The sequence below is a fragment of the Mobula birostris genome, chromosome 17 (genome assembly GCF_030028105.1).
Source record: "Mobula birostris isolate sMobBir1 chromosome 17, sMobBir1.hap1, whole genome shotgun sequence".
NCBI classification, from domain to species: Eukaryota; Metazoa; Chordata; class Chondrichthyes; order Myliobatiformes; family Myliobatidae; genus Mobula; species Mobula birostris.
The window spans coordinates 36,636,508-36,924,865 of record NC_092386.1 but is presented as its reverse complement, the minus strand read 5'-3'; the positions used below and the strand labels follow the sequence as shown (position 1 = coordinate 36,924,865).

The following is a 288,358-nucleotide window of genomic DNA, read 5'->3' as shown; positions in this document are numbered from 1 at the left end:
GCATCCTGAGTTCTAATCTAATTGTTAGAGTTCTTCTTTATGTAAAGCATCAAGCATCTTTTCTTCCTGGGAATTCTATCAAATAGTCAGATAATCTGTTTCTTTGACATTGATTGAGAGAAAATTATTGGCTAGGGCATCAGGAATAGCTTCCTTGCTTTTGATAGAATTCATATCACGTGATATTTTACACCCAGCATAAAGAGCCTCCTGTTAACATCTCATCTGAAAGACATCTCCAAAGAGTCCAGCATTCTCTCAGGGCTTTACTGCCAGCTTGGACTTTTATGCTCACCTTCCATACCATAACTCGAACCTAGAACTGTCTTACTCTCTCAATATATCTACTTCTTCTGAAGCAGTTCTGTGGGACTGGTGATGAACTACTTCTGATTTTATGGCAGCTGAATGAGAACAGCATAGAAACCATCGGCTTTTCCACAGATTGGGCAGGACATGGCTGACTAGGCAAGCAGTTGAGTAAACTCTGAAGTCATTCTCCTTCCACCGTGTGCTGAAGGCATCTGTGTGCTTTTGAAGCATACAGAGGATAAGCCACCTGCAAGACAAAGGTTCACCTCCAACACCTCTCTACTGCACTAATCTGCCTTCCAATAAAACAGGATTCATGGTACCACCCTGGAGTAAGTCAACCACCTTCAATTCCTCAGGTACTTAAGGTTCTCAAGTCCCTCTGAAATCCATTTATTCTTCCGATTGAGTGGTCATGGGCCAGAGTTAACTCAGAATCAGAGAGAATGTTTTTTTTTAAGGAAGCTTTGAGCATACGTATACTTGAAACTTCCCTCTGTTTGCTTGTTAGTCTCTTCCCGTGACAGAAGGAGGATGGTGTCAGGCATGTGAATGACATTGCTGGCCCTACCAAATGGAATGAGTACCCAGTGATGGTGATACTGGCCTGGGAGAGGACACTGTCATTGGTTTCCTTATCCTTTCAATGAACTTAGGAGATTTTGCAGAGACATAATTGGTTGGACATTTCCAGTACCTTGAAGCATGTGTTGTAGGCAGTCCAGCTCTCAGAGGCATGTAGGAGGGCAGGGATCACTGCTGCTTGTTAGACCATGCATGTTGCAGAAATCTGATACCTTAATTTTCAAGTAGCCCTCTTGTAGAGCTATAGTCTGTAGATAACTCCAATGTTATATGTGCGCAGAGGCAGAGCTCCAATCCATCATCAAGCATTTCACTGGAGCATACAGAGGATGGGCCACCTACAAGACACAGTTCCCCATACCAACATCTCTCTGCTGCATCACTCTGCCTTCCAGTAAAAGAAGGATTCATGGCAGCACCCTGCAGAAGTCAACCACTTCCAATTTCTCAGGAACCAAATTATTGAAAAGACTAACATTGATGATTATATTTGCCACCACCTTCAATGCACCTAGGCAGCTATTGTTTATGTGCTACAATGAAGGACAGGGGGAAGTGGACAGCCCGTCATCGTGCCCGACACCGGCCCCTTAGGCCTGAGTCGACGTAGTAGTAGTACAATGGTTAACACAGTCTTTGGTACAATTGCTCCTTGTGATGGGCTGAATATCACAAGGCTGCCTTGGTTTATGATTATATACAACAGCATCTCCTGTCATCTTTTTCTGGTTCCAGTTAAATTTTTCAGATACTTCCAGCATTAAAAAAAATACAGAAAATTCCTATAATTTCAAAGCAGTTTTGCTTGGATGATCTTCTACAAAAAATATGAGAGCTATATTTAGATTTGATGGATACTTAGTTTTTTTCAAAATTAATTCTTAGGTGTTCCACAACATAACAATTATCTAAAAAACACTATTGGTGTTTTCTGGTCCATTAATTCAGGAGGCTGAAGAGGTGATACATACAACCTGGTTCCATTTATAGAAGGTTTCGGGTGCTTGAATTACACGTCACACACTTTCTAATCAAGAATTTGTGTAATATTATGCAATACTAGTGTAAGAACTAAACAGATGTTATTACTACCAAATATCACAGAAGGGGTTAGAATTACAAAAATGAAACTTAATTGCTGATCTTTGATTAAATAGTTTGATAGTGCCTATTTAATTTAATGTCACCAGATGTGTCACTGCCAGATGACATTTCATGCTTTCATTCACGACAAACAGCTGGTTAGAAAACTGGTCTGTATATTTCCATGTTCCGTTTACATCATCCTCACCATAAGAGGTTAATTATATTAAACAAATTCCACATTTACTTTAAATTGCCCAGGCACCCACCAGAATTGAGTGTATGACTGATTCACTGGCTAGCTGAAGTTCCCTTCATTAGGTGAGGTTTCTGCTGGAAAATTTGTCTGCTTTTTTTAAATGAAGATACTGTATTTTAATGTACTTCACTCCACATACAAGTTTCTGCCAATGGTGGAAATTTGGTTGTTAATATTTTTTCCTGGCAAGAATTAGTTCCAGCAAAGCAAATGCCAGGAAACGGGATGCTTCTCAAACTCCACTAATCAGAAGAGGAAGATGAGTTCCTTAAGAAAGACTAAATGCCTGAAGTAATATTGTTATACTAAAACAGATGTTAGGATCTGTGTTCTATTTAGAATTAATGCCTAAAATTTTGAGATGCTTGAAGAAATGAAATGACATGAATCTTGCCCTACTCTAGATAATTGGTTAGGAAGGCATGACAGACTTTATCACTACATTTTTTTAAATCAGCCACTCCAGCCCTAACAAATTAGTGCCTCTACTATGAATACTATGAGTAGCATGTTATCCCTGAGGCAGAAAAAAACAGGTGGAAGACACCACTTAGATTGTTGGATCTGAAGACCTATAATTATGCAGGTAATTCCATTTGAGCTTACAATTAACACTGAAAAACAACATCTTCACACTTGAACAATCTTGCTTCTATCTCAGGATATAAAACGTCCTTGTCGTGCTCTGCAGAGAGAGTCCTGAAGGTGGATTAGTTGGCCACCGTAAATTACCCCAAATGTGTAGTTCAGTGGGAGAATCTATGGAAAAACGATGTGGAGATAATAAAACATGAGACTAATGTAAGACTATCAATGTTGCACCAGAACTTGTTTATTCTATTTCTTTTGCACCTATGCAAGTTTTATGCAATTTATGTTCATTTTAAATTTATGTTAGCTTATGTTTGTTTTGTGATGTAATCTTCTGCTTGCTGCAAGAAGCTAATTTTCATGGCATTTATACCATGGGTGTGTTTGCCTATGACACTAAGAAACTTGAACTTGGACTTGAATGAGAATAAATAGAATCAGAATCAGAATCAGGTTTATTATCACCGGCAGGTGACGTGAAATTTGTTAACTTAGCAGCAGCAGGTCAATGCAACAAATAATCTAGCAGAGAGAGAGAAAAAGATAATAATAAATTAAATAAAACATAATAATAAATAAACAAGTAAATCAATTCCATATATTGAATAGATTATTAAAAAATGTGCAAAAACAGAAATACTGTATATTAAAAAAGTGAGGTAGTGTCCAAAGCTTCAAAGTCCGTTCAGGAATCGGATGGCAGAGGGGAAGAAGCTGTTCCTGAATCATTGAATGTGTGCCTTCAGGCTTCTGTATCTTCTTCCTGATGGTACCAGTGAGAAAAGGGCATGCTGGATGTTTTTAATAATGGACGCTGCCTTTCTGAGACACCGCTCCCGAAAGATGTCCTGGGCAGATGGATGGAGTGTGGAAGGATCAAGAATGGGAACAAAGGAGGGCATCTGGGTGGGGTGGGGGTAGGTAAGAGACTACATGGCACATTCGGATACTGTAGTCAGTCAGAGTGTATTTGTGTAGTTTGGTGGCTTGCTCGGGTTCATGCATATGCTAAGTTAGTGCGGCAGAGTCTGGTCTCCAGTTGTTGTGGAGCTCCTTGCTATTGAAAGTAATCGTGCCCTATCAAGTCCTTGTGGTGCCTGGTGCATAACAGCCTCTGCACTTCAAAAAGATTCACACATAGGCATCGTTCACTTCTCAAAAACAAAATAGAAGCAAACCATTCTCTGTTCCAAGAGGCATCTTAAGAAAAAGCAGTTTAGACTATGACAAGAAGGTACGAGAGACCGAGGATGGAATCTGGAAAAATACTTTACTTTATTATCGCTAAACAATTGATACGAGAGCGTACAATCATCACAGTGATATTTGATTCCGCGCTTCGCGCTCCCTGGAGTACAAATCAATAGCAAATAGTAAAAACTTAAATTATAAATCATAAATAGAAAATAGAAAAGGGAAAGTAAGGTAGTACAAAAAACCGAGAGGCAGATCCGGATATTTGGAGGGTACAGCCCAGATCCGGGTCAGGATCCGTTCAGCAGTCTTATCACAGTTGGAAAGAAGCTGTTCCCAAATCTGGCCGTATAAGTCTTCAAGTTCCTGAGCCTTCTCCCGGAGGGAAGAGGGACGAGGGACGAAAAGTGTGTTGTCTGAGTGGGTCGTGTCCTTCATTATCCTGGCAGCACTGCTCCGACAGTGTCCAGTGTAAAGTGAGTCCAAGGATGGAAGATTGGTTTGTGTGATGTGCTGCGCCGTGTTCACGATCTTCTGCAGCTTCTTCCGGTCTTGGACAGGACAACTTCCATACCAGGTTGTGATGCACCCTAGAAGAGCGCTTTCTACAGTGTGTGTATTAGAATTAGTGAGAGTTTTAGGGGACAGGCCTCAACATATTGTGTGTTGATTAAAATTGTGGCTCCAATTTCCACCTATTTTCACAATTTTGATGTGGTTTGAGGGTAAACTAGACCCATAGAATGCTAAAAGTAATTTTTTTCCTCTCTTTACCAGAAAAGGAGATCTCAAGGAAAATACCTTTTCCTTGATTTTTCTCCTGTTGGATTTTTGCGCAGCTCCAGTATACATTAGGCACAAAATCCAGTCATGTGCAGAGACTTGCTCAACCTTCAAGTGAATTCTATTTAGAAACTACATCTCAAATTACATTACATCACAGATATAAAAGCAATTGTTTATCTACTTTTCACCAAATGGCAAAATGACGTTGGTTGGCAATTGAACGATGAACTTTTCAAGCAGAAGGTCATGTTACTTTTGCATACTGATTCTTCATTTAATGTGTGGAGGTAACAGTCATTTTCCTCCTCTGCCACCGATTCTGGGAGATAATACTTAGTCCCAAGGTAATCTCTGAACCAAAACAGAAGTCAAATTCATTACAATCAAGAGAAAATCTGCAGATGCTGGAAATCTAAGCAACACACACAAATTGCTGGAAGAACTCAGCAGGCCAGGCAACATCTATGGAAAAGAGTACAGGGCATGACCCTTCATTAGGACTGGAGAAAATAGGATGAGGAGTCAGGGTTAGAAGGTGGGGGGAGGGGAGGAAGAAGCACAAGGTGATAGGTGAAACCTGGAGGGAGGCGTGGAGCAGTGAAGTGAAGCTCTGCGAAGTTGATTGGTGGAAGAGATACAGGGCTGGAGGAGGGAGAATCCGATAGGAGAGGACAGAAGGCCATGGAAGAAGAGAAAGGGAAGTGGGAGGAGCACCAGAAGGAGATGATGGGCAGGTAAGGAAAAAGAAGAAAGAGAGAAAAGGAATGGTGAATGGTAAACAGTGGGGGGGGGGGGGTGATTTACCAGACGTTGGAGAAATTGATTTTCATGCCATCAGGTTGGATGCTACCCAGCTAGAATATAAGGTGTTGATCCTCCAACCAGAGTGTGCTTTCATTGTGACGGTAGAGGAGGCCATGGACTGACATGTTGGAATGAGAACGTAAAGTGGAATTAAAATGGGTGGCCACTGAGAAATCCTGCTTTTTCTGGTGGACAGAGCATAGGTGCTCAGCGATGCGGTCTCCCAATCTATGTTGGGTCTTGCCAATATACAGGAGGCCACACTGAGAGCAACAGATGCAGTAAATTCATTAGGACTGTTAGAGGTTACTTAAGCTGGAGTTCTCTGAAACCCAGTAACACAGTGAGTTTCATTGACACAAATAGTGCAGGTGAACAGAAAGATGCATTTTGTTGCCTATCTATTATCAAGGACAGCATGCGTTATGAAATATGTATCAAGATTCAGGGCCGTTTATGTGGGTTTCAGCATTCTATAGTATAATTTTAAAGGTCTCATCAGAGGAAGTTCCAAGAGCTGAATAATTGTGTGCATACGGCAAGTTCCAAACGTTAATTGCAATGACAGCCATTCAACTCCTTCAAGTTTCTCATAAATGGACAAATGGATCATCAGTGAGGATTTTTTCTTGTTACAAATTTGACAAAATTATCATATTAATTCAGGTTAATTGAGGGGTGGTGTTTGATGGGTGGTTTTTAAAGGATGGAGTTTGATGGGTGGAGTTTAAGGGGTGGAGACTGAGGTGTGGAGTTTGAGGGGTACTGTTGGAGGGGTGGTGTTTGAGGGGTGGAGCTGGTGCATAGCTGGTGGATATATCAGATTTGTGTGCTATTTTCAAACAATCACTAACAGATAGATTACGATCATTCAGATTTATTCTCTTGCTCATCTTAGATGAGATCCAGTCACTGGAATGTGCTGGTATCAACCTGCTGAGTATTAGAATAGTGACAAATATGGAGAGAGGGTATCAAGGCAAAATATTTTGTGGCAAATCTAAGCTACACATCGTGACTATAATGCCTGTTCACTTGTTTTTGCTGCCTTTGTTCTGGGAATTCAGTACAGAGTCTTTCAGTTGCGTATGTACTGCAAGGATATTGCAAGACAAAATAAAGCTTGATAAGACTGGAAGTTATGACTGCATTGACTGTCCTCAAGCATACCATCTGGCAATCACCATAGAAAACTAGCTCACAGACCTTTGTCCAACAGGGAGCCAAGTAAGTAAAAGTACCTGCAGCCAACCTGGTACTATTAATACCAAGCAACCCTAACTGTATAATCTAACAAAGACATTGTCTGCACTTTTAGTTAATGGGCCCAAATAACAAAGGCCAATGATTTGACCAAAGGCACTGGGATTGGGCTGCAATTCATGAGAACTTGGTTCCTTAAGGTTATCATAGATGTGGGGAGTTGGGGGGGGGTAGTGTGGAAAAGCTCTCACTACCTATTAAATGCTTCCATTGGCACACATATCAAATAGCCTTTGACAGCCTAGTGCATAGTCATAGTCATAGTCATACATTATTCCTGGCCTTCATGTATGGCTTAGCTACTAAGTCCAGTAGAACTGTTTTCACTGACAGAAGGGGCAAGAGTGGGTTACTGGTTCCTTAAAACCAGTTGCTTTGGGAAGATGGGAGAACGAAAGCTCCCATCTCAAACCTCTGCTGCCTTGCAACTATACCCACTCATGGGGAAGCTTTGAGGAACCCCTGAGAAAAAATCTGGAGCTGCAGTCTCTGAGGCAGTCCTACATTGAGTTCAGCGTTGACTGGAAACTTTTGCAACAAGGCTGGTGCCAAACTGCTGTTCATCTGGATTCATCAACTGTGTGGAGAGGGGGAGTCTGCTGCATGGGCAGCAGTTCGCTCTCCATATCATAACACCCTTGCTTGTGTATCAACTGATGGCACTGCAGTAGCTAGGACCCAGCATCCATGGTTGACCCCATCATGTATGCTCCATCATCAGTTATGGCTGATTTATTTTCCTTTTCAACCCCATTCTCCTACCTTCTCGCCTTATCCTCTGACACCTTGACTAAACAAGAACCTATCAACCTCCGCTATAAATATATCTAATGACTTGGCCTCACAGCCGTCTATGGTAATTAATTCCACAAATTCACCACCCTCTGGCTAAAGAAATTCCTCCTCATCTCCATTCTAAATGGATGTCCCTCTATTCTGAGCCTGTGCCTCTGTGCTCTTAATATAGGGCATTATGATATCTTATAATGATACATAGGATATTAAGATCTCTTGCATCTTCCTTAACTTGCACTATTCTGTTTCAAACATAGTTTATGTTTTCACACACCAGCAGGAAGAGTGCTCAGAACTCATGTACAACCTCCTTCCAGCAGCCCTCTTTGTCAGAAAGGAAATGTAAGAGTTGATTGTGCTGCTGGATGGAATGGTTAATTGTTTACATATCTGGGGGCTGAAAGTTCTGTTTATAAACATTCCTATGAAGTTTCTGGAGAGGTATCACAGCATCAGAATTATATATATTTGCAAGTTCCTGTTTTTATTGTAGATGTCAGAAATGCTGATATTAACTAAGAACTTCCTGTTGTGTAGATCTCACTGGTAAATTCTACATACTTCATTTCAGCCATAATAATAATAATTTGACAGAATTTATTTCATGGCTTAAGAAAATCCGCCAAACAGAGCTCAACAGTAAAAATGCAACAAAGGCAATAAACACTTTCACTTTACCTATATTAATGCATTCTTTTGGCATAATACCTTGGTCTGAAACTGATCTGGAAAATCTACAAAGAAAAATAAGAACTGAAATGACAAATTTCAAAAAACATCATGTACATTCAAATACTTAAATTAACACTACCTAGGAGAGAAGGGGGAAGAGGACTAACAGACATTAAAAATCTGCACAACTGTTAGATAAAACTTCTAAGGATACACTTTCATTAACAAAAACAGTAATCAGCACTCCACGCAAGCATGTGCAATTCTGATAAGAGGTATACACCACTAAACTTAAAAGAGAACCACAACCCAGAAAAATGAAGATATTATCACTAATGAAAAAAGTTAACCAATGGAAGAGCATGACCTTCCATGGATGACATCCCCATGATCTGAGCAGACCAGATGTTGACAAGGAAGCATCGAACGCCTGGCTCAGAGTTGGAGAACTCGTCCTAGAAACAGAAAGTTTCCTTGTGGCAATACAGGACCAGGTGGTTAACACAAAAAATGATCAAAAATACAGAATAATAAAAACAACAAATTCAAGATGATAAATGTAGAAAATGCTGAGAGAAAAAAACAGAGACAATTCAACACCTTACAGGATCCTGTAACAGTTTAACACAATCTGATTGCTTACACAGGCACAAGCAAGTGGCAAACATCATTCATTAAAATCTTGCTTTAAAATACAAACTCATAAAAGAAATCATACCTTACTATAAATACAAGCCGGATCCAGTTTTAGAGTCAGAGTCCCATGAATTATATTATGACTGATTAGTTATTACAGATAGGACAATCCTTAATAACTGTCCGAATATAATAATACAGGACACACAAGAAATAAACAGCATTTAATAGATATAGCCATTCCAAACATAAATCATCTCAAAGTCACTACACAATAGCATTAAATAAATAAATAAATTAAATAAATAGCACTAAACAATTAGGACTACACAGCAATATTTATGTAAATCTCCGGAAAACCACAATACCAAACACCATTAGAATAATCTGAAAGTTCCTAGCAGTTGAGAAATGAGTGTGCTTGGCTATGCCCGCACCTCAGGTTTTACCATTTGAGCTAAGAAAAATTGTTTTTTTATAATCATAATAACTTGTTTACCTATTACTTGTTTACAAACTATATATAAAATTGTACATCATGTATCTCGCATCTAATCACCATGCACTTAGATAACCACAATATACTTACAGAAGAGCAGAAAGGATGTCGCAATTGTATGAAAGGATGTAAAGCACAGCTGATAATTGATTCTATAATTCTAAATCAAGCCCAGCGGAAAAACAGAAATCTTTCATGTTGTTATATTGACTACCAAAAGGCAGTTGACTCTGTCCCAATCTCATGGTTAATAGAAGTTCTTAGTATATATAAACTACAGCCAGTATGTTTGAAATTTTTGCAACATCTGATGAAGCATTAGCGTACTATAATCACCCTACCTATTTTCCAAGGCAACTCTCTAAGTTCACTGTGATTCTGTATAGCTTTAAACTCACTCTCTAATTGACTGAATCAGACAAAAATGGGATATCAAATCAGAAACAATGACATGAACTATACCTTAACACACCTATACATGGATGATTTGAAATTATATGCTCCTTCAACAGTTAAGCTAAAGCAAATAGTTCAAATGGTAGAACTATTTTCTAAAGATGAACTTTGGACTGGGTAAATGCAGAACATTAAACATAAAGAAGGGTGCAGTAGAGCTAACAGAGCGGCAGGATACAATACAGCCAATGGATGAATATGAAACGTATAAATATCAGGGCAAAGAAAATAGATCATAGTGCGATAAAGGAAAAGCTTCTGATAGAATTTACTTCGAGGCTTAGGAAAATCTGCCAAACTGAGCTTAACAGTAAAAATATAACAAAGGCAATAAATCTTTCGCTATACCTGTATAATATCTTGTTCCGAAACCTATACCAGCTTGAGCTGACAGAAATGTTTTTAAATTTTTGTAATAATTGTAATAAAGATAACGATGATGCAGCTGTTTTAATCATTCCTGAAACATCCTATTTGTGCGCCAGCCTTGGCTCAGAGACAGGATTTTCAATTTTGAATCAGAACATTGAAGGTTCAAGCCAGGAACCTGGGCAAATACTCTCGCCTGGCGTTTCAGTGGAGTACTGAGTAAGTGCCAAATTCTCAGAGGATCAAAGATCTAGTGTAGTGAAGAACTGAGGGAACTAGGTATTCCAGTTTAAAGATAATAAATCCAAAGAATGTGATCTTTACCATCCCAGTGTGTTGGAATTGTTCTTATCAATTGGAGGTACTATTTAAGAAAGGAAGGAAAGAATAAACAGGGACATAATGGTCTGTTAGAATAACATCAACAGTGATGAAAATATTGGAATGCATAATAAAAAATGTAACAGCAGAGAACTTAGAAAAGAATAATAACAATGACCCCCAATAGCAATGAGCTGAGTCAAAGTAGATTTTTGAAAGATACTTTTGGCTGATCTGGTGGAATTCATTGAGTATGTAACTAATAGATTAGATAGTAGTATAATCACTTGAATTGAGTATGATGTTTTCCTAAGAGATTGCTTATTGTTGGGTCCTCAGGTGGTCAACATAGAATTCCCACAACTTACAAACTCAGTACAGTTTAGATCTTATTACCTAACAAACGTTGATCTTGCAATCTCAATTCTTCGTCTAATTTCTGTATCACATTTCCCATCCTCTGTGACCATCTGTCCCAAGTACACAAACCTCTTGACTTGCTCTATGCCTACACCGTTAATTTTGATTCAGATTTTGGGGATTTCTTCCATGATACTACCATCATCTTTGTCTTTGCAGCATTTATTTTCATTGAGATTGCAAGATCAACGTTCTGGAGCCTGAGTGACGTGCTGTATGGCAAGAGGTTGGACTTTGGGCTGCGTTGTAGAATTTGGAAATATGGTGTTTAAGGAGAATGCAGAAAATTAGATGGGCGATGAAGGTCAGTAATATGGAAGTGTTGAAGAGAGTGAGGAGAGAAAAGGAGTTGCTGAAGAATGTGCAGAAAAGGAAGCTGGAATATGCCGGGCACTTGGCAAGAGGTGGTGGACTACAGAAATTGTTATTGGAAGGGATGATAGAAGGAAAGAGGGAAAAAGGAAGGCAGTGAACCACTTGGTACGATAATGTGAGGCAATGGACTGGGTTGAGTTATGCTGAGGCCAGAAAAAGAGCACAGGATCGAAGAAGATGGAGGTGCATAGCCGCCAACCCGGGATTCGGGACGGTACCCACTGACTGGCTGACTGACCTAACAAAAATGGATGTAGTTGCCGTCCAGCTCGGATTGCAGAAAAGAATTGTTAGGATGGGTTTGCCACTTGGCAAAAGGTTGAATAGACTGGGATTGTATTCTTTAGAGTTTTGAAGAGTTAAAGGAGATGCCATCAAAAATTGCAGATTTCTTCAAGAACTAGACTGGGTGGAGAGGGTCTAAGACCCAGGGAATATTTAAGAGACAAGACTGAGGTGAGGAAGCATATCTTCATTCAGATCCTGTGGAATATTTGGAATTCTCCACCACAGAGATCTTTGTAGGCTTAGTCATTTGTCTCTTTCAAAAAAGGACATTGAAAGATTTCTGGACATTAAGAAAATCATGAAATATAGGGATAGTGCTGGAAAATAACAATGAGGTCAAAACTGGCAACAATCATAGTAAATGATGGAGCAGGCTAGAAGAACCATATAGTCCACTGTTGCTCATACTCTTATGTTCTGATGACATGCTACACTATCAGAGGTGCCAGTTTCCTATGTACTTTAAACCAAAGTCCCGAGGCTATTCAGATGGATGCAGAAATTTTTCAAGTATAACTCTGAAGAAGACAAATTCTCCAATATGTTCTGGCCAACAGCCATTTCCCAATTAGCATTGCCAGGATAATAGATAGATCATCAATCCCATTTCTATTTTTGTAGGATGCAGAATTTGCTACCATGTTCATTAAACTACAACACTGGTTACAGATCATTGATTTTATTTGACAGTAAAATACGTTAAGACATTATGAGATCTTATAATGCACTGTATAAATTAAAAGTATTTTTGCTTTAATATGTAGATTACATGTTTAATATTGTTATCATTAAAAAACAGAATAAAAAATGGCGATTGAAGGGAGCACTTTCAATCAGTCAAGCAATTTCTTCATCGTTAAGTCTATATCTTGGTTCAAGCTATAATACAAAATAGTCATAAATTGTCACTGCAGTCTTCATTTTTATTTCTGAAAACTGTAAAAAGTATCTAGTAAAGTTTATACTGAGACAGCACAAACGCTTTTTACACATGCACAAAAATACTGCATCTCAATAAATCAGGCCAAATGTTCTGTGTGATATTTTCAAAAACACGGATGCAGACTTGCTTATAGTGTAGGGATGACACTGAAACATTTTTATTTTATTGATGCTGATGTGTTGTTTTCAGCTTTCAGCTGTTCTCCCCAAGTTCCAGCATTTACTCTGAAGTGTTATTCCTCTGGTGTTTGCTGAACTCTGAGGAGACAGATAGCAAACTATTTTTACAAGAGTTCAAATGTTTTGGCAGATTATTCCATGATTTTGCTTGTATGGGAGAGGATGAAAGAGACCGGAAAAGAGCCTTGAAAATAAAGGATGGAATAGGCCCAGAGGAAGAGTGCCAGGCAAAACTTGTGTTACTTCATCCTCTCATTTAAAATTTATTTTTATTTTATTGTGATCTTGCACTAAACTACAATATTGAAGTGGGAGATAGATATTCCTAAATCTCTTGAGGCTGAAGATGTTAGCTTTTGCTGAGTAGCAGTTAAAGAATCTTGGCATATTCCACATAAAATGCTGTAAGAACTCAGCAGGTCAGGCAGCATCTATGGAAGAATATGAAATGTTTTGTAATCAATTAAATGTGTTAAAGATAATGTGCCACAACATTGTTTGCAAAGGATATAAACAAATAGCCTTGGGGCAACTGATATCTCCAGAATGTAGTTATGTCTTCATTGCAGAATGTTCATGCAATTGCGAAGAAAGCACAGCAGCGCCTCTACTTCCTTAGGAATCTGCGAAGATTCGGTATGACATCTAAAACTTTGACAAACTTCTATAGTTGTGTAGTGGAGAGTGTATTGACTGGCTGCATCATGGCCTTGTATGGAAACACCAATGCCTTTGAAGGGAAAATTCTACAAAAGGTAGTGGATACGGCCCAGTACATCTCGGATAAAACCCTCCCAACTATTGAACACATCTACATAAATGCTGTCATAGGAAAGCAGCATCCATCATCAGATATCCCCACCACCCAGGCCATGTTCTTTTCTTGCTGTTCTCATTACGTAGAAGATACAAGAACCTCAGGACTCACACCAAAGGTACCCCTCGAGCATCAGGCCCCTGAACAAAATGGATAACTCCACTCACTTGCCCATCCATTGAGATGTTCCCACAACCAATGATCTCACTTAAAGGACTCTTTAACTTGTTATTTCATGTGCTTGTTATTTATTACTACTTATTTATATTTGCATTTGCACAGTTTGTTGTCTCCTGCACTCTTGTTGATCTTTCATTGATCCCGTTATCTTTACTATTCTATATATTTGCTGAGTATACCCGTAGGAAAATGAATCTCAGGTTTGTGTATGGTGATGTATGTATGTATACTTTGAGGAGGAGGAGCTTAGAAGAGTCAATGGCACCTAACAGCGACTCCTTTGTTTGCATCTTCGGAAACAGCTCTATTTCTAACTTTAATATCTCTATTTTTCCCTTTCAGGGTTCATTTGAAGACCCTGACCTGTAGTTACACGCTGACTTCGGTTCTTTGCGGGAATAGGACCCGCTCTCGGGGTTTCACGACTGACCGTTATTTGATATGCCAAGGATGCAGCCTAGGAGATTAGCTCACCTTCAAAGTTCTGGAGTCTCATGGCTCTGGAGACCGGCGGACTGAAGGTCAGGGCCTCGGCAGGAATTTGGTGTGTCACGGGAGACTGAAGATCGAAAGCAGCAAGCTGGCTGCTGACTGTGTGCCCAGAAACCCGAGTTCTTCAGATAGATAGATAGATATACTTTATTGATCCCGAGGGAAATTGGGTTTCATTACAGCCGCACTAACCAAGAATAGAGCGTAAATATAGCAATACAAAAACCACAAACAATCAAACAACAAAATGCAAACTATGCCAGATGGAAAATAAGTCCAGGACCAGTCTATTATCTGGGTGTCTGACCCTCCGCGGGAGGAGCTGCAAGTTCGATGGCCACAGGCAGGAATGACCTCCTCTGCCGCCCAGTGTTGTATCTCGGTGAAATGTGGCCGAAGTCCAACAGTATAAAGTTCAAAATCCAGTCTACAAACACGTTCCTCGATCATAATATGACCCAGATTGCACCATCTGTTGTTAGCCAGAACAGAAAGCACCCAACTCCTTTACACTTACCACTCTCAGTGCACTTCCGGTCAGCCGGAACAGTCTGGAAGCCATCCATGGAGGCACAGAGCTCAGAAAAAAGCGAAGCAAAAGACTTCTAACACCACAAATCAGCAAGTTGTTTGTTATGTTTCCCCTCTCGCTGTGAAACGGGGCACCTCTTTTTCCCTTATTAGGGAGAGAGAGAGCCTGTGGTATGTCGAATACCGGGTGAACGAGTAATCTTTGCGTACTGCAAATCTGTGTCTTTGCTGTTGTTTTGCTGCATGTTTGAATGCTCATTGGGGGCTTTTGGTGGGGAAGGAGGGATTGTTGCTTTGCTGCTTACATGCGGGGGAGCTGGTGGGGGGGTTTCGGGGTTCTAACATTTAACTGTCATTCATTCTCTGGGGGCATTCCTGTTTTCATGGATGGTTGTGAAGAAAAAGTATTTCAGGTTGTATATTGTATACATTTCTCTGACATTAGATGTACCTTTGAAACATTGAACTTTGATTGGTCATCATCACATTCTATTGGAGAAGCTATGTTAATGATAACAGTGAAGGCACTGAGTTCAGAAATCTGAAATAATTGCAGAATTTACATTTGAAAGCCTCTGTTTAATAAAACAAACGAGCTATAATTATATAGTTTTTATTTCCAAATTTGGGGTTTAGAAACTCCACCCCTGCCTCAAGCTCCTGAATACTTTCATTTACGTTTAATTAGGGTACACAGAGCTACCATTTTGTGTTTAATAGCAGTTCCCTAAATATTTGACAGCTTGCCAAACTTCTAAATTTAGTTACAAAATCTATTTTTCAGATTGCAGATATGTGTACAATTCCATATGAAATTAACACATGTGCAAGCTATTCCTCAACAATGCCTTGAAAATACTTAGTTATGGCAGTGCATTGCACTGCATTCCATGTCTTATTCCGTGCAGATCCAGAACTGGTTTCTTATGCAGAAAAACTCTGCCATTCACACACTTGGGCACAGAGTTTCAAATAAAGAGAGCCTCTATTGCAGTAATTAGTCTTCAGCAGAACTGCTTTACTATATGTAATTATGGGACACAGTCTCTTTAGGGAGTTCCAACTCACAGAACTTAAAAGTAGCAGTTTTCATCATCAATATCTGTAGCCACATTGCCTGAGATGTGGTCGCAGTGTATCCTGCCTATATCATGCTACTTCTGAAGGCTTCCTCAATATCATCCTAAAATTTCTGAAGCCTGGGAGGACAAGAATACTGGAACACCACCAACAGGAACAATTGATACCTGAACTTGGATAATATCATGTTTTCATTAAAGTTCAAAGTATGTTTATTATCAAGTACCTACATGCCACCATATACAACCTTGAGATTCATTTTCTTGCAGGCATGCTCAATAAACCTGTAATAGAATAACGACCATAATAGAATCAATGAAAGACCACACCAACTTCAATGTTCAACCAACCTGCAAAAGTCAACAAACTGTGAAATACAAACAGAAAGGAATAATAATAATAATAAATAAGGAATAAATATCAAGAATAGGATGTGAAGAGTCCTTGAAAGTGAGTCCATAGGTTGTAGGAAGATAGGTGTACTTAACTTAACCCTTTAGTGCTGTCTGTTCTTTCTTGGCACTGAGTTGTAACAGCATTGCAATTTACACAGCATCCACACAAACCGGGGTTGGGCGTAGGAGAGCCGTCTCAATCTCATGGGTTTGGTGGGACCGGAGTTTGTATTACCAGGACTTACACAGCCAAGGAAACCAGCGGGGTTTCATATATAAAAGTTGTATCATACAGGTAAGAAGATCCCCAGGGATCAGGCAGTGTTGGAAGAGAGAAAATGAGATAATATCACAGATGGATAACCAACAACAGAAATTAAAAATTCTCAAACAACAGAGAAGGTGAGTTACCAGCAATCGATCAATTTGATAATGAGTTTGAAAGCCTGCAACATGTCTGGATAAAATAGTTATAGTGATGGTGGGGCCCAGTGGATCAGAACAGATGAAAGGTCTCAAGCCAAAACGTGGAATGTCCATTTCCCTGACCTGCTGAATTTCTACCAACTTTTTCTGTGCTGTCTGAAATGTTTCCATGGCTGCAATGCGGAGCTGTTAGTTAAAATGCTGATCTTGTACTATCACAAAGTCATTTGGAAATAATTTGAAAGAATTATTGCAACATTGTGCAGCTCAGTGATGAGATCACATTTGGAATATTGTGTGCAGATTTGGGCATTCTTCCTTCAAAATGATGTTTATGAATTGGAAAGGGTTCAGAGAACAACAGCAAGGATAATTCCAGAACTTAGGCCTTTCAGTTATGGGGAATGCTTACAGAGTAGAACCTGTTTTAACTGGACACTAAACAGCTTAAGGGAAAATGATCTACATCTTTAGAATGCTCAGAAGCATAAATAATGATGATGTAAGTATTTGATTTGGACTGTGCGAGCGCAGAATTGTAGGTCATGAGTTTAAATGAACAGATCTTAAGCAAAATTTAAAAAAAGTTGTTTCTTTCTCAGAGGAAGGAAATAGTCACCCAACCAAACTACATTGATTTATTTCTTCAAAAATTACCTGCGAAATCACTGAAGGTGAGTTCAGAGCTGGAGATTGTCTGTTCAGGTACAGGATAGGAAAGTCAAATACTCCAAGGGGTGCATCGGTGCCAGTGGAAGCAGAAGCTAGAACCAACCGAGATTCAGGTTCAGGTTCAGATTTATTTATCACATGTGCTGTTAACATATGATAAAAAGCGTCATTTGTGTTAGAAATCAATACACCTAAGGATACGTTGGGGGCAGCCCGCAAATGTCACCACACATCCCAGTGCCAACATAGCCTGGCAGAACCACACAGAGCACAACAAAAAAGAACACAACAAGCAATTAAAAAATACATCAAAACAAACCCATTTCCTCCTTCCCCACCCACACACATGACAGTTCTCCAACTGTACAGGCCTCCAGTTGCCGTGCTTCAGCCATCGGGCCTTGAATTCCAGACTTCAAATCAGCCTTCAGGCTTCAAAACTTGGTATCAACCGCAGGCTAGTTAATGATGGTCAAACTCCAGGCTGCCACTTCAAAAGAATTCGTGGCTCCCCTAACTCCTACTTGCGTGGACATCCAGTCCCGAGACCCATGGACCTGAGACAGCCTGTCATCCACGGATGTCCGCATCCTGGCCTTCAAACACGGAGAGGAGACATGGCCTGCAGCTGTCCTTTGTCATTGTAAGTGCGGAGAGGCCTATGCTGCTGGAGTTTGAATGCAGAGAGCAGAGCACAGGCTTGACCTTGAACTCCGCCAAATCACTGTCAGTAAACACCCCTCTCTGTCCCCAAATCCATCGCTACGAACTGCAGAACAGAATAAATATTAAGTGTGTAATCACCAATAAGTATTCTTGTGTTTCAGCTTGTATGTTATTATAACGGAATTATATTTGAAACAAGTTAAATTGGGCTGAACAATACACAATAATTATTTTCTATATTCTATTGATTGATACAACAGCTGCAGTCAATAATGACTTAACAGAGTCCTATCTGTTCTATGAGTGATTTCTGCAAAAAAAATGTGGTTATATGGCTGGTTGGTGTGGAAATACAGTGGATTTCATTTAATCAGGGCAACAGCTTATTGAGACAATTCTTAAAGAACAAAAAACTAGTCAAGAAAATAGCCAGGATTCCCATTGTTCATTTGGGACACTCCGCCAATATTTAGGGACAGGAAATTGTTGTTAATCAGTTCCTAACTAGTGTCAGTCACAAGGAAGAGCAAAATCGTTTTTAAATAGCGTCAGTTGCATGTATTTGTCTTCAAAAAGCAGCGATTATTGTCACTGATAGTTGTCGAGAAATAAGCAGTAAGACAATTCAGAACTGTTTTGCTGACTGTGGTTTCAAGCATTCAGGCTTGTAAATGCCAGAGATAGCCAAGAGAGAAAGAGAAACAATTTCACCATTTCAACAAGTTTGGAACTACGAAGAATTGGAAGGTATCAACATTCATCTTGAATATTACAATTAAAATGAAGATTTGGAGGATGAATTTGTTGACAGCATTGTATGAAGGCAGTCCGTTATCTACACTGGGTGTCTGTACTGATTTTTTTCATTTACGGTTAAAAGAATGTGATGCGGATAAATTCCTCTGTTTATAAGTATTAAGAACTAACATTCAGGTTTATAGTACTGTAATAGTGTTGATAGTGTTCTAATTTGTTCTGTATTTCATTTCAATACATAATTTTTTTTATTTTTTTTCTTTTTTATACGTTTTTAATTGTTTCCATGAACCTTCAGCTAATTGGGGTAACTGCTTAATTGGTCCAAAATGTACTGGGCACAATGTGTCTCAATTAACTGGAATCCACTATATCTGCATCAGACAATGACTTTTTTTACAAGCTGAAGAGCTTATGAACGTAAACTTTCGTGAATAAAACATACGAGAGTTACGTTATGTGCTTAACAAGAGCTGCAGCCCTTCCATCATGAACAAACCAAAAGCAGTCACCTTACACTGATGTCATGATATCATACACCATCTCTTAAAGTGAACACAACAACACAATGACAATGTTTCTGAATTATGTAGAACAGTTTCTTTTATGAACAATATGTGTCATCTGTCATCCATTACATTACCTTCCACAGGCTAGCACAGAATTCATCAAATCTGTCATTGTGAGTCTGTCTGGAGCTTGTGCGAGCCACCTGGCTCAGGTGCTATGTGCCTTGGTTGGAGTAACAGCAGATGCCTCTGGCTCATCCAGGGGTGTGCTGACTGGCATATCGTCATGTTGTGATGCAGGGTTTATGTAGTGGGCTGGCTTAAGACAATCTACAGAAATACGTTCAGGTTTACCATTCCTATCTACAATAAAAGTCTTTTGGCCCGGTTCCAAAATACAGAATGGTCTATCGTGTGGGGGTGGGGTGGGGGAAGAGGGGCTTAATGGGGTGTTGATGTGCATCACGGTGGACACAAACAAATGAGGTAGAACGTAGGTCAAGTGGTCCCCAACCACCGGGCTGTAGACCGGGGCTGGGCTGCGAGGAAGCGATATGATTTGGCGATATGAGTCAGCTGCACCTTCCCTCATTCTCTGTCACGCCCACTGTTGAACTTAAACACATGCGAGGTCATTATGCACGCATCACCCATGTCAACACGGGAAGAAGATCAATTCCTTGAGCTTGTAAGTGACGGCGGGCTGAAAAGTATGTTTGACATAACAGATTTCTGGATCAAAGTCAAGGCTAAATATCCTGAGATAGCCACGAAAGCACTGAAAATTTTGCTTCCATTTCGAACATATCTCTGCAATGAATGCAACGAAAACTAAATTGCGGAATAAACTGGACATAAGGAACCCCCTTCGAGTATCGCTGTCTCTCATCACCCCTCGATAGGACCGTCTTGTTGCAGGAAAACAAGCCCAGGGCTCCCACTGATTCAGCGATATTGGTGTGTTGCAATGATTTTATATGTTCATATGGGGGAAATATGTGCTGTGTGTTTAATATCCAAACGTTACTTAAAAGGTTGTGATGCTATTGACTTATAAGTGACTTATATAGCAATTGACTTATCACTATATTCACGTGAGGAAAATATGTGCTGTGTGTTTAATATTAAATTCGTTAGATAAACCCTTTTAGAAACGAAATTGAGTGTATTAGCCACTAAAAAGTGACTTATAGTTGACTGATCTTATATATTCCGGTCGTGATTAACACTCCCCCGCAACAGAATCGCCAAAATCAATTTGTAGAAAAAAAATCGGCACGTACACGCATGCGCACACAGGTGCCCGCGCAAGGCTTTATGGTAATTGTAGTCTTCTCGGGGTAAACACAACGTATTTGACGGTTACTCTTGTCCGCTGGCAACCCTACACCCCCCCAGTCAGCCGGTCCGCAAGAACATTGTCAATAATAAACTGGTCAGCGGTGCAAAAAAGGTTGGGGACCCCTGCTGTACACTATGATGGAAGATAGGAACTGGTGTAAAAGTATTGAGTTTACTAATAAGAGTGGAACGCTGCTGAGATGCTAGCAAGGCAGTCGTGACATCAGGAATACAATTGCCTGGCACCTGCAGAGGCTACCTGTACACCAGTCCTACTGTGGAGGAATGCAGGTCTTCTCTTAAAGCTTTTCTCACCCCCAGCAGCAGCAGCCACGGACAAAGATCGTACCAATACTTATCTGCCAGGTAGACCTTCAGAGCAGCCTTGAAGGAGTAGTGCTCGCACAGGCCACTGGACTGTGGGTGATGCATCATAGGGTGATGCAATTTAACACTGAGGTACTGGGCCATTGCAGCTCCGAGGTCCGATGTGAGGAGACGGGAGAAGAAGGAAAACTCTCCCTGCCATGCCCGACCACAGTCCGACTCTGAGTCATCCGAAAACTTCAAGCTCTGATCAGCCCTCCGACACCGAGTACTGAGCACCATCTCTATCCGAACACTTCGACATCAGCCTCGGTCGCCAGTAACAGGCAAAGCCGGGGATTTTGGGGCCTTCCCTCCGGAGATTCTCGATCGCACAGTAGCAGCGGCAGCGAACCAGCATTTCAGAAATTTCTCCAGATGTTCCTCTGGGCTTTCACGTCTGTCTCCATCAAATCAGAATTATCCACGGCCCCTTTTTAACAGATACGATATCATTTCACTGGAGAGCTGTGCACGCTGCGTCACACTGCCATCTTCTCCTCCCGCTGAATTCATCATATTTACAGGTCCACAACCCCTTATCTGAAATTCTGAAAACCGAAAAGCTCCGAAAACTGAAGTTTTTTTCGTGGAGTGTGGAACGTGTCGTAACAAGGCTTGTTTGGCGCGCCAACAGCTGACGTCACTCAATTCAAGTTAATTGCTGGCCTTAAACAACGTGCATTTATCAGCGAGCAAGAGATTATGGCAGTTTACTCAGTTAAAGAGAAATTGCTTAGCTATAAACCTATGTTAATGAGACATATGACACTTGAAGTCTTTAAAAATGCCGTCTGTTGTAGTGCTGCTTCATAACTTGGGAATCCTTTTTCTGGCCCATGAGGTACATGTAGAGTATTTCATTTATCAGTATATTACTCTATAAATAAGCTGTAATAGTACTCTTGTTTGAGCATGTGCAGACTTTTTTTCTTGCCATTATTCTCTAAACAATACAGTATAATAACTATTTACATAACTTTACATTGTATTAGGTATTAAGTAATCTAGAGATGATTTAAAGTATACTGGAGGATGTGCGTAGGTCCGGAGCTCCCCCGGGTCCTAAAGTTCACCGGCACTGACACAGGTTACAGTAATTATCAATATAATTATCAATATTCTGAAATCCAAAAAATTCTGAATTCCAAAATGCAACTGGCCCCAAGTATTTCGGATAAGGGATTGTGGACCCGTACAAAGGACCTGTTGGTGAAATGTTAGTAGTGTGTCATGCAATCAATAGACACACATATTTTAATTATTCAAAACAGAACAATATTAAATGGAAATTAAGTGTAATTGATTTACATTAATTAAAATAATAAAATTTTAATATTTATTACTAATATTAATAATGTAAGAATAAAAGTATTACATTTTACTAAAATACTTATTATTCTAACCTCCAAGAGGACCATAACTGTCATAAGTTTTGGAGGTCTGCATACCCCAGTGACCAGGAGAGCTATGTCGGCTAGAGTTGGGGCCTTGTGCTTTGGCTCTTGGCAGGGTCACCCATGCCAAACAGGCCAAAGGACAAAGGCCAGACTAAGGGTGGTCCACTGGTCCTCCAGGTTTGGGGGTTCCACACAGGGCTAACAACCCTGAATCATCAAAAAACAATTGTTTCGGAAAGAGCAGTGAATAATCCTTCTATACAGATAGAGATGGAGGACTATCATCGCTGCCCTGATTGCCAGCAGCATAACAGGCAGTAAGTAAGTAAGTTAGCATTCTGAGTTTTTTTTAAACCTGAAGTTAGTACAATGGCAATATTTGTCCTGTAATTTAAATACACATATCAGCTCCAAACAAATGAGTATTTAAGGATGTATCTTTCTGAAATCAAAGAAACTCTTGTTGTTATTCTGTTTTTGATGCTGTATGCAATTCTAATTCCTAGAGTGTCATTTCTGTAATTCCACATCATTGCTTGAGTCTGTTCATATTCAAGTTCGAATTTGTCGTTTCATCTATACACACTTAAACTGCCAAACAAAGGAATACTCCTCTGGGCCAAGCTACACAACACTGTACATACACAACACGTAAAGTACTATTACCACAAATAAATGAAAAAAAGATACAATTATGACTCAAGTTAAAAGTAAACAGTATAATACTACAGGTGCTTCATACATAATGAGACTCCGGTAGCGGAAGGGAGTTCAGTAGCCTTGGGGAAGAAGCCATTCCATCCTAAGAGTCTTTGTCCTAATACTACAGTACCTCCTGCCTGATGGTAGGGGGTCAAAGAGATTGTTGGATGAATGGGAGCAATTATTAAAATGCTCAGGGCCCTGCGTATGCAGCACTCCTGATAAATATCTCTGGGGGGGTGGAAGAGAGATCCAGATAATCCTTTCAGTTGTCTTCATAATCCTTTGTAGAATCTTGCAGTCAGATGCTTTGCAATTTCAGACAGAATATGTTATATCAGGGGTCCCCAACCTTTATTGCACTGTGGACCGGTTTTTAATATTGACAATATTCTTGCGGACCGGCTGGCCGGGGGGGTGGGGGGTAGTGTTCAAGTAGGGTTAAGCTCACCTCAACATGTCTTTTACAGTTAGGATTGCCAACTTTCTCACTCTCAAATAAGGGACAAAATTAGCAGTCAAATCCCGGGACACTTTACCCCAGGAAAGACTACCATGACCATGAACCCTTGCGCATGCGCGTACATGCCGATTTTTTCTCCCCACAAATCGGTTTTGCCTTCATCTTCCCAACTATACTGTACATACATTATTTCTACTTTATATTGGCTGTGCATTTATCATATCATTCCTGCTTTTACTATATGTTAGTGTTATTTATTTTCGGTTTTATGTGTTATTTGGTATGATTTGTTAGGTTATTTTTTGGGTCTGGGAACGCTCAAAAATTTTTCCCATATAAATTAATGGTAATTGCTTCTTCGCTTCACGCCATTTCGGCATGAAAGGTTTCACAGGAACGCTCTACCTTAGCGAGGGAAATCCAGGACAAGGGCGGTCCCCTATGGGACAAACCAATTTAGCCCAATATATATGAGATGTCCCGGCAAATACAGGACAGTTGGCAACCCTATGTTCAAGTTCAACAGTGCGTGACAGGGAATGAGGAAAGGTGCAGCTGACTCGTTTTGTTTCCTCATGGCCCGGTAGCATGCTTTGCGGCCCGGTGGTTGGGGACCGCTGTGTTATATGTTCCACCATTTAAGAACAAGATTTGGATTGTATCAGATCAAGGGCTCAAATCCTAACTGTACTTTTGTAGGCCTACCTGCAAGTCATGCAAAGATTTAAAAGTGGGTCAACAGTTTGCATTGTTTGGATTGTCAACGATCATTCTTGAGTCTCCAACCGTGTTCTTGCATGGGCATTGGACCAAATGCAGATTATTATTTAGTGGCCCAATGCCATTTAAAAAACCTATTTGTTCATAAGATGCGGAGATACGTAGATGGGACTGTCTGTGTTTATTACCCATGGCTAATTACTCTTGAACTGACGAGATACATTCAAAGAGTCAGAGACAGATATAGAATGGAATAGGCTCTTTGGCCCAAATTGAACTGACCATCAATCAGTGTACACCAATCATACATTTTTTTTATTCTTCCCACTTTCTTATCAATTCCCCCAGACTGTATTGCTTATCTACTCACAATAGGCAAAATTTTCAGCGGCCATTTAACTTACCATCTCAGATTTATTTGGAATGTGAATGAAAACCTACATATTCTATCTGCCACATCCTGATTCAGCAATTCAAGTAGAAAGACAATAGTGAACATCAAGAGACTCCCTAAGATAGTGGTCGGGGACGCCTGTAGGCACAGAATGGAAGTTAGCTAACAGATGATAGACAGGCATTTCAGAATAAAATCAACCAAAGCTATATACAGACCAAAGTTGTTACTGAAAATCAAAATGCTGCAGATGCCGAAGGTCTGAAATAAAATATCAGAACTATTTATTATGTCCCTGTTCCAATGACTGAAGAAAGACTCTGAAGTTTCCTTCTCAGATTTGATGAAGGGTCTTTGATCTATAACATTAATTCTTCTGAGTATTTCCATAATATTTTATTTTATGACGATACATGTTGCTGCTCTGCCTCTTTATTTGAATCTCCAACTGTAACTGCAACATGGTTAATTTTGGGTTGCAGCTGACTCAGCACCAGATTTACTGAGCCACTTTCAGTCCTCAGGGCAGCTTTTGAACCAGAGCAGTCATTTAATTTGCCTGCTCTTTTCTCTGGGAAACAATTAGGAAGAAGTCACACAAGGTACTAGTGACAAAAACATGTCAGCGCCACAAACTGAGGGCAATTTTCATTGCTTTTCAAAGTGGAAATGAGGCAGAGGCTGGGCAGAGATTTGATTGCAGCATTGAATTTGAGAAGGTGTTTTATTAGAAATAAGTGGTTATATCAATCAGTTAAAGTCAAGTGGGGCAACATTTTTCTCCAGGAATGTTAAGACTGTGTGTGGCTTGATCAAGTTAAAGAGAATTGGAAAGGCAATTGTAAGACATATATTTTCATACACCATATTTGGATTAAAGAATAATATTAATCACTCAAAGAAATCGGTATCTTCGACTCTCTAAGATGATTAATGGGAGGATGAATTCTACGCCTGCACAGGAAGGCCACTAGAGGTTTAGCAGTGACACTGAGCGGACAATTGTTTGCAGCAACAGCTGGAACTTGGGTGGCACACAGGAATAGGTCTCGTGCTCATTTGGTGCACATTTTTATCTGCTATATACAGTTTCCAGCTAGATGGACCTACTTGTGGGACTGCTCACAACTAGACATCATAGAAATAAAATAGTAACAAAAATAGGAGAATCTAGAAAAGCATTTTCATCCAAAGTAAAATAGCATTAATGCGTTTAAGGTTTATCCAGATAAGGGCCGAAAGAAAGGAGGGATATATTGATGGATTTACATGAAGAGGTTCATAGGGGGTAAAACACAAGCATAGACTTGTGAGACCAAATGGGCTTTTCGGAGCTGGAAATACTTTACATTTCTTTGTGTTTACAACCTTGACGCTCTCAATATCTGGTCCAAAACATTGCAGAGCAGGCAGTAAAATAAACGAAGTCCTGATGAAAAGTCTTGGCCCGAGACATCGACAGTTTATTCATTTCCATAGGCTCTGCCTGACTGCCGAGTTCCTCCAGAATTTTGTGTGTGCTGTTCTGGATTTCCAGAATCTCTTGTGTGTAAAATAAACAAAAATTACGTTTCTTAATTTGGACAGTCACTGTGTGCTACAATAATAGTCGAGTCAAGGTTATTGTCATTTAACTATATGCATGTATACCGTCAAACAAGACAACGGTTATCTGAACCAAAGTGTAAAGCACTGTAGTACACATAACACACAATGACTTATGAAAGTAAGGATAAAATCTACAGATTGATTATACATAAGCAAATAAACTAAAGTGCATAAATTAAATGTTGTAAGGTACAGAACAGATGAACCATTGATACTTTGAATGTGATATGGCAGGGAGTTCAGAAGCCTAATTGCCTGAGGGAAGAAATTGTTTCCCGTCATGACCGTTCTTCTTTTTATGCATCAGAGTCCCCTACCTGAAGGTAGAAAGTCAAAGAGGATGCTGGATGGATGGGTGCGATCCTTAATAATATTAAGTATGCAGCGCTCCTGATGGATGGTAGGGAGACCCCTATGATCCTCTCAGCTGTTCTCACCGTCCTTTGTAGGGACTTCAGGTCTAATGCTTGGCTGCTCCCATACCAGATGGAGATGCAGTTTGTCAGGACGCTCTCAGCAATGCTCCTATAAAATGCAGTTAAGATGGTGGGGTGTTGGGGGGGTGGAGGGAGTCTTGCTTGCCTCGATCTCCTTAGGAAGTGGAATCACTGCTGTAATATAATAAATAACTGCAATATCGTCGTGTACTCGATCATAGCTGCACAATCTGAGGATCATAATCCTGAGATTTCCTCCCCCGCCCCATGTTTCCTGGCATAATCTGTATGTTACTCCACTAGAGACTACAATGCCAGGAATACACACAAATCAAACTGTTAATTTGGACATGACAGAAAATAATGGAAGCTGCCCATATAAACATATTGCATACATTGAACAACCATATATTTATAGAGCTAGACAGAGTGTAAAAGTCACAATTAGGAAAGCAATTGCAAATGTAAACATGAAGTGATTGGACTTGCATTCAGACTGGAGGCAGGAATAACACAAGGGCAGTGCATGCTACCATTATTTAGATATGATGGGTCTACACTGAGAGGTATGGCACAATCCTAATTAGTTATTCAGAAACAAAATGATTCCTAATCAGCTCTGGAGTTGGGAAACATTAGCTTGTCTCTGTTCCCTGTCTTCCTGTCCAACGTTTGGAATGAGGGGAGTGAAAAATCTGGGCAATGGAGGCACTCGGGTCAAAACCTTCCTCCACATGCAGAATGTTACCAACTTCTGTTTGGATCCACTGGCAGCCTGCAAGCTTTTGATAAGGTCATTGATGGGGTTCATCTCACACAATAATCTGCTGAAGGAGTAGGGGCTGTGTAGAGGGACACATACTGACGTATGCATCAGCTAATGTTAGGTTATCACCAGGGTGAAGGACCCACTTTGATTTAAATGAAACTTATAACAGAAGGAGCAACAAGCAATCTTTGGAACACTTTGAAAGGACAAACTCCAAGGCAGAGTACAAAGTAAATGGCAGGATACTTGGTAGTGTGGAGGAGCAGAGGGATCTGGGGGTACATGTCCACAGATCCCTGAAAGTTGCCTCACAGGTAGATAGGGTAGTTAAGAAAGCTTATGGGGTGTTAGCTTTCATAAGTCGAGGGATAGAGTTTAAGAGTCGCGAGGTAATGATGCAGCTCTATAAAACTCGGGTTCGGCCACGCTTGGAGTACTGTGTCCAGTTCTGGTCTCCTCACCATAGGAAGGAGGTGGAAGCATTGGAAAGGGTACAGAGAAGATTTACCAGGATGCTGCCTGGTTTAGAGAGTATGGATTATGATCAGAGATTAAGGGAGCTAGGGCTTTACGCTTTGGAGAGAAGGAGGATGAGAGGAGACATGATAGAGGTATACCAGATATTAAGAGGAATAGATAGGGTGTATAGCCAGCGCCTCTTCCCCAGGGCACCACTGCTCAATACAAGGGGACATGGCTTTAAAGTAAGGGGTGGGAAGTTCAAGGGGGATATTAGAGGAAGGTTTTTTTACTCAGAGAGTGGCTGGTGCATGGAATACACTGCCTGAGTCAGTGGTGGAGGTAGAAACACTAGTGAAATTTAAGAGACTACTAGACAGGTATATAGAGGAATTTAAAGTTGGGGGTTATATGGGAGGCAGAGTTTGAGGGTTGGCACGACAATATGGGCCGAAGGGCCTGTACTGTGCTGTACTATTCTACGTTCTATGTTCTAATCCTCTGGAGGAACTCATCTGGTTGAATTGCATCAGAGGGAGGAGAGGAACTGTCAATACTTTGTCTGAAACTTTACATCAGCAATGTTAACAGACGCGGCACATCCCACTGAGCTCCTCCTGCAGTTTGTTTATTTGTCCAGATTCCAGCACCTGTAGTCTCTTGTGTCTTACAATAAGACCATAAGTCACAGGAGCAGAGTTCCATTCATCCCATTGAGTCTGCTCTGCCATTTCATCATGACTGATTTAATATCCCTCTCAACCCCATTCTCCCCATAACCTTTGACACCCTGATTAATCAAGAACCTATCAACTTCCAACTTAAGTATACTCAATGACTTGGCCTGCACAGCCGTTTGTAGCAATGAATTCCACAGATTCACCACCCTCTGGCTAAAAAAACTTTTCCTCATCTGTTCTAGGCTCATCAATTCTGAGGCTCTGCTCTCTGGTCATAGACTCAACCACTATAGAAAATATCCTCTCCACATCCGTTCTGTCTAGGTCTTTCAATCTTCAATATGTTTTAATGAGATTGCTCCTCATTCTTCTAAACTCCGGCGTGTACAGGTCCAGGACCATCAAAAGCTCCTCATATGTTAGGTCATTCATTCCTGGAGATATCCTTGTGAATCTCCTCTTGTCCCTCTCCAATGCCAGCACACCTTTTCCTCAGATAAGTGGCCCAATACTACTCTCAATACTCCAAGTACTCCTTTAGATCCTTGCTTTTGTAATTTCATCATCTCAAAATGAAAGCTAGCATTGCATTTGCCTTCCTTACCACTCTAAGTTCACCTCTAGGGAATCTTACACAAGGACTCCCAAGTCCCTTTGCATCTCTGATTTTTGAATTTTTCTCCCCATTTAGAAAGTATTCCAGACCTTTATTTCTTCTACCAAAGTGCACAACCATGTACTTCCCCTGCATTATATTCTATCTGGTACTTCTTTGCCAATTCCCCCAATCTGTCTTCTGCTTCTGCAGACACCCTGCTTCCTCAGTAAAATCTGCCCCTCACCTATCTCTGTATCATCCACAAACTTGGCTCCAAAACCATCACATCCTTTATTCACATCATGGGCATATAATGTCAAAAGAAGTGCTCCGTACACGAAACCCTACAGAATGCTACTAGCCACCGGCAGCCAACCAGAAAAGGCCCCTCCTGCTAGCAGGGGTGTATCGATGGAAAATAGCGCCTATGGCAAAACACTGAAATTGCACCCCTGTCCAAACATCTGACACCCATCTTTTAGATAACTTTACCTTCCTTGCTTTCACTGATGCAAATTGTTCTATGATGTGATCAAAGTCAGTTTTTTCAGTTTCTTCTCTTTCTGCACTCAGCAGAGCAAGATCACAGAGTCCACCTTGACCCATGGAGGCTCTCAAATACGAGAACTTGCTGAATGTGGTGGTTAGCATTATCTGAGTATCAATGCAAAGATTGGAGAAGACACTCTCATCTCCATACTGAACAATAAATTCAAGAAGCTCTTCAGGTCTTGATATTTTCATGTTGTCCCGCCTTGATAGCAACATTCGCAATCCAAAATTTCTTCATATAGCTGCTGTCCATCAACATCAGAGCTGTACAATTCGCCCAAATTTTCACACTTCTTCTTTAGGTCATTACTGTCGGTGCCGTAACACAGTTCCTCGACACTGAGAAGGAACCCAAACTTGGCGTTAGTGTCGTGCAAACGAACGAAACTTTCGTCCATTTCTCTGTGAAGACGGTCGAGTGTTCCCTTCATGACTCTTTCCATTTCCTCCTTAGCTGTTAACTCAGCGTCTCTTGAGTTCTCATCAGCCATTTGTTTCTTTCATCGCTGAGATCCTTCAACTTCAATATTCCATTCTTGACAGAGACCGACTCCTTCTTTGAGTGATTCACTGACCAACACTTCTCTTTCATCATAAAAATGATCTCGGAGGGCTTTCAAATCCAGGGCAGTATCGTGGAAGTTCTTGCTAGGATCCTGCAGCCTCTTTTGAATACGGTGAATGTGAATGAGTACTTTGTTCCAAAATCCTAGCAAAATCAGAAAATCATAACTCAACATATGGTTGTACAGCTGCTTTGCGTCACTTCTTGTTTCACTGGTCTCGTTTTCATTGTGGATCATGTCCTGGAGAACTTGAAGTGTCTCCTCAAGGTACTTGTTGACGGGCTTCACTGCTTCTGTCCTTGCACTCACCTGGTTTCGGACTCTGACTTAACAACCACAGGCACGGCGTTTTTGAGGTTTTCCCAGCGCTGTGTTGAACAAGAGAAAAGCACGTAGAGAGCTTCGATGGTTCCAAAAAACATGACCATCGTTGTATCCTGCTTGGCTGCATGTACACCCACCAAGTTGAGTGAGTGATTGTCACAATTCACAAACACTGCCAGGTTGATTTTCTCACTTATTCTTTGATGAACACCACTTCTGTGTCCAGCCATCACAGCAGTGTTGTCATAGTACTGTGACCGACAATCTTGTAGCTCCATTCCGTCCTTCTCTAGCTGTTTCAAGATGTCTTCAGCCAAGCTCTCAGTATCCTTCTGGCTTATCTGGATAAAACCAAGGAAGGACTCTCTAAAACAGACTGTTTTCCTCTCAAGATCAACTTCCACATACCTTACTACTTCTGACATTTGCTCACAGTGAGCCTGATCAGGAGTCGAGTCGAACATGAAACCATAGTACTTGGCTTTACGAATGTGTCTCAGTAAACTCTGATGAACAGTGGATGCCATCATGTGGATGAATTCGTTCTGGACACCCGGTGAAAGATAAGACGTGGATCCAGGATGACTTTCCAAATGAGTGAGGTGTTCTTTTATGACAGGGTCAAAGCTGACCAGTAGTTTCAGTAAGCAAAGGAAATTTCCCACATTGGAGTCATCGTCTAGCTGAAGTAACTCCCTGTGTCCTCGCAAAGCCAGGTTCTGAGTCACAAGGAATTTTATGCAGTGAAGGATTCTCGTCAAGATATCATGCCATTTCTGCTTTTCCTTCTCAATCTGTGACTGAAATACCACGTCAATAACTCCTCTGTTTCCAGCTAAATTTCTTTCCATTTCTTTCCACTGTGTGAAGCATTCCCGATGATTTTTGGCATTTTCATGAACACTAATCCTTTCAGGTGCTTTCCACTGGTTGAATCCACTTTCCTGCTCCAATGAGGATTGATGGTCTGACTGGGAATAGAGAAGACAACAGATACAAAATGCAGACTTTTTAGAAGGGGAATAGATCAGCCATGAGCGGGTCACTTCCTCACTACGACCATTTCCCAATTTCCTCTTGAACCAAGTTTTGTTCATTGAGCAGTTATTTGTTGGTAGGAAAGGCCCCTCACTTCTCTGGAAATACTTCAAACCCAGCTTTATTATTCCTGCTCTCAACGTGTCAGGCAGAATTGCTTTTCCAGTATCTTTGTTGAACTTCAGAAGTCCAATGTCATGCTGTTCAATTACTTCTGGTATGACAGTTCGAGGCTCTTTGACACCATCCAGTTCACTAGGTTCAATCTCGTCAAGTAAAATCGCGTCAATAAACTCAACATCACCACCACCACCATCATCTTCCCCTCCTGTCATGTCCACGTTCTCTGTGACAGCCTCACTCTTAATCTTGTCATACTCTGATTTACCTGACTTGACTTCCTCCTCGGCTTGTGACGCATTTGTACTTGATCCACCTTCGGATTCTAACAAACTTATAGCAGGTGCAGGCGACTCCATGGAACGTGTCGAACTACTTGTTCTGGGCTTTTCAAAGAAGAGCATGAAGACTTGCTCGACTTCTTGGCTTCCTCTGCCTCCAACTTTTGTCACTTCCGTCCTTCAGTTCCACTTTCCTTCTTCTTTGTGAAGAAACATTTCATGGTCTTCTTACACAATGTTCTGAAATAAGGCCATCCTGGTGCTTCTCACCCATGATAATCAAAGACAGATCATATATCTGAAGAAAATTCTTTTTTTACTATCCGAGGATGACTTGTCTGACTTTAATAGAAACTGCTCAGTGGCGCCCCCTTCAAGTGGCGCCCAGGGCACATGCCATACCTGCCATACCTTAGATACGCCACTGCCTGCAAGTCAGCCAATTTTCTGTAATTCCTGTAAAACCATGGCCTCTTATCTTGTAAGCAGCCTCACATGCAGCACGATGTTAAAGGCCTTCAGAAAATCCAAATATAACAACATCCACTGACTCTCCTTTGCCTGTTACTTCCTCAAAGAATTCTCAAAGACTTATCAGGCAAGATTTTCCCTTAAGAAAACCAGGCTGACTTTAGTCTATTTTATCATATGCCGTCAAGTACCCCAAAACCTCATCCTTAATAATAGACTCCATCATCTTTCCAGCCACTGAAGAAAGGCTAACTGGCCTCTAATTTCCTTTCGTCAGCCTCCTTCCTTTCTTAAAGAATGGACTGACGTTTGCAATTTTCCAGTGTTCCAGGTGACTTATCTACCTTCAGACCTTTCAACTTCCCAAGTACCATCTCCTTAATAATAGCAATGATCCCCATTTCTGCCCTCTGACACCCTCACATTTCTGACATTCTTGCTCGTGTCTTCCACAGAGAGAACTGACCACAAAAACTTGATAGGTGGAAGTCAGGTAGGTTGGAAAGATAAAGAGCTGGAGAAGAAGGAATTTGATTGGAGAAGGGAAAGGACCATAGGAGAAAGTGAAGGAGGAGGAGACAAAGGGGGAGGTGATGGGCAGGTGAGAAGAGGTAAGAGGCCAGAGTGGGGAATAGACGAAGATAGGAGGGGGAGGGGAAATATTTTTACTAGTAGGGGAAATCAATTTTCACGTTGGAGGCTACCAAAATGGAATATAAGGTGTTGCTCTTCCACCCTGAGGGCGGCATCTTGGCACAAGAGGAGGCCGTGGACTGACATGTGGGAATAGGAATGAGAATTGGAATTAAAATATTTGCCCACCAGGAAGTTACACTTTTGCTCTATGGAAGGAAAGTGCTCAACAAAGTGTCCCCCAATCTACAAATGGCCAAACATTTTAATTCTGATTCCCAGACATCCCACTCTGCAAAAACTCATTTCAGGGAGGTAGCACCATCAATTTGTGGGAGACTTCCGGGAGAGGTGTGATGTCTGTAATAGAGTAACTCCTTAGCAGCTAGCCAGCTAGTTTAAATAACGTTAGCTATGCTAATGAACGAATGATACCTGTTAAACTCACCTCAACATGTCTTTTACAGTCTTAACCCACCATGGGCAATAGAAAAGTCACTGTTGCAAACAGTGCAGTGAGCAACACTGTCATTATTTTGACCCCTATTAGGCAGGGGTACACTTTAGTGTAGTCTGGGGTGACGTACGTTTTATATATATGTTTTGGAACACTCTGCAATGGCACATTCTCTCTCTCTCTCTCTCTCGTGGTCACTCACGTGCTCTCAAGCGCTCTCGTTTGCTTTCTCTCTCGTTCGCTCTCTCTCCCTCTCACGCTTGCTTTCGCTCTCACTCACGCACTCTCGCTTGCTTTCTCTCTTGCTCTCTCTTACGTGCACACTCTCTCTTGCTTTTCTCTCACTCTCAAAATAATTGATTTCCGTGATATTGTATATAATTTGCAGGCATCAGGGAGCCACTATTCATATGCGGGAGACTCCCGGAAGTTCTGGGAGAGGCGGGATGTCTGGGTTCCCTTTCCCTTTCCGGTACGTCAGTTTATGGCTTCTTCTTGAGCCAGCAATGGTTGCTCAACCTTCCTTTAGCATACGTCTTCATCTTTGGGCTGTGTCTGTCTCTGCCTTCTGACTTGCTCCCAGAAAGTCCAGCCATTGCTGTTCTGTTGTCATCCCTGCTAAAGTCCCCTTCCAAACAACGTTGGTCCGCTCCTCTGTCATGCCTCTGAAATTCACTTTGCTCCATTGTAATACTGATACATCCAATTTTAGCTTCTCCTTCTCAAACTACAGGGTGAATTCTATCATATTATGATCACTGCCTCCTAAGGGTTACTTTACCTTCAGCTGCCTAATCGAATCTGCGTTATTACATAACAACCAATACAGATTGCTGTTTCCCTAGTGTGCACAACCACAAGCTGCTCTAAAAAACCATCTCATGGGCACTCGACAAATTCCTTCTCTTGGGATCAGCACCAACCTGATTTTCCCAATCTACCTGCATATTGAAATCCCCCATGACTATCACAACGTTGCCCTTTTTTACATGCCCTTCTATCTCCCATTGTAATTTGTAGCCTACATCCTGGCTACCATACCAAGGCCTGTATTTAACTCCCAACTGGGTCTTTTCATTCTTACAGTTTCTTAACTCGACCCACAAGGATAATGCATCTTCCCATCCCATGTCGCCTCTTTTCAGGATTTTTTTTTTTTAACCCCACCCCCCTCAGCCTACCCACCTGTCCTTTCAATACAATGTGTATCCCTGGATGTTAAACTCCCAAATATGATCTCCTTTCAGCCACAACTCAGTGATACCCACAACATCATATCTGCCAAACTCTAACCATGCTACAAGATTATCAAACTTATGCCATAAACTGGGTGTAATAAAATATAACACCTATAGTCCTGAAGTCATCACCCTTTTTGATTTTGGCCATTACACTTTAAAGACATCCCACTGACTGCAATTTTACCCTTTCATCTGCCTGTCCTTCCTCAGAGTCCCACTACACACTGCACCTGGTTGTATACCAGCTGCCCCATCCTCAACCCTATCAGTTTGGTTCCCACCCCCCTGCTAATTTAGTTCAAGTGCTCCCCAACAGCTTTAACAAACCAGCCCATAAGGATGTTGGTCCCCTTCAGGTTCAGATGTAACCCATCCTAATTGTACAGGTGATGCCTTCTCCAGAATTGATCTGGAAATCTTAAAACCTGCCTCCTGCATTAATTCTTCAAATATTCATCTGCCACATCATTCTTACCCTCTTATCCTCACTGGCCTGTGGCACAGGCAGCAATCCAAAAAAAGAGCTATTCATGACCAGATGCTGCAGACTGGCATATTCCATAGTCAAGGAGCTGAGATGGAGTGAAGTTTGACAAAGGCTCTATGGGGAGATCTGGAGGTTTAAGGCTATTCCACTACTTCAGAATGAAAGACTCAAAGTTGTGTAACATTTTCTTGGACTCATAGCTCATAAAGAAGAAAATGTGATGTCCTGCTAATTTACATAATATGTATCTTGTAACTAAGCAGAATAATATGCACGAGCATAGTGATGTAGGATGGACTATATGATGAAGTTACAAATGTTAAGAATAAAGTATATTTGTGGGAGAAAAAAAAATGAGCCCTGTACCTGCTAAACTCCAGAATGCTGGATCACAAATCAGATCCATTCAGGTACCTCAGAACCTTCGGCATTTGTCATAACGAGCATGAATCATAAACAAACTGCAGGCTGGCCAAGCAGGGACTGTGGACGCAGAGGGATAGTGGACATTTCAGATCGAGCTGCTGTAACAGGACTGAAAGTGCAGTGGGGAGATAGCTAGAATGAAGAGGTGAAGTGGAGCAGTGAAGCAGGGAGTGGCAGACAGTAGAATGTTCTATCGAACAGGCAAGAGTGGACGTGAACCTTCTCAAAGCAAAGCTATTAAAAAAAGCATAAGAAAGCAAGCTTATTATAGTGATAACTTTGGGCACGTATGCCACTTAAGCAGACCCCTTGGCATACATCAGCCATGGGATGTTTGATTCAAGGAGATGATGGAGAGGTTCCAGTATCATTTTAATATGGCATCTTCGGAAATTACATATAATTTAGAAAACCACAAATTTGGAACCAGAATCCAAAGGTCATGTGAGGTTATTAACAATTATATCGTCGTATTGAAATGACTTGTGTGCAGGGTATCAAAACAGCACAACAGCATCGGTGGAATACTGGAACGGCAGGCTTTCAGTCTCCACCCACGATGCCATGTTTTGATTAAAGGTTTACAGTACACTGTATTGTATTTTACATTTTTTAGGCTTTATGTAAGGTAGAAAAACAGAAGGCTTAATTTAAACACAGGTGACTGTAATGAAAACTTGGAAAGTCAACATTTTATTTTTTAACACAATAATGTCGCTGGTCATATTACACTCAAACATGGGATTTTAGGTGGAGATGAAATTCAGATTTCATGCAAAAACATTATGTTTTGTAATTACCAACAAGAAAATGTTTCACACTTACACACACCATTGTCAAGTTTTTCAAACAACTTGACTTTCTGTGTTATAGATAACCATAAATGCTTCCTCTTGTTCTTTTCGCTATTACCCTTAGGAGTAACTGCAAGCCTTTCAGGCATTTTCAACAATACCTTTGCAGCACAGAGCAGAGAATAAGCACAGAACACATGGTAATCATCGTGAGTAATGCATGAAGATCTGGCTATAATGACTGCTGATAAGAAGCTGGTGCCAGCGGAGTTCCATTTGGGAATGTGAAGGTATGTGAGGTCACTTCTCAGAACTGTTTGTGGTGTGCAGAGACCTGTGCATGGACTGGGAACCTTCCCAACACCTTGTGGAATTTTCCATTGGTGGGGTCATGTCAGCACTCAAAAAATTTTCATATTTTGGAGTTTTTCAGACTTTGGATTTTCAGATAAGGGATTCTCAACCTGCACACAAGATTTAAATGCATGAGATTCGTCGAGCATCTGTATTTAGTCAGTGGGGTGTGTTCTGAACTATGGGTCGCCTGCCACTTTAATTCTCCATCCTACTCTAATTCTGATTGGTCTGTGGCCTCCAGCATCTCATCTTCTGTCTGCACATGCTGCTGTCTTTCAGAATTACTATCAAGCTCTACACTTTGGGTAGCTCATTTCTCTGTCTGGATCAAAACTGGCATTTCTACTGTAAGTCATGCACTGGTGATCCTGGCTCACTTTTTCTCTATCCATTAGCACAGACTGACCCATGTGTACGTTCAGCAGCCCTCTGTATCTCACCATTTTACTGCCCTTTTTACGTATGGTCAGTTGTTAACTAGCCCCATTAACCAATCAACCACACCATAAGTCCTGGTCTCAGCCCATCCTAACCCATATTCCCTTTATCTTATCAATTACTGCTCTCTACCCCTCTGTAACCTGGACAGCATGTTAGCATAGTGGTGAGCAGAATACTATTACAGCACCAGTAACCCAGGTTCAGTTCTCCCACTCTCTGTAAGTAGGTTGTACGTTATCAACATGATAGCATGGGATTCCTCTGGTGCTCCAAACACGTGTGGGTATTGTTGAACAACAATAATAGAAAATGCAATGATTAAAAAAAAAATCAAAGTAAAACATAATAAGCAGCATATTGAAACAAATATCAATTCAGGTATTGACTGCTCAGCAGAGATTTGGATATGAAAGAAGGTAGTAAAACTGCAAACCTGAAGACACTTAAAAGACATGTTCCGGCAAGATATTGATGTTGTTAGGTCAGAAATGATGTTTGTTCTCCTAACGTTCAAGAAGTGAAGCCACCAGTCATTGCAGTTTGCCACAGAGAAGCTCAAGGAGAGAGATATAGGTCCAAAGAAAAGTGAATCGGAGGAATGCTCTTAGTTGAAGCACCCCATAATTATGCTTAGATAAGCTTCTCAAGTGATATGCAAATCTGTTTACAGATACATTTAGCTCAACCCCAGGCCAATATACAGCTGGTTTAAACCAGTACCATACGTGCTGGAGAAAATAAATTGAACACAATTCAAATGACGTGATTAGTTTGTCCAGAAAGAATACTTGCTTTCAAGATTAACTGTAGCAATCCTGCCCAGTCCGAACTCACTGCTATGGCTGATGTTGGGTGGCCTGTGTGATTTTATTCGTTTTCTGTGCTAGTGACTTGCTGAGCTATTTAAGAATCAAACACCTTAGAGCCATAGAACCATAGAACACTACAGTACAGAAAACAGGCCATTCGGCCCTTCTAGTCTGTGCAGAAACTTAATTCCGCTAGTCCATTGACCTGCACTCAGTCCATAACCCTCCAGACCTCTCCCATCCATGTATCTATCCAATTTATTCTTAAAACATCAGAGTGAGCCTGTGTTTACCACATCAGATGACAGCTCATTCCACACTCCCACCAATCTCTGAGAGAAGAAGTTCCCCCTAATGTTCCCCCTAAATCTTTCCCCTTTCACCCTAAAGCCATGTCCTCTCGTATTTATCTCTCCTAATCTTAGTGGAAAGAGCCTACTCCCTGCGACTCTCCACTAGTCACAGACCTCCAGTCAGAGAAGCAATCATCTACTGCCACTCTATAGTTTCTCCCACAAAGCCTATGTCTAATCCTGGCTACTACCTCCTCTTGAATGCCAATCGACTGAACCTTCCTGACTAACCTCACATGCGGGATCTTGTTAAGTGCCCTGCTAAAGTCCATGCAGACGATATCCAGGGCTTTACCTTAATCAACTTTCCTGGCAACTTCCTCAGAAAAAACTCTAAGATTGGTTATACACAATCTACCATGCACAAAGCCAAGATGACTATCCCTAAACAGTCCATGTCTATCCAAATACTCATATATCCCATCCCTTAGAATACTTTCTCACTACTGATTTCCTGGTTTATTTTTAGAGCCTTTCTTGAGCAGCAGAACAACATCAGCTACCCTCCAATCCTCTGGTACCTAACTTCTATAGACTCAGTTTCCGTCTCCTAAGTAAATACAGATGCAAAAAATCCGTTTACGATCTCCCCTATCTCTTTTGGCTCCACACATAGATTACCGTTCTGATCTTCCAGAGGACAATTTTGTCCCTTGCTATCCTTTTGCTCTTAACGTATCTGTAGAATCCCTAGGATTCTCCTTTATCTTGTCCGCTTGGGCAACCTCATGCCTTCTTTTAGCTGCCCTGATATCTTTCTAAAAGTGTTTTATGCATTTCTTATACTCCATAAGCACATCATTTGTTCCTCGCTGCCTAAACCCGCTATATACCTCCTTTTTTTTCTTAACCAGACCCTCAATATCTCTTGAAAACCAAGGTTCCCTAAACCTGTGATCTTTACCTTTAATTCTGACAGGCACATACAAGCTCTATACTCTCAAAATTTCACTTTTGAAAGCCTCCCAAATACCAAGTATATCTTTGCCAGAAAACAGCCTGTCCCAATCCACACTTGCCAGATCCTTTCTGATACCATCATAATTGGCTTTTCTCTAATTTAGAATCTCAACCCACAGACAAGATATAACTTTTTCCATAATTACTTTGAAACTAAGGTGCATTATGATCACTAGATGCAAACTGTTCCCCTACACAAACTTCTGTCACCTGCGATGTCTCATTCCCTAATAGCAGATCAAGTATCGCAGACCTTTTTTGGGACTTCTATGTACCGATTCAGAAAACTTCCCTGATCACATTGAGTCCTTTTACAGAATGGGAGCCCAATAAATAGGTGGAAAGTTAAAATCACCTACTATATCTACTTTATATTTCTTGCAACAGTCTGCAATCTCTCTGCTAGTATAATACAGCATTTAAGATGCACACAGTACTGATTGATTAACTGTGGTTACAAGGTATATGAACAGGAAAATCAATCTTCTGCATTACTATGCATTAACATCTATATAAATAACTTGGCACATTTCATTTTTCTACGACTCTAAACTTGCACTGCTATTGTGTAAGCAGTGGAAGTTATTTAGTAACTTGCTCAAGTGTCTCAGGTGCAAAGATAGAAACAGAGTAGACCACTCATTTCTTCAACTTGTTCCATTGTTTCTTAAGGCAATGTATTACGTGCAGACACAAGATGCAGATGTTGGAATCTAGAACGCAAACCCTGGTGGCACGGTAGCAAAGCCATTAGCATAATACCCTTTCAGCACCAGCAACCTCAGTTCAATTCCCACTAATCTCTCCTAAAACGGAGTTTGTACATTTTCCCTGTGACGGCTTGTTGTCACATGTGGGCCAATTAGGTAAGAATGGCAATTCGCGAATCCAATGGGTTTTACAATTCAGCAATCCTGATGAAAGGTCTCGGCTCGAAACATCGACTGTACTCTTTTCCATAGATACTGCCTGGCCTGCTGAGTTGCAACATTTTGTGTGTGTTTTGCTTGGATTTCCAGCATCTGCAGATTTTCTCTTGTTTTTCATTATTAATAACTGCTTTGTTTATTTTTATAAAATTCCTGATCATTAATTTAATTTTATATTTCTTGGTACCAAGGTCTCTGGATGGTTAGGGGAAGGCACTAGGTTACTGGTTCAGTAATTTCACCTGCACATCACCACCATATCCACTAGCGATGAGGGTCTGTGTGCTGAAATGACTGGGTAGGTCAGATATGGGGGAATGAGAAACTGCAGGGATTGTGGAGATATTTGGCGCCAAGTGTAAACTTATAAGAGCTGAGAGATACAGAAAGGTTCATGTTAATGATTATTTTGATGCTAGTATGAGATTATTTTGATGCTGGTATGATGCAAAAAAATGAGAAGATTGTGAATTGAATATACACTGAAAGATTTGAAGATTCAACATAAGATATGACTGAAGAGAATTAAGAAATGAAATCTTCCATAGTCCAGAGATGGATGTCAATCCATTTATACCAGATGAATTGCCAAGGTCAACACAAACAAAGTTGAAGCCACAAAATTATGAAATTACTTTGCATGAATGTGTGTGTATGTGTGTGTGTGTGTGTGTGTGTGTGTGTGTGTGTGTGTGTGCGCACGCGCGCCCTTAACTCCTTGGTGGAGTTGTCGGGGTGCCGTCATGACAAGCTTTTGGTATGATCATCGTATGGCGTGTCTTGGGCATCTGAAACCTGGCAGAGCCCATCCCCCTCCAGGTTTTTCTTTTTATGAGGTTGAGTTATTAGCTCGATATTCAACCCAGGCACGGATGGAGAGCATGCAAGGGAGCAGGCCGGATTCGAACTCCTGACCTCACGCCCCGAAGTCCGGCACTGATGCCACTATGCCACCAGAATGTATAGTGTTAAAATTGTGAGGACAAATGTTCATTGGTTAAATTAATAAATTTCTGTATATTATTAAACTATTTTCACTTTTCTTCCTAAGGGTGAAAGCCGAGTACTGTATGTAATTAATTGCTACATCATTGCTTAACATCATGGTTATGTCAATGTGTCAATCTGAGGAAAAGCCCGGGTAACCCAGTTTCTGAAGCTTCCACTGTTTTTCACATATTATTCAACACGCTCTGCAGGTTACTGCACCCAAAAAGTAACCCACAAGAGGATATGCAGAACAAGTATAATGATGTGTAAAGGACAAGCAGCGGCAATAATGAGCATGTTGTACTATGCTGCAAAATGCCACAGTTGATTCTACTGGCTCCGCATGTACCATCCACCATACTATCCCTATCAAAATGATGGCAAGAATACAAGTTACCCTGAATGAATAAATTCCAGGAGCTGCCAGGTTAGCAAGCAGTTATTTGCACATCTCTGTACCAATGGGCGGAAAGCAGCTGCATACTCGGTTCCTGTTTGTGAAGAGAAAACATGACAGGTAGAGGCCTGCTTTATCATACGTATGCCATCAGTAATACCTTAAATTAGTGAAATCCAGACAGAAGGTGAAAGTTAGGGTACATTTTCCAAAAGACTGCACAGGTATTGACAGAATTGTCAAACAGGAGAGTTCGTGACCTGCATAATGTAATCAGTCATTGAGGTTGTGCTGATTTCAGCCATCTCCTGCAGATGATTAAAAGGACCTGATGTCATAAAAGTTTGGGCTAACTCTTGCTTTCACAGCTGCTGGCAGCTATTGACATTATTAAAGTTGTTTTCCATTCTGGGTTCAGCATTAGGTAGAATTTGGTTATAAATTTCATTCAGAATAGTAGTTGGGGTCTTGTTTAATCTCTGCCCATGTAAGTCACAGAACCTTAGCAAATACTTAACATGTAAATACGGCACACCTCCATTCTAATGTTTGCCTTCTTCGAATCCTTCAAGAATTTCCTAAGTCAAGAAACCCTGGAGGAATAGCAAGAGCCAAAAGATATACTTTGTCTTTACACAAACACAAGGAAATCTGCAGATGCTGGAAATTCAAGCACATCTGCTCTCACCCCATCCTCCCGCCACCCAACTAGGAATAGGGTTACCCTTGTCCTCACCTACCACCCCACCAGCCTCTGGGTCCAACATATAATTCTCCATAACTTCTGCCACCTCCAACGGGATCCCACCACTCAGCACATCTTTCCCTCCGCCCCTCTCTTTCTGCTTTCTGCAGAGATTGTTCCCTACGTGACTCCCTCGTCCATTCGTCCCCCTATCCCTTCCCACCGATCTCCCTCCTGGCACTTATCCTTGTAAGCGGAACAAGTGCTACACATGCCCTTACACTTACTCCCTCACCACCATTCAGGGCCCCAGACAGTCCTTTCAGGTGAGGCGACACTTCGCCTGTGAGTCGGCTGGGGTGATATACTGCATTCGGTGCTCCCGATGTGGCCTTCTATATATTGGCGAGACCCGGCGCAGACTAGGAGACAGTTTCACTGAACACCTACGCTCTGTCCGCCAGAGAAAGCAGGATCTCCAAGTGGCCACACATTTTAATTCCATGTCCCATTCCCATTCTGATATATCTATCCACGGCCTCCTCTACTGTCAAGATGAAGCTACACTCAGGTTGGAGGAACAGCACTTTATATTCCTTCTGGGTAGCCTCCAACCTGATGGCATGAACACTGACTTCTCTAACTTCCGTTAACGCGCCACCTCCCCTTCATACTTCATCCCTTATTTATTTATTATTATTATTTTTTTTTTCTTCTCCCTGTTTTCTCTCTTTTTTCTCCCTCTGTCCCTCTCACTATAACTCCTTGCCCATCCTCTGGGCTTTCCCCCCCACTTTCCTTCTCCCTAGGCCTCCCATCCCATGATCCTCTCCCTTCTCCAGCCTCGTATCCCTTTTGCCTATCAACTTTCCAGCTCTTAGCTCCATCCTTCCCCCTCTTGTCTTCTCCTCTCATTTCGGATCTCCCCCTCCCCCTCCCACTTTCAAATCTCTTACTATCTCTTTTTTCAGTTAGTCCTGATGAAGGGTCTCAGCCTGAAACATCGACTGTACCTCTTCCTATAGATGCTGCCTGGCCTGCTGCATTCACCAGCAATTTTTATTTGTGATCCTTTGCCTTTAAGAACCTTCTATTAAGTACTCGTAACAAAGCAGTTAAATAGCTGAAAATCAAAGTAAAACAGGTGAACAAATCTCCATTGCTTTAAGAGTGAAGGTGTAATATGAACTGATGGGTTTCCCTGCAGAACTCACTCATAAAGGCATGATTACAAATGAACATCTTCAGGCTGCTTGGCTACAAAAGGAGTGCTTGATAATAACTGGGAACTTATTGAGTGTCAAAAATGACACCAAGGTGCAGGTGGTTGAATAAGGCCTTGGTGCCTGCAAGTGAAGTGGTGTAAATGTAAAAATAATCTCATAAGGCATCTGATTGGTACTACTAAATATGCCATTGATGTTATCAACAGGGCACCAAGAATATTACCTAAATATATAACTATAAATTCTACAAATTCACAAATGAATGATTTTAAGAATGTAAAGAAAATATTGCATTTATTTGGCACCCTTATGATGTCAGGACATCCCAAGCATTTTAAAGCCAATAGTGTTTTGTAGTGATACCAATATTATATCACTGTGAGAAGATTCCAAATATAGTTCCAAAGATTCACACACCTCTGAAAGGAAAAAAAAATTGCTTCATCTCCAACTCATGTGTGAAAACTTATTTTCAAACAATGAACCCTAATTCTCAGTCCTAGGTTCTCCCACAAGTAGCAACAACCTATGCACAGCCATCCTGTCCAGCCCTTCAGCATCTTAAATCTCTCAATTAATCCTCCTTTCACTCTTCTAAACTCCTACAGATACCTTTCCCTATAAGACAACAACCTTTTCCAGCTGTTATCTACTAAAGTAATGTAATAATACACTGAAGTACTTCCTTAAATAAGAAGACACATCAGCAATTCTGTGCAAAGAAAATACCCATTTTAAAAATCAATGTTGCTCAATTCACCACTCTCATCTCAATCTTATTAGGTAGTTTTCTAGATAATTTGCTGTACATTCAGAATAGCCTACTAACAACAGTGCAGGAAGACACCCAAATCCCTTTGCAACTGAATAATTGGCATTCTTAAATTATGGTTATCTAGGTTTATAAGAGCAATATTGGCTTTGAAATGGGTAATTTTCATAGTGGTCTCAAAAGTGTTTCTCAAATTTTCCTAAAGACTGATTCAACAACTACTCCAATAAACCTAGATAACCATAATGTTAAAACACAGGCTTTTTTTTTATTGAAAACATATCATTGAATGATGCCAGGCATTCATTGCCCAGCTCCAGGATTCTTGCAGCTCATTGAGTAAGAATTCTGAATTCTCAGCACACCAGTCACAATCCTTTGACTGACCAGTATAAATAAAGGGAGACTTCGTCCCATGTAGATCATTTGGAATCTCACAAGGAGACCGAGACCCAGTTACATGACAGTTTTTCCAAATGCCAGATTGCTGCAGACTGTGTGATAGGAGGGCCACACACATTCAGGCCACATCTTCATGTTCATCCACAACTGAAAAATCATAACGGCTCTGAGTAAAATAGATAAAGAAGTTTGCTTACTTATTATTTTTGAAGAAAAATAGATTTGAACATGGAATAACAAACATCTATAAATCTTCCAGAATACAATAAGATAAAGGGGAAAAGCTTCCTGTTAATTGTACTCATCAGTCAAAGGATTATGGTTGGTGTGTTGAGGATTCAGATTTCCTACTCAATAAGCTGCAAGAATTTTAGATACTGGGCAAGAGATTTGTTTACTCTGGGTTGTCTAGGGGTAGCACGATTGCATAGCAGATAGCGTAATGCTATTATAGTCCCAGCGACTAGTGTTCAATTCCCACGGCTGTCTGTAAGGAGTTTTTATGGTCTCCCTGTGACTGTGTGGGTTTCCTCCGGGTGCTCTGGTTTCCTCCCACATTCCAAAGACATATGGCTTAGTGGGTTAATTGGTTACAGATGGGTAATTGGGCAGTGTGGGCTGTTGCAGCTCTGTCTCAATAAATAAATAATAAATATCTAAAAACGGAACTTGATTTCTCAGGTTATGATGTCATCAATCTTCCTAACATTTTGAATTACCCTAAACTACATAATGCTTACAGCACAGAAATCAGGTTTTTGGCCCAATTTGGCCATGGTATATTTTATGTTTTACATAAGCTTCTTTCCATCTCTTCTCATCTGACACTTTCACCAGATATCTCTACTCTTTCCTCGCATTTGAGTCTTTTTCATTCATGTGGATGTCACTACAGTGCTAACATTAATTATCCATTCTAATAACTGTAGAGAAACTAATGTAACACCCTGGGAAAGGTTTCACTGCTAACATAATGGTCTTTCTGTGGAAGCAGTGTTCGGGTTATGGTTAGAGATAACGGGTGTTTTGGAATGTGAGACATCCAATGAAGGGGGCATGTTTTTGCGTTGTGTGCCTGTCACCGGGGTGTTTTTTGTTCAGTGGGAGATCAAGGGAGGAGATGCTGGAGAGGAAAAGTCGTAGGACTCAACCCAGAGTGGGGCCATGATCTGACAAAGCCCAGGAAGATTGAAGGAGGATCGGCAAAGGGGAAACCGTGAGCTCCACTTACTTTAGTAAGTGACTGGTAAGTTGATGGAGAAGATCCTGAGAGGCAGGATTTATAAACATTTGGAGAGGCATAATATCATTCAGAATAGTCAGCATGGCTTTGTCAAAGGCAGGTCGTGTCTTATGAGCCTGACTGAATTTTGAGGATGTGACCAAACACATTGATGAAGGTAGAGCCGTAGATGTAGTGTATATGGATTTCAGCAAGGCATTTGACAAGGTACCCCATGCAAGGCTTATTGAGAAAGTAAGGAGGCATGGGATCCAAGGGGATATTGCTTTGTGGATCCAGAACTGGCTTACCCACAGAAGGCAAAGAGTGGTTGTAGGTAGGTCATATTCTGCATGGAGGTCAGTGACCAGTGGTGTGCCTCAGGGATCTGTTCTGGGACCCTTACTCTTCGTGATTTTTATAAATGACCTGGATGAGAAAGTGGAGGGATGGGTTAGTAAATTTGCTGATGACACAAAGGTTGGGGGTGTTGTGGATAGTGTGGAGGGCTGTCAGAGGTTACAGTGGGACATTGATAGGATGCAAAACTGGGCTGAGAAGTGGCAGATGGAGTTCAACCCAGATAAGTGTGAGTTGGTTCATTTTGGTAGGTCAAATATGAGGCAGCATATAGCATAAATGGTAAGACTCTTGGCAGTGTGGATGATCAGAGGGATCTTGGGGTCCGAGTCCATAGGACACTCAAAGCTGCTGTGCAGGTTGACTCTGTGGTTAAGAAGGCATATGGTGCATTGGCCGTCATCAACTGTGGGGTTGAGTTTAAGAACCGACAGGTAATGTTGCAGCTATATAGGACCCTGGTCAGACCTCACTTGGAGTACTGTGCTCAGTTCTGGTCGTCTCACTACAGGAAGGATGTGGAAAACATAGAAAGGTTGCAGAGGAGATTTACAAGGATGTTGCCTGGATTAGGAAGCATGCCTTATGAAAAATAGGTATTTTCTCCTTGGAGTGACGGAGGATGAGAGGTGACCTGATAGAGGTGTACAAGATAATGAGAGGCATTGATCATGTGGATAGTCAGAGGCTTTTTCCCAGGACTGAAATGGTTATCATGAGAGGGCATAGTTTTAAGGTGCTTGGAAGTAGGTACAGAGTAGGTGTCAGGGGTAAGTTTTTTACGCAGAGAGTGGTGAGTGCGTGTAAAGAATGGGCTGCCGGCGGCGATGGTGGAGGCAGAAATGATAGGGTCTTTTAAGAGACTCCTGGATAGGTACATGGAGCTTAGAAGAATAGAGGGCTGTGGGTAAAGCCTAGGTAGTTCTGAGGTAGGGACATGTTCGGCTCAGCTTTGTGGGCCAAAGGGCCTGTATTGTGCTATATGTTTTCTATGTTTCGATGTTTGTGCACATTAGACTGCTTCAATAAAATGGGCCCTTTTCTTTTTTTTTGCTTTTTCTTCACTAATCCTTTAGTCAAATTAAGAATTATAAAGCTAAATCATTTAATTGTATGTGGTGTACTGTCCATTATTTCGTGGTATTTATTTGTAACAGGGTAACGAATCACGGAGCATCCACACTAAGAGGGGGTTTCGGAGTGGGCTCGCGCCTCAATATCACACATTTAGCACGGCTGGGTATCATCTTCCCTAGACTTGCACAACCGACGGAACCAGAGTGTTTCAATTGTGAGGGCTCGTCCGGGATTGATTTTGTTGGATGCTGTGTGATTGCCTTGAGCATTGATCCAGTGGGTTGTGTGTTTAAGTCTGTGCTAAACTATTGTCCTGTAAAGTGATTATGCTACATGGTTATGGATGTTGCCGGAATTGAGTGGTGGTGAGAATCCATGGGGTTATTGGTAACGAATGCGAGAGTGTTGGGTGGGGTAGACATTTGTATCCCTGATGAATTGTTAATTTGAATTTCAAGTACTGTTAAAGCTGTAGGAAAAGTTACGACTGTGGGGCGGAGGTTTGATAAAATAGCGGACAAAGACTTTGTTTTAGTTCAGACTAGCGCTAATGTAACGGGGGTGGATTTGTTTGGTTCTATTGGGGCCCCGGGAGAGAGAGGGTCATGGGCTGTCCATACTTTCCGGGAGGAGGAGAGTGTAGGGGAGTGGGCCAAATCGTAAATCAAGTCTCCCATAGCTGGAGGTAGAGACTTCAGAACCAGGGCGCTCTCGTTTCTGCAGAGAGATGGGAAGGAGTGGTCTGATTTGGAATGTCTAATGAGTCCTCCAGCGAGGAGTGGGAATTCTGTGTTGGTAGCAGCCCTTACCTTCCTGGTGAATAAATGGAAAAATGCCCAGGTTTAAAGTCCCAGCTATCGTAGACTCCGCCTGTTCTCAGGAATGAAGCCCACCCCTAAAGGGGAAGAAGAGCATGAGACTTGGGCAGAGCAGTTCTCTCAGTGGCTGGATGAGTGGCAATGTTTTGTTGACGTAAAACAACAGCGATTGGTTGAAAGTTTGAGAGGGCGGGCTGAGATATCCTGGTTGTTATCAGCGAGTGTGCCCCCCCTCCATATGATGGAGCTGATAGCGAGGCGGACCCTCTAAAGGGACAGACTATGCAGAGAGCTGCTAGCAGCCGGGGTCCCACAAGAAGGGGAGCGGCCGGTATTGTCTGTTATAACTATGGTGAAGAGGGGCACTTCAGACGGGAGTGTAAACGACGGGAAACCCTTCAGAGAGTGAGTCCCCGGGTACGTAAGCAGAGAGAAACATTGGGAAAACTTAAAAGAGACTCAGTGAGGGGACGGCCTTGTGTCTTGGGGGGAACACATTCCCAGCAATATATCAAGGAACACCCTAAAGCAAAAAACCCTATTCATGAAGGCTTAGTGGGGCCAAGCTCCAGTGTATTGATACAGATAGAGGGTATTTATGCAAGAGCCATACTTGACACAGGGTCACAGGTCACTTTGCTGTACTCTTCATTTTACAACCAGTATTTGAGGCATTTACCATTGACACCACTCAGTGCACTGGAGATCTGGGGTCTTAGTGCTGGTGATTATCCATGTGATGGTTATTTGTCAGTGAAACTGGGGTTTTCGGAGGCAGATGTGGGAGTAGCTGAGGCCCTTGATACATTAGCTCCAGTTTGTCTGGACCCTGTTGAGAGGAGCGGAGTTTCAATTCTTGTGGGGACAAATACTCCTATTGTGAAGCTAATGGGAGCCTGCAAGGAGAAAGCTGGAGAGATCTGGAAAGAACTTTCAAAGACATTGTCCGTTCACCTGGAGACTCGAGCTGCTTTCGAGGAAGTATGGATAATGAGCTTGGACGAGGGACTGTGTGGTTCACCCAGTCAAAGTCAATCATGTTACCACCTGGGGAAGCAGCAGCAGTGATGGGAAACCCAAAACTTCCCAGAACACCAGAGGCCGAGGCCCTCTTGGTGGACACTCTGGAAGACCATGAAGAGGAGTCGGGCGTGTCTGCTGGAGTACTGGTGAGGCCTGAACTGCAGAAGCCCTCAGTTGTACAGGCGAATAGGATGGCAGTGATTGTCAGGAACACTACGAAGAGGGACATCACCTCCAAGTGGGGTTGCCCCTGGCGCATTTCTTCCCGGTGATGGTAATGTCCAGTGATCCTGTGAGACAAGCCAGGGAGAAACTATCTGCAAAAGCGGGAAAGTTGACAGCTGAGTCATTCAACTTTGGGGACTCCCTGGTACATGGGGGTTGGAAGAGGAGCTTGGTGGAGAAGATGTTGAAACTGGAAGGTGTCTTTCCTACTGACGAGTTTTTTTGTCGCTTGTTCCAAGAGCATGTGCCACACTATCCAGGAGACTGAGGACACCCTGTTCAGAGAAAGGTCGAGGCGACTGGCCCCTGCAGAGGTGGAGGACGTTCAGCAGCATTTGTGTAAGTTGAAGGAAGCTAGAATCTTCACTAAGTCCAGAAGCCTCTATGCATCCCCAATGGTAGTGGCCAGGAAGAAGAATGGGAAGGTACGGATGTGTGTGCACTATAGGACTCTGAACAGGTATACTGTCCCTGACCCGAATATGGTCCCGAGGATCAAAGATGTGCTGGCTTGTCTGAGTGATGCAAAGTGGTTCAGTGTGCTGGACTTGAGGAGTGGATATTACCAGATCCCCATGACTGAGGCTGACAAAGAGAAGACGGCATTTATATGTCCACTGGGATTCTTCCAGATGGAAAGGATTCCCCAGGGCATATCGGGAGCTCCTGCAACCTTCCAGTGTGTCATGGAGAAAACGGTGGGGGATATGAACTTGCTTAAGGTATTGGTGTATCTGGATGACCTCATAGTGTTTGGGTCCACCTTGGAGGAACATGAAGCGAGGCTACTGAAGGTTCTGGGCTGCCTGAAAGCTGAAGGGTTAATAATTTCCCTAGACAAGTGCCAGCTCTGCAAGACATTTGTCAGCTATGTTGGAGTAGCTATGGATCCGTCTAAGATAGAGGTGGTGACCACGTGGCCAAGGCTCCAGACTGTGAGCGCTTTGCACTCGGTCCTCAGGTTCTGTGGGTACTATCGGAGGTTCGTGAAGGGCGACGCAAAAGTGAGTCACCCTTTAAAACATCTTCTGCGTGGTTACCCTCCCTTGGGGGAGAAAGGGAGAAGGACAAAAGGAGATGAGGGTAAAGAGAATCTTAGCCCTTCGGAGCGTTTTGGAGCGAGGTGGAATAGTCATAGTCATAGTCATACTTTATTGATCCCGGGGGAAAATGCGAAATGTGAAGCAGCCTTTCAGCTGCAGAAGGAGCTGCTCACACAGGTGCCTGTGCTGACTTTTGCAGACCCCTAGTTGCCGTATGTACTGCATATGGATGCCAGCAGAGAGGGCTTAGGGGGTGTCCTGTGTCAGGATTAGGGCGCTGGGTTGAGACCTGTTGTGTTTCTCAGCCGGAGTCTGTCGCCCTCCGAAAAAAACTATCTCATGCACAAGTTGGAGTTCCTGACAGTGAAATGGACTGTGGTGGATCAGTTGAGTGACTACCTCCATGGTGCCAAGTATGAGGTGAGGACGAACAACAATCCCCTAACTTATATCCTGACCTCGGCGAGATTGGATGCCACAGGCCATCGGTGGTTGACAACATTGTCTGCCTATGACTTCAGCCTGAAGTACCGGCCGGGAAATGGGAGCATCGATGCAGATGCTTTGTCCCAACGTGTGCATGAAGGGCTGGACAGAGATGAAGAGTGGGAGAGCGTTCCTGCCATGTGCCAGTTTCTCATCACGGTGAAGGCAGACAGATGACAAGAGCAGGATTGAGCGGTAGATCAATTGGGAGCTTTTGATGACGCCATTCCACAAGTTTACTGTAACCTGACGACTCTGAAGACAAACCTGTTACCGGAATTGAGTCCTAGGGAAGTGGCAGCTGCTCAGCGAGGTGACGTGGGCATCGGTACTATTTGGTCAGCAGCTGAAAAGGGAGACATGGCCCAAGTGGAGAAGTTGAAACACGCCGTGGTGCCTCTATTACTGGGAGAATGGCCCAGGCTGGAGTTGAGGAAGTAGATCCTATACCGGGTCACGTCACCTCCGGACCGACCTTAGCGGTCCCAGCTGGTTCCGTTGGAGAAGTATCGGAGGATTGTGTTGAAATCACTTCATGATGATTCTGGACACTTGGGGGTTGAAAAGTCCTATGGATTGCTCAGAGATCAGTTCTACTGGCCCCGAATGAAGCCGGTGGTTGAAGAATACTACAAGTTGTACTTTCGATGCATATGGAGGAAGACGCTTCCTACAAAGGCTGCTCCATTGTCCCACTTGCAGAGTGCGAGGCCCCTTGACCTGGTGTGTATGGATTTCCTGTCAATAGAGCCAGATGCCAGCAACCTGGTGAATGTTTTAATCATCACGGATCACTACACTAGATATGCACAAACTTTCCCTGCCAAGGACCAAAGGGCGTCCACAGTGGCCAAAGTGTTACGAAAGAAGTATTACAGTCTCCGCAGGTGGATATATTGTGATCAGGGAGTAGGCTCATACATGAGTTACTGAGCATGCTTGGAGTCGAGAAGTCGAGGGCTAAGCCTTATCACCCACAGCCCGAGAGGTTTAATCGGACCTTGCTAGACAAGCTCGGAACTTTGGAAATCAGCAATAAGAACAAATGGAGTCAACATATTGGACATCTGGTCCTTTGCTACAACTGTACATGAAATGAAGCTACCTTGTACTTGTCATATTATCTGATGCTGGGGCGCAAGGCGAGGTTGCCCATCGACCTTTGTTTCGGATCTGACGAGGAAGACCTACCATCAAAGACTTATCTGAAGTATGTGTCTGATATGAGAAGAGAGCTGAAAAAGGTTTATGAATTAACTGAGGTTGCGGCTGTCAAGCAAAATCAAGGAAATAAGAGGAGGTATGATCAAAAGGTTAGGTTCTCCCAACTCATGCCGGGAGTTCGAGTCCTCATAAGGAATTTGGGGCTACCTGGGAAGTGTAAGGGCTGACCACAGGGCAGCTATGCCCTATGTGGTGGAGAGTCAGGTGCATAACGTACCAGTTTTCTGTGTGAAACCAGAGGATGGGAATGGGCCTGTCAAGGTTCTCCATCAGAGCCACCTTCTGCCTCTGGGACAAGAGGTGTGGGCTGACCCAGAGCCCAACCTGGAGCCTACACCTAGTAAGAGGACTTTGCAGCAACATGGAGTGGCTGAAGGACCAACAGCCAGAGAGATTAGACCGGCCCCCGCCCCTGAGTGGGATACAGACTCGGAGGATGAGGAAATGGGGGTGTGGTATATGCTGCCTTTTGCTAACTTCCCACTGATTGAGGAAGACATTCCCAACACTTCTCATGCTAAGTCAGGTGAAATTGGGGGGACTATCTGTGGACAGATTGGGTTTCAGCGGGACCGTTAAAGGGATGAAGTGGTGCTCAGCCAAGTGGCAGAGTGGTCCACGCAGGTGACGAAAACAGAGTATTTCACTAAAGATGAGCATTTTAAACTGCTGGGGAGTTTACAGCCAGTGTTACTGGGAATTTTAGGAGTAAAACAAGACATGCTGAAGGAATAATAATGGAATTCCAAGTCAGGATGATGCTCCAAGACCACAACCTTGCCATAGGGCTTGGAGGCTTGTGTGTGTCTCAATGACTTGAGACCTATGTTGGCTGGAGTCAGGGCCTTGTGCTTTGGCTCTTGGTTGGGTCACCCACGCCAATCAGGTCAAAGGATAGAGGCCAGAAAAGAGTGATCCACCGGTCCTCCGGGTTCAAGGGTTCAGCTCAGGGCTGACTGGTCAAAAAACAATTGTTAAGGTAACAGCAATGAAGGATCCTTCTACACAGACAGAGATGGAGGACCTTCATTGCTGCCCTAAATGCCACTGGTAGAATGGGCAGTGAGTAAATAAATCAGGATGATGTGTGACTAGGAGAGAGAGCTGCAGGTAATGGTGCACCTGTGCCTCTTGTCCTTCTCAATGGCAGATACATGAGGTGCCTGACTTGTAACAATAGCATACGTTGCTGACTGCACAAGTCACCAGCTGTGTAGGAGATTAATGTTTAGGGTGGGCTGGTGGAATGGATGCTGTTTAAACGGGCTGTTTTGTCTTGGATGCTGTCAAGCTTCATTAATGTTGGAGCAACTCTAATGGAGATATTTGGAGAAATATTTTTTAATGACCTAAAGCACAAGTGTTTTCCCACTTCTACCCTACTAAATCTACTCCTGAACTAAAGGTGTTTAAAGGCGTTTATCCTCCAAGCTTCACTTTATTGAGAAATAATACCTGAGTCCGTTCAACTTTTGAGCGTATGTTTGTGAACCATTGCTGCACCCTAATCAGTGCCTCTCCTTCCTTAGACCATAAGACCATAGGGCATAAGAGCAGAATTAGACCATTTGGCTCATTGAGTCTGCTCCACCATTCAATCATGGCTGATCGTTAGTTTTTTCTCCTCCTCAACCCCATTTCCTGGCCTTCTCCTGGTAGCCTTTGATGCCACGTCCAATCAGGAAACTGTCAATCTCTGCCTTAAATGTGCTCAACAACCTAACCTCCACAGCTGCATGTGGCAACAAATTCCACAAATTCACCACCCTCCAGCTAAAGAAATTTCTCCGCTTCTCTGTTTTGAATGGACCTCCCTCTATACTGAGACTGTGCCCTCTTGTTCTAGACTCTCCCACTATGGGAAACATCCTTTCCACATCTACTCTGTCTTTCAACATTCAAATGGTTTCATTGAGATCCCCCCCACCCATCCTAAATTCCAGGAAGTACATATCCACAGCCATCAAACATTCCTCGTATGATAAATGTTGCATTCCTGGAATCATACTTGTGAACCTCCTCTGGACCCTCTCCAATACTAGAACCTCTTTTCTAAGATGAGGAGCCCAAAACTGTTCACAATACTCAGGGTGAGGCCTCACCAGTGCCTTATAAAACATCAGCATCACATCCCTGCTGTTGTATTCTAGACCCCTTGAAAAGAATGCTGACATTGCAGTTGCCTTCCTCACTACCGACTCAACTTGCAAGTTAACCTTTAGGGTGTTCTGCACAAGGACTCCCAAGTCCCTTTGCAGCTCAGATTTTTGGATTTTCTCCTTTATACATATGGAGACAGTAATTACTCAGAATAGTTCAAGTTCAGTCCAGTTATTGCTCAATGTGCATTTAAAATGACTTCTCAATTTTCCAGTCCTGGAAATCAAATCCAAAGTATATTTTAATTACCTTGCTGCACAACATAATTTATGTGCTTTTGTTCTTCTATCTCATCAGACCTCTTACTTTCCATACAATATGTGCACCCTTTATTCTTCTGACTAAAATGCATCACATTGTAACTATCTGTTCTGAAGATATGCCAATTAAATACCCTTTCTGATTATTAATTCTCCAATCATTTGTCATATTCTTGCTTATATTAATAACAGCTAATTTTCTGTTGTCTCCCAATGTTGGCCAAATGCTTTCAATTTCTGTGCCATTTAGTCCAACATTGATCCTTTCTTTAAATATATTCACCTTGGTGCTGTATTTTGGATTCTCTGAGGTAAGGAAGCATATTACCAAAAGCTTTTTCAAATCCAAACATGCTGCATGATCCTCATGGAAGTTCACCTGAAATTCTGTTTAACCTCCCTCATGAGCATGAGCAAAGTTCCACTATGGGCTGAAGATAGGGCTGCCAACTGTCCCGTATTAGCTGGGACATCCCGTATATTGGGCTAAATTGGTTTGTCCCATACGGGACCGCCCTTGTCCTGTATTTCCCCCGCTAAGGTAGAGCGTTACTATGAAACCTTTCATGCCAAAATGACGTAAAGTGAAGAAGCAAATACCATTAATTTATATGGGAAAAATTTTTGAGCTTTCCCAGACCCAAAAAATAACCTACCAAATCATACCAAATAATACATAAAACCTAAAATAACACTAACATATAGCAAAAGCTGGAATGATACAATAAGTACACAGCCTATATAAAGTAGAAATAATGTGTGTACAGTGTAGTCGGGAAGATTAAACCAAAACTGATTTGTAGAAAAAAATCGGCCATACACGCATGCGCACACAGGTGCCCATGCAAGACTTCATCGTCATGGTAGTCTTTCTCAGGGTGAACACAAGTGTCCCGTATTTGACTGCTACTTTTGTCCCTTATTTGAGAATGAGATAGTTGGCAACCCTAGCTGAAGAGCCCATACTCTGCTGTACTTTTCTATGTAATATTCCCAGAGCTAAGGTGGTATGGTATGGCATTTGCTAAGAAAATTACCACTAAAACTTTATTATTAAAAACTAGCTGTTCATAGCCCAGTTAAAATGGCTATACCGAATGTATGTGGCAGCTCACTGGTTGTCCAAAAGGCAAGAAAGTCGACTAACGGCATCACTAAAAACACCTTTTCTGAGGTAAATTGTGTTAAATTATTGCCGCAAACAGTGAGGGGGCAAGCGATGGTGAGGTGACTTCAGGGGATGAGACACGATGATGTGTTGCAGAATCGATGCAGATGGATCAAGCCACTCGGAGAAGAGAAGTCAGGGCAGAGAAGTTCTGATGCCCATACAACTAGTCTGGGTGCGAGGTTGGATCACTCTGGGGGCACTGATCTGATTTGAAGTGTTTGAGAGTGGCTTCAGGCTGGCGGCGCAATCTAGGCCCAGAGCAAGTCATTGGGTCGTGTGGTCTAGGCCCTGAGCCCTTTGCAGCAGCCGGTTCGTAGTGCAAGGCGCAATCCGCTGTTCAGACAATTTAAAAGCCAGGCCAGATTGGTGTTGTGAGCCAACTTCACTCGCTCTCAGTGAAGTTCACTCCTCTCTCCAAGGTACCAGAGCATTTCACCATTCCATTATTTGGTCGATTTAAACGCTGGCACAGAAAGATGGAAAGGAAAGGTGTCAGGATCCGAGGCAAGAGCCGATTTTGCTCACTCTCTGTGATGGTCACTCCCCTCTCCATAGTGCTGAGGCTACAAAGACTGCCTGGCTGCTGTGCTCTGTTCCCAATAATATGATAAACTGAGCAAGGATTTGGGCCTACACAGGGCTGCTCCCGGGTTCGGTTCAATTTTTTCGGAATGCTGTTGTTCGCTTCTATTGTTTGTATGATTTGTGCCTTTTCTCCTCTTTCTTTTGTACAATAGGTGTTGGTCTTTTATTTCTATTTTTTTCTTTATAATCGGGTCTCTTCGGTTTCTTGCTTTGTGGCTACTGTAAGCAAACAATTCTCAAGACTGTATAATTTACACATTTGTTGATACTTTGAATCTTTGAATCATAGTCCACACCAAAGACTTTGTTTGTTATTTTGAAACCTAAGAGCATTACCGTTCATGTCCTATATCTAACCAGCCTTACCATCTATCTCTTACAATCTGTTATCTTCAAATATTTTTTTCTTTCAGTTCCTTCTACTACTACTACTATGTCGACTCAGGCCTAGAGGGTCGGTGTCAGACACGATGATGGACTCTCCACTTCTCCCTCTCCCTCATCAGTGTGTTCAGTTCATCTACATTAGCCTCGCCGCTGTCTTCTAGGAGCATGTTGACCATAGTCTTGGGAGGGCGCCCAGGGTTCATCCTCCCATGCTTGGGCTCCCATATGATGACTGGGCAGGCAGGTAGCTCGGGGTGGCGTAGACAGTGCCCACTAGTTGCAGCCTTCTCGCCTCAGTTTTAGTGGTGAGCATTGGTAGGTCGTCATAGAGCTCGACATTCGTCATGTGCTGTTGCCAACTCATGTCAAGAGCCATCCGGAGCATTCGTGTATAGCAACCATCTAGAGACTTTTGCATAGTCTAGGTGAGTGTCCACGTCTCGCATCTATACGTGAGAATGGTCTCTATGACTGCTATGAAGATCCTCTTTTTAAGCCCTCTGGTCAGGTTTGACTTCCAGATTTCCTTCATGTTGTTCATAGCCCTCCATGCCAGCGCCTTCCATATCTTTATGTCCTTCTCCAAACTCATCATTCTTGACCCGTGGTACTTGAAGTCAGAGACTTTCTTAATGGTATCATTCTTGACGGTCTTGAGAGTTCCTTCCGAGAACTTCCTATTATGAGCACTCCACTCACTAGTCCAGTTAAAAGGCATATTTGTAAGGCTTTCAGCATATCTTGACTGTAACCTTTGCCTGCAACACACTGTACATAATGTAACTTGAAGGGATTACAGGCTATAATGAAATTTTGCTCTTTGCTCGTACAAATATCTTGGGGAGCAGTCAAGCAATTTCAGCTGTTGACATTTCTCAGTGCAAAGTGAACTTGACAATCAACTGTACTGCTAGTCAGCTCTTTGCTCCTTGTCTTACAATTCCTGTCTTTTCAAGATGTCTTTTCAAGCATCTCACCAAACACGTGTCAACTCCAAGGCCAGGTAGTTTGAGAACAACCGAACAAAGTCTAGACTAAGGAAGATTTTTCAAGTTCAAGTTAAAGTTTATTGTCATTTATTTGTACACATGTATACCACCAAATGAAGCAACATTCCTCTGGACCAAGTACATATAACTCACGCACATCACAAAAAGTAATATTACCATAAATAAGTTAGATAATAATAAGGTACATTTATGACACCAGTTAAAAGTAAACAGTATAATGCTACCAGTGCTTCCTATATGGTGAGACTGGGGTGATGCAGCAAGTTCAGTAGTCTCACAGCCGGGGGGAAGAAGCTGTTTCCCATCTTAACAATCCTTGTCCTAATGCCATAGTACCTTCTGCCCGATATTAGGGGATCAAAGAGATTAATGAGTGCCTTAGATTCGGGAAGGGGGCAGTATAGAGGCAGAGAAGGTCAGGACAGGGATTCCAGAGTGCAGATACTGCAGGTATGTCCACCATTCACAGAACGGTAACAATTCAGCGGGGAATAAGAAACTGGAATCAGAGAAGTACATTAATCTCCAGAGTTGTAGGGCTGGGGGTAGGTACTGTAGAGGCTCAGAGTGACAAGGTCTGGTGCACTCTGGAAAAGTTGGGAGTTTTCATACTGGGCCATCACTGACTATGATCCAAGGTGGTCAGAGGGGGAAGGGTCAGCGAATAAACTGGTGAGCATTTGCTTGCCAGGCTAAATGCAGAATGTCTTTGAATCAATTCAAGTACAAAAAGAGGAAAGCTAAAGGTAATATGAAATTTTACTAAAGTAAAAAGGACCTTGATGAATATTTTAGCATCAGATGAGTTGTTGCAGGGAGAGACAGAATGATTACTTTACTCTCTCCTCTGTCACTTCCACTCCGAAATACTAATTTTCCAACATCTAACAACTAACCTTCAAATAATCCTTTGGTATTTCATCCCATGTTTCTTTATAAAATCCTGTCCATCTCTCTACTGAAGAAAGTTTTGATTTAATTACATTTGTGTTTTGCATCCAAGATTAATTACTCTGAATTATTTTCCTCACTTTGCCAGTTGGGGTAGGCGGTGGAGGAGGAGGAACCATTTGCACAGTCCTTTGAGAGAAATAAATTGGTCCAATGAATTTAGTATGTAAGCTATTCTTTTTATTTGGCAGCCAAATTTGATTAACTTTTAAAGACACTATATTTTTCTACATATAGTAAATCTTTCCTCCCCCTCAGAAGGTTAATGCATTTCTCCAGAACTATTAAAAATTTAGACACTAGCTAATGCTTTTACAATTAATAATTTGGTAATAAAAAAGCAGAGTCTCAAGATAATCATTTTAAAAAATGAACATCACTTTTTTTCACAGAGTACATGATTGGAAGGTTGAATGATTTGCCTCAATTTATACTGATAGCATTGGGATGCATAATGCACCATCACACCACTCTAAGACTCATCCTGGTCTAGAAAGTAGCAGATTCATGTGGGGGAGCATCTATATCAGAGCTATAGAACTCAACATAAACACAAAAGATTCTGCAGATCTCAGAAATCAGAGCAATTCACAGTCGAAAGAATCCTCAATTTGATGCACCCAATTTCCAAGGAAAAATATATTAAAAAAGTGTTCCATCACTGACTGTTGGGGAACATCACTGTCTATCACATAATCCAGAAAAGGAGCCATTTGCTATAACCAGCTGTTTACTGTCATTAACCCAACTTTCTATCTAAGTTAACACCTACCCTCATGATCCATGAGTTTTAACTCAATTAACCAGTGATTCTTAAAGTTTGCAAGTCCTTCTAGACTCTTATAATAACATTGAATAATGTGACTTAAAAGCTAACAAGTTTTAAAAAACAAGACTTAAACAGATATCTTCTGGTAGATCCACCATAGGTAGCCACGTGAAACAAAAAACCTCTACACTTAACCTGATAATGGACTAGTTGTTACTTTTACGTTCCACACTTCCACTTCACTTTTGCACAATAGCGATTACTGAGATAAAAAGTGTAATTTCATTAATAAGGAAATTTGAATTGTCATCTAAAAAGGTAGAATAGCAAAGGACAAATACATTGGATCAGATATATTCATCCAGTTCAACTTATCACTGATTAGCTGATCATAAGAAGTCACTGGTCATGAAAAAAAAGTTGCCATCTATAATCAGCATCTATTCCTTGAGATACGGCATTAGAGAACAATCCTGAAAATTAATTATGGACAAATTTGTCACAATTATTCAAACTCTTCTATGTTTAGGCAATTCTGCTTTTGTGTTGCTGGAAAATGGATGGCTACTTTTAGGGAAGATCTATACAATTGATGGCCAACATCCCACTCTTCATTTTGAGTCCTTGCTGAAAACTTTTAGAGTAGCCTATTATCTCATTTTTCATGGCATCTACACAAAAAAATAAAACATGTGGTACTTAAACATTTGAATTTGTATATCTTTGTGCAGAACAATCTAGCAGAGATATCAATTTCTGGGAATCTATTAATGGCCTGTATCCAAATCTTTATTAACGTAGTATTGGGCAAGCTTCCAGTCCCCTGGTTGTTTAATTGTAGATCTCTAATAGTCAGTGGTCAGTATACGTCCTATTTTCCAATGATCAGGCAATTGGTATCTGATCCCATGTCAGCAGAATTGGTTATACATTATCATAATGCCCGTTTGATGCTCTATAAAGACCCCAGGGAAGGTTTACATCCGAATTCTGGGGGTCCAGTGTTGAGTATTTTTATTCTGCATGCTAATTCTTTAACAGTCTGACATGAAAGGTGACTGATCCTTGACACTCAAGTGATTTTTAAACAGCAGTATCATTTTAAACATGTTTTCAGTTAAAAATAATGATCTGAATATGCATGTTTGCAAACCAGAAATCAAACCTGAAAACCAATCGGGTGAGTGGTGACAGGTGCCATTATTGATGTCTAGTAGAGAGTGAAGAAAGCAGGGAGAATGTAGTGGAAAATATAACTAAACATTGAAGCAGCTGCCTCTGATTTATTTAATTTACTACAATTTACCATGCCAGATCTGCTGTCCCACCCCCAGTGACAGCTGGCAGATATTATGCTCTCATGCTGGATTTAACTCAAAAATTTAAAGGTGAACCTTTTGACAGAGTCTCATTCAATTGCTATGAAGCTGGCCATCAAAACATAGAAAGTGTCATAACTAAAGAATAAGTGGGTTGGAATGAAACGCAGGATCGTGGAATCTGGCCACCCCCTTCAGCGAGTTTGTGGCAGACCCAAGCAACCAGATTAAAATAAATGGAAGGCCCAGACAGAATTTCAAAACCATGTCTGGAGTTATTTTATATTAACAAGTTCTGCATAGATCCAAGAACAGATGTTGTACGATAGTACCTTAGCATGCATAACCCTTGTTACCAGAACATGGTGTTATGGGGAAACGCATTTTCTTAATGACATGAATTTTCATCAAATTGAATTGCATTATCCTGCCAAACCACTGAAATAGTATGTAATTGAAAATCACAAAATATATTGTTTTCAAAAACCTGAAGCAGCTTTGTCAACAAATTTGTTCTTTAACCCACAATTGCAACATAAGATGTGAATTGGGTGGAGATAGTCAGGCCAATGGACAGGCTCATGACACATCAAACATGAGGTTACGTGGCATTTTAATTTTCAAGTCTTCCTCATGACCAGCTCATCACTTGGACAACCTATGCAATGCACAGATCTTCATTTAAAGGGCAGATACAATTCTTAAAACAAGATTTCATTTCCTGCATTAACTGTGTGTGGAACAATGCTGAAAGACTATTCCTGTGGCAAAGATGAGTTGGCATGCTGGTGCCTGATTCTTTCTCCATTTTAACCCATTCCCTTCCTCTGCAAGCTTTGAGTCCATCTGTGTTCACAGGAAGCACTAAATACCTACAGGAAGTAGGTATACTTGTACATAACTGTACAGTTAAATATGGTTTTTAATTTTGTTATATATGTCTCAAATATTTCCTGGAGGAACTATGTTAAAATTATTACCTTCAATTCTTTTAAATTCTTTTTTCATACTAAGATAATAAGATCAAAGTTTATTAGGTATTATTCAACTGTATATACAAAAGCACAGACTTCATCTGGCAAAAGTGCTTGTCTCTCAACAATAAATTGCTTTCAGATGTCTTGTTAAGTTGCAGCACCAAATATAGCTGTAATATTAAAAATTAAAGCAATCAAGTGTTTGATGTGTCTTTAAACCTGTACAACAAACTCTTTGTACAATATATATGATAGTATTATTGCCTTGTGTACATCTATATATTAAACAGCAACCTGATCTAAGGCTTCTTACAGTATGTGAACAGCTGTAGTCACTGCAACTTGGCAGATGTAGCCAATTGAGATACTTTGCAATCGTGGATCACTAGAACTACGAGAATTCAACAGTTTAAAAGGTTAAAGTCTTTGGTCAGCAAACCTCACCGCAAAAATATAACACAAACAGAAGCCATTCTACACAAGTAATACTTTAATAAAAGCTAATCAAATAAACTTCTTTATAAACTGAATGCTGAATAACTAGCTCAGAATCAATTCCCTTCAACATATCCTTCTTGAAAATTCAGAGATGTACACTTGTGGTCTATGAGACACTAACATTGTTTCATTGTTTATGAATCAAGGAGTCTTTTATTCTTAAACATCACATTTAGCAATTCCAGATGTAGTAACTTAACTAACTAGACCACAACGATACATGTCAGTAATTAAATAGAATTGAAGCCTTCTTTTCTCTTAGGAAGATTATTTTTGGAACTTTAATTAAAGTAAGTATGGTAACTTCATTGGTAATTATTCATAAACACAAGAGATTCTACAGATGCTGGAAATCCAGAGTAACACACACAAAATGCTGGAGCTCAGCATCTTTGAAGAGTTGGCATTTCAGGCAGAGACCCTTCATCATGAGTGGTAAAGGGTCTTGGCCCAAAACTTTGATTCTTTATTCCACTCCATAGATACTCCCGGAGCTGCTGAGTTCCTCCAATATTTTGTATGTTGGCAATTATTTATTCCTTGTTCCCTAGAGTAGTAACATTCAACATGTATGAGGCACTTCTGCAAAACACTAACCATGCAACAGCAAGATTGCATGGAAGGTTACAATAATTCTGAAATTTAAAAAATTAAAGAATTGTCTCAATGTATGACACAGATAACAAGAAGGATCGTATGTATATAAAAAGTTACAAGAGTATTAGGAGAAGCAACCTGAAGTGTATAAGAAATATGAATTTGAAAGTATTCCAGATAAATTATTCAGAATGAATACTGGTGAGTTAAGGAAGTGGTGGCTGAAAACCAAGATATAATCTACCAGAGGTTTGTGGCCGAGGGGTTTAGTATTAGAAATGAAGGGATTAAAGTGGATTCACCTAGAGTGAAGTAAACATTTTAACATTAAGCTATATGGGATGTGAGACTAAAACAGTATTAAGTTCCCGATCACCATGACCCTTCTGAATGACAGAACAAAGAAAGGACTATCTGCCCTGTTCCTGTTCCTCTCCCCATGGACACATTTGGAGTAGATAAATATAAGGTGTGGAGGGACACTGATTTGTTAGAGTGAAATAAGGGAAGGCAGGAGGAGGCTAAAGTGAGGGAAAGACAAGGTGAGTCAAAAGGCCTGATAATCTGCTCGTGAAACTCCATATAATCTAAAAGAAGCATGAAGAACTCAGAGGACATGGGCGACTATCCTTTAAATTTCTGTTTTAGTGATGGCAAGACACAGAGACCTTGATAGATAATATTATATAGTGGTGGAGAGATGATAGCCAACTGGTAGCCATTAGTAACTTCCAAGATGGTGCCTGCATGCAACCTTCATCCTTCAGTCATCATCTTCTGGATAGATCTTGAAACCATATATTTCTCTTCTTTTATGCCATTTACATTTGTTTTTCATCTTGAATGTGAGTCTGGAACTGTTGGAGCCTGTGATTTGCTGTTTGGAGATCGTTTGGGTGTTCCAGCACTCTACATAATCCAAGAGGATTCCAGAAGCCAGAGGCAGCGTGAACAAACCTCATGGTGGGCAAGCTTCAGGACGGCACGCAGGCTGATGTTCAACTCTACTTCACCGATTAAAATGATGAGGGAGATTGAAACATCAAGGTGAGTGTGGAAATTTGGAGATCGTTTGGGTGTTCCAGTGCTCTGCAGTCTCCAAGAGGATTCCAGGAGGGAGAGGCAGCATTAGCAAAACTCATAGTGGGCAGGCTGCAGGACAGGGTGCAAGCCAACGTTTGACTCCATTTCACCGATTAAAACTTACATTGTTCATTGATTAAAGCGACGAGGGACAGTGAAACATTGAGGCGAGAGTGGAGGGTGAGTGCCAGCAGCCTGCTTTCTGATCACTCTGCTACAGAGAGGGCAGAGCCTGCCACGGTGCCTGGAAAGCGTTGCCTAGGATTTTCTGCATATTGGATGTGGACTTGGACTATAGACTTTTTTTTCCAGTCTTTAAGTTTATAATATTCTGTGCTTTTTGCCCAATCATTCTCATTTTGTTTTGTGTGGATGGAGGGATTTGGGGGGGGGGGTCAATTTCCCTGTTCTGTTTTTGTTCATCTTTTTTGTGCAGGGAGGTGGGATTTGGGAGTTGATGATCTTGCTGCCTTTCTTTTCTTTCTTAGTTTCATGGATCCCCGGAGAAGAAGAATTTCAGAGTTTTATAACTTTGATAATGAATAAATGAGCCTTGCATTTGGATCTAGCCTCAAATCCAAACCCGAGTTCTTAGTGTGAAGATGTGGAAGAATTAGCTATGTAATTCTCCTTTCCATGTTGTTAAACTGCAGAGGCTAACACAATAAAATTGGCAGGATACTGTGGAGTCAGGAAACTGAATGGTTGGCTGTCAGATTTGGGTCAGTTCCATTTCCTATCCCAGTCTCCTGGCATTTCAGTCAGCTGTGAGACCTAACCATTCTACTGACACACAAACAAATCTGTCTCATAAACAATGTTCTGTTTTCCATGCAGTTTCTTGGTTTTTTACATCAGCTCTGAGTGCATAGCTGTTCTACAGGCATTGGCACCACGGCTCTTCTGCAGCCCTCTGCCATAAAATTGTATATTTTAGTATATGCCTGGTAACACCCACCACACATGAGATCTGATAATGTGCCATGCACATTTACTGTTGACGTCAACAGTGTAAGTCCCTGTGTGCTGATGGGCTGACCTCACTGAATAAGAATGAATATTTTATGATACTTCAGGAACAGCTCAAGACTTTAAGGGATGCACCAGGCACTAAGCCAGGGTGATGATAGTTACATGGGCAACGGAGCATGGAGAATGATTTGGCAACAGCCTGACTTCCTCCTGCCTCTTCCAGCCAGGCATCATGAAACTTAAGTACTGTTGAGTGTGCAAGCCGTATTCTGCAGTGGCTGTGCAATCGAAATAGAACTTCAGGGTGAAATTAGCCTAATAGATTCCCAGTCTCGCTTCACTGTTGTGTGTAACAAGAATTTTTGGCAGCTACCCCTTTACTATTAAGCTTCCCTGAAGACAAATGAAGCCGTTCTCTGTATCACCAATATATACATACACATACATACACACACACACACACACACACACACACACACGCACACGCACACACACACACACACACACACGCACACGCACGCACACACACGCACACACACACACCCACCCTACATATTTCCAGGCAGTTACAGGTTAGATTATTGTGCTTTGTTAGAGCTTTACTGCTATGATAAATGCTCCTTTCACAGGTTGTTACTGTGACTTTATAGAACGTGCTTCAACCTTACACGCCATCAAGTGACAGGAGTTTAGTGAAATTTAGATGAGAGCAAGATACTGGCAGTTTGAGACTGCATATAGAAACAGAGCTGATTGATATGTAGAATTTAATCCAGAGAAGTGTGACGTAATGAACTTGGGCAGGTACCTCGAAGAAAGGGTTTAGCCAATAAATGGGAAGATTTTGGATAACGTGGAGTATTCTGACAGGTTGCATCACAGCCTAGTATGGAGTCTACAATGCACAGGATTTCAAGACAATGCAAAGGATTGCAGACCAAACCAGATACGTCATGCACATAACCCTTCCTACCATCGAGGGCATCGTCAAAAGTCTATGCCTTCTTCTCATCATTACCATCAGGACGGAGGTACAGACACCAGACTGAAACTCAATAGACATCTGCTTTCCTTCTGTCATCAGATTTCTGAACTGTGCAGAAATAACATTAAGCCATGAACATGACTTAATTATTCCTGTCGCAAAACATCACATTTCACTTCTTATAAAACAGTGATAATGAGAGAAGGTCAGCAATGGCCCAAGAGCAGAGGGAGAGATGCAGGCATGGAATGAACAGTGCACTCAGTTTTATACAGAACTGTATAGCACAAGAAAAATAATTAATGCTGGGGCAACAGGGCCGCTAACTATAAACTCTCAAGCTAACTAAAAACTGACACCGTCACTGCAATCTGGAACTAAATTAATACTGCTCTGTTAACAGCATCTATCTAAATCACTGATCCTCTTTCCTGAAATGTGGGCTAAGATAAACTGTCACTGCTGTGCTTCGGTCGAGATTTGACAAGACTGAAACAAAAGGGAGGGAGGGAATGTTGACTCAGACCATAAGAGGCCTGCGTCAGGCATTTTCATGCCTTACAAGGCACAGATTGGAAGTCTGTGTGGGGTGCCACTCCTCGCACAGACTAGAGCAATGTGTGATTAAGTGCCTTGCTCGAGGGCACAAACACGCTGCCACAGCTGAGGCTCGGACTAGCGACCTTGAGATAACTAGACGAATGCCTTAACCACTTGGCCACGTGCCTAACACAAAAGGAAGGGGGTTAAATGCAATTACAAAGAAACCAATTAGCTAGAATGTGCATTCTCATGAGCATGATTGCTGTCTCCTCTCAGCTGCTCAGCCGTGAGACTATTCATACTCTGCAGCAGAGTTCGTGGTTGAGACAGGCCCCCTCCCTAGGTACAGCTCCTGAGATGCCAGACACCTATGACTGCTGCAAGTTCCTGATGAGCGACGTGTCCAAGACGTCTCGCGCAGGAACCCAAGAATGTTCCTCTGGGCCACAGCCCTCCCAGGCCACATGGTTCTGGACCCTGCCCTGCACCTGGTGAGATGCCAGGAGGCACCGCACAGAATAGACCAAGGACACATCCACAAAGTGGGGAGGAGAGGGAGGGGTGAGGGAGGAGGAAGTCACTGGCTTTAGCAGGGAATCAAGAAACACTGGATGAATCTTCAAGGATGATAGTAGGCGCAGCCTATAGGAGACTCTGTTGATTGCCTTCTCCACTACAAATGGTCCCACATAGCATGGGGTCAACTTGCAACTCTCTGCTCTCAATGAAAGGTCTCTAGACACCAGCCAGACATTTTCCCTTGGCTTGAAAAGCCTCAGCTGTCAGCAAAGCTGGTCGGTCTGCCAGACATATTGTTTCTGGGTGTGCAACAGAGACACCCTGGCCCATGTGCTTGTGGCGTTGAACCAATTGTCCAGCAGCAAAGGCTCCCACGTCAATTTCTTGGTTAGGGAAGAGAGATGGCTGGAATCCCTTCTGGCATTGAAAGTGAGGCATGCCAGTGAATAAATGGGAATCTACAAGCTAGCAGGACAAGACAACTAGATGGTTAAAATAAATACTAAACATTATCTACCCAGTGAAACAGTGGAAGCTCCCTCAGTAAATATACTTAAGTCAAGATTGGATAGATTTTTGCATAGTAGGGGAATTAAGGGTTATGGGGAAAAGGCAGAGAGGTGGAGATGTGTTCATGGCCAGATCAGCCATGATCTTATTGAATGGCGGAGCAGGCTTGACAGGCCAGATGGCCGACTCCTGCTCCTATTTCTTATGTTCTTATGTTCTTACCAATTATTATCTGAAGATTTGAATATAAGAGTAGAGTATATGCTAAAATTATATACAAAGTAATTAATCTAGTGCATGAACACAAGTTACAATTCTGGTCATTGCATGGCAGGAAGGATGTGATTACAGAGAAATTTATTAACATAACACGATCACTGGAGAGCTGTAGCAATGAGAGAAGATTGGAAAAGTCATTGCTGCTTATATTTAAACGAAGGAGGCTGTGCGGTTATTATGAAACCCAATGGAATAAATAGAAAGGACATCCTTCCTCGAACTGAGAGGTATAAAATCATGGTACATACAGTTAGTTCACAGAAGATATTTGGATTACAGAGAGATGAGGAAAAGTCTTTTGAGGTGGTAGGCCTCAGAAACCCACTGCTCAAAGGGATGGCAGATATAGCAGATCTCACAATCCTTCTATGTCAATGTTTTCAATGAGTCTATAAAGTTTTCTTCTACATTATAACACCGCAATTCCTCTGATATTGCAATGAAGATGCAAAGAAGAAATTACAGACTTTTTTTTACCCAGCAGGATAGATAAAGCACAAATTTCACCAGAACACTTGCTTGCATTGCTAGAGAGGTTTCTGATGTAGGTCTGTCGCAAAATAACATGTGGTGCAGAATTTTTTTATTCCCACATTGTTTTGCAGTCCCATATCTCTATTCTTTCTTTGATTTGGTTTCTTTGGATCTATTTGTAGATGTTTTCTATCACAATGCTGCACTCACTTATTTAACAAAGATATCTCTTTAACCTTCTGTTCTGCCACTTGTCCTGGGTAGCTCCTATGTTCATGAATTCATAAATAAAAATCATATCTCTCCATCTTTATTGTACCGCCACCCACCTCACCTTCTGTACACAATATCATGGAGATATTTTTCTGCTTGCATTCATATCCATGTTGTCAACATATTGAGCCTCGTTCACTTTTACCATGACGGATTTGAAAATGTTTTCCTGTTCTTTCAACACAAAAATATTTTTAATTTACCCATTTAACAGCTCCACTTTATCAAAGTTCAAACTACGTATATATCATCATATACGACCCTGAGATTAATTTTCTAGAGGGCATTTGCAGTTAGCACAAAGAATCAAAATAACAATAATATATAAATAAGTAATAAATATTGACACCATGACATGAATGGTCCTTGAAAATAAGGCTATAGGTTGTGGCAACAGTTCAGTGTTGCGGCGAATGAAGTTATCCCCTCTGGTTCAAGAGCCTGATGGTTGAGGGGTAATAACTGTTCCTGAACCTGGTGATGTGGGTCCTAAAGCTCCTGTATCTGATGGTAGCAGTGAAAATGCCTGGATGGTGGGGGTTCATGATAATGGATGCAGCTTTCTTGCCACAGTGCTCAGTGTAGATGTGCTCACCTGTGGAGAGGGCTTTACTCGTGAGGGACTGGGCTGTATCCACTACTTTTTGTAGGCTTTTCCATTCAAGGGCATTGGTGTTTCCATACATCATTGTGATGCAATATACTCTCGACCACACATTTATAAAAGTTTGTCAAAGTTTTAGATGATATGTCGAATTTTCGCAAACTTCTAAAAAAGTAGAGGTGCATATTTACTTTCTTTGTAATGGCACTTACGTGCTGAACAGATTCTCTGAAGTGACAACATTGAAGAATTTAAAATTGCTGACAGTCTCCACCTCTGATCCCTCAATAAGGACTTTATTTTATTTAATCCAGCATTCATATATATTATTATCAGAATAACAGTATTCTTGGGGACCAAATGTAGAACATAAATTGGTCAGGAAATTTCAATATGCAGGCTGATTGGGAAAATCAGGTTGGTAATGGAACTCAAGAGAGTGAGTTTGTTGAATGTCTATGAGATGGCTTTTTAGAGCAGCCTGTCGTTGAACCTACTAGGGGATCTGCTAGACTGGATTGGGTGTTATGTAATGAAACAGAAGTGATTAGGGAACCTGAAGGTAAAATAGCACTTAGGAGGCAGTGATCACAACATGACTGAATTCACTTGAAATTTGATAGGGAGAAAGTAAGGTCTGATGTAGCAGTATTTCAGCGGAGTGAAGAATATTACAATGTATGAGAGAGGAGCTGGCCAAAATAAATTGGAAGGAGATGCTGGCAGGGATAACAGCAGAGTAGTAATGGCGTGAGTTTCTTGGGAAAATGAGGAAGGTACAGGATAATGTATTCCAAAAATGAAGAAATACTCAAATGGCAAAATAGTACAAATATGGCTGACAAGGGAAGTCAAAGCTAATGTAAAAGCAAAAGAGAGAGCATACAACAAAGCAAAAATTAGTGGGAAGATGGAGGATTGGGATGCTTTTAAAAACCCACAGGGAGTAACCAAAAGTATCATTAGGATGAAAAAGATGAAATATGAAAGCAAGCTAGTAAATGATTTAGATGGTGGAATAGACAGATTTGTTACCAAGTTTATAGATGATACAAAGATTTGTGGAGGGGCATGTAGTGTTGAGAAAACAGGTAGGCTGCAGAAGGTTTCAGACAGGTTAGGAGAATGGGCAAGAAAGTAGCAAATGAAATACTATGTTGGAAAACGCATGTTCATTTACTTTGGTAGCAGAAATAAGTGTGTAGATTATTTTCTAAACGGGGAGAAAATTCTAAAATCTGAGATCCAAAGGGACTTGGGAGTCCTTGTGTAGAACACCCCAAAGATTAATTTACATGTTGAGTCAGTGGTGACGAAAGCAAATGCAATTTTAGCATTCATTTCAAAAGGTCTAGAATACAAAAGCAGGGTTGTGATCCTGAGGCTTTATAAGGCATTGGTGAGGCCTCACCTTGAGTATTGTGAACAGTTTTGGGCTCCTCATTTAAGAAAAGATGTGCTGGCATTGAAGAAGGTTCAGAGGAAGTTCACAAGGATGATTCCAGGAATGAAACGGTTATCATATGAGGAACATTTGATAGCTCTGGGTCTGTACTTGCTGGATTTTAGAAGGCTGAGGGGAAGATCTCATTGAAACCTTTTGAATGTTGAAAGGCTCAGACAGAGTAAACGTGGAAATAATTTTTCCCATGGCATGGGAGTCTAGGACAAGAGGGTACCACCTCAGAATAGAGAAATTTCTTCAGCCAGAGGGTGCTGATTTTGTAGAACTTGTTACCACAGACAGCAGTGGAGGCCAAGTCATTGTGTGTATTTAAGGCAGAGTTAGGCCAAAAGGCCTAAATCTGCTCCTGTGCCTTATGGCCTATGGTCTAATATTTAACCTTTTGATCTTCAGAATACTTACTAAAGTTCATCAGCACCATCTTCTTTAGATTCATATATGGAATTGGAATTGATTTATTATTGTCACATGTACTAAGAAACAGTGAAAAGTTTGTATTGTATTGTTCATACAGATCAAATCTTTACACCGGGCATTGAGCTTAAACCAGGCAAAGCAATAACAAACTGCAGATCAAATCATAACAGCTACAGAGAATGTACAGTGCAGGTAAACTATAATTTGCATGATCATAATAAGGCAGATTATGAGCTCAAGCCCCCATCTAATTATACTAGGGGACAACTTAAAGTCTTATAACAGTAGGGTAGAAGCTGACTTTGAACATAGTGGTACATGCTTAGATACACTTTGCATAGTAGCCGAAGAGAGGAGAAAGAATGTGCATGGTGATGGGGTTATTGATTATGCTGGCTGCTTTACTGATGCAGCAGCGGTATAGACAGAGTTCATAGCAGGAAGGCTAGCTCCCTTGATGTGTTAATCTCTGCAATTTCTTGTGCTCAGCTGCCGAGCATTTGCCATACCAAGCAGTTATGCATCCAGGCAACTTCATATCTTTGCATCTATTGAAAGTGCCCACAAGAAAGTGAATCTCAGGGAAATATATGGTGACATATACATACTTCAATAATAAATTTACTTTGATTTTCATAGGAAGTATAACAGCTTTGTATAGAATCAGAATTAGAATCAAGTTTAATATCACTGGCATATGTCATGAAATTCATTGTTTTGCAGCAGCAGTACCTTGCGATACATTATAATAAAAACTATAAGTTACAATAAGAAATATATATATATATATACACACACAAACACATACACACACAGTATACAGTATACTGTATATACCACTGTTCCCCAACCTCCGGGCTGTGGACCGATACATGGCCGTGAAGAATGCAGCAGTGCAGCGGTGGCCGGAACGCACCCAGCACATCTTTAAGAAAAAAAGCCGAAATAAACAAGCTAATTAATTAGGTGCCGCACAGCAAGTAAATGTCGGCCCAGATCAGAGGCGGCGCAATCGGCATGTCTGATCTGGGCCAACGTCTATGTGCTGGGACATCTAATTAATTAGCTTGTTTATTCTGGCTTTTTCTTAACGATGTGCTGGGTGCGTTCTGGCTACCACTGCACCGTAGCATTCTTCGCGGCCTGGTATCAGTCCGTGGCTCGGAGGTTGGGGACCACTGATATATACAATCAGATTAAATTAATTAAGTAGTGATAACAGAGAGGGAAAACATATTGAGACAGTGTACATGGGTTCATTGTTCATTCAGTAATCTGGATGGTGGAGGGGAAGAAACTGTTCCTAAAGTGCTTAGTGTGTGGCTTCACACTCCAGTACCTCCTCCTTAACGGTTGCAATGAAAAGAGGGCATGTCCTGGGTGATGGTAGTCCTTAGTGACGGATGCTGCCTTCTTGAGGCATTACCTTTTGAAGATGCTCTCGATGCTGAGCAGGCTAGTGACCATGATGGAACTGGCTGAGTTTGCAGAATTTTCTGATCCTGTACCAGATGGTGATGCAACCATGTTAAAATGCTCCCCATGGCACACTTGTAGAAATTTGCAAGTCTTTGGGGCATACTAATTCTCCTCAGATTCCTGATGATATATAACCACTGTTGTGCCTTCTTTGTATTTGCATCAATATGTTGGGCCCAAGATAGGTCCTTAGAGATGTTGACATGAAGGAAGTTGAAACTGCTCACCCTTTCAACTGCTGATCATTCAACGAGGACTGGTGTGTGTTCCCTCAACTTCCCCTTCCTGAAGTTCACAATCATTTTCTTGGTCTTACTGATGTTGAGTGCGAGGCTGCTGTTGCAACACCACTCAACCAGCTGATCTACCTCATTCCTGTACTCCTCCTCGTCACCATTTGAAATTCTGCCAACAATAGTTGTGTAATTGACAAATTTATAGATGGAATTTGAGATGTGCCTGGCCCCACAGTCATGAGTGTGAGAGAGTTAAACAGTGGGCTAAACACGTATCCTTAAGGTGAGCTTGTGTTGATTGCCAGCGAGGAGGACATGTTATTTCCGACCTGCTCTGACTGCAGTCTCCCGATGAGGAAGTCAAGGATCCGGTTACAGAGGGAGGTACAGAGGCCCAGGTTGTGAAGCTCAGTGATTAGTACTGAGAGTATGATGGTGTTGAATGCTGAGCTGTAATCAATAAATAGAAGCCTGACATAAGTATTTTTTTTTTATTGAGTTAAAGCACAGAGTAAGCCCTTCTGGCCTTTCAATTTAACCATAGCCTAATCACAGGATGATTTATAATGACCAATTAACCTACTGACCAGTAGGTCTTTGGACTGTAGGAGGAAACTGGAGCACCCGAAGGAAACGCAGGTCACGGGGAGAATGTACAAACTCCTTACAGACGGCGGCAGGAACTGAACACAGGTTGCCGGTACTGTAAGGCATTGTGCTAACCACTGTGCTACTGTGCCGCCCCAATATCACTACCATCCAGGTGCTCCGAGGCCAAGTGGAGAGCCAGTGAGATTGCATCCGCTGTGGACCATTGTGGCGACTGGCAAATTGCAGTGGGTCCAGATCTTACCTTAGGCATAAGTTGATTCCAACCATGACCAGCTGCTCAAAGGTCTTCATCACAGTAGATGTCAGTGCCACTGAGCAATAGTCATTAAGGCAGCTCATCCTGTCCTTTTGGGCACTGGTATGATTACTGCCCTTTTGAAGCAGATGTGAACCTCTAACTGCAACAGTGAGAGTTTGAATATGCCCTTGAATAATCCTGCCACTTGCTTGGCACAGGTTTTCAGTGTCCATTGGGGCCTGACACCTTCTGAAGGTTCACCCTCTTGAAAGATGTTCTGATGTCAGATTCTGAGACAGGGTTCATCAGGTCAACATACGCTGCAGAGGTATAGTTTTATTCTTCATTTCAAAGCATGCACAAAAGGCACTGAGCACATCTGGGAGTGAAGGATCACAGCCGTTCATAATGTTAGGTTTTACTTTGTAGAAAATAACGAACCTGAAAACCCTACCAGAGCTGATCTGCATCCAATTCCATCTCTAATTTCAATCAGAATTGTTTTTGCACTCTTAAAATAGCATTCCATAGCTCATTCCTGCACTTCCTGGAGAGTTCTGGATCAATGGTCTTGAATGTCCCAGATCTAGCCTCAGCATACGGTAAGTCTCCTGGTTCATTCACAGCTTTTGGTTTTGGTATGTTTGGTATGTTCTCGAAGGCACACACTCATCACACAGGTGACAACTGAGGTCGGTGACAACTGTGGCGTATTCGTTCAGATTCAAAGTACCTGAGTATCGTCTAGTACACGAATTTAAAGCAGTCCTGTAAGCACTCTTCTGTCTCCCTTGATCATACCCACGTGGTCCTCACCACGAGTGCTGCAGCCCTCAGTCTCTGCCTGTACACCCAAAGTAGCAGTACAGCCACGTGATTGGGCTTCCAAAATATGAGCATGGGATGGCACGGTAAGAGTTCTCGGTGGTGATGTAACAGTGTTCAAATGGGTTGACTTCTCCGGTTCTGCAGGTGACATGTTGGTGGTAGTTGATCGGAGACTTTCTCAAGCTGGCCTGGTTGAAGTCTCTCACAATGATTGGGAAGGCATCAGGTTACACAGTTCAGTGACTACTAATCATGGTGCTGAGCTCTTCCAGGGCCTACCTGACACTGGCCAGTGGTAGAATGTACACTACTCCCAGAATGATGGCAGAAATTTCTCTTGACAGATAAAATGGATGACATTTGAAGCTAGATATCTTAAGTCCGGTGAGCAGGATGAAGACAGGGCCACCATGTCTGTGCACCACGATAAGTTTATCATGAGACACATCCTGCCTCATCTACCTTTAAAGGTTCAGCTGTTCACTCTTTGCAGTGGATGGTGAAACCCCTGAACTGCAATTTTGTGGCTGAAATGGTGGTGGTGAGCCATGTTCTGTGAAGCAAAGTATACAGCAGTCCCTGATGTCTCTCAGGTACTGCGATCTTGCTCTGAGGTTTTCAATTTTATTTTCCAGAGACTACATTCAGCATCAGGATAGTAGGAATTGTGGGGGGGTGGGATCTAAGGGCAACTGTTCCCTCTAAGCTGTGTGAGTGCATGGCCGCACAGTAACTGAAATGCTTCCATGCACATGTCTTTCATTGCTGCACAACTGGAATTTTCATTTATATAATGTTATAAAATACTGCATAATTTTCAGGCCGTGTAAAAATTTCCTGCTCAGAGCAATGGGTCGTTCACAGAGCTGTAAAACAAAATCAGAGGGGGCACGGTTAATGGGTCTGCGTTGCAATCTTACTTGCAGGTTAGCACACTTTCTGCGCTTCCTTTTCCTTAAATGGAAACTGCACTTAGGACCCAAGTCTGCAGTCCAGAGTCCACCAGTTTTGAGGTTCAATAGATTTTTTAAACTTCTTAAAAAACATGTTGCATACTGAAGTACCCATGACTGTGACTGTGGATTTCAGCTGTAGTAGACTTAAGTGGGAATATTTGATTATTCCGTTCAGAGCTGCACACAAAGAATTGTCACCGTCTGGTGCTATTCATGTTAGAAAATTACCTTTCAATTATTGTGGAAATCTGTATTGACATATTGTTATTTTTAAATTGCCACTATATGTGGTTGTGGTATTGAGCTTCTGTACCATTTGAGTCCATATTGCCACCCCACAACCCCGAACTCTTTCAGTTTAGATTTTCCTTTGCCTTGTCCTCCTTATGTTAATCTTGCTCATCCCTTCTTATCATTTTCTGATTGGGGGTGGGGGGAGATTGAAGGAGGATTTGAGGAACATTGTTTTTCACCAAGAGGATGGATAAAAAATCTGGAGCACACGGCCTTGCAGGCAATGGGAGAATGGTGGGAAATGGAACGAATATAGCTGGGTTTGCACAGACATGATGAGCTGGTGGTTATGCTACCATGTTTTACATTAACGTAGTCAAGCCCAACATTGTCAAATGTAACTGGAAAGACAATTATTCATGATTCTGATACTTTTATTTTTATTTCTTTATTTCATTATTGTTTTATGTCTGAATTTTAAATTTTATTTATATGTAGAATCAACAGATATTTAAAATAATTATTATTTCATAATTCATAATTTCAAAATTCATAACAGTAGTTCCTCAGCAAAGCCAGCCACAAAATTATTAGGGTCTCCATATACACAAAGACACTCAGGTCTCCCTCATTACATGTATTTTCAAACTATCCAAAGATTATGATTTATCACACTGCTTGCCCTACTGGAGGAACAAAAACTATCCTACAAAATGAACAAACATGAGCATTTAATAAATATTGGTAAGGCTTTAGTATTCAGTGCCCAGCACATTCCATATTTGAACTGTTATTCCATCATCATCCCTGCCTGTGGCCTGAGACTGATCAATCTCACATCTTTTTGATCCTCATCTGATTTCCAAAATCTTTCATTGGCTATTACCAAAGAAGATAGCTTACTTCACATCCTGAAGATCTCCTTTTTTTTCTATTCCTTGATCTGTCTACCTGTCATTGAAGCCATCTATGCATTTATTACTGACAGCCTTGTCGATCTGTGCAGTCAGCTTTCACCAGTTTTAAACCCAGCCACATCTTAAGTGCATACCAGACCACACCAATTCTCATTCAGATAGTACCCCTTTGTTTACTGACCTAAATTGTTTTCTGTGTTCAAAGTGCAAAGTAAATTTATTATCAACGTCTCAATATACTACTCAAAGATTCATTTTTATGCAGGCATTCACAGTAGAACCAAGAAATCCACTAGAATCAGTGAAAACTACACACAAAGACTGACAAACAACCAATATGTAAAAGAAGGCAAACTGAGCAATACAAAAAAAAAGCAAAGAAATAAAGAAATAATACTGAAGACATGAGTTTTAGAGTTATTGACAGTGGTCCATAAGTTGTAGAGTCAGTTCAGTGTTGATGTGATTGAAGTTATCCATGCTTCTTCAGGAGCCTGATGGTTGAAGGGTAATAATTGATCCTGAATCCGGTGGTATCGGACCTAAGGCTCCAGCACCTCCTTCCCGATGGCAACATCTAAATTTCAATCTAGATCATCTAAGTCATTTTTTTTTACCTTTGTTAGCTAAGTTATAAATATTTTTGAACAGCATTGTTTAATTTCTGAGATTCTGGATCGGATCCAACCAGAGCTACCAACAAGAAAAAAACAGGAAACAAGTGCGGCTATAAATAGGGCCCATTCAAACTGGAAAGAGGTTATGAAAAGGATATTTATAGGTTCTGATCTGGGACACATGCTATACATATAGGTTGGATGGAACAAACATAAGCGATAGCTCTGAGATCCAAATGAAACCAAATGCAGAAAAAGATGGAAAGATTTCGACTCTTTGGAAAACATTGGTAGTTAATGGTTAGCCCAGTTGAATGGGGAATAGAAAAATAGGAAAGAAAGGCAAAAGGTACATTAATGATAATTCCGCTACAGGATGCTCACCAGGAAACTTATGATGTAAAAATGAAGGTAAATTATATGTTGATCTGCATGAGAAGAAAAGCAGAGCACAACTCAGATTACTGCTTTATGAAATGTTGGTCCGATGGCATTTAGGTTAATTAGCGTGAATCTTCTGGTCATCCTCCAGTCAGGAGAAAATCAGGCAAAATATAAATAGAACCAACCCAATTGTTTCCAACGATATTTCTGGGGTCAAAATAATCAGAATTCTATAAATTAGCTCCTAGCTTTTAGTAACATTTTATTATAGACACTGTTGTTTGTGGGAAGGAAATTGCTGCACATGTTTACTGTCTACAGAAAACAGAGAGAAAAGGAAGAAGAGAAATTAGTTCTATTTATAAGTCACATCAAAATGTTACTGAAACCAGTAAGACAAAGGAGGAAACCTGACCTTGGATTGATGGAAAGTGAACACTCAAAAGAGTTTTTCAGAGTATAGGAAGGAATGTGCCCACTAATAAATATGAAGTATATCCCATCTCACAGGGTGGTTGTAAGACTGAGAGAAGTCAATGGTTCTCATTGTCAGCCAACGTCTTACTATATCCTATGACGTTATCTTAGCTACTCACACAACCCCGATACCCTGGTTGAGAATCAAGGAAAAAATTCAAGATAGAAAGAAAGCTGGCCACCAATATTGATTGGGACTTTTATAGAGCCAGGAGAGTTGCAATGGATCCATTATACTACAATAACAAAAGATTGTCCTTGTATTTTGGCCACAGTGCGTACTGTTCCTATAACGTTGGGTTGTCGATTCCTGGGATACATGGAAAGACCAGGTACAACAAGCATCAAGGGACCCTGACACACAGAACTAAGCAATGCAATGTCCTGGCTCCAGCCACGAACATCACCAGTCGTTGTTGTTCCTCTCCACGCCTTGTGGCACAATGGGTAGCACCCTTGCCACCCTTGCCATTTGTTTTTTACGAGACGGAGTTGCTCACTCGATGCTGAACCTAGCAAGGATGAAAAACGTACAAGGAGCCAGATAGATTCGAACCCAGGAGGATACACTTTGAAGTCTGGTGTGAATGCCACTACACCATCAGCTGACTTACCATTATCAATATATGGTACAATTATTGACCTCATTTTAAAGAGCTACTTTCATATTAACGGTTATTGCAGATCCTTATACTTGTCTCAATGAATTGACAATACAATAAACAAATAAATGTTCATCCTGGGTTTCAATTTCAGACACAAAGAGGCTTACTTTATAACAGTAAAACTCAGGAATGAGCATTAATTGCTGGAAGGAAATACTGGAAATTTGCAGATGCACCTTTTATGATTTCTGTGAATATTATCGCCCACTAATACTGACAGATCATACGATCATCACTCTTCCTTCATTAATGTTTCCTTTGAGGAAATCATATATATGTTTGTCCTTGCTGACAATCTTATCGCAATCAAATCAAGTTTAATTATCATTCAAACTATACACAGATACTGCTGAATGAAACAGCATTCCTCTGGGACCAAGGTGTAAAACATTCAAAAGGGCAACCAAACATTAAAAAATAGTGAGTAGCATAATTCAAAATATCAAGCAAAGAAGCATATTCACTCAAAAAAGCATTCATATTCCAAGACTCTGAGCAACAATGTTCAGTCTCCCGGCAGTGTACAGATGCACGCAAACCAGCCTGTCGTTCCACTGCTCGAACATGGGAGGGCAGCTTTGATGAGCGAGGCCAAGCCCCAGCTGAGCTCAACCACGCTGTAGTGCTTCCATGTTGCTCACGTGGTCTGCAGCATTAGGTAAGCCTGAGCGTGAGGCCTAGTTCTCAATACAACTGAGGCTACATTGCTCCCACGTTGACTGTCCCTCCACCAGACAAGGGTTACCAGCCTGCGGCAACTTACATTATCCAGATATCCCACCCTGCAAAAACTCATTTCAGGGAGGTAGCGCCATCAATTTGCGGGAGACTTCCGGGAGAGGTGAGATGTCTGTAATAGAGTAGCTCCTTAGCAGCTAGCCAGCTAGTTTAAATAACGTTAGCTATGCTAATGAATGAATGACACCTGTTAAACTCACCTCAGCGTGTCTTTTACAGTCTTAACCCACCATGGGCAATAGAAAAGTCACTGTTGCAAACAGTGCAGCGAGCAACACTGTCATTATTTTGAGCCCTATTAGGCAGGGGTACACTTTAGTGTAGTCTGAGGTGACGTACGTTTTATATTTTCTTTTTTTGGAACACTCTACTACTCTGACTTTTTTTGGAACTCTCTCGCTCTCTCTCTCATTCGTGGTTGCTCTCACTCGCGCTCACTCTCTCGCTCTTGCTCTTGCTCTCTCTCTCTCTCTCTCACAGTCGCTCTCACTCGCGCTTGCCTTCTTGCTCTTTCTCGCGTGTCCTCTCACGCTCGCTCTCAAAAAAAAATCAATTTCCGGGACATTGTATATAATTTGCGGGCATCAGGGAGCCACTATTAATATGCGGGAGACTCCCGGAACTGTCGGGAGAGGTGGGATGTCTGCATTATCACTGTCCATAGATTCTCGGTGAAAGTGAAATGTCCGAGACAATCTCGCACGGTTATACCGCACCAACTCCGATGCTTCCAGGTAGCGGGCAGCAACACGGTCTGCAACCAGGTCAGCTCCTCCTCATCCAAACCGACTCCTCCGACACATCGGTGGGCTCCTCCAATATCCCGACCGGCTTTTTAAACACCACTGACAACTGTTGTGACATCTCGGCTGTCCCCTTCAACATCTTGGCTGGCCCCTTCGACGTCTCGGCTGGCCCTTTGACACTTCAGCCAGCTCTGCCACTGATACCAGTCCAACTCCTCCAATCACTGAGCAGTTCACTGATGGAATGGCCCTGCAGTACCCAATGCTCTTGGAGTAGAATTGTCTTTGGATCATTAAAAAAACTAATTTTACAAAGAAAAAAGCACCTTCAGTTGGCCCTCGAGAGGCCACTACGTTCACACCCACCACCATCTTACTGGACCATATTATCATATCATCTTAATTATGTATTTGCATCCTCCACAGTCAGTGTATTGTGTATTGCATCTTCTTTGACCATATCTTATAAATCTACAACTTCTGTGATCTTAAAGAGTAGATTGGAACACCACACTTTCAAGTTCCCCTCCAAGTCAAACATTGTCCTAATTTGGACATGTGTAAGTATATTGTTAGTGTTTCAACACCCTGTGTGAAAATGTTGGAACTATTAACTCATGGCAGTGCAACACTTCAAGAAAATGGCTCAATGTCACCTTCTCAATTGCAACTGGTAGTGTCAGTAAACACTGACCTTGCCAGTGGTACCCATGTGCCATGCTAGAACAAAATACATTGCTTTACTGATTCTATTAAATTGTGAATGTCGTCCTGAGAACAGAAGAATGAGAATGGATGTAATAAAGTGATGCAGTATTCATAAGCGTAGATACATAACACAAAGAGTAGAAGGGTTCAAAAACACTTGTGTGTGAATCAATTCATTGCCTTACAAATGCATTAGTGTTTGACTTTGGATAGGAAGATGAATTCATAGTTCGCTAGGGCAGCTGAATCACTATGCAGGTAAAAAACAGGTGTCTGAAAACAGTGTAACATCTTGAGTACTTGGTAAAATATAGATCTGCAATTGTGAATTTTTTTCTTGCACTTAATTTTGTTTTGCTTTTACTCATTCACAGAATAGTAAAGCCAACATGATCTTCAGAATGTGGCACTTGCTGTAGACCATGTGGTGAAAGTGCGCCAACAGCACTGATGAATAAGAAGCTTCAGGATTTTAAACTAACAATGATATTAAGGAAGAGGATGTGCTGCAGCTTTTGGAAAGCATCAAGTTGGATAAGTCACCGGGACCGGATGAGATGTGCCCCAGGCTACCGTGGGAGGCAAGGGAGGAGATTGCTGAGCCTCTGGCTATGATCTTTGAATCATCAATGGGGACGGGAGAGGTTTCGGAGGATTGGAGGATTGCGGATGTTGTTTCTTTATTCAAGAAAAAGAGTAGAGATAGCCCAGGAAATTATAGACCAGAGAGTCTTACTACAGTGGTTGGTAAGTTGGTGGAGAAGATCCTGAGAGGCAGGATTTATGAACATTTGGAGAGGTATAATATGATTAGGAATAGTCAGCATGGCTTTGTCAGGGGCAGGTCGTGCAGCATGAGTATGATTGAATTTTTTGAGGATGTGACTAAACACATTGATGAAGAAAGAGCAGTAGATGTAGTGTATATCGATTTCAGCAAGGCATTTGATAAAGTACCCCATGCAAGGCTTATTGAGAAAGTAAGGAGGCACGGGATCCAAGGGGACATTGCTTTGTGGATCCAGAACTGGCTTGCGAAGGCAAAGAGCGGTTGTAGACGAGTCATATTCAGCATGGAGGTCGGTGACCAGTGGTGTGCCTCAGGGATCTTTTCTGGGACCCTTACTCTTCGTGATTTTTATAAATGACCTGGATGAGGAAGTGGAGGGATGGGTTAGTAAGTTTGCTGATGACACAAAGGTTGGAGGTCTTGTGGATAGGGCTGTCAGAGGTTACAGTGGGACATTGATAGGATGCAAAAACTGGGCTGAGAAATGGCAGATGCAGTTCAACCCAGATAAGTGTGAAGTGGTTCATTTTGGTAGGTCAAATATGATGGCAGAATATAGTATTAATGGTACGTCTCTTGGCAGTGTGGAGGATCAGAGGGAACTTGGGGTCCGAGTCCATAGGATGCTCAAAGCAGCTGCGCAGGTTGACTCTGTGGTTAAGAAGGCATATAGTATATTGGCCTTTATTAATCGTGGAATTGAATTTAGGAGCCGAGAGGTAATGTTGCATCTATATAGGACACTGGTCAGACCCCACTTGGAGTACTGTGCTCAGTTCTGGTCGCCTCACTACAGGAAGGATGTGGAAAACATAGAAAGGGTGCAGAGGAGATTTACAAGGATGTTGCCTGGATTGGGGAGCATTCCTTATGAAAACAGGTTGAGTGAACTTAGCCTTTTCTCCTTGGAGCGATGGAGGATGGGAGGTGACCTGATAGAGGTGTATAAGATGATGAGAGGCATTGATCATGTGGATAGTCAGAGGCTTTTTCCCAGGGCTGAAATGGTTGCCACAAGAGGACACAGGTTTATGGTGCTGGGGAGTAAGTACAGAGGCGATGTCAGGGATAAGTTTTTTACTCAGAGAGTGGTGAATGTGTGGAATGGGCTGCGGGCAATGGTGGTGGAGGCAGATACGATAGGGTCTTTTAAGAGACTTTTGGACAGGTACATGGAGCTTAGAAAAATAGAGGGCTATGTGTAAGCCTAGTAATTTCTAAGGTAGGGACATGTTTGGCACAACTTTGAGGGCCAAAGGGCCTGTATTGTGCTGTAGGTTTTCTATGTTTCTATGTTTCTATGATAAAGAAATGCCAGTATATCTCCAATCCAAGATGATGTGTGGCTTGGAAGGAAATTGTAGTGTTCAAGCCTATCACGTTCCTCATACTTCTAGGAGGTAGAGATTATGAGATAAGACAGCACAATTTAAATAATCTTGAAGAGTTGTGGTGATACACATTCTAGACTCATCTGGTTATGTCACTCTGGTGTGTCATCAGCTGTCATCACTGCAGGGCAATAGTGCTTATCCTGGAAAGGGTGTCAAAGTCACGTGCACCATTTAGTCTCATGGTTAGAACTAGTAATTGCCAAATGCTTTCCTTCTACTAACTTTATCTCACTGCAGCTGACCACATGATTGTAAAATAATGAGATTTATCCCACAACTGCTGCATTGCTCTGGCAATAACTGTGTGTTGGCACCCATGCAAAATGGATTACAATCAAAGAGAAAACGATTCTTGTTAAATACAAAAATCTGCATATTGAGAGAAGATTGATTCCAATTGATAGAGAAGTCCAGTAGTAAAGGAGCATACTAATGGACACACAAGAGAGTCCATAAGACCTTAAGATGTAGGAGCAAAATTAGGCCATTCAGCCCATCAAGTCTGTTCTGTCATTGCATCATGGCTGATATATTATCCCACTTAATCCCATCCTCCTGCCTTCTCCCCATAACTTTTGACACCTTGACTAATCAAGGACTTATTAACTTCCACTTTAAAAGTGCCAATGACTTAACCTTCACGGCGATCGGTAAAATGAGTTCCATTGATTCACTACCCTCTATCTAAAGAAATTCCTCATCACCACTGTCCTAAGTGGACGTCCCCCTATTCTGAGGCTGCACCCTATGGTCTTAGGTTTCCCCACTTTAGGAAACATCTTCTCCACATCCACACTGTTTAGGCCTTTCAGTATTCGATAGCTTTCAATAAGATCCCCCCTCATTCTTCTAAACTCCAGTAAGCACAGACCCAGAGCCATCTGTTGTTAGTCATAGGGCACATGAAAATTTGAGAGCTAAAGTCAAGAGTGGATTTCCAAATGGCAGGTTGAGAAGGATATTGCTGATAATGCTAAGATTGACCCCAAAAGGTTTTTTCAATACTTTGTTATAAGAAAAGTCAAGGAGGAAGCTAAGTATATTAGGAATAATAGTATGGTGTTAAATCATGCAGAAAAGGACATAGTAGATACCCTTAACCTATATTTTGCTGAAGTATTCACCTGCAAAGGTGTTAACAATATGCCAGCAAGTGACAGGAAAATAAGGTTATTTTAAGTGACTTAGACAGCTTAGAAAGTAAGGTCCTACTTCAGCTGAAAAGGTTGAAAGTTGAGAAATCTCCAGGGTCAGACAACATATATCCAAGGGTACTTAAAGAGGTCTGTGATTATTTACACAAATCTCTAATACATACTGTATTTTTCAAAATTCATTGAAAACGGGTGAAATCCCTAAGGTCTGGAAATGGGCTAACGCTGTCCCTTGTATAAGAAGGGTGGCCACACTGACTCTGGTAACCATAGACCAATAAGCTTAATGTGTATCATAGGTAAGATAATGGAAACAATAATAAAGAATGAGATGGAAAATCAGACGATAAGAACAGGCATGTTAGCAGAAAGCCAGCATGGGTTCAGAGAGGGGAAATTATATTTTACTAATATGCTGGAGTTCTATGAAGAGGCAACTAAAATTTATGATAACAATAGAGCAGTTGACATTATTTACTAGGATTTTCAGACGGCTTTTGACAAGGTACTCCATGAAAGGTTAATAGTCCAATTACAGGAGGTAGAGATTTAGGGAAGGGTATGCAAATGGGAGCAGAATTGGCTCAAAACAGTAAACAATGAGTTATGGTGACAGGATCATTTTCACACCTAGAAAATGTTAAGAGTGGTGTTCTGCAGGGATTGGTTTTGGGGTTGCAGTTGTTTTTAACTTACATTAATGATTTGGATAAGCCCATAACAAATAAACTAGTAAAGTTTCATGATGACACAAAATTAGGGGGATAGTCTGATAATATTTAGGCCGCAGAATCAATAGAGTTAGATATAAACAAAATTCAGATGTGGGCAGCTAAATGGCAGATGAAATTTAATGTAAGTAAATGTAAAGTATTACATATAAGAATTAGAAATATTAGATATAAACCTACAATGTAGAGTCTTGAGTTAGAAAGTGCAGTGTATGAGAAGGATTTGGGCATCCTGGTAGACATCACTATCAACATCTAGACAATGCACAGAAGTGATGAGGAAAGCTAATAGACTGTTGGTCTATATAACACGCTTAGTGCAGTTTAAATCAAGAGACATTCTCTTTAAGCTGTATAATGTGCTTGTAAGGCCACACCTTGAATACTGCGTACAATTTTTTAAGTATTCACTCCCTTCAAGTCAGTATTTAATAAATGCATCTTTGGCAGCAATTATAGCTTTGAGTCTGCGTGGATAAGTTTCTATCAGATTTGCACATCTGGAGACTGCAATTTTCCCCCATTCTTCTTTACAAAACTGCTCAAGCTCTGTCAGATTGCATGTGGATTGTGAGTGAAGAGCCTTTATCAAGTCCAGCCACAAATTCTCTATTGGATTGAAGTCTGGACACTGATGTGGCCGCTCCAGGGCATTAACTTTCTTGTTTTTAAGCCATTCCTGAGTAGGTTTGGCTTTATGCTTGAGGTTATTGTCTTGTTGGAAAACAAATCTTCTCCCTAGTTGCAGTTCTCTTGCAGATGGCATTAGGTTTTCCTCCAGGATTTCCCTGTATTTTGCTGCATTGGTTTTACCCTCTACCTTCACAAGCCTTCCAGGGCCTGCTGCAGTGAAGCCGCCATCATCATACTTCACGGTAGGGATGGTGTGTTTTTGATGATGTGCAGTGTTTGGATTAAGTGTTTAGTCTGAAGACCAAAAAGCCCAATTTTGGTTTAATCAGACCATAGAACCTTCTTCCAGCTGATTTCAGAGTCTCCCACATGCCTTCTGGCAAACTCTATTTCATGTGAGTATTTTTCAATAGTGGCTTTATCTATGCCACTCTCCCATAAAGCTGCAACTGGTGAAGCACCCAGGCAACAGTTGTTGTATGTGCAGTCTCTCCCATCTCAGCCACTGAAGTTTGTAACTCTTCTAGAGTTGTCATAGGTCTCTTGGTGGCCTCCCTCACTAGTCCCCTTCCTGCATGATCTCTCAGTTTTTGAGGACCGTCTATTCGCAGCAGATTTACAGCTGTGCCATATTCTTTCCATTTCTTGATGATTGACCTAACTGTACTCCAAGGGATATTCTGTAACTTGGAAATGTTCTTGGATCTCCTGACTTGTGCTTTACAATAACCTTTTTTTGGAGTTGCTTGAAGCGTTCTTTTGTCTTCATAGTGTAGTTTTTGCCAGGATACTGACTCACCAGCAGTTTGACCTTCCAGCTACAGATATACTTTTCCTACTATCAATTCAAACAGCTTGACTACACATAGGTGATCTCCATTTAACTAATTATTTGACTTCTAAAACCAATTGGCTGCACCAGTGATAATTTGGTGTGTCATATTAAAGGGGGTGAATACTTATACAATCAATTGTTTTGTGTTTTATATTTGTAATTAATTTGGATCACTTTGAGATATTTGTTTTCACTTTGACAAGAAAGAATTTTTTTCTGTTGATTAGTGTCTAAAAATGCCAAATTAAATCCACTGTGATTCAATGTTGTAAAACAATAAAACATGAAAACTTACAAAGGGGGTAAATAACTTTTTATAGGCACTGTATTGAAGTGATAAAAGCTTTGGAAAATGCAAAGACATTGTATTAGAGAGGACTGGATATAATTTGGAGACCCTCCGAGAATAGGGTCTTCACTAATGGGCACGTCTTTGCCTATTACCCAAAGGTTAGCACCCAATCTGAATGAGCAGCCTTCTCCATACTGGACAGTTGTGGTGCTACCACCACTGTGGAATGAATATCTAATCATCTAAATGCTGGAAAAAAAACACTGTTATGTTCAGCACACTTCAGAAAGTACTTGAGCAGCCCGTTGTCTGAAGAAACCTAGTTAGGTCCTCCACTGTCAGCAGAGTTCCTGCAAGTATGATTAAGATCTACAAAATAGAAACTGGTTTTCCTTATACTGAGTCAGTTCCGCGAAATTTTTAAGCTGCAATTTTAACCTCTAGTTTATGCCAGTAAGGGCAGGTATGAGGTAAATGTTTGAAAACTTAGAACATTAGGTGCACAATGTGAAAAGTGTGCAGAGGTGCCATGTTCAATTTCATTGTGGGCGCATTATCACCCTAAAGAGCTTTATATGAGAATTGGTAGGAAACGTTGGTGGATGTTTGGAGAAATACCTATATTGCATGCTGCTATTTATTCTTAATACCCAATCTCACTTGCAGTGTATATGTATCGTAAGGGCTTCTGATGTGTATTAGACACCGCTATTCAAAATGCTGCTTTACAGCACAGTCAGGAATTTCTCAATAAAAATACTGCAAATACTGTGCTCTGAGGAGGTGGAAGAGTTCAGATTGAGTGTGGAGTATCATGGAAAGTAACGCTTCATTAACAAAATCTTTCTTAAACATATCTGTCTCTCAGTGCCGCAGAAGATTATTGAATCTGCAGTGCATGACCAGCCACAAAGCAACATTGTCTGTACCAGTCATAGTCAGCAGAGAACCCCGAATTTTCCCATGGCTGATTACCTCAAGGCAGTGACTGCAAGGTGGCTAATAATCCACTTAGGAGGTCACCAAAGTTTGTATCATTCCCAAATTAGCAATGACTTCCATTTTAATAGTACCTTCAATGCAATAGGAATCTTTGGCCTGAGAGGTGACTTGGATCCACTCCAATTTGCATACCGGACCAACAGGTTTACAGGACATGCCATCTCATTGGCTCATTACTCAATCCTAGAACATCTGATCAGGAAATATGCATACATCAGCATCCTCTTTATTGATTACAGCTCAGTATTTAATCCATCATCTCCTCAAAGCTAATCAATAAGCTTCAAGACCTTAGCCTCAATACCTCCTTGTGCAATTGGATCCTTGATTTTCTCACTTAGAGACCCATCAGTTCAGACTGACAACATCTCCTTCACAATCTCCACCAAAACAGGTGCACCACAGGGCTGTGTGCTTAGCTCCCTGCTCTACTCGCTTTACACCTTTGACCATGTGGCTAAGCACAGTTCCAATATCATATTCAAGTTTGCTGATGACACCACTGTTGTGGACCGAATCAAAGGTGGTGATGGCTCAGCAGACAGAAGGGAGATTGAAAATTTGACCGAGTGGTGTCATACTAACAACCTCTCACTCAACGTCAGCGAGACCAAAGCACTGATTGTAGACTTCAGGAAAAGGAAAGCAGAGCTCCATAAACCAGTCCTCATCGGAGGATCAGAGGTGTTGATGGTTAGTAACTTTAAATTCTTGGCTGTTGCTATTTCAGAGGATCGGTCCTGGACCCAGCATGTAAGCGCAATCGCTAAGAAAGCATGGCAGTGCCTCCATTTCCTTAGGAATCTGCAAAGATTTACATGACATGGAAAACTTTGACAAACTTCATAGTTGCACAGTGTAGAGTGTATTGACTGGCTGCATCACCACCTGGTATGGAAACACCAATGCCTTTGAATAGAAAGTCTTACAAAAGGTAGCGGATTTAGCCCTGTACATCACACATAAAGCCCTTCCAACCATTGAGCACATCTATGTGAAATCCCATTGTAAGAAAGCAGCATCCATCATCAGAGATCCCCACCTACCAGCTATGTTCTCTTCTCGCAGCTGCCATCAGTTAGAACGTACAAGGGCCTCAGAACTCGCAACACCAGGTTCAAGAACAGTCACTACCCCTCACCCCTCAGGCTCTTGAACAAAGGGGGTAACTACACTCAGTTCCCCATCTATTGAGATATTCCCACAACCACTGATCTCTCTTTGAGGACTCTATCTTATTATCTCATGTTCTTGTTTTTTAATACTATTTACAGTATTTATATTTGCACTTGCACAGTTTGCTGTCTCCTGCGCTGTGGATGATCTTTCACTGATCCTATTATAGTTATTATTCCATACATTTGCTGAGTATGCCCACAGGAAAATGAATCTCAGGGTTGTATATGGTGACATATATGTACTTTGATAATAAAATTTACTTTGAACTTATTTTGAACTTTGAACTTTGAACTTTGAAAAGAGAATTCTACAGACTGACAGTCTTCCCAGAAATGAAGAAAACAATTGAAGGAACCTTAATGTCAATCAAAGTACTACTCAAAATGCCTTTGATTTAATGAACAGGAAAGGCTCTCATACCATTGATGTTCAGCTCGTGAATAATTTCAATCATCTTACTCTGCAAATATCCAGAACACTCATATAACACATCCATCCTTACAGTTAATTCCATGTCTCAAAACAATGTACATAGGTGTTGACCAGTGAGAAACCACTGGCCTTAACAATCATGGCTGAAAACTCTATTGTAAATGGCAGTAAGTGCAATAGGATAAACTGTATCAACTATCAATGTCCAATGTGTCTTAGTATATCCATCCACTTTCAACTCTCGCTGCTAATAGTTCAATACAATGAAAATTTAAGGATATCATTTTGGTTGCTCTTAAAAAAACAATTTTTAATGTACTTAAGTACAATAAAGACCTTTTGCAATAAGAGGCAAACCGACATTAAAGAACAAATCTCTTAAGATATTTAAAAAAGTGTAACAATACATATCCTGAATTAACCTTAATGTCATTTTCACTATGGAACCAACAAAAAAGACTATATTGAGGAAACATTGGGGATTCTTCTCAACACTGGTGCCCCATAAGGCTCCTTAGCCCTCTACACTGTGCCTCATACACTCATGACTGTGCGGCCAGATTCTGTTCTAATTCAGATGGCACCACGATAGAGGGCCATATCTCAAATAATGAAGAGTCAAATTACAGGAAGGAGATAGGGAGCCTAGTAACATGATGCCATGAGAACAACTTTGGACATTCTCTCTTCTCCCCTCTCCAACTTGGCAGAAGCATGCAAGTGCTAGGCTAAAAGATATCTTCCATCCCATTAAGACTATTCAATTCCCCAGTTGAACAAGATGGATCTTGAGCTCACAATCTACCTCGTTATGATCTTATTATCTACCTGCACTGTTCTTTCTCTGTAGTTTTTTACTGCATTCTGTTATTGTGCCATCTCAATGCACTGTTGTGCTGAACTGCTCCACATGAACTGTACGTAAGACAGACATACCTTGGTACTTATGACAATAAGAAACCATTTTTCCAATTTACTAAATAAGTGTGTATTTTTTCTCACTGTTTGCAACAACACATGGAAACTAGTTAGCATTAAATGCATAGTATCGTTAGTCTGGTCATTATGTTTCTCTCCCAATATTCAGTACAACTGATGTCAGTCCAAGCTGAACATCATGAGTGGTGTACAAAGGAAAGGTGGTGAAGTCAGACCTGTTTAATAATATTTCTCAAAAAAAAACTCAAAACTTCTATGTTTGAGGGGCAATAATACTAATCTGGCTTGGCTCTCTGGGCCAATATTAGTTAATACTAATGGAATTTAAAAATCAAAATTTCTGATTTATGCCTTAAATTATAGCCCTTAAAATATTTTAGATCAATATCAGTCAAGCAAAAAGATTAGATTTTATTTTCTGATGGATGTATTGAATAGTTTGGGTTTTTTTTCATGACGGTCTTAAAAACAACAAAACAAAACAGTAAAATAAGGCAGACTTAGATCCCAGATCAAGATTACTTTTGCCTTAATGTTTAAATTAACCAATAATTTGAATTAAGTGCTACAAAATAAAAAATGTTTGGCAATTTGATTCCAATAAATAGAATAGTATATTTGAATGATGTGACATTTAATTAAGAGTACATTAAATTTTGCAGATTTTGAAGTATATTTTCAGAATAAATTATCAACATCTAAGTCAATAAAAGCTCCAATGATGATTTTCATATTAAAATCATATATTAATAAGTGATTGGTCTTATAAACTCAAAATAACAGTTTGCAGGAATTCTATGAAGGTTAAGTGCTCAAACATAATGATAATGAGGTGTTTGGAAAGAGCTTCTGAGGAAGTGAAGGGATTGGAGAAGCCTGCTTAAAATCACAGATAACATCTTCTAATTCATGTTTTTAAGTTAAAAATATAAGCAATGAACATCTTTAATTTTTAACTCTCAGCTTCCAGTATTGTTCCAGGTCTATTTAAAAAGCTTCCAGTTATTTTGAAATAAATTAGAAATGAAGAGAAAGACTCTTAATTTTTCAATCTGCACCACATGTAGAAAATACATACAATTTATCTGGAATTGATATCACCACCATAAGCATATAAACACAGGAAAATTTTTAATGGAAGGAGGTTGAGTTATTAAATCCAGATGAAAATATTCTGTCAGGTCTGCACAGGCAGGCGCCACCCAGCAAACAGGAGTCACCTGCCACTTGTCTTCAACACGTCACCTGCAGTCTATTTAAACCCAGCTCGCATCCACAGCTTTTTGTTTACCCATCGAACTAACCAACTGTTCCTAGCCTTCATTGTTGCCCCATCTTGTTAAGTATCTGTTCTCTCTTGTTTTGTGGTTTGTTATTTTGTGGCAGTTATTTAGCAGCATTTGTATGATTTATGTGCAACTGTGTTCACAGAAGATGAAACAAAAAAAAAACATTTTTAAATGCCCACTAACTTTTTCCTTGAATTACCCATCACTATCTCTGGAAGATTACCTTTATTTCAAGGAGACTTAGAGCAAAAATGGAGGGTCCCAAACTGGAGCAAGAACATGAAAAATATTTTAGATGAACAGAGACATTTTTTATCACTTATCATTTCTGTTAATTAATTTTTACTTAAACAGTGAGAACTGTTAAAGTTACTGTGTGAATGACTAGAAGAACCTGCTCACAATTCAGATAGGAAACTGGTTTTGCCCCGTGTCAACAGAGTAGAGACATTGAGGCATAAAGGTAGAAGAGATGGTAGAAGGGCAGGGCCAGGGTTATTTATTTTGCTGCTCCTGCTGCTGCTATTCTAGATCAACAAGCTCACTGGTGTCTTGTGAAAGGACAGTCAATCCATAAATCAGGGTGCTGTAGCTAATGGGAATGCTTGACTTGGACAGAGCATTCATTAAAGTTTACGATGGTAAAAGCACAGGAAGCATTCAACCATCATGTTAGTGCCAGCTTTCTACCACAGCAAGCCAACAGTTTAAACTCCTGGCTCCTCCTTTGTATCATTACAAATTTTTCCAGGCCACGATGGAATCTGCTTCCACCACATCTGTCTTCCAGATTACACCCGCACGTTGCATTAAAAAGTTATTCCTCATACTTCTTAAATCTCTTTACTTTTATTTTATACCTCTGACCTCTGGTCTTCAACCCCTTCACCAATGATACTTTTATCAGGTCTCTGCTTCACCTTCGCTCCTCCAAAGGAAGCAATCCCAGCCTCTCCAATCTACTTTTGTAACAGTAGTTCCTCCTTCCAGGAATTGTTCTTGTAAATCTCCCTGGACTGTATCCAATGCATCTACATCCTTCCCCTTATGTGGTGATCAGAACTGAACACAATATTCCAGATGAGTCCAGATCAGGGCTTTATAATAGCTCAGCATAACTTCCCCGCCTTCATACATAGAAACATAGAAAATAGGTGCAGGAGTAGGCCATTCAGCCCTTCGAGCCTGCACCGCCATTCAGTATGATCATAGCTGATCATCCAACTCAGAACTCTGTACCAGCCTTCCCCCTATGCCCCCTGATCCCTTTAGCCACAAGGGCCATATCTAACTCCCTCTTAAATATAGCCAATGAACTGGCCTCAACTGTTTCCTGTGGCAGAGAATTCCACAGATTCACCACTCTCTGTGTGAAGAAGTTTTTCCTAATCTCGGTCCTAAAAGGCTTCCCCTTTATCCTCAAACTGTGACCCCTTGTTCTGTACTTCCCCAACATCGGGAACAATCTTCCTGCATCTAGCCTGTCCAATCCCGTTAGAATTTTATATGTTTCAATAAGATCCCCCCTCAATCTTCTAAATTCCAACGAGTATAAGCCTACAGTATACCTCCACTGATAAAGCCTAGAACTGTGTGTTGTGAGCCTTATTGACCAGGTTCTCAACCTGGCTTGTCACTTTCGATGATATGTGCACGCATACTTCAGAGCTGTTCTACTCCCTCATCTTTTTTCTGAGCAGTGTCCTTTATTCTTTTATACCTCTAATCATTCATCCTACCAAAATACATCACCTCACTTTTCACCACATTAACCTTCATCTGCCAATTATCTTCCCATTCTACCTGCTTAAATCCTGATACAATTTACCACCACCTTCCTTGCAGTTTTCAGATACTCCTGAGGGCCATTCAAATTACCCCAGCACATCCCAGGGCTTCAACTATCGGGCACCGCAGGTTGCAACCCAGGTCACATTTCATCGAACTGAACCAGCAAGTCCAGCAAGCTCAAAAGCAGAAAACAAAACAAAAAAACAGTAAGTGCTGCTCAAATGACTAGACCAAATGGAGGCCAGAGAGGGCAGATATTTATTTTATTTTTATTTAGAAGTCTAGCAGTGTAATAGGCCCTTGTGACCTATGAGCCCGCACTGCCCAATTACACCGGTGAGCAAATAACCTACTAACCCGTAGATTTTTTGAATGTGGGAGGAAACTAGATTACCTGAAGGAACTCCATGTGGTCACAGGGAGAACGTACAAATTTCTTATAGACAGAATCAGAATCAGGTTTATTATCACCAACTTGTGTTGTGAAATTTGTTAACTTAGCAGCAGCAGTTCAATGCTATACATGATATAGAAGAATAAGTAAATAAATAAATTACAGTATATGTATATTGAATAGATTAAAAATTGTGCAAAAACAGAAATGATATATATTTAAAAAGTGAGGTAATGTTCACAGGTTCAATGTCCATTTAGGAGTCGGATGGCAGAGGGGAAGAAACTGTTCCTGAATCGCTGAGTGTGTGCCTTCAGGCTTCCGTACCTCCTACCTGATGGTAACAGTGAGAAAAGGGCATGCCCTGGGCACTTGGGGTCCTTAATAATGGATGCTGCCTTTCTGAGACACCACTCCTTGAAGATGTCCTGGGTACTTTGTAGGCTAGTAGCCAACATGGAACCGACTAAGTTTACGACCCTCTGCAACTTCTTTCGGTCCTGTGCAGTAGCCCCTCCATACCAGATAGTGATGCAGCCTGTCAGAATGCTCTCCCTAGTACGTTTACAGAAGTTTTTAAGTGTTTTTGTTGACATAACAAATCTCTTCAAACTCCTAATGAAATACAGTCACTGTCTTGCCTTCTTTATAGCTGCATCAATATGTTGGGGCCAGGTTAGGGATGGTGATGGGACAGTGACAGAATGGAACTGGATCACTGGTGCTGGAATAGTGTTACCCTAACTGCTACTCTACAATGCCGCCCTCAACCCCAAATGGATTTATAGTCCATTTCTTAAGCACTCAGCCACGATTATCATGCTAAGGTACAAGGTCCATTTTCTTTAGCTTAAAAAAAAGAACTTAATTATTTTGATATGTGCTCTTTACATGGTCTGAAGCGAGGTTTGAAGGTAAATACTCTGCTCAGTTTGTTCCTGAGCCACACAAGACCAAAGGATTCCCAAGTTTATTCTTGACCTGTCCTCCAATAGCAGTTTACCAATAAAACTAAACTTAGCAACTGTGACCTAGAAACCTGGGAAAAGAAATGAAGCAAGTGTCTCAAGGTCACCTAGACCTAGAATGATTGCAAAGATTTCAAATTTAAAAGGCAATCTATGTATTAAGTCTTGGTTTTGACACAAGCACTTTGACATAATTTCTGTTGGTTGCTGTAAATTGAAAATTAATTAGTGCAGCTCTGTGAGCCTTCTCTATGGGTCACATAGCAGCTGCCCATTCAGCTCCAACTCACCATTATTCATGTCACTGTATGTATTTTTCCTCAGCTTCTTTCTCTCTGGAGTTGCTTCTGCAGCTTGGGCTCATGCTGCATTTGATTGATAGCTCTGTCCAAAGACCCCACCCACTTAGCCTTATTTAAGCTGAATGAAGGGCACCCGGCTCATCGGTCCTTGTACCGTCCGCTCCCAAGACGACAAATTTGAACAATGACAATATTGTGCGTAGCAAAGTTCTGAATACCTTTGCTCCTGTTTCTGTCTCATCAAACTTTCACTGACTCTGCCTCTGTAAATTCCCCTAAAGCCGCACCACACAGTCCTTTGTTCCACTGCTCCATTAATACATGGGGTAATAGAACCAAGGAGGGTCAGTGGAGTTAAGGTAGAGGGCAGAGTTCATCCAGTGACTAATGAAACTCTGCAATCCCTCCAAAGGGCCCTAACTGCCTCACAAAGGGTGAGTTGGAGAATTTGACATCATTCCAACATCTATGACATTTAAAATGTACTAACATTGAACCAATAACTAGCAAAACAATTACTAACAAAATGACTCAAACATTAAACTCATGAAAAGTATTAATAAAGTTATTGTTTCCTTCCCATTTGCTCCCAGGTCTGCAGGCCTCAAATCTCTATTGAAATCGTTGGGGATTTGGATCCAAAACAGCTCTGGTTTGACATTGGATTCAGTGGGCACCGCTCCACTTAATGCTGGAGTCCGAGCAAAATGAGGCCCACTGAATCTGTCACAATGACCCAGACTCACATTGCTCGCATGTACGTCTGGAACTAATTTCAGTTTGAATGGCTGAGCGCCAGTTGTTCCATTCAGAACTCTCAGCCACAGCCAGCATGATTCCATCCCATGGGGCTGGTTGCTTTAGCCTTTCCCTTGGTGCCAACATCTTCGTCTCAGGAGATCCCTGTGGAAGTTGAAACTAAACATATGTTAATATTACTTATGCAGTCATTAGCAGTTCATGCATGAACAAGATCGATATGGCACATTGCAGCAGAGGGGGCCATTCATTAATAGCCATGCCATTACAAGGGTGTGCAAGTACCGAGCTGAAGCTCTGTGATAGTTAATTTCATTAATTGGGACAATTTTGCACTGAATATGAAATGTGGAATGAATTTTCTTTGACATGTGAAACAGGCTGTTGTTGAGGTACTCCTTTTGCACCAATAGCAGTTAAAGTCTGTGCTCAGAATAGAGTTCTGTATGCTCATACCATCTGAAGGAGATCATGTATTATAATGTTTCACTCCCTGAGGCTGAATGACCACAAGAGCAGAAATAGGCCATTTGGCCCATCGAGTTTGCCTTGCCATTCCATCATAACCTTTTATCTTCCTTCTCAACCCCATTTTCCTACCTTCTCCCTGTAACCTTTGATACCCTTACCAATCAACCTCTGCTTTGATTTGGCCTCCACAGCCATCTGTAGCAATGAATTCCACATATTCATCCCTCCTGGCTAAAGAAATTCCACCTCGTCTCTGTTTTAAAAGGATGTCCTTCTATTCTGAGCCTGTGCCCTCTGGTCCTAGACACCCTCACTTTAGGAAATATCCTCTCCATATTCGCTCTGAATAGGCCTTTCAATATTTGATGGATTTCAATGAGATTTCCCCACACATTCTTCTAAACTCAATCCATTATATGCTCCTCATATGTTAACCCATTCATTCCCAGAATCATTCCTGTGAACTTCCTTTGAGCCATCTCCAAGACCAAACGTCCTTTCTTAGATAAGGTGCCAAAACTGCTCACGATACTCCAATGCAGTCTGACCAATGCCTTATAAAACTTCAGCATTACATCCTTGAATAGTGTGCTTTCAGTGATATGAGGCATGAACACAGAGTGAGAGCACTAATAATTGAACCATATAAACTGCTAAAAGTTGTGACCAATTGGAGCTTCTCCTATCTTGCTCTTTTGTTTTCAGGATGTTTTTCACCTCCTCCCTGTAGACTCTTCAACATGATGTACCATTTGAAACTCTTGGAGTTAAAGTGACTGCAGTACTAAAACATGTACTTTTTCAGCAATTGCTTTCATCATAAATATAAAAAACATCACTGAAATGTAGGTGCAGGATACAGTGATTCAGGCAATAAGGCCTTTCATTAAAACATTCTGTGTTTAAATGTCTGATGAAGATTACCACCTATTTCAACTAAAATTTCAAGGGCTTAAAGTATTCTGTAGTAATTCAGTACAAATAATCAACAGTGATTATAAATAGAATCTGCCATTGTCTTTTTTGGTTTCTGCACCACCAAGTTCAGGAACAATTATTAACTTTCAACCATCAGGCTCCTCAACCAGTATAGATAACTTGAACACAACCTATGGATTCACTTTCAAGGACTCTACAACTCATGTTCTCAGTATTATTTATTTATTATTAGTAGTATTATTTGTTTATTTGTTTTTTGTTGTATTTGCATTGTTTGTCATTTTTTGCACAATATTCTTCATTGGTCTTTGTGTGTAGTTTTTCATGATTCTGTTGTGTTTCTTTGGACTACTATGAATGCCCACAAGAAACTGAATCTCAGAGTAGCATGTGATGACATATACGTACTTTGATAATAAATTTACTTTGAATTTTGAACTTTGGTTTGGTTTGGTCAGCATAGAAAGATAACACTTGGACGCTGGTCCTTTGCTCCACCAAATCCATACTGACCATTAATCGGCAGAGCAGCAATGGTTTGCGCTTCTGAGAAAAATGAGGAAGGTTAAGGACAGGTGTATTCCAAAAACAAATACATACTCAAATGGCAAAATAGCACAACCATGGCTGGCAAGGGAAGTCAAAGCTAATGTAAAAGCAAAAGAGAAGGCATACAACAAAGCAAAGATTAGTGGGAAGGCAGAGGATTGGAAAGCTTTTAAAACCCTACAGAGAGCAATTAGAAGAATCATTAGGAGGGAAAAGATGAAATATGAAAGCAAGCTAGCAAACAATATCAAAGTGGATAGTAAAAGCTTTTTCAAGTATGTAAAATATAAGAGAGAGATGAGAATGGATATAGGACCGCTAGAAAATGAAGCCGGAGAAATAATAACGGGGGTCAAGAAGATTGCAGATAAACTAAATGAATATTTTGCATCAGTCTTCACTGTGGAAGACACCAGCAGTGTGCCAGATGTTGAAGGGTGTGAGGGAAGAGAAGTGAGTGCAGTTACTGTTACAAGGGAGAAGGTGCTCAAAAAACTGAAAGACCCAAGGGTACGTAGGTCACCTGGGCCAGATGAACTGCATCCTAGGGTTCTGAGAGAGGTAGCGGTTAGAGGATTGGCTGATTGGCAGGAGGCAGTGAGTGAGAATAAAATGATCTTTTTCTGGTCAGCTGCCAATGAGTAGTGGTGTTCCACAGAGACTGGTGTTGGACTGTTTCTTTTTATGCTGTATATCAGCATTTCAGATGATGGAATAAATGGCTTTGTTTCCAAGTTTGCAGATGATATGAAGATTAGAGGAGGGGCAGGTAGTGTTGACAAAATTAGTAGGCTGCAGAATGACCTAGACAGATTAGGAGAATGAACAAGAGATGGCAAATGAAATACAATGTTGGAAAATGCATGGTCATTCACTTTGGTAGCAGAAATAAATGTGCAGACTGTTTTCTAAACAGGGAGAAAATCCAAAAATCTGAGATCCAAAGGGACTTGGGAGTTCTTGCACAGAACACCCTAAAGGTTAACTTGCAGGTAGAGTTGGCGCTAAGGAAGGCAAATGCAAAGATAGCATTCATTTCAAGAGGTCTAGAATACAAGAGCAAGGCTGTGATGCTGAGGCTTTATAAGGTACTGGTGAGGCCTCACCTTAAATATTGTGAACAGTTTTGGGCTCCTCATCTAAGAAATGATGTGCTGGCATTGGAGAGGATTCAGAGGAGGTTCACAAGGATGATTCCGGGAATGAAAGGGTTATCATATGAGGAACGTTTGATGGCTCTGGGTCTATACTCACTGTAATTTAGAAACCTTTGAAACCTTTCGAATGTTGAGTGGCCTAGACAGAGTAGATGTGGAAAGGGTGCTTCCCATGGTGGCAGAGTTTAGGACAAGAGGGCACAGCCTCAGAATAGAGGGCGTCCATTTAAAATAGAGATGCTGAAAAATTTACTTAGCCAGAGAGCGGTAAATTTGTGGAGTTTATTACCACATGCAGCTGTGGAGGTCAGGTCATTGGGTGTACTTAAGGCAGAACTTGATTAGTTCTTGATTGGATACAACATCAAAGGTTACGGGAAAAGGCTGGGGGTGGGGCTGAGGATGGGGCAAAAGGATCAGCCATGATTGAATGGCAGAGCAGACTTGATGGGCCAAATGGCCTCATTCTGCTCCTATGTCTTATGGTCTAATCACCCATTTCTAGTAATCCTATATTAATCTCAGTTTTATTCTTTCTGCAATCACATCAACTTTTCCCCCACCCCCAGATTCAACCACTTACCTGCAATTAACCTACCATCTTTGATATGTGGGAGAAATTCCTTATTTTTAATTTATTGAGGTACAGTGCAGAATAGTCCCTTCCAGCCCATCAAACCACAATACCCAGCAACCCCAATTTAATCCTAGCCTAATGACCAATTAACCTACGTAAACTCTGGAGGAATCTCACATGGCCACTGGGAGAACGTGCTAACTCCATGCTGATACCACCCAAGGCCAGGATTGATCCTGGGTCTCTGGTGCTCTGAGGACAGCAATACCAGCTGGACCTCTGCACTCTCCTGGGTGGTTAATTTTGGTTTCATCAATGTTAAGAAAAGAGGATTAAAATATCTCCTAATAAAGGGATTCAGGCACTCTCAATGTAGTTGCGGAGCACAGGACCTTTCTGTGTTCTAACCAAAGTTAATTTGAAACAATATACTTTATACTTTATTATCGCCAAACAATTGGTACTAGAACGTACCATCATCACAGCGATATTTGATTCTGCACTTCACACTCCCTGAATTACAAATATTAAATATTAACGATATTAAAAATTAGTTAAAATTAGTAAATATTAAAAATTTAAATTATTAATCATAAATAGAAAATAGAAAAATGAGAAGTAAGGTAGTGCGAAAAAAACCGAGAGACTGGTCCCTTTATTTGGAGGGTATGGCCCAGATCCAGGTCAGGATCCATTCAGCAGTCTTATCACAGTTGGAAAGAAGCTGTTCCCAAATCTGGCCGTACGAGTCTTCAAGCTCTTGAACCTTCTTCCGGAGGGAAGAGGGACGAAAAGTCTGTTGGCTGGGTGGGTCGTGTCCTTGATTATCCTGGCAGCACTGCTCCGACAGCGTGCGGTGTAAAGTGAGTCCACGGATGGAAGATTGGTTTGTGTGATGTGCTGCGCCGTGTTCACGATCTTCTGCAGCCTCTTTCAGTCTTGGACAGGACAACTTCCATACCAGGTTGTGATGTACCCTAGAAGAATGCTTTCTATGTTGCATCTATAAAAATTAGTGAGGGTTTTAGGGGAAAGGCCAAATTCCTTTAGTTTTCTCAGGAAGTAAAAGCACTGGTGGGCCTTCTTAGCATTGAACTCTGCTTGGTTGGACCAAGCCAGGTCATCTGTGATATTGACCCCGAGGAACTTAAAGCTTTTGACCTGTTCCACTTGCGCACCACCGATGTAAATTGGGTCGTGTGGTCCGCTACTCCTTCTGAAGTCAACAACCAATTCCTTCGTCTTGCTGACGTTGAGGGATAGGTTATTGTCTTCGCACCATGCCACCAGGTTCTTAATTTCCTCTCTGTACTCAAACTCATCATTACCCGAGATATGGCCTACAATAACTTATATATTACTTTGATCTCTAGTCTTTGAAGAGTAAGCAACATCAGTCTTCACCACTAACAGATTTACTGAAATCAGCGAATTAGCCAACAAATCTAAATAAAGACCAGGGTAACATTTTTGTCAAAACAAAAATTTTATAGACCATAAGGCATAGGAGTAGAATTAGGCCATTTGGTCCATTGAGTCTGCTCTGCCATTCCATGATGGCTGTTTTTTTATCCCTCTCAATCTCATTAACTTTCAACAAATCCATTCTTTCATATTCCAATCTACTCTGTAATCAATCTAATTTGAAATTCTAGCATTTCAGGTTTTCATTATTCGTTCTTTTCTATGTTTAATTTTTTTAATATCCCATTTAAATATATTTCTCCGTGTAGGTTTGCAACGGTATTGCAGACCGCTACAAATGTAAACAATTCTGACATTTGGCATCATGACTTAATCTATGTGCATCATAGTTTCCTATTCTATAATACTACTGAGAATATGTAAGCATAAAGGGAAGAAAATGAAAACAATAAATTCTGACATTTTAAATTCATCGTTGCATTTTTATCATCTGCAATCTTTCAGGCCTGGAGAAGTAAACTGAAATGCAGGAATGTTCTGGAGAGAAAATGGCATGGCAATCCTAGCTCCATTACCTTTACAAATTACTTAGTAAGTTTGATATTTCAGGCAGAAGATTAATAAAGAGGACCTTATTTTATATTCAAACTTTCATATACAGTGTAAATACATTTGCTACCTCACGCTCCTCTCAGACGAATTGCTGTTTTATTGATACATCTGCGTTGATGTATAGCAATTGTAAATAAAATGTAACAAAAATTTATATTTACTCAAACCCTATACAACCTTCTCTTGAACACGTGCACATATATGCACATTCTGATGAAATACAGACCTATGGACATCACCCATCTTTCAAAGCTGCCTTCAATTAGCCACATTTTAAAGTTGGATCTAGACAAAGAGTTCTGTTAAGAGCTGATCTTGTCCTCTCCAACAGCCATACATTTCAGCAGTAATTAATGAATACAGATGAAGAGCAGAAGAGTGATGATTTTCTCTCTACCACTCGAATATCTGATCAATCTGAGACCATAGATCAAACCTTCCATATTCCATTGTGCATGCTTCAATCTCACATCAGGGAATGCCTTTAGCATGTAAAATGAATACCTGTACTTTGCAATTACTAATTGTTTCCTGAAGAATAACTTAAAAACAAACTGGGATATAATTCCAAGCAAACTCATCTCACACCTCCATCTGCAACTAAATCCTTGATTTCTTAACCAACAGACTATAATCAGGGAGAATAAGCAGCAATACTTCTGCCACGAATATCTTCAACAGTTTTACCATGCAAACACTCCAGACTCAGAAAGCTAAGGAAATTTGATTTGCCCCTGATGATCTTCACCATTTTGTATAGGCACACCACCAAAAGCACCCTTTTCCCCTTGCCTTGGAAAAGTAGTCAGCCTAATCAAAGATGCCTTCCATCCCAGGCATTCTCTAGTTCTCCCTTTCATCCAGCCAGTAGATACAAAAGCTTAAAATCATGTTCTATCCTGTTGTTATAAGACTCTTGTACGATACACATGAAATCTCAGTTTTTCAATCTATCTTGTCATGGGCCTTCACCTTATTTTCTACCGGTGCTGCACTTTGTCTGTAACTGTAACTAAGATATTACCTTCTGTTTTTGATGAAGGGTTTTGGCCCAAGACTTTATTCCTCCCTATAGATGCTGCCTGATTCGTCAAGTTCCTCTAGCAGTTTGTGTGTGTTGCTCAGGATTTCCAGCAGCTGCAGAATCTCTTGTGTTTATGATCTTTCACTTTTTTTTATTGGTTTTCCCTTGTACTACGTTGATGTTCTTGTCCTTTCAAATGATCTGTATGGATAGCATGCAAAACACATTATTTTACTGTTTCTCAGTACATGCAACAATAGCCAATTACCAATTATACTCAATTCAACAAGTCTGTAATGGAAGCTATTCTTCATGTGACTAGTGATGAACTCTTACTATTATCAAAGCCCTCTGTCCCCTTGAACTACCTACTTAATCTATTCTAAAACAATCACCTAGCCTCTCCAGCAAACACTAATCCTGCAATGCATTACCCACTTTTACCAACCACTATCCATGTCATGCTAAATTTAAACATGCTCAAACTATATATAACCATGTCTGTATTTAAGGATGTGATAGCTACAATAATATAAATTAATTGAATACATTAAATTAATGCATAAAACAGTCATGCAAATTTAGTGAACTTCCTTGTGACAAAACCGCAAATAGTTTATAAAAAAAAAGTTGGAGCCTCAAAAGAGCTAGGATCCCTATCAAGTGTTGGAATAATTAATATACATTTTTGAGAGGGAAGGAGACAACTAAACTCTCTCCAAATTGCAGTTTTATAAACAGTGTAACTCCAATGAAATATATTGAAAATAGTGTTATGATGGATAAAACAAGAGAGAGTTGTACTTACAGTATAGAACAACCTTCATGATCTCTGGACGTCTCAAGTATATCCAAACATAGCCAATAAGCTACTTCTGAAGTTGGTGTAATGAAGGAAACATGTCAGGCAATTTATGCAACAGAAGCACCCACAACTAACTCAAGTGACAATCTCCACCTAACATGGTCTTCACATTGTTGATTGAGGAATGAACATTTGCCTGCAGTCCCTGAAACAATACAATGGAAATAAAAACACAAATAAGTCTGCAGATGCTGGAAATCGAAAGCAATGCACACAAAACGCTGGAGGGACTCAGCAGGTCAGGCAGCATCTATAGAAAAGAATAAACAGTCGATGTTTCGGGTCGAATATCGTTCTTCAGGACTGAGAAGGAAGAGGGAAGATGCCAGAATAAAAAGGTGGAGGAGGGGAAAGAGGATAGCTGGAAGGTGATAGGTGAAGCCAGATGAGTGAAAAAGGTCAAAGGCTGGTGAAGAAGGAATCTGATAGGAGAGGAGAGTGGGCCATAGGAGAAAGGGAAGGAGGAGGGGACCCAGGGAAAGTAATAAGCAGGTGAGAAGAGGTACAGGTTAGAGTGGGGAGGATATTTCATTGGAAGGAGAAATCGATGTTCATGCCATTATGTTGGAGTCTACCCACACAGAATATAAGGTATTGCTCCTCCACCCTGAAGGTGGCCTCAATTTGACGATCAGGTCCCCCTGTTTATGACGGGTCTCACCAATCATACTTGATTGTTAGAGTTGTGATCTGGGATCTTTCACATTCATTTTACAAGCAGTCAATTTGTAGTCTCATCTGAAATACCGCTCCACAAACAATGCAGCTCCCATGGGACTGCTCTGAAGATTTTTGTGGTAAGTCTCTGTAATGATATTTGGCCCAATAATCATCCTACACAGAACATGTAACAATTCATTCAAATAATCCTTTTGTATAATGGCCAAGGTGTCCATTCCACTGAAGGCCATAATTGTGTTTCCGATTTGAACTGGAATCAATAAAATATTATGTATTTCTTCTTTTGCCACACATTAGCTAAACACAAATGGCTTCTTAAAAAGATCAATTTCTGTCAAGTTAAATTAAACTATTCTTACTCAAGTTAATACCCATGAGACTAAAGTCACAATTTATTTGAGAATACTTATCTCTCACTTTTGGAACCAGATGTTAGAAACAGATAATTCATAATTGGTTACTGGTAATTGTTGATTATTGTCACATGTAAATAGATAGAAATAAAATTTTTTGTTTCCATGCCAACCAGATGGATCATTCCAAACACAAGTACACTGAGGTAGTATAAAAAGGGAAACAAAAGAATGCAAAGTATAGTGCCATAGAAAATGACAAAGTGCAGTTCAATAGACAAATAAAGTACAAGGGCCAGGACAAAATAGATACAGCGATCAAGAGTTCATCTTCATCATATAAGAGGTTAATTCACAAGTCTTATTACAGCAGAATGAAAGCCGTCTTTGAGCCTGGTGATTCATGTTCTCAAGTTTTTGTATTTTCTACCTTATGGAAGGGGCAACAAGACAGAATGACTTGGTGGGAAAGATTTTTGATTATGTTACCTGCAGCACGAATTATGGACAGAGTCAATGGAGGGCAGATGATTAGTTTGGTAGACTGGGCTATGTTCACTGCTCTCTGCAATTTCTTACAACCTTGGGAAGGGCAGATGCCATACTAAGTTCTGATGCATACAGACAACATATTTTCTCTGATGCTTCTATAAAAATGAGGACGTGCCACATGTCCTTAGCCTTCTGGGAGATGCCGTTGAACTTTCTTGGTTGGTCTGGGATGAATTGTTAGTGACATGGTGGATTCCAGTTAATTGGGACACAGCAGGACCAGTACATTTTGGCCAATTTAAGCGACGGCCCCAATTAGCTAAAGTTTCATGGATTAGTTAAAAAGGTATACTACTACTACTTCGACTCAGGTCTAGGGCACGATGATGGACTCTCCACTTCTCCCTCTCCCTCATCAGTGTGTTCAGTTCATCTACATTAGCCACGCTGCTGTCTTCTAGGAGCGTGTTGACCATAGTCTTGGGAGGGGACCCAGGGTTTTTCCTCCCATGCTTGGGCTCCCATATGATGACTAGGCTGGCAGGTAGCTCGGGGTGGTATAATAAAGACAAACTACTGTTACCGAGTAAAAATTATGTATTTATATGAAATGCAGGACAAATTAGAACACTATCAATACTACTGCAGTACTATAAAACTGTGTATTAGTTCCTAATAGTTATCGATGGATCCAGTATATGCTGCTGTGTTCTTTTGGTTGACTATAAATGAACAAAATCGGCACAGAAATCTAGTATAGATAATCGACTTCCTTAATACAATGTTATCCTCCAAATCTTTACTTCTATTGTAACGTTCTAGATGATTGTTGTTACCTTCAAATTCTTCATTGTTTCTAAGTTGTTGGAGTAGTAAAATCCTTTCATTTTCTTTCTATTCTGGCATCTCCAAGCCTGAATGCTTGAAACCACAGTGAGCAAAACAGTTCTTAATTGTCTTAGTGCTTATCTCTCACCAACTATCAGTGACATAAATCACTGTTTTTTGAACACAAGCACACGAACTAACCGACACTATTTAAAAGCTGCTCTAAACACTATATAACACCTAACGGAGATACAAGAGCACTCGACTGACGCCAGTTAGAACTTTTTCAGCAACAGTCTCCTCCACCAATTAAGCAGCATAGTGTACCAAATAAACAAAGAGAATCCCAACTATTTTCTCAATTAGTTTTTGTTCCTTAACAGTTGTCCCAAATAACCAATGGCCCAATTAACTGGAGTCCACTGGATTTACATGCAGTTGCAGAAGTAGATGTATGTACAGGAGCAAGGTAAAACTCACTTGCAGCTTCATCACTGCAACAGGAGCATAAAAACAGCTTTCACAAGAAAAATATAAACTTAACACAAATTCAGCACAATTTATACAAAAAAGCAAACAATAGAGCAAAAAAAGTCCATTTCATTGCAGCGTGATCTAAGTAGTCATAGTTTTGCTAAACTCCAGTGATTATGCTAGTTGGTTCAAGAACTGAATGGTTAAAGGGACGTAGCTGTTCTTGAACCTGGAGGTGTGTGACTGCAGGCTTCTGTACTTTGTGCCTTCTGATGACAGAGAGATGATATTAGTGGAGATCCTTGATCATGAATGTTACCTTCTTGAAGCAGCAACTCCCATAGGTACCACCAGTCTAGGAGATCAATGTGCCTATGATGTATTGGCCATTGTCCACAATTCCCTGTAGCTTCTTAAGTTCCTGCACGTTTGAATTGCCATACCAGAATGTGATACAACTTGTTAGGACACTTTCATTGGCACATATATCGAAGTTTTTTAGTGTGTTCATGACAAGCCAAACTCCCTAATCTCTGAAGAAAGTAAAAATACTAGTATGCTTTCCTTAAAATTGCATCTCTGTCCTGGGCCCAGAAAAAGACATCTGATATGTTAATGTACTGGAATTTAAAGCTGCTGACTCTCTCCAGTGTTCATTCACCAATTTAGACGGGAGCACATTGGCTTCCCTTCTCCTTTCTGAAATCAACAATCAGCTCTTTAGTTTTACTGCTGTTGAGGGAGAGGATGCAGTGTGGCGCCCCTCAAGCAGGTGTCCTGTCTTGCTCAAGTGAGCTGGATCATCACTACTTGTACACAGCTTATCTAACAACAGTAATGTCATAGACAATTTTGTATGTGGCATGGAAGCTGTGCTTAGCACATGGTCATGTGCTGAGAGAGAGTAGAGCACGGGACTATGCGCACAACTCGAGGTGCACTTGCATTAATGACCAGTGAGGAGGAGATACTGCCATTATTCCTCACTGACAGAAGCCAGCCAATGAGGAAGTCAAATATCCACATGCAGGGGGAGGCTCAGAGGCCCAGACATTTAAGCTTGTAGATGAGTTTGAATGGGTTGACTGTGTTGAGTGCCAAGCTGCAAGTGATGAACAGCAGTCTGATGTATGTTCAGATGGCCCAAAGCCCAAAGCGGGGTGACACAGTGTTGATATGTTGTGGCAGTAGGCAGATTGGAGTGGATGCAGGTCAGCCTGAGGCATGAGTTAACTCGTGCCATAACCAGTGTCTGGAAGCACTTCATTACAGTTGATGTAAACGGTACCAGACAGTAGTCATTGAGGAAAATCACTATTCTCTCGTTAAGCACCAATACAATTGATCCCTTTTTAAGGCGGATGGGAAAATCGGAACACAGGCTGAATATGTCTGTAAATAGTGCAGCCAGTTTGTCCGCACAGAGATCAAGCCCTCAGCAGATTACGAATCTCCTGGCTCATCCAGGGCTCAGAGTCAGATATTCATAGAGCATTACAGCACAGAAACCAGCCCTTCGGCCCATCTATTCCATGGCAGCCTGATCTCTGCCCACACAGGGACCATAGCAGTCCATACCTCTCTCATCCATGTATCTATCAAAACTTTTCTGAAAGGTCACAATTGAATCTGCGTTCACCATTTTAGCTGGGAGCTGGTTCCACACTCGCGTCACCCACTGAGTGAAGAAACTCCCCCTCAGATTCCCCTTACATATTTCACTTCTCACACTAAACCTATGACCTCTAGCTCTAGACTCAGCCAACCTCAGGGGAAAAAATCTGCATGCATTCACTCTATCTATACCCTTCATAATTTTGTACACCTCTATAAGATCTCTTCTCGTTCCCCTTTGTGACAAGGAATAAAGTCATCACCTGTCCAACCTTCTCCTAAAACTCAGCTCCTGGCATCATCCTTATAAATTTCTTCTGCACTCTTCAAAGCACATTGATATCTTTACCTGCAGCTAAGTGACCAGGATTGCACACAATACTCCAAATTCAGCCTCACCAGCGTCCGATAGAACTTCGACATAACGTCTCCATTCCTGCCTCTGGTTGAGAAAAACTATGTTTGTGTTTTGGATACACACTCATCCATGTATGTCCTTCTGAAGTCAGTGACAAGAAGTTGTTGTCTCAACGCCGTGCCACTGGGCTCCCTATCTTCTTTGAGACTGTCTCATCATTGTTTGAGATCCATCTCACTATGGTGTCCTCATTTGTGAACTTGTTAGAGCTGAGTCCGGCTGCACAGTCCTGAATGTATAGGGACAAAAGGACACGGGGTGACCAATGATAGGGCTTGGAGTTGGGAGTTGAGTTTGTTTGGTATTATGGTATTGAAGGTGGAGGCAGATGCAGGAGTCTGACACAGGTGCTTTTGTTATCCAGACATTCCAGAAATGAGTGTAGGGTCAGGGAGGTGACATCCCCTCTAGATCTGTTTTGGCGGTGAACGAATTACAATAGACAATAGGTGCAGGAGTAGGCCATTCAACCCTTCGAACCAGCACAACCATTCACTGTGATCATGGCTGATCATCCACAATCAGTATCCAGTTCCTGCCTTACCCCCATAACCTTTGATTCTGCTATCTTTAAGAGCTCTATCCATCTCTTTCTTGAAAGCATCCAGAGACTTGGCCTCCACTGCCTTCCGGGGCAGAGCATTCCACATATGCACCACTCTCTGGGTGAAAAAGTTTTTCCTTAACACCGTTCTAAATGGCCTACCCCTTATTCTTAAACTGTGGCCACTGGTTCGGGACTCACCCATCAGCGGGAACATGCTTCCTGCCTCCAGCGTGTCCAATCCCTTAATGATCCTATATGTTTCAATCAGGTCCCCTCTCATCCTTCTAAATTCCAGTGTATACAAGCCCAGTCGCTCCAATCTTTCAACATATGACAGTCCCGCCATCCCGGGAATTAACCTTGTGAACCTACGCTGCACTCCCTCAATAGCAAGAATATCCTTCCTCAAATTTGGAGACCAAAACTGCGCACAATACTCCAGGTGTGGTCTCACCAGGGCCCTGTACAGCTGCAGAAGGACCTCTTTGCTCCTATAGTCAATTCTCCTTGTTATGAAGGCCAGCATGCCATTAGCTTTCTTCACTGCCTGCTGTACCTGCATGCTTGCTTTCAGTGACTGATGTACAAGAACACCTAGATCTCATCGTACTTCCCCTTTTCCTAACTTGACTCCATTTAGATAATAATCTGCCTTCCCGTTCTTACCACCAAAGTGGATAATCTCACACTTATCCACATTAAACTGCATCTGCCATGCATCTGCCCATTCACCCAACCTGTCCAAGTCACCCTGTATTCTCATAACATCCTCCTCACATTTCACACTGCCACCCAGCTTTGTGTCATCTGCAAATTTGCTAATGTGACTTTTAATCCCTTCATCTAAATCATTAATATATATTGTAAACAGCTGCGGTCCCAGCACTGAACCCTGCGGTACCCCACTGATCACCGTCTGCCATTCCGAAAGGGACCCGTTAATTGCTACTCTTTGTTTCCTGCCATCCAAATGTGCCGTAATTTCATCTTTTATAATTGACTCCAGCATCTTTCCCACCACTGACGTCAGGCTAACTGGTCTATAATTCCCTGTTTTCTCTCTCCCTCCTTTCTTGAAAAGTGGGACAACATTAGCCACCCTCCAATCCACAGGAACTGATCCTGAATCTATAATACATTGGAAAATGATTACCAATGCGTCCATGATTTCTAAAGCTTCCTCCTTAAGTACCCTGGGATGTAGACCATCAGGTCCCGGGGACTTATCAGCCTTCAGACCCAACAGTCTATCCAACACCATTTCCTGCCTAATATAAATTTCCTTCAGTTCATCCATTACCCTAGGTCCTTTGGCCACTATTATATCTGGGAGATTGTTTTACAGAGGTTGTCTGGGAGGATAGAGTTGGTATGTGTAATGACCAGCCTCTGAAAGCACTTCATGATGACGCATGTCAGCGCCACTGGCCAGGAGTCATTAAGGCACATAACCTTCTTCTTTGGCACTGGGACGATAGTGGTCTTTAGTTCTTGTATTAAGTGAACTTTGAAACCTAACACTCAGTAGTGAATGGTCCCTTTGTTCATATTACAAAATAGTCATAAACTATTTTCAGGTCAGCAGTAAGATAAAGGGAAGAGACCATGCAAGTAGTTAATGTGCAAAGTTAACTGTGCATGGCTAGGTGGAGGGTGTAAGAAACGTTGTCTTGTGTTGAGGTTAAAATATATTTGCATGACTAAAAAGTAATTTTCCCACCCACAGAATGTCTGATTGCTACTTCCAGACAAATAAATATTTTTGAGGTAGTAAATTATTGCCACACTTGCAGTGATACACCTCCATCAGGCCACCAGGGAAAATGTCCTTGTTCTACTTAGAAATAATGCCATAAGATCTTCATAACTTTCAGAGACTCAGTTACACATCTGAACTGAAAGGCAGGAACAATGCAGCACCTGTCTTGAACTCTGTTGCACTTTGATCTGTGATGTCCAGTATGAACACATTTTCAGACTCATAGGTAAGAATGCGATCAGCAAGCAATAGGTAAACACTGAATTACATTGCTCTTCCTTCACAGGCATCACATTACTTGTGAAATTTTAAAATCTATCCCGGTTTCCAACAGTCTTACAGTAATGATCAATTGTATGTTTGCTGAAACACAAAATGCTAGAGGAGCTCAGCAGGCCAGGCAGCATCGATGGAAAAGAGATGAGAGCCTTCATCAGGACTGGAGCACAAAGTAGCCCAATGGAAATCATTTGCAAATTCACTGATTAACCAGCTAAGTACCAACTTAACTGATTCAGATATCATATTGTGAAATATGGTACGTACAGGTCCAGTGAAAATCAGAGGAGTGGTGCTGAAGATATAAACAAAGAGTTATACCTCAAAATATGACTGCAACAAATATCTCATTGAGCAGAGATAAAGCATGTCCAACATTTTTACATTCCTCATCTCTTTAAAAAGACATTTCTTACATAAACAATGATGTCGAGGAATGGATCTTTAATCTACAGCCAAGGGAAAACACAAAGATAAACCTCAAGCAAAGAACCACTTTGTCAGATCCCTGTGAACTAATCTAAACTCCCTCAGTGACAGTTCAGCTTGTGCTAGCTTTTAATTATCCTCTATCTGGCTTTCTCTTGTTTACCAGTGGGATTTTCAGAGATGGAGCATAAACTTTGATGTGATCTGTGAGATGCTAACTTTCAAACATTTGTCTTTATTCTGCAATGTCAGGATGTTATCTTCCTCCAAAGAATGAATGCTGTGGATTCCTATTGTGTAATAACTTAACAGTGGGTTTTGAGCAGTTCTTTATTTGTGGTTAAGTCTTTAGCTAAAAATTGTGACTTTCACTACCATAAAGTAAGGTAACAGTTTGAATAAACATTAAGTTCATGTTTAGTTACCAAATAACAATCGGAGTGTTGAAGTAAATGTCAAAAAAAAAACTTCAATTGCTGGAAATCTGCAGATTCACTATTAAAAGTATGCTCACAAACAAGAGAAAATCTGCAGATGCCGGGAATCCGAGCAACACATACAAAATGCTGGAGAAACACAGCAGGCCAGGCAGCATCTATGGAAAAGAGTGCAGTCAATGTTTCAGACTGAGACCCTTCATCAGACCTGGAGAGGAAAAGATGAGGAGTCAGAGTTAGAAGCTGGGGAAAGGGGAGAAGAAACACGAGGTGATAGGTGAAATCAGGAGGGGAGGATGGGTGAAGTAAAGAGCTGGGAAATTGATTGGTGAAAGAGATTTACACCTCGGACTTCAACTAGTTCACAGAGTCTTGTCATCTTCAAAAGTTTTCTGATGACTCTGCCATAGTTGGATGCATCAGCAAGGGAGATGAGGCTGAGTACAGGGCTATGGTAGGAAACTTCGTCACATGGTGTGAGCAGAATTATCTGCAGCTTAATGTGAAAAAGACTAAGGAGCTGGTGGTAAACCTGAGGAGAGCTAAGGTACCGGTAACCCCTGTTTCCATCCAGGGGGTCAGTGTGAACATGGTGGAGGATTCCAGATACCTGGAGATACGAATTGACAATAAACTGGACTGGTCAAAGAACACTGAGGCTGTCTACAAGAAGGGTCAAAGCCGTCTCTATTTCCTGAGGAGACTGAGGTCCTTTAACATCTGCCGGACGGTGCTGAGGATGTTCTACGAGTCTGTGGTGGCCAGTGCGATCATGTTTGCTGTTGTGTGCTGGGGCAGCAGGCTGAGGGTAGCAGACACCAACAGAATCAACAAACTCATTCGTAAGGCCAGTGATGTTGTGGGGATGGTCAATCCTGCCTGTGGCCATCAAACTTTACAACTCCTCCCTTGGAGGGTCAGAGACCCTGAGCCAATAGGCTGGTCCTGGACTTATTTCCTGGCATAATTTACATATTACTATTTAACTATTAATGGTTTTATTACTATTTAATTATTTATGGTGCAACTGTAATGAAAAACAATTTCCCCCGGGATCAATAAAGTATGAGTATGACTATGACTATGACTATGACTAGATACAAGGCTGGAGAAGGGGGAATCTGATAGGAGAGGAAAGAAGGCCATGGAAGAAAGAAAAGGGGGAGGAGCACCAGAGAGAGGTGATGGGCAGGTAAGGAGATAAGGTGACAGAGAGAAATGGGAATGGGGAATGGTGAAGGATTGGGGGTGGGGGGGCATTACCAGAAGTTCAAGAAATCGACGTTCGTGCCATCAGGTTGGAGGTACCCTGACAGAATATAAGGTGTTGTTCCTCCAACATGAGTGTGGCCTCATTGTAACAGTAGAGGACATGTCAGAATGGGAATGGGAAGTGGAATTAAAATGGGTGGCCACTGGGAGATCCTGCTTTTTCTGGCGGATGGAGCATAGGTGCTCGACGAAGTTATCTCCCAATCTGCGTCAGGTCTCACCACTATACAGGAGGCCACATGGAGTACCGGATACAATAGACTCACAGGTGAAGTATCAGTAGACAATAGACAATAGACAATAGGTGCAGGAGTAGGCCATTTGGCCCTTCGAGCTAGCACCGCCACTTACTGTGATCGTGGCTGATCATCCACAATCTGTACCCTGTTCCTGTCACCTCACCTGGAAGGATTGTTTGGTGCCCCTGAACGGTAGTGATGGAGGTGGTGTAGGGCCAGGTGTATCACTTGTTCCACTTGCAAGGATAAGTGCCAGGAGGGAGATCAGTAGAGAGGGACGAATGGACAAGGAAGTCGCGTAGGCAGCGATCCCTGCGGAAAGCATAAAGTGGGGGGAGTGAAAGATATGTTTGGTGGTAGAAATTATGGAGAATTATGTGATGGATGCAGAGGCTGATGGGGTGGTAGAGGACAAGAGGAACCCTATCCCTGGTGAAAATATGCTGACTGGTTGCAATTTTACTGCACCTGTGCATTACGTGTACTTGGGTATATGAAAACAAATTTGAATTTGGCTTTGAAAAACAGAAAATGCTAATAATACTCAGCAGGGGAGCCTGTATTTGTAGTTAGAGAAACATAGTTACAATTTGGATCAGTACATGGGGTGTGGAGAGCTATGGTCCAGGTGCAGGTCAATTGGAGTAGACAGTTTAAATGGTTCAACACGGACTAAATGAGCCAAAGAAACTGTTTCTGTGCTGTACTTTTCTATGATTACATTTGGAAAACAACACTTCAGACCTGAAAGAAGGCAACCATGAATGGACTTCATCAATGTTCACCCTATTTAACAGAAAATATTAGCTTGGAAGGCTACTTCAGGTAGAACTTCGTCAAAAAACAATTTCAGGATCAATGTCAGGAATATTTTCCTCCACGGGAGGAGAAGATGGCGACGCGCCTGCATGTGCGCAGCCCTCCAGTGAAAAATGATATCGTATCTGTTAAATAGGGACCGTGGACAATTCTGATTTGATGGAGAATGGACATGAAAGCACAGAGGAACATCTGGAGAAATTTCTGAAACGCCCGTTCGCTGCTGTCATTACTGTGTGGTGGGGAATCTTTCAGAGGGTAGGCCTCAAATCCCCGGCCTTGCCTGCTTTTGGCGACCGAGAAGGAGGTCGAATTGTTCAGCAGAGATGGCGCTCAGTACTCAGTGTCGGAGATCTGATCAGAGCTCGAAGTTTTCGGATGACTCAGAGTCGGATTGTGGTTGGCATGGCAGGGAGAGTTTTTCTTCCTTCTCCCGCCTGCATGAGATGTGGGACATTTGAGAAACTTTGACCTTTACTGTGCTCATGGACTTCTTCATCAAGTTATGGTATTGTTGCACTGTTTGTAACTATATGTTATAATTATGTGGTTTTGTCAATTTTTTCAGTCTTGGTCTGTCCTGTGTTTTGTGACATCACACCAGAGGAAATAATGTATCATTTCTTAATGCATGCATTACTAAATGACAATAAAAGAGGACTACATGTCTTCATAATCTAAAGAATAAACCTAACATTGCTTGGAAGAGACACATCATTCAATAAAGCATTAACTGTCACAAGCTATTTTGGATTCTGAGCAAAAATAAGCTAATATTTTCAAATGGTATAGATCTTAAACTACTGTATGTTTACAAATATTGCATGAGCTAATCTCATACTTATTCAGCAATAGCTTTGTCTTGGTGGCCTCTGCTGGTGAGGAGTTGGACTGAATCTGTTCAAATGCATTTTGCATAAAATACTTGCATCTTAATTCCATCAATCAACAAATTAATGTGCAGATTTCCAAGAACAGTCTTGCAGTCTTAACACTAATAATAGAGTGCTCATATAATACCTACAATTACATTGAGCTAGCTTAAACTATTGTTTTGAATTGATAACATTTCTCACAGCAGGTTTGCATGGTTAGAGAGAGAATGAGACTACCTTTAGCTGTGTCACACTAACATAGCCTCATTATCGGTGAATAGGAGACATGCTTGCTGCATGGCAACACAGATGATGTTGTCTTGCCCCGTGATATAGTTTTCAGTTTCCATGGGAAATTTCACCAGGCAACCAGATTAAGAACTGATGACACTCTCCACATTTACCGCTTAGTTCTAGGATAAGGCAATGCTGTATCATTAACCCATGATCTCTGATGTTTGATATTATTTGTCTAGAAAATGGATTGCATCTATCTATAAGGCATATTAAAACATTATTTTGTTTTACACCAACAACATATTGGGACCCCAAAAGGAATACCACAAAATGGCTGGAGGTCATTTGGCCTGTTGAGTTTGTGCTGGATCAATTCAGCTAGTTTCACTTCCCTACCCTCACCCCATAACCAGGCAAAATATTTCCTTTCAGATGCTAATCCAGCTCTCTTCTGAAACACTATCCCCAAAATGCATTGTCATTTACAACAAATAATTATATAGTGTACAGAATATTGATCTTTACATCAGAGTCGATGTGGCAGGTTAGGTTGAACTTTTGTTTCTTTATACTGAGCTTTCACTTTCCTGATGAGGGCATTCAATTTCGTGTGTCACAACACTGAAGAATGTATGGGGGAGAGGGGATCTGACGCAGCAGCTGAAACAGACCGCACTGTTGCCACACACGGGGAGATGAAACTGGAGTTGTTTCCACAAAAGAGCTGTGGATACCAGAGAAAAAAATAGTAAAGAGAAAAGTAGGGAACAAGAGCTAAAGCGCAGAGGCAAGTGAACAGAGATGCTGAACAGGTTAGCTGTGGTTTATTGGACTTATAGGAAGCGATCTACGCACTGAGTTGTGTACACTTATGTCCTAAGTTGTGCCAGGGAGGGAAGAATTCACAGGTGTGTGGCCAAATCATCTTTAACCTATCACTTCATGAATAGACTAATGTAAAAAGAGGGTCTGCAAGCCAGATTCAGACAAACTCAAAGCTCCTACGGTTACAGTTCTGATGTGATCATACATACAGTGGGAGAAAAGCTCAGGGAACTTTCCTATAATTGAATAATAAAATCAGTTGCTCATTGCATTACTACCATCAGGGAGGAGGTACAGGAGACTGATCACACACAATCATCAGATTTTTGAACAGTCCATAAACATTATCTTGTTATTTGTCTTTTGCACTATTTACTTATTTTTGAAACGTACAGCAACTTTTTTTTGTCTCACACTCTTTTGCTGCCATAAAGCAAAATAAAATTGTGACATATGTCAATGATAGTAAACCTGATTCCAGTTCTGATTCTGTTTTAATGCCATAGCTGCAGGATAACCTATGCATTAACTTAAGAATTAGATTTTTCAATATTTTCATATCAGTCCATTTGTTGATTGTGTCTAGAGAAAAGTGGTCCCAAATTCAATCTATTAGCCTATGTTGTGATACCCAAAATTAAGTAAATCCTAGTATGGGTTTGGACAAAGAATGTTTCTGTAATCTGCAGAACTTTGTTAGAGAAATGAATCAATACTCTCTCCCTAAAGTAAATAGCCTGGCTGCATTGGCTACAGTGATGTTTTATGAAGACAGCTGTGATGTCCCACAGTGTCAAACAATTGCCTTCATTTGTTATTAAGACTCACTTAAGTATTGTGGACATTTGAGAAAGGAATGGAAATTGACCACTAACCATGGAACTGTACCCCTGCAGCAGCACATCCACATTTAATATCTTGATGTCTTACAGTAAATTATAAAGAAAAGCATAGATATAAATAAGACTTCTTAGTACTTTGTTTGTGAGGATGCCACCAAAGTTATGGCTTAATCCATGCAATTAAGGGAGCTATCATTTAAACATTTAAAGCTTGACTGGTAGGTCTATTTTTATGCTCATTCATTCAGATGAAGGCTGTCATCACTAAGGTATGCTGAACTTTTCCATTTTGTCCCAAGAACTGATGTCAAGGACCCCTAGGTTAGATAGGGGAGAACTACTGCAGGCATAGTTGTAATAAGATCAGAAAATGCTGAAAATATACAGCAGGTCAGAGCGTATCTGTAGAAAGAGTTAATGCTTTAGTCTGAAGGTTATTCATAATCATTTGTTGCTCTTATTTTAAGTTTCCAGCAGCTGAACATTTTGATTTTTACACAATATAACGTCACGATTCACTCTCACTCATTCAGTTTAAGGTCACCATTCAGACTGCAGTTTCCTATTTCTGAAAACAATGATCTTTATATGGGAAAGTGGTAATTTACACAATATATAAAGGAGCCAAGGATGGAAGAAAGACATTTTGTCTTTCAAAGCTATCCCCCGAGTACCATAACAATCCTCAAATTTTCACATGGTACTTCTCATTGATTTTGCATCAACTAGTCATTGAGCTGATCGTTTTAAGTAATTAGCAGCTGTTGAATAATGAATGTTTGAGATTGAAGAGTCAGGGACAGGTGTTCAGAGTGGAAGTTGAAGTGGCCTGTAAAGGTCAGTAATCATGGAGTTTGGGATAGTAGGTGTGGTGGAGATCAGCAATCCCAGTTGGTAAGTTTACAATTATTATTGTCACATGTAGTGAGATACAGTGAACAACTTAGTGCTAAAGCATCTGTACAGATTATTTCAAATCATAAGTACTGTATATAAAGATAGTACAATGGAAAAACAATATAGTTAGAGAAAAATTACGTGTAGTTAATAATCTGGAAGAGCCATGATGAGGTACATTGAGAAATCAAGACTTCATGCTTCTCATACAAAAGTCTGTTCAAGGGTCTTAAAACAGGAGGAATGCAGTTGACTTTGAGCCTGGTGATGTATGTTTTCAAGCTTTTGTATACTCTGCTCAGTGATAGAGAGGAGAAGAGAGAGTATCTGAGGTGGGAGGGATCTTTGATTATGCTGGCAGCCAGGTGCGGATGATGTCCATGGACGGACGGCTGGCTTTCATGATAGACTGAGCTGCGTGCAGAATTCTCTGCAATTTCTTGTGGCCTTGGGCAGAGCAGTTAGCATACCAAACTGTGGTACAACCTCTCTATTAGCAAGAGTCAATGTGGAGATGCAAAATTTCTTTAGCCTTCTGAAGAAGTAGAGTTGCTGACATGTTTTCAAGGCCATAGCATCTAAGTGGTTGGTCCAGGACAGGTTATTGATGATGTATACACCTTAGAACTTGAAGCTCTCAGCCATCTGCACCTCAGCACCATTGATACACACAGAGACATATGTCCTTCCTGAAGTCAATGTCCAGCTCTTTTGTTTTGCTGACATTGAGGGAAAGCTTGTTGTCTTAACAACACCCCACTGGGTTTCCTATCTCCTTCCTGTACCCTCTTACTCATCATAATTTGAGATCCAGTCTCCTATGGTGGTGTCATCTGTGAAATTGTACATGGAGTTCGAAGAGAATCTGGCCACGCAGTCGTGAATATATCAGGAGGAGGGTAGGGGGCTGAGGGTACAGCCTTACAGGACATCATTGTTGTCAATAATCCGAGCAAATCTCATGGCAGTATAGGGTGATATTTATGTACTTAGAACAGGGTTTCCAAACCTGGGGTCCATGGCATATAAAAGGTTGGAAACTTGTGACGTAGATAATACATTTATTTAAACTTTGAACAAAGGTATTGCTACCTATTCTTACTGATTGCAGTCTATTGGTCATGAAGTCAGGGACTTCGTGGAAAATATGAAGGTCTTGAGCCCCTCTCCAACAGTTAGGGACAAAAATATCAATGGAAATCTGTAATTTAGAAAGAAAAATTTGACTTGGTTGGCTTGGAGTCAAGTTAGTTTCCAAAGTGGTGCCAGTCTGCATACGCCATCTACTGGTGAACTCTAGACATGCAATTAATGCAAACATTGACTGCAAGACTGGCAAAACTGACACAGTTCTTAAGACAACTCACTTTCCAAGTTCAAAGAAAAACTTATTATCAGAGTACATTCATGTCACTACATACAACCTTGAGATTCTTTTTCTTTTTCAATATTTTTATTCATTTCTTACATAAAAGAATATAGAGTGCAGTAGGTTATATAAGATATATTGGTTACAATATATTGGAATCACAAACATAGTCTCATTACCCCATATCTGTATACATTAAATGTATTATTGAAAAGAGATAATTTTATTATACAAAAAAAATCTAAACCCACTACCAGAAAAAAGACAGCTGTTTGGTTTAAAAAAAAAGAAAAGGAAAAAATCCATATCATATAATAAAACATATTGTTAGCCAAAATCTGTGCTTAATAGCAAATCAAAGATGTTGAAAATAATTCAAAAAAGGTCCCCACAATGTTAGAAAATCTTGTCTAGATTCAGAAATTGAACAGCGAATCTTCTCTAAATTTGAGCATGACATAACATCATTTAACCAATGAGTATGAGTAGGTGGAGTGTCACCCTTCCACTTAAGCAACAACGCCCTCCTGGCTATAAGAGAAATAAAGGCCAAAATATGAGATTCTTCTTCTACAGGCATACTTAGCAAATCTATAGAACAGTATCTGTAAACTATACCAGGAACTGTTAACTGTAAACAAACTGTGGAAATGCAGATATAAATAAATAGCAATAAAGAGCATGAAATACCAATTTAACAGAGTCCTTAAAGAGTGCATTTATCCCCTTTTATTCATGAGCCTGATGGTTGAGGGGTAGTAACTGTTCTTGAACCTGATGGTGTGAGTCCTGAGGCAACCCATACCTTCTACCTGATGGCAGCAGCGAGGAAAGAGCATGGCCTTGGGGTGGGGTGGGGTGGGGTGGGGTGGGGGGGGTGAGGGTCTTTGAGGATGGAAGCTGCATTTAGAACTTGCATAGTTAATAATCATCCATTCGAGCAACTTTGCATTTTTAGATAAATTATTTCAAGAGACCCTTTCCGGGTTAATAATGGGAAAGGAAGGACATTTTGTTGAGCAGATATCCAAAATAGTCATTAGAATTCCTTGGATAACATAGAATAGAATATCTTTATTGTCATTGTTGTGGAGCAATGAAACACAGTTCAGCAGCGCAACATTTTGCAGCATGACAAGGAATATATACATAAAATAAACTCTCAAACCTCAGGAGCGCGGTCCAAAATTAATAATATATGGATGGGGGGGGGGGTAGGACTATTGTACACCTGCCATTCCTGGAAGTGTGATGCATTTAGCTGCCGCCGTCTTAGGAGGGGGGCAGGAGAAGGGAAGGGGGTGTTATACATTTCACTGCTTGTGGGGAGAAGCTGTTAAGGAGTCTCTTTGTCTTCGTCCTTAATGCTCTGTATCTCTTCCCAGAAGGTAGAGGGGAAAAACAGGTGACGTCCAGGATGAGAAGGATCCTTTGAAATACAAGTAGCCTTCTTTTGAAGTCTGCCAGTATAAATGTCTCTGAGGGAGGGTAATGTCGTGCCAATAACCTGCTCTGCTACCCTCACCACCCGCTGCAAGTCCTTCCTGTTCTGTTCTGGTCTTAACTACACGTATGCAAACTGGTTCCTTGTGAGACCCATGCAAAATGCTGGTGAAATGCAGCAGCCCAGGCAGCATCTATAGGAAGAAGTACAGTCGACATTTTGGGTTGAGACCCTTCGTCAGGACCTGAAACGTCGACTGTACTTCTTCCTATCGATGCTGCCTGGCCTGCTGTGTTCCACCAGCATTTTGTGTGTGTTGCTTGAATTTCCAGCCTCTGCAGATTTTCTCGTGTTTTCATCCTTGTAAGACCATGTACTTCAGCCCTATCTATGGGAATGGAACTCATTACCATAAACTTTCATTCTCCTCATCACCAGTGCACAGTGGCTGCAGTACTTACCAACTAAAGAATGCATTGCAGTTACCCACCCAAGCTACTCTGACCGCCTCTCCTAAATCCATGATCTCCACCACCAAGAAGAACATGGTCGCATGTGTATGGAAATATTACTAACTGCAGGTTCCCCACTAAGTTGCACAACATCCTGACTTGCAAAAATATCACTGATCCTTCATCATCACTCTTTGTAAATATTGGAACACCCTAACCAACAACAGTGTGGTCGTGATTTCACCAAAAGATCTGCAGAGGTTCAAGAAGGCAAAGCACCACCATCTTTTCAAGAGGACAGTTAGGGATGGGCAATAAATGCTGGCCTTGATAGTCATGATTTTCAGAAAGTAAAAAAAATTGTCTAAGCCACAGGAGTAGAGAGAAACAAAGTTAATGTTTGATGATTAAACATCTGTTTCTAAAAATTTATGGGTGCCATGGATTGGGCTGAATGGAATGATCTCACAAGGAAACAGTTTGCGTACTTAGTTACAACCAATGTTATAAATAGAACTGAAAGAACCTATTCTATACATGTGCTCCAGAAAACGTTCTTCCTTTCCCATTATTAACCTGGAAGCGGTCTCTTTGAACGTATCTTTTATTGGAACCATACAAAAATATTTGTGGATGATAGAAAGCATTGAGAAGTCTTTAAAAGGCTATGTGAAATCCTTAACTCTAAAAACAATGGCACAGTCAGGAAGATCAAGAAAGTTATGCAAAGCCTTATCACTGGTTATGTGCCACTCAAAAGACTGTGTTGAAATCTGTGCACAAGGATTGATTAAGGACGACAAAGCCTTAGTGGGGGCACTGAGAGGACTTATCAAAATATAGAAATCAAAAGGCTTTCATGTAATGGTAAACCTGACATGCTTTCCTCTAGTACAGAAGGCTTCGAGGAGGTTTGATGCAAGTTTTCAAAATCATGAAAAGGGAAACAATTTTTTACACAGCAAGCTCTTGTGTTCTGAAATTTGGTGTTCAAAATCAAAGCTCAAAAGGAAATCGTACAAAAACTTGCAGGGGAATGTGCAAGAGTAGGTAGCTAATTTGGGAACTTTTCCAGTGAGGCTGCACAGGTGATGTAGCTGTCTAATTCTATAATTCTGTAACTTGTTTGGAAAAGGACAAAAAAAAAGTCACCAAAATCTAGAAAAAATGAATGTGTAACATACATGAATAAGTGACTCCTTAAGGTTGTCATAGCCCAGGGGGAGCAGTTAGTGGGGATGAGCTCCCACTACCAATTAAATGCTCCCAATGGCGTGCATCTCAAACAGTCTCTGACAACCAAGTCCAGCTCCTGGCCTTCACATGTGGCTTAGCAACTGAGCTCAGCAGAACCATTTTACAGACAGGAGAAGGGGCAAAGGCAGGTTACTGTCACCTTAAAATCAGTCGCTTCAAGCAGGTAGGGCTTGTCAGCTGTGGTTGGCAGCTCATCTAGGAGAAGGAAAATTCATCTCAACTTTCCTCTGCCTGGCGGCTATACCCACTCATAAAGCCTGAGGAAAAATCCAGAGCCGGTGTCCTTAGGGCAGTCCTACGTTGAGCTCAACGTTGACTGGCAACCCCTGAGCTGCTGCTAGTGCCAAAATGTACTGGTCTCTGCTGTTCCTTTGGATTCATCAGCTATGTGGAGAAGGGGATAGCTTGCTTTCCATATCATACTGCCCTGGCTTGAGCACAACCTAGATAGCTAGGTCGTAAAATACACAGTCAACACCAACCAACAAAGGCCATGTGACATACAACTCTTGAAGTCATCTGCCGAAGCTTTGTAATTGCCATTCATAAATTGTAAACTGTTTATATTCTTCATAGATAATTTTCCCCTAATAATCATTTATTTCAGACATTATCATTTTAATTTCACACATAATCCATGTTTTGTTACAGACTTCCTGTTAGTAGGGAATTCCTGATATGAATCACTATGTTAAACAGTTGGTGGAAAAGTGGGTTATTCACATTAACAAGAATCCCCTGTACTGCACATGTTTCTATATTACCTAGACCTTAAATCTGCTTCATGAATACTATTCAATGACATTTTCCCTGTTTATTCTACAACTAACATTTAAAGGCCCATAAAGTACTCTGATATGCAGGGTGAGACCAGTTCTGGATGACAGTTTGCACTCTATTAAAGTTTTTAATGAAGAACAGCTGACTATTAGATTAGGTTCCATATTTAACACACCACTAAAAACAAAGTATTGCATATGTTTAGACCTTGCAAGATTCTTTAAAGCAGTTAAGGAAATGCAATCCAATGAGTCAACCATGGTTTTACTAGTATGTTCATCCCCACTGCTTTCCATTACAAGTGTTGTATTTATAACAGGTGAACATCTGCTTCCTGCCAATTAAAGCCCACTTCCGTTTTCTTTGCTAATATGAGCGTGCAGCTGTGCTGTACGTGGTCTTGTGAGACTCATTGCAATCTAAATGGTTCTGGCCATTATGTAATTAAATCTGAAGATCCTAAAACTATGACAAATAAAAGAACTATCATTTGCAAATCATGCCATTTCTGAAGGATTGTTAGTTAATCAATAAAATAAAATTCTTTGGCAAACAGGGAAGAAGATTCATGCAAACATGAGCAAATCTGCAGATGCTGGAACTTCAAGCAACACACATAAATGTTGCTGGTGAACGCAGCAGGCCAGGCAGCATCTATAGGAAGAGGTACAGTCGATGTTTCGGGCCGAGACCCTTCGTCAAGACTAACTGAAAGAAGAGCTGGTAAGAGATTTGAGAGGGGGAGGGGAGATCCAAACTGATAGGAGAAGACAGGAGGGGGAGGGATGGAGCCAAGAACTGGACAGGTGATTGGTAAAAGGGATATGAAGGGATCATGGGACAGGAGGCCTAGGGAAAAAGAAAGGGGGAGGGGGGAAGCACAGAGGATGGGCAAGGAGTACAGAGGATGGGCAAGGAGTACAGTGAGAGGGACAGAAGGAGAAAAAGGAGAGAGAGAAAGAATGTGTGTATATAAATAAATAATGGATGGGCTACGAGGGGGAGGTGGGGCATTAACGGAAGTTAGAGAAGTCAATGTTCATGCCATCAGGTTGGAGGCTACCCAGACGGAATATAAGGTGTTGTTCCTCCAACCTGAGTGTGGCTTTATCTTTACAGTAGGGGAGACCGTGGATAGACATATCAGAATGGGAATGGGACGTGGAATTAAGATGTGTGGCCACTGGGAGATCCTGCTTTCTCTGGTGGACAGAGCGTAAGTTTTCAGCGAAATGATCTCCCAGTCTGCGTCGGGTCTCACCAATATATAGAAGGCCGTATCGGGAGCACTGGACGCAGTATATCACCCCAGCCGACTCACAGGTGAAGTATCGCCTCACCTGGAAGGACTGTCTAGGGCCGTGAATGGTTGTGAGGGAGGAAGTGTAAGGGCATGTGTAGCACTACGGACTCTCACAGCTATCTGGACTATTCCTCTTCTTACCCTGTCTCTTGCGAAAATGCCATCCCCTTCTCGCAACTCGTCCGTCTCTGCCGCATCTGCTCTCAGGATGAGGCTTTTCACTCCAGGACGAAGGAGATGTCCTCCTTTTTTAAAGAAAGGGGCTTCCCTTTCTCCACCATCAACTCTGCTCTCAAACGTATCTCTCCCATTTCACGCACATCTGCTCTCACCCCATCCTCCCGCCACCGCACTAGGAATAGGGTTCCCCTGGTCCTCACCTACCACCCCACCAGCTTCCGGGTCCAACATATAATTTTCCATAACTTCCGCCATCTCCGATGGGATCCCACCACTAAGCACATCTTTCCCTACCCCCCCCCCGCTTTCTGCAGGGATCGCTCCCTACGCAACTCCCTTTTCCATTTGTTCCCCCCCCCCCCCCCACCATCCCTTCCCACCGATCTCCCTCCCAGCACTTATCCATGTAAGCGGAACAAGTGCTACACATGCCCTTACACTTCCTCCCTCACTACCATTCAGGGCCCCAGACAGTCCTTCCAGGTGAGGTGACACTTCACCTGTGAGTTGGCTGAGGTGATATACTGCGTCCGGTGCTCCCGTCCTTCTATATATTGGCGAGACCCGACGCAGACTGGGAGACTGTTTCGCTGAACACCTACGCTCTGTCCGCCAGAGAAAGCAGGATTTCCCAGTGGCCACACATTTTAATTCCATGTCCCATTCCCATTCTGATATGTCTATCCACGGCCTCCTCTACTGTAAAGATGAAGCCGCACTCAGGTTGGAGGAACAACACCTTATATTCTGTCTGGTTAGCCTCCAACCTGATGGCATGAACACTGACTTCTCTAACTTCCGTTAATGCCCCACCTCCCCCTCGTACCCCATCTGTTATTGCCCATCCTCTGTGCTTCCCCCTCCCCCTTTCTTTCTCCCTAGGCCTCCCGTCCCATGATCCTTTTGCCTATCACCTGTCCAGCTCTTGGCTCCATCCCTCCCCTTCCTGTCTTCTCCTATCATTTTGGATCTCCCCCTCCCCCTCCAACTTTCAAATCCCTTACTCACTCTTCTTTCAGTTAGTCCTGACGAAGGGTCTCGGCCCAAAACGTCGACTGTACCTCTTCCTAGAGATGCTGCCTGGCCTGCTGCGTTCACCAGCAACTTTTAAGAAGATTCTTGGCTCTTTGTGAAAAGCCAACAGCTATGTCATGAGTTCCCTTTATTTTACATTATTTCTTTTGAGCAAAGTAACCCAAACAGAGATGATAACAACTCAATGTGGCTTTGGCTCAGATATTTCCCTGGTCCAGGTTTTATTTTCTGCAATGGATTTTCTTCAATAATGAGAGCAAAGCTGCCTAAGCTTCTGTGCAAGCTGCACATTTAACAGAGAAATCATTTATGAACAGCTTTCTCTTCATCCTGCTACTTGTGAAGTTATTTATCTTCAGGCTTGATTCTGCGGATGCTGGAAATCTGGAGACACACACACACAAGATGCTGGAGGAACTCAACAGGTCAGGCGGCATCTATGAAGAGGAATAAACAGTCAATATTTTGGGTCAAAGACACTTCATCAGGATCCATGAAGGGTCTCAGCCTGAAACGTCGACTCTTTATTCCTTTCCATAGATGCTGCCAGACCAATAGGGTTCCTCCAGTGTTTTGATTTTTTTTTAGCGCAAATTTTCCACGTCAATTTCCAGTTATAATGGTCTATGCCTTCCAAAGTTTCATCTTAGTTCTTCATTTCTGTTCCTGGTTACTTACTGTATCCACCAGTTGCTCTTCTGTGACTCAATCAATTAATAATGATTGACTATACTAACTATTCGATCAATCATTGGCCATTTTAGTTGCTTACAGCATTTTAACAGGGAGATAATCTTTCAGATTCATACCAGCAGACCAAGCTGATTGATGGTAACGAGATCGGAAGTACGGGATAATGAAGATAAAAATGTCAAACAAACAAATTTTAGTATGAGACAACTTTGTCACCAGAGTAGCTGAGTACCTGCATGTAAACTGTATTTACACACACAGACAATCACATACAGTGCTGGACATTAACATCTACACCTTCTTCCTCAACCCCATTTCCCAAATGACTATCCCTCTCACTGAACCATTTCCTTCTTTCCTCAGACCCACTCAGCCCTTCTCACTCCCATCCCCTTCTTAACCCCAGTACGTGTACACACACACTCCCTCCCCCTCCTCCCCCTCCTCCCCCTCCTCCCCCTCCTCCCCCTCCTCCCCCTCCTCCCCCTCCTCCCCCTCCTCCCCCTCCTCCCCCTCCTCCCCCTCCTCCCCCTCCTCCCCCTCCTCCCCCACTAGCCAAACAGTGATCTCCCTCTATCCACATCCCTATTTATTCCTCTTCCCCCATCCCCCAGCTTTTGTCACTTCCTGGTCATACTCTTCTAAGATAAAGATGTACTTCAGTTGGTAACTCACAACCCCCTCCAGCCTTGAATGTGCCACCTGGGCTTTGTGGTCCAGCACAAGCCCTGCTGCCCATCCAAGTTTTTCCAGAGAGAAGACCAGCAGACGTGCCAACTGCCCAAGCAATGCCACCAAGTGTGAGTGAGCCTGGCTGCCCGTGTGCCTTGAATGTTGGATGGTAGGACCTGAGTGTGGCTAGCTGTGCTTGTAGAATAAGTCCTATTTTTAATCCTTCCATTTCCCAACCACTCCTAGTTCTCAGCAAAACCCACAGGCCAGCAGAACTGAGTTCAGGACACATTTTGGAACATGATTCAAGGCCCACAAAGCAGTACTTTGGAGTAACCCAAATGCAAGACATGAATTGTTGCCTGTTGCCACTTTATGGAGATTAGGAATCAGGAACAGTCCTTGGACCCTCCAGCTCCATATGGCTCAACCACTCACTGGACAAACCCACAGTGCTATCGTCAGAGAATGCATTAGTTTTTCACCTTCTGTCTGTTCTTGCCAGATGCTGACAAGTGTTACTATAGATTCTATATGTTGATTTACAGGCATCACACAAAATTCTTGTTAATTCCCCTCCAGCCACCAAACACAATGATGTGATTAATTCTTCCCTTGTTTCGAAAGACACAGGCACATATGGCTGGCTTTTCATCTAGACCTCTTACAACCTTTTCAACACATGATATGGTCATAACAAGTGGTAAGCTTTTCAGACACGTGCTGTTGATATTTGTCACTCAGCAGGCTGTATCCAATTCTTTAAATGAGCTTTAACTCTTGCTCCCAGGCAGGAAATACCAACCTGGACTGTTCTCTCATATAATCAGAGTTAACTGAAAAGAGCTTTTGGTTGTGAGCAGAGCAATTTCCAACCATAATCTACTTATGATCTCGTAGATACTTGATATAATACAACAAAATGGAGGAAAGGTTCTATGGCAAAAAAAAAGAGATTCTGACAAACAAAATAACAGAATTATCCGTGTTTATGATTTACAAGTTCACAACATTAAAGCTAGGAAAGTTAACGTTTAATAGATTCCCTGTTCATGTTGCAAGTACATTGAGAAAACCACAGGTTCAATACAATTCTCTTATTCTAGCTGAGTAAGCCATATCCTTAACAAGGTTAGCCAACCAAAAGAGACAAATCACTATTACTAAAGCTACTTACACCACATTTATTTAGAAAATGTTAATAATTTACATCTTTGTAATGTCAAGTTTCATGAGTAAAATGATGCTTCCCAGCACTAAACTCCTCTAACTTTGTCAACCCTCCCACTATCATTTCATTGATGCAGCAATCTCACTGTGCTCAGTTGTTGTTTGTTACTGGATTATGCAGAAGCTTAGGACATCTTTTTCTTCATCACATCTCCAGCCTAAGCCTTCTATAAGTTTTACTCACAATATTCAGGATAGTCCATTACTTCTGGAGTTGGAGCTGGCAAATCTTGTGACAGTCACCTCAGGAGATCCATGGTTTATTTCTCCTGATACTCACTATGATTGTGTGAGAAACTTTCAGCTATCTGGTCGAGCTCTGCTGGGAACCATTCGTCATTGGAACCACGGACTATGTTGAATTCCATGCTGGTACTAATTCAGCAATTTTGTGATTCAGTTTCTCTCACTTTTATTGTGGAGTGAAGACCACACTGATGTGAGCAATGTTTCTGTATAGGACATAATGCTGACTTTGATGAGAGAAGACACTTCACTGACTAATGTCCACATGGTAGTAGCTGTTTTCTGACTCTTGAACTTAATGATAAGTGTCAGCAGTTTATTTTCTCTTGATTTCAGGAGACATGATTTTGGGATGTGAATAATGTGAAGGCCATGAAGTGGCCATATTCGGGTTGGAACAGAAACACCTCAAATTCCATCTGAGTAGTCTTCAACCTGATGGCAAGAACATCAATTTCTCTAACTTACAGTAATTTCCAACTCCTCCCTCCTTTTTTCATTCTGGTTACCTCAAATCCCAATTCTGGTTACCTTCTCATCTCTTCTAACCTACCCATTATCTCCCTCGAATTCCCCTCCTCCTACATTGGTTCAATGGTCCACTGTCCTCTCCTATTAAATTCCTCCTTCGTTATCACTTTACTTCTTCCATCTATCCTCTCTCCCACCTTCTCTGTCACCCGGTCTCACCTACCACTGCCAGATTATACTTATTAACGCTCCCCCCCACCCCAACTCCCCCAATGCCTTCTTATTTATCCTTCTTCGTCTTTTTCAGTCCTGGTGAAGGGTCTTGGCTGAAACATCTGCTGTTTATTCCCTTCCATAGATACCTGACTTGCTGAGTTCCTCCAACATTTTGTGTAAGTTGCCAGCATCTGCAGAATGTATGTTCAAGATCTAAAAGTCTCTGTCAGGGCCCTAGTAATCATTGCCTTCCACAGCAGCCTGCAATACATTTCGTTAGGTTCTTGGGAATTGATCCACTTTTCTGCATGCTGAAGCACCAACTACTTCTTTTAAATTTCAACGTGCTCTAGAATTTCAGTCTCAACTGAAATCTCTAACTACGACATCCTTGTCAGTACTGATAACAGATGAAAACTATTTGTGTCTTTGTTTTTTTTAGGGTGTCTCTAAACACTGATTGCTCCTTCGGTCCCTAATGGACCTTACCCTTTACTTGGTTTACCTTCATCCTCTTAGTATAGTTACAAAATGTCGTGGGATATTCCTAAACCTCACTTGCCAGTGATACATTGTGGCAAGTCTTTTGTAATTACTTTTTAAGCAACACCCTCCATCTCTGTACTTCTGAAGGGCATCTCTGTATTCAGTGCTCTAAACCATCTACTAGCTTTTATTTAATCAAACCCTATTTCTGCCTCAATAGAGATATACAAAGAAATTAATGTTTTTCATTGTACATTTATCGGCTTGATCTTTATGTGGATGGTGTCTGAAGATGTGTTTGGAACAGAAGGTGCATTGTCAATTGCAAAGCTTCACTTAATGCTGCAAAGTTAACTCTGGCATATCCAATAGTCAATATAGTCTTGCATTGCTCTGTTGTATGTAGGTACTCCCTCCTGCTATACACCTCTTCAATCAATGACCTTCTCAGACAAAATGAGTTCCTTTCTCCAGGCCTTCTGCAGCCTTTTTATCCTCTGTAGAAACTATCATGTCTGACTGGCATGGGAGGGCACCTTTAAAGATAAATGATCATTTCTGAAGATCAAAAAATATATTATAGCCAATCTTCTATGTTTCTCTGATCAAGCCGATTGCTCCCTTTCAGATCCGTGCCGGTAACCATTTAATGTATATTTTCAGATGAAATCTTGCTAATGCTGTTGCACATTAGTTTGCAGCCAACGCTTGGAATTAGTGAGTCTTGATTTTGTGGTAAAGACAAATGTAGGTCCCCTGCAGACAGAAACAGGTGAATTGATTATGGGGGGCAAGGACATAGCAGACCAATTGAATAATTACTTTGGTTCTGTCTTCACTAAGGAGGACATAAATAATCTTCCAGAAATAGTAGGGGACAGAGGGTCCAGTGAGATGGAGGAACTGAGCGAAATACATGTTAGGAGGGAAGTGGTGTTAGGTAAATTGAAGGGATTAAAGGCAGATAAATCCCCAGGGCTAGATGGTCTGCATCCTAGAGTGCTTAAGGAAGTAGCCCAAGAAATAGTGGATGCATTAGTGATAATTTTTCAAAACTCATTAGATTCTGGACTAGTTCCTGAGGATTGGAGGGTGGCTAATGTAACTCCACTTTTTAAAAAAGGACTGAGAGAGAAACCGGGGAATTATAGACCGGTTAGCCTAACGTCGGTGGTGGGGAGACTGCTGGAGTCAGTTATCAAGGATGTGATAACAGCACATTTGGAAAGCGGTGAAATCATTGGACAAAGTCAGCATGGATTTGTGAAAGGAAAATCATGTCTGACGAATCTCATAGAATTTTTTGAGGATGTAACTAGTAGAGTGGATAGGAGAGAACCAGTGGATGTGGTATATTTGGATTTTCAAAAGGCTTTTGACAAGGTCCCACACAGGAGATTAGTGTGCAAACTTAAAGCACACAGTGTTGGGGGTAAGGTATTGGTGTGGGTGGAGAATTGGTTAGCAGACAGGAAGCAAAGAGTGGGAGTAAACGGGACCTTTTCAGAATGGCAGGCGGTGACTAGTGGGGTACCGCAAGGCTCAGTGCTGGGACCCCAGTTGTTTACAATATATATTAATGACTTGGATGAGGGAATTAAATGCAGCATCTCCAAGCTTGCGGATGACACGAAGCTGGGTGGCAGTGTTAGCTGTGAGGAGGATGCTAAGAGGATGCAGGGTGACTTGGATAGGTTGGGTAAGTGGGCAAATTCATGGCAGATGCAATTTAATGTGGATAAATGTGACTTTATCCACTTTGGTGGCAAAAATAGGAAAACAGATTATTATCTGAATGGTGGCCGATTAGGAAAAGGGGAGGTGCAACGAGACCTGGGTGTCATTATACACCAGTCATTGAAAGTGGGCATGCAGGTACAGCAGGCGGTGAAAAAGGCGAATGGTATGCTGGCATTTAAAGCGAGAGGATTTGAGTACAGGAGCAGGGAGGTACTACTGCAGTTGTACAAGGCCTTGGTGAGACCACACCTGGAGTATTGTGTGCAGTTTTGGTCCCCTAATCTGAGGAAAGACATCCTTGCCATAGAGGGAGTACAAAGAAAGTTCACCAGATTGATTCCTGGGATGGCAGGACTTTCATATGAAGAAAGACTGGATGAACTGGGCTTGTACTCGTTGGAATTTAGAAGATTGAGGGGGGATCTGATTGAAACGTATAAAATCCTAAAGGGATTGGACAGGCTAGATGCAGGAAGATTGTTCCCGATGTTGGGGAAGTCCAGAACGGGGGGCCACAGTTTGACGATAGAGGGGAAGCCTTTTAGGACCAAGATTAGGAAAAAACTTCTTCACACAGAGAGTGGTGAATCTGTGGAATTCTCTGCCACAGGAAACAGTTGAGGCCAGTTCATTGGCTATAGTTAAGAGGGAGCTAGATATGGCCCTTGTGGCTACGGGGGTCAGGGGGTATGGAGGGAAGGCTGGGGCGGGGTTCTGAGTTGGATGATCAGCCATGATCATAATAAATGGCGGTGCAAGCTCGAAGGGCCGAATGGCCTACTCTTGCACCTATTTTCTATGTTTCTATGAAATGGCATTTTAGTACACCAAAATAGATATCATCCAATTTTGAAGCAACTAGCTATTAAAGTACATAGAGGAAAAGAGTCAACAGGGGAGAGAAAAAGACCACAGAGACTGTACTGTCCTGTACTGTTTCTTGGCCTATGATGTCGTGCCAACATTTTAACCTACGCTAAGATCAGTCTAACCTTTCCCTCCCACATAGAACTCCATTCTTCTTTCATCCACTATTTAAGAGTCTTTTAATTCTCCCTAACCTATCTGCCTCTACCATTATCCTTGTCAGCACATTCCACGCACTCACCACTTGCTATGTTTATAAAAAGAAAAAAAACCTATCTCTGACACCCCACCCACCCCCTCCCCATACTTTATTCCAATCACCTTAAAATGAGCCATTTCTGCCCTGGGAACAAGTTGCTGGCTATCAATCTTATACACTTCTATCAAGTCATCTTTTATCCTCGTTCTCTCCAAGTGAAACGCCCGAGCGCACTCAACCTATCCTCATAAGACATGCTCTCTGATCTAGGCAACATCCGATAAATCTCCTCTGCACCCTCCTAAAGTTTCCACATCCTTCCTATAATGATGGGACCAGGACTGAACACAATACTCTAAATGTGGTCTAACCATTTTTAGAGGGCTGCCATATTACCTCGCGGCTTTTGGACTCAATCCTGCGAGTAATGAAGGGCAACATACCACGCACCACCTTAACCACCCTATAAGTTTGTGTTGCAGCTTGAGGGAATCTATGGACTTGAACCCCAAGATCCCTCTGTTCCTCCACACTGGTAAAAATCATTCCATTAACCTTGTACTCTGCCTTCAAGTTTGACCTTCCAAAGTACTGTATAGCACATCACACTTTTCTAGATTGAACTCCATCTGCAACTGCTCAGTCTAGCTCTGCATCTTACATTTGTCCCTATGTAACCCATGACAACCTTCCACTAAATCTGCAAAACCACCAATATTTGACTCATCTGCAAACTTACTAACTCACCCTTCCACTTCATTCAAGTCATTTATGAAAAGCACAAAGAGCAAGGGTCTGAACAGATCCTTGCGGTGACTAATCTCTTGGCGAGTATTCTCCATCTGCAACCACCCTCTGCATCCTTTAGGCAGCCAATTCTAAACCCATGCAGCTAAGTTTCCCCAGATGTCACACCTCCTGAATTTCTGAATGAGCCTACTGTGGGGAGTCTTGTCAAATGCCTTACTAAAATCCATATATGCCACAAACAGTGTTCAACCTTCATCAATTTACTTTGTCAAAGAAGCAACCTCCCCCTTACAAAGCTATGCTGACTGTCCCAAATCAGAATATGCTTCTCCAAATGCTTGTAAATTCTGCCTCTAAGAATCCTCTCCAATAGTTTGCCTACCACCGTTGTAAGACTCAATAGTCAATAAATCCCAGGGATTATCCTATTACCATTCTTGAATAGAGAAATAACATTTAACACCCTCCAATCTTCTGGTACTTCTCTTGTGGCCAATTAGGATGTGAAGATTTTTGCAAAAGCCACAGCAATCTCTTCCCTTGCTTCTATTAGTCACCTTGGGATTACCCTGTCTGGTCCTGGGTACTTATGCTTTTCAAAAGTTCCAGTTCATCTTCTTTCTTAACAACGGCATGTTCCAGCGCATTAGCCTGTTTTACCCTGCCCACATATTTGTCAAGTTCCCTCTCACTGGTGAATATTGAAGCAAAGTATTCATTAAGGACCTCATCTACCTCCTCCGTCTCCAGGCACACATTTCCTCTTTTATTCCCGATCAGTCCTACCCTCACTCTATTCATCTTCCTGTTCTTCCCGTACATGTAGAACACATTGTGGTTTTCCTTAATCCTACTTACAAAGACCTTCTCATGCCCCCACTCTAGATCCCTTGTCCCTTCCTAATCCCCTTCCTTTCCTGGTTACCTTATAACTCTCCAGAGCCCTGTCTGATCCTTGCTTCCTAAACTTGAAATATGCCTCTCTCTTCCTCTTGATTAGATGTTTCACATCTCTTGTCAACCATGGTTCTTTTACACTTCCATCCTTTCCCTGCCTCAATTAGACAAATCCATCCATAAACTCATGCAAGTGCTCCCTACACAACATTGGCGTTGTGCGATCCCTATTTACACCCCCAAGTTCCTGCCGAATAATATCATCATTGCCACCCCCTCCCCAATTAATTAAATACCATCTGTTCTTATCCTTGTCCAAGGCTATGGTAAAGGTCAGGGAGTTGTGGTCACTGTCTCTAAAATGCTCAGCCACTGAGAGACCTGTTACTCAACCAAATTCATTGCCTAGTCCCAATATGGCCTCCCCTTTCATCGACCTGCCCACATATTGTGTTAGGAATCTTTCCTGGATACATCTATTAAGTTTCACCCCACCTAAACCTTTTTCACTAAGGAGGTGCCAATTAATATTAGGGAGTTGAAGTCACAGAAAGAGTCAGAAATTCAAAATAAGAAAGAAAACAGACAAGAAAAGTGCCTGCATTCTAAATATAAATATCTTTTATGGAAGTAGAGGATCAATTGTACAACTCTTGATCTTTAACTAGTTGTTACTATAAGGTTATCTAAATACTGAATCTGTATCGGCATACAAGCCTATTTAACCTGTACCTTCTTAACCCTAATCTATACTGTATGTAGATTGTTCTTGAAACATGCTTGTCCACCAATATGCAGGTAGCACATTTCTACCTCAGGCAAAATTATTTAGGTTGTAGAAATCAGAATTGTAAGAAAATAGAGCAGAAAATGTCGGAGAATGATAAGGGTAACAGGTGAAAAGCAATTCTTTCAATGAAGGGAATAAGGTTCAAAGTACATTTATTATCAAAGTATGTATACTTTATACAACCTTGAGATCCATCTCCTTACAGGCAGCCATGAAACAAAGAAACCCAATAAAACCCATAAAAAACAGATGAAGACCATTTAACACCCAGTTTGTTGAGAGAGAGAGAGAGAGAGAGAGAGAGAGAAAAAAACAGATCATGTAAACATTAAAAGCAAGCTAATAGTTTTCAGGCCTGAAGTTCACAAAGGATCATTGCACCCAATCCAGAAGTCCACTAGTTGCAGACCTCAGCCTCAGCCCTACATAGAGACGAGCAAAGAGAAGCCGAACCAGACTGTTCCTCACCTCTGACCCCAACACCCTGACCATTTCAATCTGGTCTGACACAAATCAGGTTAAAAGAGGTTATGTATAATGGGAATCAGGATTAAGTCGCAGGAACGCAAGGACCAAAGAGAAAGAATTGAGTACTGGTGAGGAGAAGAGAGGTGAGGTACTTAGGAATAGGCTAGCAATTCATCCTCCAAATCCAGTAGCAGATATTCAATCCCTCTAGCAATTCCTATTCTAGAGTTGAGTCTCAATGGAATTATACCACAAAAGCATAGTAGAAATTGTACCCAAGACAAACACCTATCACAATTTTTTTGTGAAGAATATATTTTAATGAAAATGCAATTTTTTATGAATTTTCTTTTGTGATGAGGTCAGCCCTGTATTTTAAAAACATTCTCCAATATATTTTAAAAGATCGACAATCTTCTGAAGTTGTTGATTGCTCATTCTGCTGTTGTAAGCTTCTCTTTTTCTTCCTTGCTGTTCAGATATCATTTGGTACTGTTCTAAACCTTTTCCCCAGTTCACACATCAGCTTCATTCCTCATAATTTTCAGAACGTAGACACAGGAACAGGACAATACCTATGAGTAATAATTGAAGCAATAAAAATAACAAGACAAATATGCTTAAAGATTTTCTCTCAGCGTTTCGCATTGGAAAAATATTCAATGCAGTTGTATTTTGCATTGAGTGGCTCATTATGTGTAGATGATTGGGCCATTAGATAATGTTTGGAAAATGTTTTTATGACAGTATTTATTAAAAACTTACACTGATTTTTAAAGCTACTCCAGACTGAGCTTGTCTGAAATATCCTGTTGGTGTTCAGAAATTAAAGATAAAGATGTGTTCTTATTTACACTCGGCACTTCCCAAGATTCAGAGCTTTATAATATACAGAAAATTCACTGTCTACTCCATCCCTAAGACAATTGAATACCCCAATAAAACCTCATGAATTCAAGATATAAACATCTAATTTACAAACTGTCCAGGATGAAAGATTTGCATCAGATTCTTTATTTAATCTAAATAGTATGTCAACAGTATATCTTTAATTAGGACAGGGAAAGATGGTACAAGAAACTGAAGATTCCTTATTTGAATTAGTGTAAAACTCAAAAAGGGAGGTTGATTAATGACACAAGTAGAAATAAATGGCTGCTATCCAATATTATTATTATTATTATTATTATTATGGTAAAAGTTTGCAGCGTGCTGCTGTGCAGAGGGTCTTGGGAGTGCTTGTGCAAGAATCACAGAAGGCTGGTTTGCAGATGCAGCTGGCTGTCACAAAGGCAAATGGGATGTTGCCCTTCATTGCTAGAGGGATTGAATTTTAGAACAGTGGGGTTCTGCTGCAACTGTACAGGGTACCAGTGAGGCCACACCTCAAGTACTGTGTGCAGTTCTGGTCTCCATACTTGAGGAAGGATATACTGGCTTTGGAGGCAGTGCAGAGGAGGGTCACCAGGTTGATTCCAGAGATGAGGGGGTTAGATTATGCGGAGAGATTGAGTCGCCTGGGACTGTACTCTCTGGGATTCAGAAGAATGAGGGGAGATCTTATATAAACATATAAAATTATGAAAGGGATAGATAAGATAGAGACTGGAAAGTTGCTTCCACTGATGGTTGAGACTAGAACTCGGGGACATAGCCTCAATATTCAGGGGAGTAGATTTGGGACGGAGATGAGAGTGGTGAATCTGTGGAATTCCCTGCCCAATGGAGTAGTGGAGTCTACCCCAGTAAATAAACTTAAGGCAGGGTTGGATAGATTTTTGCATAGTAGGGGAATTAAGGGTTACAGGGAAAAGGCAGGTATGGCAGAGCAGGCTCCACAGGCCACACAGCCTACTCCTGCCCCTATTCCTTATGTTCTTATGACAGTGATCACAGAGCTTAAGGTTGGGAATTAAATAAGCCAGTATACTCAACTTCCCAAAGAAACAGACAAGACAAAATTGGAAAACGAGAATGGAAAATGAGGCAGGTCAGCTATTTTATAAATCATGGATAAAGAGGCAGGAAATAGGTATGGAAATGAAGTAGTAGAATTAGTTTGGGTGGAGCTAGGGAAAAAACAAACAGCAGAAAACATTGATACTAGTTATACTTTAGCCTCCAAACAATAAAGGTAATATTGACCATAATACAAATCAGGAAACTAGAGGTGCACATAACAAAGATAAAATAATCAATAGGGGAATAATATTCAAATGGATAGCTTCAATCAACATACAGTCTGCACAAATCAAATTAGCAGTACAAATTGTGGATGATGAATTTCTGGACAGTATAAGAAATGGATTTTCTCTATCAACATGTTATTTTTAGACCTTTGAGCAGCAGCCAGTTGGAGAGATCAGAAGCTTGAGAGGACGTACAGTATTTCTCTCAGGGTTGCTGATCGAGTGTTGAAGGCAGCGACTCAGGACAGTTGTTCGCTGGCTTTGAGCAGTGGCCGATCAGTGTTTAGGATTAATTGGCAAGAACAAATTAAAGTAAGCAGGGCAGGCAGAGTGACCATTGTCGCATTGGCCAGCGTTGGAGTTGACAGAGTCAGAGTGGAGATTTTTGAGGCTTTAGCTCTTCGAGAGTTCAGTCAGGGAAGGTGAAAGACGCTGTAGGTAGAGAACAGCAGAGATGCCAGGCAGGATAATGGAATGTTCCTCTTGCAGGATGTGGGAAGGCAGGGGACCTCCCAGTGTCCCTGACACCTACACCTGCAAGAAGTGCATCTAGCTGCAGCTTCTAACAATCCCCATTAAGAAGTTGAAGCAGGAACTGGATAAACTCAAGATCATTCAGGAGGCTCAGGGTGTGGTAGGACATATAGAGAGTTAGTTACAACCAAGGTGCAGGATACAGGAAAGTGGGTGACAATCGGGAACGTGGTTAAGGAACCAATACAGAGTACCCCTGTGACCATTCCCCCACAACTTAAATAGTGGGGGTGGGGAAAAAATCTAGCAGAGGTTCTGTTGTTTTAGACATGAGAGAGCGGGAGAGATTTAAAGAGGAGGGGTGGTGTAACGAGTCAGGGAAAGTGTCATGACAGTGCTCCATCGGGACAGGCTGGAGAACTTGTCTCATGAGGCAATATGGGTGGAAGAGAAATAAGAAAGGTATGATCAACTTAATGGGGCTCTATTACAGACCATCGAACAGTCTGAGAAATTTAGAGGAACACATTTGTAGAGAGATCACAGACTGTTGCAACAAACATAACATTGTTATAGTGGGTGATTTCAACTTTCCACATGTTGACTGGGACTCCTGTACTGTAAAAGGACTAGATGGGATAGAGTTTGTCAAAAGTGTTCAGGAAAGTTTCCTTCATCAGTACATAGAAGTCCCAATGAGAGAGCGTGCAATACTTGATCTGCATTAGGGAATGAGACAGGGTAAATGATAGAATTTGTGTAAGGGAACACTGTGTATCCAGTGATAACAATGCCATTAGTTTCAAAGTAAATATGCAAAAAGATAGGTCTGGTCTGTGGGCTGAGATCCTAAATTGAAGAAAGGCCAATTTTGATAGTATCAGAAATGATCTGGTGTGTGGATTAGGACAGGCTGTTTTCTGGCAAAAGTTTACTTGGTAAATGGGAAGCCTTGAAAAGTGAAATTTTGAGAGCACAAAACTTGTATGTGCTTGTCAAAATAAAAGGTAAAGATAACAAGTGTAGAGAACCTTGGTTTTTAAGAGGTGTTGAGGCCCTGGTTAAGAGAAAAATGGAGGTGCATAGCAGGTATAGGCTGGTAGAAACAAGTGAGGTACTTAGAGTATAAGAATTGCCAGACAACACAAGAAATCAGGGGCTAGAAGGTGGCATGGGGTTGCCCTAGTAGATAAGGTCAAGGAGAATTAGATTAGATTAGATTCAACTTTATTGTCATTGTGCCGAGTACAGATACAAAGCCAATGAAATGCATTTAGCATCTGACCAGAAATGCAAAGTATAGTGTTAATTACAAAATAACTGTGAATAAAAAGTGCTACAGCACACAAATATAAAAGTACTAAGACAGTACAATACGGATGCAATACCGCTTAGCGCTGTGATGTGAGGTTCAGCAGTGTCACAGCCTCAGGGAAGAAGCTCCTCCTGTGCCTGCTGGTGCGGGAGCAGAGGCTCCTGTAGCGCCTACCGGATGGGAGGAGTGTAAAAAGTCGATGGTTAGGGTGAGATGCATCCCTGATAATGCTTTTCGACCTGCCCAGGCAGCGTTTATGGTAGATGTTCTCAATGGTGGGCAATTGGGTGCCGATAATCCGCTGGGCAGTTTTCACCACACGCTGGAGTGCTTTGCTGTCCGATACGGGACAATTGCCATACCACACCGAGATGCAGTTGGTGAGTATCCCAAGAGGTTCTACAGATATGGTAGAACAAAAGGATTGCAAGGGACAAAATTGGTCCTCTGCAGATCAGAATGGCAATCCATGTGTGGAGTCAAAACAGATGGGGAAGATCTTAAATAAATTTTTTGCTTCAGTCAATAGAAATGAAGCAAAGTGGCACCAGCTTCATGGATCCTATACAGATTACAGAGGAGGAGGTGTTTGCTGAGCTGTAGCAAATCAGGGTGGGTAAATCCCCAGAGAATGACAAGGGTTCCCTCGGAGCCTACAATTGGCAAGTGCAGAAATTGCGAGGGCCCTTGCAGAGATATTTAAAACATCCTTAATGACAGGAGAGGTACCAGAGGATTGGAAGATAGCCAACGTTGTTCCACTGTTCAAGACAGGCTCTAAACATAAACCTGTAAATTATAGGCCAGTCAGTCTGACATCAGTTGTGGGAAGGTTATTGGAAGGGATTCTAAGGGACGGGATATATAAATATTTGGATAGACATGAACTGATTATGGATAGTCAGCCTGGCTTTCTGAGTTGTAGGTTATGTCTCACCAATCATAGAGTTTGTTGAGGAAGTTACCAGGAAAGTGGATGACGGGAAGGCAGTGGATGTTATCTACATAGACTTTAGTAAAGAATTTGACAAGATCCTGCATGGGAGGCTGGTCAAGGCGGTTCAATTGTTCAGCATTCAGGATGAGGTAGTAAATTGGATTAGGCATTGGCTTTGTGGGAGAAGCCAGAGTAGTGGTAGAGGGTTGCCTCTTTGACTGGAGGCTTGTGACTAGTGGTGTGCCACAGGGATCAGTACTGGATCTGTTGTTTGTCATAAAGACCAACAATCTGAATGATAAATTTGCAGATGACACCAAGCTTGAGGGTATAGTGAACTGCAAAGAAGGCTATCATGGATTGCAGAGGGATCTGGATCAGCTAGAAAAATGAGCTGAAAAATGGCAGATGGAATTTAATGCAGTCAAGTGTGAGGTGTTGAACTTCAGTAGGATCAGTCAGGGTAGGTCTTGAACAGTGAATCGTAGGGCACTGAGAAAGGGATCTGGGAATACAGGTCCATAATTCATTGAAAGTGGCATTACAGGTTGCTAGGGTAGTAAAGAAAGCTTTTGGCACATTGGCCTTCATAAATCAAAGTACTGAGTACAGGAGATGAGATGTTTTGTTGAAGTTCTATAAGACATTGGAAATGCCAGTTTGGAGTATTGTCTGCAGTTTTGGTCACCTACCTACAGGAAAGATGTAAACGATGTTGAAAGAGTACTGAGAAAATTTACAAAGATGTTGCCACGCCTGGATGATCTGAGTTATAAGGAAAGATTGAATAGGTTAGCACTGTATTCTTTAGAACATTGGAGATTGAGAGGAGATTTGATAGAGGTATACAAAATTATGAGGGGTATAAATAGGGTAAATGTGGTGCATGGCCAAGTGGTTAGGGTGTTGGACTAGCAATCTGAAGGTCGTGGGTTCGAGACTCCGCCGAGTCAGCGTGTGTGTCCTTGAGCAAGGCACTTAACCACACAATGCTCCAGCTTACCCAGCTGAAAATGGGTACCCTGGGGGTTAACCTCACGATAGACTGGCATCCTATCCGGGGTGGGGGGGGGGGGCGGGGAGTCTTGTACTCTCAGTCGCTTCAAGCCACAGAAACCTGCATAAGCACCGGCCTGATGGGCCACAGGGCTCGTGACAGACTATTAACTAACTAAATAGGGTAAATGCAAGTAGGCTTTTTCCACTGAGGTTGGGTGGGACTACAACCAGAGGTCATGGGTGAAAGGTGAGAAGTTTAAGGGGAACTTCTTCACTCGGAGGGCTGAGAGTGTGGAATGAATTGCCAGTACAAGTGGTGCATGTGAACTCAAATTCAATGTTTAAGAGAAGTTTAGATAGGTACATGGATAATAGGGGCATGGAGGGCTATGGTCCCAGTGCAGGTCAATGGAAGTACAGTTTAAATGGATTCAACATGGACTAGATGGGCCAAATGCCCTGTTTGTGCTGTACTTTTGTGTGAATAATCCTCAATTCAGTATTATATAATGAGAAAGGATTGTTTGCTGATCTAGTAGTTAGTGGGCACCTTAGGAAATAGTGATAATAGAAGGCCAGTATAAATGACAGAGCATCATTATGCAAATGACCAATTTCCCTGCTATCTCTGGAAATATTCTCTCCATTGACAGAGTCTCAGGTCACCCCAGAGCCCACAAACCAGAACATCCTCCATCCTAAGGATCCTCACAAGAAGATATTCTTTAAGGCAAAGAAACCCAATAAAAGTGGTCCAGCTATGGCCAATGATAGAAGATCAAAATAATACCAGGCTAAAAGAAAATACACATCCTGCCAAAAATAAAGTAAGCTTGAGGTTTGAGAAGGCTTCAAAATTTAGCGAACTCTGAAGGACCATGGCATTGATAGGGAATGGAAAACTGTACTATGAGAATATGGCAAAGATCATTAAAATAGAGTGAAGAAGCTTCTATGGATGCATAATTTTGCTGTTTGGTATTAGTTTGCAGAGCACTGAATCAAAGTGGTCCTGCAGTCTGAACATTCTCAAATTAGTACCCTACTATAGTTTATGGAAAAAAAAAGACCGACTGCCTGATATCCTGGCAGGAACCCATCATAAAGACCCCTACACCAGCTGCTACTAAGTGGTGCTGTGCTGGGAACCAGATGTGACTCTCAGTTCCAATGACCCATTTTCAATTTTGATCTCTGAAGTTTGCATGTGATCATATGACTTCCCTCCCATGTCCCAAAGACATGAAGGGTGGTACATTAATTGGCCACTGTAATTTGCCTAAGGTGTGATGCCTAAGGTAAAGTGATGGAAATGAGAGAAGTCTAAAATAGATTTGGTGTACACTGGTGTTTAGTCATCAGCTTGAACTTGGACAGAGTTCAGTACTGAGCAGCTACACAAGTCATTCCATTCCACCCAACACCAGGCCTCATTAGCAGGCTTTCCACAACATCCTGCAGGATAATGCATCACGAGTCATTCCAGGTTCCCAGCAGAGCAATGAGCAGCAACAGCAAGGACAGGAGTTCATATCAGATTCTCAACGCAGATTTGCAGGGATGGCATAAGCTCAGGTTGGTTTCCTGATACAGGTGCACTGACAGTAGTATCACTTTATGCACTATACAATGATAATACTTAACCATAATTCCATGAGTGCTGTCTTTCATGGGAATACAGCGGGCCTGCTGAGCAAGGAATCAGGGCATGCAAAAAGGAAACAGTTGTTCTACGCCCTTACAGAAGACAGGAAACTTAGACTGGTGAAAGAATAAACAGCATACATTAAGCAATGCTTTCTGTCCATTGTCACAGAAGAAAATATTGAAAATATCTAGCTAATATTGGAACTCTACAAGTGCAAAATGATTGAGCTTAAGAAAAAGTCTTAGTTAAAAAACCTGCTTTGGAGAAGTTAATGAGAAGTTAAGTTACCAGGAACTGATCTGCATGCTAGGGTTTTGAAAGCTGCATCTCTTGTGACAGCGGACACCTTGTTAACACTGGTCTAGAATGATTCCCGCAGATTGCAAATTAGCAAATGTGATTCTGCTAATAAAGGAGAAAAAGACAGGGAACAACAGGCCAGTTAACATGACATCAATAATAGGGAAATAGCAGGAATCCATAATGAGACTGTAATATGCCATTTGAAGTAATAGGACTGGGCAGAATCTACTTGGAGTTATTAAAGCATATGTCAAATATTTTGGAAATTTTGTTTGGAGGTTGTAACCATCAATATAAATAAAAGCCAAATAATTGATACAGTATATTTGGACATTCAGCAGGCTTGCAACACCTTGTTACACAAAAAATTATTGAACAAGATTACAGTATACAGTATTTGGGGTAATATAAAGAGGCCTCATTGGGCATATTTGAAACAGGGATCCATAGATTTGTAGATCTTAAGAGGCTAGGTAGCAAATTGTGATGAGATAAAAGATCAACTATGATCCCACTTAATGGCACAGTATGCATAAGAGGCAATATGAAAAATCCTGCTTCTATAACTCAGGCTTTACAAAGCTGAAGTGATTTCTAAATCCACTGATGGATGTAGTGATCTGAAGGGGAGCAATATTTCATGGCTCAACTGTACTTTGTGCTATTAACAAAACTCCAATGTTCTATTTTGTTCAATTTATTCCATGTGCAGAGGCAGCAATTTTATGACATCATACATTAAATTATGCAGCAAAATATTCAAAATGGAACTTTGTTTTTTTTGCGACAAATGACGGACCTGGAATTTAACAGTGGCAAAGATTAATTTAGTGCTCAAAATCTTAAATTCATTGGAGAGATATGTTCACATCTCATATTGAAAATTACATTTTTCACCAGTTTTCATTGGATTCAAGCATTAGGTTTTTAAAAAGAATATGAGATCACAAAGCAATAAGCAATCTCTGAAATTTTAGCTTTTGTTCTGTCACAAATCAAATCCTATGATTTTCTACACTTATGATTTCAACTCTCATAATTGATAAAACCAACTAAGAGGTAAAAGTTAACAAGAGTACAGTGAAGATCAAATGATAAGATACATACTAATATGAATGAGACCAACAGAACAGGACACTTTATGATACAGAGGTTTCTGAAGCATTTCCTTTATTCCATTTTTAATTAGTTTTTACTTTTAATGAAGCCAAGCAATTTGCCTGATCAGAGTCTTCCTCAAATCAGGTGATACCATAACTGCACTTCTCAGTTCTGATTGGAAATTGGGTAAAATCAGTAATCTCTTTATTCTAAAGTTAGACAAGAATGAAAAGTTATATTCCTTTAGTAGAACTTTTCAATGATATATATTTAATATGATGAGGTAAAAAGTACAGTATTCAAACCATGGCCAAACCTAATGGCTCATTTTACATTTCAACTGGTATTTGTGTGTCCAGATGTGGGCATTCAAAATATTTACACATTTTTTGTCTAGTTAATGATAACAAGAAGTACGTAAAGGGTTGAGGGAGCAACTTAACAATAAATCAGACTCGGGCAAAACTCTCCACTGACTTAAATGAGCTGCCAGTCCACCATTTTCAGAAAGCCAGTAGCAAAATGCCCTTTCTTGCATTAGCTTCATGTAGCATAACTATCAGAAGAAAATTGAGGACCCACATGGATAGTTATTTCCAACAGTTAAAAAGCTCTGTTTGCAGTTGTCATTCAAAACAAGGCAATTCTTTACAGGATGCACAGAGTACCGATGTAAAAGCATCCAAACAGCAGAGTTATGGCAGTAGTTGTAACTGGGTTGTGGTAAGTAAATTCAATTACCATGTGTGGATGTAGGAAGAAATATGATAATTCCTACGTTTATGTTTTAAAGTACCCATTAAAATGTTTTTTTAAATACTAAGGATAGTCATACTTTGGTTTGTGGTAACTATGGTCAGGGCTTCAAGAGCTATACAGCGGAAAATATATGCTTTGTCTTGTGCTTTGTGCTGATTAGACAAAGCAGACAACAAACATCTCATGATGCCCTGTGTTAAATATATACATAAACCTGGTTTGGTGAAAAAAGCACAAACTAGTTTTCAAACAAATTCATTCTGATTGTCACACTGGATATATTATATTTAGAAATATTCTCCAAATAAAGGATTTTCAGACTGGGGATTTTGTTCCAAAGCTGAGATATAAATGAATGAAATTGTTATCAATCTAATTCTTCAAATAAAAACTAGCAGTAAAAGCTCATTCCTACTGGGGGTGTAGGGAAGGGGCAAAGCATTCAGAAAATTATAGCATTTGCCTAAACGGAAACTACATGATCAGCACAGAAGTGTAAAAATTTCCATGATAATGATGTAGTTATAAAATTGCAAGCAAACAAACAGGGGAATATTGATACAAGTTTGATGCTCTAACATTGGAATGTACTTTAATCAGAGTCTTCATCATCAAGGTATTCCTCTGCATTACTTGCAGTCCTTATGATGCCTAAAAAGAAAAGGAGAGGTGTTTACTAAGTTACACATATGCAAGAATGCAAATAGAAAGATTCAAAAGAGACAAAATATATCACCTTGTTGTCTAAAAACTTGTCCTGTATTTCTTTGGCAGAAGCTTGCATCACACAAACACCACTCTCTCAAACTTACCCAATTCTGGCGAGTGTCCTGGGACCATGAAACAAAATCCCAGAACAGCAGGACTTCATACAACATTAATGAGTGGCCCAACAAAGTCACACCCACAGTTTGGTCAGCACTCCAAGCTATCAAACTAGTTGAAAGTTTCTCATTGATCACTCTGTCTCTCAGAAACAATTAACACCAATTTAAAATGATGTATTTTTCATAATTAGAATATATTTTACAAAAAATACTGAACAACTGAATACATTGAGCAAACAACAAATAGTAGAAATATCACCTTCATATCTTTCTTCTCTGCAATCTCCATTATGTCAATGATTCTAACCTGGTATAGGATCTCGTAGTCAATCTCCCAACATAACTGTTGGGGAAACGAGCAACATTCTACTCTACCAGTAACCTGCACAGTGAATCCAGCAGCAGAGTGGATTTAACCATCAGTGAATAAGTTTTGGGCTTATATCTGTCCCAGAATTTACATTCAAAAAATGAAAAATCGAAAAACTGCGGGTGCTAGAAATTAAGAAATAGAAAACGTTGGACGCACTTAGCAGGTCAGGCAGCCTCCGTGGAAGGAGGGAGTTAATATTTCAGGCTGAAACTACTTTATCTGAACTGAACTGATGAGTGTTTTGGTATTTTCTGATTTTGTTCTATACAGAGTTTTGGGTTCATGTACTAAATTAATCACAAGAACCTTCAAGGGGATTGGAATAATACACAAGATTAAACTTAGTCTTAAACTTGAAACTCTGTCATATTTATTAACTAAAATAAGTTATCAAGATTTAAATGTGTCAATGCCGAGCATTTTAAGTAACAGTGTGTGTAATCAATGCCTAGAGTCTTCTTTCATAATTTATAAGGTGCTATAAAATGTCATATCATTAGGCCCAATGGCATGAGAATTCTAGCTCGTTAGAAACTATCAGAGTTAACTGCATTATTTGTCCAGGTAAAGGTTACTCCACTAACAAAAAACTAGGCTGATGAATAACTGGAGGCAAAAAAACGCTTATTAAATTCCCATAACTATTACATTAAATACCTAATTGGAAAATATTTAAAGAAATCACTCATGATTATACTTTAATTGGATAACTTGGCATAACCCTCAAATTATGTTTATGAGCAGAGAAATTTATTAGAATAAAATGAGATGCCGACTCCTGTGAAGAAAGTCTATTCTTTGAGTGGAATTGACAGTAAAAATACTAAGTTAAACATTCAGCCAAATTTGCTTAGTTTTGGCAGTCATTGTGAGATTTTCCTCGTATCTACAAGTAATACAACTCATCTTAAATACCACCTCTTGGCACAATGCAACCCTCATTATTAATCCTTTATTACTGTATCCCTCAGTTCCTTGAATGTGTTGTGGTTGGCAATTTTGTCTCAACCTTTCCTCAAACTACTCATTGGAATCCTTCCGAACAGTTTCTAGCCCTTCCACTATATCAGAACACCCAACAGTGATTGTGATAAAGGTAGTTTCCATCACCTCTACCTGTATGCAACCATTGAAAGAACCACTTTCCTCTGATATTCTCTAATCTCCTCTCACTGGATGGGGATCATACTCAGGTCGACATTCATCTATTCTGTAATCATCAGCACCCACACACAACTGAAAAAAGTACAGCAGTTACCGCAGACATGCCAAAGATATGCCACCTGCTAATTTACTACTAAACTATTCATACGTATCATGGCCAGCTTTACTTGTTCTAGTTTGTATGAACACTACAAGATGGCGCTGGTGTGCATCGGTGACTCTCTTCAGGTTACAGGAAATTATACTAGCCTTCCTCTTAACTACACTGCTTTTAAACCACTATCACTGCAATCTGCAGCATGTAAGTTTCCTCCGAACAACGGACTACACAATGATCTTGAGATCTCAGGCTCAACAGTTAAATGCGGAGCAGTTAAGTACGGCATCTTAAGGGTCAATGCCAAAGCTGAAAACGCAGCAGGAGAGGCGGAATTCAAACCAAGCTGAAGCACAGAGGGATGAGGCCTCCTCTGCCTGCCATCTTGTTAGCGAATGTGTAGTTGGTTAACATAGAAACCCTACAGCACAATACAGGCCCTACGGCCCACAAAGTTGTGCCGAACATGTCCTGCCTTAGAAATTACTAGGCTTACCTATAGCCCTCTATCTTTCTAAGCTCGATGTACCTATCTAAAAGACCCTATCGTATCCGCCTCCACCACCATTGCCGGCAGCCCATTCCACGCATTCACCACTCTGAGTAAAAAACCTACCCCTGACATCTCCTCTGTACCTACTCCCCAGCACCTTAAACCTGTGTCCTCTTGTGGCAACTATTTCTGCCCTCTGACTATCCACATGATCAATGCCTCTCATCATCTTATACACCTCTGTCAGGTCACCTCTCATCCTCCATTGCTCCAAGGAGAAAAGGCCGAGTTCACTCAACCTAATCTCATAAGTCATGCTCCCCAATCTAGGCAACATTCTTGTAAATCTCCTCTGCACCCTTTCTATGGCTTCCACATCCTTCCTGTAGTGAGGTGACCAGAAATGAGCACAGTACTCCAAGTGGGGTCTGACCAGGGTCCTATATAGCTGTAACATTACCTCTCAGCTCCTAAATTCAATTCCACAACTAATGAAGGCCAATACACCGTACGCCTTCTTAACCACAGAGTCAACCTGCGCAGCTGCTTTGAGCGTCCTATGGACTCGGACCCCAAGACCCCTCTGATCCTCCACACTGCCAACAGTCTTACCATTAATACTATATTAATACAGGTTGACCTTCTATAATCCAGCACCATTGGGACCTGAGGAGTGCCGGATTAGTGAAAATGCCGAATTACAGAAGGATCACATTAAGCAATAGCCTACTGCCTCATCATACCTTTAAAATATCATGTAAATCAGTACTTGTTAGATAGTAATGAAACAGAAATATTAAATGAGTAGCAAGTGAAATTTTAAAGTATTATACTGTACAGGCACAGATAAAATAAAGGGTACAGGTAAATGTACAGGAATTAACCAGCAGGTGAGATGGCCGGTGCCAGGCAGCTGCGCTTCATGCAAATGATATTAATAAATGCAGGAAAACAAGCAGGAATCCCCTGTCTGTGCTTACAAGAGTGCCCCAACACGTGAACAGATCTAGCGCAACCAAAACAATGCACAGCAGATTGGTACGGTGGCCCCGGAAATCTGAAATCATAGTTGCGCGAAAAAAATGAAATCAGTGCCGGATTACCAAAGGAACTGGATTATAGGTAGCCGGGTTAGTGAAGGGCGACCTGTACTATATTCTGTCAAAAATAGGATTGATGATCTCAGGGCAAGGCGGCTGTATCAGAGGCAGATCTTAATAGTTTGTTGCATTGAGACTTGGTTAACAGCAAACACAATGGACGAGGCTATCTGATGAGACGGTTTTAAGATTTTCTTTATCCTCCTTTACACTCCAATTTGATATTTATTTTTCTTTGTACGTTCACAACATCAGACAATCTTGACATCTGATTTTGGAACTTTGATTCTTATTTTTCTTCTGCATTTCTCTGTAATATATTTATAACTTTTATTTTGGAAAAAAGCTCCTTGCTAAATTAAGTTTATTTTTCTTCTTTCTCCATTTGATGCTGTTCTCTTGCAGTTTGAAGCAGCCTTTTACGGTCATTCAAATGTCAATAATTTTGCCTGAACTTTTATTCACTTTCCTGGATTTCTTCCTTTCAATTCTATTTACATCTTTTCCTTTTCTGTTCTAATTTTACTTTAATTTGTGGTTTCCGTTTCAATTCATGTGAAATTCTCCCTTCCGTGCTGCCTTCTCCTGGTTTCAGAAGTTTTGTCAATATACCAAGAAGTGAAACCTTCTACTTTGTAGTTGCACTATGACTTCCAACATGAGATTCAACTCATGAACAGTACACTCTGTCAGTGCTATTACTCTTTCCTTCCAATTTTCACCAATTTGGGCAATTCTCTTGTCTTACAGTGCTTACTTGTACCATAGTCCTTTATTCATATCCCTTAGATACATTTTTGGTTACTCCACTTGTTCTGAGATTCAATTTCTCTACTTCGTAACTTCTAAAATTTCTTTACTTTACTGAACCTATCACTGCTGCTTCAATGACGTATTCACCCATTATCTAAGTCATGTTCTCAGTATTATTTTATCGGCATAGTCTGTCTTTTGCACCTTGGTTGCTTATCATCGTTGTTTTTGTAAATGCTATTGATTAATACAGCACTTGCAGAGAGCTGCAACGCGGGTTTACCTCCTTAATATCAATTAGTACCATTAAACAGATTACTGCCTGAGCATAAAATAATCTTCATAGTAATATAATTTTTCTTAATAGAAAATTAAAATTTATTTCCTTCTATCTCAAGCATCATGTTGTGGACTAATTCCATACAGCACTAGTTTTTCATCATTACTTTTCTCTCTCAGCTCAGTTAATGCTATATCTTTAGTTTAAAGTTCTGCCCATGGGAACTTTTGTATAGCATCACAATCTCCTTCTCCTCATATTTTTGCTTCCTCTTAAACCCTGTCGAGAAGTTTGAGTGCCAATCTTATCATGCTCTTTGAAGTCTAACTCCATGCACTGAATCTTCATTTTCTCAGAGTTCAGTTTTGAACACTGCTAAACAAAAGAATCTGTTTTATTTAACATTTTAAAAACAACATAGCAGAAATATAGTGATGAAATGGCTAGGGACAGGAAGTATAACCTTTTGTGCTCTATTACTTGGAAATTATTCACAATAGGAGAGTATTCACCCATTCTAAATGGGCTTGATCTATTCTAAGAATTATGACACATGAAGTCATAAACAATAGTTCTAGAAATGCTACATACTTAGTAAAGGCAACATAAATAAAAAGACTAGTTTCTAAAGGCGGCTAGTTTTATTAAGAGTGGAGTTTTAAAATAAGAATTCTAATCATAATCTAGAAATTGCTCTAAACTGTTTATTTTGGGATTACAGTACTGTGTATTACTCATAGCTCTTAGTGGAAGTTTCAAAATGAAATGAAGTTCACAGTTACTGAATTTTTCTTTATAATATTGTGCTGAAATAGACATTGCTGGTTTTAGCATTTGAGTTTCCTATTGACTTATTACAATGTCTTGCAGTTCTCAGCATGAAATACAGTAAACATGATCCTGGCAGCCTGCTCTTATACAGACATACACAAGCAGTAATCTTCCAGCTCAAGGTCTATGTCACTACAGAATGGATGCTACAGTGATGGGAGCATTTTCCTGTGGGAGTCAGAGGAACCTGGACAGGTTGGTAAAGGGTTGTATCCACAGGAGCCATGTTAGCTGTACAAGAGTTGGGATGTGGGGGGAGATGGTGCTACAGAGACTCTCTAACCAGGATTTGTGTAGTGACATAAATGCAGTCCCTAAATACGGCACTTGCAGAGAGCTGCAACGCAGGTTTACCTCAGGGCAGACTCTGCCTACCAGTATAGGCTGAAGGTAAAGTAGACAAAACTTCCTCTCCATCAACATGAAGTCGGGATGACTGCCCTAATGGGAAATTTGACATGTAGTAGTTGACATCAGCAAGAAATTAGAAGTTAGGAATTTGAGAGTGACTGTGATCTTAATCTCCACACGCAAAAGAATCAAGGTGTATGCAACACCTTTGAGATCGGAGGTCACTAATTCTTTTTTGTGACAACAATAACACAGATTGGGAGTTCACCCTGTAACTAACATGGGTTCAGGGAAAAAGGATTAATAAAATCCACTTCTATCAATTAAGTTCAGACAAGTGAGATTTTAAAAATCTTACAGTAAACTTATTTTGCTTGTCACTCTGTATTTTACATCATTTGTGGTATTGCTAAGGCAGATTGAAGTTCTATTGAAATGAAGAGATTCATTTTTCAAAGGGTATTAATACACCCAAGAATGGTGAAAAATTGTTCTCTGCGTCAACCATTTTTTCCACCAGCCCTGCATCAAATGTACAAGTCTACATTTTCATGAATTTTTAGTGACAGCTTATTCTCAATCATTTATTTTTTCTTATTTTATGATTTACATTGTAAATTTTTGGCACTTTTAAACAAAAGTTTGATCTTTAATATGGAAAACCTATCATAGTTCTATTGTTAAACTAGTACTGAATCCAGGTACCCAATTTGTTATTTATTCTGTTAATCTTGATCACTTCAGACAATTGTCTGTATGGGTTTTACTGATATTTTCTGAAGTCAGATTGAGTGAGCCAAGAATGATGTAGCCTTGATCTCCTCAAATAATCTTTCAGATTTTATGCTCTTTAGATCCAAGGTAGTGATGTCAAAAGAGCTTTGGAATTTCGGCCCCCTCATTATTGGTTCCCAATATACAAATCCTAGGTTTGTATATATTACCATTTTAATATTGGTATTATATTTGCAGCCTTCCAGTCATTATTGATGATCTCTTCTGAAGTCACAGAAAGTAAAAATCAGCTTCACATTTCTTCCTAAGCCACCCTTGAAGGCTTTGCTACGAAATCTATTCTAACTTGATTATCATGTGGGTATTTCAGTGTTTCGAGTTGTAATATAGGCAGTCCCCAAGTTACGAACGTCCGACTTACGAACAACTTGTACTTATGAACGGAGGAAGGAGAACGCCGGCCACCATTTTAAGTCGGATCATGACGCCGTCCACCATCTTAAGTCGTTGCCGTTAACACTGTGTTGAGTGTGTAACTTTGTATTTGGCTTAAATTTTTCTTAGCAAAATACACCCTGACAACCCCCCCTCCCCTTTTCCAGTCAGCACCGCCCCCACTTGTCCCATTTAACCTGTCTCAGTGCGGGTGGACTTTAGGACCCGGGGCAGCACGGGACCCGCTGCTGCTGAATCCGCAGTATTTCTGTTCCGTTAACAGAAAACAATCACGATTGAAAATAAAGTGGAAATAATCAAGCAATCAGAAAGAAGTGAAATGCCAGTCACTGGAAAAGCGTTAAGCTCCAGTCGGTCAATGATCAGAACAATTTTAAAGGATAAAATGAGAATAATGGAGCATGTGAAAGGCCCTGCCCCGATGAAAGCTACAATTATTACTAAGCAACACACTGATTTAATTATTGAAATACATACGTTTCTGAAGTGTTTTATATGCATAGAAAGGTAAAATATACACTATATACTAAGACAAATGTTTGACTAACTGACGCTAAGTAATACCGGATATACCTGTTCCGACTTACGTACAAATCCGACTTAAAGATGGACTCAGGAACGGAACTCGTTCGTAACCCGGGGACTGCCTGTATTCAACAAGCTATTATGTATATAGTGCCCTCAGTGTGACACAGTGCCTTAAGAACTTCACAGAAGCATCAGCTAGTGCAATTTTACTGTTAGCAATATGAAGAAGTAATAGGTTAGATGACTAAAAGCTTGAAGGGTAAAGGATTAGTGATACTTAGAGAAGAAATGTAGAGTTTAAGGGCTTGATGCAATTACTAATGAACTTAAAAGCTGATCAATAAGTTCATAGTAGGTAGAGTACAAGAGTAGTGGTTATATAGCTGGAGCAAATGACAACAACCTGAGAATCACAGGTATGAAGCCATAGAAAGGTTTGAAATCAAGGGCGAAGCCTTTAAAAATCGAGGCATTGCTTAATGGAAAGTAAGTGTAGGACTTCGAGCACAGGGGACGTGGCCATCAGGAACACAGTTTTGATTGATATCAAAGTTTAAAGTCAAATTTATCATCAGAGTACATAAATGCCACCACATACAACCCTGAGATTCTTTTTCTGCAGGTGTACTTAACAAATCTATAGAACAACAACTGTACACAGGAACAAACTGTAAATGCATATATAAATAGCAATAAAGAGCATGAAACTGCTCTTGAACCTGGTTGTGCAAGTCCTGAAGCAACTGTACTTTCTACCTGAGGCAGCAGCAACAAAAGAGTATGGCCTGAGTGGTGAGGATCTTTGATGATGGATGCTGCTTCTCTACAGCAATGTTTCATGTAGATGTGCTCAAAGGTTGGGAGGGTTTTACATATGATGTACTGGACTGAATCTACTAACTTCTGTAGGATCGTCCACTCAAAGGCAATGGTTTTCCCTAACCAGGCCATAATGCAGCCAGTCAGCACACTTTCCACCCACACCTATAGAGGTTTGCCAAGGTTTTCGATGACATACGGAACCTCTGCAGACTCCTGAGGAAGTAGAGGTGCTGTTGTGCTTTCTTCATAATTATATTTACATGATGGGTCCAGGACAGATTCTCTGAGATGGTAACACCCAGGAATTTAAAGTTTCTTACTCTCCCCACCTGTGATTGTCTGATAATAACTGGCTCATGGACACACATCAAAGTTGCTGGTGAATGCAGCAGGCCAGGCAGCATCTCTAGGAAGAGGTGCAGTCGATGTTTCAGACCGAGACCCTTCGTCAGGCCTAACGAATTTCCAGCATCTGCAGAATTCCTGTTGTTTGGCTCATGGACATCTGGTTTCCCTCTTCTGAAGGCTACTATCACGTCCTTGGTCTTATTGACACTGATTGAGAGATTGTTGTTATTACATCACTCAGCCAAGTTTTCAACCTCCCTCCTGTTTGCTGATTCATCACCCCCTTTGATAGAGTCCACAACAGTGGTGTCATCAGCAAACTTATATATGGTGTTGAAGCTGCACTTAGCCACACAGTCATAGGTGTAAAGCGAATAGACCGGGGGCTAAGTACACATCCCTGTGGTGCTCCTGTGCTGACGGAAATTGTAGTCGTGGTGATGTGTTTGCCAATCCAAACTGACTAGGGTCTACAAGGGAGGAAATCCAGGGTACAATTGCACAACAGGATACTGAGGCCCAGGTCTTGGGACTTCACTGATTACTTTTGAGGGGACGATGGTGTTAAATGCTGAGCTGTAATCGATAAAGAGCATCCTGATGTATGCAACTTTGCTGTCCAGATGCTTCATAGTTGTGTGAAAAGCCAATGAGATGGCATCTGCTGTAGACCTGTTTCTTTAGTAGGTAAATTGGGGCAGACCCAAGTCACTATTCTGACAGGAGCTGATATGCTTCAACACCAGCCTTACATCCACGGTGATGAAGTGTTTTGAAAGTGCCACTGGGCGATAGTTACTTAGACAGGTAGCCACACTCTTTCCTGGGTACCAGTACGATTGAAACCTGCTTGAAGCAGGTGGATACCACACACTGCCAGAGCATGAGACTGAAGATACCTGTGAATACAGCAGCCAGTTGGTCAGCATAGGTCTTCAATACCCAGCCAGGTTCTCCGTCCAGACCGGATGTTTACCTTGGATTCACTCACTTGAGGGCAGCCCCCAAATCATCTTTAGATACTGAGACCAAGGGATCATCAGGAGACATGGGGGTGTGCAATAGTTCCTCCTTGTTCTGGTGGTCAAAGCAAGCACTGAGGGCATTGAGCTTATCTGGAAGTGAAGCTCTGCAGTCCCCCCGTCACAAAACTTTGTTTTGTAAGAGGATATAGTACTCAAACCCTGCCACAGCTGTCCAGCATCCCTTGTGATTTGAGTCTAGTCCAGAATCTCCACTTCACCCAAGAGATGGCTTTCCGGAGATCATACCTGAATCTCTTGTAGCATTCTTGATCGCCAGACTTGAATACCTCTGATCTGGCTCTCAGCAGGTTCCAGATTTCATTGTTCATCCAGAGCTTCTGATCGGGGAGAACCCTGAGTGATTTCATGCAGACACACTCATCTGCAGCTGCTTTAATAAAGTCCGTAATGACCATGGTATAGTCATTCAGGTCCTCAGATGAGTTCTTGAACACAGCCCAGTCCACTGACTCCATGCAAACCTATAACCATTCCTCAACCTCACATGACCACTTCTTAGTTGCCTTGATGTCTGGTGCCCTGCTCGTTATGCAGGCAGCAGGAGTACAGCCAAATGATCCGACTTGCCAAAATGCGATCTCAGGAAGGAACAATAGACATTCCTTATAGTAGTGTAGCTGTAGACTAGTGCAGGATTTCTCAGCCAGAGTTCCCCGGGAACCTGGGGTTCTGCAAGAGGTCGAGATTAAAAAAAGATAAAAGAAAATAAACATCATTTATTTCAACTGAAATGAGACGATTTTTATCCTTGCTCTTGATGCTAGTTAAACAAGAAAAAGCTTGCTCGCACATGTAAAAAGTTGAAAACTGCAGTAAAATGTTCATTGCTTTCCTATGAATGGCAGGATACGCTTCTTTCGCAGAAATCCATAACTTGTCTGGGGCAGGTCAGTGAATCTCATATTTAGTGCATAATCAGAGTGCAGCTCATGAAGTTCTTCCTCCTCTCTCAAAATCAAGTTCTCAGGCTAAGCAGAAGATTCAGAGAAAGGGCCCCTCACCCAGTCATACACTTGTGTTGAAAGAGAGGAAAAATACTGTTCAATTTTGTTCTGCACTTCTTCCAGGTGGTTTTCAATAAGACCCCAGACTTTCTTTAGAATGAAAATTTCCTTCCAATTTTCTACTACACCGGTAGAGTTTGCTCGTTCCCATAAGTCAGTCGGTGGTGCCAAGGGGAAGTTGGGGGATGGAGAGGCTAACACCACAGCCCAAGCTGGATGAGTCTCTTCCATGCTCAGGAAACACACTTGCGCTCATCAGCCTACCGTCCTCCCCTTAGTGTAATGCAACAGTCACCATCAGTCTAACATCCTCCCCTTAGTGTAATACAACACTCACCATCAGCTTATCACCCTCCCCTTAGTGTAATACAACACTCACCATCAGCCTAACATCCTCCCCTTAGTGTAATACAACACTCACATTAGCCTAACGTTCTCCCCTTAGTGTAATACAACACTCACCATCAGCCCACTGTCCTCCCCTTAGTGTAATGCAACACTCACCATCAGCCTAACGTTCTCCCCTTAGTGTAATACAACACTCACCATCAGCTTATCACCCTCCCTTTAGTGTAATACAACACTCACCATCAGCTTATCACCCTCCCCTTAGTGTAATACAACACTCACCATCAGCTTATCGCCCTCCCTTTAGTGTAATACAACACTCACATTAGCCTAACGTTCTCCCCTTAGTGTAATACAACACTCACCACCAGCTTATCGCCCTCCCCTTAGTGTAATACAACACTCACCATCAGCCTGCCATCCACCCCTTAGTGTAATACAACACTCACATTAGCCTAACGTTCTCCCCTTAGTGTAATACAACACTCACCATCAGCCCACCGTCCTCCCCTTAGTGTAATACAACACTCACCATCAGCTTATCACCCTCCCCTTAGTGTAATACAACACTCACCATCAGCTTATCGCCCTCCCTTTAGTGTAATACAACACTCACATTAGCCTAACGTTCTCCCCTTAGTGTAATACAACACTCACCACCAGCTTATCGCCCTCCCCTTAGTGTAATACGACACTCACCATCAGCCTGCCATCCACCCCTCCATACAATACAGTGCTGCTCATCAGCCTACTGTCCTCCCCTCTGTGCTCTCCAATTATCAACGGCCTCCCCTATTTTGCGTCAAACATTGAGAATGGGCTCAACCAAATAAATGTGGTCCTACCGCGCACTGCCACACTGGGCTGAGAGACCTCTGACAAGATTGTTAAAGGGGCTGCTCGGTCACTGCCCACCACTGTGCAAAATTCAAAAAGTGACGTTTATTTTTTATATCACGATCTCTTGCAGAACCCCAGCTGAGAAACCTGAGAAATGAGAGCATTCATATTGCATTTACACTTGTACTCTTGCACTTCAATGCAAATATCTAATCAGTCAGTTATGTGGCAGATCCACAGGGCACGGAAGCATGCAGACTTTTGTGGTACTTATTTTACTTGGTTCCTACCAAAAAGGGAAGATGAGTCACAAAACTTGCTGACAAGCGACTGCAAGAATTGAATTGTATACGTTTTGCAAATTCTGTCAAAAGAATAATGGAATTTACTGTTACTTCTGTTTTACAATTGTAAAAATGTAACAACATTTTTATAAATGTATTTCACTGAGAATGTTTGAAGTACTTGGGAGCTCAGTCGACTTTTGAACACAGTTTTCTTTCCCTACAGTTAGATTCTACCATCAATAATTCTCACCACATTAAAATCAAATCCAGATAAAGAGAAGCAAGGGACAGTTGATACACCATTTGATATCCCGTTGTTGCCGGAAATACACCAAGATAAAAGCAAGTGCCCGAAATAGAGAAAGATGCTGTCAGTGACACTTCACACACCAGCAGAGGGACTGCCTGTCATATTAGTTCTGCACCTCATGTAAGCACAGGAGGAAGTCAAATGTTGCAGGAGTCAGAGCAATGTTTTAAAAAAACTGTTGGAGGATATGATTATGATTGAACTGAGAGGTTTGCCTTCAGCTAAATGGCGCAAAATGCTATTTCCTAGCTTTAGTGGACCCTTTCCATGTCACCTACCACTCACACTGAGGCACTAATGATGTTGTATCCTCAGCCCCCCACTCCGTCCTGTCCCACCTAGAAAACAATGTCGCACAGCCAAGTTGTTGTTCAACTTCGCTAGAAGGAGGCAAAGGGTAAGAATAAATGGGGCCTTTTCAGGTTGGATGACGGTGACTAGTGTTGTTCCACAGGGTCAGTGTTGGGACAACTTCTTTTCACATGATATGTCAATGATTTGGATGACAGAATTGATGACCTTGAGGCTAAGTTTGCAGACAATACAAAGATAAATGGAGAAGCAGGTAGTGTTGAGGAAGCAGGGATTCTGCAGAAGGACTTTGACAGATTGGGAGAATGGGTAAAGAAGTGGCAGATGAAATATAGTGTAGGGAAGTGTATGGTCATGCACCTTGGGAGAAGATATAAAGTTGTAGACTACTTTCTAATCAGGAAGAAAATTGAAAACTCAGAGGTGCAAAGGGACTTGTGAGTCCTTGTGCAGGATTTCCTGAAGGTTAACTTGCAGGTTGACTCAGTAGTAAGGAGGCCAAATGCAACTTTAGCATTCATTTTGAAAGGACTAGAAAATAAAAACAAGGACGTAATGCTGATGCTTTATAAGGCAGTGGTCAGACCACAAGGAGTATTGTGAACACTTTTGGGCCACTTATCAAAGAGAAGATGTACTGGCATTAGATAGGGTCCAGAGGAGGCTCACGAGAATGATTCTAAGAATGACAGGGCTAAGGTATGAGGAACATTTGATGGTTCTGGGCCTGAACTTACTGGAGTTTTGAAGAATTGGGGGGGGGGGGGGGGAATCTCATTGAAACCTATCGAATATTGTAAGGCCCGGATAGAGTGGATGTGGAGTTGTTTCCTATAGTAAGGGAGCACAGGACCAGAGGGCTCTGCCTCAGAATGGAGGCTCAGAAATGAAGGAGGAATTTCTTTAGCCAAAGGGTAGTGAATCCATGGAATTCAATGCCACAGACAGCTGTGGAGGTCAAATCATTGGGTATATTTAAAGCAGAGAATGATAGGTTCTTGATTAGTCAAGGTGTCAAAGATATGGGGAGAAGGCAGGAGAATAGGGTTGAGTGGGTTAATAAATCAATCATAATGGAATGACAAAGCAGACTTGATGGTGTGAATGGCCTAATTCTGCTCCTTTGACAATAAACTTGAACTTGAAAGTAGTGCATTTATTTAAGGTGTAGACACAAAACTGGTACTTCTGCTAGCTCTTTTTTTCCTCAGTTTTACAGCACAATTAAAAAGGTTTATTGACTCGCGCAATGTTTTGTATTCTGAATTCCAAATTAAACGATTTCATTTATGTATTGTAAATGAATCCAAGATTAATTTACAAAGATCCACCCCAAACTTAGAAATGGTCTCTGTGCTGTTCTTCTAATTATTTACTGGATCAAGATGACATGTGGACCCTGAGTCCTTTTTTTAAAAATGATAAACATAACTGCAAGAAATGTCTCAGTAAAAGACCATAAGACAGAGGAATAGAAATTAGGCCATTTGGCCCATCAAGTCTGCTCCAGCATTCTATCGTCATCCCTTCAACCCCATTTTCCTTCCTTCTTCCCATAACCTTTGATACCCTCACTAATCAAGAACCCATCGGCCTCTGCTTGAAATAAACTAGTGGCTTGGCCTCCACAACCATCTGTGGCAATGAAGTCCACAGATTCATCACTCTCTGGCAGAAGGAATTCTTCCTCATCCCTGGTCCAAATGGACATCCCTCTATTATTAAGTTGTGCCCTCTAGTTCTAGACTCACCCAGCATAGAAACATCCTCTCCACATCCACTCTACCTAGGCCTTTCAATATTCAATAGGTTTCAATAAGGATTCCCCAGTTATTCTTCAGACTCAAGTGAGTCCACACCCAGAGCCATCAAATGCTCCTCAGACATTAACCCTTTCTTTCCCTGAATCATTCTCATAAATCTCCTCTAGACCCTCTTCAATGCCAGCACAATGAAGTCTGACCAATGCCTTACAAAGCATCAGCATTACATCCCTAAGATTTCCTTTCTTCTGCAAATGGAGAGACATTTGCAATTTTCCATTCCTCCTAAACCATTCCAGAATCTAGTGATTCTTAAAAGATTATGATGAATGCCTCCACAATCTCTTCAGGTACCCCTTTCAAAACCCTGGGGTGTATATCCCATCTGGCCTAGGTGACCTTTCAGATTCCCAAGCACCTTCTCCTTAGTAATAGCAACTACACCAAGTATACTTTTCTGATTATCTTAGTATTGCAACAACATTAGCAAAGAATTGAAGATTCTAAAAATACTAATAGGTCAAATCATTGGTTAAAAATAAAGTTAACATTCACTGAAAATACCTTTTCTTGTATTCAAAAAAGATACAGATACAGCATTAGGGACTGTCAAATCAGATCAGGAATTCAGCCAAACTTATTAAAAACAAGAAAACATTATGGATATGAGCTTCTTGTCAGCAGCAGACATCCCACAATGACTCCTGGCCTGCAGATTAAATAAATACATGCCTCATCTTAGTCCACCAGTGCTATTTTGTTGGCGATGCCCCCCCAGATTCGAAATGGTGAGGCCGTTCTACACCACCACACCAATATACCACAACGCTATCATGTATCAAGAAAACAGCGAGGTGTGTGCGGAACACATGCCAATCAGTCACTCAGAAAAATAGGGGCAGCCAGCAAAGAAAAACATCAAACTTGCCAAAGACTAAAGCGGTCAAGAACGGGAGAGTGGATTAGCAGTTTGTGCAATGACTTATAGGATTGGGGTTCAATTCCTGCCACTCTCTATAAGGAGTTTGTAAGTTCTCTCTGTGACAATGTTGGCTTCCTCCAGGTGCTCCCACATTCCAAAGGTGTACGAGTTAGTGTTAGTAACTTGTGGGCACACTATGTTGGTACTGGAAGCATGGTGACACTCCGGGCTGCACACAGAACACACTCAGACTGTGGCTCGTTAATACAAATGACAGGTTTCAATATTTGTTTCAATCTTGATGCACATGTGACAAATAAAGCCAATCTAATCTTTAACTCTGAACATTTCTGATTGTACTTCCATATTTTCTCTTCATTGCAATCATGAACAATAGCCAGATCAGAAATGCTGATCAAGTCAACTAGTTCCTAAAGAGAACTCTGATAGGCCAATCAGATAGTTCACTGCTGCTCAGCGATAGAACACAAAAAAAATCTATGTACAATTAAGAAACATTAAAAAATAGTAGAAATACTGGAGTCATGATGATCATGAAGTCTGCTGGAGAGAGACATTTATACACATGCTGTCCTCCATAATTCAAAGAGATTGAAGGATAAGGTTGCAGGGTGACAAAACGTGGCAGGAGCACTTGGAACTAAAAATTAATCCCTACCGGGAGAAAACAGCACATATTGAGACATTAAAAAAGCAATTAAAAAATAAAAATACATTAAAATTAAATCACTTAGAAGACTTGAGCATTTAATTAAACTCAGCTAATTTCAAGAATATTAATTAACCAAGGTATCCCTCAGAGTCGTTCCTCTCTACTAAAATTAATGGTGCCATTCTTGTGCCAGGTCAACAGGTAGGTTCTCCAGCTTAATTGCAACATGATTTTATTTCTTTACTAGTCTTTGAAAATAATTCAATAGTGAACTGAAGCTGACTAAAGATCAGCAAGAAGTGGCTCACAGAAATTTGCCTGACAATATATTGCTAATTCTGTGCAGAACTAAAAGATGTCTCAGCAAAAATCAGCTCAACATTTCTTTTCATAAAAGATGGTGGCTGCAGTTTATCTAACTCAGGCAACAACAAACCCAACTGGTAGAACAACGCACTTCAGTCTCAAAATCAAATTAGGAACATTGTAAGCTCCTGACTAACAGATATATGCTTTACGAAGAGAAAGATACTGATGGTCAATCTTCTCAAGTGAACAGTTTAAAGCTATCAACTATAGAAAATCTTCAAAAAGCTTTTTGATAAAATTCCTCAAAGAAAACTGATTCTGGAACTAAAAACAGTGGAAAATAGTAAAATTGGGTATGGCAAAATATTGGCTGAAAGGAAAATATTAAAGGAAAACATAATCAGGTATCACTATTAATATATTCTAAACATTATTATGCTTTATTTTTTATTTAGAAATTAATAGCTTTGATAACTAATCAGCCCATAAAAAATCTTTCTCCCTTCAAAATCAATGGGAATTATGGAAAGGGATCAGCAAAATGCTGAAGTGAGGACAAGTTGCCAAAGTGACATTGGCTCAAGACAGGCGTTATCAAGACACAAGTGCATAATGTACAATATTTTCTGATAGGACTTGGGGAGAGATCCTATTCTTTCATCTCTGATAAAAATCAAGATTTTTTTAAAAAATACCTGGTCACTTCGAAGAACACTACAATTCTTGGCAATAGTTGAAAGTAGGGATGACCCCGTACTTCCCCCTTATTGCATAAATGAAATCAAAATATTACCACAGGACTGAATATAGATGTTTCACAAATTTCCAAGTTACAAACAGTGCCCGCAGTCAGTGTAAGATTATGTGTTGAGAGTCTTGCATTGACTTATCTTACCTTGACCAGATTTCTTCTTAAGAAGAGAAGAACATTGCGGATTGATAGCCATATCAAGTGGCACTTTTTTCTCATTGTTTTTCAGATCTATTCTTGCACCTACGTATCGAATAGACAATAATGCTTTACAGTCAGTCAATGAGACAGTTTTGTCCTTGAGTAAAACTTATTTCAGCACTAAGAGAATTGAGAGCTTTTAACAAAAAATCCATCTATAATACTTCCTATTATTATGTCATTGTTCCTTGATATTAAACTACTCTGTGTTGTAGCTTTATATGTATTTACTATGGAAATAACTTAAGCCATCATGGTGCAATTACCTCCATCCTTCTAGTGGCAAGTTTCTACTACCTCAGTCTACATTGTTGAGATTTTTTCTGCATAGCATCACAAATTGATGTCACCTTTTCCATTTCAGGAGTAAAATATAGTAATATTAAATATTATAAAATATTAAGAAAGGACAAATACATGACCTCACAAACTGAACTGAATACACATGATCCAAAATGCCCTGCACCTTATAATTTTACTCCAGTTATAATCTACACTTGGTCTGTGCCAACTTCAAGTCATTTCCCAACATTTTTGACTTAAGCTGTTGCAGACTTATAAAATGGCAACATTAATTTCAACTGTATTAGAAAATGTGCATTCTTTCAATTACTATTAAAATCTTCATCAAATAATTAGCTTGTTGATAAGCCTTAAGCTAGCATTTTAGAGGTAGAGAGTCATTAAGGTGCATACAACAGCAGATAGGGTGAGACAAGAAGAATGTTCTAAATATTTTTTTTAAGTATCATCCACTCTTAAAGGTAGATAAACAGATCGGCTTCTATGAATTGAAGACACGACACTCTTATTACCTGTTTATTGCTGTTGGAAAGTGTAGCAAAGAAAAGCATTTAGCATTGACCAAAGTTGATAAAAGACTGGAAAATGCAAACAAGGAAAAGCAGTCAATAAAAAGTGGATATGACAGAATAACTTCCATAAAAATAACAATTTAACATATTGTACTTGAAGATATTTTCAAGGCTAACCTTTCAAAAGCAACAACTCCAGGATATCTTCATATCCCTTCCATGCAGCAGCGTGCACGACTGTGTCTCCCAGTTTATTCTGTGCAAATATAAAACAACCTCAAATTTACACAAATGTATACAACTTAAAGCGTCAAGGCTATTCCAAATGTAGCACTAATGTGGCTTTTTTGGGTTGCGGGGTGGAGAAGTTGTCTATGAAGATTTCTAGCAATTTTTTCGCAATCTACCACTAATCTAATGCAGCTCATTCTATAGGGTATCTGTGAAGTCTGTGAGCAGGAAGGACATCAGGGAACATAGTCAAACTATCAGACTAAAGTACACTAAGAGAAACAGAAAACCAGGAAGTAAACACAGCAAAATGAATTGAAGATCAAAACATTTACATTGGATTAAGAAAGAAATAAAGGAAAAGCAAAGACAATTTTTAAAAATATAATTCACTACTCATTTTCTTTGGGCAGTTAGCGCAGAGGTATTGATAACCATTACTTGTTACACTGTTTAAAAACTCAGTCATTCCACTTTACACTAGTGAACCCTCAAACTCCTCAATCATCTTTTCATTCAAGATGTTGTAGTTACTTTAGTGCTAAAAGAGTTGGTGAGAACTGCTGCATGTAATGAAATTCCGTTCGACAATGCATTAAAAAAAACACAAAAGTAAGGCACATGACTCCAGTTGTGTTTGTCCTATATTAATGGCAAGCCATTATATTTTCTGATTGCCATGGTACTTGGAGCTCCAAAACTTATTCTATTGAGTTAAAATTGTTAAACTATTAATTAGCAAAAACTTTTTTAGTTTCATATTTCTGACATAAATCTCAAGTTAAGCAATTGTCATACCTGCTGATTTAATTCAATATTTGGCTGAGAAAGCAGAAGCTTCACTATTCCTGGACAGAATGAACAAAACCAACAGTTAGATTTTAAACACAAAAGATACTGCAGATGCTGGAAATCTACAACAGCATAAGCTAAATGCTGAAGGAACTCAACAGATCCGGCAGCATGCTCAGAGAGGAACAAAGAGTCGACGTTTCAGGTTGAGACCCTTCTGAAGACGAGTCTCGACTTGAAGTGTCAACTGTTTATTCCTCTCCATAGATGCTGCCTCAGCTGCGGAGTTAAATTTTAAAGCAGTTAAGAACAAGAACAGAGTTAACTTTATTGCTGTAACTTTCAACTTCATCCTGGAAAGCTTACTGCTGAACAATAGTGACAATATCACTTGCAATTTTGCACTGGGTGCTGCTGGGATTCAACCAACTACAATTCTGCAAGGGCTTCTTATACACACATCGTACATGGCCATCTGGTGCTAACCTACTGTTTGGGGCAGTAAATTAGAGGATTACATTAAACCAAGTTCAAAGAATACTTTAAGGTCCTACTGGCAAATTAATTTGGATTTTACTTAGACTACTGTTAAGGCCATTTAGAGTCTAGAGTCTATGAGGAAGTAGCTACTTCATATCAGCCTTGCTATTTACCATATTCAAAAACTTCCTCCCAAATTTTTATAACAGTACTTTCAATGATGCACAATCTGAATATTTTTTTCCAAATATTGTGCAAATTTTAAAGTTTCTATTTTGCGTACAACATTTTGTCATCTAATCATTTTGTGTGTAAAGATGTCAATTTGTTTTCCTAAAGTTTCTGCCTAGAGCTAGTAAGGTTAGCCCAGGTACCTGAAAACTCAGGCGTTGAAAGCTCAACTTTCAAGACGAGCTACTAAAAGACAAAAAATATCAAGTTTTCTATTTTGTTTCAGTGATTGGGATATTAACTAGTATTTAAAATTTTACATAAATGTTAATGAAAACATGTGCACATTAAAAACATTTATGGCCTGGAAGGAATAGAAGGCACTTGGTTAATTTTAGATGTCTGTGGGCAGCAAAAAATTGATCGCTGTAGTTTCTTTTTAGAAGTGCTCATTCTTTATTTAAACTTGGAAGTAAACTTGTTCATAACGTTAAGTTCAGAGGGAACTAAATGTCTAACAAAAATCTTAGTGGAATAAAGTGCCAGAACCAGAAAATTACAATGCACTGCAAATCCATAACAAAAAACCAATTATGATTATACAAATATGATCGTCAAACAATCTCTAGCATTAGTTTTTATGTATTTAAATAATATTTTAATCAATATTAATATGATTCACTCTGCATTAATTTCAGAAGCTTCAGTCTGACAACCTACTTTCAGCCTTATGACGAAAAACACAAAATTTGAAGAGACAGGTTAATAAATCGCTATAAGTAATTTACTGCAATTTTGAGGTTCACTTAAGCTTCACTTTTAATTAAACATGTATCTAACCAAATCAATTGATGTACTTACGTTTGATAAATCTATATTTGGTAATTTTTTGCGAGAATAGGTTTCCTTAATTCTAAAATACTTCATTATGTAAGGGTACTGCCAAGAATTTGCAAGCCAAAGACGACAGACATGCCTTTTGATACAGATTGTTTTATTACCACCATAGCAGGGATTCAGCACCCAAACAAAGATGCTGAATTTACCATACACACTAAAAGCAATGATAATAACACAAAGAATCCTTTTTAGACAGCAAAAGAACCTTACCCAGGTGTCCTCCATGACAAGCCCAATAGAGAGCTGTGTTTCCAGCTTTGTCCAAAGCGTTCACTGCAACTCTGTTATCTAAACATTCTTTTAGCCAGCTTTCATTTCCTGAAATGTTGAAAGGATACTTCATATTGAAAAGTTTTAACAGCAAATAGAAATGGCAATAGGAATCAGTCACTTAATATAAATCTACTCTACCGCAGAGCGCATTTAAATGAAAACAATGTATTTTTCTTCTCACAGGGTCATACAGTACAGAAACAGATTCTTTGGCCCAACTGGTCCATGCAAACCAAGATTCCTATCCAAGCTAGTCTCATTTAATCCATATCACTCTAAACCTTTTCTATCCAGATGCTTGATCAAGTACCTTTTAAATGCTATCAACGTACCTGCCTCCGCCACTTTGTCTGGTCATCTCTCTCGTTATCTAAGATGCTCTATTATGAGGTTCTGTTTTCTTAAACATCTATGAGCATTATATTTTGTTGATTAAAATTATGTGGTGCAGTTCTACATCCTTATCATTTAGTCTTGTGTAAGCAAGCAGTAGATTAAGACTTAGCACTGCAAAACTCCTACAGTGAAGCAATTGGGAATTAAGACAAGTCAAGTCACTTTTTATTGTCATTTCGACCATAACTGCTGGTACAGCACACAGTAAAAATGAGACAACATTTTTCAGGACCATGGTGCTACATGAACAATACAAAGACTTTACTGAACTATGTAAAAAACAACACAAAACTACACTAGACTACAGACCTACCCAGGACTGCATAAAGTGCACAAAACAGTGCAGTGAATTAAAGAAATTCCAAACCAAAGTTAGCTTCAATGTTTCAAATTTGATGCTGGCGTATTTATGCAGCAGATTATTAAACCATGTAGTTCAATATTAAGTAAATACTTCAGATCAAGTCTTTGGGATTCTGTAGAAAATTGGAGTGGCCAGAACAATGACTAAAAATCCAGTATGCTGACTACCCAGACTGTCCAAGTATATTCAAGACCACACTTCTCTTGTTGGGTAGATCTTCCATTACCTTGACATAAGCTAGATCAAAGTTCAGTAAATTTATTATCAAAGTCACCATATGCAGAGTTTTATATGTCACCATATACAACCCTGAGATTCATTTTCTTGTGGGCATACTCAATAAATCTACAGAATAATAACAGTAACAGAGTTAATGAAAGACCACTTAACTAGGACGACCAACCAGTGTGCAGAAGACAACAAACTGTGCAAGTGCAAAAAGAAGAAACAATAATGATAAAATAAGCAATAAATATCAAGAACACGAGATGAAGAGTCCTTGAAAGTGAGTCCACTGGTTGTGGGAACATTTCAGTGATGGGGCAAATGAAGTTGAGTGAGCTTATCCCCTTTGGTTCAGGAACCTGATGGTGAGTCCTGAGATTCTTGTACCTTCTTCCTGATGGCAGCAGCGAGATGAGACCACGCCCTGAATGGTGGGAGTCTACGATGATGGATGCTGCTTTTCTGTGACAGTAGTTTATGTAGATGTGCTCAATGGTTGGGAGGGCTTTACACATGATGGACCTCACCATGATGATAAGTGCATTAATGGTAAATTCTTATCATCTGACACTTATAGCTCCAGCAGGCATAACTGCATTATATCAGTTAGAGCGTGTGGTAAAAGTACAGAACAATGATCCTAGTAAAGGCAGTACGTACTGTGAGTGTTTGCAAAAATACAACATGAATACAGTTTTTAATCACAATTTTTGTGATCAATTTTTCATTTTCTCCACTGTGCACATCAGTACTCACAATCTACTACAGATGCACAGTACAGAGTATCCCAACATCCTGCATCACTGCATGACATGGAAACAGCAATACAGCAGGCAGGGAGGCTCTACAATGGGTAGTCAAAACTACTCAATGCTTTACTGGCGCCAACCCATTCACCATCAAGGACGTATATACAGAAAGGTACCAGAAAAAGGCCAGCAATATCATGAAGGGTCCCACCACTCTGCTCATCGACTGTTTACCACACTCTCATCAGGGAGAAGACTGTGTAACATCCACACCAGGACCACCAGGCTCATACAAAGTTACTTTCCCCAAGCAGTAAGGCTGATTAACACACTATCCATTAATCTACCCTATCACCACTTTATCATTAACTGTCAGTCACCTTACAGTATGTACAAACACACATGCACCTAGCATCACTTTACATACATACAATCAATGTATATAAGCTATTTTGTGTATGTATATTTATTGTTTTTTTTAAATTGTATTCTTTCTCTTATCATGGTTTCTTTGTGCTACATCAGAACTGCAGTAACAATTATACACTTTACATACATTTACTGGAAATAACATTAAGCAATCTTGAATCTTCTTAATAAACTTTAAGAGAAAACACTCTGGAGATTTACTAGGAATCAGAACTGAAAATGTAGGTCTTAAGTAGCCTTCAAAACATCTTAATGATTACATTTTCCACTGTAGAAATTTTAGCATATACTTAGCACTGACTTCTGCTGACATACTTACCGCGTTTGGCAGCTTCATGTAATGGGTTGTCAATTGACTCTACGTGCTCAGCAACTGTGGAGAGAATATGGGAATTACTTTTCTCAATATAAAAAAAAGCATTATTTTTTCTCAACTTATTAAATCATCACAAAAAATTCCACAGCATCTTGCACGCTAAGCTGGAAGGAAACGATTTATCTATGATATGGGTTTAACTTCTAAATCATCACCTCTCCAGAGGGAACTGCTCAACATTTTGGACTTTCTTGAGCCTTTCTCTGCAAGCTCTATCAGCTAGTGTGCTAGGGAAATAAATACAAAAACTCTATTCTTCTGCTTACCATAGTTACTTGGAATTAATCCTGTTCGACCTCTGCATGTGCCTTTCCACCAATTGGGATCACTCTTAAAAGGAAAGTTATAATTAAAAATAAAAATCTAGGGGAAAATGATTCATCAAGTATTTTAAGCAGTCTAAATGATGCAAAACTGATCAGAAAAACTTACGTTATCTGAAATATAAAGTATGTCCCCTTCATCAAAATACAATTCATCTGGCTAAAAAAAAAAAGAGAGATATTTAATTAAAAATACAAATTTACAAGGCAATACAAAGTAAACACAAAAGATTACCCAATTGCTGATTCCCAAGCATGTCACAGTTGTATAACCAAAGGGAATGACAAGTAGTACACAGAATTAATCCAGCTTGTCAGAATTTATCCTCCACTTGCACAAGTGATCTTAATTAGCCACTCCATTCTCATTTCTCTCAAAATCCATGATTTAATCTGTCCATACAATTTAATCTTTAATAGTCATAGAGAAGTACAGCACAGAAACAGGCACCTCAGCCCATCTAGTCTATGTTCTATGATTTAAACAACTTAGTCCCATCGACTAGTACCCGGACCACAGCCCTCCCATCCATGTACCTATCCAAAATTCCCTTAAACGTTGAAATTGAGCTCACATGCACAGGCCTGGCAGCTCATTCCACACTCTCACAACCTTCTGAGTGAAGAAATTTCCTCTCATGTTTCCCTTAAACTTTTCACCTTTCACCCGTAACCCATGATCTCTAATTACAGTCTCACCCAACCTCAGTGGAAAAAGCCTGTTTGCATTTACCCTATCTATACCCCTCGTAATTTTGTATACCTCTGTCAAATTTCCCCTCAGTCTCCTACACACCAAGGAATAAAGTCCTAACTTATTCAATCCTTCCTTATAACTCAGATCTTCCAGACCCGGAAACATCCTTTAAATTTTCTCTGCACTCTTTCAACCTTACTTACATCTTTCCTGCAGAGAGGTGACCAAAACTGCATGCAATACTCCAAACTAGGCCTCACCAATGTCTCATACAACTCCAACATAACATCCCATCTCCCGTACTCAATACTTTGATTTATAAAGGCCAATGTGCCAAGACCTTTCTTTATGACCTTATCTACCTGTAATGCTATTTCAATGAATTATGGATCTGTATTCCCAAATTCCATTGTCCCACTCTTGGTGTCATCCACAAATTTGCTGATCCAGTTAACCACATTATCATCCAAATCATTGATATAGATGGCAAACAACAACAGACCCAGCATCGATCCCACTAGTCAGAGGCATCCAATTAATGAGGGAACTATCTACTACCACTTTCTGGCTTCTCCCAAAAGCCAATTTCTAATTCCATTTACTACCGCATCTTGAATGTCAAGCGACTGAATATTCTTGACGAACCTCTCATGCGGCACCTTGTCAAATGCCTCGCTGAAGTCCATGTAGACAACTTCCATTGCCTTGCCTTCATCAACTTTCCTGGTAACATCCTTGGAAAAACTCCATAAGATTGGTCAGATATGACCTATCATGTACAAAATCATGCTGACCATCTCTAATCAGTCCCAGACTCTCCTAATGCTCATATATCCGGTCCTGCAGAATACCTTCTAATAACTTACCCACTACTGATGTCAGATTCACCAGCCTAGAATTTCCTGGTTTATTTTTAGAGCTCTTCTTAAGTAGCGGAACAATAGCTCTCTCCAGGCCTCTAGAACCTAACTTGCTGCCAAGGATGATTCAAATATCTCTGCTTGGGGCCCCTGCAATTGCTGCACTTGCCTCACACAGGGTCTGAGGGAACACCTTGCCAGGCCCAAGGGATTTATCCACCCTAATTTGCCTCAAGACAGCAAACACCTTTCTTTGTGATCTGTGTAGAGTCCAAGACCTTGCTGCTCCTTTGCCTTACTTCTATAGACTCTGACTGTCTCCCGAATAAATGCAGATGCAAAAAAAAAGCATTTAAGATCTCCCCCATCTTAATTGGCTCCACACCAAAAGTGATGGTGGATAATGCTGAAAGCCTGCCTTGGCGACTACAATTTAAATGTTGATACTCTGCATCGTGCCTCAAGAAGGGATGAGCAGTGCTGTCCATAATAAATCTTATATATTTAATTTGGCATCAATGGTCTTTCATTCTCCATTGTTCAACTACCAGAAGCAACGCAATAATCACAATAACCTGAAAGGAAACAAAAAACTACACAAAAGCAACTTGTACGCAGGAGGTCACAGATTAATTGGTCCAACATATACAATTGATCCATGGTAACCATAAGTTTCTGCCTTAAAAGTAACTTTACTATAATAAGTAATAATCTGATAAAAGCACTTATTTTATCAGATATTTTTTAAAAACTCATCCTTCCTCATGGAATAAATTTTGGAATTAAGTAACGCTTAAATATTGTTCTCAAAAACTAATTGATCGTGTATAAAAATAAATAACCATAGGCGCTGTTGAAGATTGAACAATGTGTGATGGATGCCCTATCAAAGGTGTCCAATATTCAAAGGCACAGTGATGGAAACCTTTCTATTAATGAAGGCATTTGCAGGAAATTTGGTCCGACAGTTCAGACAACGGCTCATTGTGAAATTTCAGTGTGTGACGATATCAATGACATTTCCACTCTTGTGAAAAAAAGATTAAAACAGAAGAGGTAAAACAGGCAGGTTCTAATTAACAGTCTGTAAAGCCCCAGAGTTCAGAGCTAAAATCTTTATATCCTGTAGTCATCAGAAATAAAACTGCTACAAAGCAAGTCAGTCAAAGCAAAAAAAAAACAGCTTGTGATTAGCATCTATTTCCCCATTTTGTGGACGCAAGTTAGATTGAATATGACAATAGTTTGTTTTGACCATAACACTGAACATTAATTTGCTATTTGCAAAAATGAAGTACATTAATTAATCATCTATCCTTCATTTATCAGCTGTTTGAATTTGAGAAGCGCATATGTTCACATGAATGAGAAACAATATCCATTTTGGTCACAAGCCTTCTTTTGTTAACGGATTTTCCAGGATCTGCCTGTCGCTGGAAAGAACAATGATTATTGTTCTTGAAAGTTGGTGAGTCCCCTTCTTGATCCCTTTCAGTCTTTCAAGCGCTCCCATACAGTAGTGGCACAGATTTCCAGTATTTGGAACCACTTATAATGAAAGACCGGTGATTTAATTCTGAATAGGAATAGTGTGCATATCAGAAGGGAAACTACAAATGCAGGTTTCCCATGCACCTAGTATTCTTGTCTTTGATGGTGGACGTGCTGGGCTTGGGACTGGGTTCTGTCGAAGGAGCTTTGGTGAATAACTGCAGTGCATTTTGTAGATGGTATGCACCAATGGCAGAGGGAAAGAATGCTTATGGTTGCTTACAAGGTGGCAATCAAGCACGATGATTTACCTGAGATACTACTGAACTTGCTGAGAGTTGTCAGCATTACACTCATCCAGGCAATTAGAGAGTATTCTCTAATTTGTGTATTCTAGATGGTGTTGAGGGGTTTGGTGGGTCAGGAGGTGATTCCTTGTTTCAAGGTACTCTTTTCTGACATGTTCTTCCAGCTATGCTATGTACCGAGTCAAGTTGTGTCAAGTGTTGATAGAGGTGATCTCAGTGATGGTAATGCTCTTGGAAGTGGTTAGTGAGTGGACTTTTTCCTGAGATAGTCACTGTGTGACACTTCTGTAGTAGAGTATTACTTGCCACTTATTAATTCCTGCCCAAGTATTGCCTAGGTGTCTTTTAGTGCATAAAACAAGCTATCCTGTATCACAACTGAGTGGAGAGGGCAGAAAGATGGCATAAAAAATAAGGACACAGGATCAGGTGAGGCAGATGACCAGTAGGTGATAGGTGCACTGAGGAGAGGCGAAGGCAGATGCAGCCAAGTAGTGGGGAAAAAATGGCGACAGCAGAGAAAGCAGATGAACGGATATTCCCTTCGTGGTACACCCACTTCCTGCTGGCCCTTGCCTTAATCCTCTCCACTCTCAGTCCTGTTGTAGAGTGTCAACTTGAGCTGCTAACAATTCCTTGCCAACATGCCACCTCTACACCCGCCCCAGATTCTGCTGAGTCCACCGAGTTTCTCAAGCAGTTTGTTTTTTGCTCCAGAGTCTAGCATCTGAAGTCTCATGTCTCTGTTTTGTATACATCTGAGTTGGTATTCAAACGTTCGAGGTCGGCTGAGGTGCGACAATTGAAGGAGTGAGTCAGGGCATTGGCTGAGAAGGAGCGGTTGATTTAAAACCCGGTCGAGACCAGCCTGCAAGACAAATGTTCAAGGTCAGCCGAGGTGTGACAAGTGAAACGAGTTAGTCAAAATATCAGCCAATATAATCAAGGTTTGCTCTCATGGAGCAGCCTTGTCGAGGGAAGTGCCTTGTGAGAAAAGTGCGAGTCTTTGTCTCGAGAGTCTTTGGCAAGGAGGCTAAGGGAGGAGACTACGCCACAGTTGGAGAGGGTGAGAAGTGGTGAAGAAATGACAGGTCAACTGATTCAGTGTGCTGCTTGCATGACGTGGGAGGTCAGGGATACAGATGGTGCCTCTGGCTGCTACAAATGTGGAAAGTGAGTCCAGGTTCAGCTCCTGAAGCACCGTGTTGAGGCACTGGAGAAGCAACTGGATAACCTCAGGTTCATCCGAGAAACCGCGAGTTTTCTGGACAGGACCTACAGACAGATCATTACACCGAAGATACCAGAAGAGAGAGGGGGGAGGTGGCGACGATGAGGAAGGGATGGATGCTTGGAGGACAGGAGACCCCAGGGGATGTACCTCTTGAAAACAGGTTCACCCTCTTGGAAGCTGTCGGGACAGAAAACATTGCCAGTCTGAGAGGCGGGCAGGTCTGCGAGTCAAAAATTGGCGCTGAAACAAAGCCGAGGAGACAGACGTGAGGCAGAGCCGTGGTAGTAGGGGACTCCATAGTGAGAGGTACAGAAAGGGGTTTCTGCAGCAACAGGCAGGACTTAAGGATGGTGTGTTACCTCCCTGGTGCCAGGATCCAGAACGTCACGGACCAATTGCAGGGCATCCTCAAGGGTGAAGGTGAACAGCCGGAAGTGGTGGTGCATGTCGGCACAAATGACGTCAGGAGGAAGGGGAAAGAAATTCTGCAGCGTGACTTCAGTGAACTCGGAATAAGGCTGAAAAGCAGGACCTCCAGGGTGGTTATCTCCGGTTTGCTTCCAGTTCCTTGTGCTAGTGAGGGCAGGAACAGGGAGCTAGGGGATCTGAATGTGTGGCTGAGGAGCTGGTGCGGGAGGCAGTGATTTAGATTCTTGGACCACTGGGATCTGTTTTGGGGTAAGGGTGAATTGTACAGAGGGGACGGTTTGCATCTTAACAGATGAGGGTCCAGCGTTCTGGCAGGCAGGTTTACCACTGCTACATGGGTGTGTTTAAACTAAGTAGTGGGGGGGAGGGGATGAACAGGAAATATAAGAATGGAGTTAAAGGGAAAGAGAATAAGAAAAATTAAGCAAGACAAAAGAATTAACGGGGCAGAAAGCTCAGGAAGGGATCGGAGAGTATGGCCAAGTGCAATAGAAATCGATGTGAAAGGTGAAGGGAATAAAAGTATTACTTTAAATGGATTAAAAGTATATGAAATAAAGTGGATGAGCTTGAGGCTCAGTTGGAAATTGGCAAGTATGATGTTGAGGGAATACAGAGACACGGCTGCAAGAGGACCAGGGCTGGGAAATGAATATTCAGGGATATACATCATATCGAAAGGACAGACAGGTTGGCAGAGGGGGTGGGGTGGCTCTGTTGGTGAGGAATGAAATTCAGTCACTTGCGAGGGGGGACATAGAATCAGGAGATGTAGAGTCAGTATGGATAGAACTGAGAAACTGCAAGGGCAAAAAGACTCTAATGGGAGATATCTACAGGCCCCCAAACAGTAGCCTGGATATAGGGTGCAAGTTAAATCAAGAGTTAAAATTGGCATGTCACAAAGGTAATACTACAGTTGTTATGGGGAGATTTCAACATGCAGGTAGACTGGGAAAATCAGGTTGGTACTGGATCCCAAGAAAGGGAGTTTGTGGAATGCCTCAGAGATGGATTCTTAAAACAGCTTGTATTAGAGCCTACCAGGGAGAAGGCAATTCTGGATTTAGTGTTGTGTAATGAGCTTGATTTGATAAGGGAACTCGAGGTTAAGGAGCCATTAGGAGATAGTGACCATAATATGATAAGTTTTAATCTACAATTTGAGAGGAAGAAGGGAAGATCGGAAGTGTCAGTATTACAGTTGAACAAAGGGGACTATGGACCCATGAGGGAAGAGCTGGCCAAAGTTGACTGGAAAGATACCCTAGCAGGGATGACAGTGGAACAACAATGGAAGATATTTCTAGGAATAATACAGAATGTGCAGGATCAGTTCATTCCAAAGAGGAAGAAAGATTCTAAGGGGAGTAAGGGGCGACTGTGGATGACAAGGGGAGTCAAGGACAGTATAAAAATAAAAGAGAGAAAGTATAACATAGCAAGGATGAGCGGGAAGCCAGAGGATTGGGAGACTTTTAAGGAGCAACAGAAGATAACCAAAAAGGCAATACGGGGACAAAAGATGAGGTACGAAGGTAAGCTAGCCAAGAATATAAAGGAGGATAGTAAAAGCTTCTTTAGGTATGTGAAGAGGAAAAAATTAGTTAAGACCAAAGTTGGACCTTTAAAGACAGAACGGGTGAAATCATTATGGGGAACAAGGAAATGGCAGACGAGCTGAACAGGTACTTTGGCTCTGTCTTCACCAGGGAAGACACAAACAATCTCCCAGATGTAATAGTGGCCAGAGGACCTAGGGTAACGGAGGAACTGAAGGAAATTCGCATTAAGCAGAAAATGGTGTTGAGTAAACTGATGGGACTGAAGGCTGATAAATCCCCAGGGCCTGATGGTCTGCATCTCAGGGTACTTAAGGAGGTGGTTCTAGAAATCATGGACGCATTAGTAATCATTTTGCAATGTACTATAGATTCAGCATCAGTTCCTGCGGATTGGAGGGAAGCTAATGTTATCCCACTTTTTAAGAAAGGAGGGAGAGAGAAAGCAGGCAATTATAGACCAGTTATTCTGACATCAGTGGTGGGGGAGATGCTGGAGTCAATTATAAAAGATGAAATAGCGGCATATTTGGATAGCAGTAGCAGGATAGGTCCGAGTCAGCATGGATTTACAAAGGGGAAATCATGCTTGACTAATCTTCTGGAATTTTTTGAGAATGTAACTATGAAAATGGAGATGGGAAAGCCAGTGGATGTAGTGTACCTGGACTTTCAGAAAGCCTTTGATAAGGTCCCACATAGGTTAGTGGGGAAAATTAGAGCACATGGTATTGGGGGTAGGGTACTGACATGGATAGAAAATTGGTGGGCAGACAGGAAACAAAGAGTAGAGATTAACAGGTCCTTTTCAGAATGGCAGGCAGTGACTAGTGGGTACCGCAAGGCTCAGTCTTGGGACCACAGCTATTTACAACATACATTAATGATTTAGATGAAGGGATTAAAAGTAACATTAGTAAATTTGCAGATGACACAAAGCTGGGTGGCAGTGTGAAATGTGAAGAGGATGTTATGAGAATGCAGGGTGACTTGGACAGGTTGGGTGAGTGGGCAAATGCATGACAGATGCAGTTTAATGTGGATAAATATGACGTTATCCACTTTGGTGGCAAGAACAGGAAGGCAGATTACTATCTTAATGGTGTCAAGTTAGGAAAAGGGGAAGTACGAGATCTGGGTGTCCTTGTTCATCAGTCACTGAAAGTAAGCATATAGGTACAGCAGGCAGTGAAGAAAGCTACTGACATGTTGGCCTTCATAACAAGGGGAGTTGAGTATAGGAGCAAAGAGGTCCTTCTGCAATTGTACAAGGCCTTGGTGAGACCCCACCTAGAGTACTGTGTGCAGTTTTGGTCTCCAAATTTGAGGAAGGACATTCTTGCTATGGAGGGAGTGTAGCGTAGGTTCACAGGGTTAATTCCAGGGATGGTGGGAATGTCATATGTTGAAAGATTGGAGCAACTGGGCTTGTATACACTGTAATTTAGAAGGATGAGAGGGGATCTGATTGAAACATATAAGATTATTAAGGGATTGGACATGCTAGAGGCAGGAAACATGTTCCCGATGTTGGGGGAGTCCAGAACCAGAGGCCACAGTTTAAGAATAAGGAGTAGACCATTTAGAATGGAGCTGAGGAAAGACATTTTCACACAGAGGGTTGTGGATCTGTGGAATGCCCTGCCTCAGAAGGCAGTGGAGGCCAATTCTCTGGATTCTTTCAAGAAAGAGTTGGATAGAGCTCTTAAAGATAGCGGAGTCAAGGGATATGGGGAGAAGGCAGGAACAGGGTACTGATTGTGGATGATCAGCCATGAGCACAGTGAATGGCGGCACTGGCTCAAAGGGCCGAATGGCCTACTCTTGCACCTATTGTCTATTGTATCATATTTTTGGATGTTAAGCAATGGAGAGGCACAAATGAACATAGGCTTGGACGATTTGAACATATTAAATGGAGATAAAATCCAGTTTTAAAAACAAAAGCCAGGAGATTGCAGGCTGACAAAAGTACCTTAAAAGTTCCTGAACATGGAAATTTTGAGAAGTTTAAAATTGGTAAAGGTATCAATGGAAAAAAAAAATAGACTGCTTGTACCACACATAATCTAGAGGGCAGAGAAGTGGGGATTTCGGCTGAGGGTGGGAGTACAAAAAGTACATATTTGAAGGCAATTGCAGAGGGCATGTTAGTTTTAGAAAATAATGAACATTGCATATTGAAAAGAAAGTCAATATAGATTGTGGATGGTATAGATATAATATAGTTAGCTAAGGATAAGGCATAGCGAGACAAGAATTTTTAACAGTTTAGAAAGCATAGCATTACATGAAAGCTCTAATTGCTTTTTGGTCGTTGGTGCCAAGGTGTTTTCTTGAACGGCAGCTCTTCGTTTGGTGAATGCACCCTTGAATAACTCCCCTTCCCATTCTTACCCCCAGTGTGCTTTTGAAGAGGAAATTCCAGAATTCAGATCCAGTGCAAAAATGGCAAAATACTTCAAAGTTCTCACATGCCTAGAGTTTTACCTTTTAGGTGATTGATGTCATAGGTTAAGCAAAACTACTCTGGTAGATTTTATTTTATTTAGTAAAATAGCACAGTGTAGGCCTTTCGAGCCTACCCAGAAACTCCCAACAATTCTGAATTAACTCAAACTTAATCACGGAACAATTTACAATGACCAATTAACCTACCTAATACATCTTTGGACTGTGGGAGGAAACTGGAGCACCCAGGGAAAACCCACGCATTCCACAGGGAGGATGTACAGACTCCTTACAGATGGTACTGGAATTGAGTTCCAACCTCCAACACCCCGAGCTGTAATAGTGTCGTGCTATATGCTACACTACCATGGCGCCCACGATGTGGCAGATAACTGCCTCATTTAGGCAAGTACTGTACAAAGCAGATGATGGCGTGAATATTTACCATGGAAAATATTGGTCTTCATGATTCCAGACTCTCCTTAGGCCAAGAGAAATAGAATACCAAGGCTTCAAACAGTCTTGTATGGCCCAAGTTAAATCTTTAGTAGAAGGAGGCAGTCAGTGGTCATCTAGTTTGCGGTGAGACCAAAAGCAACAGTCTGGAATTCCAACTTTCTGCAGAAAGTTGTGGCTCACCACAATCTGGTATCAGCCAGCCTAACATTTAATTAGCATCAACGACCTCATTAAAAACATGTACAATCGCCTAGTTATTATGGTACTAGGAAAGCGAATCTAAGACCACGTTCAAACCCTACCATGATAAGCTTGTTAACTGAGTTCAAGGGGCAAAACTGGAATTCATTTTTAGCTAACTGAGCAGGTTACTGGCTCAAGTTATCACAAAGGGGGCGAATGTCATGACCAGCTATTAACAATTAAAACTATCCCACAGGTCTTAAGAAGAGATCAATTGCAGTTGAAGCAGATTACAGGAGTTGTCTAATATTTAAATCTAACCTAGGAAACAATGAAACAGTCCCTAACAGGATATTCTGAAAAGTTATAATGAGTTTTCAGTGGAGCAGTTGAGCAGAACCATCCTATAGGGTTCAACTGGGATATGCAGTCAAATATGTGGAGGGGTGTAGTGGAAGACTATTAAGCTCATAGACAGGAGCAATTCCAAGTATCTAAATTGAGAGCTATGAAAAGTCCCTCCAACTGCACCATTAGCCTTAGACACTGGCAAGTTACCTTTCCCATCAATCACTATTTCTACTAATTAGGACACATATTTAACATACACATGTACCATCGCATATTTAAGACCATTACGACCCCATATTATCCAACGTTTTGCATTGGACTGGAATTTCCAATGGCTATGAGTTGGAGTCAAGGGCACTCACATCAACATAAATACATGGTTGAGGAGGCCTTTAAAAGTGTTAATCCAGTGACCTGTACAACTGATCATTAATGCAAATATCTAATCAGTCGATCATGTGGCAGCAACTCAATGCATAAAAGCATGCAGACATGGTCAAGAGGTTCTGTTGTTGTTCAGACCAAACACCAGAGTGGGGAATAAATGTGATCCAAGTGGTTTTGACCATGTTGGTGCCAGACATGGTGGTTTGAGTATCTCGGAAAATGCTGACTTCCTGGGATCTTCATGCACAACAGTCTAGTTTACAGAAAATGGTGGGAAAGACAAAATGACAGTGAGCAACAGTTTTGTGGGCAAAAGTGCTTTGTTAAAGTCAAAGAAGAATGGCCAAACTAGTTCAACTCAAATAGCCATATGTTACAACAGTGGCGGGCAGAGCAGCACCTCTGAATGCACAACATGTCGAACCTTAAAGTGGATGGGCTACAACAGCAAAAGACCACAAAGATACTCAGTAGCCACTTTATTAGGTAAAGGAGGTACCTAATAAAGTGGCCACTGAGTGTACCTGGGATCCTCAGGATGCCATTGGAAGACCCAGAAGAAAATCATAAACTTCACAATCCATAAGGCAAGTCTTTAGTTTTGTCTCCCAAATAATTTGTCACTAAGATTTGATAACATTGTGCACAGAAACACTTAGAATTTCTAACCCTTGGTCTGTTCCATATGCGCACTACTTGCAGATTCTCTCCTAACAAATAAGAACACAAAATACAGGGAATGCTCAGTAGGTCAGATATATCTGTCAGGGAGAAAAACAGAATAACCTTCCCTCAGGATTAGAAAAAGTTAGAAATCAAGCTTGTATTAAATTGCATGAAAGGGATTGTCTGTAACAGGGAAAGTAAAAGTCATCCAATGCACATTTCTCAGTCAAGGTCATGCAAAAAGTATGTTAACACAACATTAATATTTATACTGTTTGGCAAATCACACTTGCAGAAGTCTGCAGATTTCATTTTCACACCAGTAGCTAAAATTCCCATCTAATACAACAGATCCCAAATATTTCACCTCATCATATCAACTTAAAAATGAACTGAAAATTGCACAGGGCTCTTGCTTGCATCAGTTATGTCTGCTACAGGAAGTGATTGCAACAACAGGCACATCCTGCTTTCAGTACAATTGCTTTCACACAATACAACAATGGCTGAACACTTTAAAATCCTATCACAAACAAGAGAAAAATCTGCAGATGCTGGAAATCCAAGCAAGACACACAATGCTGGAGGAACTCAGCAGGCCAGGCAGAATCCATGGAAAAGTGTACAGTTGACGTTTCACCCCGAGACCATTCATCAGGATTGGAGAAAAAAAGATGAAGAGTCAGATGTAGAAGGTGGGTGGAGGGGAAGAAGAAACGCAAGGTGATAGGTGAAACTGGGAGGGGTGAAATAAAGAGCTGGGAAGTTGATTGAAGGGCTGAAGAAGGGGGAATCTGATAGGAGAGGAAAGAAGGCCATGAAAGAAAGAAAAGGGGGAGGACCACCCAAGGAAAGAAAAGGGAGAGGACCACCCAACAGAGATGATAGGCAGGTAAGGAGATAAGGTGAGAGAGGGAAAAGGGAATGGGGAATGGTGAAGAAGTGGAGGGGGGCATTACTGGAAGTTCGAGAAACTGATTTTCATGCCATCAGGTTGAGGGTTACCCAGACAGAATATAAAGTGTTGCTCCTCCAACCTGAGTGCGGCCTCTTCGCAATGTTAGAGGAGACCATGGGCTGACACGTTGGAACGGGGATGGAAAGTGAAATTAAAATGGGTGGCCATTGGGAGATCCTACTTTTTCCAGTAGACGGAGCATTGGTGCTCAGTGAAGTGGCTTTCCAATCTACGTCGGGTCTCACCAATATACAGGAGGCCATTATTTCCACTGTGGGAATCATTATTTCAAATTAACTCGAACAACAAGCTAGGATTTCCATTTGCCAGGAACAAAATGCTTTTTTTTCTAAGTTCTGCATCTAAATTTGTATGGTAATTCCCAGCCTCCCAGCTGCTTTAAGTCTTGAAGCTAGTAATTTTGAATGGAAAATACTGGAGCTAATATCCGAATTGTCACGTACAAAGGGAGATGTGGCCATTTCTAGAAGCACACTTATTTCAAAACAGTTTACCATACAATTTTACATTCAAGAATTTTTTCTTTGACAAAATGGGTAACCATTTTAAATAAAGAGAGCATTTTCTCCAGGTTTACTTCTCCTGCATTGCAGTAGTCATATACTTTGGAGAAGATTAAGTGAAGGGAGAGAATTTTCAAGTTTATGCTGTTGAAATCAAAACAATTTCAGTACTGGTTGTGCACATATCTTCTATATACGCTATCAGCTTCAAATAAACAACATTGGTAAAATGAATACGAACAAGTGATCTGACATCAAGATTGAAATTCTGGTGTGCTACTGCAAAAATGTCCACTTCCAAAATTTAATATGGAATAATCATAAAAAATCATTAAAATATAACATATTGTAATTGAAGAAATTACAGAAATAAATGATTTTGAAGTTAAAACTAGATATTAGATTGTCAAAAATTTTAATAAATTATTTACATATAACATGACTGGTATATACTTGTAGGTAAAAGTAAGAAGTATAGTTAATAGATTTGATAAAGAACTAAATTTACAATAAATAACCAATCGTTTCATCCTGTTTCTATCGATGAAGTTTGATTTAGAAGTTTGGTAATACCGTTTAAAGAAAAGAAAAAAAAATACAAAGCATTTTTATTCTGCTACGCTTGCTTTTTCTCTATCACCTGCTGAAACCCTGATCCGTCTTTCTACAACGTTTACAGGAGTACCATCAAGGGTGTCCAGTCTGGCTGCATCATTGTGTGATACAGAAGCTGCAAGGCATTGGGCTGCAAGACCATACCAAGGATAGTAAAAAAAACCAGCAGGAGGATCATTGTGGTCTCCGTCCCCTCTCCCCCCACCATTTGTGACATTCACCTGGAGTGTTGTACACAAAGGGCCTGAACCATTGTTGACCATCCCTACCACCAGACTGGGTAACAGCTTTTTCCCTCAGGCTGTCAAACAAGTGAACATCTTGCCACCACCGAGGTCTCATCACAAAGACAGTGAGCTGTTTACTGTACTGTTTACCTGCACTGTGCACTAGATCCACTTCGAACTATATGTTGTTAACTTATTTATGGTAACATTTTGTCTTATCTGCTGTGTGTTTTGTGGTTGCATAAATAAATAGGTATCCATTAGTCTCATGAGACCATGGATTTGCGCCTTGGAAGGTTTCCAGGGCGCAGGCCTGGGCAAGGTTGTATGGAAGACAGGCAGTTGCCCACGCTGCAAGTCTCCCCTCTGCATGCCACCGATGTTGTCCAAGGGAAGGGCACTAAGGCCGATACAGCTTGGCACCGGTGTCGTCGCAGAGCAATGTGTGGTTAAGTGCCTTGCTCAAGGACACAACACGCTGCCTCAGCTGAGGCTCGAATTAGCAACCTTCAGATCACTAGACCGATGCTTTATTGCACTGCAGTCCAGAGGAACATTGTTTCGTTTGGTTGTATACATGTACAGTCAGATGGCAATAAACTTGAAATTGAACATATTTCTGTTTTTCTTTTTCCTTATGTTTTTCACTCCAAACATGGAACTCATGACCATATTAGCAACTATAAAATCCTATTCCTCCATAACTCAAATTTAAAAACTAAGTGCTTAATGACTCAATGCTGTTTTGAGATGTGTTTTACTATCAACAACAGAAGAAACAAAGCAGTTAAATTTAAATTCTAAGCATTTCTGGATCCCTCTAAAACACATAAATCAGCTGTCAGTTTCAATTAAAGTACTTACTGTTCTGGGTTCAAATGCAAACAGAGCTCTGTAAACCTTCACTTGACCTGAAAATCAAAAATCAAAACAGCAATTACTGCAATGAACTATTATTCAAAGAAGCAAAGTGAGATGTAATCTTCATATTCAAAAACTGCGTGTAGATCCCACGTATATAAAACCCTCAGTGTGCACGTCTTGTGTTGCAAAGCATGAGTTTGACTGTTTTTCGTCAGAATGTTTTTATTTAGTTGCTACCTGCCCTGCATAACACACAAAACACCTTTGATCATAAATCCATCCAGCAATAACCTGCTTAAAATATGATCAGAACCACGTAAGAAAAGGACACAGTGTGTCCTGTGGAGTGATTCCATGGGTAGACTATCAAAACCATTGATTGGTTTTAAGAACCAGAATCAGGATTAATATCACTGGCTTGCATTGTGAAATTTGTTGTTTTGTGGCAGCAAAACAATTATTATTGTTTTCTCTGTTTTGCTTCCAGTTCCTTGTGCTGGTGAGGGCAGGAACAGGGAGATAGGGGATCTGAATGTGTGGCTGAGGAGCTGGTGCAGGAGGCAGGGATTTAGATTCTTGGACCACTGGGATCTGTTTTGGGGTAAGGATGAATTGTACAGAAGGGACGGGTTGCATCTTAACAGACGGGGGACCAGCAAGAAGGCAGGTTTACCACTGCTACATGAGTGTGTTTAAACTAAGTAGTAGGGGGGAGGGGATGAACTGGAAATACAAGGATGGAGTTAAAGGGAAAGAGAGAATAAGAAAAGTTAAGAAAGACAACAGAATTAACGGGGCAGAAAGCTCAGGAAGGGATCGGAGAGTATGGCCAACTGCAATAGGAATCGATGTGAAAGGTGAGGGGAGTAAAGGTATTACTTTAAATGGATTAAAAGTATTATATATGAATGCACAGAGTACAAGAAATAAAGTGGATGAGCTTGAGGTTCAGTTGGAAATTGGCAAGTATGATGTTGAGGGAATAACAGAGACATGGCTGCAAGAGGACCAGGGCTGGAAAATGAATATTCAGGGTATACATCATATCGAAAGGACAGACAGGTTGGCAGAGGGGGTGGGGTGGCTCTGTTGGTGAGGAATGAAATTCAGTCACTTGCGGGGGGGGGTGACATAGAATCAGGAGATGTAGAGTCAGTATGGATAGAACTGAGAAATTGTAAGAGCAAAAAAACCTTAATGGGAGTTATCTACAGGCCCCCAAACAGTAGCCTGGATATAGGGTGCAAGTTAAATCAAGAGTTAAAATTGGCATGTCACAAAGGTAAATACTACAGTTGTTATGGGGGATTTCAACATGCAGGTAGACTGGGAAAATCAGGTTGGTACTGGACCCCAAGAAAGGGAGTTTGTGGAATGCCTCAGAGATGGATTCTTAGAGCAGCTTGTATTAGAGCCTACCAGGGAGAAGGCAATTCTGGATTTAGTGTTGTGTATGAGCTTGATTTGATAAGGGAACTCGAGGTAAAGGAGCCATTAGGAGATAGTGACCATAATATGATAAGTTTTAATCTACAATTTGAGAGGAAGAAGGGAAAATCGGAAGTGTCAATATTACAGTTGAACAAGGGGGACTATGGGCCCATGAGGGAGGAGCTGGCCAAAGTTGACTGGAAAGATACCCTAGCAGGGATGACAGTGGAACAACAATGGCAGGTATTTCTGGGAATAATACAGAATGTGCAGGATCAGTTTATTCCAAAGAGGAAGAAAGATTCTAAGGGGAGTAAGAGGCAACCGTAGATGACAGGGGAAGTCAAGGACAGTATAAAAATAAAAGAGAGGAAGTATAACATAGCAAGGATGAGCAGGAAGCCAGAGGATTGGGAGACATTTAAGGAGCAACAGAAGATAACTAAAAAGGCAATACGGGGTTGGGGAAAAGATGAGGTATGAAGGTAAGCTAGCCAAGAATATAAAGGAGGATAGTAAAAGCTTCTTTAGGTATGTGAAGAGGAAAAAAATTAGTTAAGATCAAAGTTGGGCCCTTGAAGACAAAAACGGGTGAAATTATTATGGGGAACAAGGAAATGGCAGACGAGCTGAACAGGTACTTTGGATCTGTCTTCACTAGGGGAGACACAAACAATCTCCCAGATGTAATAGTGGCCAGAGGACCTAGTGTAACGGAGGAAATGAAGGAAATTCGCATTAGGCAGAAAATGGTGTTGGGTAAACTGATGGGACTGAAGACTGATAAGTCCCCAGAGCCTGATGGTCTGCATTCCAGGGTAATTAAAGAGGTGGCTCCAGAAATCGTGGATGCATTGGTAATCATTTTCCAATATTGTATAGATTCTGGATCCGTTCCTGTGTATTGGAGGGTAGCTAATGTTATCCCACTTTTTAAGAAAGGAGGGAGAGAGAAAGCAGGCAATTATAGACCAGTTAGTCTGACATCAGTGGTGGGGAAGATGCTGGAGTCAATTATAAAAGATGAAATAGCGGCATATTTGGATAGCAGTAGCAGGATAGGTCCGAGTCAGCATGGATTTACGAAGGGAAAATCATGCTTGACTAATCTTCTGGAATTTTTTGAGGATATAACTATGAAAATGGACATGGGAAAGCCAGTGGATGCAGTGTACCTGAACTTCCAGAAAGCCTTTGATAAGGTCCCACATAGGAGGTTAGTGAGCAAAATTAGAGCACATGGTATTGGGGATAGGGTACTGACATGGATAGAAAATTGGTTGGCAGACAGGAAGCAAAGAGCGGGGATTAATGGGTCCTTTTCAGAATGGCAGGCAGTGACTAGTGGGGTACCGCAAAGCTTGGTGCTGGGACTGCAGCTGTTTACAATATACATTAATGATTTAGATGAATGGCTTAAAAGTAACATTAGCAAATTTGCAGATGACACAAAGCTGGGTGGCAGTGTGAAATATGAGGAGGATGTTATGAGAATGCAGGGTGACTTGGACAGGTTGGGTGAGTGGGCAGATGCATGGCAGATGCAGTTTAATGTGGATAAATGTGAGGTTATCCACTTTGGTGGCAAGAACAGGAAGGTAGATTACTATCTGAATGGTGTCAAGTTAGGTAAAGGGGAAGTACAACGAGATCTGGGTGTCCTTGTTCATCAGTCACTGAAAGTAAGCATGCAGGTACAGCAAGCAGTGAAGAAATCTAATGGCATGTTGGCCTTCATGACAAGGGGAGTTGAGTATAGGAGCAAAGAGGTCCTTCTGCAGTTGTACAAGACCCTGGTGAGATTCCACCTGGAGTATTGTGTGCACTTTTGGTCTCCAAATTTGAGGAAAGACCTTCTTGCTATGGAGGGAGTGCAGCGTAGGTTCACAGGGTTAATTCCAGGGATGGCGGGAATGTCATATGTTGAAAGATTGGAGCAACTGGGCTTGTATACACTGGAATTTAGAAGGATGAGGGGATCCGATTGAAACACATAAGATTATTAAGGGACAGGACACGCTGGAGGCAGGAAGCATGTTTCCGCTGATGGGTGAGTCCGGAAGCAGAGTCCACAGTTTAAGATTAAGGGGTAGGCCATTTAGAACGGAGTTGAGGAAAAACTTTTTCACTCAGAGAGCGGTGGATATGTGGAATGCTCTGCCCCAGAAGGCAGTGGAGGCCAAGTCTCTGGATGCTTTCAAGAGATGGATAGAGCTCTGAAAGATAGCGGAATCAAAGGTCATGGGGATAAGGCAGGAACTGGATACTGACTGTGGATGATCAGCCATGATCACAGTGAATGGCAGTGCTGGCTCGAAGGACCGAATAGCCTACTCCTGCACCTATTGTCTATTATTGTTATTTTTGCAATAGACAATCAAAAACTGTAAATTACAATAAGTGTATATAAAGAAAGAAAATTAAATTAAATGAATAGTGCAAAACACCGCCTTTTTGAGGCATTGCCTTCCAAAGGTATCCTGGATTCTGAGGAGGCTAGTGCCCATGATGGACCTGGTAGAGTTACAACTTTCTGCAGCTTTTTCCAATCCTGTGCAGTGGCCTCTCAATAGCAGGCAGTGATGCAACTATGACCATAAGATACATGAGCAGAATTAGGCCATTTGGCCCAGAGTCTGTTCCACTATTTCATCATGGCTGATCTAATTTTCCACTCTGCCCCAACCTCCAGTCTTCTCCCCATATCCCTTCATGCTCTGACCAATCAAGAATCTATCAACTTCTAATTTAAATATACATAAATGTATATTTAAGGAAGGACAGTAGCAGCTGTATTTCATAAATATGCATAAACTTGAAAGTGTTTTTGGTGACATACCAACTCTCTTCAAACTCCTAATGAAATACAGCTGCTACTGTACTTTCTTTGTAATTGCATCAATGTGTTGGGCCCCGGACAGATGTTGCCACACAGGAACTTGAAACTGCTCACCCTTTCCACTTCTGATCCCTCGATAAGGACTGCTGTGTGCTCCCTCACGCTCCCCTTCCTGAAGTCCACAATCAATTCCTTGATCTTACTGAGACTGAGTGCAAAGTTGTTGCTGTGGCCTTACTCAACCAGCTGATCTACTTTTCTCCTGTACACATCATCATCATTTGAAATTCTACCAATAATAGTTGTCCGGCAACTTTATAGATGGCACTTGGGCTGTACCTAGCCACACAATCATGGCTGCATAGCAAGCAGAGTAGTGTGCTAAGCACACATCCCTATGGTGTGTCATTGGTGTCAGCAAGGAAGAAATGTTATCACCGATCTGCACAGACTGTGGCCTCTCAATGAGGAAGTCAGGGATCCAGTGGCAGGGGGAGGTTTAGAGGGTCAGATTTTGAGATTATGGATTAGAACTGAGAGTATGATTGTGTTGAACGCTGAGCTGGAGTCCATGAACAGCAGTCTGAGGTTGATATTGCTATTGTTTGGACTAAGTGGAGAGCCAGTGAGATTGCACTTTGCACTACTTGCTTACTTATACATCTTTATATAATTTTTAAGATATATCTTTATTGTAATTTATTGTGTATTGCTGCCACAAAACAACAAATTTCACGACATCCACCAGTGATATTAAATCTGATTCTTTCGGAGTTGATCTTAAATTCAACAATACCTCCCAACCTTATAAAAATATAAACCATATCAAAACCCCAACAGATTTCAACCCTTTGCAAGTTCCGTCCCATTGAGGCTGAGCTACGATGGTACTCAACAGAGACTTCTTCGAGCTCAATTGCGGAAACAGCTTCATTTCTACCTTTATTGGCTCTCTTTTTCCCTTTTCGAGGTTGGTGGGGCTCTGTCGAAAACCCTGACCTAGAGCTACACTCAAACTTTGGTTCTCTGAGGCGACGGGACCCACTCCCAGAGCTCACTGACTGGCTGTTTTTCAATATTCCAAGGATGCAGCCTAGAAGGCGAGCATGCCTTTGAGGTTCTGAGGCTTTGCAGCCCTGGAGACCAGCAGATTCTATGCCAGTGCTGCTGACTGAAGCATTGCACACGGAATATTTTGGAACAGCGAATCAGTTGTCAGAGGGCTCCGAACTTGGATCTCGCTCTCTCGCTTTCTCTCATTGGTGGGGGAAGAGGTTTGTTGCCAATTCTCGAGTCGGAGAACTCGGGGGGGAAAGAAAGCAATGTGGCAGGCTTTAACACTGTAAATCAGCAAGTTGTTTGTTTTTGTTGGTCTCCCCTTTTGCTGTGAAAAGGTGATACCTCTCTGTTGCTGTATTAGGGAAAAAGAGAGCCTGTGGGATGTCGAATTGTCGGCTCAATGATTAGTTTTGTTGTACTACAGATCATGGTCTTTCTCGGTGACTTTGCTATCGCTTGCTTGGTGGGTTGAGGGTGCTGAGGCTTTTTTTACTGAAATAAGTGGGGAGGGGGAGGGTTATTGCTTTGCTGCTGCTTGGGCATGGGAGGAGAGAGTAGGGGAGGCTTTGGGGTTCCAACATTTTTACTGTCACTCATTCTTTGGGGCGCTCTTCTGTTTTCGTGGATGTCTGTGAAGAACAAGAATTTCAGGTTGTATACTGTATACATTATGTGATATTAAATGGAACTATTGATGGCATACTTATTTTTGATTGCTATGAATACAATGCCCAGCATTTTGCCTTAGTTTCTTTTATTCAGTTCATTTGGAACAAAATAGAAATCCAGCAGAAAAATTCATTTTCTATTGAATCCACTATCTCCTTTTTCATAATATAATTTAGAAATGTAATGATTTTCTACATATACCCAATTTTGTTATAACACACAGATCCAATCAAAATACTCTTCCTGCTCTCACGTTTCTCCTTCAATGGCCTGTGTGCTTTTGCTGTAATTACTTATCTGGTGCAACTACAAGAAAGTCATCCATTTGACTTCTTACATCTTTTTTAATGTGCAGTTACAGTCAGAGAAGCCCTAGCAGCAAGTTTGCATGTAGCAAAGCTCCCATTGTCAGAAATGTTAAAATGACCAAATAATGAAGGCAAATTGAGGAACAAACACATTAATAACACTTCCTCCGTTTGAGCCACACCTTTTACACCTGACTGAATGAGCAGACGGGGCCTTGGTTTAATGCATGTTCACAATTTTCAACGCTGAACCATTAACTCTGTAGCTTCAGCTACAAAGTACTCAGCACTGAGTATCCTGTCTTTAAACCTATCCACCTTCCAGACACTTTTCCTCTTAAAATCGAGGCAAGAAGACTGCAACTAGCGGGCCATTGTCTATGCCACCCCGAGCTACCTGCCAGCCTAGTCATCATATGGGAGGCCAAGCATGAGAGGATGAACCCTGGGCGCCCTCCCAAGACTATGGTCAACACGCTCCTAGGAGACAGCGGCATGGCTGATGTAGATGAACTGAACACACCGATGAGGGGGAGGGAGAAGTGGAGAGTCTGTCATCATGCCCAATACCGGCCCCCTAGGCCTGAGTCGACGTAGTAGTAGTAGTTTCCTCTTAAGACACACCTTACACCAAGGTATGTCAAAGTTTAGGATTGTCTGTCCTGACGTTTCTGTATGCTGCTCAGTATTCAATGTTTTTAGAAACACTTGTGCAAAATAGTTTAAGTTGTTTTATTATGTTAAATTTCTGCTTAAATAGATGCTGCTGCTGCTGATGTTTTTAAATGCTGTGCTATAACCAAGCGCAATACTGGATTTAATAAATTATCCTTCTCATAATATTGAGAAAGTAAACTTGAATAGACTATAATCTCTTCACTGAAGGTTACATAGATCTTCGGGACTAGACGTAGACATAGAAGAGTTCAGCACAGGAACAGGACATTCAGCCTATAATGTTTTGCTAAAAAGCAAATCAAAAACACCCAAACACCAATCCCTCCTACCTACACCATGTCCATATCCCTCCATCTTCCAGCTGCCTATCCAATGTCTCTTAAAAGCCTCTAATGTATTTGCCTCTACGACCAAACCAGCCAGTGCATTCCAGGCATCCACCACTCTCTGAGCAAAAGACTTACCCCTCGCATCCCCCATGAACCTATTCCCTCTCACCTTCAATGCATGCTGCCTGGTATTAGACATTTCAACCCTGAGAAACAGATGCTCTCTGTCCACTCTGTGCCTCTCAATTTTGTAATATCAGGTCTCCCCTCAGCCTCCGATGCTCCAGAGAAAACAACCCAAGTTCATACATCCTCTCATGATAGCTCATGCACTCTAAACCACACAGCATCCTGGTAAACTCCCTCTCCAAAGCCTCAAGATCCTTCCTGTAGTGGGGTGACTAGAACCATACGCAATTCTCCAGATGTGGCCTAACCAAAGTTTTATAAAGTTGCAACATGACATTCTGACTTTGGAATTCAGTGCCTTGACTAATAAAAGCAAGCATTCTATAAGCCTTCTTAAGCACCTTATTGACCTGTGTAGCTCCTTTCAAGGAGCTATGAACTTGGCTCCCAAGATCTCTCTGCTCAGCAATACAGTCAAGGACCTTGCCTTTAACAGTATACTGTCTCCTTGCATTTGCTCTACTGAGGTGTAAATGTTTGAGACTGTTTCAGATCAGATTCTGCTGGCAAAGAAAGAGGTGCACATTCGTTATCTATCCAGCCCATTAACCAGAGTACCAGGCACAATGGTTAATAATACCCTTTCACAATTAGTGAGGTATCTGAGTTACTTCACTTCCTTTGGAGATATTCTTATGATAGAGTAGCTTCCATCCGTTTAGCACATATTGTTTTCAAGTAAAGTGACTTCATCCCATAAAAAGGCAATGAAAGCAACTTTGACTCGAAATTGATAATACTGAGAAGAGAAGAAAAGAAAAAAATCAATAGCTTTTTTTCTGCTCCAGGAAGAAATATCTAAGGAAATTGTATTCCATTCACAAGCCTATTTATTTTATGCTGGCTTAAAATCAACAGTTTTGTGAGGATGATATTTCTATTATCCCTCCAGAAAGACAAAGACATCATCTCTGAAATCATGTTATCTAGTGTACCCGAGAACAAGTTTTCTTATGTCTCAAAATCATACTTTGTTTCCTCAGTACATAACAGTAAAGGTCCCTATTATGGCAGATGAAAGACCTGTACATGAAGTGTCCAAAGACACTACTCCGTTTGGGATCAGCTACTGTAAGTCTTTAGTGACTAATAGTGTTTTCGTTTGATTCAAGAACTGGTTTCACATGGCATCACATTTTACTTTTTCTGAACACAAAACTATTGGAACTTTTAACCCACGAAATCTGATTATGGTCCAACTTAAGTTGTGCAAAGGTGGCTTTCAGTTACAACACAAAACAATTAACAAATGCATATGTAAATCACAAAGTTAAGTTTATGTTTTAATGTCAGATTTTAAACAATTATAGTTGGCAGTGGCAATCCATGTGACTAGTAGTGCAGATAGAAAGAAATACAAACCAAATGTTTGAAATCCCATGTGACTGACTCGTAATCTAGATAAAAGGATCATTGTTTTCTGTTGACAAAAGGTCATGACTTCAGAAGTAAAAGCTAATGAATGATAGCAGACATATCACAGAAATTTATAATGTTTTCCAAACCTCACTTAATGTTTTAATAATAAATAATTATGGAAGAAATACATGTAATAAAATGTCATCGGCAGATAGGACTCTGATCCCTTGAATCAAGAAGAGAGAATGAACCAAACTATTCCAACATCTTTATACATTTTAATTTTGTTTTGCTGGGAAAACGTCAAGATTAGCAAGACTGTAGCACTTCTCTTACTCCAACACTGCCTCAAATGATTATATGCCTCACTATTCAAATGCACTCTTGGGTATTCAAAATACACCCTGAAACTTGATGTTTTTCAAAAATCTTCAGCCTAGCTGACACCAATTCCCATTCACTCACCCATGTTCTCAATTATTTTCTGCTGCCCTGCAGCCTTCAGAGATACCTTTATCCTCTCACCGTCCCGCGATTTATTTACATTACCACTGGCAGCCATGCCTTAGTACCAAGGCCCGAAGTTCTTTATTTTCGTTCCGAATCTTTTGTACCTCTCTTTCCACTTTTGAAAGAAAATAAGTTTTAGGTTTTTCCCGAATATGTCCCATGTCAAACTTTGAATGACAACGCTTCTGTGAAACTCTTTTGGGACGTTTTGCAATACTGTCAAGGCGGTTTTAAATACAAACGCTGTCTGATCTTGAACGATTTCCTGGCAAGCATAGCGCAGAGTTTAAAAAATGACCATTCATTAAAATAGAGCAATTTAAGTAGCTAAAGATCAGCGGTTCGATGACATCTTAAAAAAGGAAACTTCAAAAGTCTCATCATTTTTACGCCAAGTTCTCGTTGAGTTTTAACTTACTGCTCCATGACAATCAACTCCAAATAAATACAGGCATCTCACCTGGCTTGGCTGGTTTGGGTGGTGGCTTCGACATCTTTGCTAGAGCTAGTTAACAATTAATTTTGTAATTTAAAAAAAATCCTTACACCGAATACAAAGAGTAGCCCAGAAATTGAGGAAGTGCAAGAGCGATACGTCCAAAACTGGCGGGGAGGAACCAGGAAGAACAACACGCTGAGCGCGCTGACGTCATATGCCCCGACTCGGGGCCCAGATGTGCGGGATGACGTCACCAGGTGACTCCCGTGTGGTCGCGTGCTGGCAGACAGGTAAACGGCTCGCGGGGTGCGGTGACCTGCTTCATGTCCACGGAAAGAAGTGGTCGCCAGAGACCGAGATCCGGTCGACACCCCGACAGAATGTCACCCAACCAGCTGCTCTCCGGCATAACCCCGGTGTGGTGTCAGGAGGCCGGAGAAAATGTCGGTGACCAGCGCCCACGGCAATCGCCACATGCTTGAAGTTTGGCGGGGCTGGGGGAGTTTGGTGGGGTGGTTTGCGGTCGGAGAAGTTGACTTGTCGGTTTCAGGATAGCGTGTGAAGTCCGGCGCGTTGCAAAATATGAGAAGGCAGATGAAGGAGGAATAAAAGCAAGATGTTGTAGATTCTGGAAAAAAAAACACGAGATAACAGAAAATTCTGGAAGTACTCAGCAGATCCAGTAGCATCCATGGATAGAGAAATAGTTTTTCAGTTGGTCACCTTTCATCAGAACAGATGTTAAGCCACCAGCTAAGCATCTCCAGCAATCCCCAGATTATATACAGTACTGTGCAAAAGTCTTAGGCACACGTATATAACGAAGATGCTTAAGGCTTTTGCACAGTACAGTACTGCATTTGTCAATGTGAAGCAGGGAGCAAATTTATAAATCTGGCAGGAGCAAAGGCTGTTGGGAATGGTGAGGGTGGAACACCGCTGGAGGGTGTGGGACAGGGGGCAGAGGAGTCGTCCCAGGGGCGGGGCAGTGGTGTGGGTGCAGACAAACCCAGCCCTGAGACACCAGGTAAGGCCATTTGATTGCAAACAACTATAGAATGTCATCATAGAATGAGACATTGATCATTATAGGATGTCTCTGGTGCATTCTGCTCTATCCCCTCTCTCTGTTCCCTTCCCACTCTCAGTCCACAATAGAGACCCATATCAGAATCAGATTTATCATCATTCACGTTATGAAATTTGCATTTTTGTGGCAGTAGAGTGCGATACATAAAATTACTACAGTACTATGCAAAAATCTTGGGTATCCTACCTATATATATGTGCCTAAGACTTTTGCACAGTACTGTAGACTCTGAAAATATTTTGGTGGGTTGAAGGGAGTCAAATTTGAATGCACTATTTAAGAAAGAAAAATAAATAAAAGCGAAGAACTGCTGTTAGCCTAATGTCAGTAATAAGAAAATTGTTGGGATCTGTAAATTTTATGATTTACATATTTTAAACCTATTTCTATTTGAAACTTTCTCTCATCGCATAATGCAAGAGAGAATAATCAGAGATTCTTCAGTGTGTTCATGTAACTAATCCCCATCTCTCTGGAATTGTTCTAGTAAATCCCTTGTGACCTTCCCTAATGCTTTCATATTATTGCTCAATTGTAGTGAGCTGAATGACATACTGCAGATTTGACAAAACAAATGTCTGGTAATGTCTTGGAAGAGGTACAGTTGACGTTTCAGGCCGAGACCCTTCGTCAGGACTAACTGAAGGAAGAGTTAGTAAGAGATTTGAAATCACTTTCAAATCTGTTACTAACTCTTCCTTTAGTTAGTCCTGATGAAGGGTCTCGGCCTGAAACGTCGACTCTACCTCTTCCTAGAGCTGCTGCCTGGCCTGCTGCGTTCACCGGCAACTTTGATGTGTGTTGCTTGAATTTCCAGCATCTGCAGAATTCCTGTTGTCTGGTAATGTTTTATCCATATTTGTTTTTCTTCTGGTTGTCTATACTTTTTCAGATGGGCGAATGTAAAATTTAGATGGTGTCAATGATGAAGGAACTTGTGTCCAGACAACTGTTGCAGGGTTTAAATTGTGTCAGATAACTGAACTGAACATGTTTTAACTTTGAGCTTCAGAAGCCACCAGACAAGTGTATAGCAAACCGGATGCTTTAACCCATGCTACAGTGAGTCAACTGATCATTCCCTAATCTGTGAAACATTACTGATTACAACACAGAAAGAAGAAATAGATTAGGTGATACAGAGTTGTAGAAACAAAGAATAGCTGCACAGTTACAAGCTCCCATTGACATTCCAAGTTAGTGAGTAAAATAAAACTCCATTAATGTGGAAGGCTTCGAACTCTGGTGCAGCTGTATGACAAATTATTCAGAATCTTGGATGTTATTCCAATTAACACTCCCAAGACTTTTTCAATTCTTTTTGTAGAAATGTTACAAAGAATAGTAGAATAATAAATTTTCCAGTGAACCTGATAAGTTTCAAGGAAGCTTGGGAACTAGGGCCCCAGTGAGTTTAAAGGGAACTGGGAACTGGGACCTGATAAGACAGATTTTGAACTTCGAGGGTTTTTTAAACAATCAAACAGCAGCTTCTAGGAATTTTGCTTTACTGACATAGGATACACCATCCATGTTTATTTATATGTGAAGTGTTCTTGTGCAGTGTGTTGAAACTCTGACTAAACACCAAGTTAAACCAGAGCCAATGAAGACAGGGTCGTAGTAAGATTAACCATTTACTGTGCACTCTTCCACATTAACATCGTATGGTGAAAACTGTTGATAAAAAAAATACAAAAACATATACAGCGTCTGTTTCATTCTGGAGACCACGCGCACTCTCTTAGCGAGTGCCTCCAGCCGCCCCGAGTAGGGGACAAAGGGGGGGTCGCGTCAAACCGCCGCTGGGCCCGAGCGCACCCCACGTTTGAAATTGAAAAGCCGACGCGCACCACCCTAACCGCCGCTTAACAGAAACCACGTTAATATTTTTACTTCAAATACTTTCATAGGAACTTACAGCGTTGCTCCTATAATGTTTCTTTGTGGGTGGACATGGAGCTGTTCACGATCATGCTGCACGCATGGCACCCATCTTCACACCTTCCCGAACCGGAGGTTACATATAAGACGAAGTGGAACCGTAGGTGACGTCATCACATGCCGCGATATACCATAGACAATGAATTTACCTTTGTTATACTGTAACTTAATTATCAACCTTTAACTAGAAAATAGTTACAAACAAATCATTTAAAACGTAGACCCAACAAAGTCAAATAAATGCCTTGGGGCAACACACTCCCCACCTGACCTTTGTAAGGTCACTATAAACATGGTATAGAACTTTAGTCTCTAGATCAGTCTTTAGGTAGAAGTAGAACAACCTCTGTAACTGGTCTCGGGTTTCCTTTTCAGGGTTCGTTGTAAAGATGTGAACCGGTTGACTGCCTGCTCTTTGTTGTTTGGTAAGCGCTGGCATGGTACTCTAAATGGTAGTGGGCCGACCCAGTTGTTTGCTTCATCTGTAAAAACCTTTGTGTCCATTATTTTTAAGAAGGTGGCATCTTTCACCGATGGAGCAAGTTTATTATCGAGCTTAGTTTGAGCAAAGACTGACAGTCCCAGTGTCTTCGCAGTTACTTTACTATGCTCGTGCCTTTGTTGTGCTTCCTTGATACATGCAACACTTGTGGAGGGCTGAGAAATTGAACGGCGGCCTCTCTCTAGCACGTTAACCTTGAGCGTGTTAACTGTCGGTTTGTGTACGTTGCCAAGGCACACCTCTCCTATCACCACCCAGCCCAGATCCAGATGTTGGGCGAAGGGGGCGTCGTGTGGTCCATTGACCTGCTGTCTGACTTTGTGCACCCTAAGAACGTGTCTTCCAAGTAGCAGGAGTATTTCTGCTTTCAGATCCAGTTCTGGGATGTGCTTGGAAATGCGGTGGAGATGGGGCTGGTGTAGCACTGGGCTTGGCGTCGGAATCTCAGGTCGGTTATTTAAAATCTCATTGCACTCTAAGAGTGGAGGGAGACTGATGATGACTGCCATCCAGCAACTCGAACTGGAAGCCTTCTGCCTTCCTGCCATATGTTTCTGCGATGCCAGAGCAAGTTCTGAGGTAGTATGGGAATGGATTACCCTTTACGCTGAACAACTTGAAGAACTGTGGTCTCACTAGTGAGCAGTTGCTCTAGTCGTCCAGAATTACGTAGGCTTTGATGGTCTTGTCTTTGGCTCCCTTAGGGTATACCTTAGTGAGGCAGATCTTTGAGCACGAATGGCTCGACTGACCTGGACTGCAAACTTCTGTGCAGCTCGAGCTGACAATAGTTGTATCAAAGTGATGCTCTCCCTCCCTGCCATCCTCTTGTGGGAGTGGAGGAGCCTTGGCAGTTTGTGGTGGCGGGCCGGGATGCATGGCTACATCGTGATTAGTGCTGTTACATTCCAAGCACTTTATGGGGAACGTACACTCCTTAGCGAGGTGGGAGGTAGAGGAACAGCACTTAAAACATGTTCTTTTTTCCTTGAGAAGGGCATTTCTTTTGTCAAAGGGTTTGTTTCGAAACATTCTGCATTTTTTGAGGGAGTGGGGTTTGTTGTGCAATGGACAATTCTTGCTATGGTCATCGTTGATTGCGGAGACTTCAGTATGCACTGAGACGGGCTTATTGATGACAAAATTGTTCAAAATGGGTTTGACTGGCTTGGTGTGAGTTGTCGTACTGCCTTCATTCATGAAGCTAGGGTCATTTTGCCTCTTTGCCTCCTTGCACACAAACCTAAAATACTCGAAGGGAGGGAATCAACCATTGTTCTCTTCCTTGTACTCTGAGCTAATAGACACCCATCTTTCCTGCAGCCCAAATGGAAGTTTGTCCACAATTGGTCCAACTCCGCGTGAAGTATCCAGATACAACAGGCCAGTTAAATAGCCGTCGTCTTTAGCACCTTGAATCTCCATAAGTAAATCTCCGAGTTCTTGTAATTTAGTGTGGTCCTTGGCTGACACCCGAGGAAAATTGTCCAGCCGTTGAAATAGCGCCCTCTCAATAATTTCAGGAGCCGCATAGCAGTCCCGAAGTCTCTCCCATGCTTTGTGTAAGGCTAGCTTGGGGTTGTTGATGTACACTGAGCGTATGCATTTCACCTGTTCACTTGATTCCTTTCCCAGCCATTTAGTCATAAGTCCAACTCTTGGCTTGCTGTGAGCTGGACTCCGCCGGTGGCACTGGTGAATAAGGAGTACCACACATGGTAATTTTCAGGCTCATCATCAAACTGGTACAGTCCTGAATTGATGAGGTCTCGTCGCACTAAATACTGTGCCAAGGGTTCTGCTGCGGGTGGCGTGCTAGCTGGGGGAATATGTTGGGGAACATATCACTGAGCGTGTACGTTCATGATGGGATTTGATGGGACTTCAGCCTTTGTCTCTGATCTCGCCGGATCTGGTAAGTTCGGTATCGGGACGTATTCGTAGTCAGCCCTTTCATACTTGAATTTGTGGCAAGGTTGCAATTGTGAGTTCTCTTCCCCAGGTGGACGTGATGCAACGAAGCTTCCCTGTGATTTCACACGAGATGGGATGCCAACAGGCAAGTATGGAGAGGGAGAATGAACCTGTAGGTCAATTTGAGATTGAACATATTCACTGGTGTGTTCCAAATTGGCCCTTTCTGACGTAGTTTTTCCTGCTTCATCTAGAACGTGCATTTCTTCAGCGTTTTCCAACACTTGTGCTTCCACCGTGGCCACATCAGCTTTTCGTTGTAGTGTCAGCACTTCTAACTCTGTATCTACCCTTGGTTTTCCCCTTCTCTGGCAGCCTTTTCCTTTTGGTTTTCCACTTCTCTGGCGGCTTTTTCCATTTTCAGTTTTGCTTCTTGGTTAGCGTATGACGCTCGCACCTTGGTGGCTTCTGCTTTAGTCTTGCGAGGGCAGCCACACTTATCAACGCCCTACTGCTCTTGGCGCTGAGTGCAAGCGACTTTATGCTTGATTGCGAAGCCATTGTACCACTTGTTAAAACATCTAATGATTACGCCTTTTCACTGTAGTGTTCTCGTGCAGTGTGTTGAAACTCTGACTAAACACCAAGTTAAACCGGAGCTAATGAAGACAGATTCGTAGTAAAGTTAACCATTTACTGTTCACTCTTCCACATTAACATCGTATGGTGAAAACTGTTGATAAAAAATACAAACATAGACAGCGTCTGTTTCATTCTGGAGACTACGCGCACTCTCTTCTTTTAGTGAGTGTCTCCAGCCGCCCTGAGTAGCAACCGAGGGGGTCCTGTCAAACCGCCGCCGGGCCCGAGCTCACCCCGCGCTTGAAATTGAAAAGCCGACACGCGCGCCGCCCCAACCGCCGCTTCCTTAACAGAAACCGCGTTAATATTTTTACTTCAAATACTTTCATAGGAACTTACGGCATTGCTTCTATAATGTTTCTTTGTGGGTAGAAATGGAGCTCTTCACGATCATGCTGCACGCATGGCACCCGCCTTCACACCTTCCCGAACCGGAGGTTACACATAAGACACAGCGAAACCAGAGGTGACGTCATCATATGCCGCGATATACCATAGACAATGAATTTACCTTTGTTATACTGTAACTTAATTATCAACCTTCAATTTTAACTGGAAAATAGTTACAAACAAATCATTTAAAATGTAGACCCAACAAAGTCAAATAAATGCTTTAAGGGCAACACAATATGAATATACAAAACAATGGTTGCTTGACATATATATCCCACAATATTGTAATGAATATCATCGGATGCACACAAGACTGATAAAGCAAAACAATTACTGAAAGTGGTGACAGAGATAAAACTAGTTCTGCCATTTGAATATGGGAGTTCAGATGTACGGGTTTACGTAAGTCAGGTATTCATGATTCATGATCCAGGATCAGGCTGTAATGACCACAGATGTGGAAATAGTACTAAGTTCACTGCAGTTACATTTATGCATAAAACAGCTGTCATATGGTAATTTCTTACATGTGTATAACTTTCTGAAGTATACGAACTAGAAAGTAAAAGGCAGAATTGCAAGAACATGAAAGTTTCCATGGATCTTGGGTGAAGTCTTGGTTAGAGCAAAATTGAAGAGTTTTAGAAGCGATTATATTGGAGATAACAAAAGGGTAAGGAAAAGAGAAAATGACAGGAGGGAAAACAAGCCTTGAAAGAGCACAGGAAAAAAAACGTAACAGTTAGTTATGGCAATCAGTGGATGAACACTAAACGATCGAAGGCTTAAGTCATCTGGTCAAGGTATATGTATGTAGTTTAATTTGTAAGTACAGAAAAGGGGTGTGAAACAGCAGCTTACCATGTTGCAACTGAGTTTAGTATCTTTTTTTGTTTGTCTCTTAGGGGAGGTGGAGTACACCCTAACACAGCCTTGGCTGAGAAACTCATCTGAAGAACTGAGCCTATATAGTACAGTATGCCATCAGCCTCCATTTGAGGCTGCTATTTTAGATTATACACCAAATTTTTGGCTTGTGGCTTAACTTAACTCAAGTTTACCTTTCTACTCATTCTTTGAAATTCCTAAAATCAGTTTCCTTCTGGAAAACCCTTCGAACTTCGAATTATAAGGCCTCCCATTGCTAACACAGTTGTCTAAAGGTTTCCTATATGAATTGAGGATGTAAATTTATTACCATTTTTCAGGATTAACGGTAGCTGATATCTGCTTCATACTGGTGATCAGTCCCTGAGAAATTGCTTTAGTGAGCTGGAATGCCAATAGTGCATCCTTAGCAATTATAGTAATTTTGAATGAGCTAAGTAATTAGTAAAAATCTGAGTTTCTCAATGTGAACGTTGACCAAAGTGAAGTTTTAATGAGCACCTTAAAAAGAGGAGCCATCAAAAGGTAAGTGTAAGGAAGGAATTCCAGACTTTAGATCATAGGTAGTGGAAAGGTTGATCATTCAAACCTAAAGCAAACAAGAATTCTAGATATATGAACAACAAAAGAAAAGTATAACAAAATTAAATAAACAGTGGATAAATAAAACAGTGAAACAAAATACAAAAGATAACAATTGAATGGTTATGTTGTTCGTTTAACTTAGGCTATTTTCACTGTACCTCTTTAAAAAGGTAAGAGTACCATTGATCTGAATACTCACATAAATGGTGGGACAGGAACAGACAGATACAGGTTAAACAATATTATAGATGTAATGCATTCCACATTAATAAGCACAGTGACACAAATATTTATGTCTGTGTTGCTTTTAGCTATGAGGGGGACCTGAGTTTCATCGGTTCTTCAGCAACTACATTTCACAAAGACAAAAATGAAGCAAATCATTGTTGGAATTGGAGGGTAGGTATCAGTGAACTTAAATTACATTTGTTGAGGTTATTCCTGAGTTTGTGGAATTAATATGTACAAGTTGATGAGTCTACTTTCTTATCATTCTTTTGCACCAATGATTTGTAGCAAGTTGAGATTTTTTTTAAATATCTGGTCATGTTCTTCTCAAGTGCTCACTCGAGTTATAAAGATTTGCATACGCTTCAGTTTTCAGGTTCTGGAAGATCATACACAGATTTTACACAGGGTCTTTAGGCATTTCCTCAAGTGTGGCAGGTGGAAAATGGGATATTGTGTGCTAAAGCTGTTAGTACTTGACCTTTGCAAAACCCCATCATCATGACTGAAAATGCCCAGTGCCTTGAAGGATATTCCTGCTCCATTCAGAGTTTCATTGATTAGACATTCCCATAGATCAGAAAAGATTTTACATTTATAGGAAAATTTGAATACATACATAAAGCTTTCTCTTTGTTCCCCGGAAACCTCTTTCTGTCAGGAATGTAGAGGAGGCTCTGCCCAAAAGAAGAGCAGCGGAAATGATTTAACTGTGAGCGGTAGCTTTAACAATAGACTGCAAAATAACAAACCACAAACCAAGTGAGAACAAATACAAAATCGGACAGGCAACAAGATCACTGGAGGCTAGGAGCAACTGGTTGAGGCGGGTTGGTTAGATGAGTAGATAACTGGATGAGAACTGTGGTTAAGTAGGCTGCAGATGATACACTAGAAGCAGGCAGCAGGTGATTCCTATTAGCTGGGTGGAGACCGGAAGGTGCCTGCATGTGCAGGCCTGACAGGACCCCAACCCCCAAGGTCAGCCTCCGATGGCCCAGGATGATTCAGATAGCTCCAGTGGAACTCCTTGATGAGCGATGAATCCAACAAGTAACTGGAAAGCACCTAAGATCTCTCCTTGGGGCCCTATGCTTCCCTGCCAACTAGGTACTGCACACCCTGTCCACAATGACAAGAATCTATCAACCAGTGAACTCTGTACACTGGACCATCTTCCACCATCCTAGAACCAGAAATGCAGGCTCAGATGGGCTGAGTGGTCCATAGCTAATGGGCTTGAGGCAGGAAACATGGAAGGTAGGTGTGATCCTGAGGGACGGTGGTGAGTGGAGACAGTAAATGATTGAATTTATGTGATGGGTAATCTTAAAGGGGCCAAAGAACCAGGTGAGAGCTTGCAGGAGTCAGTGCAGAAGGGCAGATCTCAGATGGCAGACTACAAGTTGGAGAACCAGGTCTGCCATCTCACCGACTGACAAAAACCCGGGAGGGCAGTGAAGTGGGCCACTTTGGAGAACCGGCCCATCACTGTCATGATCACTGTAGCCCCATTGGAGGGTGGCAAATCCGTGATGAAATCCACGGCAATGTTGGATCACGGGCAGCGAGGGATTGGTAGGGGCTGCAGGAGCCCATAGGATTGCTGGTTGGAGGAATTGGACATTGAAGGCAAGCAGCAACGAAAGAACCAGTGTTGCAGAAAATCCAGAGTCCATCATGCACCTGGATGGCCAGAGAGGGGTGAGGGAGTGGGCCCAGTGGAGTACAACAGAGTGCACGGCCATTGACACATACATACGGTTGTCAGGTGTGTCAGATGGAACAGGCTTGTGTTTTATACGATTGGAGTGAGGAGATAGAATAATGGGCCAATCTCTATTTCAGCTGGGAGAAATGGTAGCATAGTGGTTAGCACAACACTTTACAGTACCAGTGACCCAGGTACAATATCCACCACTGTCTGTAAGGGGTTTGTACATTGTCCTCGTGACTGTACGGGTTTCTTCTGGGTGCTCTGGTTTCCTTCCACAGTCCAGAGACCTACTCGTCGATAGGTTAATTGGTCATTGTAAATTGTCCTGTGATTAAGCTAGGGTTAAACTGGGGGGGGGGGGGTTGTTTGGCTCAGTAGGCCAGAAAGGCCTATTCTGAGCTGTACCTCAAAAAATAAATTCATTAGTGAACTGTCATGAAAGGGCATCTGATTTTGTATTCTTGGAAATGGAGATGGTGAAGTTGAATTATTGGAAGAAGAGGGCCCAGTGAACCTGATGTGGGTTGAGTTGGTGGGTCTAATCTATGGATATGAGGTTCTGGTAGTCAGTACAGATCAGGAAGAACTTGGTGTTTCCCATCAGCCAATGTCTCCTTTCTTCCAAGGACCATTTAATAGCAAGTAGTTCCTTGTCTCTTACTCCATAATGACACTGTGTAAGGTTGAACTTATGCAAGAAGAAGGCACAAGGATGTGTCTTCCCATCTACTCCTCGCTGGGAGAGGATGACTCTGACGCCCACATCAGATGTGTCCACCTCTATCACAAAAGGTCCAGAAGGGTATGAATGCCAGAAAATGGGAGCATTGGTGAGGTGTCTCTTGAGCTCCTCAAAAACATGGTCTGCGGTAGCAGACCAGATTATCCATGAGGTAGAAGACTTGGTGATGGAGGTGAGAGGAGGAGCAATTTTGCTATTGTTTCTGATGAAACAATGACAGAAGTTGGAGAAGCTGAAGAAGTGCTATAGCCATCTGAAGATGCGCAGCCAGGGCCATTCCATGACTGCACACACTTCTTCTCAGTCCATGGTTATGCCTTGAGGTGAAAGGACATGACACAGGAAGGAAATGACTGTGACGTTGAACTGGCATTTTTCTTACTTCCAGTGCAGTTGGTTTTCAAGGAGACACTGAAGGACTGAATGAACATGACAGGTGTGGTCTTGGGGGTAAAACGAAAACATACTTATATAGCATGTCTTGAAGGCTCTCGTTAATGAAGGCTTGGAAACTGGCTGGACCGTATGAAAGTCTGAAAGGCATCACAAAGTATTCACAGTGGCCAGTGGGTATTATGAATCCTGTCTTCCACTCATCCCCTGACGATTGTGAATCAGGTTGTACGCACTCCATAGATGCAGTTTGATGAAGATCTGGGTTCCACAGTGTGTTTCAAATGTGCTATTCATCAAGGAAAGAGGGAAATGGTTCGTAATAGTTATTTTGTGGAGCCCATGCAGGGACAAAGATCCCCATCTTTCTTTCTGATAAAGAAGAATCACCACTGTCTTCAATGTACCTTCCATATGTTTCTTTGACCTAGTCTACCTACAGCAGACATCTCAAGGCATTGAAAAGTAATTATCAATGCTCTCATCATAAAATTATTCAAATTTACTGGAAGGAAAAGCAAACCAGTGTTAGGGTACTTGAAAGACAACAGGCTCAGCATTGAGCCCTAAATACACATGGTTATTTTGGGCAGGCTGTGTCAGTTGCAGACACCACACCACAATCCTAAGACATAATTCTATGCAAATTTTGTCACAGGAAGAGAAAATAAGGTCAATGGAGGAAGATGTTCAATGGTGTGATCAAACCCTTGAAAATGTCATTATTCTCCATTTGACTCGCGGGAATTTGTAGGCCTTGAATGTTCAAAGTGAAGGAGTTTACAGGATGGAATTGAGAAGTCCATGTATTGGACACAGAACGCAACATGAATGGTGGAAGGAGTACATTATCTCACAAACTACCCACCTGTCTACCTATCTGTGCAAATATCTGTGTTTCCCACATTGACCTCATTTGTCACCTCTGATCCCATAAAACAAAAGCACAAGAAGGTTATCCCCCAACCAAAGTCTGTTTAAGAAATTTGTTATTGTCCATAGACTAGGAAAGCTTGCTAATGAATATACCAACAGTGAAGACCAGTGGTAATGGTCTATTAAACAAATTTTGAAACATGTGTTTATACTGAAGAGGAATATGAGCTTCATCAATTAATTAGTTAATTAAGAGATACAGTGTGGAACAGGCCCTTCCAGCCCAACAAGCTGCAACGCCCAGCAAGCCAGCAATTTAACCCTAGCCTAATCATAGGATAATTTACAGTGACCAATTAACTTAGTAACTAGTACATCTTTGGACTGTGGAGGAAACCAGAGCATCTGGAGGAAACCCACACATTCATGGGGAGGACATCCAAACTCCGTACAGAGGACGCCAGAATTGAACTTCAGACTCCAATGCGCCAAGCTGTAATAATGTCTAGCTAACCACTACGTTACCATGGCGCCCTAAAGTTCCATAAAGTTTTAAGTTCCATAAATAAGTCGTGAATGACTAGCGAGACAAATGTCAACATGAAACTGAATGGAAAAGCATGCAGCAGGCAAAATGAAATGCAGAACTTGACAGAGGAGAAGACATGGAACTGCAAAAGGCAACAAACAGATAGCAATAGCTACAAAAAACGTGACAAGAAAATGAGCAGAATCAAAGGAACTCCACAGTTATTGTAGGGCAAGGGTCAAGCCCAATGTGGGGCTAGAAAAAGATAAGGATGATGTTCACAGTTAGGTTGAGTAATTACTTTGTATCAGTAAAGAAAAACATTTAGACATCCTGAGGAAACTAATATGGATTCAGGGACAAGGACTCATCAAAAATGATACAGAAGATAACAGCTATGAAGAAAAATAGTGGACTAAAATAATTTTATTGGTGGAATGGTTTCTATCCCAGAAAAAAAGAACTGTATTAGACTATTGTAGATGCCGTAACTATATTTTTGGAAGTTTTCTCAGTATGGGAAACAGTATATTGCCCTGTCACTCCAGTGTGTTTTTAAAGGTAACAGACTGAAACCAGTTTGTCCCTAACTTCTGTGGTCTCAAAAGAATCAAATCAAGAACAGGGTTACAGAAGACCCTGAAAATATTACATTGATCAGAATGAACCAACAATGATTTTTAAATCACAGATCAGACAAGGTGAACCTGTTTGAATATTTCAAAGAGCTAAGCAGTAGACAAGATAAGTCGACGGGTGCTTTATACATGAATTTCCTGAAGGCATTTGAGAGAGTTGCTATTGAGAGAGTAGTAGATCCAGAAGGTAATGTGATTTAAGTTTGAGATTTTAAGTGGAACAATAGAAGTGCAGCTCCTTTCACTGGGGTGTCGAGGACCAAAGATCACCCCCTTAAAAAAGAGCTAGATTGCAAAGAAATCACTAGCCTCTCCTACACTCAGAGGCTGGTGAATTCTCACATCTTACTAGAAATGGCAATTGATGCTATGAGCTTTAAATCCCAATTTGATAGTTTTTATAACAGGTTATTATGATTTGGGGAAAAAACAGGGATATGAAATTAGATCAACTGTGATCTCAGTTATTGGCATAAGATGCTTTAAGAACTGCTGCAGCTTATTTACAACACATAGGAGATTTATTACTTGTCATCCAACCCTCCGTTACTGCTCTCTTTTCAGTGTATTTTATATATATATTATTTTGCTATATCTTTAACTTTTGTGCTATGTGTGGGTGTGATCTATTCAAACAAGGCACTTGGTCCTCTAAAAGTGATTCATTTATGCATTATCTCCCCTTTTCCTATCTTAATTCTCATCCTATATTTTTGATCTTATGCTTCAAAATTATTTAAACTGCTGATTTGTATTATATGGTTGTGATGAATATTTTTGATTATGGCTTCTTTTACATGCAATTTTGGTAGAATTAACATACACGTTTGTTTAAAGTTTTGATTTAATGAGACACTAAATCTCACAATTCTGTATTGCAAAATTTTATGCATTTTGTAATGATTAAATTAGTGAATATATCAAAATGAAATAAACTCATCTTTAGCCATTATAATGAAGCGGCCAGTTTTGCATAGTGAAAAATCAAAAAAGCTGCAGATGCCAGAAATCTAAAATAAAATCAGAAAATGCTTAGGCCACATCTGTGGGAAGAGAAGTGATGCTAACGTTTCAAGTTGAAGACCCTTTGTCAGAATTGGGTAGGAGAGAAAGGAAGCTTGTAAAGCTGCAGGGAGGGTGGGGAAGGACATGTATATGATAGGGCTGAATTCGGGTAATCATGGGGAGAAGCCATAAGTAAAGCTATCTGGTCAATGAACAGTTAATGAGTGAGAAAAAAGACAACTGAATGTAGAAGCTGTGAAATACAAAGCAGGAAGATATGCTTCACAATTAAGGTTGGATGTGTTCTCCTTTCCTAGAGGGGAAAAAATAAATAAAAGTTAAGCCAATTACACAGAGAATAGGTACAGACAGAGAAAGTAAGTTACCTGAAGTTGTAGAATTCAATACTATGTCCAGGAGTTTCCAGATTGAGCATGATGTAGCCTTTTGGGCTGAATATTGAATTCTACAAATTCAGTTACCTTAATTCGTGACTATCTATGATGTTCCAATCTGCGCCTTGTAAGGCATGAAAATGCCCGACGCAGGCCTCTCATGGTCTGAGTCGACGTTCCCCTATGATGTTAACTTATCTTGCTTTTTCTGCCTCTTTTCTTATTTTTTTAAATTGTCTCCCGTGGGAGAAGAAAACTACATTATCTTCATGGGACTTATAAGTACAATTTTGTTCAAGTTATTTCAATAAAGTAAGATGCTCAGAGCATTGCTAAAACCTGTTTGTTGGATTTTGCTGCAATATGGTATCTTACTCTACTGATTATAAATATAAATGTAGTATTTTCTTTCTTTAATTTAGCATGACAAATGGTGGAAAAACCACACTTGCGTGCAGCCTTAAGAAAGCACTTCCAAACAGCACTTTAATATGTCAAGATACATATTTCAAGGTAAAAATATAAAATAATCTTAATATTCTTATTTAATAATTGTAGATGGTGTTCGTGTTATTAATTTATTTAGATTTAGTTTCGTAATCGGGATGAGGAAAGTTCCATATGTTGCATCTAAATTATATTACTTAATGTATTTATCTCCTTTATTCTGTCCTGCTACCTTCTCCAAAGAATTTGAAATGTTTTTTAGAGGAATTTCAATGAGTCATTCTTTAACCATGTTTAGCATTTTATTAGCTTATTTATTATGAGAAAATCCTAATTCATTTCAGAGAAGCATAATCATATCCAATTTGTAAACTGATGTTTCATAGGGCATTCATATTTGGAGAACAATAAACTTAACCAACTTCCCTGCTTTCCTAATTTAGATTGAACTGTTCATTGTTCTACCTGTTTCATAAACCTGAAATTATCCACTTAAAATTAATGATGAGAGTACTGACATATAAATATCTCAATTATATATAAATCCCTCCAGTAAATTTAAGTCTGAAGTGCTTTGACTACCATGATAGCTATTTATGAAGGTAATACTAATCACCTCTATTAATTTACAAGATATATTAAATCAGGTCTTAGTGACCTTTTTGCTTTGAGCTTACTTAATTCTACCATTAGTTTTTATATGATCTATTTGAATGTTAGTTTCAGCTACTATTTCAAGACAGGTCAAATCTTTTTACAGTTAAAAGCATATACAAAGATTGTGAAAATACTTGGGATTCCACTGGTTCCTCAGAGTAAAAAGCAGGTAGAACTGTCTGGAAAATCGTAGCAGGTTTACAACATTTCTAATCGAGTACCTCTTCGAGGCATATTGCTTCAGGGGAAATTACTGGCAGACTGTAGTAGGGCCAACAATAGAAGACATGATAAAGAAATAAACTAATTGTAGAGTGCGTATCTGTGTCTCTATTCGTGCTTGAATGTACGTATATGGTCTGCCACTGCTGCAGAACAGGGGTCCCCAACCTTTTTTGCACTGCAGACCGGCCGACCAGGGGAGGGGGGCTGTGTTAATCACTACCGGAATATAGGTGATAAGTCAACTATAAGTCACTTATAAGTGGCTAATACACTCAATTTCGTTTCTGAAAGGGTTTATCTAACGAATTTAGTATTAAACACACAGCGCATATTTTCTTCGCATGAATATAGTGATAAGTCAATTATAACAGTGGTCCTCAACCTCCTGGCCATGGACCGATACATTGCTGCGAAGAATGCAGCGGTGCAGCGGTGGCCGGAACGCACCCAGCACATCTTTAAGAAAAAAGCCAAAATAAACAAGCTAATTAATTAGGTGCTGCCTGGCATGTAAATATCGCCCCAGATCAGAGGCAATGCAATCAGCAATCGCCTCTGATCTGGGCCGACATTTATGTGCCAGGCGGCACCTAATTAATTAGCTTGTTTATTTTGGCTTTTTTCTTAAAGATGTGCTGGGTGCGTTCCAGCTACCGCTGCACCGCTGCATTCTTTGCAGCAGTGTATCGGTCCGCGGCTCGGAGGTTGGGGACCACTGAATTATAAGTCACTTATAAGTCAATAGCATCATAACATTTTAAGTAACGTTTGGATATTAAACACACACTGCATATTTTCCCCGTATGAACATATAAAATCATTGCAACACACCAGTATCGCTGAATCAGTGGGAGCCCTGGGCTTGTTTTCCTGCAAAAAGACTGTCCCATCGAGGGGTGATGGGAGACAGCGATACTGGAAGGGGGTTCCTTATGTCCAATCTATTCCACAATTTAGTTTTCGTTGCATTCATTGCAGAAAAGCCCGCTTCGCAGCAATATGATGTTGGAAATGGAAGCAATGTTTTCAGTGCTTTCATGGCTTCCTCAAGATATTTAGCCTTGATTTTGATCCAGAATGCTAGCAGAGATGTTACATCAAACATACTTTTCGGGCCACCGTCATTTGCAAGCTTGAGGAGTTTATCTTTTTCCAGCGCTGACATGGATGATTCACAGGGGACATTCACAAATGGGTCACGCACCCATTCCTTTGCACATCTTGGGTCACTGATGACCTCGCGTGCGTTCAAGTTCAACCGTTGGCATAACAGGGAATGAGGAAAGGTGCAGCTGACTCATATCGTTTCATATCGCCAAATCATATTGTTTCCTTGCAGCCCGGTATCGATCCACAGCCCAGTGGTTGGGGACCATACACTTCAAGGTTTGATGTGTTGTGCATTCAGAGATGTACGTCTGCATACTACTGTTGCGACATGTGGTTATTTTAGTTACTGTCACCTTCCTTTATCAGTTTGAACTAATCTGGCCATTCTCCCCCGACCTCTCATTAACAAGGCATTTCACCTACAAAACAGTCCACTATTTTTCGCACCATTTTCTGTAAACTCTAGAGACTATTGTGCATGAAAATCACTGGAGAGCAGCAGCTTCTGAATTACTCAAAACTGGCATAAACAATCATTCCATGTTTAAAGTCACTTAAATCACATTTCTTCCCCATTCTGATGTTTGGTCTGAACAACATCTAAAACCTCTTGGTCATGTCTTAACTGTTTGGTAAGATGGTGGCATGCTTGGACACAGAGGCCACTCCAGCTTCAATCAAAGGTATTTGTCCTTCCTGTACGTCTCTTTTATGATCATAACTCATTGCTGGATACTAAGAACATCAAGGACTGTAAGGCTATTCCATCAGCAAGTTGCTTGATAGCAATGGAGCTGGATTTATGGCATACCATGGTTAAGTTGTCGCCTGAACTTCTTGTGTACTGTGCTGTGTGATCCAAAAAGAAGTGCAAGAGATTGTCTTGGACATTTTTATTGTGATCACAAGACCCTGTTGGACATTGGTAATGAAGAATACTGCAAGTCGGTTCACTGGTTCATTGGCAAGACTGACAGCAGAGGAGCTGTGTTGCCTTGGTTATTGCGGAGACAAGGCCCTCATGCCTCAGAGTTGACTTGCAGTTACCGATGAAGGAGACACCAAAGCTGGCTGTGTGCTGGGCTGGGGGCTGGCCCCACCTGTCAGTGCTGCCCTCTAGTGTTCACTTGGTGGAGGAACACCTGGGCAACTCACAGATATATTATTTTGTGACAGGATATTTATAGTCTTCTGAAGGCTAGACTGGGGCATTCAAGACCGGTATCCAAAACTATACAAGAAGTCCAGGTACGACTCACAGAAGGCTATTTTAAGAGCAAGGAAGCAATACCAATTGAGGTTAGAGATGGAATTGAATTTGTGTCAGCTGTGGCAGGGTTTGTAGGCCATGATTTCCCAGAAGGCAAAACCTTACCATGAATGGCAGTGATGCTTCACTCAAAGATGAGCTCAATGCCTTTTATGCATGCTTTGAAAGGGAGAATAAAACTATATCTGTGTGAAGCCCTGAAGCATCTGGTGACCCTATGATCTCTGTCTGGGAGGCTGACATCAGAACATCTTTCAAGATGGTGAACCCTTGCGAGGCATCAGTCTTTGATGGCGTATCTAGTAGGGCTTTGAAAACTTTTGCCAACCCACCAGCAGGAGTGTTCAAGGACACCTTCAATCTCTCACTGCTGGAGGAAGAGGCTCCCACCTGCTTTAAAAGTGTGATAATCATCAGTGCCCAAGAAAAGCAGGGTGAGATGCCTCAACAGTTAACGTGAGTGCCACTCACATCTACTGTGATTAAGTACTTTGAGAGTTTGGTTGTGGCTAGAATCGACTCCTGCATTAGCAGGGACTTAGACCTGCTACAGTTTGCCTTTCGCCATAATAGATCTACAGAGTTTGTAATTTCACTGGCTCTCCTCTTGGCCTTGGATCATCAGGACAACAGTAATACCTATGTCAGGCTGCTGTTCATTAACTACAGCTCTGCATTAAACACAATCATACCCTCAGTTCTAATCAACAGGCTCCAAATCGTGGGCCTCTGTACCTCCCTCTGCAACTGGATCCTTGACTTCTTCACCGGGAAACCAAAGTCCGTGCAGTTTGGAAATAACATCTCCTCCTCACTGACAACACTGCAGCACTTCAAGGATGTGTGCTTAGCCTCCTGCTCTATTCTCTTTACACCCACGATTATGTGGCTAGGCACATCTCATATACTATCTATAATTTTGTTAACAACGCAACTATTGTTGGCAGAATTTCAGATAGTGACATGGTGTACAGGAGCAAGAGAGATCAGCTGGTTGAGTGGTGTTACAACAGCAACCTTACACTCAGTGTTAGGAAGACCAAGGAATTGATTGTGGACTTAAGAAACGGAAAGTTGAGGGAACAAGCACAAGTCTTTATTGGGGGATCAGAAGTGGAAAAGGTGAGCACTTTCCAGTTCTTGGATCCCAACATTTCTCAGAATCTATCCTGAGACCTACATATTAGTGTAATTACAAAGAAGGCATGACAGCGGCTATGTTTTATTAGGAGTTTGAGGACAATTTGTATGTCACCAAAGACACTTACATATTTCTATAGATGTACCATGAAGAGCATTCTAACTGGTTGCATCACTCTATGGTATGGAGGGGACATTGCATAGAATGGTAAAACGTGGCAGTAAGTTGTAAACTCAGCCAGCTCCATTCAAAAAGCAATGTCTGAAGAAGGTGGCATCCATCATTAAGGATCCCATCACTCAAGGCATGTCCTCTTTTCATTGCTACCATCAAGGAGGAGGTACAGGAACCTGAAGATGCACATAAGTTTTAGGAACAGCTTCTTCCCCTCTGCCATCAGATTTCTGAATGGACAATGAACCCATGAACACTACCTCAGTTTTCCATCTCTTTTAGCGCTGCTTATTTGAATTAATTTATTTATCTTTTTGTAATACATCTTATTGTTCAGCAAGATGGTGCTGGTGAAATACAGCGACGTGTTACGGGCACCTTACAAAACTTCTAAATATACTTCTTCTGAACTACTCTCACTGCAATCTGCAGTCAGTAATTTCCTTTTAATTAACATACTTCTGACAACACTGTTGTTGGCTGAATAAAGGGTGGTGATGAATCAGCATGTACTGTAGTAGGGATATTGAAAATGTGGCTGTGTGGTGCCACAACAACAACCTCTCACTCAATGTCAGCAAGACCAAGAAGCTGATTATTGATCTCAGGAGGAGGAAACCAGACATCCATGAACCAATGCTCATAGGGGATTTGTTGTGGAGAGGGTCAACAACTTTAAATTCCTCAGAGTTTCATTTCTGAGGATCTATTATGAAGAAAGCATGGCAGTGTCTCTAACTTTTTGGAAGTTTGTGAAGATTTGGCATGACATCTAAAACTTTGACAAACTTCTCTAGGTGTGTGTTGGAGAGCATGTGGCATCATCTGTTAGTCTAGAGCTCCCTGAAATTGGCAATACAAGTTGTCAGTCTGGTAAGAATGTATATGGCATTCTAATTTCTATTGATTCTGTTGTTGACTATTAAAAGTGGAGAAGTTATGTTGCAATTCTATAAAACATTGGTTGGGCCACGTTTGGATTGTCTGCGGTTCTGGTTGCCACATTGCAAAAAGGATGTGGAAGTTTTGGAGACAATGCAGAAGAGGTTCATCAGGATGTTGCCTAGATTAGAGAATGGGGGAGAGATTCGACAAACTTGGATTGTTTTCTGTGGAGCACCAGAGGTTAAGGAACAATCTGATAGAACTATATATACACACACACACACACACACACACACACATACACACATATATATATATACATATATATATGCATATATACACACACACACACACACACACGTATATTTGTGAAAGGCATAAATAATCAGAGTCTTTCTCTGTTCTGTACTGTTCTATGTTCGGAGATTGCACTGTAATGCTATGTGTTCTCTATATCATCTGAGAGATGTTTATATTTCAGTAAATGCAAGACAAGCTTTGCAAGTGAATTAACTATTATAAATTTAAATCAGCATGTCATGAATCAAATTATAGTGGAGGTGCATGTGGTGAGATAATGGGTAAAACAAACCATCAGTCTTACACTTGAAATGGTTTCTCCTTGGCTTCTGTATGAGAAGTCTGATGCTAGCATAAAATGTAATCAACAATTTAAAAGTAGTTCATGAAAACTTCCCAGTAACTGATTGAAATTGTAAGTAAAATCCAGGAAAATTCTGTATTGAAAAGAAAACCATGAAATGTAATGGTACTTAAAATCTGAGAAAATGCTGAAAAATACTCAGCAGGTCAGGCAGCATTCTTGGAAAGAGAAATAGACAATATTTTTGGTCTGCAGTCCTTTGTCAATAGTATTGATAAGTATGGACAGATTTTTACCAATGTGTGGAAGAAACTGGAACCATTCTAGACTTGTTGAATCAGAACACAGGCACATCAAAGGTTTCTTGGACAGCTAATACAATGAGAGAAAAGATTTTGGCTAAATTTTAAAATTAATGTGCAGGAATGGTTAGTACAAGAACAATTTAAGAAAATTTGTTTATTGTCCATGTTCATCTATAAATCATTCTAAATTCATTTTCATCTTCTGAATTCTTTTCAATTTTGTATGTAGAGGGTTGTCGTTGGTTACAATAGGACATGGGTAGGATGCAGAGTGGAGCTGAGAAGTACCAGATGGAGTTTAATCCAGAAAACTGTGAAATGATACTCTTTGGAAGGTCGAACTTGAAAGCGGAGTACAGGATTAATGGTAGGATTCTTCGCAGTTTGGAAGAACAGTAGGATCTCGGGGTCCACATCCATAGATTCCTCAAAGTTACCATGCAAGTTGATAGGGTTGTTAACAAGGCTTATGATACGTTGGCCTCCATTAGTTGAGGGATTGCGTTTGAATCACTAGGTAATATTGCAGCTCTATAAAACCGTAGTTTGACCACACGCGATATTGTGTTCAATTCTGATCCCCTCGTTATAGGAAGAATGTGGAGGCTTTGGAGAGAGTGCAGAGGAGACTTACGAGGACGCTGTCTGGATTAGTGAGCATATTTTATGAGGAGAGGTTGAGCCGAGTTTAGGGCTGATCTCTTTGAAAGCAGTGGAGGGCGAGAAGGTGATGGGGTGTATAAGATGATAAGAGGCATGGATAGATTGGACAGCCACACCTTTTTTCCAGGGTGGAAATTACTAAAGGGAGGACAAAATTTTAAGGTGATTGGAAGAAAGTAATGGAGTCATGTCAGAGTAGGTTTTTTACATAAAATGGTGGATGTGTGAAATGTGCTGCCAGGTATAGAGGCGAATATTAGAGGTATTTGCAAGACTCTTACATAAGAACATAGATGAAAGATAAATGGAGAGCTACAAGAGGGTAGGGTTAAATTGATCTTAGAGTAGGTTGAAAATTTGGTTAAATATTTTGGGCAAAAGGGCTTATACTGTGCTGTAATGTTCTATATTCTATTATATATATTTTGCTTTCTGAAAGACTGAAATTTTTGCCTTAAGCATTGCAATTAAGTATGTTTCCATGTGAAATTGATAATGGTTTCCACTTGACACATAATTTTCTCATTAGGTTTCTTAACTTTTTGCCTTTTTTAAATAAAGGCTTTCACCTTGCAATAATATTCATACAGTTCCCCAAGATATTTAACATTTCCAAACTAATCTTCTACGAAACATGGCAGCAACATTGCTTCGAGTCTAAATTTTCTGCAACCTCAAATCTTATACACACAGAATAGAGATGAGTCTTTTGCACTGTAGACCAGAAATTGTATTTTGGAGTAATAACTATTTATGGCTTTATGTTTGTTATTTTTCAGGATTCGGCTGATGTGGAGGTTGGAGAAGATGGCTTTCAGCAGTATGATGGTAAGATTTGTTAAATTTCAAGTAAATTCTTTTGTGATAATAACAATCACAGGAGGGTGATCACAGATTTACTTTGGAATAAAGCAGCCTCTTTAAATTTATCATTACATTTCTCCTCCCATACTTCAACTTTATATAAGACACTTAAAGGAACATTTAATGAATGTTAATAGATTCTCTAATATTGTTTTGGCAGATGTAAAAGAAAATGTCATAACTTTGAAAAGTTTACTTTCTTTCACTCCTGTAACCCCAATTAAACATCAAGAGAAGGGTTTTTACCTCTCATTTTTAATCTCTCAAATTTCCTCTAATTTCACCATCAAGGTCTACCCACCACCAGAATTGCACACTTCAACAGCTCCCCCATGAAGTTGAAGTTTTCCACCAAAATGAAACCATTACTTTTACTCATTACAATCTGAATTCTTCTGATCATTTACATTTTGGATCAAGTGATATAATCTTGAAATTAATATCACTGACATTCTCTGTGAAATAAACAGAGTTCTGTCGTGTGCAATATAACAGAAAAAGGAAGACGGTTGCTCCATAAACAATGTCGTTTACACCAATTAAAAGGCATCCATTTCTTTCCTTTTTAGTCATCACAGCTCTGGATATGGAAGCAATGATGAATGCAGTATATGCCTGGATGAATAACATGGCTGCCATACGTGAGGATCAAGCAGTGCCAGAATACAGGGGACTTGGTGTCCTAATAATAGAAGGGTTCCTTATTTATAATTATAAGTATGTTTCTTATATTTTTCAAGGATTCATATGTTTATTAATTGTATTAAAGTGTTTTATTATAGTTCCACTAAACTATTGTGTAGAAACTATAAATTAACTATGTTGTAAAGAAAGTATTTTATTTATTAACAGGCTCTGGGTGGCCCAAGGGAGTTTGAGTTCATTGTGTCACAGTAGTGTGATGACCTGGTTTTATTTGCATTGCTCCTGAGAAACAGAAGTAATTAAAGGCTTAGAGGATGATAATCAGCTCATAACAGTCTTCTGCCAATACATGAAGAAAACATTTGCAAAGTCTAAAATTGTCCTAATCTAATTTTAATGGAATCCGTCTTCATTTGTGGTTTAATTACAATTTGACTGTGTTGGTGCATTTGATTGAATTCATAACACTGCTTGAATTCATAACATTGTTTTTCATATGTTTTTAGGCCACTGAATGATGTTTTTAATCAACGCTATTATCTCTCCATTTCATATGAGGAGTGCAAGAGACGAAGATGGTAATTAGTGATTTAAAATGTTATGAGCATTATTATTTTCAAATTATATAAAATTGTAAGCTGAATTTCCTTTCCCTAGTTTAAGAACCTACGAACCCCCGGACCCACCTGGAAATTTTGATGGACATGTGTGGCCAATGTACCTCAAAAACAGAAAAGAAATGGAAGAGAGAGTGCCTAACATAAGTAATCATTTAAGAATCAGTTACTTAAGACTTGCATGACCTGCAGTTTTTCTTTATTATTTTGAGAGAATGAAATGGATGTGCAGAAAAATTCACATAAATCTAAATATATAACCTTGAGCATAATGATTACTAGTTTTACCCTCCTAATTCTGTCCGTAGATTTATTTTAATATAACAAGAAGAATAATGACAATATAATGATATTCAGATAGTTAGTGTTTTGATGCCTACCATTTTCAAATTCTTCTCTGGCAGTTAAAATTTTCTTTTAAGTTTTTAATTGTAGTCTTGAAGAAATCTTGAAATATTATAGGGTATGGCCAGGAAATTACCTGCAGCATCAAATGATCCAAATGCATGTATTTTTTATTTTTCCTCAGTTTATTTGGATGGAACAAAATCCCCAGAGGACCTGTTTACCCAAGTGTATGATGATCTTTTAAAGGAAATTCAAAAGCTCCAAGGTCTGTCTTCTATCTTGTGGTTCATGTTTCTTTTTCTGAAAATTTAACACGTAACTTTCAGATCAATAATATTCAGTTTAAAAGAGGCGTAGATTAGGAATACACAACACACACAAAATGCTGGTAGAACACAGCAGGCCAAGCAGCATCTATAGGGGGAGGTTACAGTCGACATTTTGGGCCGAGACCCTTCATCAGGACCCGAAACGTCGATTGTACCTCTTCCTATAGATACTGCCTGGTCTGCTGTGTTCTACCAGCACTTTGCATGTGTTGCTTGAATTTCCAGTATCTGCAGATTTTCTCATGTTATAGATTAGGAATATTATGTGTTTTTGTTTGATTTGAATTAAATATTAAAAATCTATTCAAATACAGTGAATTCCAGTTAATTTGGACACATTGAGACCAGTACATTTTGACCCAATTAAGCTCCAGTTAGCCGAAATTATATAGAACCTGTAAAAAATGGGAGAAAAAGACAAACTGTGGAACAAATTACAGTTGGCCCTCCTTATCTGGGGGTTCCGCATGCACGGATTCAACCAACCACGGATTCGGGAAAACCCGGAAGTTCTCTTTCCAGCACTTGTTGTTTGAGCATGTACAGACTTTTTTTTCTTGTCATTATTCCCTAAACAATGCGGTATAACAACTATTTACTTAGTATTTACATTGTATTAGGTATTATAAGTAATCTAGAGATGATTTCAAGTATACGGGAGGATGTGCATAGGTTACCGCGGATCGGGATAAAAAAAAACTGAGGTTCTCTTACTAAATTAGTCGGAACAGGTACATCCAGTATTATTTAGTCTCAGTTAGTGAAACGTTTGTCTTAGCATATAGTATATATTTTACCTTTCTATGCATATAGAACACTTAAGAAATGTATGTATTTTAATAATTAAACCGCTTAATAATAATTGTAGCTTTCATCAGGGCAGGGCCTTTCTCACTTTATCCTTTAAAATTGTTCTGATCATTGACCGACTGTAGCCTAACGCTTTTCCAATGACTGATGGCGTTTCACCTCTTAACGATCGCTTTATTATTTCCACTTTATTTTCAATCGTGATCATGATTATTTTCGTGAACAGAAACACTGCAGATTCAGAGCTCCGCCGGGTCCTAAAATCCACCGCACTGAGACAGGTTAAATAAGGTCCAGAGGTCTGCTGGGTCCTAAGGTCCACCTGCACTGAGACAGGTTAAATAAGGGACTTGAGCATCCGCGTTTTTTGGTATTCGCGGGGGGGGGGGGTCCTGGAACCAATCCCCCATGGATAAGAAGGGTGGACTGTATGTATTTAAATGAAATACAGGTCAAATTAGAACACTAGAAAGCACTAGAGAAATATAATACTATGTATTAGTTCCTAATAGTTATCAATGGAGGAATTCATCCAGTGTACTCAATGAACAAAATAAGAGCAAACATTAGTGCAGACAATGCTATCCTCCAAATCGTCATTCTCATTGTAACATTCAAGGTGATTGTCGATACCTTCAAATTCTTTGTAGTTCCTAACTTATTGAAGTAGTGACATCGTTTCGTTTGCACTCCCGGCTGTTTCTGGCATCCCCAAGCCTAAATGCTTGAAACTACAGTAAGCAAAACAGTTTAGAATTGTCTTACTGCTTATTTCTTGCCAACGATCAGTGGCAAAAATCATTGCTTTTTGAATGCAAACACACACAACTGATAGTATTTAAAGGCCTCAATGCTCTCCATTTCTTTCTCCGCACCAGACCCAACCAGTTTCCCTCCACCACCACTCTCCTCTGTCTGGCGGAACTTGTCTTCACTCTCAATAATTTTTCTTTTGGCTCCGCCCACTTCCTCTGAACAAGAGGTATAGTCATGGGTACTCACATAGGTCTCAGCTATGCCTGTGTTCTTTGGGGCTACATGGAACAGTCTATGTTCCAAGACTACACGGATGTCTCTCCCCCACTTTTCCTATGCTACAGCGACGACTGCATTGGTTCTGCTTCCCTGCCCTCAGATTTACCTGGTCCATTTCCAACACCTCCCTCCCCTTTCTTGATCATCTATCTCTGTCTTTGGAAGCAGCTTATCTACTGATGTGTATTATAAACCCATTGACTCTTGCAGCTACCCTCGATTATACCTCTTCCTACACTGTTACTTGTAAAAAGGTCATCTCCTTCTCTCAATTCCTCTATTTCCACAGCATCTGCTCTCAGGGTGAGGTTTTTAATTCCAGGATGAAGAAGATGTCCTCCTTCTTCAAAAAAAAAGGGCCTTCCCTTCCTCCACCATCAATGCTACCCTCAACCACATCTCTTCCATTTCATGCATGTTTACCCTTACCCCATCTTCTTGCCACCCCACCAGGGATAGAGTTCGACTTGTCCTCTCCTACCACCCCACCAGCCTCTGCATCCAGCACATAATTCTCTGTAATTTTGCCATCTCCAATGGGATCCCACCATCAAACACATCTTTCCCTCTCCCTCCACTTTTTGCTATGTGACTCCTTTGTCCATTTGTCCCTCCCCAATGATCTTCCTCCTAGCAGTTATCCTTGCAAGGAGAAAAGTGCTACACCTGCACCTACACGTCCTTCCTCACTACCATTCAGACCTCCAAACCATCCTTCCAGGTGAGGCAACACTTCACCTGTAAGTCTGTTAGGGTCACCTACAGTATCCGGTGCTCCCGGTGTGTCTCCCTCTATATCAGTGAGACCCGACATAGATTGGGAGACCACTTTGCTGAGCACCTATGTATGTCCGCCAGATAGATCTCCCAGTGGCCACTCATTAAATTCCACTTTCCATTCCAATTCCGACATATCAGTCCATGGCTTCCTTTACTATCACGATGAGGCCACACTCAGGTTGGAGGAGCAACACCTTACATTCTGTTTGGGTAGCTTCCAACCTGATGGCATGAACATCGATTTTTCAAACTTCTGATAATCCCCAACAACCTCCCCCCCCCCCGCCCCACCCAGACCTTATCACCTTATCTCCTTGCCCGCCCATCACCTCTTTCTGGTGCTCTTCCCCCTTTTCTTTCTTCCTTGGCCTTATGTCCTCTCCCATCAGATTCCCTTTTCTCCGGCCCTGGATCTCTTTCACCAATCAACTTCCCAGCTCTTTACCCTTTCCTCCGCCACCCCCCCAATTTCACCTATCACCTTGTGTTTCTCCCTCCCCTCCACCCACCTTCTAACTCTGACTCCTCATCTTTTTACCCCAGTCCTGATTTTGCGTCGAACTACCTCAAAAACCACCAAAGAGAAAAGACCCACCTGAAGAGTCGACTATATTCTTTTTCATAGATGCTGCCTGGCTGCTGAGCTCCTCCAGCATTTTGTGTGTGTTCCTTGGATTTCCAGCATCTGCAGCTTTTCTCTTTTTTGGTATTTAAAACTGTTCACTCTAAGCACAGTGTACTGTGTAATGGCCACACAAGTACGCATGCCTTGCTAGTGAGAACTTCTTCAGCAAAATTCTCCTGCCCCAGTGGTGTCATGAAGAGAATCCTGCCAATTTTCTCGATTAGTTTTTGTTCTTTAACTGTTGTCCCAAGTAAGAGTCTGCCCCGATTAACCAATGGCCCAATTAACTGGAAGCCACTGTATATTTATTGGGATTACTACATATATCTTGCAAAATGTGTTTTTGTAATTACTTATTTAACAGCAGAAGGTATAGGAGAAAATTTAAGGAAGGAATTAGGAGGATAAAATAAGGGCCATGAAATATCCTTGCCAGGTAATATTAAGGGAAGTCCCAAGATGTAATGGGACTGTTATTGGTTTATTCTTGTCACATGTACCAAGATACCCTGAAAAGCTTTGCTTGCATACTGTTCATACAGATCAAATCATTAGACAGTGCAGTGAAGTAGAACAAGGTAATAACAATGCAGAATAAAGTGTAAAAGCTACAGCAAAAGTCTAGTGAAGACATAAAAAATAAAGTGCAAGATGATAACAAAAGTAGATTGTGAGGTCAAGATTCCATTTTATCATAGAAGAGATCAGTTCAAGTGTCTGATAACAATGGGATTGAAGCTGTCCTTGAGCCTGGTGGTATGTGTGCTTTCAGACTTTGGTCTTCTGCGCAGAGGGGAGCAAGAAGGGAACCAGAGAAAGAGTGGGCAAGGTCCTAAATGAATACTTTTCATCTGTATTCATTGAGAAGGACATGAAAGATATTGAATTCAGGAAGAGGATTGTTGAGGGTCTGGCACATGTAAGTACAAAGAAGGAAAAGCATTACATGCCATGGAGCACATAATAGTTGATAACCCTTGGGTTGGATGAGATCTATCCTTGGATGCTATGGGAAGCAAGGAAGGAGATGGCTAGAGTCCTGTTTGATATCTTTGCACCTGTCTTAAACACAATGAGGTACCAGAAGACTGGAAGAAAGCTAATGTTGGTCCTTTATTTAAGAAGGTAATTAAAATTAGTCAGGTAACCACAGACTGATGAAGTGGTAGGGAAATTATTGGAGAAAGTTTTAAGGGATCAGATTTAAGTACATTTGGAAACAATGTTAGATATACTTAGCGTTGCTTTATGTCAGGAAAATCCTGTCTCACTAATTTGAGATTTTTGTGGAGATAACTAATAAGTTTGATGTAGGTAGGATGGTAGGTATTGTCTACATGGACTTTAGAAAGCATTTGACGTACTGAAGTCCATATAGACTGTAGGGTAAGCTTATCCCAAGACAAGCTGGCTAATTAGATCCAAGATTGGCTTGGAGATTGGATGAGGAGGTTGATGTTGAAAGAATGCTTTTCTAATTGAAATTCTGTGACCACTGGCATACCACAAAGATCTGTGCTGGAACCTGTGTTGATTGTGATGTATACTGACATGTTGGATATGAATGTATGAGGTAATGTTAGTAAATTTGTGAATGATATGAAAATTGGTGGTGGTGTAGATAGCAAGGAAGGTTGTCTAATGCTATAGGAAGATATATATAAAATAGAAATGTTGTAGTGTTATTTGATGAAACTTAATCCCAACAGGTACAAGGTAAAATAGGGGTGGAAAATGTATAGTAAACGGAGGGATTTTGAAGTTTATGTCCTTAATTCCAGAGCTGCTCCAGCCTATGGTCAGGCCACACTTAGATCCCCTCCAGTTCGCCTACCAGCCCCGACTAGGAGTTTAGGATGCCATCGTCTACCTGCTGAACTGTGTCTACGCCCACCTGGACAAGCCAGCAAGCACTGTGAGGGTCATGTTTTTTGACTTCTCCAGTGCGTTCAACACCATCCGCCCTGCTCTGCTGGGGGAGAAGCTGACAGCGATGCAGGTGGACACTTCCCTGGTGTCATGGATTCTTGATTACCTGACTGGCAGACCACAGTATGTGTGCTTGCAACACTGTGTTTCCGACAGAGTGATCAGCAGCACTAGGGCTCCACAGGGGACTGTCTTGTCTCCCTTTCCTTTCACCATTTATACATCGGACTTCAACTACTGCACAGAGTCTTGTCATCTTCAGAAGTTTTCGGATGACTCTGCCATAGTTGGATGCATCAGCAAGGGAGATGAGGCTGAGTACAGGGCTACGGTAGGAAACTTTGTCACATGGTGTGAGCAGAATTATCTGCAGCTTAATGTGAAAAAGACTAAGGAGCTGGTGGTAGACCTGAGGAGAGCTAAGGTACCAGCGGAAAAAAAGGAACAACCTGAGTAGCCTCCAACCTGATGGCATGAACAACCTGGGTAGCCTCCAACCTGATGGCATGAACATTGACTTCTCTAACTTCTGCTAATGCCCCACCTCCCCCTTGTACCCCATCCGTTATTTATTTATATACACACATTCTTTCTCTCTCTCTCCTGTTTCTCCCTCTGTCCCTCTCACTATACCCCTTGCCCATCCTCTGGGTTCCCCCCCCCCTTTTCCTTCTCCCTGGGCCTCCTGTCCCATGATCCTCTCATATCCCTTTTGCCAACCAGCTGTCCAGCTCTTGGTTCCATCCTTCCCCTTCCTGTCTTCTCCTATCATTTTGGATCCCTCCCCTCCCCCTCTCAAATCTCTTACTAGCTCTTCCTTCAGTTAGTCCTGACGAAGGGTCTCGGCCCGAAGCTTCGACTATACCTCTTCCTAGAGATGCTGCCTGGCCTACTGTATTCACCAGCAAATTTGATGTGTGTTGCTTGAATTTCCAGCATCTGCAGAATTCCTCGTATTTACATGCCAAAAGAGATAGTGGAATCAGATAAATCACAGTTGAAGGGACACTTAGAGAGACATTTGAATGGGCAAGGCATAGAAGGATATAAATCCAGTGCTGGCAAATAAGACGAGTATAGATAAGTAAAGAGTTTAGCATGGACATGTGGGCCAAAGAGTCAGTTTCTGAGCTGTGAAACTCCATGACTCAATGCCACATAATAGAGGTTCCCAGAATTAAATTCCATGGCAACAAGAGGGCATTTCTAATTTGATGCAAAATTGGCAAAGAAGTGGAAAACAGACTAATTGTGAACATTTCTTTCATCCACTAGAGGGAAGTATACAGAGTTCTCCATGGACTGAAATTAGGACAACTTCAGCTTCACAATGTAGGTAATTTAGGCAGTGCACTCATCAGATAATTATTTAAAAGAAACACTATACATCTTTGCACCATAGCAATTTATTCTTCCCTGAATTGAGGAAATTGATTCACAATTGTCAATCCTGTTTTCATTTTGAAGTGTGGTATTCTTTTATACCCACACAGGCTTGGGAAACGCTCAAGTGCTATGTATGCATCATACTATTAGTTTTGTTTTAAAGTTTCTTGGATATCACTTCCAGGTTGATATTTCCATCAATTTTGTCAACAAGTGATATTCCATGTATACAGTTTTTTTTATTCTCATTGCACTGAATAAAAGTGTCCACCTGTTTAACTATCTTGCCTTCAGCTATATTTCATTTTGATATAATGCTAATTTACTGTTTTTGAGTATCATATCTGCTTTTCTGTTATTCATTTAATGTGGATAATTATCTGTAATGGTTGTCTCTTAAAGACAGTTGACAACTCCAGAGAAGAAGGGCTTTCAGCATGGAGCTAACTTCACCAGAAAAAAGTCAAATGAAAATTCATGGACTGCATTGGAATGTGGATAGCCAAAGTTTAGAAATAACCTAATAATTGATGATCTTGCCTACACTGACTTACTTTATATCTCCAAAAGTTTAATTCCTGTCTTGACATCTCTCAAATATTGTTTTATCTTGTTATTGTGTCAGATTTAATCATGGTAATTCTCTAGCTTTTATCATTTTTTAGACTTGTACACCAAATGATATTGTATCAACATGTGTGTTCAATTCCTAGCTTATTAGGACTTGGTAGAATAGATTAATGTGAGGTTTCTTTCTTCAATCTTGACCTAGGAATTTCATGTAATTTCACCAGTTAAGCAACACCTATTAAGCTTTATCTTTAGAGAGAATTTGTATAAATTCTATTATATTTTGAGCCGTAGAGTAATATAGCCTGGAAACAGACTCTTCACTGCAATTTGTCCATGCCCACCAAAATGTCCATCTAAGCTATTTCCTTTTGCTATAGATGGTCCATATCCCTCCATGGAGATGTCCAAATGTACTTTATATGTTGTTGCCGTATCTACCTCAACCACTTCTTCCTTCTCCTGTAATTTTTTTGCACTAATGTAACCACAAATCTGGTGCTGACTACATCCTACAATCCTACTGAAGCGCCTGTTTTCTGATCCCACAAAAATGCCAGGCAATGTTGATCTCCAACAAGGGAGCATACTAAAACTTGCTGTTGAGTTGTACTCTGAGTGCACTACCATTGACATTGATCAGAAACTCAGCTTGACAAGCCAAATAAATACCATAACTGCATGAGCAACTCAGAAACTGGATATCTTGTGCTGAGTGATTCATCTCATGATACCCAGAAACTTTTCCACTGTTAACAGGGCATAAATCCACTTGTCTGGAACCTGCAACTCCACCACTGTCATCGGGATTGATACTGTCCAGGACAAAGTAGCCCACTTTAATAACAAGTGCCCTAAACATTCCCTCCATTACTGGCATACATAAGCTGCAGTGTATATCATCTGCAAAATCCACTCCAGCTATTAATGTTGCCTTCTCTAAGAACATTGTACCAATCTGTAATTTTTAACCCCAAAAAGGAAAAGAGAAATAAGTTCATGGGAACACTACTACATGTAATTTCCATCCAAATTACATTTCTCTAACTCAAAATATGCATTCATCGTATCTCAATTTTGGAACATCCTTACGTGACAGTGGTTCAAAAATACAACTTACCTCTACTTCTCAAGGGCAAGTGCGGATATCAATAAGGTACAGATCTCAAGGTGAATCAATAAAAATTAATTCAAATTTCCCTCCAATACAGTGACATGAAGAAGAAAGCCCTTAACTCCAAGGGGCGTTTTTTTTAGCAGGCTTTCTTATTTTTTATGAGGCCGAGTTGCTAGCTCGACGCTCAGGGAGCTGGCTGGATTAGCACTCGGGAGCCTTCGCTCCAAAGTCTAGTGCTGATGCCACTACACCACCAGCCAGCTTATACAGTGACATACCAGTCCTATTACTGACTCACACCAAGTTTCAGGCTGCAGTGTGGTACTCAACCAGTCCACAGAGCTGTATATTCTACAAAGCCTAGGTTTTGTTTTTCAGATCATTCTCCTTTGAAGACAATTATTTTTCTCAGCTGGGCACCTGTAATGCTGCAAGTTCTCGCACCATCATTTTAAACTTAAGTATCTATGCTTTTCTTCAAGCCTAAATTGTGAGGCCCTTAGTTGATCGAGGTTGACCATGGGTATTGCACGCTGGCTGCCTACATGATTTGCAAGCTAGTATGTAAGAGAACAAGCTATTTCCCATGCAGTAGGCTATCCCTCTCCACACAGCTGATGAATCCAAAGGGAACGGCAAAGACCGATACAGTTTGGTACCAGCACTAAGACTTCCCCATGAGAGGGTATAGCCACAAAGCAGTGGAGGTTTGAGATCAGAGTTTTCCTTCTCTTAGATGAGCTGCCAACCACGGCTGATGAGCCCCATCTGCCTGTAGTGACTGGTTTTAAGGCACCAGTAACCCACTTTTGCCCCTGCCAGTAGAAGCAATTCCACGAGGCTTAGTAGCTAAGCCATACGTGAAAGCCAGGAACTGAACTTCGTTGTCCATGGCTATTTGAGTTGAGAGCATTTAATAGGTAATGGGAGTTTATCCCCACTGCCCCCTCCCCCGTATATGACAACCTAAGAACCAAACATACTGTATTTAAAGTAAGTATTGGATCTCAGTTATAAATAAGCTTTGCCCCACACAGGTATAATTATTTATGCACCAACTCTGCTTTCCATTCTCCTTATTTCCATCACAGTTGATAATTAACATACCTATCATACTCCTTTAACTCCCTTTAGAACAGGAGGAATTTATTTGGCCAGAGTGTGCTGACTCTGCAGAATTCATTACCACAGTTGACAGTGGAAGACAAGTCAATGGGTATATTTAAAGTGGAGGTTGACAGGTTCTTGGATAGTAAGGGTATCAAAGATTATGGGGAGAAGGGAGGAGAGTGAAGTAGAGAAGGAACATGAATCAGCTATGATCAAACGGCAGAGCAACTCAATGAGCCAAATGTTCTAATTCTGCTCCTATATCTTATGATTTATTCCCTTTCTGTTCATCAGAATATCTTTCCTTTCACTCTCCTATTTCCCAGTCTATATCTTTTTCATTTCAAATATTTTAACCTATCCCAAATCTACTTTATTTTTCTTTTCTATTAGATCTTCTTTCCCACCACCATTATAGCCTGTCTTTTGTATCCATCCCAGTTCTATACTCACATTTGATTCAATTGCACTGCATTGCACCTCTCTGTACATTTTTGTACTTAGGATTAAGCTTTGTCTGATAGTATATTTTAGCATTGTTTTGTCTATACCATCCAAAATAAAACCCAGCCCAGTCAGGTTATTACTCAGGTTTAATTTTCTTCTCCACCCTGCTGTATAATTTGCCACCATTTCAATATCTAATTCTTTTGTCTCCTTGCTCCTCAAAGGCCCAGATAAAAATTACATTTGTACATTGTGCCTTATCACAGTGACAGTTTACTTATCGTTCCTATTCTGATATCAGTCCTATTAAAATTTTTGAGTATACTACAGTTAGGTAAGCTAAGTCTGCAATCTGTTTACTGTCCATGTAGCACACACTTTATAACTTCTCATATTCTATTTATAACACTATGGTAGCTACAAGACAACTTTGGGCAGAATACAAAAACTATTAGTCAAAGCAAAGTCCACATTTGCCTTACTATCTTTTTGTTAATGTTTAATTGAAGTTACATATGGTTATAGAATACAACTGTGAAGAATTTGTGTGAATTAACTTTCAAGATGGTGTTGAACTGTGATTGCTTTAAAATGCAAATCTTGAAAACAGATTTAATAAAGATTACAGAACCTATATTTACTTAATCTCATTTTGATTTCTGTGTATTATATCTTATTAATACATTTAGACCATAAGACAAAGGAGCAGAAGTAGGCCATTCGGCCCATCGAGTCTGCTCCGCCATTTTATCATGAGCTGATCCATTTTATCCTATTTAGTCCCACTGCCCCGCCTTCTCACCATAACCTTTGATGCCCTGGCTACTCAGATACCTATCAATCTCTGCCTTAAATACACCCAATGACTTGGCCTCCACTGCTGCCCGTGGCAACAAATTCCATAGATTCACCACCCTCTGACTAAAAAAATTTCTTCACATTTCTGTTCTGAAAGGGCGCCCTTCAACCCTGAAGTCATGCCCTCTCGTACTAGACTCCCCCATCATGGGAAACAACTTTGCCACATCCACTCTGTCCATGCCTTTTAACATTCGAAATGTTTCTATGAGGTCTCCCCTCATTCTTCTAAACTCCAAGGAACACAGTCCAAGAGCGGACAAACGTTCCTCATATGTTAATGCTGTCATTCCCGGAAACATTCTAGTGAATCTTCTCTGTACCCTCTCCAACGTCAGCACATCCTTTCTTAAATAAGGAGCCCAAAACTGCCCGCAGTACTCCAAGTGCGGTCTCACCAGCGCCTTATAGAGCCTCAACATCACATCCCTGCTCCTATACTCTATTCCTCTAGAAATGAATGCCAACATTGCATTCGCCTTCTTCACTACTGACTCAACCTGGAGGTTAACTTTAAAGGAATCCTGTACGAGGACTCCCAAGTCCCGTTGCATCTCAGAACTTTGAATTCTTTCCCCATTTAAATAATAGTCTGCCCGTTTATTTTTTCTGCCAAAGTACATAACCATACACTTTCCAATATTGTACTTCATTTGCCACTTCTCTGCCCATTCTTCCAATCTATCCAAGTCTCTCTGCAGACTCTCCGTTTCCTCAGCACTACCGGCCCTTCCACCTATCTTCATATCGTCAGCAAACTTAGCCACAAAGCCATCTATTCCATAATCCAAATCGTTGATGTGCAATGTAAAAAGCGGCCCCAACACTGATCTCTGTGGAACACCACTGGTAACCGGCAGCCAACCAGAATAGGATCCCTTTATTCCCACTGTCTGTTTCCTGCCAATCAGCCAACGCTCCATCCATGTATGTAACTTTCCTATAATTCCATGGGCTCTTATCTTGTTAAGTAGCCTCATGTGTGGCACCTTGTCAAAGGCCTTCTGAAAATCCAAATATACAACATCCACTGCATCTCCCTTGTTTAGCCTACTGGTAATTTCCTCAAAAAATTGTAATAGGTTTGTCAGGCAGGATTTTCCTTTAAGGAATCCATGCTGAGTTCTGCCTATCTTGTCATATGCCTCCAGGTACTCTGTAACCTCATCCTTGACAATCGACTCCCAACAACTTCCCAACCACCGACATCAAACTAACAGGTCTATAATTTCCTTTTTGCTTCCGTGCCCCCTTCTTAAATAGCGGAGTGACATTTGCAATCTTCCAGTCTTCCGGAACCATGCCAGAATCTATCGACTTTTGAAAGATCATCGCTAATGCCTCCGCAATCTCCACAGCTACTTCCTTCAGAACACGAGGGTGCATTCCATCTGGTCCAGGAGATTTATCGACCTTATTCAGCTTTCTGAGTACTTTCTCTGTCGTAATTGTGACTGCGCACACTTCTCTTCCCTGCCACCCTTGAATGTCCGGTATCCTGCTGTCTTCCTCAGTGAAGACTGATGCAAAATACTTGTTCAGTTCCTCTGCCATCTCCTCATCTCCCATTACAATTTCTCCAGTATCATTTTCTATCGGTCCTATATCTACTCTCACCTGTCTTTTACTCTTTATATACTTGAAAAAGCTTTTAGTGTCCTCTTTGATATTATTTGCTAGTTTCCTTTCATAGTTAATCTTTTCTCTCTTAATGACCTTCTTGGTTTCCTTTTGTAAGGTTTTAAAAACTTCCCAATCCTCTGTCTTCCCACTAATTTTTGCTTCCTTGTATGCCCTCTCCTTTGCTTTAACTTTGGCTTTGACTTCCCTTGTCAACCACAGTTGCATCTTTTTCCCTCTCGAAAATTTCTTCTTTTTTGGAATATACCTGTCTTGCACATTCATCATTTCTTGCATAAACTCCAGCCACTGCTGCTCTGCCATCTTTCCCGCCAGTGCCTCTTTCCAGTCAACTTTGGCCAGTTCCTCTCTCATGCCACTGTAATTTCCCTTACTCCACTGACACATCAGATTTCGGCTTCTCTTTTTCTAATTTCACAGTGAACTCAATCATCTTATGATCACTGCCTCCTAAGGGTTCCTTTACCTCAATCTCTCCAGTCACCTCCGGTTCATTACACAATACCCAATCCAGTACAGCCGATCCCCTAGTGGGCTCAACAACAAGCTGTTCTAAAAAGCCATCTCGCAGACATTCTACAAATTCTCTCTCTTGAGATCCAGTGCTGACCTGATTTTTCCAATCTACTGGCATGTTAAAATCCCCCACAATTATCATAACACTGCCCTTCTGACAGGCCTTTTCTATTTCCAGTTGTAATTTGTAGTCCACATCCCTGCAGCTGTTTGGAGGCCTATAAATAACTGCCATCAGAGTCCTTTTACCCCTGCTATTCCTTAGCTCAACCCTTAAAGGTTCTGCACCTTCCGATCCTATATCACCTCTTTCTAATGATTTAATATCATTTCTTACCAATAAAGCTACGCCTCCCCCTCTGCCTACCTTCCTATCCTTCCGATACACTGTGTATCCTTGGACGTTCAGCTCCCAGAGACATGCATCCTTTAGCCAGGTCTCAGTGATGGCCACAATATCATACCTGCCAATCTGTAGCTGTACAGCAAGATCATCCACCTTATTCCTTATGCTGTGTGCATTTAAGTACAACACCTTAAGACTAGTATTTGATACTTCTTGCTTTGATTTCACTGCAACTCATCCCAATGGCTGCACATTTGCCCCATCACCTGCCTGTCTTTCCTGACATCTTTACTGCTCACTATCTTAGATTTATTTCTGTTTTCCCCTTCCTCCGCTCTATCATCCTGGTTCCCATCCCCCTGCCAAATTAGTTTAAATCCTCCCGAACAGCTCTATTAAACTTTCCCGCCAGGATATTGGTCCCCTTCGGGTTCAGGTGTACAAACATTGACCATGATATTTTACCACATAATGCAGCTGTACTGCCTAGGCTTCTGTCAGTACCTCCAGTTGAACTCTGTCCTTTTGTGTGTTTCCCCACAGCTGTCAGTCTGTGGTTTTGTTTTGTCATGTGCTCCTGCCTGTCTGTCTGTATCTTGTTTTACGGCGGTTGGCATCCAGCTTAATGGTGCATTACTGCCACCCTCTGCTCCAGAATGTGCACTAGAGATACGTTCTGAATCCCTTCACCCAATCGCACACGCGCACATGTGTGTGTATATATATATATACACACACACACACAAACCTACACTTCACCCTCCCATCTTTGACCATCCTAGTATCCTATTCCTGTTTATTCGTCATATTCTATAAAAAACCCCTGTACCCCTTAAAAATGCTAAAAATACCCGGACTTGTGCTCTCTCACCCATGCCCAGCAACCCTTTTAATGTGAATTCCTGCATCCCCAACTCCCTTAATTTATTTCTCATCATCTCTCTCTGTATCCCATACTTCCTGCAGTACAAAACTACATGTTCTACTGACTCCTCTTCCTGACATTCCTCACACAATCCTGTCTGGTGTTTCCCTATCATTTTCAATGTTTTGTTTAATGCACAATGCCCCAGCCTTAACCTAGTCCACACAATCTCCTCTCTTCTGTTTCCATTACCGACCCTAGTAACTGCAACACTCTTTTGTATTTGATATAAATGCCTCCCTTTCCCCTCCCTGTCCCATCTTTCTTGCTACATTCAGTTGACTTTTTCCCAGATTACACACTTAACCTCTGCTTTACTGATACTAATGTGCATTTCCACATTTTCTTTCTTTAACACCCTCTTTGCCAACTCATCCACCCTCTCATTCCCCTTCACCCCTACATGTGCTGGAACCCATAGAAATTTTACCTGACCTCCCTGATTTGCAATTCTTGTAACTAACTGAAGGACTTCAAAAAGTACATCTTGCCGACTGTTTGTGTGAAAAGACCTTAAACTTGCTAGAACTGAGGATGAATCTGAACATATCAATGCTTTGGCTTGTCTGGCTTTCTGCACCCATTGCAACGCAACCAACACTGCCAGCATCTCCACTGTAAACACCCCTAACTTATTAGATGTTCTTCTGCTGATTCCAATTTCTTTTGCTGGTATTACCACCCCAAACCCTGTCACTCCTGTTTCAGGTTCCTTCGCACCATCCGTATAAATGTGAGTATAATCACTATACTTTCCCATCACATGACAGTTAAATGCATTTACCAAATCTGTTTTATATCTTTCTTTCCTTTTACAAATTCCTTTCCTTTAACAAATGCCAGTCTATGTCAGGCCATACAAGCTTCCACGGAGCTACAACCAGATAAACTACTGAAGGACTTATCCTCAGATCAAATACTCCACATTCTTTCACGATATCATTCCCTACCCGACTAAAGGTATCCCTCTGAAACCTCCCATTTTCCCAGCACTCCTGCAACACTCCTTTAGTAGGGGGAGAATCATTATGCCCCTGCAAGTTATCCCAGTAGTTTGCCATCAGTTGCATCCTTCTTAGTTCCAAAGGCATTATTCCCATTTCTACCTGTAGGGCTGACACTGGTGACATTTTAAAAGCCCCACTGCATGCTCTCCAAGGCCTGAGCCTGAATCACATCCAGTTTCCTTATAAGAGACCTAGCTGCTGATCGATATACTATATTTCCATAATCCAATACAGATCTTACTAAAGCCACATACATTCTCTTCAAAGCTGAACAACTTGCTCCCCATTCCCTACCAGTCAAACATCTCATCACATTTATTACTTTTTTACATTTCTCCTCAACTTTCCTGATATGGTCTGACCATGTTAATCGTGAATCAAATATAATTCCCAGAAATTTAAATGATGCAACCCTTTCTAATTCAACCCCATACATCCTTAACTTCTTCCCTACCTCAACCCTTTTCCTGGTAAAAAATACAGTTTGAGTTTTGTCTACTGAAAATCTACATCCCCAATCATAACCCCACTCCACCACTTCATCAATTGCTTCTTGTAGTTTCCTGATTATATGGTCCATGTTCCTGCCTCTTTTCCACAAGGCCCCATCATCTGCAAACAGTGACCTACTTATATCCACTGGTACCTTTGTGAAGACATCATTGATCATAATGATGAAAAGTAACGGGCTAATCACACTACCTTGAGGTGTGCCATTTTCCACTATGTACTGTTTTGATAATTCTGATCCAATCCAAACTTGAATTTTTCTACCAAACAAAAAATCTTTAATCCAATTAAAAACTCTCCCACCAACCCCCATCTTGTGCAGTTTAATTAATAATCCTTCCTTCCACATCATATCATAGGCTTTTACAATGTCAAAGAACACTGCCACTACTGACTCTCTATTTGCCTGGGCCTTCCTTATTTCAGTCTCTAACATAATCACTGAGTCCATGGAATTCCTTCCCTTTCTAAAACCACTCTGACATATGCTCATGCTCCTGCTCTACTCTGGCCCCTGTATTACTGAATACTCCATCTCTCACCTGTTTCTCATTATTACCTGTATTGCTGCCACCTGTGTCTCATTGTGCTCCACCTATCATCAGCCTCTCTGTTTATTGCTCAGTGTATTTCAGTCCTGTGTTTTCACCTGTTTGTTGCCAGATTGTGTCAGTGAATTTTCCTAAACCTTTCCAGTATTTGTATCTGTACTCTATCTGAATATCAACTCGGTCAGATTCTGGTTTTTGGATTTCTCTGGACGTTTTGATCTCTGCCTGAACTTTGACACTGACTTTATTTGCATCTTGGGATTTGTTACTCAATTAATATCACTGTGTGCACAGTACCTGGTCTGCAACTGGGTCCCTGCTCCAGCACCTTGACAGTACAATCTGGCCAGAATGGATGCAGCAGACCCTGGTCATCTATGAGCTGCCCTGGAACAATTGGGAGTGATGCTGGGGAGACACCAGAACCAGCTGGACTCCGTGTTCAGGGCAGTGGGGTCGCTTTCTGCCAATGTAGCCGATCTTGTGGCCCAGACTCAGTCACTCTAGCTGTCCCAGAGCACCCATCAACATTCTGCGACTGCATCTTCTGCCTTGCCCTCCGCATCCTTGCATGCTCCTCCTGTCCAAGAACCCCGTCTGCCTTCTCCAGAAAAGTACTTAGGTGAGCCCGGTACCTGCTGCTCTTTTCTTTCCCAGTGCACCCTCATTTTTGAATTGCAACCAACAACATTTCTGACTGATCAAGCCAAGGTAGCCTACTTCATCACCCAACTGTCCGGTTGGACGAGAGAATGGGGAACAGCTGTTTGGGAGGCAGGCTCCCCTTTTTGCAGTAGTTTTCAGTTATTTTCTGAGGAGATGAGAAAAGTGTTGGATCGCTCCAAACATGGGAGAGAGGCTGCCCATGAAATGCTGCACATGCACCAGAGGCACAGACCTGTGTCAAATTATGCCATAGAGTTCCAGACCTTAGCCACCTCCAGCGGCTGAAACTGAGGCACAGTACGACACCTTCCTGAAGGGCTTCTCCAAAGACATCAAAGATGAGCTGGTCACCCAGGACCTTCCTGCCACCCTTGAAGCCCGAGTGGATTTGGTCATCCGTATTGATGTTCACCTTCAGCAGCGCCACAGAGGGAGGGGTTCCAGAGGGTCCTGGGGGCACTGGGTGAGTTCCAAGCTCCTTGTCAGTCTACATTGCTCTGCCATTTGCCTCCATCTACAATTCCCGTTCCAAAGCCCAAGGCTATGCATGTTGACTTTACCTGCCTGACGCCAACTGAAAATCAAAGGAGAGTCAGCACCCATTCCTATCTGTACTGTGGCCAACCAGGCCATTTCATATCCACCTGCCCAGTAAAAGCCAGCGCTCACCAGTAGGATGAGGAGTACTGGTGAGCATGATCCCTGTCCTGCCCTCCTTGACACCACTTACTTTCATACTCGTTTCTCTGGAGTGGGACATTCAACGCCAAGCAGTCTCCGTCTTGGTCGATTCTGGTGCAGAGGGGTGTTTTATTGATTCCAGCTTGGCTGCCCAGCGGAGATTACTCACGTCTGCTCTCCAGTCACCATTGATGGCCAATGCCTTGAATGGTCAGAGACTGGCTAACATCACCCATGTCACGGCCCCAGTGAGTCTCAGTTTATCCGGCAACCATCATTAACAGTTAACCCTTTATGTTATTGACTCTTCTGAAGCTCCCATTGTCCCGGGCCATCCCTGGTTAGTTAAACACATCCCCCACACTGACTGGCTCAGTCGCAAGATTGTAGGCTGGAGCCCATTCAGTCACTCCCACTGCCTCTGCCATGCTCAGATCCCCTTGTCTCCAAGCTCAGATAACCCCGAGGAATTTCTGGACCTTAGTGCCATTGCTCCTGAATACATAGACCTCAAGGCTTTGTTCAGCAAGTCCCAGGCCACTTCCCTGCCACCTCATCGTCCATATGATTGCGTCATTAACCTCTTGCCTGGCACATCTCCCCCAAGGGGCTGCCTGTATTCCCTATCTGTACCTGAAACAGAAGCCATGAATAAGTACATTCAAGAGTCTCTGGCTGCAGGCATCATCTGGCCGTCTTCCTCCCCTGCTGGTGCCGTTTTTTCCTTTGTTGAAAAGAAGGACAGCTCCTTGCATCCATGCATTGATTACCGGGGACTGAATGAAGTCACTGTTAAGAACCGTTACCCTCTTCTGCTCATGACCTCAGCAGTTGAACTACTACAAGGAGCCTCAGTTTTCACCAAGCTTGATCTCTGTAACGCCTACCACCTTGTCCGCATCAGCGAAGGGGATGAGTGGAAGACGGCCTTCAACACCACCTCAGGCCATTACGAGTATCTGGTCATGCCATTTGGTCTCATCAATGCCCCCGCCATCTTCCAAGCCCTGATAAATGATGTACTCGGACATGCTGAACCAATTTGTTTTTGTGTATCTCGACGACATTTTGATTTTTTTTTTTCCCCCAAGTCCCTTGCTGAACACACAGGTCACGTCTGCAGAATTCTCCAGTGCCTTCTGGAGAACCAGCTCTTTGTAAGGGCTGAGAAATGTGAGTTTCATCGCAATACAGTCTCCTTCCTGGGGTATGTAATTTCAGGTGGTTCCATTCAGATGGACCAACAGAAGGTCAAGATGGTGGTCAAATGGCTCCAACCTTTGACTTGTCGAGAGTCACAACGCTTCTTGGACTTTGCTAACTTCTATCGCTGCTTCATCAGAAATTACAGTACACTGGCTGCACCACTCACTGCTCTTACCTCATCTGCTGTCAGATTCTCCTGGTCCCCTGCTGCTGAAAAAGCATTCTCTGAACTGAAGGAACGTTTCACCTCTGCCCCCATCCTGATTCAACCCTACACTGACCGGCAGTTCATTGTGGAGGTGGATGCGTCTGACATTGGTGTAGGAGCTGTTCTCTCTCAGCGCTTGGCCAAGGATGAGAAGGTACACCCTGTGTCGCCTTCTCTCACTGCCTCACTCCCTCGGAGCAGAATTACGATGTTGGAAACCAGGAGCTGCCAGCTGTGAAGCTAGCTCTGGAGGAGTAGAGGCATTGGCTGGAAGGAGCAAAGTTGCTATTCTTAGTCTGGACTAATCACAAGAATCTGGAATGTATCCATACGGCCAAGCGTCTCAACTCCCGTCAAGCTCATTGGTCCTTGTTTTTCCTCAAGATTCAATTCTACTCTGTCCTTCCACTCCAGTTCCAAGAATGGAAAACCTGATGCCCTCTCCCGAAGATTTCCTTCCTCTGAGACCCCTGAGGTACCCGATGCCATCCTCCCTGCTTGCTGTCTATTGGGTGCAGTGCAATGGGACATTGAAGCCATGGTGCAACAGAACGAGGCAGCCCCTAGTCAATGCCTCACTAGCTGTGTTTATGTTCCCAGCTCTCTCCACTCACAGGTATAGCGTTCTTCCTGGTTATCCTGTCACCCTGGAACCAAACGTACTCAGGCCTTCATCAGTCAGCGGTTCTGGTGGCTCTCCATGGGAGATGATATCCGCAACTTTGTCTCAGCCTGCTCAGTCTGTGTTCAAGGCGAGAACTCTAACCAGTCACCTGCTGGTCTGTTACAACCCCTCTCTATCCCCAAGAGACCCTGGTCCCACATTGCCCTGAATTTTGTCACCGATTTTCCCCCATCAGATGATAATACCACCATTCTCACAGTAGTTGATTGTTTCTCCAAGTCTGTACACTACCTAAACGCCCCTCGGCCAAAGAAACAGCCATATTACTAGTACTGCAAGTTACATGGTTTACCTCTAGATGTTGTGTCAGACAGGGGCTCTCAATTCGCATCCAACTTCTGGAGGGCATTCTGTAATTTTCTGGGTGCCTCTGCGAGTCTGTCTTCAAGATTCCACTCACAGACCAATGGCCAGACTGAGCGGGCCACCCAACAGCTCGAGACAGTATTGTGGCGTCTGGTCTCCCAGAACCCCTCTGTGTGGAGTCAGCAGCTACCTTGGGCCGAGTACGCCATAAACTCTCATCCGTCCTCATCCACCGGTCTGTCCCCTTTCGAGTGCTGCCTTGGCTACCAGCCTCCACTGTTTCCTGCCCAGGAGGAGGAGGTTGGCGTTCCATCTGCCAAGGCATTCAACCGCCGTTGTCAGCAGACGTGGAGGCGCACTCGCTCTGCCCTTCTCCATGCCTCTGCTAGGATCAAGCATCAAGCTGACTGCCACCGCTCCACGGCCCCACGTGTCCGCCAGGGACAGCATGTGTGGCTTTCAACCTGAGACCTGCCCCTCAAGGTGGATTCCTGCAAGCTAGCCCCTCGATTTATCAGCCCCTTTCCCTTTGCTAAAGTCGTCAGCCCTGCTGCCGTCCGTCTCAAGCTCCCCTCCACTCTCCGTCGCATTTGTCCCACCTTCCATGTATCCCTCATCAAGCCCTTCATCAGCCACCCCCTGTGTTCTGTCCCCAAACCTGCCCCTCCCCCACGGCTCATCGATGGGTCAGAGGCCTTTACGGTGTGTAGACTGCTGGACGTTTTACACTTGGGCCGTGCCCTCCAGTACCTTGTGGACTGGGAGGGCTATGGTCCTGAGGAGAGGTGCTGGGTCCCCACGCGTAACATTCTGGACCCCTCTCTTATCAGGGACTTTCATCGCCAGTACCCAGCTCTACCTGCCGTGACACCAGGAGGTGTCCATGGGGGGGGGGGGGTACTGTCAGTACCTCCAGTTGAACTCTGTCTTTTTGTGTGTTCCCCCTAGCTGTCAGTCTGTGGTTTTGTATTCCCATGTGCTCCTGCTCTACTCCGGCCCCTGTATTACTGAGTACTCCGTCTCTCATCTGTTTCTCATTATTACCTGTATTGCTGCCACCTGTGTCTCATTGTGCTCCACCTATCATCTGCCTCTCTGTTTCTTGCTCAGTATATTTCAGTCCTGTTTTTTCACCTCTTCTTTTTGCCAGATTGTGCCAGTGAATTTTCCTGAACCTTTCCAGTGTTTGTATCTGTACTCTGTCCGTCTGAATATCGACTCTGCCTGTTTCCATATTGTTTTTTGGATTTCTCTGGATGTTTTGATCTCTGCCTGAACTTTGATGCCAACTTTGCTCTTTGGGATTTGTTACTCAGGATCACTGTGTGCATAGTGCTGGGTCTGCAATTGAATCCTACTCCAGCATCCTGATAGGTGGTTCTTGGAGAGGATTTCACAAGCCCATTTGGGCCCTTGCTATGTCTGGGGTAATGGAAGTATGAAGCCTAGAAAATCAGAAGCCAGTGCAAGGAGAGGGGATTGGAAAACTAGTGTGCCAGGAGGTAGGGAGGAGAAGAGAAATGAGATTGTAAGTTCAAAGATGTATGAATGGGTGGAAAATGTATGGATGGGTGCATGGCCCTCCAATGAAAAATGATATTGTATCAGTTAAATAGGAGCCATGGACAATTCTGATTTGAAGGAGACAGACGTGAAAGCACAGAGGAACATCTGGAGAAATTTCTGAAACGCTTGTTCGCTACTGTCGTTACTGTCTGGTTGGGAATCTTCCGGAGGGTAGGCCTCAAAATCCCCGGCTTTGCCTGTTGTTGGCGACCGAAATTGAGGTCGAATCATCGGACAGAGATGGCGCTCAGTACTCAGTGTCGGAGAGCTGATTCAGAGGCTCGAAGTTTTCGGATGACTCAGAGACAGATTATGGTCGGACATGGCAGGGAGAGTTTTTCTTCCTTCTCCCGTCTGCGTGAGATGTCGAACATTTGAAAGACTTTGAACTTTTACTGTGCTCATGGACTTCTTCATCAAGTTATGGTATTGTTGCACTGTTGTAACTATATGTTATAATTATGTGGTTTTGTCAGTTTTTTCAGTCTTGGTCTGTCCTGTGTTTTGTGATATCACACCAGAGGAAATATTGTATGCATGCATTACTAAATGACAATAAAAGAGGACTGTGTGTCTTCATAATCTAAAAAAGACTTTTTTATGAGCCAGGGACATTAAAATTGGAGACAAGCAAGTGACTGAGCATTCGGGGTAGAAATTGATGATTCCAATGATGAAGGCAAGAGGTAGGGCTGAGGAAAAGGAGGAAATTAAGGGCAGGCCAATGAGTGACCAATGGGTAGGGGTTGGGGAATGTCAGTTGAATAGCTGGGAAGATCAGGGACTGACATTTTTAACAATGCTGATCTTAATGAGTACAAAACTAGAGTTGGTAGAATGGACCAGGGCCTCAAGATAAAGTCAAGTCATTTATGTACCTTGTCAGCATGCTATTTTAGTAACAGTATGATAAAACTATGTCCTGGGTGTGCCAGAGGAATGTGAGCCATGGAGCCTTACTCCAAAAGAAATGTTTTGTAGAAAATGATGTCCTCTTCAAGCATCCAGTCATTTCTAAAATAACACAGAACAATATGGAAATGGTGAATGTGTGTATCATTTTATGATTCTAAAAAGAAAAATTTCAGTTGTGTTTCAAAAACAAAAGCAGTACATGGGCTGCTTCATTTTCTAAGGAGTTATGAATGGAATTGAATTCCAGGCAATCAGCTTAGACATCCCATTTCTGACCTTAGTATGAAATTGTACACCACCAGTCAATTTGGCAGGACTGCAAAGCTTTGATAGAACTGTTGGTTGGTGGATTGCTTAGCTATCTGTTTTCTGGTGTTTTTGCCGTTGAGTGAGCATTCAGATTGTCTTGTGTTACAGCTTCAGAAGCGTGCTACATTTCTGATACAGGTCCCCCTCTGCTCATTAAACCAGCATCGATCCCCTGGCATAATGTAGAAAAGTATAAGCGGAACTATGAGATACAAATGGTAGTAAATACATTACTGTTGGTGATGTGTTGGTCATACGCAAGTTTCTGGATGCCAGCTTTGAACTTTCGCATCTCCCTTTGTCACAACGATAGTGACATATATGATGATGGGTGAAGAGAGAGCAAGCAGCTTCAAATTCCTAGGCATTTACATCTTGGATCCTGAGCTCAGCACACAGATGCAAACATAAAAAGGCATGCCAGCACCTCTCTACTGTCTCAGAGTGCATTTAGGGAAGATGTTAGCTGATAATAAAATGCTGATATCCTGGCCCATTTTTGACATTATGTTTTAAGTCATTGAGGATTCTCAGTGGCACTGCCACCATTCCACCACTTGTGCTGTGAGATGGAACCTAAACAGTGTTGTAATGGAGAAGTCTGGCATGTTACCTGTAAAGTATGATTCTGATACAATTGTGTGACTTTGTTGCTTGACCAGTGCGTAGGATATTTCTCGCAATTTAGACACTAACTCTTGGGTGCTTGTATGGAAGAACAAGGTTGGCTGCGCTGGGATCAGCTTTGCTGTCCTCGAATTCGGTGCCTCAGCTGGTGCCGGGCATTCTGCAGGGCTTATTTCTGTTTAAAACAACAGTTTGGATACAATTGGAAACGCTTGTTTCTCTGTGTTGGTGGGTGACGGACTATGAGAGGAAATCTGTGTGGGGGGGGAGCACTTAAAGTGGAAAGCCGTTGCACTGGAGTATTTCCACTCCCTCGACCTCAGGAGACCGAGTCCAGTGGTACGAACAAGTGTCACAAACTGGGTCGTCCTTGGTGAAAGTGAATGACCATGCCGTCTTCTGTTCCTTGTCATGCCCTTTGCTCTCCACGGAGCGTTGCAGTACCGCCTTCCCGGCCACTGGATCTCACCCGCCCAGTACGCCAGAGCTGGCTTCGCATGCTGGAACGTGGAATGTCCCAATCTCACCAGGACACAAGGCCGCTGGCTGCTCATACCTGGTTTAGCTTGCCTGTGGAAGCGGTGTGCTGGGGGATGGCCACTGTCCCTTGGAGCCGCAGGTGAGAGCAAAGTGTCTGGTGGGATCCAAAGGTGCGTGAGCTGCCCTGGAATGGACTCGATAAGCCCCCTCGACAGAGGTATTACCCCTCCCTGGATGCCCCATCCAATTTCATGTTCAATCAAATGTATTCTTACAATAGTCAGGCAATTTTGCACTATTTTTAAAAAGGAAATTCCAGATTATTAACTGGCGTCTCTGGTTTGTTAGTGAAGGTTTCTTGATTATTAATCCACCGTTTAAACTAAGCAAAGAATCCCAGAGGACAGAAATGAATGTTCATGCATTCCAGGAAGTGGAGTTTCTGGTCTGCCTCCTCCAACTTCACTGCACTCTTTACCTGGATAACAACAGATCTGAATCGAAATAATTGATCTAAATTAGAAACAATTGTTATTCCAAGAGTAAGTCTCAGACTCCTGACAGTAACCCTATTGTTTTTATTTATAAGTAAATTTCCCTTTATGCCAATATCCTTGGGCTTAATTTAATAGTGTTGAGCTTCATCAAATACTTATATAAACACAATAAACTACAGCGTCCAAAAACACACAAAAAATGCTGGTGAATGCAACAGGCCAGGTAGCATCTATAGGAAGAGGTACAGTTGACGTTTCGGGCTGAGACCCTTTGTCAGGACTAAGTGAAATAAGAGATAGTAAGAGATTTGAGAGGGGGAAGGGAGATCCAAAATGAAAGGAGAAGACAGGAGGGGGAGGGATGGAGCTAAGGGCTGGAAAGTTGATTGGCAAAAAGGATACAAGGCTGGAGAAGGGAAAGGATCATGGGATGGGAGGCCTTGGGAGAAGGAAAGGGGGAGGGGGGGAACCTAGAGGCTGGGCAAGGAGTTATAGTGAGAGGGACAGAGGAAGAAAAAAAAAAGGGGAAAGAAAAAATATAATAAGGGATGGGGTACAAAGGGGAGGTGGGGCATTAATGGAAGTTAGAGAAGTCAATGTTCATGCCATCAGGTTGGAGGCTACCCAGACAGAATATAGAGGTTCCAGCCCCTTGGTATGAACATAGAATTCTCCAACTTCCGGTAATTCCCTCCCCCTCCCTTCCCCTATCCCTATTTCACTCTGCCCCCTTCCCCAGCTGCCTATCACCTCCCTCATGGTTCTGCCTCCGTCTACCACCCATTGTGTTTTCCCCTATTCCTTCTTCACCTTTCCTGCCTATCACCAACTGGCTTCCCCTCCCCAACCCCTTTATCTTTCCCCTTACTGGTTTTTCACCTGACACCTACCAGCCTTCTCCTTCCCACCCTCCCCCCACCTTCTTTATAGGGCCTCAGCCCCTTCCCTCTTCAGTCCTGACGAAGGGTTCCAGCCCGAAACGTTGACTGATCGTTTCCACGGATGCTGCCCGACCCGCTGAGTTCCTCCAGCGTGTTGTGAGTGTTGCTTTGACCCCAGCATCTGCAGATTATTCTGTGTTTACGGAATATAAGGTGTTTGTTCTTCCAACCTGAGTGTGGCTTCACCTTGATAGTGGAAGAGATTGTGGATAGACAACTACAGGGTCCACCACGATTAAGTTCTTATTTAATTAAAATCATGGAGATTGCTTGGACTGTATTTATACATCTGTATTTGCTGCTGCTTACTGGCTTATTGTTCCATAATCCTGTTGAACACTCTAAAATTTGATTTTATTATTTGCAGTGATTTTACTATTTACTATTTTCTTACCTAGAATTTTTCTTCAGAACTTTGGAATTAATTTTATTTCAGAAATAATTCAAAAGTCGATTTGTAGCACCAAAGAACTAATTGTTAATACTTCTATTTATATCAGACGTTTCCTGCTGTTTTGACAGGTAAACACGAGGAATTCTGCAGATGCTGGAACTTCAAGCAACACACATCAAAGTTGCTGGTGAACGCAGCAGGCCAGGCAGCATCTCTAGAAATCGACGTTTCAAGCCGAGACCCTTCGTCGACTGTACCTCTTCCTAGAGATGCTGCCTGGCCTGCTGCGTTCACCAGCAACTTTGATGGGTGTTGCATTTTGACAGGTCATCCTGCCTTTCTCCGTGTCATGTGCGATCTCGGGAGTTGTTCAGTGATCCTCCAGGCCGGCAAGTGTCGCTGTTTCGCCAAGTCTCGGCGATTCCTCAGCACTGGACGTGGTGGCATCCTCCGAGTAGGCGGGTGTCGCTGTGGCGAGCGTGTGACGTTTGTGCCGCCGTTTTCGTGGCGTGGTTGTGAAGGCGTCGTTACGCTGCCGGTGGGGGGGAAGCGATGGAGAACGAGCGGGACCGTCTCTGCCCCATGGAAGAAAAAGAAGAGGCAAAGCAGCAAGAGGACGAGGAGGAACGGCTGGAGAAAGAGCATTTCTGGAAAATCATTAATGCTTTTAGATATTATAGGTAAACTTGAAAACAAAACAGCCGGCAACCGACTGAGTGAGAGGGTGGGTAAGACATGAATCCAACTCAGGCCTGAGCTCCGGGGTAGAGGAGGTGAAGAGGGTAGCCGGTCGCAAGGCCAGACTGACATTGGCACCGGCAAGTCTTTAACCACTGGTTACTCGGAGATTGTTAATGACCTGAACATTTGTCCCGAGTCTTTCCTTTTCAGGAAAAAAAATATACTGAATTGTTTGGTTTCAGGGTTGGTGGGCTTCCTCAAATGGCATAACATATATTTATTGGAGTATGGGCAATTGGTACCACGGTTAAAATGTAATTTCGCCGATTGGTTATCTAAACTTGGGGATACTAGTTTTTTTTTTCTCGCGGAACTAGAAAGGCAGAGAACACCATTACAAAGTCTTGGTTCAAATTGAATGAATATCCTTGAGATTCTTCATGTCACCTATGTATAGCCCTACTTCGTGTTTGTATCACCCTCTGTCGTTTATGCAGTTTTAGGATAGAGCTTAAGCCAATTTGTAACTGATAGTTAATGCCCATCTACTTTTATTATGGCTGGGGATTTTAGAATACTTAACGTTTTCTTTATTTTATAAATTATGATTTCAGTGCACAACTCTTGCTAAATTAGGTGTTCCAGCTTTATCTAGAATAATTATGTTTTATAACTGAACTGTTTTAAAAATAAAATATATAATTTTCAATTGTTTCTTTGCTTTTTTAATCTTTCAGGCTTTGGTAATATTTTCCTTTATGCTTTGTAGTGTTTACACAGTGTATGAGAAATAAATAACAGTACTGATTGACTGTGTTTTAGTCTGTTAGCATTAATATCTATCGTACTCATTCACCACAAATCTGCCTTTTATTAAAATGCTTCTCAAATCAAATTTCAAAATTAGGGCACTTTCTTCTGCACTTTTGTCATGGAGCACCTTTAATTTCTAAAAATACCAATAACTGATATTTGACACAATAGATTTGTCCAGGAGCACCATAGCAAGATTTGGCCATTTGACCTTGGTCTGCTATTTAGATTATGGCTCACTTGTGACCAAAAAGTATAAATGTCTTTATCTTTTACCCTTTACAATCACTTTGCTAAGAACATATCAATCTCAGTTTTATAATTGACTAAGCATCAATTATGGTTTGCGGAAGACTTCTCCAGATTCTGCCAATGACTGTATGTTGGTGTTTATTTAAATTTTACTCCCAAAAGATCATTAGACAATGCTCCTTTTGCTATAGATTCGTCAGCCAATGGTCCCCATCAATTCTTCATAAAATTCCTTTACACGTACTATATGTTATGGAAATTAGCAAAAGGAGACGGGTAATTCAGTGTAAAATTCCTGTCAGTAAAATAACACATTTGGAGACAAGAAATCAGGGAAAGATTTTGAAATAAATTAATTTTAATATTCTGCCTTAATAGTATACATTACAATAAACTGTGATGTCTTGTGAAATGAGATTTTGCATTTACTCCATTACCATTCCATCATACACTGGAAAATAATATTAACTAGCTATGGAAAGAGCTATTTAGAGAAGTCAAAGTAAGTATTTTTACACGCACTAAAACTATGCAAACTAAACAATAATAAAATTGCATAAATAGCATTGATTTTAAATATTGAGTCTGTAATACTGAGAATGTGTTCAAATTTATATATTTTAAAATTGAATGACTCAATCTGAACTAATAGATCCAGGTTGCTAGTGCTCCCATCAAAATTATGAACATTGAATTTAAAACTGCAAGAAATTGAAGAAAAAAGGTAGAAAATGATAGAAACACAATGATCAAACACCATTTGTGGATGGAGCAACACTGCTGAGATGAAAGTGGACTGAAGTTGGGGAGAAAAGTTGCAAATTGAACATAATTCGGGGATGTTTGAGATTTTGCATTTGGTGAGGTACAGCATGGAAAGAAAATAATAGTGTTCTTAGAGATGTGTAGGAAGAAGCAGATTTGAAGTAATTATTGATAGACCCTGAAAAGTTATCAGGACAGGTCAAAGAAATAGTTCAAAATTATCATCTGATGTTTTTATTAGCCAAGGCACATAATTTAAAAGTACAGAGATTATCCCGGCATTGCTCATAATGCTAGTCAGACCATGCTTGAGACTTGTGCAGTATCATAATCACCAAATTGCTGATAGGATATCAGTAGAGAGGATCACTGAAGATTTATAAGGGTATTGCCAACATTGGAAAATGTTAGCGAAGACGAAAGATTGAGTACATTGAGGTGTGTAAAATTGATACGCCTAAATAGAAAGAACCTATTCTCTTCATAGGAATTGAAAATCATAGAGCATTGATTTGAAATAATTGATAAAAGGTTAGAGTCGAAATGAAAATAAAAATCACTCAAGAGAATGGATAAAGGTTTGGAATACTGCCTGAATGGGTAGTTGAGGAAGGTACTCTCATCACATTAATGAAGTCCTGGCTGTGTTTGTTCATTTTCTCCATCTGGGATGGTCCAGTTGTCTTGAATCATAATTTTTCTATGATTTGTGTTTGGATCAATGACCTTTTATCATTGTTAGCAACAAAAGAAAATATAAATGAATGAGAGTAGGGAAAGAGGATATCTCTGCTCGGCTAGAATACGGTCAAGATTAAGTACCATAGAGAAGCTGTAATGCAAAATATTGACTTTGTAATGTATTGCTCCAATGAACCACCCTCTTGCAAATAAACTAATGCTTTTATGATATGCAAATCACCAGATTTAAATGAAGAATATAAGGTATTACCATATTGAAAAAAAGCCTTACTTAGAGCAGTGCATAACCTCTGTACATCAGCCTACTTGAAATAGAATAAAAATGGTTAGTTGATAAATTGTAGTGGTTAGATTTTCTCACTACTTTCTTATAATAATGATCTATCTACAAGATCAATCTGTTTAAATAGTGTGGACAAAAGCAACAGACATAACTAGGAAATTTTAACTATAAATCACAAATTAAGATAGAGGCATGAAATTCTACTCCTGGATTATTTATCATTCAAAAGCACTAAGGAAGGATATGCAGATGACATGAAGTATCAGTAGAATGCTGATGTTTCATGCTTAAACTAGCTGTCAGACATGCAATTTGATTACGAATTGGTTTTAGTGAGGAGATAGTGCATGGATAGTGGAAAACTAGGCTTTGTGAGATCACTGAAGTGCTTGGCATTCTTTTGAGTTTTGTAATTACACTGTCCCCATCCGTATGAAGAATAATATACTTGATTTCATTAAACTATCCAGTTTGTTCAATTGAAGGACATTAAAATCACAGGAGCAGTGCCCAGTAGCACAGTCTGATGTCTGACACATCTAAGTTTTCAAGTGAAGATTTTGCATGGATTTGTCAACAAGTATATTGCTGTGTTATATAACTATTCAAAGTGATAATAAGTTGTTGCTGAAATAGAACCTTTAAGAAAGCACATTACATGGATTCTAAAAACTTAACTGTAGTTGCAATTTTAATTATATAACTGTTCTGTAACTACCCCAAAAACATATTTTGTTGGTCTTTCAGATATTCATGTTGTATAACACTTGTAGTTTAAATATTCTTCAAAAAATGAAAGTTAATTATTGTTTTTCATTGTGTCTTTTATATATGATTAGCAGATAGACATCAGGTTTATTGTTACTGACTCATCTGAAATCATTCTGTTGTTCATGTGGTGAAAATCCTTGCAGTGCTGCAGCTTTGGGGTTGGAAGGCACAAATCAATTACTGTATCAGTTATGTTTTTTTCCAACTTAATTCCTATGCTATCCTTTTCTTAAGAGTCTGGCTATTTTCTGTTAAGTTCTGCACTCAGTATTTTAAATGTTGCCATTAAATAAACTCCACCCCCAGTTAAACAATGGAGCTGAATCTCATGCAGGTGATCAGGCTTAAATTTCAATTAAATGATAAGAGATTTCTTTATCTCACCTTAAGTATGTTTGTAGTTCTATTCAAGAAAAAGGTCCTTTTCGTTGAATACGCTGTTTCTAAAGCCATCTCCTGTTGCTTTGAATTTATTATCCCATCATCATTACTTGCTAATGTGTCTAAAACTGTGTATAGTGGCTGCAGCATATTAAAATATTTGATGGCGAATACTCGAGTACATTTAATTGCTGAATTTTGATAATTGTCGATGCTCTTTGGTATTGTTATGGTAATGTCATTTGTATTAACACAAATACTTCAGGTATTTCAGGTACCAGTTGCTTGTTTTATGTTATTTCCTTTTTATAATTATAGAGTCATAGACAATTGGCCCAACAAGTTGGTGCCAACTGCTAAAAACCGATTTACGAATATCCTGTTTTAATTTGCCCATATTCCCTTTGTCCCTAGATTCTACCACTCACATACACACTTGGGTCAATTTACGCAGTTAATTAACCTATCAGCTTGTAAGTCTTCAGGGGCAGGGTTATACGAAAGCAATGAAATTTAACTAATGTGCGTTCAACAGTGAGGAAAGTGCAATGTGAATTTTATACACGTCAGAAGTGATTCACAGTTGATATGAGTTTCAAATTAGAATGTTGGAAAATTCAGTGTGGTTCGTGGTTAAGTCTTTGTAGCCTGATTAGTATTCCTTGTATTTAGATTTGTTTAACTATTTACAGTGTGTATATTTTAAAATTTGTATGATGTTGTCCAGCAAGAGAAATATGTTTTTCAAATGGAAATGTGCTATCCAGAAGGTATCTTTTAGAAATAATAGCTAACATAAGGCTGAATTGCAGAAATAAATTGGCTCATCATTACTAGAAGTTTTCTGTTCATTGTCACTGTTAAGATGATGAAATGCAATTTCATTTGGATATATTAGACTGTGAATTTAGACTTCATTTACTTATAGAAAATAATGTTTCCTGTTAGTTTGCAGGATTTTAGCTAAAATATGAATACTTTGTGCAGATGGGTTGAAATATTTTTTCCATTAAAATATAAGTGGGAAACATTCTATCTGGGTTTACCAATGCACTAAACTAAACTTATGTAAAATATTAGTGTAGCATTTGTTTTGGGCAGAGCACCGTACCCTTGGAATAGTTGAAAGCTTTTGACAGGGTATAGAACTGTGGAACATGAATGGACGCGTTACGTTTACACAGACCAGAAACAGAATCTGGGGTTTCTCTGCTTAAAGCAGAAAAGGCTCAAGGGAATCCGGGAACCATTCTTAAGTTACCTAAGGTGTTAGAGTGAATGGTTTAGAGCTAATGACAAGAGTACACAAATTTAGGGTGATTAGCAAATTTTTGTGTTTGGATTGTGATGAATGTTCAAACAAATAAGTTATTTTATCATGTGGCCGATAAAATCTAAAGTAATTTTTTTTTGTCATGTGACATGTAAGAAGATTTTATTTAACTTAAGTTATACTGGTTGCATTATTGCAGTCATTTTCTACTATGTATGTATAAACATACGATTGGCATTGATCTGAGAATTCTTAAAGCCAAGTGGATGGTTGGCATAGTTTTCAGAACATGAGAGCATGATGCAGTCATTTAAAAAAAAATCAGTGTTGAATGAAACTGTTCAAAACCACTAAACTATAATAGATTGATAGGGATCAATGTAGAATTAGTGTAAATAGGCAGCTGATGCTCTGTTTGGATGGTGGGCCAAAGGCCAACTTCTATACTGATGTTTTTTTGACACAGAAATAACTTTTCTCATGTCACCTTTGAATATGTCCACTCACTTCATTCTTATCAGTGGGAACAGTCTTTCTTTGTCTGCTCAGTTTGTACCTTTCATGAATTTAAATACATTCATCAGATCTTTTCTCAACCTATTCTCTTCCAAGGAAAACAATCTCACCTTCTCAGTCTATCCTGATGTCTCCAGAGCTTGTATACCTTTCCAAAAGTATAGTTCCCAGACTGTAAACAGCGCTTCATTTGTACCCGAGGCAGTGTTTTATACAATTTGTTGTGGCGTCCTTGTCTGTACTTTTTTTTGTAACCACTTTCTTAACCTTTCTTGCCACTTGACATTTCCAACAAACTACACATGTACCCGTTGTTCTCTCTGTAATTATACCCCTTTTGGGATTTCACATTTTCCAGCACCACTTTCAATGTTTTCTGCCAGACTTTTATAAGTTGGGTTTAGGAAAGGCTGTCACCAGTACTTGATTCTGACAGCTAATTACTTATTTTCTCCAAATTTGTAATGGACTTTAGCCTGATATGTAGTGCACAGCAATTAATAGATTCTATTGTGTTTTAAGCATATTTTCATTTCTTACTGCAATATAGTCAAATACAGAAACTTGTAACTGTAAATGTATGCTCTGAAATGTGATCATTATAAGTGCAGACTTCATAAAAAGTATTTAAAACATACATGTAAGTTAAAAGCAACAAGATTTTAATTTGTAAGTTAAGTGATTTTGTCAATGCAATTATGTTCAAAATTTTTAAGCTTATTTATAATGCAATTTCACATTACAGGATATATGCACATGAGAGGGTAACTCGTTCTGAAAAGCAATTTCGGTCACTTCCAGCAGCTCATCGGAAGCTGCTTCCTAATTTTCTTCCTCATGTGAAAAAATTAAGAGAGTGTATTGAACATAACTATGAAATATTAAAAGAAATCATAAACAACTGCAATCATATGTTTGAAAATAAAGAATATGGATTCATTGACATGGAGGTAAGTGAAGCATTAATGTAACTTTTTGAAAACTGAACTCTATGTTGCCTTCAAATAATTGGATTTGCTTGCATTTTTAACTCAATTATCTCGTGTTCTTAGCAGGTCTAAGTAAATTTATGCATGTGTGATCAAAATTACCCTTGGCAAACTTGGTGCAGTATTTTGGTATAAAATTGTAATGTAGGTCAGGCAGCATCTGTGCAGAGACAGAATTAATGTTTCAAGTCAATAACCTGTCATCAGAATTAGCTGTGATAAAAGTGCTAATAAATGGCATTCAACCTGAAAATTTAACTTTAGCTTTCCACATATGCTGCCTGACATATTGATGCCTGATATGACATGCTGATCTTACTGAAGATATTTAATTTTACAGTATTTTGTTTTGGTATTCCTTCCTGACTTGGGTTAGTATAATTGTATAATATTAAAATTAGACTCTTTGTCCTTTACAATTCTATTAAATATTGTGACCTTATGATATATTTAACTGATGTCACCCAAACTCTAAAATTAGATAACAGACTTTAATTCAAATGCCACAGAGGCTTTATTTCTCATCTCTGAAGCTCTATCAATTCCAATAAAATCACTAAGTATTGTTTCTCAGTAGGTAAATAGTATAGCATTAAACTGACAAGTTGCAAGTTTTGAGATTCTGTCTCATTAAGTTATTTCAACTGGCATGAGAATTGGAATGACCTTTGTATCCCATTTGTGGGACAACATGAAAATGAACCTGACTTCTTTGATGCTAAGTTGTGAGCCCAGCTGGAAAATAAACTTGGGTGGACAGTACATGATGATTACCAACCATTTCTGCATATTTCTGGATTTAATATATCATATTTAAATGAGGTGTTGAGCTCAGGTTCATTAAAGCGAGTTCATCAGGGTATTATTTCACTATTCGTATATATTTAGCTATTTTGCATGATAAATAAACCACCTTTGATAGAATTAAAGATGGGGAAAATTTGAGGTATCAGGCAGGGAGTGGTTCAGGTTTGCATTCAGAAGCAGCACCTAAAAGCAAAAAAAAGGTCATTTAGTCCATGAGGCAAATGTGTCAACATTGAAGGGGATATATTTCACTGGGTGCATGAGAAAATATAAGGAGGTACTGAAATTTAGGAATATTTTGCTTATGCTAATAGAGGTAAAATAGAGACATCTGAGATTATGAAAAAATAACAGAATAGATGTTCTCAGTATATACATTTAAAAGCAAGAAATTTAAGATTGGGTGCAGCAGGTGCTCGTATGCAGAGTAACTACTTAAACTGCCACTAATCTTAGAAAAGTCTGCCTTTACTTAGAAGACTGTAGATTGATTCTCAGTCCCGTATGTAATTTAGGTTGCCATTTAGTGTAGTACCAAGCAGTGTTATTGCTTTGTATGGTAAGGAATAGGAAGACAATGTCCCATTTGATATTTTAGGTTAACTAAAGAATTCTGTGCCACAGTTTGAGGAAGAATCCAGCATTAATTCGCGTATCAACAATTTTTTTCTTATTTCTTGCTTTGTTTCATAGAGGTAAGGATATAATACTGGTGAAAGCAAGGCTATGTCAGAGTTTAGGAATAGGTTCATTGGGTAGTTGAAGGAGAGAAAATGGAGATATGGAAAAGCAGACACAGCTATAGGAGCAAGAATTCATTTGAAAAATTAATGCAGAGGATGACCAGAAAGGCTAATTCTTGATTTATAACTTCTATGTAATTCTGATTAATTGACAATGAGCTGAACAAAACAAATATTTCAAGAAGCGAAATATAAATATTTTTGCAACAGGTCTTTCTTAATGGATTATTAATTTCCATGAGCCTTTCTCCCATTTGTTAATAAGTGATTATATTTGGTTATAATAGACTGACTTGGGAAGATTAAAACCAGCATCCACCTTTGACATGGACAAACTCAAGTCCACCATTAAGCAGTTTGTAAGAGACTGGAGTGAAGATGGCAAGGCTGAGCGGGATGCCTGTTACCAGCCAATCATTGAAGAAATCATAAAGCAGTTCCCTCGAACAGAATGGTATATTATTGGTTCCACATATCTTGAACTTAAGCAAGTTGAGAGATAGATTTGTTTTTGAACTTGTTTAATTGTTTTTGAAGTGCAATTAAAAAGAAATCATTGTGTGTTTCAGTTATCATTCTGGAAAGATACTGTGCTAAGGCAATATTTACTTTAGCATAGAAACCTTCTGAGTGTAACTTCTCTTCTTACTCTTCTCAGAAGTCCTGTTCTTTCAGAGAAGCTGCATTTTTATGGCTAAAAAAACTTAGCATCTTGTGTTTGAGTTTATGCCATTTGTTATTTTTGCTAACATGAGAGCTTTTGTAGGAACCTCCAGATTTAATGTGTTTTGCACTCCAAATGAGGAAAATTAGCCGTTAACTTATGTATTTATGTCATGTACTTGTATAGAATGGGAAATGGGCCTACCAGTTCATGATGTCGTGCATAGCACTAGCTCCATCGAGCATAATAACAATAATGGAATATGTTGTGATATTTCTGTGCTGCACAGTAAATAACTGAATTTTTAGTAATGTTTCAAAATTTTGTGTCTTTTGAACAAAAGTACAGTTTATTAAAATGAGCAACTCACCACTTGAGGAGTTGTTAGTAGTGGTATGAAATATGTGTTAGCCACTTACACAGAAACTTTTGGAGCATACATTGTCAAACAAGCCATTGTCTCCCATAGATTTGAAAACAAGATCAGTAAGATTAATTGTTACTGTTTAAGATGCAGTGAGATTAACAAATTGAAGGAAAATCCATGCAAACGATTTGAAATGCTACTAATAGAATATTTCATTTCCCACCTTAGTCCTTGCACATCAAATTAATTGTTTCATTTTGCTTTTTTCAATGAAGCAATCCTGCTGATTTGAACATCCTTGTACCGGGAGCAGGACTTGGAAGACTGGCCTGGGAGATTGCTCGACTGGGTTATAGTTGCCAGGGTAATGAATGGAGTCTATATATGCTCTTCTGTTCACATTTTGTACTCAACAGGTAGAGTATAACTACAGAACTTGAATCCTCTTTGTTTATCGTACATGATATTAAAGTATTATTCCAATTTAAAATAATTATATAGGATTTGTTTTAGAAACCAAAAAAACAGAAATTGCTGGAATGCACACTTAAGGCTGCTACACCAATTCAATAAGATTATGCATAAGAAGCAGTCCGTTAGTCACTTTTCTGCCTTATCTCAATTCTTCTCATAGCCAAAAATCTAAGTGTTAAGTGTTCAGTATTCTCACTGAGTATCTACAATTATTCATTATTCCTCTGTGGTCACTCTTTCAATGAAAGGGTACTCATTTTGTATATCTTCTCTCTATGCATATTCTCGTCATTCAAAGACGTGCCAGACAAAGTTACTCTGTTTATTCCTTAAATTTGCTATTGATACAAAGCTATATGAGAGAGTAATTTGTGAAATGACAAAAATCTATAAAGAGAGGTAGGCAATTTAGGCACATGGACAAGAATATAGAGATGAAATATAAAATGGGGAAAAGCTGAAGTGGGAAGAATAGAAAGTTTTTTATGTAAGAAACTAATAAATATTGATGTATGGATCTTGTTTTGCTGATTAATGAAACAAAAAACACAAGTAATAAAACAGTTGGCATCAAAATTAAGTGAACTTTGATACAATTCTGCAGAATTTTGATGAGAGCACACCTGGAGGGTTTATGTGCATTTTTGGTTTTCAAAACTAAGGAAAGAAGTACTTCCCTTTGAGGTAGTATTTGTGGTTTTACTGGATCAATCCCTGGGGAAGAAAGAGAGAATAAGACCATAAGATACAGGAGCAGAATTAGGTCATTTGGCCCTTCGAGTTTGCTCCGCCATTTCATCATTGCTGACCTATTTTCCCTCTCAGCTCCATATGCCTTACCCCCATATCCCTTCATGCCCTGACTAGTGAAGAATCTATAAAGACTTGGACTTCACAGCTGTCAGTGCAACAAATTCCACAGATTCACCACTCTTTGGCTAAAGAAATTCCTCCTCATCTATGTTCCAAAAGGACATCCCTGTATTCAGAGACTGTGTCTTCCGGTCTCAGACTCTCCCACCAGATGAAACATCCTCTCCACATCCACTCTATCAGGGTCTTACACCATTCGATAAGTTTCAATGCGGTCACCCCTCATTCTTCTGAATTCTAGTGAATACAGGCCCAGAGCCATCAAATGCTCTTCATATGACAAGCCATTCAATTCTGAAATCATTTTCATGAACTTCCTTTGAACTCTCTCCAGTTTCAACACATCCTTTCTAAGATAAGGGGCAAGTGAAGCCTTACTAGTGCTTTATAAAGTTTTAACATTACATCCTTGCTTTTATATTCTAGTCCTTTTGAAATGAATGCTAACATCATATTTGTCTTCCTCACCACAGACTCAATCTGTAAATTAACCTTTAGGGAATCCTGCACAAGGACTCCCATATTCCTTTGAGCCTCAGTTTTTTTGTATTTTCTCTCCATTAGAAAATAGTCAACTCTTTCATTTCTTCTACCAAAGCTTAAGGTAGAAGGAGATGAGTTATACAGCTTTCGTTACATGCATGTGCAGTTCAACTCTTTGAGTGATTATGCAGAAAGTTTGAAGTTAATAACTCATCTCCTTCTACCGTAGGCCACAAACTTATCAATCACCCCTGCTGTGGACCACTTTCTGGAGGTCCAAGATGCTGACTTCTACAAAGAAGGGATCCATGTGCTCCACGACTGTTGGACTACGTGTGTAAATGTAGGAGGGGACTATATTGAAAAATACATGTGCTAGGTTTTCTAAAATTGACTCCTTCTACCTTATGTCACGAACTTATCAATCACCCCTTGTATTATGATTACTTTCCCCTAAGGAATCTTTTACCTTGAGGTCTCTAATCAATTCTGGTTCATTGCCATCCCCCCCCCCCCCCCCCCCCACCAATCCAGAGTAGCTGACTCCCTAGTGGGCTGCTCTAAAAAGCCATCACATAGGCTTTATAGAAACTACCCCTCTTGGAACTCTGCAGCAACTTGATTTTCCCAATCTACCTGCATATTGAAATCCCCCACAACTATTGTTGCAGTTCCCTTTCAGCATGCATTTTCATTTCCCATTAGTAGATTACATCCTTACTACTGTTTGGTGGTCTGTATACTACTGCCATCAGGGTCTTTTTACCCTTGCAGTTTCTTAGCTCTATCCACAATGATTCCAACCCTATGTAACTTCTTTCGAATGATTTTGAGTTCATTTTTTACCAACAGAGCAATGCCACCCCTCTGCCTTCCTGCCTCTCCTTTTGATATAATGTGTATTCTTATAGCTCCCAGCTATAATTTTCTTTCAGCCATGATTCAGTGATGCCTACAGCATCATACGTGCCAATCTGTAACTGATCTACAAGTTCATCTGCCTTATTCCGTATACGCCGCGCATTCAGATATAACACCTTCACTCCTGTATTCACATTTCTTGATTTTGTCTGCCTTTTACATTACAACCCATCCTGTTGACTGCAATTTTGCCCTAACATAGCCTCTCCTCATTATACGTTGCCTCTGTTTGTAAACCAACTGCCTTATCTTCAGCACTATCACTCCAGTTCCCATACCCCTTCCAAATCAGTTGAAGTCCTCCTGAACAACTCTAGCCAACCTGCCTGCAAGGATATTGGACCCCCTTGGGTTCAGGTGTAACCCATCCCTTTTGTACAGGTCGTACGTTCCCCAGAGGAGATCTCTATGATCCATAAATCTGAACCATTGCCTGCTGCACCACTTCCTCAGCCCTGCATTCACCTACCAAATTCTTACCCTCACTATCACATGGCACGGGCAGCAATCCAGAGATTATTACCTTGCAGGTCCTGTTGTTTAGCCTTTAGCCTAGCTTTCTAAAATCTCTCTTCAGGACCCCTCACCTTGTCTACCTATGTTATTGGTACCAATAGGTACCAGGCCTTTTAGCTGCTCGTGCTCGCCCTTGAGAATGCAATGGACCCAATCCGAGACATCCCTGATCCTGGCATCCAGGAGGCAACATACCATAGATTCTTGATTGGTCAGGGCATGAAGGGATATGGGGAGAAGGCAGGAGATTAGGGCTGAGAGGAAAATTGGATCAGCCATGATGAAATGGTCGAGCACACTCAATGGGCCTAATGACATAATTCTGCTCCTATATCTAACGGTCTTGTTGTCATCTGGGTGTCTCTATCACGCCCATAGAACCTCATCTCTGTTTCTCTGACTATGGAATCTGCTTTCTGCACTGCAGTCCACTTCACCTCTGTGCTCTTCTCAGTCGCAGGACCAGACTCAGTGCCAGAGGCCCAGTCACTGTGGCTCCCCCCCGGTAGGCCGTCCCCCTCAATTGTATCTAAAGTTGCATACTTGTTATTAAGGTGAACGGCCCCTTCCTTCTTCTGACAGTCATCCAGTTACCTGTCTCCTCCAATCTAGGGGTGACTACCTCCCTGTAGCTCCTGTCTATCACCTCCTCACTCTCCCATATAAGTCAAAGGTCATTGAGCTGCAGCTCTGTACACTTGGTACAGATGTGTTCATCTGAGAGCCTAGAGGTCTCCCAGACTTCCCACATCCTACACATAATACAAAACACTGCTTCTGGGGCCATTCTCATTGAACTACTATGCCCTGACAGATGAGGAATGAACAAATAAGAAAACAAAGAGAGTAACTTACAAGTTACTTTAACTCACCCAAGCCTAATCTCACCTAAACCAGATGAGCCATAGCCACTTTAAACACCAGCACTTTCTAAAGAATGGCCATTCTACTTGCACTTGGCCCTTTCTAATGAATCCTTCTTGCTGATTGATTGCTCCTCAACTCGGAGAAACTGCCGTGAAGCTCCACCTTTACAATCTCAATCACCGTCCTGATTGAAAGCTAACCCTTTTTATGCACCTTTCATATTGATTGTCCAACTCAAAGAAAACTACTGCGAAACTCTGCTTTTTAAATCTTGAGTGCGGACGTGACTGAAAGATAGTTCTTTTTACACTCTGCCTCTTGCTGATTTGGCACACCTCAACTCAGAGAAACTGCCGCAAAGCTTTCCCTTTAAGATCTCAGTTGTCCTTATTGAAAGTTAGCTCCTTTTATGCACCCCTGACGTTGATTATCCAACTCAGAGTTTGAGTTATATTCACAAAAGATAAAAGGATGGAGATAGGAGAGTAGATGCTAAGAGAGTGATATCTTAAATTTAGAGGTGAGTGATGAGGACTGATGAAGAATTTCTTTCCTCTATGTAGTGAAAATTTTGAGAATTTTCTGTGCTGGAGCTCTGTGGTTATTTAGAATACTGACCACAGATTTTTGGCTTCAAAAGGGATTGAGCGATGTGTGGATCAGGCTGGAAAATTCAAAGTTACTGTTATTATCAAAGTACAAATATGTCACCATATACAACCCTGAGATTCATTTTCTTCTGGGCATACTCAATAAATCTATAGAATACTGACCATAACAGAATCAATGAAACCTCCCAACCAGAGTGCAGAAGACAACAAACTCTGCAAATACAAAAAGAAGAAATGATAATAATAAATAAGTAAGCAATAAATGATGATAACATGAGAGGATGAGTCCCTGAAAGTGAGTTCATTGGTTTTGAGAACATTTCAGTAATGTAGCAAGTAAAGTTGACTGGTTATCCCCTTTGTTTCAAGAGCCTGATCGTTGAGGAGTAGTAACTGTAACTGAACCTGGTGGTGTGAGTCCTGAGGCTCTTGTATCTTCAGAGAGTAAGTCCTGGATGGTGAGGGTTCCTAATGACAGATGCTGTTTTCCTGCGATGGTGTTTTATGTGTCAGTGTTTGGAAGGGCTTTACCCATGATATACTGGGCCGTATCCTCTACCTTTTGGAGGATTTTCCATTTAAGGGCATTAGTGTTTCCATACGACCTTAATGTACTGCATTAGCCATAATCTACCTGAATTAGTGGAGCAGCCTCAAAGGCCTTTAATGACAGCGTTCATAGGTTCTTGCTGTGTATTCCCTGTTGTCATGTTTGTTTTAGGGTACCAAAATTTACATTTTTTATATGAGTATGCTCATATGATTTATCAATTTTTTTTAGATGTTCTGGAGTCAATACAATGACTATCTATCCTTGGATCCATCAATTTAGTAACAATAAGCGATCAGCTGATCAGATTCGACCCGTACGTTTTCCTGATGTTGATTCTCACAGTCTTCCTCCTCATGCTAACTTTTCTATGACAGCAGGAGATTTTCAGGAGATATACACAGAACCAAGTAAGTACATCATCTCTTGATCTGTGAATATTATTTTTATATCGTGTGTGTATGTATCTAATATATGTGTGTGTATATATATATATATATATATATTAGATGTTTAATAATGAACTGTAAAACAGTTGTGTTAAGGTGTTAAGAAACCTTATACTTTTTTAAACATAATGTTTTATTGCAAAGCTAGGTAATTTTTTAAAAAATCTTTTATGGCCTGGATCATGGTGGGTGCAGCCACTGTCTCCTGCACTACTTACAGTTTCATTGAACAGACACGCACCTGGTCTGAATTTGGAGAACCAAACTCACTAGCCTTCAATATCTTTGAGTCCGGCAATAAAGCCTGAAGTAACAAATTATTGTCATATATAATATTTTGTCAAAGCGTGTTAAAAACCTTGTATCCGTCGCTTTGAGGAGGATTGGATGAATCCTTTATGATAAGAATGTTAACAAGGATATGTGAAGAACAGAAGAATGGGATTAGTTATTTAGGATACACATGCTTTTGAAATACATGCTTCTGGATACTGTTGACCTATAAGGAGAAAGCTGCAATGATCAAGTCTCTGGCACTGAGGCTGGCTCTAACTCAGAAGAGAAGTGGGGGAAGAAGAGGAATGCAGTAGTGATAGGGGATTCCATAGTTAAGTAGGAGAGGGATAGGAACAGACAAGTTAGGAAAGCGTTTAATTAGAGTAAGGGGAAATATGAGGCTATCAGGCAGGAACTTGGAAGCAGATGTTCTCAGGGAAATGTACGGAAGAAATGTGGCAAATGTTCAGGGATATTTGCGTGGAGTTCTGCATAGGTACGTTCCAAGGAGACAGGGAAAGGATGGTAGGGTACAGGAACCGTGGTGTACAAAGGCTGTTGTAAATCTAGTCAAGAAGAAAAGAAGAGCTTATGAAAGGTACAAAAAGTTAGGTAATGATACAGAGCTAGAAGATTATAAGACTAGCAGGAAGGAGCTCAGGAAAGAAATTAGGAAAGCCAGAAGGGGCCATGAGAAGGCCTTGGCGGACAGGATTAAGGAAAACCCCAAGGCATTCAACAAGTGTGTTAAGAGCAAGAGGATAAGACGTGAGAGAATAGAACCAATCAAATGTGACAGTGGAAATATGTGTATTGCACCAGAGGAGATAGCAGAGGTACTTAATGAGTACTTTGCTTCAGTACTCAGTACAGAAAAGGATCTTGGCGATTGTAGGGATGACTTACAGCGAACTGAAAAGCTTGAGCATGTGGACATTAAGAAAGAGGATGTGCTAGAGCTTTTGGAAAGCATCAAGTTGGATAAGTCACCAGGACTGGACAAGATGTACCCCAGGCTACTGTGGGAGGTGAGGGAGGAGATTGCTGAGCCTCTGGCGAGATTTTTGTATCATCAATGGTGACGGGAGAGGTTCTGGAGGATTGGAGGGTTGCAGATGTTGTTCCATTATTCAAGAAAGGGAGTAGAGATAGCCCAGGAAATTATAGACCAGTGAGTCTTACTTCAGTGGTTGGTAAGTTGATGGAGAAGATCCTGAGAGGCAGGATTTATGAATATTTGGAGAGGCATAATATGATTAGGGATAGTCAGCATGGCTTTGTGAAAGGCAGGTTGTGCCTTACGAGCCTGATTGAATTTTTTAAGGATGTGACTAAACACGTTGATGATGGTAGAGCAGTAGATGTAGTGTATATGGATTTCAGCAAGACATTTGACAAGGTACCCCATGCAAGGCTTATTGAGAAAGTAAGGAGGCATGGGATCCAAGGGGAAATTGCTTTGTGGATCCAGAACTGGCTTGCCCACAGAAGGCAAAGAGTGGTTGTAGGCAGGTCATATTCTGCATGGAGGTCGGTTACCAGTGATATGCCTCAGGGATCTGTTCTTGGACCCCTACTCTTCGTGGTTTTTATAAATGACCTGAATGAAGAAGTGACAGGATGGAAGATGTTATATTTAAATGCATGCAGTATATGATATAAGGTAGAAGATCTTGTAGCACAGTTAGAGATTGGTAGGTATGACGTTATGGACATCACTGAGTTGTGACTGAAAGAAGATCATAGTTGGGAGCTTAACATCTAGGGGTACACTTTGTAAAGCATGGGCAGGTAGACAGAGGGGGTGGATGCCTCTATCAGTAAAAAAATTATTGCAAATCCTTAGAGAGAACTTCTGGGTAGATTTAAGAAACTGCAATGATAAAAAGACCCTGATGGGTGTTATATAAGCGTCTTTGAACAGTAGCCAAGATGTGGGGTACAAATTACGATGATAGGTAGAAAAGCATTAAAAAAGGGCAATATTACAATAGTCATAGGGCATCTCAATATGCAGGTAGATTGGAGGAATCAGGTTGGTGCTGGGTCCTACAGGTAAAATTTGTTGATTGCCTATGAGATGGATTTTTAAAAGAAGCTTGTGGTTGAGCCCACCAGGAAAAAGGTAATTGTGGATTGGGTATTGTCTAATGAATCAGATTTGATTACGGAGCTTATAAGGTAAAGGAATCCTTAGGTAGCAGTGATTGTAATATGATAGAGTTCACCCTGCAGTTTGAAAGAGAGAAGCTAAAGTCAAGAGGGCACAGTCTCAGAATAGAAGGACGCCCCTTTAGGAAAGAGATGAGGAGGAGAAATTTATTTGGCTAGAGGATGTTGAATCTGCGGAATTCATTGCTACAGTGGGTGTGGATGCCAAGTCATTGGGTATATTTAAAGCCAATGATAGGTTCTTAATTGGTAAGGATGTCAAAGGTTACTGGGAGAAGACAGAAGGATGGAGTTGCAAATCATAAACATGAGAAAGTCTGCAGATGCTGGAAATGCAAAGCAACATGCACAACATGCTGGAGGAACTCAGCAAGTCAGGGAGCATCTATAGAAATGAATAAACAGTCAAAGTTTCGGCTGAGATCATTCATCGAGATTGGAAAGGAGGGGGGAAGATGCCAGAATAAAAAGGATGAGGGGAGGGGAAGGAAGATAGCTGGAAGGTGATAGGTGAATTCAGGTGGGTGGGAAATATAAAGGGCTAGAGAAGAAGGAATCTGATAGGAGAGTGGTCCATAGGAAAAAGGGAAGATGATAGGCAGGTGAGAAGAGGCAAGAAGCCAGAGTGGGAAAGAGGGGAGGGGGAGGGAATTTTTTTTTAAAGAAATTGATATTCATGCCATCAGATTGGAGACTACCTAGACAGAATATAAGGTGTTGCTCCTGCACCCTGAGGATGGCCTCATCTCAGCATGAGAGGAAACTGTGGACCGATATGTCAGAAGGGGAATAGGGATCAGAATTAAAATGTTTGGCTACCAGGAAGTTCTGCTTTTGGTGGATGGAGTGGAGGTGCTCAACAAAGCGGTCCCCGATTTGCGATGGGTCTCACCAATGTAGAGGAGGCTGTATCGGGAGCACCCCAGCAGATTTGCAGGAGAAGTGTTGCTTCACCTGGAAGGACTGTTTGGGGCCCTGAATGGAGGTGAGGGAGGACATGAGTGGGCAGGTGTACCACTTTGGCCGCTTGCAGGAATAAGTGCCGAGAGGGAGATTAGTGGGGAGGGACAAATGGACAAGGGAATCACGGGGGAAGCGATCCCTGTGGAAAGCGGGGGGGGGGGGGGCGGGGTAAAATGTGTTTGGTGGTAGCATCCCTTTGGAGATGACTGAAGTTATGGAGGATGGTATGTTGGATGTGGAGGCTCATGGGGGTGGCAGGTAAGGACAAGAAGAACTGATATCACTGTTAAGACAGAGAGAAGGTAGGATGAGGAAATTCAGTGCAGTGCAACGATAGCAGAATGACAAGGCTATGTTTGTGTGTGTGTGTGAATGCACGTGTGTAAGGAGTGCATTTAAATAGTGCTCTCTGTCACAATCCCGAAAGTGTGAAATGAGGGCAGCGTCTATGATGACGGAAAGGAGACCGCGTTCTTTGAAAGAGGACATCTCTTATGTCCTGGAGAAGGGATTTGAGAGGGTTAATAAATCAGCCATGATAGAGTGGTGGAACAGAATTAATGGGCCAAATGGTCAAATCTGCTCCTGTTTCTTCTGATCTTACGTCTTATTTTTGGGAACTTAATCCAGAAATTATACCCATCCAAATAGTTAGCCACTTCTCTGCACTTAGATGCAAAAGTTCATGTGAAAGAATCAACAGGTCTAGAAATAAGAAATTCTATTCATGTTAGGTGACCAAAGGAAAAATGGCTGGAGTCACTTTGCACTTTAGTGCAAGGGTATTTATTAGGTGCATCAAAAATCCAACTTATAAAAAAAAACAAAAATGCTGAAAAGTAAACAGCCAATATTTACAAAAAGATATCTATGAAAAAATAATAGCTCCGTACTTATTCTTGCCAAGTGTGAACTCCTGGCAACCCCATCTCTCTTCCCTACTGAGGGCAGTCAACTCCTTTTTTATACCGGGACATACTGTCTTGGATTACCGACAAAGTTTATTTAAGACTACACATACAAATTGCTGGAGGAATTCAGCAGATCAGGCAGCATCTTATGGAAATGATAGTTGATGTTTCTGATTGAGACCTTTCTTCAGGACTGAGAAGGAAGGGGGAAGATGCTAGAATAAAAAGGTAGAGGGAGGGGAAGGAGGCTAACTGGAAGGTGATAGTTAAAGCCAGGTGGGTGGGAAAGGTCAAAGGCTGGAGAGGAGGGAATCTGATAGGACAGGAGAATGGACCATGGGAGAAAGGGAAGAAAGAGGGGACCCAGGGGGAAGTAATAGATGAAAAGGGGTAAAGACTACACATGAATGCACCCCACAATGTAGGTACAATCATATTCTGAAATAAACAGAAGTATCAACATTAAATACAGTATACAAACACCATATACATATTATCATAGCTCCATTACTAAACAACTGGAATATTCTGCCGTGTATGGCAGGAAAGGCATCATAAAATAAAGCAAACCCGAGTGCATCAGCTTGGTTTAGGGCCCATTATGAGAATATTCCATGAAAGACACTAAAGTGCATAAACTCAGTGTAGTGCAGCAACAACAGGATGACAAGGCAACGTTTGTGTGTGTGCAAATGCGCGTGTGTAAGGAGTGCATTTATTGAGTGCTGTCTGTCACAATCCAGAAAGTGAGAAATGACTTATGGTCAAGTGTCCAGGATGGTGATGGGGTGATAACAGGGGACTCAGAAGAAAAATATCTGTTTGAGATACATTTTACATATAATCCGTAAACTTGTTGGAATCTTAAGAAACATCATCTATGGATAGCTTTCATATGTATACATCACAAAGTATATATGCAGGAAGTGCAAAAATTAGGAAGTCTATTGGCATACTAGCTTCTAATGCAAAGTGATTGGACACTTTCAAAGATTTTAGTAAATTGCTGTAAACACACAGGCCCTACCATTCTTGTGCACCCCTTAAAACTGAACCATTTAATATGTTTTCATGTGAAACTGACATTTGTAATTTATAGTTGTTATTATTATGCATTGCAATGTACTGCTACCACAAAACAACAAATTTCAGGATGTTGTGTATGCCAGTGATATTAAGATGGATTCTGATTCAGATTCAATCTTTGGTTTGAAAAATAGCTATTAACCACTACTTTCACTTTACTATCCATTCTGCTACTAATTGATGAATTTCATTGGGCCTGAGTTTTGTTAATCTGTCTTTTCTGTGAACCTTTATCAAATTCTATTTGAAAATCCATATAATTAATATTTACTGCAATCGTTCTGTTTGCCTTCTCTCTCCCTACTGAATAATATCAATTTGGTTAGTTGGACAATTCCCCTTTGACAGTTCTCTGCTGACTTTCCTTTATGAACTAAGTTTCTTTAAGTTTCTATTTTTTTTCCCCTAATCCTCATTTCTAAAACTTTTTCACAATTGAAGTTGACTGCCTTGGAAGAGTGTCATTGTGTCCCTGTGTGAATAAGAGTATTACATTTGTCATGTTGTGTTTCTTTGCAACACCCATATCAATGGAGCAGCAAAATCTTATGGCAAGCATTGTTACAATATCCAACACCACCAAGTCCAACAACACAGATCAGATACTTGTTCATTTTAAGTATAGTTAGTCTGTCCTGCATCTCCTATCCAATTTTCACACTGTCCTGCATATGAGATTTTGGCAATATCTTCTTTGGTATAGTCTGATATAATTACTCATTTTTCCAATAGTACCTTGTTTCTGTATGCTCAAGTTAACCTATGTTATAAATATAAGTTAACAGCATGAATTGTAATGACTGTTTTAGTGCAACTGAATCTGAATTTTATATTATAGCCTTTATTTTCTTGCATTAGCAATTGTTATAAAAATGGGAGAAATATTTACTTCAGCCTTTCTATTTTATCAACAGATGCATGGGATTGTGTGGCAACATGTTTTTTTATTGACACAGCTCATAATGTTATTGATTACATTGAAACTATATGGAAGATTCTGAAACTTGGAGGAATATGGATAAACCTTGGTAAGTACTGTCTAAATAACATGTTTATATATAAAATTACTTTTTGCTAACCATCTAAAATAGTATACTGTGCATCAACAAATATTATAATTATAAATTGAGTACATATCCCATGGTTTAAGGCTGAAATGTTTTAACATTTGAAACAGTTTCAGGGACTGTTTAAAAAAGAATACTGCGTTAGCTGTTTAGAACGTTTCCATTTTTAAACCTCTGGCATATAAATGACAATGACAAATCATGAATATATATATACTGAGGAAATCATTTTGTATGTCTTGTTCTGTTTTCTTCAGAAATAATGATCACATCTGCCTTGATTCCTTGAGGGATAGCCATGACAAAGTAAAATGTGAACATAATGGTATCTGCATTAATAAATGTACTTTAACAATATTAAATGTAACAGAGCACTAGTGGTATTTTAAATTATGTTCCTCTGATGCTTTTCCACCTATTTCCTTATATAGACAACACAAATACTTCGTGCAAAGTGCAAAACCTGATAAAGAAAGCACCTTGAAGACTCTTTGTAGGTGACCATTATTCTGCAGATTGTTTTATTTTACTTTTTAATTTTATATATAAACTAAGCAGATTGGAGAAGTGACATAAACCAAAATGTGTATCATCATAATGAATGCTCATTTATGAAATTATTAATGATTTGAATGGAGAAAAAATATAGATACTGCATCTTATTCTCCTTAAAGGAATACTGGGATATCAGTGGGGCAGTTTCAGGCTACAATACAAGTATTGCTTATTCAGACATTTTCATCGAAGTAATGATGAACAATTTTTTTATTTAAAAGACTAGATTAATATTGAAAATACATATATTGCAGAGATATTTTAGAGAAGTGTAAAATATGTAACTAAGGAATGTGGACTATTCAGTTTTAAATTTTGGACATAAAAATTATATTTTTATACATTTTTCTAACTAATATATTTTGTTCTCAAAGGGCTAGAACTAAATATTTTTTAAATGTATGTTTTGTACTGTTGATTGAATCAAGTATATGCATTTGTATGAAAGGTAGCCTGTCACTATTTCAGTAAGTTTTCCAAAGAATACATAGTTAAAAAATATCCTTGGACCAACGAGGCTTGTTTTTTTTCACATGCTGGGGTAATGTGGCCCTACCATGCTTAGTAAGTTTTATGTAATTATCCTTTGATTGTGCTTCTAAAGATGCACATCTAATTGTTTAACCCATAGTATTCATTATTACACAATTGCTTTTTATAAGTATTTTTGTGGTTCCAGTAACGTAGGAATAATCTTATTCCATGCTTTTTCTTATACTTTTTTAAACCTCCCCTTACCAAATGTTTTAAGCTATTAATGCAACTTTTCCTATATTTACATGTCTACTAAGTGGAGAGAGATTTCTTGCTATTTCCTAGTCTCCTTAATTTTACTCTTGAACTATGCTTTCCACTCTAAACTAAATGCTTAGTTTTATCTCTTAATTATCTGAATCATTAAACATTTTAAAAGTCATAATTACATCTCCCTTTCTAGTTGATCTAGAGAATAAAATTTATTCTGAGGTGCCTTCATAACTTGAAGCTCTGGATATTTTATCACTTGTCACACTTCTCCAAATTCTCTTAATTGGATTGGTCTGCTTTGAAACAGGGTGGAACAAACATTAAATGTTGTTCAATGAATCAGTGAGGATTTAAATATCTTTTGATGTATTCAGACATGTTCAGATACAATGCCAGATGATTGTTTTATACAGTAATGTGCTTAACTGGTACAGTTTTAGTATAACTCTTTCTTAAACTAGTTGCCAATGAAGAATCACCGCAATCTTTTATGTAATTTCACTACACAATCAACAAAGTTTGCATATAAGTATTGTCCATCCTTAGAAATTGTATTTTGTTTAAATCTCAGATATAAGGTTAAAAGTTTTCTTTTGCTCTATGAAATGAAAAAAAAACAATATATTCACCTCCCAGAGACAACTATTTGAACTGTTTCTGTAAGGATTATGTTCTTAACAAAAAATTCAAAATTGAAATATAATAGCTAAAGCTTAAACCAGTTATCAGGTTGACACACTAGAAGCCAGATTTCACAACTTTTGGAATTGGAATTGAAAATGTAAATTAAGTAAATAGTATTATATGGTTAGTTTTAGCACCATTTTATTAATATGTCTCATTTGTTTCAACATGATGCGCACAGGAAACAAAATATATTATTTTTGAAATGTAAGTCAAGAAGTAGTATTTCTGGAAAGAACATTAAATATAAATGGTATAAGTTTTATTTCTTAGATTAAAACATGTAATTACATTTGACAGCACAAGAAACTAAACTAAAGTCGTCTGTTTTTTTAATCTTCGGTCCTTGTTCTCTGTGGTTTTCAGCAAAATCTCATTTTGGAATTTAGATAGGTATTAATTTATAGAAACTAGAACAAATTAAAAAGTCCTAAGGAATTCAGGCCCAAATACCCAATGCACAATCTTAGCACTTAAAGTTTTGTACCAGAAACGAAATCTAAGTTTAGTCTTCTTTTCGACTTGAAGTTTCATTGGAAGAGTAACTTTATTTTAAACAAAGAGGCAAAGCTAAAAAGATCATTTCTCGGATTAAACCACCATCGGTTATGATTCCTATAGGTTTGTTGTACTTATTAATGTCTACTTCTTTCTTTTCTCTGCCAATGTGTCTCTTACAAAATTAAAAGTCGAATTTTAATACTAATTTATTTCATACTATTAATATTAAAGTAATCCAGTGTATTTTTTTTATATGTGTATATTAAAATGTTGGATGAACTTATCCATTCAATTTGCTGTCATCCCTTTAGCAATTTGATTCACGGTGGCTTGGCTCACTGCTACCTCTGTCCTGATAAAATTAAAAATAATTTATAATGCAATAGTCATTTCAGACTGAAAGGGAAGCATCCTTGTCAGCTCCCTAACTGATAAAAAGTATTCAAAAAGAAAATATATTACTTATAAATGCACCAAGGTTTCTGCCAGAACCATGAAGCTTGTCATGCATTTTAATGTATCTAGTGACAGTACACATAACACGACCAGAAACTTAATTCAGTAAGTTTGCAATCACCTGAGAAAAGAAGAAAAATTCCAAATACCTAACCTGCTTTTACCACTGTGCAACCTATACAGTGCTTGATTTACTCCAGAGTATTCAGTTGTTATCATCTGTCATTTTGAATACAAGCTTATTTTAAATATATCTATTACATCACACCTTGTATCTTTGTATGTCTATATTTTTTAAACTTATCTGACTAATATAGGTTAAATGTAGAAAATGCTTATCCGACATGGCAGCATATGTGTAGAGTAAAACAATTTAATGATCTTTGTTCAGAACTGGAAAATGGTATTGGTTTATTATTGTCATATGTACCAGTGAAAAACCATGAAGTTTTGCAAACCATCCATACAGATCATTTCAAAACATAAGTAATACCAGGAAAAACAATAACAGATAAAGTGCAGTGCAGGTAGATTGTCAGGATAAGAATTTATCTTTAATGTATATGAGGTTGGTGTTATAGCAGTATAGAAACTGTCCTTGAGTCTGGTGGTGCATGTTTTAAGCTTTTGTGTCTTCAGTCCAATGTTGTGGTTGCAACAGATCTTAAAGATTGCACACCTAATCTGTATGGAGGTGTTTAGTAAAATGCCACTGAATCAGGAAATGTAAGAGAGCGGGTCTTTAGGGCCTGAAAATGATAAGATACTGTGCAGTATGTAGGTAAGTGTTGTTAATGAATACTTGGGAGCATTCAAAGAACAGAATAGATCTAGCATTGAGTATAAGTTTAAAAAAATGTAACTATTATCCATGATAAGCACAGTAAATGAGGAAGCATGAAAGGCTTTAGTGATTTTGAAATTGGGTAAATTGCTAGATCTGGACAAAATATATCCCAGACTTTTAAAAGAAGCAAGGAAGAAATATGGAAGGGCTTGCTATCATTTTCATAATCCTTGGCTACAGGAATAGCATCGAGGATTGGAAGACTTCTAACGTACTATTGTTTAAGAAGGAAAGAAAGGATAACAGCAATTACAAGCCACTTAAGCAATGGAGGCCAAATTACTGAAATCATTTCTGGAAGATATTAGAAACCATCATTTAGAAAAGCATCAATTAATCTAGAGCCTAATAAGAGAAAATCTGCAGATGCTGGAAATCCAAGCAACACATAAAATGCTGGAGGAACTCAGCAGACCAAGCAGCATCCTAATGCAGACAAATCAGGTTAGTGTAGCTGGGTAAAACTTGCATGGATGAAGTTAGACTGAAGGTGTAACTCTTGAGTTTGATCTTATGATAGCAGTAAGGTCATTGTTGAGGCAGGTGAAGATTGTTGGGCTTTGGAGTCCAACAATCATTTTCCAGAGCTGAGACAAGTGACCATCAACAATTATAACTGATTTCCTATGTGTTTTTTTCCCTCTTTGAAGCCTATTGATTTTGTTTTTATTGAGCCCTATGATCAATTGTTAAGTTCATGACAGCAGAGTTATTTTTACTTTACCAAGCTTCTGAGATCTGTCCAATTTATCTGTTTCAACCGAAGCAATAGAAGGATCTGGTGTCTAGTTATCCTGGGAAAACACAGTAGACTATTGCCAGCTAAGTTATCAGTGAGGAAGCACTACTTGCTCGCCACTTGATTACGTTGCTGATGTCTGGGAGGAGACAGGTGGTTGGATTTTTCTTGTTTTGTTTATGGGCAGGATGTACCTAGGTAGTTTTTCATATTATTACATCAATGCCAATATGTAAACGTCCTTCAACAGCTTGGCTTGCAGTATGATTAATTGTGGAAGGCAGATTCACAAAATGCAAACTTCTCATCCCACAGTCTTTTAGTATATGATGCTCTGAGCTAATTCTTCATATCATGTGGAATTAATTGAATTGCCTGTAGATTAGCTTTCTTTGAACAGGTTTGTCTTTAATGCTCACATACTGTCCTCTGCCATCTTTGAGGTGCCTCCCTGCCCCTCTGAATTGTACATCTGGCCATAGTTACAATTGGATGTGGCTGAATTGTGTAGATCTAATCTGATTTGTTTGTTGTGAGATCTCTTAGTCCTAATTTCTGTTCACTCTTCTTTGCTATTTAGCATACCTATAGTCTTGTGTTGTACAGTAGCTTCACTAGCCTGACAGCTCATTTTTACCTACATTTACTGATGCTTCTGTAACGATTTTCTACATTGACTTTTGACCACATATCCTCATAACATCAGTTACGAAAAGAAGAATGAAAACTTTCTGCATATTTACTGCCTGCGATTCGCTTCAGCTGATAAGTTGGTGTTCATCCATGATGAGCAATACTTAAAAGCAATGTAGGCAGCAAGGATGCAATATTACGCTGGTGCTACTTCAAAGTGCTATTACCAGTATGGCCTAACACTGGCTTTGGTGAACTGAATTGCACTGCACCGTACAGTTCTGAGCAACACACCTACCAGACTGGGCCTGCAGGAGAGAAGTTCCTTCCATGAGGGCATTAGTAGGAGTAACAACTGCCCAGTTTTTGCAGAGACAAAATCTCCTTTTCACACTGACAGTGTAATTCTGTTTGGCAGTAGGATTTCGGGTAAGGATGGTGCTGAGCTGTGGTCTCCGTCAAGGTCGTAGCTTAGTTGTACTTTAGGTTCATAAGGATGGTTTTAGGGTCAGAGAGGGGAGTTGGGGGTTAGGCTAAGGTTTAGACACAGGCTGGAGGAGTTAGAACTCAGGCTAGAGTCTGGGTCTCTGTTCAGTGCTTGTAGGCCAGAGACATGAACAAAAGATAAAGGACACCCGTAGGTGGATGTTGGGCTGTCAGACTAGAAAAGACAAAGACTGGTGGCCACCACCCCTTCATCCCAACTCAGTAAGTCATTGGCATGTTTCAGGAACAGTATTCCATGTGGGCAAGATGTACAAGCGATGGTGATGGCCTAGGTATGGGAGTCAGCAAAGACTGGGGGCCTGGTGCTCGGGGTCTCGATCATCAGAAAGTACAGCATTAGAGGCCTGGAGGTCAGGGTCACCATTCATCATCATTGGTGAGTCCTGGGGTCGAATTCGAAGATCAAAGCCAAAGGTCAAATGGAAGCCCAGAAGTCAAGGCCTAATGGCTGAGGTCTGTGAGTCCACGAGGGAAGTTGAAGGCCTGAGGTCTGCAAATCCGTGAGTCTGCCGGTGGCCGAAGACAGCCGGTCCTGGGGTTAGAGGACTGTGTGCATGTGTGTCTGTGTATAGAAGGAACTGGGCTTTTTTTGTTGCTATTCTGTTATTTTTGTGAACATGGTGGGCATGCTATGTTGGTGCTAAAATATGTGGCGACACTTGCGGGCTGGCCCAGCACATCCTTAGTTTGTATTAGTGGTTAATGTAAATGATGTATTTCACTGTATATTTCTATGTACATGTGATAAATAAATGAATCTGAAACTGACAAATTGAGACCAGACCTAACAGTTCAAAACTGTCTTGTTACAGTATTGTATATCAGCTGTAAAAGTTGGTAATCATGCATAAGGTTTCCATTCCTCTGTTATCCACTGATGCCATGAGAATATGGAGTCAAGAGTCAATATTAAAAATTTCCCAGCCTCTACATCTTGAGATACTTCCACTGTACCGAAGATATTTGATGGAGGAGTCTATATTGAGTAGTTGTATTATTAGTCTTTTGCAGCATTAGTTAGTGGGGCAGCTCTTGTAAAGAGGGCTTTACTGGATAAGCTAGGTTAGGAGCAACATTGCTATATCGGAGTCTGAGTTAATCTACTATTTTTCCATCTTTACTGAGATAAGGTAAACACAAAATACTCTGCAGATGCTGGGGTCAAAGCAACACTCACAACACGCTGGAGGAACTCAGCAGGTTGGGCAGCATCCATGGAAAAGATCGGTCGATGTTCCGGCCCGAAACGTCGACCGATCTTTTCCACGGATGTTGCCCAACCTGCTGAGTTCCTCCAGCATGTTGTGAGTGTTGCTGAGCTAAAGTAAGTTCAGTGGAGTATAAACAAGCTGAAATAATGAGTTATCAAGATGGGTCATTAGGACTAATTGTAAAAGTCTGAGTCAGTCTGTTTTGAGTTACAAATTTTTAGACTAATGTGAGGTAAAATCTCCAAAGGAAATGGACATTAACAGAATGGAAATCGTCACTTGATGTGCAGTGGTTGCTTGTGGTTGTCGGTGAAATAATGCTATTTCATTTGGTCCTCTGTAAGTTAGAGACCTTTTCATCATACACCTGATTTGCTTTTGAGTGTGGATTTACTAACAGTGTCACAATTAGAATGAAACATTGCAAATTCAAAGCGAACTATGCAGAAAGCTTATAACAACTCATATTGTGCCAATTGTTCTCAGTGTAGAGGTCCAGAAACCATAAAAAGCTGATATCTGGTCCAGCTCTGATGAAAAGACTGAGGACCAGAGATGTGGACTGATATGCTGAGGAAGGGTCTGAGCTAAAAAAAGAGTGTGAAAAAGTAATAATTGAGCTTGGCACAGTGAGATTAGGAGTGCAAGTATTTTCAACCCAACATCGATTTGACCTTTCATTAAAATATTTCCTGTTTCCATATCACAGCTCAGAAGAGTGAGGCCATAATAAAATAACTAGAAGTAACAACGAGGTTCTCACTGCTCCCCCCCCACCAACATTAATATTCTCATTAATGAGTAATATCAAAGCTGATTCTCTATTTCAATTCCTGTATATCTCACTTCTGTTGATTTGTTGATATATTAGGCAGTTGAACATCCATAGCCATTGGAGGCAGAAACTTCCAAGGATTTTCAACCCTTTGTGAACAAAATTCTGTTGATCTTAGTCTTAAATGATGAATTTGTCATCATGCTTTGTAACCTAAAAACGTTTGGCTCTTTACTCAAAATGTAGGAGTTGTATGTCTGTGTGATGTAAGAGTGAATGACATTAACATTCAAACAGCATCATATTTTTTGAAGTTGGATGCAACTTTCAAAATATTAACCCTTAATTTTATTTATTTCCCCATACCTTCACAGTCCTTTTATTTTATCTGCGAACTTATCGATCATTCTTCCAAATGAACACTTAAGTCATTAATGAAGAAAGTAAATAGTGATAGATTAACAACTAGTCCTTATAAGGAAACCATTTTTGTATTTTAATAGTGCAGGTGTAACGTAATGACATATCACATATTCTGGACATTAAATCAGGGATACTGATAACCTAACATTAATAATGCCATAAAAGGCCACATAAAAAGTTTGTGCAACCCACACAAAATACTGGAGGAACTCAGCAGGCCAAGCAGCAACTATGGGAAAGCATACAGTCAATGTTTCGGGCCTAGACCCTTCAGCAGGACTGGAGAAAAAAAGATGAGCAGATTTAAAAGGTGGGGAGAGGGCGCGGAGAACACGAGGTGGTAGGTGAAACTGAGAGGGTGAGGGGTGAAGTAAAGAGCTGGGAAATTGATTGGTGAAAGAGATACAGGGCTGGAGAAAGGGGAATCTAATTGTTGAGAACAGAAAGTCATGGAAGAAAGAAAAGGTAGGAGGAGCACCAGAGGGAGGTGATGGGCAGGCAAAGAGATATGGTGAGAGAGGGAAAAGAGATGGGGAATGCTGAAGGCAGGGAGGGGGCATTACCAGTAGTTCGAGAAATGGATGTTCATGCCATCAGGTTGGAGGCTACTCAGACGGAATATAAGGTGGTGTACCTCCAACCTGAGTGTGGCCTCATCGTGACAGTAGAGGAGGCCATGGACTGACATGTCGGAATGTCAGTTTACTGTCGCAATGAGGCCACACTCAGGTTGGAGGAACAACACCTTATATTCTGTCTGAGTAGCCTCCAACCTGATGGCATGAACATCGATTTCTCAAACTACTGGTAATGCCCCCTCCCTGCCTTCAGCATTCCCCATCTCTTTTCCCTCTCTCACCATATCTCTTTGCCTGCCTATCACCTCCCTCTGGTGGTGCTCCTACCTTTTCTTTCTTCCATGGCTTTCTGTCCTCTCCTATTAGATTCTCCCTTCTCTAGCCGTGTATCTCCTTCACCAATCAACTTCCCAGCTCTTTACTTCACCCTTTTCCCTCCTGGTTTTACCTAGCACCTCGTGTTTTTTCCTCCCCTCCCCCCACCTTTTAAATCTGCTCCTCATCTTTTTCTCTCCAGTCCTGCTGGTCTTGGCCCGAAATGTTGACTGTTCTCTTTTCCATAGATGCTGCCTGGCCTGCTGAGTTCCCTCCAGCATTTTGTGAGTGTTGTTTAGATTTCCAACATCTGCAGATTTTCTCTTGTTTGAGATAAAAAGTTTATGCTCTGGTTTGCAATCTAAATAAAAGGATTAAATCAGAAGTGTGTTTTTTAAAGCGCATCATACATGAACTATTCTCAGTTCATGGAGTAGCAATTATTGGAAATGATATCCAAAGTCAAGATTATCTTGGTTCATCCACAAAATTCTTGTATGCTGAATAAATTAAAATCTTTTAAAGGTTTGCCTTTCACCTCCATTTATGGAAGGCTGAATGGAATTTGCGCATGAATAGCTTAATTAAAGAACAAAGATACTAGCTCAAAATTGGGAATACCAGCAATGTGAATGAGACAGGAATTCTGTAAAATCCAGGTACTTTTCAAAGGTAAAAATAAAAAGCATAATGACAATTCCAAAGTTCTTAGAACTTCTAATTATGTAAAATACTATGTGTATAACACTGCAATAATTTATATTTTTACAAGTTGAATATAATTGTGCAGAAATAAACCAACCAACTAAAAATGCATCCATAATAGATGTTATTGCAAATTCTCTTCTGTTACCTCTGAGCCAGTACATATTTTTTCCAATTATTTCTATTGTAATTGACTATCATGGTTAGCTTTCTGCAAAAAAATACAACTATCCCCAAAATACACTGACATCGTAGGAGTAAATAACATCAACAGGCAAAATATTTTGTTTCAATTAACAGTTGATAAAGTTTAAACTCCACATATTGTTTTCAAAGGTAGCACGAATGTCTATAGAATTTAAAAATAATTTAGCATTTTTAAGTGGAAAGAAAGACAATGCTAAGAAATTGCTTCAGAACATCATTAAAATGACTTAAAACAATGTATGATTTTTAATTTTCATTCTAAATGTTGATTATATTTATAAATAAAGCCAATTGTGTCATAATGGAAGCAATGATCAAGAAGGACTACAAATGTAGTTAATAAATGTGAATTTTCAAAATGAAATTCACATACTAAAAGTAGAACAGTGTGACAAAATTCAATGTATATTTCTAATGTAACAAATCACAAATGTTCTAAATGATACCCTATTACCTAACTCTCCTTTTATAACCACTTTATATGCAACTTCCTCTGCATTTATGTGGTGCTGTGATCCTTTTTACTTGTTATCTTGTAAATTAATTAATGGATTATTACTCAAACAACCTTATTTCTCCTAGGTCCTTTACTCTATCATTTTGAGAATATGGCAAATGAAAAATCAATAGAACTGAGTTATGAAGACATTAGGCATTGCATTCTTCAATATGGATTCAAATTGGAGGTAAGAACATTGACTATGGATAATTTTAAGAGTAGAAAATATGACAATGAATATATATATTATGTATATACGGTTCTTTTTATAAATCAATTTAAGCACATGATTTTGCACTATATTATTTATTTTTATTTTATCTACCACACATGATGAGAGAAGGAGGTAGCATATGTATGGATGAAAATGTTGCCATGACCTGAAACTGTGACAAAGTTGGCATGAACTCCTGTCCTCCCAACTGGTATACCAGGAACCTGGCATGAACCGTTATCATCCCTTTTGCTGTGTACTGCTGTACCGGGAGCCTGGCAAGAGCCAGTCAATGGATCGTCAATAAACTCATCAGCCTGTAACCACAAAAATTTGGTGAATGGTTCAGTTAAAATCGAACTGCCACCGTAGCACAGCGATTAGCGCATTGCTATTACAGCCCGAGATGTTGGAGTTCAATTCTGACATCAGCTGTAAGGAGTCTTGTTCCTCCCCATGGGTTTTCTCCAGCTCCTCTGGTTTCCTCCCACAGTCCAAAGATATACCAGGTCAGTAGGTTAATTCGTCATCGTAAATTGCCCTGTAAGTAGGCTAGGGTTAAATTGTGGTTTGCTGGCTGGTGTGGTTTCAATGGCTGCAAGGGCCTATTCTATGCTGTATCTTCTAAATAAAGTAAAATAAAATAAATAACTTTTTCCACAAGTTCTAACAGTTAGAGATGTAACGTTTTGTTTTTAAGATTTATGATTAGTGGGGAGGGAATTTCATGGAACTATATACTTGCTGGTTTCCTTCGGTCTCTGTTTTACAAAACTATCCATGGCCTCTAAGTCCTGCTGTGGTTTAGCTTCCCAAAATGCAACATTTCATGCTTGTCCAGGTTAGACTGCATCTGCCATTCCTTGGTCCACTTCCCCATTTGATCTAGATTTTTTTTTTGTAATATTAGAAAATCTTCTTCATTATCCACCTCATACCAATTTTGGTGTCATCCGCAAGCTTATTATGCCAACTACATTCTCATGTAAAGTGTTAATGAACACTCAGTGGCCACTTTGTTAGGTACATCTGTTCATTAATGCAAATATCTAATCAGCAAATCATGTGGCAGCAACACATTACGTTAAAGTATGCAGGCACGATTGAGAGGTTCATTTGTTTAGACCAAACATCAGAATGGGGAAGAAATACAATCTAACTGATTTTGACCATGGAATGATTGTTGGTGCCAGTCAGGATGGTTTGCATATCTCAGAAACTGCTGACCCCCCGAGATTTTCGTGCACAACAGTCTCCAGAGTTTACAGCGAACGGTACAAAAAAAACCAAAAAAAATCCAGTGAGCAGCAGTTCTGTGGACAAAAACACCTTAATGGGAGAGGTCAGAGGAGAACGGTCAGACTGATTCAAGCTGACAGAAAGGCAACAGTAACTCAAATAACAATGCATTACAACCGTTGTGTGCAGAAGAGCATCTCTGAACACACACAGCATATCAAACCGTGAAGTGGATGGGCTATTGCCACAGAAGACTACAAACATACACTCAGTGGCCACTATATTAGGCATAGGAGGTACCTAATAAAATGGTCACTAAAAACTAGTGCAAGGTAAAACAATAACAAAGTGCATAATAAAATGTTGCAGTTACTGAGGAAGTTCAGTATTGGTAGATGATAAGGTACCAAGGTTATAACAAGGTTGATTGTGAGGTCAGGAGTCTATCTTATACTAGCAACCATTCATTATAATAGTGGGTTATAGGCTGTCCTTGTACATGCTTCTGGGCCTTGCCATCTTAGGCTTGATGGGGATGGGAAGGAGTGAAAAAGGGAACGTCCAGGTGAATGCATGGGGTCTTTGGTTACGCTTACTACTATACCAGGGCAGTGAGAAATGTAGACAATCTATTGAGGTGTGCTGGACTGAATACACAACTCTCTGCAGCTTCTTGCAGGCATGGACAGAGCAGTTGCCATACTAAGCAATAATGCATCCAGATAAGATGCTTTTATGGTGCTTGAATCAAAATTGGTAAGGGTCAAAAAGGTATGGCAATTCCTTTAGCCTCCTGAGGAAGTAATTATGAGTTGGAGTACAGGAAGACAATATAGAGCTGGGTGACATGGAGTCATGGTAGCAATTTTCACTCCACGTCAACTAAACAAAAGGGCATATCATTGACTTCAGGAAGGGGAGTTGTGTACATTGATTGTGCTGTGGTCAAGAGGGTTGAATTCTTCAAGATCCTAGAAGCGAACTTCACCAATGGCCTGTCCGGGTGAGCTTTCCTGGCTGTGATGTCAACATATTTGGACCACGAAAGAGGGCTTAGGATACAGCCTTGTTGTGGATTAGTATTGAAGGTTAACTGCAGCAGAGGTGCTGCTGCCTATCCTTACTAATTTTGGTCTGTTGGTCAGGAAGTCAAGGATCAAGTTGCAAGTGGAGGTGTTGTGTCCTAGGTCTTGGAGTCTCAAATGACTTATTGAAGGCAGAGTTGTAGTAAATAAAGAATCATCTTTCATAAACGCGAGATTCTGTAGATGCTGGGAATCTTGAGGAATACAAACAAAATGTGGAGGAAGTCAGTAGATCAGGTACCATCTCTGGAGAGGAATTAACAGTTGCTATATTGGTTCAAAACTCTTCATCAGGACTGGAGAGGAAGGGAGAAGAAGCTAGAATAAGTAGGTGGGAGTGGAAGGAGTATGAGCTGGCAGGTGATAGGTGAAACCAGTCGAGGGGGAAGGGTAACAAAGTAAGAAGCTGGGAGGTAATAGGTGGGAGAGGTAAAAGACTGAAGCAAAAGAAATCTGATAGGAGAGGACAGAACCATGGGAGAAAGAGAAGGAAGTCACTAGAGGGAAATGATGGGCAGGTGAGGAGAAGTGAGTGGTGTACGAGAGGAGCCAGAATGGGGAATGGAAAAAGAGGAGGGGGATGTTACTGGAAGTTAGAGAAATTGATGTTCATGCCATCAGGTTGGAGGCAACCTAGACAGAATATGAGGTGTTGCTCCTCCCAACTTAAGTGTGGCCTCATTATGGCAGTAGAGGAAGCCAGGGACTGACCTGTCAGAATGGGAATTGGAAATTGAATTGAAAAGGGTTGCTACTAGGAAATCAGAATCAGGTTTATTATCACCAGCATGTGACGTGGAATGTGTTAACTTAGCAGCAACAGTTCAATGCAATACATAACCTAGCAGAGAGAGATAATAAATAAAATAAAACATAATAAATAAACAAGTAAATCAATTACATATATTGAATAAATTTTTAAAAATGTGCATAAACAGAAATACTGTATATTAAATAAAGTGAGGTAGTGTCCAAGGGTTCAATGTCCATTCAGGAATCGGATGGCAGAGGGGAAGAGCTGTTCCTGAATCGCTGAGTGTGTGCCTTCAGGTTTCTGTATCTCCTACCTGATAGTAACAGTGAGAAAAGGGCATGCCCTGGGTGCAGGAGGTCCTTAATAATGGACGCTGCCTTTCTGAGACACCGCTCCCTAAAGATGTCCTGGGTACTTTGTAGGCTAGTGCCCAAGATGGAGCTGACTAGATTTACAACCTTCCGCAGCGTCTTTCGGTCCTCCATACCAGACAGTGATGCAGCCTGTCAGAATGCTCTCCACAGTACAACTATAGAAGTTTTTGAGTGCATTTGTTGACATGCCAAATCTCTTCAAGCTCCTAATAAAATATAGCCACTGTCTTGCCTTCTTTATGACTACATCAATATGTTGGGACCATGTTGGATCCTCAGAGATCTTGACACCCAGGAACTTGAATCCTGCCTTTTGTGATGGACAGAGTGAAGGTGCTTGACAAAGCAGTCCCCCAATCAACGTTAGGTCTCATGGATCCATCTGCAGCTGGAGTACCAGATTGTCTTTATTATCCAAATGCTCCAGAGATGAGAATAGTGCCAAGAAGGTAGTGTCTTGCTGTTGACCTGTTTCAGTGGTGTGCCAGAGGGGATGGAGGAGTGTAGACCATGTGCAGGCAGTTGGGATTAGTTTACTCAATCCATTCTTTTTCGAGGAGCATAACTTGAATAAAATTATAGTTTTTGCTTCAGTATTCATCCAATAGAACTATATTTCAATTTTCCTTTTTAACCTTCTTCAACAAGCCGAATTTGAGAAAGTAAGAGGTACAATACATTTATGTATGAAACTATACCCACCAAACACTCTATTTTTGTGTCTATACTTGAGATAGTTTAAGTATTAAATATGGCAAAAAGAGGCATGGGGAAAAGAATGGGAAATTTTCAAAAAGGACAATTGCAAAATGAATATGAATATCTAAAACAGAAAATAGGATCCAGCTATGGAATAAAAAAGTATGAAACAAAGCAATATCTGAAAATCTATAAAACATAATTTAGAATAATACCTTGCATAACAAAATAGTTTATAACCTTTAGGAAAGCACCTATTTATGAAACAAACCTGTTTGCCCTGTAATATAGAAAAAAAAAAGATTTCTTTTGTATTCTTGTCTGACAGAATTTCTGTACTATTTTCATAAATTCTGTGCTGTGATAAAATTATTTGCTTTTCTTTTTCAGGTAGAAAAGAACTCTGTACCATCAACTTACACAGAAAATGACCATTCCATGTTAAAATACCTTTATGACTGTGTCTTCTTTGTAGCCAAAAAACCTGCACATGCACCACCTCTAAATGGTTTTCCACCGGTAAACAGTTGAGAAAGAAAATGTTCATCTTTTCTGTGATTACAGACTTTAGATTATGAAAATGGAGAAAGGAGTTACTCAGAGTCAGGACAATCCAATGACTCCAGAGACCACCGTACTCTTAATAGTGCCTTTTTCTTTCTAAGTTACTTCAGGAATTCCAATCTATTTCAGCCGTGTTTTGGGACAACCAGAAAAGTGCAATGAAATAATTATCTGTAAGACTGGCAAAATGAGCAAAGTTGAAGAGAGGAAGAAATAAAATATGATACTCAGTGTTAGTTTCTGCTGAAGTTACCATGTTGGTATTTGTATGCACAGCTTTGTACCTTTTGTTTTAGTTACTGTTGTGCCCCCATGTCCAGCTAGCCAATTCATAACTGACATTATTTCATGAGGTAACCCACTCCCCCGTGCGTGCATGTGCGGACATTCACTCCATGTGTTCTTAACCTCGATACATTGTATTATCATGGTTCATGTACTGTATTTTCATTTTGTTGAGATCGGAATGATAATGAATTCAGTACTTTTTTTGTCGACTTTGAGCTTGTTGAATATTTTGTGTGATATTACAGCTAGATACTTTTTCAGTTTCAGCTGAATGAATCTTCCACTTTTACCATGTAATTTTCTAAAAGCTGGAATGGGAGATCTGAATTAGGTTATGGGAATCTATTCAGGTAGGGGTTTAATTAAAACAACATTGTTTTATCAATGTAAAATGCTCAAAATATGCTATATTGTCTGACTTCTCAGCTTTGTGGTTGCTGTATTTTAAAATTCATTAGTTGGCATTGTTCTTTTGGAAGCAGTTATGGATTCTTGATGGAGCATTGTTTCTAATATAGCATCATTCAAAACAAAAGCTTTGAGCTCTATGGAAATGAATGATATATATCTTGGCTTTCTTTGCTTGGAAAATAACTACTGTTTGCTTCAGCAGTGCAGTTTAGCCAGTCCTGCTGAAGGGTCTCAGCCCAAAACACGACTGTACAGTCCTGCTGAAGGGTCTTGGCCCGAAACATCAACTGTACTCTTTTTCCATAGGTGCTGCCTAGCCTTCTGAGTTCCCCCATCATTTTGTGTGTGAGGTCTGCTTGAGCATCTTGCCAAAACACATGTCAACATAGTTGAAAACATTAACAATTTTCTTAACATCTTATACCATTAAGCACAATCTAATTGCAGTCTATGTTAACTGTTCTTTGTAGCATGGGGTGAAGTACAACCGTGTGATATGCAAATCATGTTGTTTCATTGCACAATCTTACTCCAGCACAATCCAACTTAATCCCCACTTTAAAAAAGGCAAGCAAAAGATCCTCATAAACTTAATTTCCATAGAAACACACTGGCTAAAGGATTATTGAAAATAACGTTCTTTCAGGATTATTTTGATAACCTTTACTTCAATATGCATTTTAATGCATTGCCATGAAACTCATTGTAGTCTATATGATAGAATCTCACATGAGTTATTAATATAATTTATAGTCACATAGCAGTAAAATGAGTCCCATTTGTTACTCATTGCTGTAGGATAATTTAACGCTTCATATTAGAATCCAAAGGATGTGACAGAGTGGTCTCATAATTAAACTTCCATGACAAATGCTTGTATCAATCACTACTTTGTACTTTCATTACTCACATTTGGCGTTGTGAATACAGTGTAGCATCAGTTGTTGGTGACTGGGTTGTTATCTTTTAGAATTGTCAGAAGATTACTTGCTCCCTTTTAATTGAAGAATACCTTGCACAAATCAGTATGATAGCTGTAATTCAGAACATGTTGATTTGTAAAATGCATTAAATGCATTAGGGTAATACGGTTAAAGCAAAACCCAATAAGACAAAAAACAAAATATGCTTACTTTTAAAGCTGTAATACTGATGTGTTTATTCTGAATTTTAATTATTTTAACAAAAATCTGCTAAACATATGAAGCCAACTTAGTTCCTTAAAATGTTTCCATTTAAATTAAGGTTAAACTGTAAACAAATAATGTGGTATCTTTGCAAATCAACATCATTTTACACAATTTGTTTGTAAACCGTGAATGTAGAATATTTGCAAATATACTTCGGTAACTACAAACGTACAATTTTAATTAATATGTTAAAACTTTTGCAGCTGGGATTCTTGAATATTAAACAGTTTGATGCAAAACAAAATTAGGAAATTATTTTTGTGACCTTAAGATAGTAGTTAATGTAATCAATATTCCTGTTGACTTGTCATTGTTTCCACACATGTGAAAACATTGAATTGCATGTAATGAAAAATGAAAAAAATTGCAATTGTATTGTTAACCACTACCTCCTGTTCTCCCAAAGTAGGAAAAAGTACAAATCCTTATGAATACCTTTCATAATCATATGTTATCTAATACAATGCCAATGACTGGTTTTATATTTTTTTAAAAATTCTCGTTCTGCCTGCTCTCAGAAGAACTTTTCAGTTCCGGTTAATTGTTGGGCTACCATGAAATGGATTGCTTCCTTTAATCTTAAACTTTAATTGCACTCCAAACAAATCCAAGTGTAGTCCCAAATTGGAATTGACTGTGTTTTGGATTTCACCTTTATGTTTTCCTCCTGAGTTTCATATACTCTTCCCCTTAGGGGAAAAAAGGGGGTGTGGTTATGCTTTAAAAATTCAGGAAAGCTCCTTTCTGACTAGGTGATAGAAATTGTATCAAAACTGATGACTGTTATTTCAATTTTAACTTCAGTGTGATGGAATTGTTTAAAGAAAGGCATATCCTTTATTACTGCTTTCTTCCTTTAAATGATTGCCAAATGTTTTTCATAAATTTACTGCCAAACTGAAATTAACAACAGGATTGGTGTTGATGAATTGATTAAAAGCACCTCTTGTCTCACTGGTGCTCATTCTTAGTTGAAGTATATTGTTATAATACTAATAACTATTGTATAAACAATTTAAGAATTAGCTTGACTAAATTGAATTTGCGTTTCTGGTTTAATTTCATTTTGAAGGATAATGTCCAATTTGAATCTTGTTACCATGAAAAGTAAGATGCCAGCATGAAATTGTAAAATCAATTTAATAGGTTACCAATTCTTTTAATCACTATTTCAGCAAGCAGACTCCACTAATAGATTTTTAAGTAAGATTTGTGCAACTTAAAATGTAATTTGCATCCATAATCGTTTATTTGTGGCTCAGCTCTCTTTAAGATTGTACATTGGTTTACAACTGCCCTATTAGTATTTCATAAGATTGGTTAATATATTTACCGGTTTCATCTTGCAACATAATTGCCTTTAGTGATGTGATAAGGCTCCAACTGAACTACTGGTGAGAGTAGGCAAATACATGGTTAAATAGCAATAGATATGTAGTTCCATGTGGAATTGAATTAATAATACATTGCAAACTGAATGTCAGCTTATTGAAAAGTATATAACACAGTATTGAATAATCATAATTATACAAAATTATACTTAAAAATTATATAACAATTCAAGCAAATTGTCAGTGCCTTCAACATTTAAAAAATCTATCATAGTTCAGGCTAGAAATTTTATTTCCACCAAATCTTTAACAATTTTGTCATTATTTTTTTTAAATGATGCTATAGAAATTCTTTAAGATGTTGCAAAATTCCAGTGGAATTGTATGAATAGGATTTGTTCTGGAAATGCAAACTGTATTTTACATTTTCTATTGATTGTGCTTGAGATGAGTACAAGTGGTTTAGGTGAAAGGTTATTGACCTGAATATTAACTCCATGTTTCTCACTGCAAATGTTCTTGCCATACCCACGGATTGCCATCAATTTCTGCTTTCAGATTCCTACACCTTTGGTACTTAGTTTTTACTTCATACCTGCATCTTTTTGGCAGTTTACCAGTGGACATTTAAAAAAAATAATATCCATATAATTTTATTCTGAGTCCAGTGACCACATGCTTGAATGGAAAATAGAGACTAAAACAAAATATTTGAATACGGTACAACTCCAGTAATCTGCATGCTAAGGATATTGGCAGTGCCAACCAGGCAGATTTTCTGAACTATTGGATGCTCTTTCTGTTAAGGCCTCAACACTTCATAATTCATTTTTATTAGATGGTATACACTAGGTGGAACAGCTCAAGTCTCGTGTTTGAAAATGGAGCACAGGTAAGTGGAAAGGGAGTGTAGAAATCATTACTGAGTGAGTCAGATGCTGAACCATCATAATTTCCTAATAGTCATATAGTGGTTTATCAGACTTTTAATAGTAATGCATTTTGTGGCAAGAACTATTGTATTATAATTATTGCATCTTTGACATGTTAACATTTCAATGCAATGTTCTGAAACTAACTGCAATAGTGAACCACAGAAGCAAAATTAGAGCAACAAAAAGTAATTTATATTGTATATTATATTAAAAGAGGAAAGTAATTTGGAGAGGTTTATCAAGCACGTGGAAGTGAAGGTCCAACTGCCTTTCCGATGGACTTCGAGTTCTGTGGCTTGAGGTTTGAGCAGAGTAAGATTTGAAAACAAGGATGAGAATTTTAAAAATTCCCAAAACATGTAAATGTTATATATCATAATTAACACCATTTAAAAGCCGTGGTAAAGAGAGTGACAAACTGATTCATCAGAATTTCCAGGCAATGTCCCTACTCCTTGATGGCTTGTTCAGTGAAAATTATTTTATTCACCTACTATGGACAATATTTGAAGTACAATATTTTGAACCAGTATTTGCAATTAAAAGCATTGTTCAGATGCTCATTGAAGTAACTCCATTTCTGTAACCCGAGTTTTGCAAAACGAATAGTAAGAAACTCCAATAAAATAATATTAATACTTCCCTATGTTCTGTTCTAATTGTAAATATACAGTGGCATGCAAAAGTTTGGGCACCCCTGGTCAAAATTTCTGTTTCTGTGAATAGCTAAGTAAAAGATTAACTGATTTCCAAAAAGCATAAAGTTAAAGATGACACATTTCTTTAATATTTTAAGCAAGAAAACTTTTATTTCCATCTTTTACAGTTTCAAAATAACAAAAAAGGAAAAGGACCCGAAGCAAAAGTTTGGGCACCCTGCATGGCAGTACTTAGTAACACCCCCTTTAACAAGTATCACAGCTTGTAAACACTTTCTGTAGCCAGCTAAGAGACTTTCAATTCTTGTTTGGGGGATTTTCGCCCATTCTTCCTTGCAAAAAGCTTCTAGTTCTGTGAGATTCTTGCGCCGTCTTGCATGCACTGCTCTTTTGAGGTCTATCCACAGATTCTCGATGTTTTGGTCGGGGGACTGTGAGGGCCATGGCAAAACCTTCAGCCTCTTGAGGTAGTCCATTGTGGATTTTGAGGTGTTCTTAGGATCATTATCCTGCTGTAGAAACCATCCTATTTTCATCTTCGGCTTTTTTTTTACAGACGGTGTGATGTTGGCTTCCAGAATTTGCTGGTATTTAATTGAATTCATTCTTCCCTCTACCAGTAGATGTTCGATCCACCCCCGTGCTTAACAGTTAGAGAGGTGTTCTTTTCATGAAATTCTGCACCCTTTTCTCTCCAAACATACCTTTGCTCATTGCAGCCAAAAAGTTCAACGGAACATCTAAACAAGCCTGATGTATTTTAGAAACAAGTCCTGTGGACTGATGAAGTTAAAATGCTTGCCAAAGGGAGTGTTACTAAGTACTGCCATGCAGGGTGCCCAAACCTTTGCTTCAGGCCCTTTTCCTTTTTTGTTATTTTGAAAGTGTAAAAGATGGAAATAAAAATGTTTTCTTGCTTAAAATATTAAAGAGATGTGTCATCTTTAACTTTATGCCTTTTGGAAATCAGTTCATCTTTTACTCGCTTAGCTATTCACAGCAACAGAAATTTTGACCAGGGGTGCCCAAACTTTTGCATATTTTAATATTTTTCTTGCCGGCCTTTGTAATGAAAATGAAATTCCAACTTCCTGGAAATTAAAATTACTTCAGAACTTGACCTCTTTAAGAAATGTACAGTAGTTTAGGATAGTTGTTCTTGCTTCCTTATTGAATGAATTTAATTAAATGAGGGGAGAGAGGTTATGCTGTTGCTCTGTCATTTACAACATCCAGGGTTAGAACAATCTGGCTAGAACAGAGCAAGGAGTTTTATAAGACTGAGGGAAATTCAAATGTTAGGTAGAAGCAAAGCCACAGAAGTATCTAAATACCAGATAAAGAATTTTTTAATTCAACTACAGCTAAATCAAAAAGCAAAGGACTCAATGGACAATCTTGTCTAGTTCCGCAGTGAAGTTTAAATGGTTTGGAATTTTGAAAATTAGTAAGAACTTGAGCAGAAGGAGATAAATAAAGTAATTTAATCCATTGAATAAAATTAAAATTTTCTAAGGTTTTAAATAAATAATGCCATTCAACCCAATCAAAGGCCTTCTCAGCATCTAAGAATATCACACATTCTGATATCTCCTGAGAAGGAGAGTAAATAACATTTAATACACGGCGTATATTAAAATGGAAATGTCGGTTTTTAATAAATCCAGTGTGATCATCAGAAGTAATAGAAGGTAAAATATTTTCAATCCTACAAGCCAGAACTTTAGAAAGCATTTTAGTATCTACATTAAGTAATGAAATTGGCCTATATGAAGAACATTCAGTTGGATCCCCTTGTTCTTTTTTAGGATAAGCGAAATAGAAGCTTCATAAAAAGATTGAAGCAAACTACCCAATTTGA

The 288,358-nt window shown here is 40.6% G+C and overlaps 3 protein-coding genes across 16 annotated transcripts; 2 read left to right on the top strand and 1 right to left on the bottom strand.

Moving 5' to 3' along the window:
• Window positions 1-144,506: 144,506 nt before the first annotated feature.
• On the bottom strand, window positions 144,507-193,930 carry ostf1 (osteoclast stimulating factor 1). Its single transcript, XM_072281542.1, has 10 exons — window positions 193,759-193,930; window positions 183,928-183,974; window positions 169,771-169,821; window positions 169,605-169,668; window positions 169,282-169,335; window positions 166,737-166,844; window positions 164,982-165,031; window positions 164,130-164,208; window positions 163,081-163,179; window positions 144,507-145,864 (listed from the first exon to the last, which is right to left on the bottom strand). Exons 1-10 carry the CDS (start codon window positions 193,790-193,792, stop codon window positions 145,806-145,808), a joined length of 645 nt encoding a protein of 214 aa, XP_072137643.1. The 5' UTR covers window positions 193,793-193,930; the 3' UTR covers window positions 144,507-145,805.
• Window positions 193,931-193,952: 22 nt separating this feature from the next.
• On the top strand, window positions 193,953-228,931 carry LOC140211615 (nicotinamide riboside kinase 1-like). 11 transcript variants are annotated; one of them, XR_011889531.1, is made up of 11 exons: window positions 193,953-194,027; window positions 202,007-202,094; window positions 208,641-208,731; window positions 216,479-216,527; window positions 217,133-217,280; window positions 217,715-217,786; window positions 217,866-217,972; window positions 218,355-218,438; window positions 222,525-222,671; window positions 224,957-225,013; window positions 225,470-225,497. XR_011889531.1 is itself a non-coding variant. In XM_072281533.1 (10 exons), the coding sequence occupies exons 2-10, from the start codon at window positions 202,066-202,068 to the stop codon at window positions 225,512-225,514; spliced, it is 678 nt and encodes a 225-aa protein (XP_072137634.1). In that variant the 5' UTR covers window positions 193,953-194,027; window positions 202,007-202,065; the 3' UTR covers window positions 225,515-228,931. The 11 variants fall into 11 exon arrangements, 8 of the variants coding, with proteins under 8 accessions (XP_072137634.1, XP_072137639.1, XP_072137641.1 ...); XR_011889532.1 differs by having other exon boundaries at window positions 225,474-225,485; XR_011889530.1 differs by lacking the exon at window positions 222,525-222,671 and having other exon boundaries at window positions 223,534-225,013; window positions 225,474-225,492.
• A 15,731-nt stretch (window positions 228,932-244,662) lies between these two features.
• Window positions 244,663-284,525, top strand: carnmt1 (carnosine N-methyltransferase 1). Of its 4 annotated transcripts, none has more exons than XM_072281527.1 (8): window positions 244,663-244,826; window positions 251,329-251,533; window positions 253,410-253,576; window positions 254,429-254,569; window positions 259,680-259,858; window positions 266,220-266,333; window positions 266,804-266,865; window positions 276,838-276,925. In XM_072281527.1, exons 1-7 carry the CDS (start codon window positions 244,699-244,701, stop codon window positions 266,854-266,856), a joined length of 987 nt encoding a protein of 328 aa, XP_072137628.1. In that variant the 5' UTR covers window positions 244,663-244,698; the 3' UTR covers window positions 266,857-266,865; window positions 276,838-276,925. The 4 variants fall into 4 exon arrangements, with proteins under 4 accessions (XP_072137628.1, XP_072137630.1, XP_072137629.1 ...); XM_072281529.1 differs by lacking the exon at window positions 266,804-266,865 and adding an exon at window positions 266,630-266,697 and having other exon boundaries at window positions 276,838-276,892; XM_072281528.1 differs by lacking the exon at window positions 276,838-276,925 and adding an exon at window positions 266,630-266,697 and having other exon boundaries at window positions 266,804-266,843.
• The last annotated feature ends 3,833 nt before the right edge of the window (window positions 284,526-288,358 follow it).

What these genes read in the sequence shown, in the direction of transcription:
- carnmt1 (XM_072281526.1), top strand. Translation starts at nt 244,699, where the DNA reads ATGGAGAACGAGCGGGACCGTCTCTGCCCCATGGAAGAAAAAGAAGAG. An exon ending in TCACATTTTGTACTCAACAG is followed by an intron (nt 254,570 to 259,679) that starts GTAGAGTATAAC and finishes AATTTTTTTTAG; the next exon opens with ATGTTCTGGAGTCAATACAA. An exon ending in AGGAATATGGATAAACCTTG is followed by an intron (nt 266,334 to 276,837) that starts GTAAGTACTGTC and finishes TATTTCTCCTAG; the next exon opens with GTCCTTTACTCTATCATTTT.
- LOC140211615 (XM_072281533.1), top strand. Translation starts at nt 202,066, where the DNA reads ATGAAGCAAATCATTGTTGGAATTGGAGG. An exon ending in GGAAATTCAAAAGCTCCAAG is followed by an intron (nt 218,439 to 224,956) that starts GTCTGTCTTCTA and finishes TTCATCCACTAG; the next exon opens with AGGGAAGTATACAGAGTTCT. An exon ending in GACAACTTCAGCTTCACAAT is followed by an intron (nt 225,014 to 225,473) that starts GTAGGTAATTTA and finishes TCTTAAAGACAG; the next exon opens with TTGACAACTCCAGAGAAGAA.
- ostf1 (XM_072281542.1), bottom strand. Translation starts at nt 193,792, where the DNA reads ATGTCGAAGCCACCACCCAAACCAGCCAAGCCAG. An exon ending in TTGCATTTGAACCCAGAACA is followed by an intron (nt 169,822 to 183,927) that starts GTAAGTACTTTA and finishes TTTTTTTTTTAG; the next exon opens with CCAGATGAATTGTATTTTGA. An exon ending in ACATGAAGCTGCCAAACGCG is followed by an intron (nt 166,845 to 169,281) that starts GTAAGTATGTCA and finishes TCAACATTTCAG; the next exon opens with GAAATGAAAGCTGGCTAAAA.